This window comes from Phocoena sinus, chromosome 4, assembly GCF_008692025.1.
Source record: "Phocoena sinus isolate mPhoSin1 chromosome 4, mPhoSin1.pri, whole genome shotgun sequence".
NCBI classification, from domain to species: Eukaryota; Metazoa; Chordata; class Mammalia; order Artiodactyla; family Phocoenidae; genus Phocoena; species Phocoena sinus.
The window spans coordinates 38267210-38555567 of record NC_045766.1 but is presented as its reverse complement, the minus strand read 5'-3'; the positions used below and the strand labels follow the sequence as shown (position 1 = coordinate 38555567).

Sequence of the window (288358 nt, the reverse complement as noted above, 5' to 3'; positions counted from 1 at the left end):
ACAAATGGATAAAGAAGTTTTGGTACATATATACAATGGAATATTACTCAGCCATAAAAAGGAAGGAAATTGAGTCATTTGTTGAGACGTGGATGGATCTAGAGACTGTCATACAGAGTGAAGTAACTCAGAAAGAGGAAAACTAATATCGTATATTTACGTATGTATGTGAAACCTAGAAAAATGGTACAGATGAGCTGGTTTGCAGGGCAGAAGTTGAGACACAGATGTAGAGAACAGACGTATGGGGCTTCCCTGGTGGTGCAGTGGTTGAGAGTCCGCCTGCCGATGCAGGGGACACAGGTTCGTGCCCCGGTCTGGGAGGATCCCACATGCCGCGGGGCGGCTGGGCCCGTGAGCCATGGCCGCTGAGCCTGTGCGTCCGGAGCCTGTGCCCCGCAACGGGAGAGGCCACAACAGTGAGAGGCCCGCGTACCGCTAAAAAAAAAAAAAGAAAAAGAGAACAGACGTATGGACACCAAGGGGGGAAAACCATGGTGGGGTAGGGATGGTGGTGTGCTGAATTGGGTGATTGGGATTGACATGTATACACTGATGTGTATAAAACTGATGACTAATAAGAACCTGCAGTATAAAAAAACAAACAAAAAAGAACAACTAACACTAAACTTTCTTTGGGCTATTTGTATGGAAATATCTTAATATAAATGTTTCAGACATTACATGAAATTTCTAAAAATCTTATATGTTATAATGTTTTAAGTCATAATTCTAGGTATTACTTTAAAATGTATATCTCAGAAATAACTAAATTCCCTTGTCAATTGCATTATTATGAACTTTCATCAAATCTTTAACCGTGGTCATTTTTAAGTCTTTTGTCATTTACAGACAGTTCTGGGTGTACTCTGATGCTTTTGCAAAAATGTTCCTATAAAAGGGTTTCATCTTCAAGGAATTCATGGAAAAGACTCTGACAAGTACAGGTTTCTGGTAACTGACTATACTGCTGAACTGAATGAATAAGCACTTTCAGAACTCTAATGGAAACCTGATGAATTCATAAAAGTGCTAACAAAAGATCAAGATGAAAAAAAATTAATTACATGGGACTGAATGGACTGATAAGGATGATTATAATTTTTATGACTTTCTGTTTGAATAAAAAAAAATCCCACAAGGACTCAGAGGCAAAAAATATACAAATCAATTTTCACTGCAAAGTAAAGGAGCTGTTACAGTGGAGGATTCCTGGACTGAATGTCAATATTATGACATAGTATGACTGTGTTTCGTGTTTGGTAATTGCAATCACTGTTGCTTTTGTTGTGGTCATCCATTTACAATGCTTGGTGTCAGTCTATTTATCTCTTGTGAAAGTAAAATACAGTGTGTGTGTGTGGAAAAATAAAAGTCAACTTTTTTCTAAACTCTAGCAAAATCCTCAAATGTAGCCACAAAGAAGATTGGATAAGTGAGCTCAGAGTTAGGGAGCAAGGCCATCTTCGCCCTACCCAGAAAGCAACTCTACTAATTAGCCTGCCAATTGGTAAAGTTATGATATGAGGGCACCTGGCCTGCCACAGATGTGATGACATTTTTACCAAATGCCAAGTGAGGTGGAATCAGCCACCTACTAATGTAACAAGCACCTGAAGGAATTGTCAGCTGGCTTCTTGTGAGAATCATTTTTGTTCACACTGTGGTTTGAGTTTCCTTGTTTTTTAAACGTTTTAGAGTAGATTTATTTATTTTTAGTTGTGATTTGGAGCCAGAAATCCACACAAACTCAAGTTATTTTAAGGAAATGCGAGACCAAGGAAAGTGCCAATCAAAGGACATGGCACAGGTTCTCCTGACTGAAGCTGGACACGTTTTGGTTTCTTATCTGCACATCTCTTTGCAAGGTTGGGTAAAACATGGAGCAAACATCATTTTCATTTGAGAAAAGAAAACATCCTGAACATTTTATGACTTCAAATTTCAACCTGGAGCTGCCACAACTAAAGTGCTGCTCCTGCATGTAGAAGGAGAGGCCCAGCAAGTCACAGGCTCACATCCAGACTGGGCTCTGCTCAGCCCTGCTGCACAGGCCGTACAGCTCTGTGGGTAAGGAAGCCACTGCCCAGGCCTAGAGGGCTGGAGGGGGCAATGTGTTCTTATCTAAATAGACTCTCAACTTCAGAGCTCTTTTCTTCTTTTTAATTGAGGTAAAGTAGTATATAATGTTATATAAGTTTCCAGTGTGGAAAAAAGCCACTCTGTGCTATAAAATTTCATTGAGGATTAAAGCAAAATAACTGTACCCTGGAATTTATCCACAATCCTTAAGTGCTTTCTGTTGGATTCTAAAACTCTATTTGAATTTTACATATAACTGCATCCATTGCTTTCAGCAAACCCAACACATAAACATCCTGATTAGGGGGTGAGAATTTGCTTTACAAAAACCTTCACTAAGGATTTCTTTAAACAGCAACCCTCTCTGGAAGCATTTAAAAATAAATTATAAAAATATACATTTTGGTACACAGCTAACATATTAGGAACGTACACACGCACCAGTTATTTACACATAACATTGTTCCTTAAGATTTTGCTAAAACATAGGTATAAAACAACCACAAAACCCTGCAAGTATAAAGAAGTCACACTCTATTATCTGCAAAATAAATAGCTGTTTAAGATGATAACAGAAGGTGTAATATTTGTGCAAAATATACAAAAGTATAAATGCTATTGTTTGGAGAGAAATATGAATTAACTGCTACTAATTTCATTTTAATGAATTTAAGTATCAGAATTACATACCATATTGCAATTTTTATTTTCTAATAATAAGTATTGTGAAATAACTAAGAGCAAAAACACATGTAACATTTTTCCTGGGTGGTTCCACTCTAAATCCCATTTCATCCATCCCCTCTCCCTTATGTTTCCCAATGCCCTAGAAATACCCCATACCAGTTACAAACGCCATGCCAGCCACAAACACAGCTCCATACCAACTAGCTCTACCCTGCTGCCCTTTGTTATGGTTCCAGAATGGATGGCTATGGAATAGGCACGATAAGGTACCTTTCAAGCTTTTATAGACCAATGAGAAGATGGGTCTCCAGATAATGGACCATTTTAATACCTTAATGCCTCAGATTCAGACATTCCCATTACAGAGATGTCATGATTAGAAAATCCAAACAAAGGAAAATCATTTACATGATTTATAACTATTCCCTAATATTTTAAAATATCAATAACCCTCCCTAATGTTTTATTACGTGTGGCAAGACTTGCTCCATGCTGATATCAGATGAAAATTGGGATAAAATACAGAGAGTGGAAGGGGTGAGAAGACTTATCAGGGAGAGAGTGGAGTCCAGAAATCTTGATTAGCAATCACCTCCACCATGTAATGAGTTTCTGGACCAGCAGGGGTGAAATTGCATGCCAAAAATCACAATAAATTATTCTCCACTTGAACACAGACTAGCCCTATCATCACCTAGTTCCCGGTTTAGAAAATTGAACTTATCAACTGCATTGCTGAACAAAAGCTGGCCCTCATTTCCTAATGCAGTTGACTGTGCTGTATGATTGATTGTGGATGAAGGTTCAGTAATATGGAACAATGATCAAAGACTGTATATCAGCCACTGGGCATGCAGTGCTGTTATTACAGTGTCAACCAATAAACAGAGTCTTTTAAGAAACTCTACCGGTAACACACTAATTCAAGAGCTGCGCTGCTCTGTAGAATAACTGCTCCACAGAGAAATTCACATAAAGGTACCACAATTGCTATATCCCTTTCTTCAAGTAATATCACCTGGTAGTGGAGTAAGCTATCTGTACCTTCTGGGTGCTCAAAAAAAACTGGTTAACTTTTTCATCAAAATGGTTTAGAACAGCTTTGAAAGCAAATCTTAAAGAAGCCACTTCAATGTGCCAATCTACATTTGCCAATATTCCTCTCTTAATCTCTATCTTTAAGTAGCATCACCATAAGAGGATACAAGTATGTTTAACAGTCTCCAACAAATACCAGTTTCAAAGAAAATCAGACCAATGGAAAAATGGAATGGCAAAGGAATGTAGAATTCTCTAAGGTTCTCTGCTTCAGATTCTTGATAAATATGAGCAAGCATGTGAATCTGTATTTATATATGGTTTAATTAAAAAATTCTTCCTTAGATATTTCCTAACTCAACAATGTCATGCTTATCTGTGTAGAAATAGCTGTTGAATTTCAACCATTCATTCGTTCACTCATTCAAGATTAAGTTAATAAGCACTGACTGAGTTAAAACATGTGTTAAGTTCTGCGTTCAGCAGAGGAGATACAAAATGAAAATATTTATCCCTGCCCGTAAGCCCAGTATAGGGGGAGAGATGTTTAAACACAAATTATTCAGAATAAAAAGAAAGGAGTAGGACAACTACATAGGCACTGAGTATTTTGAATCTACTATGAAGGCTACCTAAACAGAAAGCAAGACTTTCCCCATGGGGTGACACCTGAGCCATCCCAGGAGAGATCAAACATCACTTCATGCAATGATAGACGGGGATGGTCTGAGAGGACAGCCTGAATAAAGAAACAGAGGCTAAAAGAATAGAGGCCAGAGGACTACAGCGTTGGGGTATGTGAACATAGTTCCAGGGAAGGAGTAGCAAGAGACGGATGGAGAGGTAGGCATGTGAGATCAGAGGGTCCTTTGATACCACCCAAAGACTGGCCTTATCCCACAAGCAACAAGGAGCCATCAAAGGGGAGTGACCAGTAATAGACATAATGTGGGGGGTTAATCCATGTATAATTTACAGTCTGCCCTCTATACCCTCAGTTTCTCCACATCTTCAGATTCAACCAACCACAGACCTATTTACTATTGAAAAAATAACTGCACATAAGTGAACACGTAGGATTCAAGCTCATGTTGTTCAAGGGTCAACTGTATATTTTTAAGAGATACTTCTGGGAACTTTATGAAAAATGAGTCAGACCAAAATCGAAGTGCTCATAATAATAGTCCAGGCAAGAGTGACTGAAGACCTGAGCTGTGGCAGAGGAGAGGGAATAGATAATATCTTTTATAATAGATAAAAGACAGGGGGAGCTTGGGGCTTCCCTGGTGGCGCAGTGGTTGAGAGTTCGCCTGCCGGTGCAGGGGACGCGGGTTCATGCCCCGGTCCGGGAAGATCCCACATGCCGCGGAGCGGCTGGGCCCGTGAGCCATGGCCACTGAGCCTGCGCGTCCGAAGCCTATGAGAGAGGCCACAACAGTGAGAGGCCCGTGTACCGCAAAAAAAAAAAAAAAAAAAAAAGGCAGGGGAGCTAAAATTTCCAGGAGCTAGTGCTTCACTGGATATAAGGGTGAGGAAAAGAGGAGCGGCAATATGGCCTCTGGTTTGGGGCCCTTCTCGGCAACTGAATGAAAGATGATGTATTGAGTCAGACGGAGAATGAAAGAGGAGGAGCTAATGTAACTGTAGATGATGAATCCAGTCATCACCTGTGTTTGGGGACCTGTGGGGCCCCCGTAGGGGGCTGTATTTTTTAATCTAGGAGTCAAGGTGGAGATGTGCTGGAATATAAAGATAGAGGAATTGTTTCCAATTATACAACAGTTAGTACCCCAAAAGTGCATGGTATCAACCACAGAGTATGTGAAGCACTAAAAACAATGGCTGAAGCCAGAACCTTGGGGACCACTTGGTATTTAAGAAGTGGCAAGAGGAAAAAGAAACCAACTTTAGGACTTCCCTGGTAGCGCAGTGGTTAAGAATCTGCCTGCCAATGCAAGGGACATGGGTTCGAGCCCTCGCCCGGGAAGATCCCACATGCGGCAGAGCAGCTAAGCCTGTGCGCCACAACTACTGAGCCTGAGCTCTAGAGCCTGCAAGCCACAACTACTGAGCTCATGTGCCACAACTACTGAAGCCCGCGTGCCTAGAGCCCGTGCTCTGCAACAAGAGAAGCCACTGCAATGAGAAGCCTGTGCACCGCAACGAAGAGTAGCCCCCGCTCACAACTAGAGAAAGCCCGTGCGCAGCAACGAAGACCCAATGCAGCCAAAAATAAAATAAATTTATAAAAAAAGAAACCAACTTTAAAAGAAAAAGACTCTCAAAGAAAGAGGGTCTTTGAGACCCCCAGAGAAAGAGGGGAACAAGTCATAACTGAAAGGAAGGAAATGATGAGTAGTGCCCAATGCACAAAACCAGAAGAAATGTTCCATAATAATAGAGACTGGAAAACACGCATTGGATCTGGCAACTAGAGGATGTCACCGTTGACCCAAACAAGAGTCACATTAATGGTATGATAGAGGTGAGCCTGTACAACAGTAGGCTGAGGAGTGAGCTAGAGAAGGTAGCAAGAGCAGACTATTCCTTCAAGAAATCTGGATAAGAAGGGGGATAAGAGAGCGTGCACCAGTTTAGAATGGGGCTGGAAAGCCTGGGAGAGGCTGGTTTACATCTTTGTTTTGTAATGATGAGGAGCTTGTATGTGTTTAATAAGTTGGAGGGCAGGCATTACGAAGGTGAGAAAGGTTGAAGGTTGAAGGGTAAAGGTTCAAGGGGATGAGAGGCTGTGCGTGAGATCAAGGAGGGGTCTACCAAGAGAAAAGAAGAGGGAACTAAGTCTGGTGCCAGCTTCAGCTTTCTAGATGCCATGCTTTCTGCCAAACTTTCTTTCAAATAATTTTTTTAAAAATCACCTATGGGGGCTTCCCTGGTGGTGCAGTGGTTAAGAATCTAGTTGCCAATGCAGGGGACATGGGTTCGTGCCCCGGTCTGGGAAGATCCCACATGCCGCGAAGCGGCTGGGCCCGTGAGTCACATGGCCACTGAGCCTGCGCGTCCGGAGCCTGTGCTCCGCAACGGGAGAGGCCGCGACAGTGAGAGACCCGCGCACCGCGAGGAAGAGTGGCCCCCGCTCGCCGCAACTGGAGAAAGCCCTCGCACAGAAACGAAGACCCAACACAGCCAAAAATAAATATAAATAAATAAATAAATTTTAAAAATCACCTATGCCTTCCTAAGAAAGTTGCTGCCACAAGAGAAATAATGTCAGCCTTAGGGCTGACTTCGGAGTCCCTATTCACTAAAGACTAGGTGAAGATTAAAGATCCGCAAAACAAGTAATATGTATTGATAAACAATACATTTACACATAGAAACACTAGCATATTCATTAAGTATATATTATACCAACTTCTAAACAATGTCCTACAGTAAACAGCTGTTTACATTAACAGGAGAACGACTTGAAAAATATAAGGGGTCGCTGATCTCAAAGAGCATCTCTGTGACCTCCCCAGGAAGTCAAGCTATACTCAAAGTCTCAAGAAGCTTGAATGTCAAATAATATGCACCATCCAGCCTCAAAAGCACCTTTGGTTTAGTTCCAGCTTTGTCAAGGCCTCACCACATAGACATATGCGTGCTCTGTACCTACTCATTCCTTTCTTCCAACAGGGAGCAGGAAGGCTAATCCAATTCACACCGGGGGTAGGAGACCCTTGTAGGAATATCCAGGAATTAGGGCAACAAAAATCAAGAGCTGCCCAGGTGGGAGCAGGAAGAAAGAGGAGGGAGAAACAGCTCAGGCAAAGGAAAGTGTCAGAATTCATCACTTGGATCCTCCAGAGCACCTTCCCACCTGCTCTCACTGCTATCAAACTCTTCACACTATTCTAAAACCATCTTACAAAGTACTGCATTGTGAGGCCACTGGCTAGCCAGCCAGTGGGAAAAATAAGAACACAGGGTCATTACCTCACACCTTCTAATAAGGTTAATTCTAAATGGATCAAAGGTGTAAATCTAAAATATCAAATCATAAAACCGTAAGAAGAAAACCCAGGAGAATTTTTTTTTTCATCTCAGAGTGGGTATGGCCTTTCTAAGTACAATACAAAATCTAGAAGGAATAAAAAGGAAAGAGCAATAAATTTGACCAATATCTTAAATTTCTGAGTTGTTGCAAAAACAAAGTTTAAAAAAATGACAAATTGGAGAAAAATATTTGCAACCCATATTCCAGACAAAGAATTGATTTCTTTAGTAAAGAGGTCTTACAATTTAAAAGCTCAACAAACCAACAGAAAAAGCAGAGAATAGGAACAGATACCTCACTAAAAGAAGAAATGTGAATTGATCTTAAACATATGAAAAGATATTCAACCTCATTGTTGTAAGAGAAATGTAAATTAAAATTATAATGAAATGCCACTTAACCTATTAGGCAAAGATCAAAATATTTGAAAACAGTGTTGAAGACAGTGTGGGAAGAAGGGAATTTCATACATTGCTGGCTAGACTGTAAACTGACCCAACATATAGGTAGGACAATTTGGCGATACCTATCAAAATTTAAAGTGTACAGACCCTTTGACTTGGTAGCTCCACTTCTAGTTATTTATATGTAGGATGTTTATACAGGTATCCTTATTGAAACTTTCTTTCAGAGAAGCAAAAGGTTTTCACCTTAAATGAAATGTCCTAACCCTAAACCCACCAGTAACAGGTAACTAGTAAATAAATTTTAGTTTATCCTTACAATGAGATACTATGAAACCATTTTTTTCAAATGGGATAGCATTACGTGTAAAGATAAGGAATGGTCTCCAAGATATATTAAACAAATAAACAAAAGAGTAAGGTACCAAACAATATATAATGGTATACTATCATTTATGTACAAATTAACACATACACACATGCACCTATGTTTGCAAAATGCATAAAGTATCTCGGGAAGAACAGACCAAAAAAGTGATTGCCACTGAGCAAGCAGAACTAGGTAACTATAAGAGAGGGGAAGGCAGGAAATTAGCTTTTTATTGTATGCCATTTTATATCTAGAATTGTGTGGCATGCACCTGCATTACCTATTCAAAAGTAAATCTTAAAATATATCTCAATTATAGACTTAGCCATATGGTATTATCTGTTACTGGGAGATACACTGCCAACACAAAGATTTTTTTCTTCTATGAATTTTTAATATCCTGTATCTATTTTCATTATTCATCTCACTAGATGACAAGCATAAAGGTCTGGAAGTTTAGAACAATAGTCTGCACTGCTTCTGATGAATGGGACTTAGCTAATTCAAATACAATCCACACTGAAGCTAATTAAAATAATTTTTGAGTCCCCTTAAATCCCTTTTGGAATGCAATAAATTTAAGTAAACCCTTTTTTTAGCAAACTATACTTTTAAAGCTTTTGTATTCAAATTAGACAAAAATACCTAAGAAGACTGAATTCTTGTAATCCCAGGATCTATGCAGTGTCTAGCATGAAGTATGGGCTTAACAAAAACGTATTGAATAAATGAAAATATTAATTAATTAAACTATAAAATGTTATTTCAGTTGGAACAGTCATAAAAAGAGTGTAAGACCTAGGTGTACCCCTCCCGACTTCAATGAATTTTCTCTAATTTGTTGTTATTGTTGTTGTTTTACAAAACTCTAAATATCAAGCCTAATGTAATTCTTACCCTGCCCCCTTCATTCATATTCAACCACCCTGCCCTCTTCCTAGGTTGCGCAACTTTACTCCAGAATTTAAAACAGTAGTTGTTAACATTGGCCCCAAGACACTATTTGACAAATAACACCCTCAATGTAAATACACGTTTAGCTTTATAGCCACCATTCGGGAAAGCCTTCACCTTTTGCCTTCTCTGTGAAGGCAACTGGGATTTGGGTGTGTCATCAGAGTAAATGACATTACGTATTTCACAACTTGGATGCTACATACTTTATTCCTCTAGACTTTCTTAATAGAAATTAACCTTAAGGGTGGCAATGCCCTTCCTACCTAATCCCCAAATTTTCACCCAGCATCAGAAAGGAACCTACCACCGTGTGACTCTATGTTGGACGTGGTATACATTTCATGCATCCCTTTTTCTTTAATGAGAAACCCTATATACGATGCGAGTCTTCCAAAATTAGTGTTGTAATAACATCCTGTGGGTTATGATGTCACAGACTCAGATTTTCTCAGATATTGTTGAGACAGATCACAAAACTCAACTGCTTCCACTGTATTGCATCAGCCACAGCCTAGTTTCCTCCCAATTCAAATGATTAGGAGACTAATTTAGGGACTTCCCTGGTGGCGCAGTGGTTAAGACTCTGAGCTCCCAATACAGGGGGCCTGGGTTCGATCCCTAGTCAGGGAACTAGATCTCACATGCATGCCGCAACTAAGAGTTTGCATGCCACTACTAAGGAGCCCACCTGCTGCAACTAAGACCAGGCACAACCAAATAAATAAATTAAATTAAAAAAAGAGAGAGAGACTATTTTAGCTTTGTTTGGATAATCAACAGACTTTTAGTGCATTGTGCAGGAGACCCTGTGGCAGAGCTGCACACCCTCACTCCAAGGCAAAAGCAGACTTTCCAATGGAAATGGATATTGCTGCCTTGAATCTTCCTAGGAATACTGGTAAAAGGGCTGGGTTGCAGCACCTGCAATTAACAAAAACCAGTTTGGTTTTAACTATCAGAAACCCATTTCAAACCATCTTAGGGGGAAAAGGGAGGAGGAGAGGATTTACTATAATACATAGGTGCCTCACAACATCCTCGGGAAGGATGAAGACCAGAAACACAAGAGCAATCAGGAACAAAAGCAGCAACCTCTCCTTCAGATTCATACTCTCTCCCTCCCCCTCCCTCTCTCCTCCCCCTCCCTGCCCCTCTCTCTCAGAGGCTCTTGGCCTGACGCTCTCTGCACATGTATAAATTTGGTCACTGGGTGCTCATCCCTATGGGAATCAGGGCGGCGGGGGAGGGTCATAATGAGCTTGAAAGAAACCTAAATAGGTACGTACTGCCCTTCAGTGCTGCCCAACACTAGTAAGAGGCTTGATTCTAGAAGGATAAGTTAGGCTATGTTGTAACGAGAACCTCCAAATCTCAAAAGTCCTCAAACAACAAAGGTTTCGTTCCAATTCACACTTCATGTCCACTGCAGGTGGCAGGGGGCTCTTTTCCATGTCATCCTAACTCTGGGGATCAGGCTGACAGTACCTTTAGCCTTGGAAACATCTCTGGTCACATGGAGGAGGACAGAGACATGGCAGTCTCACACAGCTCTTGCTTACTTAGCCCAGAAGAAAACATGTTACTTTCATTCATATTTCACAGGCCAAAGCAAGTCACCAGGCAGTGCCTTATTTCACAGGGACAGGGAGGAATGATCCTGGGATGTGTCCAGCAAGAGGAGAGCTGGTTGCCTTTGTGTAGCAGTGATGATGACCACAAGGGCTCAGAACAAAGATGCAGGGGTGAGAAGACAACTTCTTTATTCAGCAACACCACTGAACATCATGCCAGGAGGAAAGCTAGAATCCAGCTACGGTCATTTATGTTCACTTTGAGTCTTAGCTATGTTTTTCATCTTGCTTATTCCTAAGTTCTTGAGGATAAAATAAATAATTTAATTACACTTTTATTTATATTAGTTATCTTCAGAATTAAAGAAAAAGAGAAAAAGACTTTTAAGTTATAGTAAAAAGATCCTTTATATACCTACTTAATTTCTAGAATTATTAAGGACATATATACAAATATATAGATCTGTGGGACGGCAGTCCATTAAATCAATTACTACAGTGGTGTAAATAATAATCTCAAGTCAATTTACCTTCTTAAAAGATCAAGAATATTACATTAAATAAGGGTTCTCCATTTAAAAATTTTGATCAGTGTATAAAATCTCATGACTTTTTGTTATATTTATGTCTGGAAAGATTGCCAGTACAACTTCATTTGCTTGAACCGCCACAGATATATATAATAAAACAGCATTAAATCAAAACTGAATTGATTGTGTACCATATATCTGATGAACCTGCATAAGGCTAAATTAAAGAAATACATAAACAGTAAATATATACTAACTCCCTTCCTTACTGTGTTTAGGTGATGAATTTTGTTGTTTACAATCCATAGAGTGTCAACAAAAATTTATGATTAAAATGCTGCATGGACTACTATGCCCAACAACATCCAGTAGTAAAAAAAAAATAACCTTTTCTGGACCAACTACAATTCAGAAAGTATAGGAATAAAAACTAGTGAACAACATGCATTATATGAATTTCAAAGGCAGTTAGTAAAAGAAGGTGTTGGTGTCATATTGGGAAGGTGTGACTAAGTGCACATATGAACACTGTTAAAAAAAGCACATCTCGGGCTTCCCTGGTGGCGCAGTGGTTGAGAGTCCGCCTGCTGATACAGGGGACACGGGTTTGTGCCCCGGTCCGGGAAGATCCCACATGCCGCGAAGCGGCTGGGCCCGTGAGCCATGGCCGCTGAGCCTGCACGTCCGGAGCCTGTGCTCCGCAACGGGAGAGGCCACAACAGTGAGAGGCCCGCGTACCACAAAAAAAAGGAAAAAAACACATCTCATGCACCATTAAACTGCATTAGCCAATTGGATGAATAAAGTATATATTTCAGGACTTGTGTTTTAATTATTTCTTCTAGTATGCATGAGCACTTCAGGCAGAATAAAGGCAGTACTTAAATTTAAATAGGAAAAGGTGATTTGTTTATAAACAGTGCTGGCACAATTGGTCATACATCTGGGGAAAAACAGGTGGACTTCTACCTCAGACCACTCTAAAAAAAAATTCCAAATGAGTTAAGTGTTTACATATAAAAATAATGGATTAATTGAAAACCTAAAAAATATGTAGGAAAATAATTTTATAAACTGGGAGCTTTCTAAGCTGGGCAGGAAATCTAAAAACCATAGAAGAAAATATCTGATGACAGAAATTAAACAATTTGGTTTAGTAAAAGATACCATTAAAAAAATTATATGCAGTGAAAAGGACTGCACTACAGATGGCCAATGAAAAGTTACTATTCATAAAATACATAAGGCTCCTTACATGTTGACAGGAAGAAAAAGCAATGTATCGAAAAATGGGCAAAGGTTATGTATGACTAGGCAAATGGCAAAAGAACAAAATAAATGGCCACAGATAGATGCTCCTCCTCACCGCTAGTCAAGAAATACAAATTAAGTAAAAGTGAGATGCCCTTGTTCAGTGATCAGATTGGCACAAACTTACAAAAGCAGTAACACCCAGCAAGCAGGGCAAGACTTAGAGGAATACACTCTCACTCCGTGAGAACAGAAATAGTCACAGCTCAACCCAATACGCCTAGGATTTGACCCAGTAATCCTACTTCTGGCTATTTGTGCTTTAAAATAGTAAATAAAAGCTGCGGTATATGAATAAGAATAAGCTAACTGCAGCTTTGCTTGAAGAAGCAAAACAACCGCATTTCCTTCTATAGGAAGTAGATCTAAGACACATCAAATCTGTTTCTAAAATTAAGCATGATATGAATAAATTATGAATATTTAAAAGATATGCTCATATACGTGTATGTACATATCTATATAAAATTTGGCAGAATCTCGCCTAAGCAAGAACAAGACTTTGATCTGTATTTTTAAAAATTGAGAGACTACACAAATATTTAACAGTGAGCTAAAAGCAATCTTTTAATCAGCTTTTAAAACTAAATTAATGATATTAACTTGCTTCGAAATTCAAATTTCTTGACACAGTGGAAACTTTCTCCCCTTTTAAATTTTTCTGTTTGATTGTTGGTTGGTTTTAAAACCTAAATCAGACTTTCAGTGGGGTGGTCTTTCACAAACAGGCCAGATTTCTAATACAAATTATAAGACATGTTTGTTTGATATAATCCTACATGGTAAGTAAATTACTCCCTGCTGTAAATTAAGCATTTGATAATTTAACAGTTTCAGCCCTTTAGGGAAGCAATTAGAGTAGTGGAGAGGGATTTGACACATTTACGAAGAATGTAACTGTCTTTCAACTGGTTCAATTTGTGTAAAGAAGCAGCCTCCTCAGCTGGCAGAATAAGATTCAACATGTTCATGTCCAGAGATCAAAATACTGTGTTACTGCTATAGCCTTTTATTTCATATACTACAAAAGTAATTAATGTTCATAACAGAAAATTTGGAAAATAGGGAAAAACAAAACAATAAAAATCACCCATAATGCTTCTATCCATAGATAACACTGCAAACCTTCTGGTACATTTCCCTCTGGTGTCTATTCTAAGCATGCAGGCAACAATGACAAGGGTCTGGGGAGAAGGAAGTCATGGTCCATCCCAAACCACAAGGAAAAAACAATAAAACAGTCCAACAGGAGGTACATTTATTTAATAATGAAATTATTTTTTAATATTTACTATCTACTCTTATATAAACTTACATTATTACTCAATATTGTAGCTGATCTCTCCTTATTTCAATTGCAGTCTGTGCAGCATCAGTTTGCCAGTGAGCAAATTATCCTCTCATCTTTCTAAAGCATCCAGCAAGATAGTCCAGACAATAAAAGCCAGCACTAGGCACGACTCTCTGTTATTCACTGACCACAGCCATCACACTCCCATGAACCCTGCCCTCACCCCAGGCCCCATCAAGAGCCCACCATCCACTCCAGGCCCGTGATAACAGCATCATTATCCCTCAGTGCCTCAAACCTCAATTCACAGCCACCTCTGTCGAGACACTAATTAATGTTATTTTCATCAACTCTTCTCTACCAGACAATTGATTTACTATCATAGAGTGACTGGGCCGCTATGTAATTCCAAAAGACAGAGGTCTTCTAATAAGTACATGCTTTTAATTATTTTACAAATGCTACTTTTTAACTAGTACATTTTTTATTGTTATTTCTATCACTATTAATCCAAAGCTCAATTAACCTGTCCCAGATATGGTTTTCTTTTGTTTTATTTTATTTGAATAAAAGGGGGGGGAATGGGATCAATCTGTTTTAACATGCAATATTTGTAACCTGCTTTATTCCTTTTTAGGGGGAGGGGGGCAAAATTGGAATCATCCTGGTTTTGTATTTACTGTTTTGTAATCTATTATATTGGTTAATCAAAAACAGAATTAACTGGAAAAGACAAGAAAGCCAGACTTTCTGAAAAAGATCTCTTTCATCCATCAAGGTTGACCATTAGCAAAAACTTCGAAGGAACCTGAATGTACCTTCAGCAAAACTCATTTTATATACTTTTTCTTAATTTTAGAGCCCTAAAATAACAAGATGACATGTGCTTCCATAATACAGAACAAATACAATTATGAGTAACTACTTCCTACTAAAGTTTATAGTTTTAAAAGAGGATTAGCAAGGAAGCAATGCTTAACCCAAAACGGTAAATACCATAAAGTGGAGTTTCAAGCACCCTAGAAATGGGAGAGATTTCTGGGTAGGGCTTTCCTAATGCCCCCCCAACCCACAATCTAATATCTGCAAGGGACCATTCACAATGTCAATACATAAATAAACTCTGTCAACCAGGACCCTAACTAATCTGGGTGAAATTCTAAGAAGTGAACATTAACCTCTCTGGCCACAATATAATGACAATCAATATTCAGACATTCTAGAAAGCATGCCTTCCTTCTAAAAGATGCACAGGCACCCAAATTATGCAAAATCCATCAGGTTGACATCAGAAAGCTACAAGTGACTATCACTTGTCACTTACATTATTACTACAAGTGACTATCACTTGTCACTTACATTATTACTACAAGTGACTATCACTTGTCACTACAAAGCAAAAGGAATGCTAAAGAATATCGACTAAATTTTCATTGTTTAGCACAATTTAGTGGATCTCAAGTTTCAAGTGGTGATGCACTGGTTATAGCTTGTACGAGAAAGGTAAGTTTCATTTTTGAATCTGAATGATTCAAAAATTAAACTATGGTTCAAAAGAGTGTTTTATATTTAAAATTCTCCATGATGCATCTAATGTTCAGAATTATAATAAAAATCTTTAGAGAGAAGCTAGTTGGGGAAAAAAATATTCAAGCTTATAAAATGTTCCATTTGCTTTTTTCCACCTATTGCACTTAAAGCTTAAAATCCAAGCTAGTTAAAGTATTTGTATACCCAAACGGCTATTGTAGAGATTCTGGAGGCACTAAGCTACGACTTCCTCAAGTGGAAAGTGTCATTTGATGGCACTTACAAAATGCTACAAGCAGAAAAGTGGAAGGTTTGAACAAGCAATTCGCTCAGTCAATATCCTAGACAGACCTCTCTCCTCCTTAAGGTAAGATTGTCAAACCAATAGGAAGTCACTAGTCATGCCTTTAACCTGTTCAATCTTTTGGTAGTAGTGGTTCTGATGTCCTTTAGCTACTTAGACATTTTTAATAGAAAATTTTAAGATATTTAGAACTGTTGAGATTTTTCCATTGATCTGCAAAACACAATATTTACAAGGAGTTAATTATACATGTGCTCCACCGCGAATGTCATCTGGCATAATAGGTGAGAATAATGGTAACATCTGTAGCCATCATGTAAATTTAGAGTATAAATAAAAACAGCACTTGTAAAACTCTCCCAACATGTTCTGGTTACACCGCAGTACAACATTATCCTCGTTCTCATTCCAACAGTTATCTGATCTCAATTCTGAGAAGCTGACAGAGAAAGACGAGACTTAACAAAAGATAAATATATACACAAGTAAAAAGAAGTTAGTATGTGTTCATTCTGAATGCTAGCGCTATATTTATCAAGGTAGTCTCTGTTGATTATCAGACACTCTAATACCAGGTCTGCCTATAAAATAATGACAGGCCTCTTTCCAGTTGAAGTATCACTTAGGTTTGTTGTTGTTGCTTTTTAATCATCAAATGTCTTATACACAGTACCTCTCAGGAGATAAAACTATAATAATGACATGGGGAGAACATGGTTAAAAGACTAAAGAGTGATCAGATAAGATAAATACACTTCAAATACACTTAACTTCCACCAAACATCAGTATATTATAGTTTCTGTTAAATTAGAGTGGAAGGGAAAAGAGAATCCACACAGCTTGGGGTTCTGTTGTACCTTTGCAAGGCCATTTCAAACAAAAAATGGAGAGAATCTCTCTGAGGAAGAAAAATCATTTTCTTTTGCTATTAGAAAAACATAGTCCCCTAAACATTGTATGAGGATATTTCCCATCATATCCTTGCCAGTCCAAATCACTCTAACATTCCAGTGTTTGAGAAAAGTCAGCTATGTCCCCATGGATTTAAAAAGAAGGGCCTACCTGTAAAGTTCCCTTTATTTGCTTGAGTTCATCCTCAGTACCATTTTCTTGTATCTGTGCAGCACATCCCTACTGCTGTTAAACAGGACAGCATTATCCTTGGGGGCAGGTCCTGATTAAAAAGGAGCTAAAATTTGGGTGAAAGAATATTTTAATAATTCTTCTCCAGGGCTAGACATGAGATACCCCCGATGGAAAGATAAGCAAGCTTCTCCATGAAGATTATTCCTGTTGCAGGAAATATGCATTCAATTTAATTTTTTAATTGCATGATAAAAGCTGAAAGGATAACTGTCTGTGGTGACTAGGATGCATTCAGAATTCCTATTTGCCACTTAGACTTATGCACACAAAAATTATTTGGAAGCAATATATCAAACTCTGAATTCATTCAAATCTTTTGTTGCAGTTTTCAAAGGAGATGCCACAATTCAGTTATTTCAGCACCTTTGCTTATTAAGAGCCATTCTGATTAGAGGAAAAGAACACATGCTTTCAACTAAAAACGATGCACTTACAACTAGCCTCTATGGGGGATACGAAAGAAAAGTGAGAGGGCCTTCCCTCTTCCCTTAATGATCCCATAGGAAACATGGGGCATAACGTGTAACCAGGTATCGCTGACTCCCAGACCTAGTGGGTCCAACCTAATGGTTTAATCAGTCAGCATGGTTCATCCTCCCCATCACCAGTGATTGTTTTAAAGTCAAGCACTGGAGTCCCTCTGGAACTTTGGCTATGGGGACTTTACCTGGGGTTGCCACGCTGGAGGGCTCATTCATGTATGCCTTCAGAAAATCTTTGCTGGCTATCTACCCTGTCAGAGACCCTTCTAGATGGCAGGTGTAAGCCATACAGAGGAAAACCAAAGGAAGAGAAGGAAGGAGATGGTTGGAGCATCTGGAGTGAACCATGCCTAAAGTTAGATTGAATGCTGGACTTTTTAGTTATATGAGTCAATAAAATCTCTCTTTAGTTTAAGGCAGTTTGAGTTGGGGTTTCTGTCTCTTGCAACCAAGAGTCCTAATAAGCACCCGACCCTTCCCCCCAGGGTCTAAGAGTGGTAACTGGAGTGAAGCCTCACCTCCTTCTACTGGTGCCTTGCCTGCTCTCAGTTATGAGGCTAGCCCTAAGCCAGCTGGAGCAGACTTTTTTGCCCATTCCTAGTATTTCTATACCCACTTTCAAGTGACCCTCCAACTCTACTTAGACTAGACCCAAACATTTGGAGGTAATCTACTCTCTAACTCCAACTGAGACTGGTCTTTTTCCTTTGAAGAGAAAAGAAAACCTACACAGTATCCACATCTCCACATAAACACATGAAAACACACCACAAGAATCAGAGACAGAGATACAGCACCAGGGCACCTACCCTTACCTCTCATCCAGTGCAGGAATGCCATCTTATTGACCCTGGCCAAGAATTACCCAGACTCTGGTTAAACACTTCCAGAGGCAGGATGCTCAACTACATCAAGCACCATGTGTTCCATTGATTGACAGCTTCTATATCTGAGAAGTGTCATTACTAAACCAAAATAAAAGTTTCTCTCCCTGACATTTCCATTGCTTTATGCTATTTCTGCAAAGTAGAGCAACAAAGAGTAAGCTTCCTTCCTTGTCTACTTGTCAGCACTTCAACTATTTGAAGATAATTAGCATGTCTCCCTTTAGTGTGCGTTTTTCTACAGTTCCTGCAGCTGTTTCTTAAAATACGTGACTTCCAGATCCTTTGGCACCTGGATTCCTCTCGTCTAGGTACACTCTAGTTTGTCAACATCCCTTTTAAAATGTTATCCCTCCCCACCACTCCACCGCTGAATGGCCCTTGTAGTGGCCTGAAAAGCCCAGAAAAACGTCGGCAGGTCACTGCCAAAGGGCTGAACATTGCATTTATGAAAACAAGTCCTAAGCTTTCACTGGCTCTTTTGCTATTAGCAAATACATCACATGTTGACAATTTTAGCACAGTTCCTAACACACCCAGAAAGTTTGTGGCAATGAAGCTCCTGATGATCAAAAACCTTCCTATTTGTTTCACAAGAACCTACTGTATTGAGGATCTTTCCTTTCCTACTTAGGTAAGGGGTAGTTTGGTCTTTGCTCTTTTTGTAACCCAAGCTCACAAGCAGAACCTGGCAGGTTTGTTCCTCACTGTATGACCAGTACCTGGAATGGTGTCTAGCACTTGGCAGGAATTCAAAAAGGGCTGGTGAACTAAACAAACCTAAATTCAGGAACCTCCATCCATTGCTGTTTACTTAATTTTTGAATCAGCCTTGAGATTCAGTTAGTTGAGGTCATTTGCAGTCTAAACTCAGCATTAGTTATACTTCTTAATTCATGTTCCCTCTAAATTTAATAAGTCTGCCTTGTTCAGCTTTACCTAAGACATTGACGAAAACAATGGGCAGGCTGGAGCCCTGTATTTTAGTACTCAGCAAGAGACACCAGTCAACATGACACTGAGCCATTATCCATACTGTAGGGCTGAAGCAGCTAATCCTGGTTAGATTTCATCATCTCACTCTTGGAAGGCTTTTTAAAATGCTTTGTTAAAATCAAAACATAGTACTTAATAGGTTGAATCTTATGAAACTGCCATTTTTCTAGGTCAAAAATCTTCCAGGGACTTCCCTGATGGTGCAGTGATTAAGACTCCGCACTCCCCATGCAGGGCGCCCGGGTTCAATCCCTGGTCAGGGAACTAGATCCCATATGCATGTCGCAACTAAAAGTTCTCATGCCACAACTAAGGAGCCCACCTGCTGCAACTAAGGAGCCTGCCTGCCACAACTAAGACCCAGCACAACCAAATAAATAAATAAATATTTTTAAAAGAAAAAATCTTCCAGTATCAACAATGTAATGTGGTTCAACCTAACTGAAACCACCCCCAATAGCTAGCCAGTGTTTTATTTGGTTACCACAACTTTCTTTAGAGAACCTATACTGGTTCTATTCTGTGTCCAGAATTTACCATCTTCCACCTCAGAAATCAAGATATTTGCCCAAGTCTTCTCCAACTAACAGCTTACCTGTGCAGGTTCCTTCTTCACTTAGGATGCCATTTGCTTGAACTTAGAGACCAACACCTATTCAATGTAGCTGAAAGGTGGTCTCACACCAACATCTACATGTATCTTGTGCTCTCTCGTACTAAACTGTGTTTTACCATTTATTGCCTGAAGGCTCTTCTCCTTATGGAGACCCTTTTACACACATAAGAGTTCCTCAGAATAAATTCCTATTCTTCCTGGAGCTGGGTAAATGGTCTTTTACAGTGCCCCAATAATTGTGAATACTAGGGCATTTTTTTACAAGTAAATAGTAATGGGACAACTTATACTATTGTGAAATGCCCCTCCCATCAAAAAAGTGTCAAATAACCATACTATTACTAAGCCAAAAAGAAGAAATTCCTTAAGATAGGATTGTATGTGACCTTTAAACAATAAATATGAATTTTAAATAGTCAGTGAAAAACACTGAGATAGGTTCAAAGCTGTTGAATATATGAATCTGAAATGAATGCACCAACATATGGAATAATTTGAAAGTTACACTACACATATTACGGGTAGATATTATATAGACATTTACGTGGAAAAGATTAGGAGAATTAATTATAGAAAACTGTCTCTGTGTGGTTATCATTTTCAAAACTAATAGAAGCTGATAACTAAAGCTATATGTCATAATATTCTAAGGTGATACTGGTTCTTAAAAATATAAATGTGCTTCTAAAGTGTGACATCCTGTGCATGGTATGTCATAGAATTCATTTTCCAAGTTTTGTTTTTGGTTCATTTCTTAGTTTGCAATTACTAATAGGGGTCAGTGACACAGAGTAGAGGGGAAAAATGACAGTAATGCAATACCTATTTACTATTTTTAAATACATGGAAACAGTTTTAAAAAGCAAGACAGAGCTAAGCTTTAATCAGATGAAATATCTAATAAGCATTAATATCTACTATTAAATTAAAGGATGGGGGAAACATGGTTCTGAAATTATCTGAAAGTCAAAATGAGATTATTCTTGAAAGAGACAGTGGGCAAATGAACCCTGGCAACAAAGATTTCAAATGAGCCATTTTAAATAAGTTATTCTCTCTAATGGGCAGCCCAATTTGAACCGCAAAAGCTTCTAGCACATAATTTCAAAGGTTGCTTTTCCTCCCAAGAAAGTAATGCAGTGCCCTCTGTACTTGCTGAAGCAGGCTTCTAGATGGTGCTTGTGTGGACTGCTAAACTGTCAATTATCTACCAGGTTTTCTAGTTTGTGCTTTCTCCAAAACTCTTTGCTTCTTGTCCATGTTGAGCCATGCCCCCGCTCATTAGCAGTAACAGTGTACATTCAGAAAAGGAAGAACGATCCTCAAGCTATCTAGGTATAATTTGCAGGACTAAGAAAATAAGCAATGGGATGGACAATTGAATCTACACTTTTCAACTGGGCTTAGGGATCAAGTGTGGTTTTGAGTTTTTCCCTAACTTGGCAAAGTTTTGGAGCATCTTGCTCACCTTAAATTGGTTAGCTTTTATGTTTTAAATGTCTAAGCTTACTACTGCTTTGTCTTTTCAGATAGTCAGGAAGCACATGCTTGGTTTATTGCCCTAAGTTACTTTTGAAAGGTAACTCATTGAAAAGGATCTGCAGCTAGAGCAAAGGTGACAAGATGACCTTTGCTGACTACAAAGATCTTTGTCACAGTAATCAGCTGCTTTCTGGACTACAGGAGAATGATACTCTTGGCTTTCATTTATTGTTTCTAATATCAGCTCTGGGTCATTATAAATATTATTCCACAAGTCTGCAAAGAGCCAGGGTTTGAGTGATGATGCCCTTGAAATGGCCCAGAACTTAATTTCAGCTAGAAAGTCAGTCAAATGCTTTCTCCTAGACCATATCTTTTGGAGGAAATGTTTGCATGTTACTCAATAAATTAACCAATAAAACTGACTTTCAGCTAAAGATATGTTAATCCATGTATATTTCCTAGCTATTTAAATTTGTGATGGAAGGCTCAAAAGAAACCACAAAGTTCACACTGTAACTATTCCTCTAAGTCTTCCCCAAAGGACCTGTAGCCATTTACTAGAGTGTCTGCACAGTGGAAAAAAGGAAACACCTAAATTTTTCAGAGATTACTAAACAATGGCTTTGAACTGACATGCATTTCTAGAAACTAAAATTATCACTGTGAGCTAACTGGGGCTCACAATGGTCACATGATAAATGGAGTTTGATATCAACTCTAAATTACAGTGGGCCCAGCTGGGCTAGGGACCTACCTTGCAGTTATTCCCCAGTTTCTGAATGTATAATTGGAACAGACACATTTGGCAAGTGGAAGAATCTCTATGGGGGGAAAGCTACTAGAACGTCTCCTCCCTACCAAGATAGTAAACCTAGGGAAATTTCAGAGATCACTGCCACCATCAAAATCTTGAAAGAAGCAAGGATGGTTAATACCTATCACATGCCTATTTAACTCACCAATTTGGCCTCTGCACAAAACAGATGGGTTTTGGAAATTGACTGTGGATTATCACAATCTTAATCAAATGATGACTAGAGTTGCAGCTGCTGATCCAGATGTAACATCCTAACTAGAGCAAATAAACACAGCCTCCGGCACATGGCACATAACTAATGCCTTTCTCTCCATAGTAATTTGCAAGGGCCACTAGAAGTAGCTTGATTTTACCTCACAGTGAAAACACTATGCCTTTGCAGTCTTGCTTCAGGAGTATATCAATTTTCTTATTCTCTGCCACAATATAATTTGCAGAGATCTTGATTGTCTTGACATTCCACTAACTTCACACTGTTCTACTACATTGACAAGATTATGCTGATGAGAACTAATGAGCAGGAAGGAGCAAGTACTTAATGTCTTCATAAGACATATGAAGATTTGTCTTCATATGATTTCAGCCCCACTCTAGCCCATCCCAACCTCAGTGAAGTTAGGGGTTTAATGGTCTGGAGCAAGTCAAGATATTTCCTCCAAGGTTAAAGATAAGTTCCTGAATATATATATATATACACACACACACACACACACACACACACACACACACACGGGACTATTACACACCCATAAAAAAGAATGAAATTTGCAGCAAATTTCAGCAAATGTGTATTTGCAGCAAAAGAAATTTGCAGCAAATGTGTATGGACCTAGAGAATATTATGCTTGGTGAAATAAGTCTGACAGAGAATGACAAATACTGTATCATATCACTTATGTGTAGAATCTAAAAAATAATACAAATGAATGTATATAGCAAAAAAGAACAGACTCACAGATATAGAAAACAAATTAGTGGTTACCAAAGGGGAGAAGGAAGTGGGGAGTGACAAATTAGGGGTATGGGATTAAGAGATACAAACTACTATGTATAAAATAGATAAACAATAAGGATATACCGTATAACTCAGGGAATTATAGCCATTATCTTATAATAACTTTTAATGGAGTCTAAACTGTAAAAATACTGAATCACTATGCTATACATCTGAAACTAATATAATATTGTAAATCAACTATACTTCAATTTTAAAAAGTTCCTGCACTTTGTACCACCTACCACCAAATGAAAGGCACAATGCTTGGGAGGACTTCTGGCGTTTTGGAAGCAACATATACCACACTTTAGTATGCTAGTTTAACTGTTTCACAGAGCCACCCATGAGTCTCCCAACTTCAAGTGGGGACCAGAGCAAGAGAAGGCTTTGCAGTAAGTTCAGGCTGAAGTGCAACCCTCTCTTCTACTTGATCTTTATTATCCAGCATATTCAATGACACTTGAAATCTGTGTGGCAAATAGGGGTGTTGTTTAGACCCTCTGGCAAGTACAAACTGGAGACTCACAATGCAGACTGCTAGGATTATGGAAATGAATTATGTTCTCTTCTGTAAATAATGATTTTCCTTCTGAGAAACAGCGTCTGGTTTGCCACTGGACCTTGACAGAGACTGAACTCCTAACCATGGAATATCAGGTGATCATGAGGCCTGAGCTTGCCATCACGACTTGAGTGTTGTGTAGCCCCAGGCTAGGTGTGCACAGTAGCAGTCTATCATAAAATAGAAATGAAAGACTAAGATCAAGCAGGTTTGGAAAGTATGAGAAAGATGTGCTGAGAAAGGCAGTCTCAGGCACACAGTCTTCCGACCCCCACAGAGCCACACAACACGGGCCTTGGGTCTAGAACACATTCCTACCAAGACAGAAAGAGCCCACACAGCCTGTGCTGGGATTATTGCCTTGTGTGGGAATATCTTTTCCTATTTCAGGCTCAATGTGTTGCCCCTCTGTTCTGCTTAAGTGTGTGGGTCAATGGCCCTCAGGCATGGCCCCAGCTTTCAGTATTTCAGGCTCTTTGGAAGCTGGGAGCAGGAAAGAGGTCCTTCTACTGCAGCATGAGAGGTGGGTGAAGGCCAACTGCCCCGCGTCAGCTGCCAGGGGCCCCCACTAGCCATGAGGGACCAGAGCACACTACTGGAGCTGATCGTGCTCTGTCTCTTCTCCATGTAAGAAAAGTACTGTTCCATCTAGTGCTTGACTGTGTTGTGTTTTCCTTGGTGACTCCAATACCAGGATTCAGTGGGCAGAAGCATTGGACTTCTAGTCCTGGTGGCTGGCATTGTGATGATCTTTGCTATTGTCTATGTGGTTGGAGTCCTCCCCTGGCACTGGTAAATGGTGCAGTGTTCCCTACAAGTTGCATGAACATCACTCAAGCTTCTTCAACACACATCCGTCTGTGTTGCCTCCTCTCTCTCAATCCATGCCTACAGCTTCCTTATGACCAGTGACCGAGGAAGATATTTTTCACATGAATCCCCATATTTATCCACTGCAGAGAAAGCTCTTAGTAATCAGATGGACAAAATGATGCACTCTGTGGATGTCAGTCAGTGTCCTTCCTCAGTCACCCCTGTGCTTTCTCGCTGGGCCCATGAACAAAATGGTTCTGGAGGCTATGCTCAATGACATGGACTATCCCTAGAAATAACCTGGCTACATATGACTAATCTGTCAATGGTTGAGACCAGCACTGATCCCCAGATATGGCACCATTTCCTGGGAGTACAGACCACCACCAGGTGGCAGGTTGATTGCGTTGGACTCCATCCAACATGGATGGGGCACAGATTTATTCTCCCTGCAATAGATATATTTTCTGGATATTGATTTGCCTTCCCTGCTGAAACAGTAGTTAAGCATCACCATCCACAGACCCACAGAATGCTTTATCCATCATCATGATATTCTCCATATCATTGCTTCTGATCAATGAAATCATTTCACAGAGAAGTAAGTGTAGCAATGGGCTCAGACCCATGAAATAAACTAGCTAGTTTAAAGGTGGAATAACTTACTGAAGTTTCAGTTATGACACCAGTTAGGACCCTGCATCCTGAAAGAGATCTCTGTCTTACAGGACGCAGTATATGCTTTGCATCACAAGCAATCATATGGTACTGTCTTCCCGATAGCCAGAATTAACAAATTCAGAGTCAAGAAGTAGACATTGGCAGTGGTTCCACTTAGTATTACTATACCTAATACATCACTCCCACAACTGTTGCTTCCTGTCATGGCAAACTCGAGTTCTGCTAGTTTGGAGGTCTTAGTTCCCAAGGGGGCAATACTCCAGTCAGGAGGCACAACAACGGTTCCACTGAATTGGAAGATGAGATTGGCCTTTTTAGGCCTATTCCACTGAACCAACAATCAGAAAAAATAAAAATAAAAAGATTACTCTTCTGACAAGACGAGGGGAAATTGCCAAGGAGAAGTGAGGCTGCTGCTACAAATGAGTGCAAGGAGAACTATTCTGGAACACAGGAGGTTCTCTGGGGTGTCTCTCAGTACTTCCAAGCACAATAGTAAAGGTTAATGGAAAACTACAGGAACCAAAACAAATGCTGGACAACTGGGGACTCAGACCCTTCAGGAAGGTCAGGGTTATTCCAACAGATAGAGAATCCCAACCAGATGAAGTTCTAACAGGAAAGCAGAGGAAATATAAGGATAGCAGGAAAATTTTGCCATTGGAATCAATTACAGCCTCATTACCAATTAGAGAAACAACAAGGTCTGCAGTAGCTTTTCATATTTTCTCTTTGCTTGCTGTACGTGTGTGTTTATTTGTAGATGCTAACAATTTTCTTCTACCTCCTCCTCATCTTTATTTTATATACAAATTTTTGGAGGTTAACTTTATGATTTAGTTTGTAACAAAACATTCTGTGGGTTTTGACAGAATTTTACAAGTAATTAATATAGCCAGTGAGGGATACAATGACTGTCAGAAATGTGTGTCTCCTCATTTTGGGAAGAAGATGAGAACATCCTCACTTGTAAAAAAAAAAAAGATAGCTGTATCTTGTTAGAGTTGTTTCATTGTTACACACAAGTTCAAATGTGTGTAGAAGACAGTATATGGAAGCTGACTTAGCCAAAGGGCTGGACTGTAGTTATTACCAATGTATTGACACTGAGCTCCAGATGCACCCTTGAATGCCTCCTCCTTGAATGTACTGAGACTGTAAATATTTCCCCTTTGGCAGCTGGCAGGATAGGCTTTGTCACTTGATGGTGCTAGAAGTACACTGGAGGAGGAGAGGTTCCTCCTCTGGTTCTGATGTGCTCCTCTTGTGAGAGTCCTCCCCACACATGGCTTCACAGCACCCGTTTCTGCAACACGAGCAGCATCTCCAGCACCAGCTCCTGTAATGCAGAGCACCCAGCAATCCTCAGTGGCCAGCAGCTTCCCCCAGCTCCCCTGCAAGAAGCTTCATGGTACAGTACCACCAGCAAGGCATCTTCCCATGAATGGCTTCCACCAGCCTCCTCTTGAGTGATGCTGAGGCAAGTTCCAAGGTATGGCACCTTCCTATGGATACTTTCCTTGTATTCCTGAAGGCAGATTTCAAGCAAGTTCTGCTAGTATAGCACCTCAGTGACTTCTCCAGCAAATACTAAGCCATGGCCATGCCCTCACCAGTGAGGTCTATATCTCAGACCTGGGGTGACAGGGGGCCTTCCTTGAGTATTGTGTCTCAGTCAGTCCTAGATGTAGTGATTGTTCCTTAGATCTATTCCAATATTCTTCAGTTCTATTTGCTTCTTACTAACCAATTCCCCATTACTCCAAACTCCTGTTACAGGTAATAATTCGTTATATTAAACTTATCCTGCTCAAATTACTGCGTGGTTTCTTTTTTTTTTCTTTAACATCTTTATTGGAGTATAATTGCTTTACAACATTGTGCTAGTTTCTGCTGTAAAACAAAGTAAATCATCTATATGCATACGTATATCCCCAAATCCCATCCCTCTTGTGTCTCCTTCCCACCCTCCCTATCCCACCCCTCTAGGTGGTCACAAAGCACCGAGCTGATCTCCCTGTGCTATGCAGCTGCTTCCCACTAGCTACCTATTCTACATTTGGTAGTGCATATATGTCAATGTTATTCTCTCACTTTGGCCCAGCTTACCCTTCCCCCTCCTGGTGTCCTCAAGTCCATTCTCTACATTTGTGTCTAAATTCTTGTCCTGCCCCTAGGTTCATCAGAACCAGATTTTTTAGATTCCATATACATGAGTTAGCATACAGTATTTATTTTTCTCTTTCTGACTTACTTCACTCCGTATGACAGACTCTAGGGCCATCCAACTCACTATAAATAGCTCAATTTTATTTCTTTTTATGGCTAATATTCCATTGTATATATGTGCTACATCTTCTTTATCCATTCATCTGTCGATGGACACTTAGGTTGCTTCCATGTCCTGGCTATTGTAAATAGTGTTGCAATGAACATTGCGGTATAAGACTATTTTTGAATTATGGTTTTCTCTGGGTATATGCCCAGTAGTGGGATTGCTGGGTCATATGGTAGTTCTATTTTTACTTTTGTAAGGAACCTCTACACTGCCTTCCATAGTGGCTGTATCAATTTACATTCCCACCAACAGTGCAGGAGGATTCCTTTTCTCCACACCTTCTCCAGCATTTACTGTTTGTAGACTTTTTGATGATTGCCATTCTGACTGGTGTGAGGTGATACGTCATTGTAGTTTTGATTTGCATTTCTCTAATGATTAGTGATGTTGAGCATTCTTTCATGTGTTTGTTGGCAATCTGTATATCTTCTTTGGAGAAATGTCTATTTAGGTCTTCTACCCATTTTTGGACTGGGTTGTTTGTTTTCTTGATATTGAGCTGCATGAGCTGCTTGTACATTTTGGAGATTAATCCTTTGTCAGTTGCTTCATTTGCAAATATTTTCTCCCATTCTGAGGGCTGTCTTTTCGTATTGGTTATGGTTTCCTTTGCTGTGCAAAAGCTTTTAATTTCGTTAGGTCCCATTTGTTTATTTTTGTTTTTATTTCCATTTCTCTAGGAGGTGGGTCAAAAAGGATCTTGCTGTGATGTATGTCATAGAGTGTTCTGCCTATGTTTTCCTCTAAGAGTTTTATAGTGTCTGGCCTTACATTAAGGTCTTTAATCTATTTTGAGTTTATTTTTATGTATGGTGTTAGGGAGTGTTCTAATTTCATTCTTTTACATATAGCTGCCCAGTTTTCCCAGCACCACTTACTGAAGAGGCTGTCTTTTCTCCATTGTATATTCTCACCTCCTATCAAAAATAAGGTGACCATATGTGTGTGGTTTTATCTCTGGGCTTTCTATCCTGTTCCATTGATCTATATTTCTCTTTTTGTGCCACTACCACACTGTCTTGATTAATGTAGCTGTGTAGTATAGTCTAAAGTCAGGGAGCCTGATTCCTCCAGCTCTGTTTTTCCTTCTCAAGATTGCTTTGGCTATTTGGGGTCTTCTGTGTTTCCACAGAAACTGTAAAACTTTTTGTTCTAGTTCTATGAAAAATACCATTGGCAGTTTGATAGGGGTTGCAAAGAATCTGTAGATTGCTTTGGGTAGTATAGTCATTTTCAGAATGTTGATTCTTCTAATCCAAGAACATGGTATATCTCTCCCTCTGTTTGCATCATCTTTAATTTCTTTCATCAATGTCTTATAGTTTTCTGCATACAGGTCTTTTGTCTCCTTAGGTAGGTTTATTCCTAGGTATTTTATTCTTTTTGTTGCAATAGTAAATGGGAGTGTTTCCTTAATTTCTCTTTCAGATTTTTCAACATTAGTGTATAGGAAGGCAAGAGATTCTGTGCATTAATTTTGTATCCTGCTACTCTACCAAATTCATTGATTAGCTCTAGTAGTTTTCTGGTAGCATTTTTAGAATTCTCTATGTATAAGTATCATGTAATCTGCAAACAGTGACAGTTCTACTTCTTATTTTCCGATTTGGATTCCTTTTATTTCTTTTTCTTCTCTGATTGATGTGGCTAAAACTTCCAAAACAATGTTGAATAATAGTGATGAGAGTGGGCAACCTTGTCTTGTTCCTGATCTTAGACGAAATGTTTTCAGTTATTCACCATTGAGTACAATGGTGGCTGTGTGTTTGTCACATACGGCCTTTATTATGTTGAGGTAGGTTCCCTCTATGCTTATTTCTGGAGAGTTTTTATCATAAATGGGTGTTGAATTTTGTCAAAAGCCTTTTCTGCATCTACTGACATGATCATATGGTTTTTATCCTTCAGTTTGTTAATACGGTGTACAAAATTGATTGATTTGCGTATATTGAAGAATCCTTGCATTCCGGGGATAAACCCCACTTGGTCATGGTGTATGATCCTTTTAAGTACTATTGGATTCTGTTTGCTACTATCTTGTTGAGGATTTTTGCATCTATGTTCATCAGTGATATTGGCCTGTAGTTTTCTTTTTTTGTAACGTCTTTGTCTGGTTTTGGTAGCAGGGTGATGGTGGCCTTGTAGAATGAGTTTGGGAGTGTTTCTTCCTCTTCTATATTTTGGAAGAGTTTGAGAAGGACAGCTGTTAGCTTTTATCTAAATGTGTGATAGAATTTGCTTGTGAAGCCAAAACCAAAATTCACTTTTGTTTGTTGGAAGATTTTAAATCATAGTTTCAATTTCAGTGCTTGTGATCAGTCTGTTTATATTTTCTATTTCTTCCTGATTCAGTCTAAGAAGGTTGTGCTTTTCTAAGACTTTGTCCATTTCTTCCAGGTTGTGCATTTTATTGGCATAGAGTTGCTTGTAGTTATCTCTCATGATATTCTGCATTTCTGCAGTGTCAGTTGTTACTTCTCCCTTTTCATTTCTAATTCTGTTGATTTCAGTCTTCTTTTTTTCTTGATGAGTCTGGCTAATGGTTTATCAATTTTGTTTATCTTCCCAAAGAATCAGCTTTTAGTTTTATTGATCTTTGCTATTGTTTCCTTCATTTCTTTTTCATTTATTTCTGATCTGATCCTTATGATTTCTTTCCTTCTGCTAACTTGGAGTTTTTTTGTTCTTCTTTCTCTAATCGCTTTAGGCGTAAGTTTAGGTTATTTGAGATGTTTGTTGTTTCTTGAGGTAGGATTGTATTGCTATAAACTTCCCTCTTAGAACTGCTTTTGCTGCATCCCATAGGTTTTGGGTCATCATGTTTTCACTGTCTTTTGTTTCTAGGTATTTTTTTATTTCCTCTTTGATTTCTTCAGTGATCTCATGGTTATTTAGTAGTGTATTGTTTAGCCTCAAGTTGTTTGTATTTTTTACAGTTTTTATCCTGTAATTGATATCTAGTCTCACAGCATTGTGGTCAGAAAAGATACTTGATATAATTTCAATTTTCACAAATTTACTGACGCTTGATTTGTGACCCAAGATATGATCTATCCTGGAGAATACTCCATGAGCTCTTGAAGGGAAAGTGTATTCTGTTCTTTTTGAATGGAAAGTCCTATAAATATCAATTAAGTCCATTTTGTTTAATGTGTCATTTAAAGCTTGTGTTTCCTTATTTATTTTCATTTTGGATGATCTGTCCATTGGTGACAGTGGGGTGTTAAAGTCCCCAACTATTATTGTGTTACTGTTGATTTCCCCTTTTATGGCTGTTAGCATTTGCCTTATGTATTGAGGTGCTCCTATGTTGGGTGCATAAATATTTACAATTGTTATATCTTCTTCTTGGATTGATCCCTTGATCATTATGTAGTGTCCTTCTTTGTCTCTTCTAATAGTCTTTATTTTAAAGTCTATTTTTTCTGATATGAGAATTGCTACTCCAGCTTCCGTTTGGTTTCCATTTGCATGGAATATCTTTTTCCATCCCCTTACTTTCAGTCTGTATGTGTCTCTAAGTCTGAAGTGGGTCTCTTGTAGACAGCATATATATGGTTTTTTTTTGTATCCATTCAGCCAGTCTGTGTCTTTTGGTTAGAGCATTTAATCCATTTACATTTAAGGTCATTATCGATATGTATGTTCCTATTCCCATTTTCTTAATTGTTTTGGGTTTGTTTTTGTAGGTCTTTTCCTTTTCTTGTGTTTCCTGCCTAGAGAACTTCCTTTAGCATTTGTTGTAAAGCTGGTCTGGTGGTGCTGAATATTCTAAACATATTCTTGTCTGTAAATGTTTTAATTTCTCCATCGAATCTGCATGAGATCCTTACTGGGTAGAGTAATCTTGGTTCTAGGTTTTTCCCTTTCATCACTTTCAATATGTCCTGCCAGTCCCTTCTGGCTTGCAGAGTTTCTGCTGAAAGATCAGCTGTTAACCTTATAGAGATTCCCTTGTATGTTATTTGTTGCTTTTCCCTTGATGCTTTTACTAGTTTTTCTTTGTATTTAAATTTTGATAGTTTGATTAATATGTGTCTCAGCATGTTTCTCTTTGAGTTTATCCTGTATGGTACTCTCTGTGCTCCCTGGACTTGAGTATTTCCTTTGCCAGGTTAGGGAAGTTTTCCACTCTAATCTCTTCCAATATTTTCTCAGACCCTTTCTTTTTCTCTTCTTCTGGGACCCCTATAATTCGAATGTTGGTGCATTTAATGTTGTCCCAGAGGTCTCTGAGACTGTCCTCAATTCTTTTCATTCTTTTTTCTTTATTCTGTTCCCTGGCAGTTATTTCCACCATTTTATCTTCCAGCTTACTTATCTGTTTTTCTGCCTCAATTATTCTGCTATTGATTCCTTCTAGAGTATTTTTAATTTCAGTAATCGTGCTGTTCATCACATCACTGTTTGTTTGCTCTTTGTTTTTTCTAGACCCTTGTTAAATGTTTCTTGTAGTTTCTCCATTCTGTTTCCGAGATTTTGGATCATCCTTACTATCATTAGTCTGAATTCTTTTTCAGGTAGGTTATTTATTTTGTCTTCATTTATTGTGTCTTCTAGGTTTTTACCTTGCTCCTTCATCTGAAAGATGTATTTTTGTCATTTCACTCTTTTTTTTTTTTTTTTTTACTGTGTAGTGATGTATTCCTGTCTTACTGGTTGTTTGGCCTGAGCCATCCAGCACTGGAGTTTGCAGGCAGTTGGATAGAGCCAGGTATTGGTGCTGAGATGAGGACCTCCGGGAGGCCTCACTCTGATTAATATTCCCTGGGGTCTGTGGTTCTCTGTTACTCCAGTGGTTTGGAATTGAAGCTCCCACCACAGGAGCTCGGGCCCAACCTCCGGCCTGGGAACCAAGATCCCACTAGCTTCGTGGTGTGGTTAAAAAAAGAGAAAAGGAGCAGTACAATATCAAATAAAAAACAAAATAAAATTAGAAAGATAAAAAATATATTAGGAAAAATAAAACTATAATTGAAACAATTGCAACAAGGTAAAATAAAACCACAAGAGAAGAAAAAGGGGGGGGGAGCAAGCCAAAAAGAGAGAACAATAACAAAATGTAAAGAAGAAAAGAAAATTAGAAACATAAAAGATTTATTAGGAAAAATATAAAGAATCAACAACAGGCCTTTTAAATGCAAAGTTTTCTCCAGCTGGTAGCAAGAGGGACCATCAGAGAGATTCAGAGCATAAGAAGGATTCAATGCACGGATGCTGACGTTGAAGAAGGGCACTGGGGGAGGGCATGCACACGACCAGAGAGTGGCCTCTAGGAGGTAAGTGGCCCCGGACTTAACACCCAGAAAAGAAAGCAGGAACCTCAGTGCTACAGCCACGCGAAACTGGATTCTGTCAGCAACCTGAATACATGGGAAAACAATTCTTTTCCAGAACCTCCAGGTAAGGAAACTGAGGCTCAGAGAGGATGAATATCTTGCTCAAGGTTATGACAGTAGGAAAGAACAGAGCCATGATTTGGATTCAGACACACCAGAAATACATCTACACATGGAACAACTCCTACAGAACACCTTGAAAGCATACCACCCAAAAGGCAAGAAAGTCCCCACATACCTGGGTAGGGCAAAAGAAAAAAGAATAAACAGAGACAAAAGGATAGGGATGGGACTTGCACCAGTGGGAGGGAGCCGTGGAGGAAACGTTTCCACACACTAGGAAGCCCCTTCGTGGGCGGAGACTGCGGGTGGCGGAGGGGGGAAGCTTCGGAGCTGCAGAGGAGAGCACAGCAACAGGGGTGCAGAGGGCAAAGCAGAGAGATTCCCGCACAGAGGATCGGTGCCGACCCGCACTCACCGGCCCGAGGGGCTTGTCTGCTCACCTGCCTGGGCGGGCAGGGCTGGGAGCTGAGGCTTGGTCTTTGGTCAGAGTGCACGGAGAGGGCTGGGGTTGGCGGCGTGAACACAGCCTGCAGGGGGTTAGTGCACCATGGCTAGCCGGGAGGGAGTCCAGCGAAAAGTCTGGACCTGCCGAAGAGGCAAGAGACTTTTTCTTCCCTCTTTGTTTCCTGGTGCGCGAGGAGAGGGGATTAGGAGTGCTGCTTGGAGGAGCTCCAGAGACGGGCGCGAGCCGCGGCTGAAAGCGCGGACCCCAGAGACGGGCATGAGACGCTAAGGCTGCTGCTGCCGCCACCAAGAGGCCTGTGGGCGAGCACAAGTCACTATCCACACCCCCGCTTCCGGAGAGCCTGTGCAGCCCGCCACTGCCATGGTCCCGGGATCCAGGGACAACTCCCCCGGGAGAACGCATGGCGCGCCTCAGGCTGGCCTCTGCTGCCCCAGGCTCGTCTCACACTCCCTCCCCCTCCCTCCCCCCGGCCTCAGTGAGCCAGAGGTCCTGAAGCAGCTGCTCCTTTAACCCCGACCTGTCTGATCAAAGAACAGACGCCCTCCGGCGACCTACACGCAGAGGCGGGGCCAAATCCAAAGCTCAGCCATGGGAGCTGTGAGAACAAAGAAGAGAAAGGGAAATCTCTCCCAGCAGCCTCAGAAGCAGTGGATTAAAGATCCACAATCAACTTGATGTACCCTGCATCTATGGAATACATGAATAGACAACAAATTATCCCAAATTGGGGAGGTGGACTTTGAGAGCAAGTTTTATGATTTTTTTCCCCTTTTCCTCTTTTTGTGAGTGTGTATGTGTATGCTTCTGTGTGAGATTTTGTCTGTACAGCTTTGCTTCCACCATTTGTCTTAGGGTTCTATCCGTTCGTTTTTTGTTTTTTTTAATAATTATTTTTTATTTTAATAACTTTATTTTATCTTACTTTATTTTATTATATCTTCTTTCTTTCTTTCTATCCTTCCTTCCCTCCTCCCTCCCTCCTTTCTTCCTTTTTCTTTCTTCCTTTCTTTCTTTCTTTTCTTCCTTCCTTCCTTTGTTCCTTCCCTTCCTTCCTTCCTGCTTTCCTTCCTTCCTTCGTTTCTTTCTTTCTACTTTTTCTACCTTTTATTCTGAGCCGTGTGAATGAAAGGCTCTTGGAACTGCAGCCAGGAGTCAGTGCTGTGCCTCTGAGGTGGGAGAGCAAACTTCAGGACACTGGTCCACAAGAGACCTCCCAGCTCCATGTAATATCAAATGGCGAAAATCTCCCAGAGATCTCCATCTCAACACCAGCACCCAGCTTCACTCAACGACCAGCAAGCTACAGTGCTGGACACCCTATGCCAAACAACTAGCAAGAGAGGAACACAACTCCACGCATTAGCAGAGGGGCTGCCTAAAATCATAAGTCCACAGACACCCCAAAACACACCACCAGACCTGGACCTGCCCACCAGAAAGACAACATCCAGCCTCATCCACCAGAACACAGGCACTAGTCCCCTCCACCAGGAAGCCTACACAACAGGAGCTACGAACCTACAGCCTGCAAAAAGGAGACCCCAAACACAGTAAGATAAGCAAAATGAGAAGACAGAAAAACACACAGCAGATGAAGGAGCAAGATAAAAACCCACCAGACCTAAAAAATGAAGAGGAAATAGGCAGTCTCCCTGAAAAAGAATTCAGAATAATGATAGTAGAGATGATCCAAAATCTGGGATATAGAATAGATAAAATGCAAGAAACATTTAACAAGGACCTAGAAGAACTAAAGATGAAACAAGCAACAATGAACAACACAATAAATGAAATTAAAAATACTCTAGAAGGGACCAATAGCAGAATAACTGAGGCAGAAGAACGGATAAGTGACCTGGAAGATAAAATAGTGGAAATAACTACTGCAGAGCAGAATAAAGAAAAAAGAATGAAAAGAATTGACGACAGTCTCAGAGACCTCTGGGACAACATTAAATGCACCAACATTTGAATTATAGGGGTTCCAGAAGAAGAAGAGAGAAAGAAAGGGACTGAGAAGATATTTGAGGAGATTATAGCTGAAAACTTCCCTAATATGGGAAAGGAAATAGTTAATCAAGTCCAGGAAGCACAGAGAGTCCCATACAGGATAAATCCAAGGAGAAATACGCCAAGACACCTAATCAAACTGTCAAAAATTAAATACAAATAAAACATATTAAAAGGAGCAAGGGAAAAACAACAACACACAAGGGAATCCCCATAAGGTTAATAGCTGATCTTTCAGCAGAAACTCTGCAAGCCAGAAGGGACTGGCAGGACATATTGAAAGTGATGAAGGAGAAAAACCTGCAACCAAGATTACTCTACCCAGTAAGGATCTCATGCAGATTCGATGGAGAAATTAAAACATTTACAGACAAGAAAAAGTTTAGAATATTCAGCACCACCAGACCAGCTTTACAACAAATGCTAAAGGAAGTTCTCTAGGCAGGAAACACAAGAGAAGGAAAAGACCTACAATACTAAACCCAAAACCATTAAGAAAATGGGAATAGGAACATACATATCGATAATTACCTTAAATATAAATGGAATAAATGCTCCCACCAAAAGACACAGATTGGCTGAATGGATACATAAACAAGACCCATATATATGCTGTCTACGAGAGACCCACTTCAGACCTAGAGACACATACAGACTGAAAGTAAGGGGATGGAAAAAGATATTCATTGCAAATGGAAACCAAACGGAAGCTGGAGTAGCAACTCTCATATCAGAAAAAATAGAGTTTAAAATAAAGACTATTAGAAGAGACAAAGAAGGACACTACATAATGATCAAGGGATTGATCTAAGAAGAACATATAACAATTGTAAATATTTATGCAACCAACATATGAGCACATCAATACATAAGACAAATACTAACAGCCATAAAAGGGGAAATCGACAGTAACACAATAATAGTTGGGGACTTTAACACCCCACTGTCACCAATGGACATATCATCCAAAATGAAAATAAATAAGGAAACACAAGCTTTAAATGATACATTAAACAAGATGGACTTCATTGATACTTATAGGAAAAACAACAGAATACACATTTTTCTCAAGTGCTCATGGAGTATTCTCCAGGATAGATCATATCTTGGGTCACAAATCAAGCCTTGGTAAATTTAAGAAAATTGAAATTGTATCAAGTATCTTTTCCAGCCACAACGCTATGAGACTAGATGTCAATTACAGGAAAAGATCTGTAAAAAATACAAACACATGGAGGCTAAACAATACACTATTTAATATCAAACTGATCACTGAAGAAATCAAAGAGGAAATCAAAAACATACCTAGAAACAAATGACAATGGAGACACGACGACCCAAAACCCATGGGATGCAGCAAAAGCAGTTCTAAGAGGGAAGTTTATAGCAATAAAATCCTACCTTAAGAAACATGATACATCTCGAATAAACAACCTAACCTTGCATCTAAAGCAATTAGAGAAAGAAGAACAAAAAACCCAATGTTAGCAGAAAGAAAGAAATCATAAAAATCAGATCAGAAATAAATGAAAAAGAAATGAAGGCAAGGATAGCAAAGATCAATAAAACTAAAAGCTGGCTTACAAACAAAATTGATAAATCATTAGCCAGACTCATCAAGAAAAAAAGGGAGAAGACTCAAATCAATAGAATTAGAAATGAAAAAGGTGAAGTAACAACTGACACTACAGAAATACAAAATATCATGAGAGATTACTACAAGCAACTCTATGCCAATAAAATGGACAAACTGGAAGAAATGGACAAATTCTTAGAAATGCATAACCTGCCAAGACTGAATCAGGAAGAAATAGAAAATATTAACAGACCAATCACAAGCACTGAAATTGAAACTGTGATTTAAAATCTTCCAACAAACAAAAGTCCAGGACCAGATATATTCACAGGTAAATTCTATCAAACTTTTAGAGAAGACATAACACCTATCCTTCTCAAACTCTTCCAAAATATAGCAGAGGCAGGAACACTCCCAAACTCATTCTACGAGGCCACCATCACCTTGATACCAAAACCAGGCAAGGATGTCACAAAGAAAGAAAACTACAGGCCAATATCACTGATGAACATAGATGCAAAAATCCTCAACAAAATACTAGCAAACAGAATCTGACAGCACATTAAAAGGATCATACACCATGATCAAGTGGGGTTTATTCCAGGAATGCAAGGATTCTTCATTATATGCAAATCAATCAATGTGATAAACCATATTAACAAACTGAAGGAGAAAAACCATATGATCATCTCAATAGATGCAGAGAAAGCTTTTGACAAAATTCAACACCCATTTATGATAAAAAACCCTGCAGAAAGTAGGCATAGAGGGAACTTTCCTCAACATAATAAATGCCATATATGACAAACCCACAGCCAACATCGTCCTCAATGGTGAAAAACTGAAACCATTTCCACTACGATCAGGAACAAGACAAGGCTGCCCACTCTCACCACTCTTATTCAACATAGTTTTGGAAGTTGTAGCCACAGCAATCAGAGAAGAAAAGAAAATAAAAGGAATCCAAATCAGAAAAGAAGAAGTAAAGCTGTCACTGTTTGCAGATGACATGATACTATACATAGAGAATCCTAAAGATGCTACCAGAAAACTACTAGAGCTAATCAATGAATTCGGTAAAGTAGCAGGATACAAAATTAATGCACAGAAATCTCTGGAATTCCTATACACTAATGATGAAAATCTGAAAGTGAAATCAAGGAAACACTCCCATTTACCATTGCAACAAAAGAATAAAATATCTAGGAATAAACCTACCTAAGGAGACAAAAGACCTGTATGCAGAAAATTATAAGACACTGATGAAAGAAATTAAAGATGATACAGATAGATAGAGAGATATACCATGTTCTTGGATTGGAAGAACCAACATTGTGAAAATGACTCTACTACCCAAAGCAATCTACAGATTCAATGCAATCTTTATCAAACTACCACTGGCCTTTTTCACAGAACTCGAACAAAAATTTTCACAATTTGTATGGAAACACAAAAGACCCTGAATAGCCAAAGCAATCTGTTTTTTTTCCTTTTCTGTGTGGTACATGGGCCTCTCACTGTTGTGGCCTCTCCCGTTGCGGAGCACAGGCTCTGGACGCGCAGGCTCAGCGGCCATGGATCATGGGTCCAGCCGCTCCATGGCATGTGGGATCCTCCCTGACCGGGGCACGAACCCTTGTCCCCTGCATCAGCAGGCGGACTCTCAACCACTTTGCCACCAGGGAAGCCCAGCCAAAGCAATCTTAAGAACGAAAAACGGAGCTGGAGGAATCAGGCTCTCTGACTTCAGACTATACTACAAAGCTACAGTAATCAAGACAGTACGGTACTGGCACAGAAACAGAAAGACAGATCAATGGAACAGGATAGAACGCCCAGAGAGAAACCTACTCACATATGGTCACCTTATCTTTGATAAAGGGGGCAGGAATGTACAGTGGAGAAAGGACAGCCTCTTCGATAAGTGGTGCTGGGAAAACTGGACAGGTACATGTAAAAGTATAAGATTAGATCACCCCTTAACACCATACACAAATATAAGCTCAAAATGGATTAAAGGGGCTTCCCTGGTGGCGCAGTGGTTGGGGGTCCGCCTGCCGATGCGGGGGGCACGGGTTCGTGCCCCGGTCCGGGGGGATCCCGCGTGCCGCGGAGCGGCTGGGCCCGTGGGCCATGGCCGCTGAGCCTGCGCGTCCGGAGCCTGTGCTCCGCGACGGGAGGGGCCGCGACGGTGAGAGGCCCGCGTACCGCAAAAAAAAAAAAAAAAAAAAAAAATGGATTAAAGACCTAAATGTAAGGCCAGAAACTATCAAACTCTTAGAGGAAAACATAGTCAGGACACTCTATGACATAAATCACAGCAAGATCCTTTTTGACCCACCTCCTAGAGAAAGGGAAATAAAAATAAACAAATGGGACCTAATGAAACTCAAAGCTTTTTCACAGCAACAGACACCATAAACAAGACCAATAGACAACCCTCAGAATGGGAGAAAATATTTGCAAATGAAACAACTGACAAAGGATTAATCTCCAAAATTTATAAGCAGCTCATGCAACTCAATAACAAAAAAAACAAACAATCCAATCCAAAAATGGGCAGATGACCTAGACATTTCTCCAAAGAAGGTATACAGACTGCCAACAAACACATGAAAGAATGCTCAACATCAGTAATCATTAGAGAAATGCAAATCAAAACTACAATGAGGTATCACCTCATGCCAGTCAGTATGGCCATCATCAAAAAATCCAGAAACAATAAATGCTGGAGAGGGTGTGGAGAAAAGGGAACACTCTTGCACTGCTGGTGGGAATGTGAATTGGTACAGCCACTATAGAGAACAGTATGGAGGTTCCTTAAAAAACTAAAAATAGAACTACCATATGACCCAGCAATCCCACTACTGGGCCTATACCCTGAGAAAACCATAATTCAAATAGAGCCATGTACCAAAATGTTCATTGCAGCTCTATTCACAATAGCCTGGAGATGGAAACAACCTAAGTGTCCATCATTGGATGAATGGATAAAGAAGATGTGGCACATATATACAGTGGAATATTACTCAGCCATAAAAAGAAACGAAATTGAGCTATTTGTAATGAGATGGATGGACCTAGAGTCTGTCATACAGAGTGAAGTAAGTCAGAAAGAGAAAGACAAATACCGTATGCTAACACATATATATGGAATTTAAGAAAAAAAAATGTCATGAAGAACCTAGGGGTAAGACAGGAATAAAGACACAGACCTACTAGAGAGTGGACTTGAGGATATGGGGAGGGGGAATGTTAAGCTGTGACAAAGTGAGAGAGTGGCATGGACATATATACACTACCAAACGTAAAATAGATAGCTAGTGGGAAGCAGCCACATAGCACAGGGAGATCATCTCTCCGTGCTTTGTGACCACCTAGAGGGGTGGGATAGGGAACATACTTATATGTGTAACTGATTCACTTTGTTATAAAGCAGAAACTAACACACCATTGTAAACCAATTATACTCCAATAAAGATGTAAAAAAAAAGAATCAACAACAATGAATCAACAAGGTAAAACAGAACCCCAATCTAAAAGAGGAAAAGAGGAAAAAAAAAAGCCTTGGCTATGGGGGCAGAGATTACGCGGGGGTTGAACTTAGGCAGGGGCGGGGTTTGGGGGGGTGGGGGGGTGAAGTTCAAGCATGGGGCAGGGCCAATGCTTAGGACCTGCGCAGAAGAGGAGAGGCTGCACGTCAAAAGGAGGGCTTCTGTAGTGTGGGATTCCGAAGTTTGGAGGTAGGGCCCTGGGTGAGGGTGTGTGGGTGGGGTTTAGGCCCTGCACAGTTGGAGGGGGTCTCAGAGCGGGTCTCCGAGTGTAGAGGTAGGGCACTGGGTGGGGGTGTAGGGGCGGGGCTTGGGTTCTGCACAGCAGGAGGGAGGCTCCAAGGGCAGAAGTTTAGGCCTGGAGGCCCAACAGGCTCCCCTGTGCCTAAGTGGACAGGGAAAGTGCTGGCCCCATTCCCTTCCATTCCTCCATGCGCCCCCCTCCATCTCGCCCAGGGTCACCTCCATCGCCGCTGGACCCCTAACCCGGGGTGGGTCCTGATGTGTGTAGGAACTCCTCCCCTCCCCCAGCCACCCCTCAGGGGTGCTGGTCCTGGAGGTCCGGCCATTACTTCTGCTCTCCCTTCTCTCACTCCCACTCCCTCAGGACCTGTGTGGCTGGAGGGGGCCTCAGTGGGCAGAGGATCAGGCCCAGGATTTCAGCAGGTTCCTGGGGGCCCAAGTGGGCAGGGGAAACCCGGCCATGCTCCCTTTTGATCCTCTGCCCTCCCAGTGGTCCCCCAATTTCCTCTTTGAGGCATGGGATCCCTTCCCCTCCCACAGCTGCCGCTCAGGGGTGCCAGTCCTGTCCTGCCTTCACTTCTCCTCCTCCTTCACTCCCCCCAGGTCCCACGTCCTACCCAGTTGCTGGGGGTTCCTCCCGTCCCCTTAAGTGTCTGTGGTCCCCCATTGGTGCCTGGTAGGTGCCCTAGTTGTGCGAATACACGAATTCCGCGTCCTCCTAGGATGCCATCTTGACTCCGCCCTACTGTGTGGTTTCTGATTCCTGGTTGGACCCTCACTGATCTAGCCATATATTTTGGAGGAAATGTTTGTCATACTTTTTAGCATATTAAAGAGTAAAACCTATTTTCAGATAAAAATGTGCTAATCCTTATATATTATTATTTCCAAAAAACTTATTCTGTTCAGATGAATTCAGTACTTATCACATTTAATTCATACTTTATCTTTTTTTAAAGATTTATTTATGATTTATTTATTTTGCCTGCGTCGGGGCTTAGCTGGGGCATGCGGGATCTTTGCTGAGGTATGGGGGATCTTTTCGGCGCACAGGCTTCTCTCTAGTTGTGGCATGAGTGTTTTCTCTCTCTAGTTGTGGCGCGCAGGCTCCAGGGCACGTGGGCTCTGTGGGTGTGGTGCACATGTTCCAGAGTGCATGGGCTCTGTACTTTGGGGCATGCAGACTCTCTAGTTGAGGTGCACGAGCTCAGTAGTTCTGGTGCGCGGGCTTAGTTGCCCCACAGCATGTGGGATCTTAGTTCCCTGACCAGGGATCGAACCCACGTTCCCTGCACTGTAAGGCATTTTCTTTACCACTGGACCACCAGGGAAGTCCGTAAAGTATCTTCTTAAAAATACTCTACCTTTACATGATTAAGAAAGCTACAGTTTGAGAGATAAAGGGCTGATGCTCATACTCCTTTTCTCATCCATAGTTAATTCTCTTTCTCAAGGGTAAAAATACCACACTTCTTCTTCAACCTCTAACTACCAAGCCTTTTTTTTTTCTTTTAAAAGGTTTTGTCCCTTGTCTGTACAGTAAATTTATGAAGCTTAACTAGGAAAAGAATAAAAAGTGTTTCATTACTTAGGCTAGAGTAGATAGGAATCACCAAGAAAGAATATTTGCAATATTGTGCATTTTACTTATTCTTTATGAATTTTTAGTAGGTTTGTAAGATTTCCTCAATTAATCCTCAAGTTATCAGTTAACACGTTTGTGACTTCTAACCTCCAAAATATTGAGTGTTTATTATGAAAAAATGAGATCGTTCAGAAGTCATAGTTACCATTTTCTTTCTTGTGAATGTATTATCAGTTTTATAATTTTATAATACAATTCATTAAAGTGTGCCTTGTCATAACAATGGCCAAACAGCCCAAAGGACAGGATTCTGATTGCTTCTCATACAATTTTGGGTCTCATGATTTCCACAGACTCAGTTGCCCACTGAAAGAAACCAACCACTGGGCAGTAAATTGGTGTTTGTACCAGTAAGTTGTTTTCTAATTATTTCTTTGTTTTTTTCCAAATAACTAAATAATACATTATTTTGATCCCTATCTATTGTGAATTTTCATATTAGAATAAATTGTAAATGGTGTGAAGCAGGTATCAAAATATATCTCAGTAAGAATTTTTGTTGCCTTCATCATCCAACTGACTTCACATCTTCATTAGCTCTGAATACTTGAAAACGGAACAAGCATTCCTTGAGCCTCAGGCAACAGACAGGCACTTAATCCTCATTGAAAACCTACTACTGCCCTTATTTTATAGATGAGAGCACAGATAAGGGAAAGGATGAAAGGAAAGAACCTACAACCAAGATTACTTTACCTGGCAAGGATCTCATTCAGATTCGATGTAGAAATCAAAAGCTTTACAGACAAGAAAAAGCTAAGAGAATTCAGCACCACCAAACCAGCTCTACAACAAATGCTAAAGGAGCTTCTCTAAGTGGGAAACACAAGAGAAGAAAAAGACCTACAAAAACAAACCCAAAACAATTAAGAAAAAGGTCATAGGAACATACATATTGATAATTACCTTAAACATGAATGGATTTAAATGCTCCAACCAAAAGACAGAGGGTTGCAGAATGGACACAAAAACAAGACCCATATATATGCTGTCTACAAGAGACCCACTTCAGACCTAGGCACACATACAGATTGAAAGTGAGGGGATGAAAAAAGATACTCCATGCAAATGTAAATCAAAAGAAAGCTGGAATAGCTATACTCATATCAGATAAAATAGACTTTAAAATAAAGAATATTACAAAAGACAAGGAAGGACATTACATAATGATCAAGAGATCAATCCAAGAAGAAGATATAACAATTATAAATATATATGCACCCAACATAGGAGCACCTCAATACACAAGGCAATTGCTAACAGCTTTAAAAGAGGAACTCGACAGTAACACAATAATAGTGGGGGACTTTGACACCTCACTTACACCAATGGACAGATCATCCAAAATGAAAATAAAGAAAGAGAAGCTTTAAATGACACAACAGACCAGATAGATTTAATTGATATTTATAGGACATTCCATCCAAAAACAGCAGATTACACTTTCTTCTCAAGTGCACATGGAACATTCTCCAGGATAGATCACATCTTGGGTCACACATCAAGCCTCAGTACATTTAAGAAAAATGAAATCATATCAAGCATCTTTTCTGATCACACTGCTATGAGATTAGAGATGAATTACAGGGAAAGAAACATAAAAAACACAAACACATGGAGGCTAAACAATACATTACTAAATAACCAAGAGATCACTGAAGAAATCAAAGAGCCAATCAAAATATACCTAAAGAAAAATGACAATGAAAACACGACGATCCAAAACCTATGGGATGCAGCAAAAGCAGTTCTAAGAGGGAAGTTTATAGCTATACAAGCCTACCTCAAGAAACAACAAACATCTCAAATAAACAACCTAACCTTTCACCTAAAGGAACTACAGAAAGAAGAACAAACAATACCCAAGTTAGCAGAAGGAAAGAAATCATAAAAATCAGAGCAGAAATAAAGGAAATAGAAACAAAGAAAACAATAGCAAAGATCAATAAACATAAAAGCTGGTTCTTTGAGAAGATAAACAAAATTGATAAACCATTAGCCAGACTCATTAAAAAAAAGAGGGAAAGGACTCAAATCAATAAAATTAGAAATGAAAAAGGAGAACTTACAACAGACACCACAGAAATACAAAGCATCCTAAGAGACTACTACAAACAACTCTATGCCAATAAAATGGAAAACCTGAAAGATATGGACAAATTCTTAGAAAGATATAACCTTCCAAGACTGAACCAGGAAGAAACAGAAACTATGAACAGACCAATCACAAGTAATGAAATTGAAACCATGAGTAAAAATCTTCCAACAAACAAAAGTCCAGGACCAGATGGCTTCACAGGTGAATTCTATCAAACATTTAGAGAAGAGCTAACATCCATCCTTCTGAAACTCTTCCAAAAAACTGCAGAGGAAGGAACACTCCCAAACTCATTCTATGAGGCCACCATCACCCTGATACCAAAACCAGACAAAGATACTACAAAAAAAGAAAATTACAGACCAATATTACTTATGAATATAGATGCAAAAATCCTCAACAAAATACTAGCAAACAGAATCCAACAACACATTAAAAGGATCATACAGCATGATCAAGTGGGATTTATCCCAGGGATGCAAGGATTCTTCAATATATGCAAATCAATCAATGTGATACACCATATTAACAAATTAAAGAATAAAAACCATATGATCATGTCAATAGACGCAGAAAAAGCTTTTGACAAAATTCAACACCCATTTATGATAAAAACTCTCCAGAAAGTGGGCATAGAGGGAAACGACCTCAACATAATAAAGGCCATCTATGACAAACCCACAGCAAACATCATTCTCAATGGTGAAAAACTGAAAGCATTTCCTCTAAGATCAGGAACGAGACAAGGATGGCCACTCTCACCACTATTATTCAACGTAGTTTTGGAAGTCTTAGCCACGGCAATCAGAGAAGGAAAAGAAATAGAAGGAATACAAATTGGAACAGAAGAAGTAAAACTGTCACTGTTTGCATATGACATGATACTTTACATAGAGAATCCTAAAAATGCCACCAGAAAACTACTAGAGCTAATCAATGAATTTTGTAAAGTAGCAGGATACAAAATTAATGCACAGAAATCTCTTGCATTCCTATACAATAACGATGAAAAATCTGAAAGACAAATTATGGAAACACTCCCATTTACCATTGCAACAAAAAGAATAAAGTACCTAGGAATAAACCTACCTAGGGAGGCAAAACACCTGTATGCAGAAAACTATAAGACACTGATCAAAGAAATTAAAGATGATACCAACAGATGGAGAGATATACCATGTTCTTGGATTGGAAGAATCAATATTGTGAAAATGTCTATGCTACCCAAAGCAATCTACAGATTCAATGCAATCCCTATCAAATTACCAATGGCATTTTTTATGGGACTAGAACAAATCATCGTAAAATTTCTATGGAGACACAAAAGACCCCGAATAGCCAAAGCAGTCTTGAGGGGAAAAAACGGAGCTGGAGGAATCAGGCTTCCTGACTTTGGACTATACTACAAAGCTACAGTAATCAAGACAATATGGCACTGGCACAAAAACAGAAACATAGATCAATGGAACAAGACAGAAAGCTCAGAGATAAACCCACACACCTAGGGTCAACTAATCTATGACAAAGGAGGCAAGGATATACAATGGAGAAAAGACAGCCTCTTCAATACATGGTACTGGGAAAACTAGACAGCTACGTGTAAAAGAATGAAATTAGAACACTCCCTAACACCATACAGAAAAATAAACTCATAATGGATTCTAGACCTAAATGTAAGACCGTACACTACAAAACTCTTAGAGGAAACCATAGGAAGAACACTCTTTGATATAAATCACAGCAAGATCTTTTTGATCCACCTCCTAGAGTAATGGAAATAAAAACAAAAATAAACAAATGGGACCTAATGAAACTTCAAAGCTTTTGCACAGCAAAGGAAACCATAAACAAGACTAAAAGACAACCCTCAGAATGGGAGAAAATATTTGCAAATGAATTAATGGACAAAGGATTAATCTCCAAAATATATAAACAGCTCATGAAGCTCAATATTAAAGAAACAAACAACCCAATCCAAAAATGGGCAGAAGACCTAAATAGACATTTTTCCAAAAAAGACATACAGGTGGCCAAGAAGCACATGAAAAACTGCTCAACATCACTAATTATTAGAGAAATGCAAATCAAAACTACAATGAGGTATCACCTCACACCAGTTAGTATGGGCATCATCAGAAAATCTACAAACAACAAATGCTGGAGAGGGTGTGGAGAAAAGGGAACCCTCTTGAACTGTTGGTGGGAATGTACATTGATACAGCTACTATAGAGAACATCATGGAAGTTCCTTAAAAACCTAAAAATAGAATTACCATATGATCCAGCAATCCCACTACTGGGCATATACTCAGAGAAAACCATAATTCAAAAAGACACTTGCACCCCAATGTTCACTGCAGCACTATTTACAATAGCCAGGTCATGGAACCAACCTAAATGCCCATCAACAGACAAATGGAAAAAGAAGATGTGGTACATATATACAATGGAATATTACTCAGCCATAAAAAGGAAGGAAATTGAGTCACTTGTTGAGACGTGGATGGATCTAGAGACTGTCATACAGAGTGAAGTAACTCTGAAAGAGAAAAACAAATATCGTATATTAACGCATGTATGTGGAACCTAGAAAAATGATACAGATGAGCCAGTTTGCAGGGCAGAAGTTGAGACACAGATGTAGAGAACAGACGTATGGACGCCAAGGGGGGAAAACCATGGTGGGGTAGGGATGGTGGTGTGCTGAATTGGGTGATTGGGATTGACATGTATACACTGATGTGTATAAAACTGATGACTAATAAGAACCTGCAGTATAAAAAAACAAACAAACCAAAAGCACAACTAGTACTAAATTTTCTCTGGTTTATTTGTATGGAAATATGTTAATATAAATGTTTCAGACATTACATGAAATTTCTAAAAATCTTATATGTTCTGGTATAACATTATAAGTCATAATTCTAGTTATTACTTTAAAATGTATATCTCAGAAATAACTAAATTTCCTTTTCATTTGCATTATTATGAACTTTCATCAAATCTTTAACCGTGGTCATTTTTAAGTCTTTTGTCATTTACAGACAGTTCTGGGTGTACTCTGATGCTTTTGCAAAAATGTTCCTATAAAAGGGTTTCATCTTCAAGGAATTCATGGAAAAGACTCTGACAAGTACAGGATTCTGGTAACTGACTATACTGCTGAACTGAATGAATAAGCATTTTCAGAACTCTAATGGAAAAACTGATGAATTCATAAAAGTGCTAACAAAAGATCAAGATGAAAAAGAAAAATTAATTTCATGGGACTGAGTGAACTGATTAGGATGATTATAATTTTTCTGACTTTGAATTTTAAAAAAAATCCCACAAGGACTCAGAGGCAAAAATATACAAATCAATTTTCACTACAAAGTAAAGAAGCTGTTACAGTGGAGGATTCCTGGACTGAATGTCAATATTATGACATGAGTGTGTTTCGTGTTTGGTAATTGCAATCATTGTTGCTTTTTGTTGTGGTCATTCATTTACAATGCTTGGTGTCAGTCTATTTATCTCTTGTAAAAATAAAATACAGTGTGTGTGTGTGTGTGTGAAAAGAACAATCATGATATACAATTTGACAGTAAGTACAAAGGTTTAAATCTGGGAATAAATGTCTTGGAAACATTCCAATGTAATTTTATTTCAAGAAGGTGCAAAACTTACATTGTTGTACACAAACCATGTATAAATTCATTTATAGCCTTCCTGATCAGTTTATATTATATATGGATCAGAAAATTTGATCATAACCAATGACCCAGAATTCCTAAAGTTCTGAGAAAGAACTATCAAAGGAAGCTCTAAGTCTCTCTTTCTTCAGTCAGTTCCATGAGTTGAATTTTTGTTATAAAAGACAAACCAAGAAACTCTTTGTCCTCCATGCCTGAATGCAGCCCTTCTCCAGGTTCCCCCTCATAATGGCATTCAGCTCAGGGCAATAGATTATAATAATTGAAACTACACACTTATTTTAATTACTCTCCACATTTTCCATTTGCCATCTTGTCAGAACAACGTATGAATCACAGAGAACAATTAGTGCACTGAAAGAAAAGATTTGCAAGGCTGAGTGAAAGCCTACTTCAGTTTGTTGCTCAGGCCAATGCAGTGATGACTCTGACAGTCCCATTTCCTTAAGACCAAAGCCACCAGTGACACTGACTTACTCTTCATGAAGAGAGAGAGGAGCTCTACTGATTCGATACCAAGACCTTCTTCTCACTCTCCCTAGGTTCTGGAAGATCCACACAAAGCAAAGCCACGTGCAAAGAAAACTCCTTCAGGACTAACCTGGCTTGACTCACCTTCACATTCTCACTTTGCCCAGTGCAGCCCTTGTGTCAATACCAAACTGGTTCTCAAAAATTCTGGGCAGATTAACCTACATGGCAAGCTCCTGTGATGAGGGAGAGATGCTGTTTCCAGAAGTCTGCAGTTTCTTTCTTATTCTCAACAATAAAAGATAAATGTGTTCATTTCTAGCTGGATTATGCTATTGCCAGATCAACTGGTGGCTTAATTCTAAGAAAAGGCTTTGTTCCTTAGGTTCTCTCAACTGACATAACTTCTATTTTTGCAGAGCCACAGGCCCATTGGGGTTTTCTCATGGCTTTCTCTTATTTCTTTCAGGAACTATGGGCAGTAGGGTTTTTACTTTATTAATATTTGGGATTCTAAATAAGACCTGGACATGGGTAAACACCAACCCCAAAGTGCCATTTGAAGGACAACAGAACCCTACCTACTGAAACCTTCTCTTTTATAATCCTTCCAGATTCTAGAGAATCACCCCCCTGTTTATTGCTTAGGGCTCAATCCCTGAGGGCACCTGATAAAAAGGCAAGAGTATAATCCAGGAAAAATGACACACTGGGGTGAAACTTCTTTATAGTTTTATTCTTATAACCTTTTAAATTCCTTCTGAATGTGTTTTGGAAATCTACATGCTGGATAAGCGTGGATTTGTTACTAGGAAGAGATATGACCCCTGTAACAGAAAGCTGTGTTCTAAACCAAGTTTATGAGTTTGAGCTTCAGTGAAGTGGTTAATGAGTACGTTTAACCAACGCACTTAAATTAGCTGCAGATTTCAAGTAGCACCTGGCAAGATGGAAGGGAAAAGGAGATGTTCTCCTAGTCACTAAAAGGAACTTAGAATATCCTACTGATTGGGAAAGACAGAGACCAGGGAGCCACCGCTTTTATGTCACCTTTCTTCTGGCTTCCATTGAAAGCAGAAAGAAAACTCTAAAGGAAACTAAGAACTATGAGACAATGACTTCAGTAGCAAGCTATATAAAAATGCAGTTAATGCAATCAGTCACTAAAATAGCCATAGGTGCTACAACATGGAAGTTCAAGAAATTTTGGAGCCACACTGGTATAAAAAACCATGGCCAAGAAGAACATAAAAAAAAAAAGAAGTGGCTATAGGGACTTCCCTGGTGGTCCAGTGGTTAAGACTCCATGCTCCCAATGCAGGGGGTGTGGGTTCGATGCCTGGTTGGGGAACTAAGATCCCACATGCCTTGTGACACAGCCAGAAAAAAAAAAAAAAGTGGCTGCAACCTTGAGGCTAGGTCTTTAAACCAGAGTCATATTAAAAAGAGATTTATAAGCATCAAGCAAAAGTGAAGAAAAGAAATTACTAACAGTTCTACATTGGGTGTGTGTGTTTGATTCCTTAAGCTCTATGTTATTGTCCAGTCTGCTGCTTATTAACAGAGCCAAGTCACAGAAGGGTTGAAAAGCCCCTGGATGCCCACTCTCCACCCTTACCTGGTTCAGTGCCATCATGTGACTATCCGACCCAGACTGAGCCCTTTGTGAGGCTGATCATCCAATCTGTGGGTCCTCTGTTTTCAGAAAAACCCATCCCCCTACATCAACAGGTCCAAACGCTTCTGAAGCAAATAGAAGCCCCAAATCATTTCCATGAGACAAAATTTGAAAACAGCTATTGTATGCCCCCTGGGCCTCATGTTTTCCAGTCTAAATATCCAAAGTTCCTCCAATCATTTCACATAGAAAATGGTTTCTGGTCTTTTCATCCTTTTAGTTATTCACTCCTGAATGAGTTCCACTCTGTCTAATTCTTTCAGAGTGTTGGCACCAGAATGCTTGTTCCAGCTGTCCTGTCTTCAACACACTGCAGGAAAAAACAATCACTTTCCTCTTTCCGAGTAGTATTCTCCTAAAGTCATGGGCCAAAGTTGAGGGCATGCACACTTGCACTGTTTCCTGCCTCTTGCTGCAGGAAGGCCGTCTCTCCCTCATCCTGTGCCATGCATTTGGTTTTCCAAAGCCCAGAATTGACCTTCCACTCATCCCTGTTAAATTCAGACCTTCCTTCTAACCTCCCAAGATCTTCTCTATTCATATTCTGTCGTCCAGCACATCTGCTGGGCCTCCAGACTTTTACTGCTTGCAAATGGGAAAATGACATCTAGGCCTTCATATCCCTCACCCGGTAAGGGAACAGGCCTGAGATGTGGGCTTTCCATCTGCCTATTGCTAAAGCTGGGCTGGATGCTTTGCCTGGTTCCCTACCTCATGGGAAAAGAGATGTGCTATATTCTAAACTTCTTAATGTAGCACCACCACACCCCTCCCCACACTTTTAGGTCATTATTTCAGATACCACTCTGGTCCCCTCTCTGGATATCCACCTACTAAATGAAGAACTGCTGGCCACCTACTTCACCACAGCAATACTTCCTGCCCTTACATCTTACAGACTTTTGCTAATCTCCACACTCAAGGTGAGTAGAACATGGAGCATGTAGAGTCAAGCCTTTATTAAATACTGAAAAGGCAACATTAACAAAATGGGGGGGGGGGGCGGCAAGGAGGAGAAAAAAAAAAGAAAAGAAAAGAAAAGAAAAGAAAAGAAGGGACTTCCCTGGTGGCGCAGTGGTTAAGAATCTGCCTGCCAATGCAGGGGACGCGGGTTCGAGCCCTGGTCTGGGAAGATCCCACATGCCACGGAGCAACTAAGCCCATGTGCTACAGCTACTGAGCCTGTGTTCTAGAACTTGTGCTCTGCAACAAGAGAAGCCACTGCAATGAGAAGCCCGTGCGTGCACCGCAACGAAGAGTAACCCCCGCTTGCCACAACTAGGGAAAGCCTGCACCCAGCAATGAAAATCCAACGCAGCCAAAGATAAAGAAAAGAAATTTATTTAAAAAAAGAAAAAAAAAAAAAGGAAAGGAGGGAAGGGAGGGAAAGGAAGGAAGAAAGGAAGGGAGGAAGGAAGGAAAAGAATAATCAGATAAGGAGGCTGGAACATGAAGAAAGAGAAAAGAGTTACAGCATTATGGGCTTCGTATTCTAGAAATTTCCACCATAGCATTAAGGTCCAATTCAACTGTTCCCATCTTATGAAGCCTTCCCAAATGTACCTTCACCAGTACAACTAATTGATTTCTCCTCCAAATTTCCATAGCTTTTTTAGCATGATTCCTAACAGTAATTTTTGCTTTATGTCAGGGGTATAGCAAATATGTCAAGCTTTGCAGGCCATATAGTTTCTGCTGCAGTGCTTCAACTCTACCATTTTAGCATGAAAGCAGCCATTAAATCAATGGGCATGGCTGTGTTCCAATAAAATTTATTTACAAAAACAGGTGGCAGGCTGGATTTGGTTCATGGACCATAATTTGCCAACCCATGTTTGATATCATGATTATCTGTGTATGTGTCATCTCCCACTCAGCCTGTGAGTTCTTCAGCATATCACATCCATGTCTGAATTCTCTGTGATTCACTCACAGTAAGTGCTGTGGACTGAATGTGTCGTCCCCCGCCCCCAAGTTCATATGTTGCAGCCTATTAGGAGCTGGGGACTCTCAGAGGTGATTAGGTCATGAGGGTGGAGCTCTCATGATGGGATTAGTGTGATTACAAAAGAAACCCCAGAGAGCCCTCTCTCCTCTTCCACCATGTGAGGACATGGCTAGAAGACAGCCATCTGTGAACTAGGAAGAAAGCTCTCACCAGACACTGAATCTAACAGTGCCTTGATCTTGGATTTCCCAGACTTCAAAACTGTGAGAAATAAATTTCTGTTGTTTATAAGCCACCCAGTCTATAAGATTTTTGGTATAGTAGCTGCCAAAAATAGACTAAAGAGACTAAAGAAAAGACTAAAACAATACAGGATCAATAAATGCAGAATATATAAACTGACAGAAGCTATCAGAAGGAGCACCACCTCATGCCTTGCTAAAGTCCAGGTATACTACGACCACCAGGCTTCTCTCATGTAGTCTAGGACCCTGTCAGAAAGAGAATAAGAGTCATCTAACATGAATGCCTGCTAGATCCTAGTGATACCTGCCTGAACTTCTGAACTAACTTGCTTGATTAACATCGAGATTGCTAGCACATACCATGTGGGCTCCACCTTCTGGTGCCCCCAGTCTGAATACTGCAAAGTGTATACATCTGCCCCCTTCTAGTCTTTTGGGACGTCTTTTTTTCATAATTGTTCAGCAATTATGAGCAGCAGTTCAGGTAACTCATAGGGAAGATCTTCCGTGGTCCTGAGTATAACACAGTCACTTTTTAAAAGCCAGAAGTCCTATTGTTATACCACCTCCCATCTCCACCCCCTCAAACCTTTACCACTGTCTACTCTACCTTTTGATGTGCAAAGAACATTCTTCACAGCACAAAATAGAGAAAAAACAAAACATGGATAGATAAGATCAAAATTTTTGCTAAACAATCAACATTATGCTAACCATCTTTTATTTGCTCTGAACATGTCTTTAAAAACATCTTTTGTTGTCCTTGTCATTTTTCCAAGTTTCAACTCATTGGAGATTTTAGCTTCCGTGACACCATTCTGACAGATACATACTACCCTCTTACCATTACCCATGTATATACCATTTCCTTTCATCTCTTTTATTACATAGATACGTTTGAAGAATCTTAACTCTGCTTCTTCAGGTACCTCCATTTGCTCATTTAGATCATTAGCAATTGGACAATCACAGTGGTAGCTCTGCATTATAGGAGGGGCCTAGGGATAGTAGTAATCTGACCGAAATAAGAGCTGGGTCTTACTTTGAGGTCACAATAATAATAAGCAAATATCTTTTTACCTATATTGTGTTATAGATCAATAAAAACAGTAATATTAATAAATATGCTTTCACACTTTAAATGAGATTAATAAAATACCTATTATCCATATCAATAAATAATATTTTATTATTATTCCCATTACTAGAGCTTTGTAGGGGCTAATGGAGATTAGTGAGGGGGGTCTCTTCCAAGGCTCCCTTTGGTACCACCGCTTCAGAGTTAGAATTGCATTTTTCTGAGCTTCCCATTTCTTGGGCCATCCTACCTCTCTGGGTATAATTCCATTAAAATGCCCAGGCCTTTCATTTCTCTGAACTTTTCGACATCTCTGGCACAGTCTGGTTGTGCCTGCCCTCCCTGGAAACATGAACTCTTTGCCACGGGAGACCTCCTCCTCTGGACCTTCTCTATCCCTCCCATGGCACTAACCAGTGCCTCCTTAGCAGTCTGATTTAGAACCAGAATGGTAGTTTCCTTCTGACTTCCTTTCTTTTTCAATAGGGAAAAAAAATCAGGTTAAAAATGTTGGAGATTCTTTCCTTTGGGCCAAAAGTGGCTTCAGCAGACACCCAGAAAATGAAAGGTCCCCTTACTACCAGATCTTGGGCTATGTCAATGGCCACGTTTTTCATAACCTTAAAGGAATAACCACTTCTAAAAGTGCCATTTTTACCCACACACACACACACAAAATCACCAGAAGTAGATGAGCATATTTAAGAAAACAATCTTTTGCACACTATAGGATAACATATTTCCCAAGTGAATTTGTCAGCCACCATTCTAGGTACCAGGGCAGCCAGTTCTGAGCTTCTTCAAGAGTGCACTTCCATGCTCCATGAGGGTCCAATACAATTCCTCTAGTTCTCTTGTTCTACTTCTTTCATTTATTCTCAGCCATTTACATTCTCCAAAAGAACACCTACCTCCAAGTATATCCATATCTATGTAGGTATAAAACTTCTTTATATTATTCAAACTCCCCTCTTTGTTGTAATGTGATTCACTTTCCCATCACTGTGTCCTAAAATTGAGTCCTATTCCAGTAAGTTTGGGGGATACCTCTGAGAAAAACAGATTCCTTTTCATTTGAGTAATGTGACCTTGATACTTTTCCAACAGTCTGCCATTAAGGAATATTAAATCCTATTGTAGAAATCCAAGGCCAACGGTTTACCCAAAGATCTTCTCTCTCTTCCAATGTCAAAATAGATGCCAAGTAGAAAAAACACCAGGCTTGTGGTAGCAGACTCCATATGGGCACACATGTGCATATGTACACATGTGCGTGCACACACACAATGCATCACGCCTCTGAGCATCACACTGTTGTACACTTCATTCCCAAAGTGAATTTGGCCTGGTCCTATGTAACCGATAGAATGTGGTAGAAGTAATGCTGTGTGCCTTCCGAGGCTAGGTCATAAGAAGGCTCACAGCTTCCTTCTTGCTTTTGAGGAACATTTCTTCTGAGAAAAACCACCCACTATGTAAGAAGTCCAACTATACTGAGATCCTCATCTGTGAGGAACCCCAAGATAACCATGCAGAGACTATGTGGAAAGACGAATGCCTGGCCAGCCTCAAGCTGTTGTAGATGTCCTAGATGTTTGAGGGAAAAAGCCATCTTTAAAATACGCCTTCCAGCCCAGCTGAACCTTCAGATGGCTACAGCCCTAACCACAATCTGCCTGCAAGCAAGAACCAAGGTGACTCCATAATTGGAAGAGATAATAATCATTTGTTATTTTAAACCACTAAGTTTTGGAGTGGCTCGTTATGCAGCAATGGATAACCAGAACAACATTCCATGTACTTACTTCAAATGCCCAAGTTTCCATAAACCTCAAAGGCATTTCCAAGTTCTCTTCTGTAAGTGTCATTTGTCCCCGCAAAAAAATTACCAGGAGTGGGTATTTTTCAGAAAACAATCCTGTTTTCCAGGATTGTGTACCTGTTTCCCAATTGAACCTGTTCAGCTTGCTCTGTTCCTGCCTCCCCATTAACAGGAAATCAGCAACACCACAACTTTTCATTCCGGGCCAGTGAGAGGTGGCTGGCAAAGCTTAGGACTCTTCCTGGTTGGCATATACTCTTCCTCCAAACATCCAGCTCCCCTCTGTAGGTGACCAACACCCATCAGGAGTCTCCTGCCTCATCTGTCTCCTCTGTCCCGTCTTCTGCTTTCCAAACCCCTGGTGCTGATTTTGATCCCTCCCACCTTAGCATAACTACTGTCTCCCTGCTTTTCCTTCTCTCTCACAACCTCACGTACAGCCCCACTTTCCAAGCCTCTTCACTTTCAAGTATAGACATCAGCTTAGGGTTTACCCTCACCTCACTAGGGTTCATCCCAGGCAGGAAGACAAACACTCCTTCCGATCTCCTCAGTCCTCTCAATGGAGTCTGATCTCTTTTCTGGGCTTCATTCTTTATGGGATCCCCTTCTTTAATGGTGGCAGGTGCCCATCCCCTGCACCATCCCTGATGGGTTCTGAGAGCTGCTACCCTGCTTTGTCTCACACAATCCTATGATGCTTCCTCCCATCTCTGACCTGGACTCCCCTTCCCCACACTTATCAGTATGTATCCTTGCTCCAGGCCACCTGCCCAAGTCCCAGCCTGTTTTCTTGATTCAATCTTAGTGCCTCAGTCCAGACAGGGTCCCAGAAGGAAGAATTTCTCCCTCAAGACTATAGCCCTTGCTCAACTCCTGCCACTTCGACATCTAACCCAAGTCCCCCTCTCTCCAGCTCTCTGCTTTCTGCATACACTCATTCTCACTCAGCTGGAAATTTCCTCTGCCTTGGCTCAGACACCAACTGAAACCCCTTTGAGAGTTATGCAGAAATATGTTGGAGCAAAGTACAAGAGAGTGACAGAGCCTCAGTCCAGGTCAGTCCAGATCTTCACCCACATCTGAACAGGCTTATCTGATTCAAGGAATGTTAACAAGGAAAGCACTAAGAAGAGAAATATTTTACATATGCATAGCACTTATCACTATAACATACACATTACATATTTAACTTATCTTGCTTATTGTATATCTCCCTTCATTAGAATGCAAATTTCATGAAAACACAGATTTTTGCTTTATTCACTACTGTTTCCCAAGTGTTGAGAAGAGTGCCTAACACATAGTAGGTACTCAATAAATATTTGGTGAATGAGTGTATATTCACAGTCTCAATCAGAAATCCTGTTTCCTGTGGGCTCACAGATGCCCAGTTTTTATATTAAGGTTTTTTTGTTTCATTCAAGAGAAACCATTTCTGGTTTAGTTAAACAAAGGGGGATTTATCGGGATGCTATCATGGAGCTCTCAGATTTGTCAAAGATAGGAGAAACAGACTTGGAAAACAACTGTCACTCTGATGGCCAGAAAAGGGGAGTGACCAGAACATTCTGATCATACTGGAAATAAAGGACTCCAAACTTTTCCAGTGTTTTTGCCTCTACTGAAGAGTCCAATTCCAGAGAGGAGCTATGTCAGATCAGGGATTAGCCCCTTGGACACTGAAGGATAGCATCAGACTACAGACAATAGGGCAGGGGTCCATTCCCCAAGGAATTTGTTAGGAAAGAGAAATTAATTCTGAGCAACCAAATACAAAACTCTCCAATCAAAGGATCATGCAATTAAACTTGGGTTTAGCAACTCCGACACCCTCACTAATTCTTAAACTGCTTTCCTGCTAAGAAGAGAATTTTCATGTATTTTCTTCCACTACTGCATGCTTAGATAAGCAAAACCAAACTGTATTAGAAACTTACTAAAAACACTGTAAAACTGTTTTAAATGCAGTTTCAATAAACTTTAGGAGTCAATACTATAAAGACTTGAAATATACTGATTCATTAAAAAAACGCTCCCACTTAGAACCTTCTGTAGTGGCCAATCACAACTTCGGGCTGCTTTGATTTTCGACACTGGCCACTGTGGCCCAGCCATTTAATCTTATAATCAACATCAATCACGAATTTTTATTACAACATTTTGCAGATTGAGCAAAAAATATTTCTCCTGAGGACAAATTAGGCACCCCAAAGTGACTCTTGCAAATAAATACTGTTGGCCATTACTTGCTGTGCTACAGTTCACTCACAGCAATTCATTCTATAAGTGCCACAGAAGTGAAAAGCAACTGTATAATTTTTAAAAATAAAAGAAATATCCAAAGAGATTCATATAATATAATGGCTATCTGGTGACTGAGTAAAGATTTTTAGTGGTTCAATGACAACATGTACTTTCATTTATGCCTCCAATGGTTGTCATCCAGAAGATATTAAGTGTGTCCAAATATCCTTCAAGACAGATCATAACTCACCATTAAGATGATGCAAGGCCCCATTAGGCTGACAGGCAGACTTCCCCATTGGTTCAAGGTGCTCATCCCTCAGCTTGCACTCAATACTGAAAAAGTAATGGCCAAACAGAAGACACTATGCAGAATGGCTAATTGCCAGACAGACCACCAATAAATCAGCTTGACCCCATTAATAAGTAATGGTGCTCAATTTACTGTTAATTCAGATACTCCCTGCAAACCCAGGGAGCTCTTTAAAAGTAACTGCAGTAATAATTCCCCTTTATGTAAGTCAAATAAAATTAGCATTTAATCCTGAGGTTGTATCCTATAGAAATAATCATTATGATAAATTATTTAAATATTTCTCCACACAGGTTCCAGGATTCCCCCGTCCTGGGTTCAATATTCCTGCTTGGCTATCAATATACCATTCAGCTTGCTGTCTCTGAGTTCCCATGCTGCTGTTGGTAAACAGGAAAGCCCAAAATATTCCATAAATAATACTTAAGTCCAGATTGAATCACTATTGACTATAATAACAAAATGGTTTGTTTCCTCAGACAATCTCTACATACTTGATTCTCCAGGTTTCACCACGAATGACACAAGAAGGATACAAAAAATTGTTTTTAAACAAGAAGGATATATATAAGTATTCAATAGGGAATCCAAGGGTTCACTGCTAATTTCTGTGAAGTAGAAGGTAGTTTTCTCCTTTAATCTTGTAGTTTTTCCTCCAAGAAAGTACTCATATATTTTGCTCTTTTTTCCTCCTACCATGTGGAAGAAATGATGAGACAGGATCAGTCCCTGGAGACTGACATGTCCAAAGCCAATCTGAACACCTGCTACCACACTGGTCAAAAATAGAGTAAAAAGAATGTTTGCATTTCTATAGCATCTTTTTCTTCCCACGCATTACCAGGACTTTATCTCAAGCAAAGGACTTCAGTATCAACACTTGAAAACATCCCACTTCCCTCCCAGGATTGTTGTGAGAAACAAATGAGATGACACAAGCAATGGTCCTCTGTAGATCAGTAAAATGTCATACACATGCTGGACATGTGTAGGATATTATTAATACAATTTAGAGATAACAATAATATGCATTTAAACTCTCCATAAAAATAGCCCTCCATGGTCCATTAATCCAAGCCCTGTCTGTAGCCTGGTATTTATATGTGCAGCACATTCTCTGAGAGCTATTCTGAAGTGAATGCATACATTTTAAAAATATAATGACTTCCAACTTCCAAATTACTAATTTTTTTTTTTTTTTGGCCGTATGCGGGCCTCTCACTGCTGTGGCCTCTCCCGTTGCGGAGCACAGGCTCCGGACGCGCAGGCTCAGTGGCCATGGCCCACGGGCCCAGCCATTCCGTGGCATGTGGGATCCTCCCAGACTGGGGCACGAACCCATGTTCCCTGCATCAGCAGGCGGACTCTCAACCACTGCGCCACCAGGGAAGCCCATGAATTATTTTTAGAAGACCACAATGGCTATTATAATGGGTAACATATTTAAATAACAATATAAGCTTTTCAAAAACTGTATTAAGAAATGTTTGCAATGATTGTTTTGTTGGTCTTCAAAGGGTCGAGCTAATATATACCACAATTTGAGCTATAAGAGTCTTCTTTTCTCCAAGTAGCCCAGAGGGCACCTACCAGGCTCTTATTTTCTTGGATCTGAATCTTGTAATATGGCCCCACCTTCTACTACCAATATGAACCACATGGATAACTCAATAAAGTCAGTGCCGGGGAAGACAGTGAGATCCAAGCATGGTGAATTTCTAGCACATTAACTACAAGAATTATTGTTGGTTTCAGTGTTGCTTTCAGTGTTCAGATATTTTAAAATAATTACATAAAAATTTTCTCATTTTTTCTTCAGTAGTTGAAATCTTTTTTAAAAAAGATCAGGACCTTTTGTTCAAATCAATAACTAGCTTATGATGTGCACAAATTTGCTTGAGTTCAAAAGGCTCAAAGTCTAAGTATACAAAATAAATGAATCAGCGCTATAACTCTAAAGTGCATTTAAACTCAATACTCAAGACATGAAGAATATTTTCCTACCATCTCTCAAATCAAGTTAACATCCTGGATTAGAGAAATTAAATATTCAAATAACAATTCCTAATGTGAGCTCTTGGAGATAGACATGATCAACCAGGGATGAACTCAGATTCTCCACAAGGCCAGGTGAAGAATGCAGCTCACCAGCCTTTGGGGCAGGCTCATCATAAGGACATGTGTCATCACATGTGCCCAGCACATCTCATATCCACCAAAGCACTGGCTTTGCCCATCACCACACAAAATCCTAGGAAGACCCAACAGATTGTGACAACTGCACAGATAGGGCCAAGTCCCCCAACTTGTTTCATGTCTGTTGTATTATATATTATACATTTCCAACACTGAGCCAGGGAAGCTTGCTAGTGACACAAATACAAAAAGCTGCAATTTACTTGGTTTTTTCCTCAGAATCAGGGTTTCCCAAAGGGTGGCAAATGTGCCATAATTTTAACCAATACCTGGACAAACTTTAAAATGAAATTAGTAGTCATAATTATTTTCATAGACATTTAAAAATACAACCAGCACATCAAACTCATATTTTTATTATTAAGATGTGAGTATTAGATTCTTTAAAATTTTTAATTCAAATTTAAGTTGATATTTTTAACGTGTAAATTTAAATTTAACTTTTTTTAAGAATAGTACAATCCTAACCTATATAAGAAAAGAATCTAAAAATGAATGATTTTATATATATAGGTATAACTGATTCACTTTGCTGTACATCTGAAACTAACACAACATTGTAAATCAACTATACTCCAATAAAATTAAAATTTTTAAAAACTTTAAAGAATGTAATAGTATGTAGATATAGTAAAAAGGGTGCTGGTGGGCTTGCAAATTTCTGAATATTTAGAAATGCCAGGACTTTTTCTGTTACTAAAAATGTATTTATTTTTAATATCTAATAGTTTAGGATGCAGAAAGCTTAAATTGAGAAATTTACAGGTGTAAGTAGTATTGGGGATTTTTCCTCCTCTAGTTCCCTTAATGGCCTACTCAGTGACAGAGTGAATGTCAGTAGAAACTCTGATGTTTCTGTGTGCTAAACTGCGACTACAGACATTTATATATATATAGAAACATTCAAGCTTAAAATTGTGGCCCTGCACTGTGCAGATTAAAAAAACAAAACAAAACACAACATAGGCTTCTAAGGCCCTACTGGGCTGAGTGACTGAGATCTGCGGCAGGTGCTCTGAGCCTTCTCTGGAGCTTATCTGCAAAACAGGGGCAACAATAATCCCTACTTTTAGCAGGTCATGGTTGAGTGGAAAGGAATGATTTACAAAGAGGCATTTATATATATATATTACATGTATATATATACATATATAATTGTGTTACTATTAAAACCTTTATTATGGAGAAGCCCCACAGTTCTCCAAAAGGATTTAAAAAAAAAAAAAAACATACTTCTCTGTCCCTCATTTTAGACTGCAGTCAAGTTCACCTCCAGGGAGTTCAGAGTAAAGGACTCCAGGGCCAGACCCATGTGCCACTGCACTCAGAACCAGCACCTGCACCCAGCAGGCTGGGATCTGCCAATAGGTTCCCAATAGTTACAGGGCATCAGCTCTCAACTTCCCAGCTTTTTGACCTGTGATGAAGTCTACAGAGCAATAAAGCCCAGAGCTCTGGAAGAGAACCAAGGGCTACAGTACAGGATCTGCACTGGTGGCACAGGAAGGCAGGCTCATTGAGGGAGCTCCTGGACAGCTGGGTAGCACAGGGGCCACTAAAATGTGTGGGAGCTGGGAGGAAGGCTGTGTCAAGGGTCTCAAAGTCAAATGCCTTCTAGAGCCAAACAGATAATTAACAAGCCTGGACAAATGTGGGCCATGGTGAACTGGGGAGCTGATGCCTCAGCTCAGAGAGGCAGCCATTGCCCAGCGCCAGCTGACTATCATCAAACAAAATCGACCCTTCAGGAGAAGGTGGGAGTCATTTTTATGTGAACTCTCCTACTTACTAACTCGGAACTAATCCCCCCCAAAAAATGTTAAATCCTCTGCAAGCCAATAAAATGTCTGTGGGCCACATGCCATCCTATAGCTGCCATTTTGCAAGCTTTGTTGTATCTACCCAGGAGGAGGATGGAGAAAAAGCAAATCATGCTAAGAAGGCCATTTTTTTAGCCATTTTCCCATGTCATATACACACCGCGCGCGCGCATGCACACAAGATAGCTGGCTTGTAAACCAGAACTAACAACTCCCTTGTGGGAATGATGAGAAGACCGGCCAGAACACGAGTTTTCAACCCTCTGAAAAGCACTCGACAGCACTCGCTGTCCAATGCCCGGTACCGTTACTCCAGCCTCCAGGTCCCTGGATTTTGAGGCAGGATGACAAACCTCTGACAGCTGCATACATGAGCCTCAGTCACCTGGCTTCCTAACAGAGAACTGACAGCTCTTCTGCCATTTCCCGGCCTTCCCCTCAGCCTTTGGGCGCAGGTCTCATTTAAAGATGAGCACGGGCAGCGCAAAGGCAATCATCTCCAGAGGTTACTGCTGTGCAGGCAAAGCTAACCCGGGCAGCTTCGAGTCCTTGCTCTCCAAATTGCACTGCAATGCAATTTGGGGGGGCTCCTCAATCCAACAAAAAACGGTCCTGAGAATACCACATTCACGGCACACCTGACCCCAACACCACATCTGCTCGGAGGGGACCCAACATTTCTGAACAGAAACTTAAATCACCTGCCTTTTCATCCTGGAGTATAGTCTTCCAGAGAAACGGGCACACAGGAAGCGCTAAAGCCTGTAACTTCTCCCAAGGCAGCTGATGTCACCGGATTTCGGGGCGCTACTTTGGCCGGGTCTCGCGCGCCGCTGCCGGATCTCCAGGCCCTGCCTCCATCGCTCCCACAATGCTTTGCGCGACGCAGGGTCCGCAAAGGCGGCTGAGCCGCAGGGTTGCAACGACGCGCGGAGCGGCCGTTCTCTCGGCAAGGAGAAATATTATAGTAGTTCCCCTCATTTTCTGTATTTCAGTAAATAAAAAAGGGAAGAAGCATTCTTCGTACTCTGTCCTGATGAAACAGTAGAGATGTTGGAAATCATGAAATTCCTCCCGTGCAAAGCAATGAGATGTAAGCGATGAACTCAAAGCATTTTCCCCAGTATTTGGAGGCCAGATTTGCCCCCATCTGTAAATCCTACTTAATCCGGGTTTTTTGAAAAAACCCAGAAGAAAACATCAGATACCCTTAGTTTATATTTCAGCTATTAGGTGGTTCCTTACCCATTGTATGCTGTGGATTTCTTTAAGGGTATTTTCTAGTTTAACAATTCCAGAAACACTTTAAGTTATCCTTTTCAATTGGTACTTTTTACTAAACCAAAGTTATGCAGTTTTTCATACTGGAGGCCTGGATTAACTGTATTTTTTTAAAATGCCATTAACTCAAATAAAACAAAGACTGAGAAAACAATAGCACTGAGAGAAATTATTAGAGCTCAAGCTCCCAATCTTCTTTTATTTTTAAAGAATGTTTTTTAATAAAAAGATAGCAAATATTCACCTGGGGAACTTGCTCTTGGGAATCACAGGTGGATGGGCTTAGAAGAAGGGCCATATTGTAATCAGCCTGTTATCAGAGAAAGCTTTTGAATAAGGAAGAATTTTCCCTACTGGGTAAATTAGCCAAGAGTAAAAGGGCTCAATGAAATTGGCAGTACAAATGGAATATGGCCCCATGTATGCCGGCCTTAGGACATGCCACTGTGAAATGTGGTACAAAAACCCAGCCAATATAGGTTATGGCAGCAACAACAGGAGGAAGCTGGACGGACCTCTTCACTTAGTTCTCTAAACCGACAAGGGCCAAGAAACAGGAGGGCTGTGTAAATGATCCTCGAAATCAGTCCTTCTTTTTCAGTGATCTGAACACCTCAAATCCGACAGCACCACTTTCTTTTTCCAAAGACCACCACCTGGAGTGAAATCTGCCTCATCCCATCAGCGTCAAGGCCCTCATTATTCCTGACAAAGGAATTTTGTGTGTGTGCGTCTGAACTCCCAAAGACCAAGCAAGAAGTCTCTGTACAAGCCCAACCCACGGTCAGCTGCACAGACACCTGCGTGACTGTGCCCCCAGCCACAGAACAGGCTGGAGGGGGGAAAGTGCCAGGAGGACGCCTAAGCACAGCTGAGTGCGGGTGTGTCTGAGACGCAACCCCACAAATCTGTTGTGTTGGCATAGCAATTCCCATCTGAGCAGAAACACCTGGAAATCAAAGAGCAGCACAGCATCGTTGGTCCTACAATGCCAGTCCTGTAGTCATCCAAAAAGGAGGTGGGGTAATCTTGCAAGCACAGTTTGCCTGCCCTCGCCCCACACTCTGATCTGTTTGCCACCATGTCCCTGACCTCCAAATGGCAGAGGTTAGAATTCAAGTTGGCAAAGCTAAAGCAGAGCTGGAACTGTGTTGCTGAAGCTGTGTTGCTATGGAACACGAAGAAGTGGCCACAGAAACGGCGGCCTGGGATGGGGAGCCCACAATGGCAAAGAAGCAGCCAGAAGGCAAAGAAGGAATGTGGGAGAGCAACATTCCTCCTGTCGCTCCATTCCTCTTGAGCAGTAACTACACAAATAACTAGCCAGCCGCTTTCCCCAAACAGTACAATTCCCTGAGTACTGCTCAGGTGCCTGGTATTAGGGCACTATGGGGACAGTTGTTTCTGATAAAAGTGGGGGAGGCTTGAGATTGGTTTCAGAACAGAAGCCAGATTTGAGCTGGCCGGTAATGACAATGAGGATAACAGCTAAATGTACTGCGTGTTTACACAGGTTTAATTAACTGTGTTAAGTGGCTTATGTGGATTATATAATTTAATATAATTATTAAATTAGATGGGAAAGAAGGTATGTAGAGAAAGCATTGCAGAAGGAAAGCATGAGCAAAGGTAAGGAAGAGAGAAAGTGTTATCATGTTCAGGAAATGGTGAGATAGAAGAAATAATGAGCAGGTGAGAGAAGAATCATACAAAAAAAAAAAAAAAGGAATCATGCCAGGATAGCATATTTCTTCCAAGAAGCCTTCCCTCATGGCAAGTCCCCATTCTGATCACTGCTCTGTATATTGTCCCCTCCACAATTAAAATGCACGCTTTGTAGGAAGTGCCTGTCAGGATTACATTTAGCTGAAAGTATCAGACACCCAAATAACACAGATGGCAGTTTGTTGATCTTTCGTGGAGAAGCCCAGGTGTAGCTGCCCCACGGCCGTATGGCAAATGCAGGGCCCCCAGCCTCTCCTGGACTCCATTCCACCATTCCTGGGTGAGGGCCTCATCTGTGTGATCCAGCATCGTCACAGGCACTCCAGCAATTACATCCACATACCAATGAACAAGAAGAAAACATGAAAAAGAAGGGCCAAAGGAGACATAACTGACATATAAGGGAGCTTCCGGAAGCTCGCCACAGATCAGTTCCTCTTATACAGGATCATCCAGACGCTGGCACTGCCCACAACTTACCTGCAAGGGAGGCTGAGAGATGCATTTTTACTCTGGGCAGCCATGTGCCCAGCTAAAACCCGGAATTCCGTTACTGAGGAAGAAGGGGAGAATAGATGTTGGGGGACACCTACTAGCCTCTGTCCATAAAATTTATTTAATCTCCTGTTTCTAGAACATTTTCTTTGGACTCAACCAGATCACAACTTCCTTAAGAGTAAGGACTACCTTCTCCTCTTGAATGTGTTACATGGCATCTAGCACATACCAAGCATCCAATAAACGATGTAGGAAAAGAATTGATGAATGACAAATGAAACAAGCAAATTCGTAAAATCTGGTAGTGTTTGTGGAGACTGTCTATTTTCATGGCTGAGCTACACACAAATAGTGTGACCATAAGATAATGAAACCGATTTCTTTTTCCAGTATGTATCATGGAAAGATAAGGACTTTTTAAAAGCCATGATCATAATACCATTAGAAACAGAAATTTTTTTATCAAACAAACCAGACCCTATGTAACAAAGAAGAGTCTTCACCTTCAATGCAATCTTCACAGCCCACTGCACTTTCTCTTTCACAGTAACCAATGGTGTTGAACCTTCTATCTTGTTAGGATGTGTTTGGAATTTGGAAAAGTGATCCAGAACCAAGTCTGATGAATAATAAGCTAGATGATCCAGCTATATCACACCATTTCAGTGTTTTTTAATTATGAGGATAAAGTAACTAGTCTAGATTCCTCATACAGTTTTTTTTTTTTTTTTTTTTTTTTTTGCAGTACTTGGGCCTCTCACTGTTGTGGCCTCTCCCGCTGCAGAGCACAGGCCCCGGACGCGCAGGCTCAGCGGCCATGGCTCACGGGCCCAGCCGCTCCGCAGCATGTGGGATCTTCCCAGACTGGGGCACGAACCCGTGTCCCCTGCATCGGCAGGCAGACTCTCAACCACTGCACCACCAGGGAAGCCCCCTCACACACTTTTAAAATCCCTGTGGAAACTAATTTCAGGAGTGCAATTCATAAAATCTTTTCAAGAATGCTGAATTAACTAAATGTCATAATTAGTAGTTACTTACCATGCTACATTATTTTTGTAGAATAATACAGACATATATAAGCATATTAGCATAATATATGTATACCCATGCATATGTATTATGTATACATACATACATACATACATCCTGTTATTTAATGAACAGGATTACACATTGTGGATAATGCAAATTACCATTTTATATTTCTATGTATGTATACACAAACACTAAATATAAAGATAGATACACCCACACACACATATATGAACACACACTTGTGTATGTAGGTATGTATGTATCCTCCCTATTATTTGATGAACAGGATTATCTAAAATGGATAAGCAGGGACTTCCCTGGTGGCGCAGTGGTTAAGAATCCGCCTGCCAATGCAGGGGATATGGGTTCTATCCCTGGTCCGGGAAGATCCCACATGCCACGGAGTAACTAAGCCTATGTGCCACAACTACTGAGCCTGTGCTCTAGAGCCTGTGAGCCACAACTACTAAGCCCATGTGCCACAACTACTGAAGCCTGCGCGCCTAGAGCCTGTGTGCTGCAACTACTGAAGTCCACATGCCTAGAGCCTGTTCTCCACAACAAGAGAAGCCACCGCAAGAAGAAGCCTGCGCACCACAACGAAGGGTAGCCCCCGCTCACTGCAACTAGAGAAAGCCCACGCACAGCAACGAACACCCAATGCAGCCAAAAATAAATAAAAAAAATAAAATGGATAAGCAAAATGTTTACCAATCTAGGCCTTCCATAATATAAAGCATTTACTGGGCTCAATATTACCACTGATAGTTGCTGAAAAGCAAACCAAAACAAACAAAAAAAAATACTCTGATAGGCAAGTAAAAATCCAGTAACAATTTAATCAGTTTAAATCAAGTAATAATGTCTTTTCAGAGAAAGAGAAGGCATTTTACAGACATCAATTTTCCTAGGGGAAAACACAGGCCACATCTCTTCTGCCAGCAATTCTTGGCTGTTTATGCAATGCTGAGCCATTATCTGATATGTGGAGAACTTTATGTTAACCACAAGGGAAAAATGGAATCAATAATGTTGCTTAGAATGGACACAGCACTTCTCATCTTCCTAGCACTTTACTAACATTGATGAATTAAGCCTCCCACGGTCCTAGTGAGACAAAAAGACAGAGTCATACTCTTTCACTCTGGGAAGGAGACAGAGATAGGAGGTCAAGTCAGGTGCCCTCAGCTCTGTGGGGGTGAGGGTCAGGGCCAGCACCAAGGTGAGAACCTGGCGTGTGGCGTCATGAGGACCACACCCAGCACACTCAAGCCTTGGACCCCGCCGCCTCGCGCCATCTTCAGAGAACGGTGGTCTTCAAGCTCAGGCGCCCCACTGTCTGAGGCAGCGTGGAGAATGCGTTTTCAAGTCAGATATCTATCAATCGACACACATTGATTTTCTTTAATTATCTCCACAGAGCAGACTTGATTCTGAAGAGCTTATGTGATTTGAAAAATGTATCGCCTATTTGTCAGACATGTATAATTTATGAAGGCCCTTTCACTCCAGGTCTGTAGTCCAAAGCTGACAATTTGTGAGTTATTAACATGTCATTAGACATACCCTATTAAGATCTGCAGACTTTCAGCCCCTTACACAAAGTCAAGAAAGACACTATGTAAATTTTCACTTGCATTATTAAGCTCAGAGGATTCTGACTGTAACACCCACCCCATGAATCCTTTCCAAGGAACTGCCTAATACAATGAAACTATCAAAAAAATTACCCTTGCTTCAATAATTAAAGTCTTTGGTTTAAAACAAGCCTGCTTTACATGGAATGTGTTTCAGTGACTTTCTTCCCATGCATAGTGCTTGCCAATACTGCTAGTAAACTCAACAGAAAATCTTAGGAAACTTTATTACCAACACATGCTACTGAATTGGAGGACAGATCATCTATTTTAGAGGTAACTGACTTAAAAATAACTACTAATACTTAATTCATGAGGCAATATTCCTTTTATATTAGCTGTCACTAATACTAAATAATATTAAATTTAGATATATACCAAAAAATGGTAGGAATTTCTATTAATCTGGTAAGATAATTAACCTTACACCTATTGTTGTCTTATGTATAGCACAAATGAAGCAAGAATAAATAGACATATCTCCATTCATAAAGAGGGGTAAGAGGGTGTTAGAGTGTGACCTGATTCATTTAATCTCTACAATTCTCATTTCAGGTTAGTTAGTGAGAGTTAATAAATATGTTTAGATCATCTGCCCAGCACTGGGGATCCAACAAAAAATGAGACCAACACAGACCCCAGTGAGGGGCTCAGGGAAGACGTCCTTGGAGAAGCACCTGGAGGTTAGGGCTGAAGGGGGATGAGGGACAACAGTAAGGCAGGCAGAGGCCACTGCCCTGTGAAGACCTGGTGGGAGAGAAGGGGGAATGTGGTAGGAGACCGAAGTCCAAGAGGCAGGGGAGGTACCTGGGGCCAGATGCTGCAGGACTTCATTCTGAGGACAGCAGGGGGCCACGGGAGGGTTTTGACCAATGGCAGGAGCAGGGGAAGGACCTCAGGGACTCCTGAAAAAATAATCATTATGAACGAAAAGGCCCTGAGAGTCCAGCTCTTTTTCAAAATGTATCTTGAATCTGAGTTTGAGGTAGTTTTTAAATTAAAAAGAAAGAAGAGGTCACCTTCTCAAAACCACATGAAGGTAACCTAGTCTTCTAGAGGTTGTTTTCCACATGCAATGCTACAACACCTCTCTGGGGTTGATACGAGGAAAAGGGGGAAAAAGGGAAAGGGGAATGACCATTTTATTAAGTATTTCCCATATACCAAAAAGCATTAAAAAAAAAATAACAGATACCCTCATGCCCACTAGCAAGATTTAGCCAAGGTTAACGTCTTATAATATTTGGGGGGGTTTTTGTTTGTTTTTTGTTTTTATGGGTGTTTTTTTTTGAGAAATAAAACATTACAGACATAAACTAATTTCCCCAAAGGTGACCATTCTGAAATTCTTGTGTATCCTTCTTCTACATTTTACTTTAATTATAAATGTGTATACCTATATATAATATGGAGTCCTGTACGTTTTTAAACTTTAAGTGGTTTCATACTATATGTATAATTGTGCCACTTGCTTTTTTTCACCCAACATGTTTTTGAGATATTTTCATATTGATACATTTGGTTCTAGTTCATTCATTTTAACTGCTGCATGAATACTGTATGATTATAGCACAATATATTTATCAATTCTCCTATTGGTGGATATTTAGGCATTCTTTTCTTTTCCTGATCTCAAACAATAACTGCAGTGAACATCCTTGCATTTATCTATCTCTTGATGCACATGTGTGAGAGCTCCTCTGAGAGACAATGTTTATGTAAAATGTTTTAACACATTACAGGACGGCAGTCCACTAAATTGAACTAATATTCTAATTGCTAGCAGTGATGACAATGACAGTGATATATTTCGGTTACAGGGAATAGTTCGAAGCCACCATTTTCAGGACACGTATTCAAAAATAAACGAAATCACTTTTGTAGAGATAAAGAATGGGCATTTAGAGGTCAACTAGAACTTGGTCAAGTTTTTAATCCAGTGGTTGAAGCTCTGCAGGGTCTGATGTAAGCTGAAACTCTGGTTGAAAGAGCTGAGCATTTCTAATTTAAGATATATGCCAAGTATACCTAAATAGCAAGGAAAAAAGGAAATAGATGTACTGAGAGAAAAAAATCTTGACATGTTCAGGTTAGCTTCTCACTGAATAAGTTTCCCAAACCCCTGAGGCTCATCCAACACGAAGAATTATACTGAATTAGCTATATAGATCAATGAGATTTTCAAAGTCTGATTTTTCTTTCCTGATTTTTTTCTTTCCCAAAGCTAACAATTTAGGGCCAGGCTAGAGTCAGGATTTCCATTCACATCCTACTGCTGCTTTTTTCATCATCACTCATCAACAAAACTCAAACAGCCACCTTGTCAGAAATTGCCCTTTGGCTAAGTGAATTGAGAATGAAAAATCCTTCTAAACTGAACAGCAGTCCCATGTGGGCGAGTGGCAAGGATTCAGTGGGAAGAAATTAAGTAGAGGATTCATCCGCGCTAAGGCTGGCTAAGGGTGAAAGCCTTACATCTCCCCACCTGCCTACAAAGTGCAGAGCAATGCTTTCTAACAGCCCAAAGAGGCCCCACAAATCACGCCCTCAATACCACCACTACTGTTACCCAGACACACCACACAGCATGTACCTGGAATCAGAGGAACATAGATTTTTTTTATTACGATGAACTTGGAGACGTGCCCTCAATACTACCACTACTGTCACCCAGACATACCACACAGCATGTACCTGGAATCAGAGGAACATAGATGTTTTTATTACAATGAACTTGGAGATCCTCTAATTTAAACCCCTTGTTTTGCAGAAATGGGAGCCCAGTGATACTAAATGTCTTGCCCAGGCTCACTCAGTAAACTATCGGCATACAAAGACTCCAAATTCTCCATATCATGCTCTTTTTCCTGCATTATGTGGCTTGCACGTACTGCTGATATATCATGACAATTTAAAATATTCATTCTTTATTAAATTTTCATTCATTAGAAGTTGCCAAAACTTTTCAGCAGCAGTACTTTTAGATCATTAGAAACTTCCTGTGGAATATTATATTAACATTCTCAATCATTTGCTCTGCCTCCCTATGAGAAAATTAAACTGTCCCAATGACATGCAAGCAGAAGTGAAGCATGCCTTTCTAAGCAGAAGCTTTAAAAGGCATTGCATATTTCCTCTCTCTTTTTTCCCTCTGCTATAAGGCAAACATGTCCCAGACAGGGACCATTCCCTCAGCCTGGATCCTAAGATGAAGAAGAGAATGGAAAAGAGCTGACCCTCACTCACACCAGCACATTGGGAATGAGAAACAAACCTTTGCTGTTTTAAGCCATTAAGAGTTTAGGGTTCTTTGTTAATGCAGCATAACCTAATAAAAGCTGACTGGTACAGTTACCAACAAACAGCAAAAACCACAAAAATTCTCGGTCAGTCATCACAAAACAACTCATATAAAATTGTGAGTACAACTACTGAGCCTGCATGCTGCAACTACTGAAGCCTGCAACAAGAGAAGCCACCACAATGAGAAGCCACCACAACAAAGAGTAGCCCCCGCTCTCAGCAACTAGAGAAAGCCCATGCACAGTAACGAAAACCCAGTGCAGCCAATAAATAAATAAATAAAATTATTTTTTTAAAAAAATGTGAGTAGAGAGACCAACCTAATACATTATTTTTGAAGATGAAGACAAGTCATAATTCATTCTTCTTTCTTTTATCTATTCACTTTCACATTGTACAGAACTTCTTTTCCAAGAGCAGAGTGAAAAGTTGGCTATAGAATCATTAATATTGGATTAGCCAAAAGGTTCATTCTGTTTTTTCTGTAAGATGGCTCTAGTAGCACTTGGTTATCTTTAACTTCATTTAAAATAATTTTGTTAGAATGTATGTGACAGCTGTCATATCAGCATGCATTTAAAAAAAGATCAAAATTGGTGAATTTTTGTGTAGCCAATTTAATATTGAGGATGGAAGAAAAAAAGCAAACTTTTCAGCATATTATGCTTTATTATTTCAAGAAAGGTAAAAATGCAACTGAAACTCAAAAAAGGATTTGTGCAGTGTATGGAGAAGGTGCTGTGACTGATCAAACGTGTCAAAAGTGGTTTGTGAAGTTTCGTGCTGGAGATTTCTCACTGGATGGGTAGACCAGTTGAAGTTGACAGCAATGAAATCGAGACATTGTTGAGAACGGTCGTTATACCACGCAGGAGACAGCCGGCATACTCAAAATATCCAAATCAAGTGTTGAAAATCATTTGCACCAGCTTGGTTATGTTAACCGCTTTGATGTTTGGGTTCCACATAAGTTAAGCGAAAAATACCTTTTTGACTATATTTCCGCATTCGATTCTCTACTTAAACATAATGAAAAATTCCATTTTTAAAACAAATTGAGATGGGTGATGAAAAGTGGATACTATACAATAATGTGGAATGAAAGAGACCATGGGGCAAGTGAAATGAACCACCACCAACCACAACAAAGGCCGGTCTTCATCCAAAGAAGGTAATGTTGTGTATACGGTGGGATTGGAAGGGAGTCCTCTATTATGAGTTCCTTCCAGAAAACCAAACGATTAATTCCAACAAGTACTGCTCCCAATTAGACCAACTGAAAGCAACTAATTCTCGATGAAAAGCATCCAGAATTAGTCAACAGAAAACGCATAATCATCCATCAGGATAACGCAAGACCACATGCTTCTTTGATGACCAGGCAAAAACTGTTACAGCTTGGCTGGGAAGTTCTGATTCATCCACCATATTCACCAGACATTGCACCTTCAGATTTCCATTTATTTTGATCTTTACAAAATTCTCTTAACGGAAAAAATTTCAATTCCCTGGAAGACTGTAAAAGGCACCTGGAACAGTTCTTTGGTCAAAAAGATAAAAAGTTTTGAGAAGATGGAATTATGAAGTTGCCTGAAAAATGGCAGAAGGTAGTGGAAAAACGGGAGAATACGTTGTTCAATAAAGTTCTTGGTGAAAGTGAAAAATGTGTCTTTTATTTTTACTTAAAAACTGAGGTTATTTGGCCTGAAGCAACCCAGCACTGGAGCCTACAGGCCCTTTGGTGGGGTTAATGGCAGACTCTGGGAGGGTTCACACCAAGAAGCACTGCCTAGAACTTCTGCTGCCAGTGTCTTTGTCCTCACAGTGAGCCACAGCCATCCCCACCTCGGCAGGAGACCCTCCAACACTAGCAGGACAAGGCAAGACAGTGAAAATTTTTGTAAAATCTACCTCAAATCTCAGTGCATCAAACCCCACTGCGTCCTCAGCAAAAACTCCAGAGAGAGACAGCAACTTAAGCTCAGTATGTGCATGAGATTGCTCCCTGGGATCCTTAACATCTTACAAGAAATAGACCTGGAATCTGTACACCATGTCACCAGGTGATGAATTGAAGATCAGCCTGTGTGGACCACCAAAACAAACAACAAAGGAACACAGAAGGAGCTTCAAGATGGAGGAAGAGTAAGCCGTGAAGGAGGACAGGTTTCCATACACTAGAAGCCCCTTTGCGGGCGGAGACTGCGGGTGGCAGAGGGGAAGCTTCAGAGCCGCGGAGGAGAGCACAGCAGCAGGGGTGCGGAGGGCAAAGCGGAGAGGTTCCCGCCCAGAGGATCGGTGCCGACCAGCACTCACCAGCCCGAGAGGCTTGTCTGCTCACCCGCCGGGGCGGGCGGGGCTGGGAGCTGAGGCTCGGGCTTCGGTCGGAGCGCAGGGAGAGGACTGGGGTTGGCAACGTGAACACAGCCTGAAGGGGCCTAGTGCATCATAGCTAGCCAGGAAGGAGTCCGGGAAAAGTCTGGAGCTGCCGAAGAGACAAGAGACTTTTTCTTCCCTCTTTGTTTCCTGGTGCGCGAGGAGAGGGGATTTAGAGTGCTGCTTAAAGGAGCTCCAGAGACGGGCGCGAGCCGCGGCTAACAGAGCGGACCCCAGAGACGGGCATGAGACGCTAAGGTTGCTGCTGCCGCCACCAAGAAGCCTGTGTGCAAGCCCAGGTCACTATCCACAACCCACTTTCGGGGAGCCTGTGCAGCCCGCCACTGCCACTGTCCCGGGATCCAGGGACAACTCCCCCGGGAGAACACACGGCGCGCCTCAGGCTCGTGCAACGTCACGCTGGCCTCTGCCGCCGCAGGCCCGCCCCGCACTCCGTGCCCCTCCCTCCCTCGGCCTGAGTGAGCCAGAGCCCCCGAATCAGCTGCTCCTTTAACCCCATCCTTTCTGAGCGAAGAAGAGACGCCCTCAGGTGACCTACACGCAAAGGCGGATCCAAATCCAAAGTTGAACCCCAGGAGCTGTGCGAACAAAGAAGAGAAAGGGAAACTTCTCCCTGCAGCCTCAGGAGCAGCGGATTAAAGCTCCACAATCAACTTGATGTACCTGCATCTGTGGAATACCTAAATAGACAATGAATCATCCCAAATTGAGGAGGTGGACTTTGGGAGCAAGGATATATATTTTTTCTCCCCTTTTTTTCTTTTTGTGAGTGTGTATGTGTATGCTTCTGTGTGTGATTTTGTCTGTATAACTTTGCTTTTACCATTTGTCCTAGGGCTCTCTCTGTCCTTTTTTTTGTTTTTTACTTAAAAAATTTTTTTCTTAATAGTTATCTTTTATTTTATATTTTAAAAACTTTATTTTATTTTACTTTTATTTTATTTTATTTTATTTTATCTTCTTCTGTCTTTCCTTCTTTTTTTTCTCCCTTTTATTCTGAGCCGTGTGGAGGACAGGATCTTGGTGCTCCAGCCAGGCGTCAGGGGTGTGCCACTGAGGTAGGAGAGCCAAGTTCAGGACACTGGTCCACAAGAGACCTCCCAGCTCCATGTAATGTCAAACGGTGAAAATGTCCCAGGGATCTCCATCTCAATGCCAAAACCCAGCTCCACTCAATGACCAGCAAGCTAGAGTGCAGGACACCCTATGCCAAACAACTAGCAAGACAGGAACACAACACCATCCATTAGCACAGAGGCTGCCTAAAATCATAATAAGGCCACAGACATCCCAAAACACTCCACCAGACGTGGACCTGCCCACCAGAAAGACAACATCCAGCCTCACCCACCAGAACACAGGGACTAGTCCCCTCAACCAGGAAGCCTACACAACACACTGAACCAACCTTAGCCACTGGGGACAGACACCAAAAACAACAGAAACTACTAACCTGCAGACTGCAAAAAGGAGACCCCAAACACAGTAAGATAAGCAAAATGAGAAGACAGAAAAACACACAGCAGATGAAGGAGCAAGGCAAAAACCCACCAGACCTAACGAATGAAGAGGAAATAGGCACTCTACCTGAAAAAGAATTCAGAATAATGATAGTAAAGATGATCCAAAATCTTGGAAATAGAATGGAGAAAATACAAGAAACATTTAACAAGGACCTAGAAGAACTAAAGAGCAAACAAAAAGTGATGAACAACACAATAAATGAAATTAAAAATTCTCTATAAGGGATCAATAGCAGAATAACTGAGGCAGAAGAACGGATAAGTGACCTGGAAGATAAAATAGTGGAAATAACTACTGCAGAGCAGAATAAAGAAAAAAGAATGAAAAGAATTGACGACAGTCTCAGAGACCTCTGGGACAACATTAAATGCACCAACATTCGAATTATAGGGGTCCCAGAAGAAGAAGAGAAAAAGAAAGGGACTGAGAAAATATTTGAAGAGGATATAGTTGAAAACTTCCCTAATACGGGAAAGGAAATAGTTTAAAAAGGCCAGGAAGCACAGAGAGTCCCATACAGAATAAATCCAAGGAGAAACACGCCAGGACACATATTATTCAAACTATCAAAAATTAAATACAAAGAACAAATATTAAAAGCAGCAAGGGAAAAACAATGAGTAACACATAAGGGAATCCCCGTAAGGTTAACAGCTGATCTTTCAGCAGAAACTCTGCAAGCCAGAAGGGAGTGGCAGGACATATTTAAGGTGATGAAGGAGAAAAGCCTACAACCAAGATTACTCTACCCAGCAAGGATCTCATTCACATTCGATGGAGAAATTAAAATCTTTACAGACAAGCAAAAGCTAACAGAATTCAGCACCACAAAACCAGCTGTACAACAAATGCTAAAGGAACTTCTCTAGGCTGGAAACACAACAGAAGGAAAAGACCTACAATACTAAACCCAAAACAATTAAGAAAATGGTCATAGGAACATACATATCATAATTACCTTAAATGTAAATGGATTAAATGCTCCAACCAAAAGACACAGAGTGGCTGAATGGATACAAAAACAAGACTCGTATATACGCTGTCTACAAGAGACCCACTTCAGAGCTAGGGACACATATAGACTGAAAGTGAGGGGATGGAAAAAGATATTCCATGCAAATGGAAATCAAAAGAAACCTGGAGTAGCAATTCTCATATCAGACAAAACAGACTTTAAAACAAAGACTATTACAAGAGACAAAAAAGGACACTACATAATGATCAAGGGATCCATCCAAAAAGAAGATATAACAATTGTAAATATTTATGTGCCCAACATAGGACCACATCAATATATAAGGCAAATGTGAAGAGCCATAAAAGGGGAAATCAACAGTAACACAATCATAGTAGGTGACTTTAACACCCTACTTTCACTAATGGACAGAATATCCAAAGTGAAAATAAATAAGGAAACATAAGCTTTAAATGATACATTAAACAAGATGGACTTCACTGATATTTATAGGACATTCCATTCAAAAACAACAGAATACACATTCTTCTCAAGTGCTCATGGAGTATTCTCCAGGATAGATCATATCTTGGGTCACAAATCAAGCCTTGGTAAATTTAAGAAAATTGAAATCGTATCAAATATCTTTTCCGACCAAAATGCTATGAGACTAGATATCAATTACAGGAAAAAATCTGTAAGAAATACAAACACATGGAGGCTAAACAACACACTACTTAATAGCCAAGAGATCACTGAAGAAATCAAAGAGGAAATCAAAAAATACCTAGAAACAAATGACAATGAAAACACAATGACCCAAACCCATGGGATGCAGCAAAAGCAGTTCTAAGAGGGAAGTTTATAGCTATACAAGCCTACCTTAAGAAACAAGAAACATCTCAAATAAACAACCTAACCTTACACATGAAGCAATTAGAGAAAGAAGAAGAAAAAAAACCCCAAAGTTAGCAGAAGGAAAGAAATCATAAAGATCAGATCAGAGATAAATGAAAAAGAAATGAAGGAAACAATAGCAAAGATCAATAAAACTAAAAGCTGGTTCTTTGAGAACATAAACAAAATTGATAAACCATTAGACAGACTTATCAAGAAAAAAAAGGAGAAGAGGGCTTCCCTGGTGGCACAGTGGTTGTGAGTGTGCCTGCCGATGCAGGGGACACGGGTTCGTGCCCCAGTCCAGGAAGATCCCACATGCCACGGAGCAGCTAGGCCCGAGAGCCATGGCCTCTGAGCCTGCGCGTCCGGAGCCTGTGCTCTGCAATGGAAGAGGCCACAACAGTGAGAGGCCCGTGTACTGCAAAAAAAATAAATAAACAAAATTTTAAAAAAGGGAGAAGACTCAAATCAATAGAATTAGGAATGAAAATGGAGAAGTAACAACTGACACTGCAGAAATACAAGGGATCATGAGAGATTACTACAAGCAACTATATGCCAATAAAATGGACAACCTGGAAGAAATGGGCAAATTCTTAGAAATGCACAACCTTCTGAGACTGAACCAGGAAGAAAGAGAAAATATGAACAGACCAATCCAAGCACTGAAATTGAAACTGTGATTAAAAATCTTCCAACAAACAAGAGCCCAGGACCAGATGACTTCACAGGCAAATTCTATCAAACTTTTAGAGAAGAGATAACACCTATCCTTCTCAAACTCTTCCAAATATAGCAGAGGGAGGAACACTCCCAAACTCATTCTACGAGGCCACCATCACCCTGATACCAAAACCAGACAAAGATGTCACAAAGAAAGAAAACTACAGGCCAATATCACTGATGAACATAGATGTAAAAATCCTCAACGAACTGCTAGCAAACAGAATCCAACAGCACACTAAAAGGATCATACACTATGATCAACTGGGGTTTATCCCAGGAATGCAAGGATTCTGCAATATATGCAAATCAATCAACGTGATACACCATATTAACAAATTGAAGGAGAAAAACCATATGATCATCTCAATAGATGCAGAGAAAGCTTTTGACAAAATTCAACACCCATTTATGATAAAAACCCTGCAGAAAGTAGGCATAGAGGGAACTTTCCTCAACATAATAAAGGCCAAAAATGGCAAATCCACAGGCAACATCACCCTCAATGGTGAAAAACTGAAACCATTTCCACTATGATCAGGAACAAGACAAGGTTGCCCACTCTCACCACTCTTATTCAATATAGTTTTGGAAGTTTTAGCCACAGCAATCAGAGAAGAAAAAGAAATGAAAGGAATCCAAATCAGAAAAGAAGAAGGAAAGCTGTCACTGTTTGCAGATGACATGATACTATACATAGAGAATCCTAAAGATGCTACCAGAAAACTACTAGAGCTAATCAATGAATTTGGTAAAGTAGCAGGATACAAAATTAATGCACAGAAATCTCTGGCATTCCTATACACTAATGATGAAAAATCTGAAAGTGAAATCAAGAAAACACTCCCATTTACCATTGCAACAAAAAGAATAAAGTATATAGGAATAATCCTACCTAAGGAGACAAAAGACCTGTATGCAGAAAATTATAAGACACTGATGAAAGAAATTAAAGATGATACAGATAGATGGAGAGATATACCATGTTCTTGTATTAGAAGAATCAACATTGTGAAAATGACTCTATGACCCAAAGCAATCTACAGACTCATTGCAATCCCTATCAAACTGCCACTGGCATTTTTCACAGAACTAGAACAAAAAATTTCACAATTTGTATGGAAAGAGAAAAGACCCCGAATGGCCAAAGCAATCTTGAGAAAGAAAAATGGAGCTGGAGGAATCAGGCTCCCTGACTTCAGACTATACTACAAAGCTACAGTAATCAAGACACTATGGTACTGACACAAAAACAGAAATATAGATCAATGGAACAGGATAGAAAGCCCAGAGATAAACCCATGCACGTATGGTCACCTTATCTTTGATAAAGGAGGCAAGAATATACAGTGGAGAAAAGACAGCCTCTCCAATAAGTGGTGCTGAGAAAACTGGACAGCTACATGTAAAAGAATGAAATTAGAACACTTCATAACACCATACACAAAAATAAACTCAAAATGGATTAAAGACCTAAATGTAAGGCCAGACACCATCAAACTCTTAGAGGAAAACATAGGCAGAACACTCTATGACATAAATCACAGCAAGATCCTTTTTGACCCACCTCCTAGAGAAATGGAAATAAAAATAAACAAATGGGACCTAATGAAACTTCAGAGCTTTTGCACAGCAAAGGAAACCATAAACAAGATGAAAAGACAACCCTCAGAATGTGAGAAAATATTTGCAAATGAAGCAACTGACAAAGGATTAATCTCCAAAACATACAAGCAACTCATGCAGCTCAATATCAAAAAAACAAACAACCCAATCCAAAAATGGGGAGAAGACCTAAATAGACATTTCTCCCAAGAAGATATACAGATTGCCAACAAACACATGAAAGAATGCTCAACATCATTAATCATTAGAGAAATGCAAATCAAAACTACAATGAGGTATCACCTCACACCAGTTAGAATGGGCATCATCAGAAAATCTACAAACAACAAGTACTGGAGAGGGTGTGGAGAAAAGGGAACCCTCTTGCACTGTTGGTGGGAATGTAAATTGATACAGCCACTATGGAGAACAGTATGCAGTTTCCTTAAAAAACTGAAAATAGAACTACCATACTACCCAGCAATCCCACTACTGGGCATATACCCTGAGAAAACTGTAATTCAAAAAGAGTCATGTATGAAAATGTTCATTTCAGCTGTATTTACAATAGCCAGGACATGGAAGCAACCTAAGTGTCCATCAACAGATGAATGGATAAAGAAGAGGTGGTACATATATACAATGGAATATTACTCAGCCATAAAAAGGAACGAAACTGAGTTATTTGTAATGAGGTGGATGGACCTAGAGACTGTCCTACAGAGTAAAGTAAGTCAGAAAGAGAAAAACAAATACCATATGCTAACACATATACATGGAATAAAAAAAAAAGAAAAAGAAATGGTCAGAAGAACTTAGGGGCAAGATGGGAATAAAGATGCATACCTACTGGAGAATGGACTTGAGGATATGGGGAGGGGGAAGGGTAAGCTGGGACAAAGTGAGAGAGTGGCATGGGCATATATACACTGCCAAACGTAAGGTAGATAGCTAGTGGGAAGCAGCTGCATAGCACAGGGAGATCAGCTCGGTGCTTTGTGACCACCTAGAAGGGTGGGATAGGGAGGGTGGGAGGGAGGGAGATGCAAGAGGGAAGAGATATGGGGACATATGTATATGTATAGCTGATTCCCTTTTATAAAGCAGAAACTAACACACCATTGTAAAGCAATTATACTCTAAAAAAGATGTTTAAAACACACACACACACACAAAGAAACAAAAAAAAAAAGTTAAAAAAAGAGGAACACAAAAAAATTTGTTACAATTGCATATAAAATAAGTCAGTTTAAAAAAAAAAAAACCGAAGGCACTTTTTGGCCAACCCAATAGGTTCTTCTCACTTATCCTCAAGAACACACATCTCATATTAAGGGAATCAAGACCTGAGAGCATGAAATTGTAATGTTCTACCTCACCACCTATGGCTTCTAGAGAAGGGACTGAAGAGCAGGGGCCATAAAGAAATTCAACACACCAGAAGTCAAGACTTTGGGGGCTGAAGGCTCAAGCTATCTTCCTGTGTCCATCCATGACGGTGGTTACCCAACAACCATTGTCTCGGAGGCCAGCCTGTAATTGTCTGTATGAATCCAGCAATAAAGTCCACCCTGCTGGGATAAGAAAGGCAGCATGACGCTCAACGGAGCCACACACTTGTCTCCCTCCCTCTGGGACATTAAACAGGGCACTCCAGCATTCAGCTAAGACCTGTTGAGTGCCAACTAATTGCAAAGTGCTGTTGGGCCCAAGGATATAAAAAAGAACAAGACAGACAAGGTCTCTGACCTGAATTAAATTATATTTAACAGAAAAAAAAGCAAAATAATAAACAGATTTCATTAAAATATGGAAAATAAATAAGATCCATAGGAAGGAATTACAGCACAAATAGTTTTAGATAGTAAAAAGCCCTCTCAGAACATATTTCGATCTGAAGGATAAGATGAATACGATCATACAGAGAAAAAGCTGGGGAAAGTGTGCTCCAAGCAATTGGGAGCAGGAATAACAAAGACTCTGGGGCGTGAATGAGCATGACGTGTTCAGGGGACAGATAGGCCTTCAGGGAAACGGACTTGTGATTTGGGTCCTGGAACCAAATTCGGCATGAGAATAATCCAGACTGAATAAGAGTCAAGGAATGGACTATGAGGAAACAGGTTTTCTAGAATGCTTAAAAGCTACAGGCAGACATATTTCTCAGGCTTAACTGAATATTGTCTCTCCTCCACTGATAATGTGGTTTTGCTGATGCTGGATTTGGTTCAAATCTGGAAAATCTAAGGGCACCATATACAGAAGGTTAGGCTAAGTCTTGATGTGAAGATAAAAGACTTGTGGTACAGCAAAAATCTGGCCGTTTACTTAGAAACAGCAGGCCCCTATCCTGTTCTGTGTGGACATGCCATGGGGGAACTAGTAAAGAGGAAAAAGCCCAAGCAGAATAGATTGCATCTGCTCCTGTCCTCTGTGGCCACCCTTTTTCTGAAAAGTTTCTGCGCCTTGACTCCACCAATCAGGGTGTGTGTGTGTGTATGAGAGAGAGATTGCCTGTTGCTAACCCATAACCCACCTGACACATTGCAGGTAGGTGGTGGTTGGTGTGGCTACAGCCCCGTAACTAGGGGATAGAGAAGATGAGACGAGGTTGGAGTGTGAAGCAGGGATAAGACCACAGAGGACCTTATAGTCCATGGGAAGACATTTGGGGTTTATTCTGAAGGACAATAGGAAGGCAACAGAATGCCTTTAGATGGGCACAGAGTCTGACTTATGCCTCATACAGATCACCCTGGCTGCTGTGCATGGAGCAGGTAGGAGGCATGGAGACCAGTGAGGGGTACAGCTGAAGTGGGCAAAAGATTACAGTGCAAACACTAGGGTGGTGGAAGTGAATTAGCAGTAGTGGACGGTGTGACGGATATTCGATAAGACTTGGTGATGGACTGATATGGGAGAAGGGTAAAGAGAAGAATGGAGAATGATTTCTGGGATCTTTGCTTGAACGACTGGATCTGTAACAGTGCCATTTACTGAAATGATAAAGAATGCTGAGCAGAGAGACAGATTTGGTTGGAGAAAAATGAGGATATTAGGAGTTCACTCTTGGCAACATTCGGTTGGTGAAATCTGCAAACTATGCAGGTAGTTCCAAGTGGGCAATTGGATATACAAGTCTGGAGCTCAGGGCACAGAACAGAGCTGCGGGTATGGATTAGGGAGTTATCAAGACACAGATGGTGTGAAGAAAACAAGCTTTACATACTGTTTAGAAATTATTCTTCTAGAATCACAAATATATTTTTCTCATATAAACCCTATAACAAGGAAGTCAAGACAAAGGGGCTTAACAGTTCCTGCTAGAAACTGGGTTTATGAATTTATGTAGAAATAGAGTTATGGGACAGTTAGTGAAGTCATAAACAATCTCCTACCCAGACATATTCTAATATATACAATTTCTTATACCAGACAGATAGTGAATAAATACAATTCTCCACAACAAATATGTAAAACAAGCTTTGCAGTTACTATAGCCTCGAGGTTAAAGATTGTAGTCCATAGATGATTACAATAAAACTCTATAATAAGGAAGGGAAATATCCCAGGAGAGTTCTTTACCTTCTCAGCAAACACGCCAGAAATTCAATTTCACAAGAAGAAGAGCAAGTATTTATAGATCTAACCTTAACAAGACTTTTAACCCACCTGGCTAATACACTCTATGTTTTGTGCCTTTATGGTAATTACTTGTAAATATTCTCCAACCTTATCCCTTATCTTTGGAGCAAAGGATAAGGAGTAGCTCAATGCTTTGCTTTCTCAGATACACTTGTGTCAACAGTCTTCCTTCCTCTTAAGATTTCCCATTTAAATACCGTTTCTCATTAAATTCCATGGCCTACAGTCTCAACTACCATGTGAGCCAAGGTTGACTCAAAGTGCCTTGGGCTATGTCCATCTTCTCCTTTCACAATGGACTTGATGAAATCGCTTTGAGAACAAGTATAGTCATGGAAGGTTAGAAGCTCTGGAGCTGGGCCCTGGGGATATCCAACATGAGAGATCAAGTTGAAGTGGGTGACACAATGAGTGAGACTGAAAAGAGAGAAGTATTAGGCATATTAGGAAAGTGTGGTATCAGAGAAATTGCTCTGGGCATTTGTTATTTTTGCTGTCCAGTATTCAGTCCCTTTCTTGTGGTAACAGGACCCCAAATATGCTTTAGGGGAACCACCCTTTCCTCACTCTAATACATGCGATTTGGGTGAAGCCAATTCTCCCTTAGGTCCTAGGGGTGGAACATTTAACCAAGGCCTGGGCCAATCAGTGCATCCCATGCCCTGGCCATAGTGGTTGGTTCAGGGATGGACACTGAGCTTAGGACAAGACAATAGGACCAATCATTGCTAATCCCAGGACTTTCTGGTTGAGGCATAATTTTCCCTGCTGGATTTGCATATAATTAAATGAAAGAGTGGAGTTCATGGCAGCCGTCTTGTCACTATGAGGGGAGCGTATGTATGAGAATGGAGCCAATTTGGAGAAAATAGAGCCAAGAAATATATATAAAGAAAGCAGTCTTAGTAACCCTATCTGAGCTCCTACATCAGACCGTGCCTAGAGCCAGCCTTCCCAGGACAGTGATTACATGAGCGAATCAATCATCATTTAGTTTTGTCCAGCAACGAATCTTAACCAATGGAGAAAGCAAGAGAAGAGATGCTTCAAGGAGTGCTCAACTGCAGTATGCTGATTAGAAGTTTAAATTGAGTCAGAAAAGTATGCAGAGAACTTGGCAGCATGGGGACCATAGGGAACCTTGAAAAGACCAGTTCAGTGCACTGGTAGGTTTGCAACCAGATTCAGGTGGTTCTGTGGAATATCCTCCAAGCATGTGTGTTATCAGTCGTGGCTCCTAATTGATCAAATGGAGCAGAAAGAGCCCTGCACAGAGAACCGGGAGATCTGGACCTCAGATACAGTGCAGCCACTAACCAGCTGTGTCTCCCTGGGCAAACTGCTCACTTAATCTCTTGGGGTTTAACGGCTGCCTCATCTATCAAGTGATTACCCCTGCCTTGCACCCAGGGGCCCTCTAGCTCTAAAGTTCTCAGCGTTTTGTTATTTTCAGCAAACTTGTTCTGTTCTGAAATTTAGTGGAAGTGGAAGTCGTCCAAGTTGGCCCCAGTCCCATTAGCATTCTCTACTATGCTGCTAAATTAAATTCTCCTTGGCTTGGTTTTCATTTCATAGAATCATTTCACTGAAGTCCACAGCACTAATGTGACTGGCTTGAGCAGAGCACTGGAGTGTGCTCCCTGCCTCTGGCATTCCAGACGGAGTCTCTTCTCTGTGACCATCCAAGGCTGACACTGTCCGCACGTGTCCTCTCTGTTTTGGGGTCTCCATGACACTTCCGCTCTCATTGTTGCTCTCATACAGAAGACACGAGTTATGGCTCCACAATACCTGACCAGGAGAGTTTCACAGGCCTTCTGACCTTCTAAAAGGCAAAGATATTTGCTGACTGGCTTCCATGCTTGACAGAGTCTTTTCTGGAATGTTGAACATGCCCTGCTCTTTACTTCACACCATGGGCCAATCCCATCGCAAACTGGACATTGGCCAGGAAGCAAAACATGCACCAAAGGTCAGTGACTATTAAAATGAATCCCTCTTACTTAGCTCAGTCAGGAACAGGACAGGAGAGGTTAATTTTTCCACAGAGTAACATACCGTATATATCAGCACTAACAATGAGGTTTTATTTCCCTGAGTCAGCTTTAAAAATAATGTTGACTTTTATGGTCGATACATTATAGATCACCATATTTATGTCAGAACATATTGGCATAAAAATAAATCAATGAAGATATTAATACATGAGGCTTGTGTTTAAATGAAACCCCTTGCAACTCCACACCTTCCCCTCGTATTTCACCATAGTGCTTTCTGAAACTTCACCTCTGACGTGTTTTACTGAACATGACATCAAGGCCTGTTTTCACTCTCTACAACTCCTGTTTTTAATATGTCTTGCATATAATGAGGTTCAAAAACTATCCAGTTGGTTTTTTTACCATAAACATACATAACTGCACTCCTTCATTAATAGGACTGTCAATTCAAATGTATGGTTTATGCGTGAACAAAATATCTCACAGTCAAAGCTCTGATTGGTATACTATTAATAAATGAAACTCTGCGTCGGAGACCATCTTCAAATATTATGTTTGCTATCTACAATTGCTTTAAGGGTCATGAGAAGTTTCTAATATAAATATGTGTTTTAGAAAGCAAGTTCATAGTATAGACATCATTAAAGAAAAAGCGGGTTTAGTGAAAAAGAAAATCCATTCTCTTAGGTGTACCTTCTCTTTCTAATGCTCTGCTGCGCTCACAGAACACACCGAGTGCCAGCTGCTCACAGCCCTCCTCTGAGGGGAACTGTCTTTCTCAAAACCTCCACAGAAAGAGCAACCCTTAGTGCTCATCCGTCAAGTGTGGCCCTGCTCCTAACTCTGTGATCCCATCACAGCAGACCCTGGCCATAATGAAGGGGCCACCCAGGCAGCCCATGTGTGTGCAGACCCACAGCATGCCAGAGGCCTGGCTGCGGCAGTCCTATCCAAACAGGAATGATGGTGAATACCTGGGTCAATCAGAGCCTCTTGGGAAATTTTCTATGGCTCTGTGGGCAGAGTTAGCCATCTGTAGCAGTGCTGGAAGTCGAAGGAAGCCCAGAGGGAAAGCCGAGTCAGGAGAAGCAAGGAGGAAGCACAAACTGAATGGAGAAGCAATGAAATCGAGAAAAAAAAGAAAAGGGTGAGTGCATTGGTTAGAGCAGCAGAAAAAGGGTTCACTAGGGGTAGTCCTCAGCCCCTCCCCCATATGCAATTCACACCAAGTCACACTCATTTCCCTCCTAAATGTCCACTGAATACACCCATTTCTCTCTGTTCCCACCCTCACCACTCAGGTCAAAGCTACCATGATGTCCCTTCTAGACTACAGCAAATGCTCCCTCACCTGTTTCCAATGCTCTGTGCTCTCCACACAGCATTTAATCTAGTCATCTTTCTCTGTGTTTCTTAGATGCGCACACACACACACACACACACACACGCACACATTAAACCCTTTAGTAGGAAAAATCAAATAGATCTAAATGGGAAAGGCTTTCATATGCTAATCCAGAAGAATATCCTTATGACCTCAGGGTAGAGAAAGTCTTAAACCAGATACGAAAAGCACAAACAAAAGGAATACTGATCATTTCAACTATGTTAAAATTAAAAACTTCATTCCTTAAAAAAAAAAACTATATATATATATATATATATGCAGTTAAGTCAGGGAAAGCCAGAGTAGGAAAACAAATAGTTGTAACATGAGTAACAGAAAATATTTTTATGGAAAATATGTAAAGATCTCCTAAAACTCAATAACAAAAAGACAGACAACTCAATAGAAAAAATGAGCAAGAAGAAACTAGAAGAATCACTTCATACAAAAGGATCCCAGTCCAGATACAGCAGGAGCCCCTCATCTCCCACGTAGAAGCAGCACAGAAGTGTGTGGGGAGGAAGGGGGAACACCTCACAGGGCAAAAAAAACCTGGGGTTTGGTGAGAAAACCTGATGCCTGAGGGTAAGAGTGGATGAAGGCAGAGTCCGTCCTTCGCTGGTCACTCCCCTTGCCCCTCACCCTGCTCCCTGGGATTGCACTCCCAAACACGATGGTAGCACACCCTACTCCCTCTCACCCACTGTGCTGAATGTCTGAAGCCATCGTGGATTCCTCCCCCAGACCCTAGCAACACCCTAGCAACACCCTAGCAACAGGAAAGACTCTGACAGTGGACCGCACATCCATCAGCGTGTTACTGCTGTAAAGGGCATTTTAGGGAAGCTGTGGGTGGAACCTGATGCCTAAGGGGAAGAGTGGATGAAAACAGGGTCCTAAGATACAAGCCCTTTACTCTGCAGATGCCTTGGGCAACTTTACCATTAGTCCTCAAGCCCCAGACTCTACCACTGATCTCCTCTCTTGCCCCAAACCAAACCAGCTTTCTACATTTCTGCACAGGGCACACAGGCAAAGACTCAGTCGTGACGCGTTTAAATATCTTTGATGCCAAATGAAAGGAAAAGGAAAAAGTTTCATACAGATCTCCTTTCAGGGTCGTGAGCCTAGAGGCAATGGTGGACTTCCAGAGCCACGGGATGTTGCAGCCAAGATCATTTTTACTGCACCATTAATGTTAAAAATTCTGATTTCAAAGTCAGTGGAGGGGTGGTATTACACATTTGTATAGATGAAGTAAAACGATAATTTTTTCAGTAGTGATTATTTTGCCAGACAGAGTAACATCAGTTTCAGGGCAGCCACCTTCTCTGTTGTGACAATACAATGTCAGAGTGATGTTTCCCTATCCCTCCCTGTGTTTACACTAATTTGAAGCTGCCAATTATGTCAGATCCTTGTCAACAGAAAACAAAAATGTACAAGCTGCTAAATTAATTATTGAAATTAAGTACTCACTGTCTCTTGACAGTCTTTTAATTATTTAAAGGATCCAATTTGCTTTCCCTTGTGAAAAATAAAAGCCCTTGGGCTCTTAGGTTTGGGGACAATTCAGACATGGAAGAGGGATGTAGGCACACAGCAGGCGTAAGCCCACACTGGAAAAATATAATACAAAATCATTAAAAGGCTAACAAGTGCCTTTTATCTTAAGACTCAAGGTACAGTTTAAAACGGGGTTGCTGGACTTCCCTGGTGGCACAGTGGTTAAGAATCCACCTGCCAGTACAGGGGACACGGGTTTGAGCCCTCATCCGGGAAAATCCCACATGCCGCAGAGCAACTAAGCCCGTGAGCCACAAATACTGAGCCTGCGAGCCACAACTATTGAGCCCACGCACCGCAACTACCAAAGCCCGCGCATCTAGAGCCCGTGCTCCGCAACAAGAGAAGCCACCGCAATGAGAAGCCTGCCCACCGCAACGAAGAGTAGCCCCTGCTCACCGCAACTAGAGAAAGCCCACATGCAGCAATGAAGACCCAACGCCGCCATAAATCAATTAATTAAAAAAAAAACGACTGGGTTGCTATGTAGAACTCGTTCTTGACAGTTTTTTAAAACTCTGTTTTGTCCTCTTTCTCTTTACCATTATCTCTAGACCATGCTTTTTGAGCTAGGGTTCAGTTATCTATAACAAAGGCACTACATCTAGTGACTTCTGGGATGACCTGCTCTTTTATTTCCCTGTTTTCTTTCTTTCTTATGTGATTGGGGGGGTGAGAAGGGGGAAGGTAGCTAAAAAAAAAAAAAAAAAAAAAAATTCCCTGGAAATCTGGAAATTTGCTGAGTCTCTGCTTTGTGAAAGAAGCCCAGGCTTTCCCCAAATCATTGCAGATAAGACTTCCACTGAACCTCAGTTTGCTCAGCTGTTTAATGGGGGAAATAATGCCAGCCATGCCTATCTCACAAGATCTTTTTAAAAATCAATCCCAGAAAGGCTGCTTTCAGCTGATTGCAACACCATTTCATTGTGTGAACCTAACATAGTAACTTTGGACAGGAGGTGGTTTGGTTGGTGTGATTTTCTGTATGTCCTCAATGAATTATATCTTATCCACAGCTGCTATGGCTGGACCTGAGCCCAATCCCAATTTCTGCTTCCTTGTGGAGGAAAAAATTGTAACCTGTCTGTCAGTCTTTATCGCCACCCAGTGGTCTATTGGCCAAATAACACCAAACTATCTAGTGGATTTGAAACACTTAGGAAAAGTAATTCAAAGTAAACCACCGACTTCTATAATCCACCACCTAATTAAATGTACCTTGGGGCCCCATTTTTTAAAGCTTATTGAAAAATAGAATAATTACGTTGTGAATATGAGTATGAATAATAAATTTCTAATTCATCTCTGGAAATTAAGAAATGCATATATTACAGTGGCTTTTTGAGAAACCTCCATACTGCTTTCCACACCACTGTGGAAAGGGCATATAGGGGTGGGGAAGTGGGAGGTACAAGCTTTTGGGTGTAAGAGAAGCTCAGGAATGTATTATACAACACGGAGAATATAGCCAATATTTTGTAATAACTGTTAATGGAGTGTAACCTTTAAAATTTGTATTAAAGGGCTTCCCTGGTGGCACAGTGGTTGAGAGTACGCCTGCCGAAGCAGGGGACACGGGTTCGTGCCCCGGTCCGGGAAGTTCCCACATGCTGCGGAACGGCTGGGCCCGTGAGCCATGGCCACAGAGCCTGCGCGTCCGGAGCCTGTGCTCCGCAACGGGAGAGGCCACAACAGTGAGAAGCCCGCGTACCGCAAAAAAAAACAAATAAATAAAAATAAAGTTAAAATTTGTATTAAAAATTAAAGGTAAAAGTATTAAAGAAATGCATATATTTATAAACAGTTTTAAGGAATAACTTGTAAAAACAAATTTACTGTCTGAAGGCATTTATGAGACTCCATTAAATAGCTCCATTTCTCTAAGAAAGGTCTCTAGATACAAGTAAAATATGAAAATCAATTTATAGATTTAAACACATTTATAATACAATAGTGGCATTTTAAAAATGAAAATAAGCAATGCCCACTCTTTTGACCCAAAATCTTTTTTAAAGGGGATCCTATTTTCTCAACCACTCCTCCACAACTGAAAGGCAGTTAACATTTTGTTGCTACTCAAATTTATTCATAACTTTTCCCTTTTCTGAACTCTTGAAATACGTATCTTACAAATACTTGTTAAAGGAGAGAGAACACCTCTTTCTTCTTCATCTTAGCTGAGTCATTCCTCTGGGTAGTAATAACTATTTCAAACCATGAAAATGATAAAGACTTCCCTGTCCCCTTGGGAAGATGTACACCATGGTACTCAGAGGTCATTGCTGCTTTGGAGATGACTAGCTGGGACCCCTGTTTAGCAGGCAGCCAGGCTCTTGGAGACCCACAGTGGGAAGAACTCTAGGCTGAAGATTGGAAGTCATGGTACCCATTTAACCCACATTCAGGATTCTCACTTCATTATTTTCTCAAGGCCCAAATCCCCACTGAGTCCAACAGTGAAACAAATTCCAACTCTAAACCATGTCAGTCTTTTTGAAAGCTTGTGAATAAATGGTGACAAAGAGGGGAAACTACAGGGGCTTCCCTGGTGGCGCAGTGGTTGAGAATCTGCCTGCTAATGCAGGGGACACAGGTTCGGGCCCTGGTCTGGGAGGGATCCCACATGCCGCGGAGCAACTAGGCCCGTGAGCCACAACTACGGGCCCGTGAGCCTGCGCGTCTGGAGCCTGTGCTCCGCAACAAGAGAGGCCGCGATAGTGAGAGGCCCGCGCACCGCAATGAAAAGTGGCCCCCGCTTGCCACAACTAGAGAAAGCCCTCGCACAGAAACGAAGACCCAACACAGCAAAAATAAATAAATTTTAACTCCTACCCCCAACATCTTGTTAAAAAAAAAAAAAGAGGGGAAACTACATGTTACAACATACACTCACTTTCTAGAAGTGAGGAAATCTCTCTCCTGAGAATTCCATTCATCACAGCAACTGTCCCCCAACTTCTCTTCTATTGTAAAACTCCAGCCTGCTTCTCTTCCACTGAGTCGTTTCCTTTGTTCTGTGAATAGCTAATAGCCCCTCAATGCTGCATCCCAATGAATGGAAGAAGCTAGGAGTTCTAGGGAGACAGGAGAAAAGTCAGGGGATTGCAGAGGGTAGAAAAGAGGCTTCAAGGAGGAGGCGGTCAACATCATCACAGCTTTTGGCAAGTGAATTAACCCCTTTATGGCCTGAGTTTTTCTCCCTCTTCCTTTCTCCATAATAGCCTCAATAATGCACTGTTCCAAACATTGTGTAGTTCTCTTACACAATGTCTCGACTAAGGATGGTCAATCTCTCACCAAAAGCTGTCCCTCCAGACTGGGTAGGCCTGGAAATGCATGGAAGATATCTTAGTCTTCTCAAACTGCTGGAACAAAATGCCACAGGCTGGGTGGTTTAAAACAACAGAAATGTATTTCTCACAGCTATGGAAACTGGGAAGTCCAAAATCTCAAGAACTGCAGGGTTTGGTTCCTGATGAGAGCTCTCGTCCTGGCTTACAGTCCACCTTCTTGCTACGTCTTCACGAGAGAGAGAAAGCTCTCTGCTGTCCTTTATTAAGACACTAATCCTACTGGATTAGGGCCCCACTCTTTTTTTTTTTAACATCATTATTGGAGTATAATTGCTTTACAATGGTGTGTTAGTTTCTGCTATATAACAAAGTGAATCAGCTATATACATATATCCCCATATCCCCTCCCTCTTGCGTCTCCCTCCCACCCTCTCTATACCACCCCTCTAGGTGGTCACAAAGCACCGAGCTGATCTCCCTGTGCTATGCGGCTGCTTCCCACTAGCTATATCTATTTTACATTTGGTAGTGTATATATGTCCATGCCACTCTTCTCACTTCGTCCCAGCTTACCCTTCCCCCTCCCATGTCCTCAAGTCCATTCTCTACGTCTGAGTCTTTATTCCTGTCCTACTCCTAGGTTCTTCAGAACCATTTTTTTTTATTCCATATATATGTGTTAGCATATGGTATTTGTTTTCCTCTTTCTGACTTACTTCGCTCTGTATGACAGACTAGATCCATCCACCTCACTACAAATAACTCAATTTCATTTCTTTTTCTGGCTGAGTAATATTCCATTGTATATATGTACCACATCTTCTTTATCCATGCATCTGTCGATGGACATTTAGGTTGCTTCCATGTCCTCCTGGCTATTGTAAATAGAGCTGCAATAAACATTGTGGTGTGTGACTCTTTTTGAATTATGGTTTTCTCCAGGTATATGTAGGCCCCCATTCTTATGACCTTATTTGACTTTAATTACTCCCTTACTCCAAATGTAGTCACACTACAGGTTAGGGGTTCAATACATGAATTCGTAGGTGACACAATTCAGACCACAGCAGGTCATAGCCAGGAAGAAAAGTGACCTTGTCAGTTATGAGGTAGTAAAGTCACACTCGTCCTCCCATCCTTCCACATAAACCAAAGAGCTCGGGCTTCCAGGGCACCATGGTCTCTGGCAGAAGAGGGATGAGGGGAGGGAAGAGAACCAAAGCATGTTGGGTCACTCCCTTGTGAGGGTGCCTTTCTTCCAGCTAATGCTCACAGCAACCTCACCAGACACACTGTCCCATCTTACAACTGGGGAGACTGTCGCTGAGAGAGATAAGGTGACTTGCTTCTTCAGACTGTACTCATGGTCCCCAGCAGAGCTGGGATTTGAGTGCTTTCCACCACAGGTGTGAGGGGGCAGAAGCCCACAGCCCCCATCAGGGGCAAACCCACCAGACTGGAGGGCCTAGCAAGCCCCACCAGGGTGTCTTCTCTGACCCGCAATTTCGTCACAGTAAAATGGAGCCAATGCTGCATCCACACGGTTGTTCTGAGGACTAAACAAAATCACGGTGTGACGTGGCAGGCCCGAGTCTGCATTGAACCAGGCTGGTTCCCCTCCGCAACCTCCGTCTGAGAGCCCACACCGAGCTGGGAAGGCAGCTTCGCTGGAAATAACTAAGCATTTGCCAGCCCGCCACGTGGAAGGTGATGGGACAAAATGAATGAAAATGAGATTCTTTTTACCCACCCAGCCAAAAAGCTTTGCCCTCCCAGTCAGGCAGATCTTCAAGTCAGGTGACGAGGTGGCGAGCCCCTTGGCAGGCTGCAGCACAGATGGCCACTGTCCCCACCACCTCAGAGCATTGGCCCCAGCCTTCAAGCTTCAGGCTTCAGCTCGGGCACTGGCCTCACCACCTGTCCGGTCTCAGGGACACCCTCAACACCTCTTCTGGCTCACGCCCCACATGCAATCTGTCCTGTTGCTCCTGTCTCAGCAGCGCCTCTGGGGTCAAGTCCTCTCTCCTCGTCAACCCTGTATGGCCTCACTTGGGGTCCCGAGCATCTCTCACCTGCATGCACTGCTCCAGCCCCCTTACAGTTTGACTGTTCCAGCCTTGGTTCCGTGCTGCTGCCAGGTGTCTTCCTGCCACACAGCCTCATCCCGTCACTGTCCTGCTTAAGCACATCCATCATCCTCCTTATGCATCCTCAGTTTTCACCCTCCACACGGGTAATCCTGCCATCCCAGGACCCTTCGGCTCTGTCTCCTTGCATGTGCTGTGCCCCCAATCCTGCCCCAAATGCCCCTCACCCTTCTTTCCCAAGCAGCTCCCATGGCACTAGTCTAAGAAGCCTTCACTCGACTCCCTCAGCACCCTGCTGGTTTTCCCAGCACTTGGTTGACCATCCCCCATACTGCAGGGCAATCATCTGCTTGTCTTCTCCACCGGACTGTGAGAGCCTGGAGAGCGAGGACTGTGCTTTATTTATCTTTCCTCCCTAGTGCCTGACCAATCGATGCTCCGTAAGTGTTTGTTGACTGATAGAACGCGTGAGGTCTCTGTTCCTTCTGTTGTGAGTAAACATCTATATGGTACAGTTTACAGCCAACACTCAATTTACCCCAAAATTACCCAACTTAAACTTTTCTCTCTTGCCCCATATTAACTCATCTTTCTGAAGGTTAACCCCTAGAAATCAACTTCATTCCACCCCTGTAGGCTCCATGCCGACTGGCCCACTGATTTCCCAACGCACCAGAAACTGCAGGCTCCACGCACAGCTGCCTCAGCTCTGTGGGTCCGCCTGTTGGATCTGTTTTGTCAGCAGGGACAGGGTAGGAAAGAAGATGCACCTGGCTTCATGGCTCAGCTCTGTTTTCTTGGATGTCCGGGATGCTGAGATGGTTAATAAGCACATCAGCCTCAGGATTCAGATACGCAGTTAATAAATCCTGAAAGAGATACAAATCAAAATCCTCCCGCAGAGCCTGCAGGCAAAACCTGTGCTTTCCCTAATCCTCCCTAGCCCCCAAGGGTCACTTTCTACTCCACCGTGGCACATGGGGTTAGGGCCAGACTGTAGGCAATACTAACCCCCTAGGAACGTACCAGCATCTCGGGCTGCAGAAGGTCCTCTTGGAGGTTTCCTAACTCTATGCAGAGTAGCCTAGCCAGAGAACAAGGCACAGCGTTGGAGACGGTGTGTCCTGTTCAAATGACAGCAGCATCTTCCTGCCACCATTTATACCTGAGCTTCCTACCAACCCAGCCTGGAGCCAAGAGCATGCAAGTCAGGGTAAGGGCACCCCTGTGGACCTGGTAAGTCTAGAAGCCCTGCTTTTGAAGACTGCTTTGCCCTTGGGGTTAACTTTTTTTTTACTGGAGCTGGTCTCTCTCAAACAAGGACTCTGCCCAGACTTTGGGAATTGGATGCCACATCAAGGCAGACACTAACGCCCGGCTGAGGTCCTGATGCTCTGCCACCCACTTTGTTTCTCCCCAGGGGAAGGAGAAGCAGGAATAGCTGTGCTCCCAGAAGGGGGCCTCCCAGGAGATGGAGAAGCTGGACACCAACATCTCAAAGGCAGAAAGATTCTGCTATTTCTCGGAGGACTACAAGCAAATCTACCTCCCCTGGCCTACAGTATCATCTTCGTGCTAGGCCTCCCCCGAATGGCACTGTTCTGTGACTCTCCTGGCACCAAACCAAGCGCTGGAGCTGTGCCACCATCGATCTGGTGAACCTGATGGTAGCCGACCTACTTTATGTGCTGACACTGCCCTTCTTCATCATCACCTGCTCCCTGGGTGGCAGATGGCCCTTCGGGGAGCTGCTCTGCAAGCTGGTGCGCTTCCTGTTCTACACCAACCTCTACAGCAGCTTCCTGCTGCTGACCTGCATCTCGGTGCACCGCTTCCTGGGTGTGTGCCACCTGCTGCGTTTGCTGCCCTACCGGACCCGCCGGCATGTCCTGCTGGGCACCGCCGCCACATGAGCCCTGGTGGCTCTCTAGCTGCTGCCCACGCTGGTCTTCTCCCAAACGGACTACATCAACGGCCAGATGGTCTGCCACGACATGACCAGCCCAGAGCATTTTGATCAGTTTTCCACCTATGGCGTGGTCCTGATGTTGTCCTGTTTGTCTTTCCCTCCTTGGTCATTTTGGTGTGCTATTCGCTGATGGTCAGGAGCCTGACCAAGCCAAGGGAGAGCCTCACGAGGGTGGGCAGCGCGGCCCGGGCCAAGTCCCTCCAGACCACCCTGCTGGTGTGCGGCCTCTTCACCCTCTGTTTTGTGCCCTTCCACATCACACGCTCCCTCTACGTCACGCTCCGCTTCGTACCTTCACAGAACTGCCAGCTCTTGAAGGTGGCCAGCCTGGCCTACAAGATACAGAGGCCTCTGGTGAGGCTGAGCAGCTGCCTCAACCCAGTCCTGTACTTGCTGTCAGGTGGGAACAACAGAGTCAGGCTCTGCCGGGAACTGAGGCATAACAAGGTGGGTGAGCACCCAGCTGGAGCCAAGGGGGAGAGACCCAGGGGTGGGCACATCTGGGTACTGTCAAGATGAAGTTCGGGGGAAAAGCTCCAAGATGTTGACAATGACTTGTTTGAACACAGTCATGTGCTATGGGAGAGGGGCTCAGGATCTCCTAGTGGTGTCCTGCTAGAAAGGATTTTATATTGATGAGAGATTTTTAAATAAGAATGTTTGAAAGAGTCACCAACACAAAGGAAAACTTTCTTAATTTAATGAGAGCTGACATTTATCTCTTGTCGTTCAGATCTCAGCTCAAACATCACCTCGTCCAAATCCACTCCTGCCACCCTAGCCAATGTTGGCCTCTCTCCCCCTAGCCCAGTCACCCTCTATTTCCCTATTTATTGTCTTTGTAACATTTATTAGTACCTAGACTTGTTCATTTGCGTGTGTTTTTATGGTCTCTTCCCCCTAAAATGTAGCCTCCAATAGGACAGGGACCTCTTCTGTCTGAGTGCTGTACCCCTAACACCAGCCTCCAGAGCAGGGCCCAGCACATGGTGAGTGCGCAACAGGTAGGGGCTGAATGAGTGGGTGGATGGATGCATGGATGGAGCCCTTGATATGTAAGAGCACTTTATGAGAAGTAACTCATTTAATCCTCACAACAGCCCTTGGAGACAGAAGCTACTGTTAGCCCCATTTACAGATCAGGAAACTGAAGCACAAAGCTTTAAGTAGCTTGTCCAAGGTCACCCAGCTGGAGAATGCTCAGATCATAGTGCTGGATGGAAGCTTTGAACCCAGGCACTGGCTCTGAAGCACACACCCCTAAGACTGAAGCAGATGGCCCAATCCAAACACTGATCAAGATCTGGCTGACACTATGGAGAACAGTATGGAGGTTCCTTAAAAAACTAAAAATAGAACTACCATACAACCCAGCAATCCCACTACTGGGCATATACCCTGAGAAAACCATAATTCAAAAAGAGTCATATACCGCAATGTTCACTGCAACTTTATTTACAATAGCCAGGACATGGAAACAACCTAAGTGTCCATCAACAGAAGGATGGATAAAGAAGATGTGGCACATATATACAATGGAATATTACTCAACCATAAAAAGAAATGATATTGAGTTATTTGTAGTGAGGTGGATGGAACTAGAGTCTGTCATACAGAGTGAAGTAAATCAGAAAGAGGAAAACAAATACCATATGCTAACACATATATACAGAATCTAAACAAAACAAAAAAAATGGTTCTGAAGAACCTAGGGGCAGGACAGGAATAAAGACGCAGATGTAGAGAATGGACTTGAGGACACAGGGAGGGGCAAGGGTAAGCTGGGACGAAGTGAGAGAGTGGCATGGACATATATACACTACCAAATGTAAAACAGATATAGCTAGTGGGAAGCAGCCACATAGCGCAGGGAGATCAGCTCGGTGCTTTGTGACCACCTAGAGGGGTGGGACAGGGAGGGTGGGAGGGAGACACAAGAGGGAGGGGATATGGGGATATATGTATACGTATAGCTGATTCACTCTGTTGTACAGCAGAAACACAGCATTGTAAAGCAATTATACTCCAATAAAGATGTTAAAAAATAAAATTTAGGGCTTCCCTGGTGGCGCAGCGGTTGAGACTCTGCCTGCCGATGCAGGGGACACGGGTTCGCGCCCCGGTCCGGGAAGATCCCACATGCCGCGGAGCGTGAGCCATGGCCGCTGAGCCTGCGTGTCCAGAGCCTGTGCTCCGCAACAGGAGAGGCCACAACAGTGAGAGGCCCATGTACCACAAAAAATAAAATAAAATAAAATAAAATTTTAAAAAAAGAGCTGGCTGAGTTTTCCTTGACAGCACCAGCTCGCTTGTTTACATAACTGCCGTTACCAGCAGACCACTGGGTATGCATTAAGTGCTCTTTTCCTACACTTCTTAACCAGTGTTCTGGTTAAGGTCAGAAAAAGCTCTGCAGGGTAAAGTGGCTGTGTGAATAATGATCCACCTTAATCTTATTTGAACATAATGTCTCAGTTCATGACAGAAAAGTTTTACCACTGTCTTAAGTCATAATGTAATGTTCATCCTCTTAAAAAAAAAATCCAAGGTAATCCAAAAAAAACCCCTTAGAAAAACACCTCTCATATTTAAACAATAATGATCTCCAAGGAGTTCTCAGATCTAAACATACGTTATTTAATAATTCATTATAATCTCCCTGTGAAGTGGTAGATAAGCCTTTTTCGTAAAATCCAAAGTGAAACCCCTCATTACCACCCCACTCTATTTACAGGAACTGTCTGAGTAAACCACGTACATATCTAAATTATAAAATTTTATTCTAAAAGTGCAGTTTATTGCTTTCAAGGGCACACAATAATTAGAAGTAGACTAAATGTTGCCTAGCAGAATTCCTTAGGATAATTAGTTTAATGAATAGGCAAGGATGTTTTCTAATTAGCAGGTCAGCTGTTTCTACATAAGTAAGTGCTTCTATAGTAGCTGAGAGAACTTAAAACTGTTTGCTCTTTTGAATATTCTCTCAGTTGTCTTGCTTATATTATTAATTTTTGTCCCTTTATTCTCATCAATACACAGGGAAGATTCAGCTGACCTCCAGTCCTAAGTATCACCCCTTACAAGTTAGCAAGGTTTAACATTCCTGGAGAACTGGTACATAGGCTCCCCAGTAAAAGCTGAAAGCCATTCCACGTGCCACTTAGCCATTACCTCTTATGCCCACCAGCCTGCCGACCCTAGAAGTGGAAAGAAAATTAATCTAGACTCTTCAGGATGCATCACCTTTATCTAAAAAGCAAGCGCTTTCAACCCCTGGCCAAAGTTTTCCAGCCTTCAGTCCTTGTTAACCTATGTGCTTGCAATTATTTCTCTGATCCATATAATGCTCATTTTGCTTCTGCAGAATCTTCTGACCTACTTAACAGCAAAGTATAAGCATCCACTTTTAACTTATTTCTCGATAGTTGGTATCAAAAAAGTTTAACTTAGTTGTCATCGTATCCTGGTTTTCAGGGATAGCTATCTCAAGAGACAAGAATCAAAGCAGACTATTCCCTTTGAAGAAAGGGCCTTATTGAAAGGGGAGCTGGGAACCCACTGCCCAACAAAAGTCAAGGGGATACTCCTGACTCCCTTGTGGTTATCAAAAACCTACCTACACAATGGGACAAGGAGACTTTAAGAAAAAAGTTCTTCCTGAATCTCCCCACTCAATGCCCACCACCCTGGTGAAAGCCAGCATCCTCAAATGTGTTGTCACCCTGGGCCCCGAGCATCTCGCATAAGCTGCCTGGCTGCTCGGACAGGTTAAAACAAAATGGAAGGTCAGCAAATATCATGTTCGAAATACCATGACTGGGGCAGTACTGGATGCAAATATAATGGCTATAGCCACCTACAAGTGTCAAGCACAGTGCCAGCCCGTGAGGAGGTTACAGACTGTTGGAGAAAAAAAACCAAAACATACAAACAACAGTATGAGTGCTAATTAACAACTTCAGCAGCTACAGAAAAAAAATCATGTCAGTTGTTGATTAATCAAAAACAAACCACACACCGTCAGTATGAGGGAAGTTTCGGCAGGGGGCAGAGGCTGTGGGGACCATGAACGGCGTCATGAGTATGCTGAAGGCCGGGTGAAACTGCAATTATTAGAATTTCCCAAGCACTGGAGAGAACGGAAAATTTGTGTGGGGACCAATGGTTGGTTCCTGAGGGGTAGGAGGTGGAGACCATGCTGGGAGGTAGATTGAAGTGTGATCACGAAGCGCCGCCCCAAAGCCGGCCAAAGAACCGCTCCTCAAGGCGCGGGAACCCACCAAGGGCATCTGGGCAGGAGGGTGATAGGATCAAAGCTGTGACTTAGAAACTTAATCTGGCAGCCACTGTGTTTAGAGAAGAGAAACAAAATGTCACAGCAGGATTCTGTGAGATCTCCTAATTGGCCTTCCTTCCCTTCAAAGGCAGCCTACACACCACCTACAGATTTTCTTTTAAAGGACATTTTTCATAGATCACACTCTCCCTACTTCTGTCCATTCCCTCTCCCTATATCCTTACTTCTAATAGAATAAAGCCCAGATTTCTCATGCTGGTCTACCAGATCCATCACAGTCCAGTTCCAGCTAAACTTTTCAACTCACAGGTCTCCCACCATACCATGTGGATTTCCACCTCTCACATGTTTACCATGGGGCCACCATTTACCACTCAACACCCTCCCCCAAACCTTCTCCACATGCCTAGGGACTCATCTTTCCCAGATCTTGGGCTCTACTTCCTCTGATCTCACAGTGCACTGCTGACTCACCCACTGGGCCTACCACCTTGGAGTTGACAATGGGCTCCTTTACCATTCAGGTCTATTTTGTCTCCCCTTCTACTCCATTTATCAATCTATAGACTATGGCATCCTAGCAACATTCTGAACATGGTGGACACTCAGTAAGCAATGGTGATGCTGACAATGAAGAGGAGGAAGAGGAAGGTGATTACCATTTACAGGGGACCACTGCAGTGATCCAAGTGTACAGATAATGGGCATGAGTAGAACTATAAAGATTTTAAAACATATAGGAAAGAATGAAGATGACCTAAATGGGAAGAAAATCCAAAAAAGAGGGGATATATGTATACATATAGCTGATTCACTTTGCTGTACAGTAGAAACTAACACAACTGTGTAAAGCAACTATACTCCAATAAAAATTAAAAATAAAATAAAATGTGGTCATAGAAACAAACAAAGAATGAAGAGAAATGAAATAAATTATTGAGACATGGGTGGTAAGGGAGACAGAACAAAAACGACTCTGAGACTCCAAGCCTGAGGAATCAAAAAGAATGATCAACTAGCACCTAGCACACGATGGGCACTCAACAGTTACTGGGGAAAGAAAAAGGAAGGAAGGAGGGAGGTGACGAGCCTGTGTATCATGAGGGAGAGTTCAGGCAAGTTAAACGTGAGCTGCTAGTGAGGCCTCAAGTTGGAAATGTAGGATGGAGGTTCAGAGACAGCTCAGGCTCAAGTCCTGGGTTTAGAGTTATCTGTCCAGGCAACTATTCAAAGCTGCAGATGGAAATTACATCTCTGAGGAAGAAAGGAAGAGAAAGAACAGAACAGAGGACCTAGGAGATACAGGAACCATAAAAAAAAGTCCTTCCAGGGAACACAGGGACAGGAGGTGGTGCTGGATAACAGAGCATTGGAAAATCAAACGAGGGCACAGTTTTAAGAAAGAGAGTAGTCAAGGGTATCACATGAAACAGACTAGTCGAAGAAGAATGAACAGCTTTCTCTCAGCAAACAGCTCAAATGCCACCTCTTCCAAGAAGCCTACCCTGATCACCCATCAGAAGGCTCTTTCCTTCTCTGACCCTTCATCCACATCTATTAAGGCACATCTCCCTTCTACCAAGTATGAGCAGCATTATTTAAGTCCCCTTATTTCCCCTCCTGCAGGATCTAACAGAGGCTTGAATATATGGGTACTCGCTAAATTTCTGTGGAGTACTCCTGTACTCCTGCGTATGCTTTTCTGGAATTACTGCCTGAACCCAGTTTATGAATGTGTGCCTATAAAACTAAATCACAAATCATTTGGGATTTATTTGTTCTCACACTCACCAACTGCAATTCAAAGCAATTCCAGAACACACAACACCTGTAAGCATTCTCACTTTTTAGCCCATATTTCAAGGACAGTAAAGACGGGAAATTTTTCACAAAGTCGTTTGCAATTAAACATAACCTAAGCTTATAAAGTTATGTATTCCCATTGTCTTTTACTTTCTTGTAAACAAACCAAACCTCTTGCAATTTCTCAACTTCTTGTTTTGTTGAGGTTTTTTGTTTGTTTGTTTTTAATGTACCAAACAACTTCAAAGGTAACCGCCTCAAAAACAATTCCATGATAAGAAGCAGAACTTATGTTCCTGGAGCAAGCTGTAGCTGGGCATTTTTATAGCGGTTAAATCACGAACAAAAAGCAAAAAGTGCCACTTAAAAAAAAAAGTGCCACTTAGAAAATTAAAGAATCAGAATCTGAGAATGCTCCATTCTGCAAGTAGAAAAACACATTAGCCACAAGACCTTTAGAAAGCCTTAACCCAACAATCAAAGACACAGCCACTGAACACTCCTTATGTTCTCTCTTCTTTTATAGCCTAGTTTCTTGTGAGAATAGGCTACATTTTTTATTGCAGTTTCTACCTTGAATTCAGATGCCAAATCATTATGAGCCGGCTGCTGCCCAGCCCACCATCCCACTCCATTGAAATTGCTCTCGACAACACACCAATGGCTTTCCAGTTACAAATTGAACTGTCAGACCCTATCCTGCTTGAGCTTCCATGGCATTTGTCACTGTCACCCACTCCCTTCTTAAACTCTTGCTTCCAGAGAATGCACTCTCTCCTGCTTCTCTTCACACCTCTTTCTACTCCAGCCCCGTTAAGTGTGGTTGGGTGGGCCCAGAGCTCTGTCCTTGGCACTCTACTCTATCAGCACACGCCTCCTGGGCGATCTCACTGACTCCCTGATGGACCCACTAATGACTCCCAAACCTCTCTCCAGGGAAATCCTCTTGCATTTCAAACCCATGCTTCTGTCCATACAGCAGTCCCTTGGGCACTGAAAGTTCCACAAAGCCAAAACTGAAATCACCTTCCTCCCAAACCTGATTTCTTTTTTTTGAACATCTCTATTGGAGGATAATTGCTTTACAATGCTGTGTTACTTTCTGCTGTGTAACAAAGTGAAGCAGCTATACATATACATATATCCCCATATCCCCTCCCTCTTGCATCTCCCTCCCACCCTCCCTAACCCACCCCTCTAGGTGGTCACAAAGCACCGAGCTGATCTCCCTGTGCCGTGCAGCTGCTTCCCACTAGCTATCTATTTTACATTTGATAGTGTATATATGTCCATGCTACTCTCACTTCGTCCCAGCTTACCCTTCCCTCTCCCTGTGTCCTCAAGTCCATTCTCTACATCTGCATCTTTATTCCTCTCCTGCCCCTAGGTTTTTCAGACCTGTTTTGTTTTTTTTTCAGATTCCATATATATGTTAGCATACGGTATTTGTTTTCCTCTTTCTGACTTACTTCACTCTGTATGACAGACTCTAGTTCCATCCACCTCACTACAAATAACTCAATATCATTTCTTTTTATGGCTGAGTAATATTCCATTGTATATATGTGCCACATCCTCTTTAACCATTCATCTGTCGATGGACACTTAGGTTGCTTCCATGTCCTGGCTATTGTAAATAGTGATGCAATGAACATTGTGGTACATGACTCTTTTTGAATTATGGTTTTCTCAGGGTATATGCCCAGTAGTGGGATTGCTGGGTCATGTGGTAGTTCTATTTTTAGTTTTTTAAGGAACCTCCATACTGTTCTCCACAATGGCTGCATCAATTTACATTCCCACCAACAGTGCAAGGGGGTTTCCTTTTCTCCACACCCTCTCCAGCATTTATTGTTTGTAGATTTTTTTGATGATGGCCATTCTGACCGTGTGAGGTGATACCTCATTGTAGTTTTGATTTGCATTTCTCTAATGATTAATGATGTTGAGCATTCTTTCATCTGTTTGTTGGCAATCTGTATATCTTCTTAGGAGAAATGTCTATTTAGGTCTTCTGCCCATTTTTGGTGGGTTGTTTTTTAGATATTGAGCTGCATGCCTGTATATATTGGAGATTAATCCTTTGTCAGTTGCTTCATTTGCAAATATTTTCTCCCATTCTGAGGGTTGTCTTTTCATCTTGTTTATGGTTTCCTTTGCTGTGCAAAAGCTTTTAAGTTTCATTAGGTCCCATTTGTTTATTTTTGTTTTTATTTCCCTTTCTCTAGGAGATGGGTCAAAAAGGATCTTGCTGTGATTTATGTGACAGAGTGTTCTGCCAATGTTTTCCTCTAAGAGTTTTATAGTGTCTGGTCTTACATTTAGGTCTTTAATCCATCTGGAGTTTATTTTTGTGTATGGCGTTAGGAAGTGCTCTAGTTTCATTCTTTTACATGTAGCTGTCCAGTTTTCCCAGCACCACTTATTGAAGAGGCTGTCTTTTCTCCATTGATGGCCCGTCTCCAGGCCCACCTCCCCACCACCTCCAAGTCCCAGGCCAGGCTTCCTGCTGCTCATATAGGCCCTGTTCCCCTTGCAGTTGATTCTCTCATCCCAGCTCTCCCAGCCCTGTTGCTGCCAGCTCAAACCCACCCTCTCTCCTCTCCCTCTCATCCTCTTCCCATGTCACTCCATCAACCGTTTGACCACCTCTTGTCCACTGTAGCCTGCAAAATCTGGGCTCCATTGGGGTGGGGAAGGGGGGAGAGGGATTCGCCTCTTGTCCTGATACTTTTATTTACTCAGGGAAGATAGGGTCTGCTTTGAATGGTTAAAAACTACCTGAATGTGATAAGACACAGACCCTGGAAATAATCAGATTTTCCTTGGGAAACTGAACCAGCCTCAATATTTGGGGAGGAGCAAGGGGGAGGGGGTTGGAATGAGCCTGGCAAGAAGCTTGAAACTCTCACCAGCCCACAATTTTGGCTGTTTCTGAACAGCCCACTGTATCCTAGAAATGTCCACGCATGCTTCATTTGCTTGCCAAGGCCCAAAGGAATCTGAACATGATCCTAAGAGGGCCCATCCTGTTCAAGCCATCAACTGAATGCAAGGAATGGATAGCTATTTCTCTAGACCATGTTTTAGGTCATCCCTCAATGAATACATATCTAACATATGGCAATTAACCACACTTATATGTTTCATAAATTAAGAACATGAGTGGCAGAAGGAACTCTAGTGATATTCCATTTTGCTAATCAGGAAATGGAAGCACAGAAAGCTACTACCCTACTAAATCTTAGGTGACAGCACCGAAAGCAATCCCCTTCAAAAAACCAAAAACGACAAACTCCTAAAAAGTAGATGCAAATCCCAAATGGAATACCTCGTAAGTCCACTGATTTTCATTACACAACTGATTTGCAGTCAAACTTATGCGGAAAAAAAATCAGTCCAGGGAGCAGAGTAAGTTGGGCAGGGTAGCTGCCAAGAAGTGGGACTGATAAAGATTCACCAAGAAGAGGACACATTCACTTGAGTGCATGACCATATATAAGAACACCTCAAGGGTATAAGTACTAACGATTTTGTAGTAAGTTTGGCTGGCTGTCCTGCCTGTATGATGTCAAGAACTTTTCAGTATTTCTTACAAAACACCAAAGTTTTCCCCATTGCCCTCAAGGCAGCAAATCTCTGCTCAGAGCTCCAAGAACCTGCAAATGGCAGAAGCCAAGGGGGCTGAGGCTGAGGCCAAGTCATTCCAGAAATCATGGACAGCTTGCAGACAACTTGAAGCTGCTCTCTGCTACCACTGGAACCAAAATATAAGTGCCTTTATCCCTCATTTTCTATTGTTTTTTCACCTGTGGTTCCCTTCACGTTCAATTTCCTTCCTGTCAATGCAAATTCTGTTTCTCACTCAGGGTCTGTTTAACTCTCACCTACATTCCGAAACTTCTTTGGAAAACACTACCTGTTACCTCCGTCCCTTCTGAACACTACCACTTTCTTCAAACAGTAGCACTTAAATTTCTGTTGAATTTGGTTCTTTGTGAGTTTTTTTAAACTCTTATTATACAGTAAGTATTTACTGTTGAAAAATTAGAAAATACAAATAAGCAAAACAAAAGTCAGCACCCAGAGACATTTAGGTACATATCCTTCAGACATGTTTGTGTTTGTTTTTACAAAAACAACAGCACTCTGAATCTTCCACATAATAATGCCACCATTCCACGTCAATATGCTCTCTAATGAAACCACGTAAAGACTGCTCAATCTTCCACTTTAAGCAAATCATACAACATACCTAACAAATGGTCGTTTCCTATTTTAGGCTGTTATGAACAACCTTGCAACGAAGATACTGCCTTAAAATATATTTATGTGTATTATTTGTCTGATGCTTTCCTTAAATTATTAGAAATGGAAGTACTAAGTCAAAAGACATGCGGCCCACCACCGTCCTGCTTTTTAGGTCTTTTTATTCATAGTGCCAATTTATCCTCCAAAAAGGTTATTCCAAATTACTCTCCATTTTATTTATCCATCATTCAAAAAATACTTATTTTGTGCCTAATTTGCGCTAGGCTCTATCAACACAATCATTATCAACATGACAGACACAGTTCCTGCCCTCATGGAGCTTACAACTTAAAGGAGAGACCCCACATACCTCATCACAAATTCTTCATTATAAGCAGAGTTACGTAAGCTTAGAAGGAAAAGTTCAGGGTTTTTCCAAAGATCACAGGAATTTTAGAAGAACCTGATAGAGCCTGAAGGGGCCGGAAGAGCTTCCACAGGAAGAATGGTTCTGAGTTGGACCTAAAGTTTTCTGTTGTAAATCCTGTGAAACCAGGTTGTAGAGAACCCTGGATAAAATATTCTAAGCAAAGGGAGCAACATGGACAAAGCCCCTGAGAAGGGAAGGAACATGACCAGCTTGAAAAAATGTAAGCAGCTCACTGTAGTGAGGCACAGAGAGATAGTGAAAAGAGTAAGGCAGGGCCAGACCACACAAGCCCTCCACAGCGGCAAACTCTTCCCAGCTGGTAAGGCCAACTTTCAATAGCCATGGGCCAGAACAGTCACACGGCAGTCAAAGCCTAGAGAACTAACAACTGAATAATGACACAATAAACTCTAAACCAGAAAAATGGATGTAAATCAACTTACCCTGAATAAGGAATGCACTTTCAAGCTGCTCTAGAACTTTTAAACTTACAATGTTAGGCCACGTACTTTCAAACACTATAATCAGCTAAATACATAAAATAGTTGCTGTCTAAAATATCTGCATGTCCACAGAAAGCAAAACACATAAATCCCTTGACTTTAATACGTAATATGACAAGACTAAGTCAACTAAAAAGTGTTTAAGTTTGTCAGAAAAGTTTCATATCCGTATTTTATTTAATGCAAAAAACATAAATGTTACTCAAGGTCCTAGTCTGGAGAAAAAAACTACTCCCATAATCTTTCAATGACTGTAATTAGTCAAATTCTCTTTATTCCAACTTAGATTTTCTTATAGAGATAATTTTCCACATAAATAAGAGTTAAAATCAGTGTTTTAATATTTTTTTAAATAAAAAGTTAAAAGACATCAAGTATTCCTTTTGCAGTGTTTTTATTTATCCTTGTAGATATGCAATTATCATAAGTTACAGGATATTTATTAATTGGACTATAAGAGAAACCGTACAGAAAGTTTGTACCACAAAATTATGTCCCTAAGGGATCAGGGTCCTCAGTAACAGAGAAATAAAGAAGCTCAAAAGGGTCACTGCTCAGCAACCTCTGGTAACTAAAGAGAGCAGAACACAATCTGCTATTTGTGGAAATGAGACTTCATAAAAATACCCTTCAAGTATTCCCTATTACAAAAGGGAATGCCTATTAAAATGCCATTGTTTATTCTATATAAAATATCCTTTCTAATCCCCCAAAACTTTTTTCTTTTGCTTTAAGATTAAAGGCCATATCCCTAAGATACACTTTGTGAAAATTATCTCAATACAAGATCCAAAGATTTCCATTATTTACTGTCCTTACTCAAAATCACCTGCACGTACCAGATGCAATTTTCTAAACTTCATCATTGATGAGCCTATTCCAAAGCAGAATTCTTCAGCAATACAAAAGACACAGGCTAAAATAGTCCTCACAGCTATACTTTAAAATAGATACATTCAAAATATAAATATAATAATTCTCCAGACCATTATTTTTCCTAACGACTAAACTCTAAATTAAAAGAAAAAAAAAATTGGAGGTTTTCAAACCAATGATGTGTGCAGCCCATTTGCATGACACGGTCATTTAAACTTCTCACCTGCAAAACACAATGCAATACATTATCAAAAAAGGGAGGAAAAAAACCATGAAACCCCATTATTACAAAATGAAAACCATAACCACTATAAAACATGCAGTGCCAAATATTAAGTTACACATTTTGCTGGATAATCTTTTCACTTCTCTTGATCATAAAAGTAATAGAGGATCGACTTAGAAAATTTGGAAAATATAGAAATGCCAAGAAAAAAAGAAACTCTTCTAACCCTACCATTCAAATGGAATTGTTAATATTGGGGATTTTTCTTTCAGCATTTTTTCTATTATATATAAGTAATGGATTTAAGAAATACACATGCCTACATACTTTTTCTTGAATAAAATTGGGATATTATATTTGCATTTTTACCTTTTGTTTACTTAACACATGGCATGTTGAGTATCTCTGACTTCAAAAATCCTTCTTAAACATGATTTTAACAACATTTGTTTATAGTAGAATTACTATGTGAAAAGGGAATTTGAGATGGCCAAGAATCAAGCCCCAGAAAACACAGCCTTGTTCTACCAGATTTTAACCTACTCAAAATTCATAAAACTTATAGTCAGGTGGTATATATTTACAAATAAAATTTTTTAATTATAAAAAATACAATGTCTAAAAAACTAGAAATAACAAAAGAAATAGAATCACTACTATGCTTTAGCATGCACTCATGGAAAAAATTAATTTAACTTAAACCCCACACTAGATACTTTAATCTGTTCCAAGTGAGTCAGAGAACACATAATGGCATGTTAGCACCAGGAGAAAATAAAAGATTATCTCAACTAGTTAAGAAAAAGAAAATACGAGAAAGAATGGAAGGGTGAGCCCAGCACAGGAAGTCAGGACAAAGACCTTTCCTCCAATAAATTACAAATACTGCAGGTCTCTCTCTCTCTCCTCTCGGAAGGCAAGTTAAAGCCCAATTTGTTCTTTATCCCCTTCATTTTAACCTTTGATATCCTCCCTTTAAAATTTTTCTAACACAAAGAAAAATTATGTTACAATAGTTCCAGAGATAATTGTCGGCTCTCAAAACTTAAGAAAAAGACTAATTTCTTAAATGTCTAAACCCAATATCTTGAAATAAAATGCTACTGTTTTAAGATTTTCATAATAAAAACAAATTTTCTTTCTTTCAATACTTACTCTGCATGAGAAAGTTTTATTTCTTCCCTTTGTCTTGCAGAATAATTTAGGTTCCCACCTAAAATACAAATAAGCATTGAATCTTTTCAACACAACTATCGTAAGTAAAATTCAAATATGCACATGTGTACACACACGCATACAAATGCCTTTAAGTAACAGAAGAGGCTATGGAAGGTGAGAAAGAACTAGTTTATCTCCTGGAAACTTCCCAAGGGGGAAAAAGTGTTTCTTAAGAATCATTATATGATACAAATAATCACTCCTTAATGTTAGCAGTTTTTTAAAAATTTTGGACTTATGTATTGCTCAAGGTTTTGTTCTTTGGGACACTGTATCAATATTCAATAATAGTGAAAATTAAGAGGCATTAAAGTAAATGACCTAAAATTATTTAAACAGCATATGTATTCATTCTTCTAAATACACGACAACCCTTAGGGCCAAGCCAGTTTAGAAAAATTAATAAAGGTAATATCAAAATCTTATAAATAACAAAAAAAGCAAAAATAAATGTAGTAGATATTAGCAAACGAAAAAAATCTATAATTTCTCATTCTATATTAAACACTTTCAACCTTAAAATGCAAACTGCAGCTATAAATATGTTTACTTCTCATTTTTAAAAAATATAAGACAATAACATAGGAAGGGCTTTAGGTTATTTTTTTAGAAGTCATACTAATATGACCTTCTGCTAATATAAAAAGAACATCTAAAATTTTATATTACAAAACTTAAATTGAACTGGCCAGAAAGAACATGACAATGATTTTAATATATGGGAAGGTCCAAAATACAAAATTATATGCTATAAAGTAAAATGTGTTTCATCACTATGAACAGAATGTTATTACATGAAATAAAGCCTCTCCTGGATGGAGACAATCCAGGAGCCCCACAAGATGATCAACTGTGGGCTTCCCTGGTGGCACAGAGGTTAAGAATCTGCCTGCCAATGCAGGGGACACGGGTTTGAGCCTTGGTCCAGGAAGATCCCACATGCCACGGAGCAACTATGCCCATGTGCCACAACTACTGAGCCTGCACTCTAGAGCCCGCGAGCCACAGCTACTGAGTCTGTGTGCTGCAACTACTGAAGCCCACACACCTAGAGTCCATGCTCCACAACAAGAGAAGCCACCACAATGAGAAACCCGCACACCACAACAAAGAGTAGTCCCCGCTCGCCGCAACTAGAGAAAGCCTGCATGCAGCAGCAAAGACCCAACGCAGCCAAAAATAAAATAAAATAAATTTAATTTAATTTAAAAAAAATGATGATCCACTGTGGTTTAAGAAGAAAATACCTGAACTTCTACTTACCTTGGGCACGATTCACCAAGTAGAGTAAGACCACAGATAAAAGTGAGACTGGAAATGAAAAAAACATAAGGTCCTTAAAAACATGTACTTTTTCCCAATGATTCCTATGTAATCATAATTACAAAGTAAAGCTTAGAAAATCAAATCTTTATTAACTAGCATTTAAAAATGAAAACACTCTTCACATTATTTTCCAAAAAGCACTAAGTTACACACCATTTTCTCCATGAGAAAGATATTTTTAAAACCTGAGCCCAGGGATGGCAGGGACAGAAAAAGAGAAACTGAGACCCCTCTGCCCCCAGGAGAAGGGGCCAAGCCACCCACAGATCATTTCTCTTTCCTCTCCCTTTGTAATGCTGGTAGTTCCCAGCACTTTCCCAAAACCCTGCCAGCTGCTAGACTGTTTATGTTTTTACAGAGAGCCAAATAGAAGTAATCCTTTGGGGGTTTTAGGTCTGAAAACACCATGTTCATTTTACAAATTAACCAAATATTAAAACGTGGTCATTAAACTCCCAGAAACCCAGACCAGTAAAGGCCTCAGAAAGTCAGGTACTTGGCTTTTCACTTTAACAAGTGTGGCACACTTAACTTACTTTAATACCTCAACAAAAACCTTTTTAAATGGAGTGGTGTTTGGTTTGAGAACCAAATTTATAAGGAACCGTTGACTGAGATTAAACCACACGTTGCAGCATCAAAAATAGACAAAAACACTTTCACAACCTAGTACTATGAATTCGTATATGGCCCACTATTTAAGAATATATTTTTAAAATTTGATGTGCTAATTTCTAAAATTATGAGATAATAAAATACATTCAGGCTATTATTCATAAGCAATCATCTGCAAATACCACACCTCAAGTATAGACAGTCTTTATTCCTGTAAATGAAAATGAAGTCAGATAAAATCATTACTCGGGCTTGCCATTTTAAACACAATTTACCGAAGCATGAAAGACATCTGATATGTTATGTGAACATTCTTTTTCAGATGAACACAATTGATGTGTAAGGAGAACACAGTGAAAAAATACTGATTTATTTTTGTAGTTTTCGGCAGTTTCCTAATGCTTCCTATTTTTAACCAATGAATCATTACAGGTAAAAATTAAATAACAGGACTAAGAATAAAAACAATTCGAAATAGACTAATGAATAAACAATGAGCGCTCACACCTAAGTCACACTAATGTCCACACATTCACACCAGGGACATACTCAGGACCCTTCAAATGGTTCCACTCTAAAGAGGAAGGTGTTTTTTAACAACCATAAATATTTATGAAACAGACAAGATGAGTATGGGATCTGGGTGGCCTGTTCTGTATGGCTTTTTTCACTAAGGATGTTTTTAATGTTCACTGATATTGTAACATGTATCCATACTACATTCTTTTTTCTATTATAATTAAAAATACATAACATGACATTTACCATTAAAAAAAACATAAATATTTAAAACAGACTATAGAGCAGATTCCATTCCTGCCTTTAAGAACAGGAATCTCCTGAAAAATTCCTGTGAATCTTCAGAAAACTAAAGTCACCAGCTGAGAAACTGATGCACAGGCTAAGAATCAGGCAAATCTGAATGATACATCTTAGGGATTTGGTTTAAAAAAGGGGAAAAAAGAACAATAACAACAAAAACCTAAAAGTATAAATGAGAACATCCTGCTGCATATTAAAAGAAACTAAATGTTGCCAGGTGGCGCACTTACAAGAAACACAGGCAATGAAGAAAACTTCTAAAAACAGATATCCCCAAGTATCCAATATCATGCCAGCAATGATGGAAATGACTGCCAACCCAAGATTCTGAATGGACTGCATGCTACAATTTAAGAAATTAAAAAAAAAACCAAACATTTCAATTCTAAAGTCTTCACACACAGAGTACCAATTCACTATAAATATTAGTATCTATAAACCACATACTATCAGTGTTAAGAGGGTTTTCAACCAGGAATGACCTCATTAGATTTGTTTCTTTAATCCCATGACTGTTTCCACTACTTAACTGTAGGCTCAAAGGCAAGGGAGTTTGCCTTAGCAAGTACCGTCTGAACTCAACACCTTCCTGCTGAATGAATCCAAGGGCTAAGTGAATACCAACCAGAGATGTGGTTTCCCTGTTCGGCCTTTTGTGCTAGAGATTGGAACTCAACTTCTCACTGAGAGGCCCTCAGATAAACGGGCGCTGGGATGGTCACGTCAGCAATGACCTCTCATGGGGTAGCTCATCTCCAGCTCTCTTGCTGGAGGCTCGGAGCATTTTTTTTTGCCACAATAATAATACAAATAGATTAACTGATTTTCTGGTTATTTCCAGGTTCGGAGCTGTCCCAAAAGCCTGAAGCTGACTAGATTCAGGAGATCTGGAGTTTTATAAGATAATTAAATTGACACAGCAGAGAGAGACATTATGTGATCCACAGTGCAAACACTTACAAGCCATATGCAGTTCCCAGCTGATGTTCGGGAACTACAAACGCCACCATTGGCCACAATGCACAGGCAAGCAATGAGTAGGAGAGTCCCAGGAGACACTATTGAAATCAATACGGAAAAGGGTAAAGAAGTCTTATATTTACCAAAAGGTGATTTTCTTTTGATGCAGATTAGCAAGAGTGACATAATAACTAATATATGAATATCCATGCAAATTGTGTTGCAAAATAATTAGGCTAAAAACTCATATTCAACACAAAATGGTCTTGGGCCTCTCTAACAGTATCCCTCTAGGGACAAGATACACATAACACTGTCTTAACCATTTTATATTATATGAATACATAACTGGCTGGGCCCAGGGTGCAGTCAAAGACCAAACAAGAAAATAAAGCTAATTTGCAAAATGTCTTTACCAATGTTTCAGGCAAGCTAATTTCCCAGTATTCATTAACAATTACAAATTAAGCAATCAAGGTAACATCATGCCAACAGTCCATTATCTTACTTCTGGGTCATCACCACCCAACTGGAGAGCCAAGCAGAGGACCACCAACAACGACTGCTTGATAAACATCACCTAATGCTAACTTTTTCTTCAGTTAAAGAAGAAACCTTATGATTTAAGTTAAAATAAGATCATTTATCAGATTGGGAACAATTAAAATAATGCCAACGTCTAACAATGGCAAGGATACTAAAAAACAAACACATTCATGTATTATTGGTAAAGCTATAAATGGGTAGGAAGTTATTAGAGGAGAGGTTTCACAGTGTCTATCAAAATGTTAACTGTGCAAAGCCTCTGCTCTAGCATTTCTACTTCTAGGAGTCTGTCCTAGAGAATTCTAACGAAGTGCACAAATATATATGTTCAAGATAGTCTTTTATTAACAGGTAAGAAATGCCAGCACTTTGGCCTATGGTCTTAAAAATGACATTCTGAAGAACAATTACAAAAACTTGATGAATTCATTATTACTTTTTGACCTACTAAAAGTCAAAGACAAAAGAACGCAAAATCATGGATACTGGGTTGACAGATGTTTTTGCCACCTATGATGGAATGACTTCTTTTAATGAAGTACTGAAAAATAAATGGAACTAATAAGCATTGGGCTTTTATAAGACTATTTTATTTCAAATTCTATAGCAGCATTGAGGGTACTATTATATAGGCCAAATGAAATCAAAAACATCTTATGCATTAATGATTAATATTTATATACTTTAAAAATAGCTATTCTGTAGAAACTGAAATTGTCATTGTTTTTCCCACTGTCACAAGCACTACTATCAGAAGAGCTGAGCGTTGGCTTCTGATACGTGCTGTACAGAGTCCTCCCTGAAGCCCTGAGCCCCCCAGCCGTTCGCAGCGACTTTACCATAGCAATCCAAGGGTTCCACAGAGTGAAGGCCAGCATCATGTGGGAAGCAAGAGTGGTCACCACTGCACACAGAACCCAGATGATGTTCCTTCCTGTTTTATCCACCAGAAGCCCAAATATTGGGGACATGGGAGCTGATATTACATATACAATACTGCCCAGAAAATATAAAAGATATTTAATAATATATCACAGGAAAAAAAAATTAAAAATCCACAAAGTCCTAAATCCTACAATGATTAGGTAAAGCAAACCCTAGCTCATTTAATTTAACATCCTTCTAAAATGGTCAGCAGTGAATAGAAATATAAGGATATAAACAGTGGTCCAAGACTTCTTTGGTTTTCCCTTAATGCAAAGATGGCCATTCAGGATCAAGACCCAAGACAGACTTTGTTTCACACTGTAGATGTTAGTTCACATACGTCTTTTCTGTCTCTTATAACATCGGGTTATAATTAAAGACCCACACTAAGCACACAGTAAGCACTTACAGAATTAATGGAATACCTGTTAATAGCACTCGCTGCCTGGGAGGAAAATCCAAATTTCTCTGTAAAGAAAACTCTAAAATAAAAAGAGAGAGGACAAAAAGCAGACACTTTAGAAAGAACTATTCTGTTTTTTAAAAATAAAGGCAAAATAAAACTGAATAAAAATAAGTTTAGTCAACTTTCCCTTCTTTATACTGTTTTCCCACCTTATTTGGTATCCATCTTCAAGCAACTGGCTAAAGGTTTAGTATTTACGTAAGTACTTCACCAACTAAATAAAACATATCGATACCTATTTTTTCCTCTTTTACGTGTACAGCCAACAATACACACAAATTTTCAGAAACCCAAATGTATTACTACAAGGAATTAAGATGGCTTCTTTTCCTTAAAAGCAATACTGGACGGGTTCTTTGCTAAATGATGCATAAGGTTCTTGTCTCAAACTGTAAAATGACAGCCTGAATTTAAAGGTTAGAATTACAGAGATGCATCTCAACAAACACACTCACACTCACACACTGCTCTGTTTAAGTAGCTGCCCGTGAAAACGGAGAGAAGGCAGAAGATAAAGCAAAGAAGAATCTGATTGAAGCCCTGAATTTGAGTCTGCAGAAACGCAGTCCTAACAAATGGAGATATGCCCTGTCACTACGAGCTAATGCACTGTCTCCATTCGCAATAAGAGGCTTCCTAACAAAGAAATAAAGAGGAAATAAAAAAAGAATACAAATCCAAAATCAAGCATTAAAGTAAATCGATATCATGTATCAAAAACTGTTTCAGGTATTTCTTCAAAAACCTAATACAAGTATTAAAGCAACACTAAACCTTAAGCTAAGAAAATCAGTTGTGTCCCAGGATGTAAAACAATTCCTGTGAAAATATCAACCGTAACAGAGAAGCAAAATTTATACCTTAAAAAAATTACATTTATGTGACTGAATTCTCATTATAATTTAGCCAACAAAAACGGAATGCTAGAGAAGACTCACTTCCCAAGTCCAATGAAAGGGAACACAGCAACATAATAGCCGACACAGATGATAAATACGAGCCACAGGGGGAAGGAGAAGTCCTTCACATCAGTTAACTTGATAACTTCACCTTACAGAAGAAACGGAAGATGCAGTCAGTGTAATTTTGCATTTCTAAGTCAAGATTATTTTTCTTTTATCATGTGATTAACCTTTGCAATTCAGTTAAAAAATACTTGTCTCAGTAAATCACTAGAACATAGTTTCTCGGATAAACTAAAAAGACAACAGAAAATGCAAAACCTAAGATTAGCATCTACCTTCTTTCTTTCTTCCAGAAACACTCATCACTTTGCAAATATACAAAGTACAATCAAGAATGTAAATTCTGCCAAAACCGCTTAAGGGGGAAAAAAAAAGTATCCAAAAATTTAGACAAATGGAAATAGATTAGGAAATAAAAGATTTAAATAAACTATATGCCCATATAAAATTTTTAAAAATTTTAAAGTGGAAAAAAAAGATTTAATAAACGAGTATTAAGCCTCACTGGGTTTACAACACTACATTAGGAATTTACCTCATTGTAAATTATCTCAAAAAGGCCATAATTCCTAAGAGCCTAACTTTTTCTTGCATTTAGACTAACCTGTTTTTCCTTGTTCTTTATGAAGGATTCGTTCTGCTCTCTGATCCAAGTAAGCAAGGGCCAAGGCACAGACTAGTGAAAGAATACATGTTATACCCCCTATAATAAAAAAAGAAGAGATTTTTAAAAGAGAACCAAAATGAAGGTTCCTAAAAGGTAGCACATTACATTAACAGCAAAATACTTAGCAACTTAAAGGGATGGCATCTAGACACACATATGAAAAGCCTACAATTACTAAATCAGGACAGAAGGAAAGGAAGTGCATTGGGAAGCACTCAATGAACAGCAGTCGCTATTACTATTGTATATTATTTCCCGGTATAAGGTTGGAGATTAGAGGGGAAAGACTAGAACAAACTAGTCTAGTCTTTTATAATCAGAATATAGACTGAAGAAAGCTGATGACCAGCTAGCAAATTAGTCCTAATTTCTTAATTCAGTCTAAGCACCAATTATTGATGGATGCCAGGGGGAACAAACCGCAAAAGCAAAGTCTGATTCTGTGATCACCTCATATTCCCTCTGATTCCTCCCCAAGTCTGACTCTTGCTCCTACCCTGTGGCAACCCCAAGGGCCCCAATCCTCCCACAGCACAGCCCGCTCACTCTCCTTCAGGTAACCAGCATTACTCACTAATGCTGACCTCGTATCATTAAAGTGAATCAGGATAAACAGTGAATAAAGTGTACACTTCTCAAAATTTTTAATAAAAAGAAGCTTAGTAAAGTAAATGACATCTTTAATTGGCTGACATAATATGAAAAACTGCAAAGAGTCGGTAGACGTGGGTTCTACGTCTGGCAGTAACAAGCTGATTGATCTTGGGCAAGGAATTTAACCTCTCTGGGCTTCAATTTTCCCAAGTGTAAAATCAGAGGCTTTGATCTGATGGCACAGATCTTTTCTGGCTCTGAAATTCTCTAAAATTCTCAAATTCTCCACTGTGGAGAGAACTGGAAGGAATACTGAAGAGAATCTGAAAGTAAGAAAGAGGTTATAAGTGGCAAAGGATTTAATAGGGAGGGGGAGAAAGAAGGGGTCTCTAGACACAAGTTGCCCATCTAGGATTACCTCTCACTGTCCTCCCTTTACCAGCCTGTACCAAGGAATACAGGGAATAAAAGACGGCACAGAACCTTCAACCCAGCACCCACAGGTCTCCCTAGGGCTCTGCAAGCAGCTCTCCATATCCTGTGGGGCTCAGTTAGACAAATTCACTGCTCAGAGAAGAAGCACAGGTGGTAAACCCAGAGAGCATCAAGCGCTTCTCAGTGACCCACCCAGCAACCAGCAGAACCCAGCTTTAGCCAACAGAACTTAGGGTCAGAAGGAGCCTATACAGTTTTAGTCCAACACCCACAGTTTTACAGAGAAGAAAACAGTTTTACAGAGAAGAGACACAGAGGTTAACTTCCTGTCCAAAATGAGCCAGGACCAGAACCTAGACTCCCAGCTCCCAACCTGGTGGATTTCCCATCACATCCTATCACCTCTGACTTCTATAAAATCTAAGCTCCATAAGCGCATGAAATGAATTTGATCAAAAGGAAACAATTCTCCCTTCTGCTACAGACTATTAATGAACACCTTAGAGGTACAAACTCCCTGACTGTTTTCAGAGTTCTCACATACACTCTCATTTGCTCATCACAACAAAACCGAAGCACAGGGACTTCCCTGGTGGTCCAGTGGTTAAGAATCCACTTTCCAATGCAAGGGACTCAGGTTCAATCCCTGGCAGGGCAACTAAGCCCGTGCGCGCAACTACCGAGCCCGTGCGTCACAACTAAAGAGCCCACACGCTCTGGAGCCCACATGCCACAACTACAGAGCCCATGCGCTCTGGAACCCACGTGCCATGACTAGAGAGCCCATGTGCCACAATTACTGAGCTTGCACGCTCTGGAGCCCACCACAACTAGAGAGAAGCCCACGTACCACAACTAAGACCCGATGCAGCCAAGAATAAAATAAATAAATATTTTAAAAAATCTATCCTTATTTACAAAAAAAAAAAAAACCTGAACACATGTGGTGGTACAAGATCGTTATTTTAAGAGAGTGGAAATAAAAATACAAATGGGGTGAATGATTGCCAATATGTTCACTGTGTCTAATTAGGTCCAAGAACTAGTGAACTGTACAGGCAAAACTATAACCAAGTGGTCTAAGCCCAATTCCTGTGTTCTTTCCTCCCTGTCACACCATTTCCTATGACAAGCTTTCAGGACAGATAAAAGGTGGGACTTCAGGATTCACTAACCAATAATAAGTGTGACCCCAAGCGTTGTGTGACCAGCAGAACCCAACGAAGCTTCAACCTTAGAATACAGCCATCCCATGAGGTTCATGTTTACTGTACTTCCCTGAAAGAAAAGGAAAAAAAAAAAATCAACATAATTTTCATTTCTATCTGTCTTGCTCAGAAAAAAAGGATGTCAGTTAGCTTAGAGAAATAAGTATAATAGGGTTCAGATTAAACAACAGATAATTTTTTTAAAAAAACACTACAAGGAAAGAGCTAACAACCTAGGATAAAGCCACAGATAAGATTACCACACAAAAATGCCAATTTATAGAAAATGCTAGCATTCAAAACAGCACAGTACATCTAGATCTTCCTAGTAGCCTAAACAAAAATGAAACACAAGTTATAAAGTTCACAGGGTACCCAAGACAAAAATAAACTTTGGCTCATAAAAAGCACAGCTTTTCCTGATCCTGACATCTGAAAAAAAAATTCATCCTCTGATCATCCTTTAGAAGACAGTAATAGTACTACTCTCATTCATTTATTCTTTCATTTAGCAGTTATTGAACCCTGATTACATGCCTGTCACTGTTCTAGTTACCGGGAATAAAATAACAGAAAAATTTCCAGCTCTCATAGAGAGCAACCCCATTTTAGTGGGGTAGAAAAGGTAAAATATACAGTATATGAAACAGCAATGAGTGCTTCTAAAAAATAAGGAAAAAAGATAAAGCATAGGGGCTTCCCTGGTGGCACAGTGGTTGAGAGTCTGCCTGCCGATGCAGGGGACACGGGTTCGTGCCCCGGTCCGGGAAGATCCCACATGCCGCGGAGCAGCTGGGTGCGTGAGCCATGGCCACTGAGCCTGCGCGTCCGCAGCCTGTGCTCCGCGGCGGGAGAGGCCACAACAGTGAGAGGCCCCCATACCGCAAAAAATAAATAAATAAAAATAAAGCATAGAAGGAGAATAAAAAGGGGTAGAGACCTTGCTGAGAATGTGACTCTGGGTTAAGAACCTGAAGGAAGCTGGGAGGCTACCTGGAAGAACAGCACAGCACTCCAGGCAGAAGGAATACCCAGGGCACAGGCCCCGAGAGGGAGGTTGCCCGGCGTGCTCAAGGCAAGGAGCGTAGAGACTAGAACAGTGTCAATGAAGAAGGGAGAGGATGAGACGAGGTCCCCAGAGAGGAACTGATGGGAAAGCGAGCTATTGGTAATAAGAACTTCTGGCTTTTACTCTGCGTGAGATGGGAAGCCATTGGGGTTCTGAGCAGAGAAGTGGCACAATCCCTTACATTTTAAGAGACTCACTCTGGCTGCTATATCCAAAGCAGACTGTAAGTGAGGACGGTGCAGAAGCAAGGACATCGGCTCGGGGCGGCTGCAATAATGCAGAACAGAAACGATAGGTCTTGGACTGGGGAGACTGGCAGTGGGCACAGTGGGAAGTGGTCGGAATACAGACATATTCCGGTGGTAGAGCTAACAGGATTTGCCAATGGAAAATAAGTGGAGAGTGTGGGGTTAGGGATGGGGGTAAGGAGTGGTTCAGGGTGACATCAAAGTTTTTGCCTGAGCACCTGGAAGAATAGAGTTGCTCATAACTGAAGATGAGAAAACTTCAGCATGAGCTGGTTTGGAGGACAGTAGGTGAAACATTAAGAGCTGGGCTTTGGCTGTGTTGAGTTTGATATGCCTACTAGACATCCAAGTGGAAATGTCAAGAAGGAAGCTGCAAATACGGGTGTGGAATTCAGCGGAAAGGCCTGGACGATATAACTTCAGGAGCAAAGACACGCTATTTAAAACTTCAAAACTAGGTAAGATTACCAAGGAAGTGAGCGTCAAAAGAAATGAGAGGGTGTCCAACGACCAAACCCACATTTACAGGTTGAGAAGACTGAGGTGGAACCAGCAAAAGAGGCGGAAGGAGCAGACAGAAGGGCAAGAGGAAAACTATGAGACTGTGGAGTCCTAGAACCCAAGAGAAGAAATCAAGGAAAGGGGAGTGTCAACTGTGCTGACGCTACTGCTAAGGAGACTGAGAAATAAACATGTCGTCGACCACGTTCCCACAGCAAATACAGCAGCAAATCGCACGTGGCGACTTCTCACAAAACGTTAGCCAGTGGCATTATTCAGACGCTCATCTGAATAAGGTATAAACGGAGACCTGCTGGAAACATTCCTCAACATCAGCAAAAATACAAGCCCCTCAAAGACATATCGTCTCAATAACCCTTTAATTCTAAAATGCCTAACATGACCTGGCTTAGCAAGTACTCAATAAATATTTGTTGAAATAAGGAGTTTTTAAAAGTAACAAATGACAGAGGAAAATCAAAAGTGTGCTGGACTTCCAACCTCAGCTAAGACAGGAATAATAAGAAAAGTGCAAAGTCCACTGCCTGAATGATAACAGTCCAAGGGTCTAAAATCAGACAAACTCACAGTTCGGCCGACAAAAAAATCACGGCGAGGTAAAGCCGAAACCTCTATGATCATTCTGAGTATGTGCAGGGCCAAGAGAAGCACAAAAAAGCCTGAACCTCCATCTACCCCAGCAACTCTGTAATGGAGTCCTTTGGTCTCCTGCGTGCATCTCACAAGGACCCTCAATACACCAACCAGATCAGAGCCGAGCCACCCTGGCTGACGGAGAGGTGGCTGCCTGAGATCTGGCTCCTGCCACCTCCTCCTCAGGCCCCCCCACCATTCCCATAACCTCCACCCCGCATCCTAGAAGCCCCTGAGATTCCGTTCTAGAAACTTAGGGCTCCTGGGGATGCAGGTGAATGGATTATAACTAGTTTGTGACCACACAGAAAAGAACGTGAAGACCATTAGTAACCACAATGGCGTCACTGAGAATGAGTCTTGCTCAACTGCTCCTATTTCCTTCTTTTAGAAGTTATTAGACGATGAGATCCACCAGCTGCCACAGACATGTCTTGACTTGCACAAGATACATAAGGAAGTACCAGGAATGTCCTTGTGGATAAAATTTAGAAAATGTGGAAAACCACACTAGTTATCAAAGATTTACAAATTAAAATAATGTTTAGGTGTTTCCTATCAAATTGATAAAATGCCTTTTTTTTTTTTTTTTTTTTTTTTTTTTTTTTTTTTTTGCGGTACGCGGGCCTCTCACTGTTGTGGCCTCTCCCGTTGCAGAGCACAGTCTCCAGACACGCAGGCCCAGCCACTCCACGACATGTGGGATCTTCCCGGACCGGGGCACGAACCCGTGTCCCCTGCATCGGCAGGCGGACTCTCAACCACTGCGCCACCAAGGAAGCCCAAAATGACTTTTTTAAAGTACTATCAAAGTTACAATAAAAAGGATCCTCTCATATCTCACAGATGGAGATGTAAACATCTCTGAGAGGAAAAAGTGGAAATATGTCTCAACAGTCTTAAAAAACCCTAACAAACCCTCTGACTCAGTGATAATTCCATTCCTAGCAAGCTAGCCTCAGGAAATAATCAGAGATGCAGACAAGTTTTGGAGTGTTGCACAACAGCTCTATTTATAATACTGGAAAATTAGAAAGAGCCTACATGTACAACAATATAGAAATGTTATATATGTATGACATATGTATGTGTTATATATTTCATAAGATGAAATATTACATTAAAAATATTTCATTTGTACTGGGTTTTTTTGTATTGGATTTCTTCCCTCGAGACTATGTTCCAAGCATTTTCATGCCATTTACAGTCTTTAAAATCTTGATTTTTAATGGCAAGGATCTTTTTAAAAACCTCTATTCACAGGAGCTCATGAAGGAAAAAACCTAACAGGGTTTGGGATGGCCAAAACACCTTCCAGGTTGCATTTATCATAGCATAATGTTGTTCCCCTGGGTACCCTCTACCAGATCCCCTATCATGAAACACCACGATCACTTCCAGGTTCCAAATGCTGCTGAGGAGTACTGACCACCTGTGATGAAGTCCAGAGAGGCAGGAGCGCCACGGTCAGGGAGCTGAAACCCATGCCACATGGCTTAGACAAGCACAGGAAATGAGCATGTCTGACCAAGACCTTCAGAGTTGTCTTCATAAGCAAAGTGCTGCTGCACAGCAGAGAAAATAAACACTCACTAGAGGGCAAAAGTTGGAACAATCACTAAAAGCTACTTGTACAGGCAGATCTCATCTCTATGGGAGACTGAGCTTCACAGAGTTAATTGTAGTAGATGAGCTGTCCCATCACACAGCGAGCTTCTAATCACTAGAAATGTGCGAGCAGAACCTGGATGACCATATGTAAAGACTTTCATTGCAGGAACGCCGAAAATGGGTAAAGAAATTAGACAACAAAATCTATACGATCCATCCCAATGCTCAGGTTCTCTGAACTAACAAATGCTCAATTCGCCATTTTAGACTGTTTCCTAAGTGAAATAAGGTTAGAAATGCCTTAATTAAAGTCAGGTAAATGGGGGCTTCCCCGGTGGCACAGTGGTTGAGAATCTGCCTGCCAATGCTGGAGACTCGGGTTCAAGCCCTGGTCCGGGAAGATCCCACATGCTGCGGAGCGACTGGGCCCGTGAGCCATGGACGCTGAGCCTGAGCATCTGGAGCCTGTGCTCCCCAACAAGGGAGGCCGCGATAGTGAGAGGCCCACGCGCTACAATGAAGAGTGGCGCCTGCTTGCCACAACTAGAGAAAGCCCTCGCACAGAAATGAAGACCCAACACAGCCAAAAATAAATAAATAAATATTTTTTTTGAAAAAAAAAAGGTCAGGTAAATGGTATACTATGGTCTAGAAAAATATATAAAAGATCAATACCTAACTTATACACAAACACATTTCATCCTGTAATCTTTAAGAGATAACTACAACATTCAATCTTTTGCTTCCCATTTGGCTTCATTATCTGTGTCATACTTACAATTCTAGCCATGCTAAGCTGGAGTCCAAACACCAAGTTTAATTCTTTGCCTTTAAACCAACTCACAGCATATGTATTCTGGGCAACTGCTAAGGACTCCCCACCAATCCTAGAATAAGAAGAGAAAAGTCACAGTTTTTAAAGAAATACCCCAGTTAACAAAGCAGCAGGTGTAAAATTTTGACACCCCTCCCGTCAAGAGGTAGGGTCTATGTCCCGTCCCTTGAATCTAAGTGGGCCTGTGACTGCTTCAACCAGTAGAATGTGGTGGAGGCAGGGTTGTGTGATCCCAAGGCTGGGTTATAAAAGGTGAGATCTGCCTTTCCATTCAAACATTCACACTTAGAACCCTGAGCCACCTTGTAAGAAGTCCAACTACCCTGAGTTCGCCACACTATGCGAAAGCCAAGAGAGGCCCTGTTTAGGTGCTCCAGCCAGCAGTGCCAGCCTTCAGGTCATCCCAGCTCAGGCTCCAGACATCAGGTGCACAGACACACTGTGCACGCTGTACCCCGTCCAAATTCCTGACCCACAAAGCCCACAATGTGAGGGTTGTTTTATACTAAGTGTGGGTAATTTAATACACTGCAATGACAACCACAACCAGCAATAAAAGGAGTTTGAGCTACCACATCACCATCTATGCTATATAAAATGCTCACGTGGGGAGAGCGGTCCGTACTTGTGAAAACACAAAAATTCACACTTTTCAGGCCAGTACCTTCCATATTCGACATTCTCCTACTTCCCAGATTTTAACTTTCCTTCTGTAAGTTCTACACATTGACCTTTACGTAGGAGCTTCCTCTCCCCTGCATCCTAACACCGAGTCCTCCTCATCACTGTCCGCGTCCAAAAATATCTCCCCTCTTCTACTAATCCAGATCCTATACTGATGTCAAGGCCCACTTCATCCACGAGGCCATTTCTGACCACACTTCCATCTCTGAATCCCTTTCATATGCTTATATACATTTTTTTTCCTTCTCTCTCACGTAGAGCACTTTTGGGGGGGTGTCACCTATGTCTACATGTCGTTGGTACCTGTAAAAAGCATGAGTAAGTTATGTCATCTGCATCGCTCTGGGCAGGAAGCCCAAGGCTGAACTCAGAATGGGCTTACTGAATAGACACTGAAATTCATTAAGAGCAGTTAGTCTTCTGGTAATTTACTCCTCCAAGCCTCTTCGACACGGTTCAAAAGGACCTACACATACCCGCTAAGAAGCAGCAAAATGTCCATTAATCACCAACCTAGAAAATGATGGTCTATGCTTTTCTAAATGAGGTTTAAATCACAGTCTTCAATACTACAGAAAAGCAAAACACTTAAGAAAAATATCATTTCTGGAGAACTATTTAATATTCAAACCCTACACAGAGTTAACTATGACCCCTCAAAATTGTTGCTTACTTTAAGGGAAAATTAAGACAACCATTGAGCTAGATTTCAAGGATTTGAAGTAATTCTCCAGAAGATATAATAATATATTTTTTGTAAATCTTTAATAAATTGACAGATGAACACTAAAACAGTAATATGTCGGGATAAGTGAAATGATGCATAACTTACCCAAACACAAACCTTCCAAATTCCATCAGCCAAAAAGCACGAAATATTCCACCCAGAGCAAAAACAACCTGTAATGTAGAATATAACGTAAGAAGAAAGAAAAAGTAAGTTCAAGGAATCTAAGAGAAATAAGTGACTTATGATGAAACACAACCTCTACAATGATTTTAATATTCCTTCTTAGTAAATCTGTGAAATTTAGGTATCAAGGTTCATCTGTCTCAAGGCTTAAAATGCATTACTATGCATTACTTTACACGGGCATTTGTGAGCCCTGCTTAATTAAGTCAGGCATTCACTAAACACATCTTTGCTGGTGGAATGAGACAAGAATTCAAGAGTCACTGTCACAATGAATCAATGATCGTTTTGTCTTTTCTTACCTGTCCAACGCAAACAAAGCAACTAAAAATAATGGTGCCCCATCTGTTAGAGAAAGAGAGAGAATGAAGGAAGAGTATATCACCAAGTCCTTCTTGGGTTTCGCTGACCCCTCTGCATTCCCTCCAGAGAAAGGGGTTGGCCTCTGAAGTCAGCAGCCTTCCTAGGCTGCATGGTGACCTACAGAAGTCTTGATTCCAGAGGCTTTAGTGATGGCATATGCTTGTTTAAGCCATTATCATATCTTAAACACAACATATTAAATAATCTTCAAGAAGTTCCCAGGGTTCCCATTTAAAAATGGACATTCTTTATAAAATTTTTATTGAGTTTAGGATTGACTCCAGGGAATCCTAGATTAAGTAATTTTAAGTGGTTGTAATTCTTGATAACTAAAAACTATCTTTAAAAGGAAAAATAGCAACCATGCTAATACACTTATAAATCTGCCTTCTCTAGTATCCCACACTCTGAATAGCTCATTAATGTTTCCCCAGAGTAATAAAATACCAGTACCAGGAGAGTTCTTAAAGATCATATTAGAAAACCATTCTTCTGAAACTCAAATCCCTCCAAAGATCCTTGTGAAATGGTCATACCAGAGTCTCCTGAATGTTCTCTAGCGCTGGAAAACTGACTGTGGTCCCAAGGCACCTCACAGCCCCACCTGTCACCCTGATCAAGCAAAGTTTCCATCATACTAAGTGGAATCTGGCTCCCTGAATTTCAAACTTATTCTACCCCTTTAGACCAAGCAAATTAAATTTAAGTCCTCCTTTATACACTCTTCAAAATGTTTAAAAGTTAGTCCCCAAATTTAAACACTTATAGTTTCTTCAACTCTTTTCCACCAAACATGGTTGGAAAACCCCTCATCAGTTTGCCCTCTGCCTTCCGAAAATATTCCCAGACTACATCCCTCCTAAAGTCTCCACTAACAGCACACACACAACCAATCATTAGGATGAAAACTGACAGAGCTTATAATGTATGCCTTCCTCAGCTAAGAGGAGTGGTCACAAAAAGTTTGATGCCTAAAGAAAGGCAAAAGAGAAAATCTCATTAGGGCTGGGAGAGGTAAACACTAACTACGTGTCAAATACTGTCCTTCCATCTCTCTCAATCCTCATAACCACCTTGCGAGGCAGGAATTACTATCCGTATTTTACCAATGAGGAAACTGAAGATCAGGAAGCTAGGAACAGCTCAAAAGAGCTAGGAAGTTGAGCAAGTGACAGCAAAAGGATTCAGACCCTGGTCTGCTGATTCCAAGTGAGGGCATAATTTACCTTTAGATAACTGAGCTACCATATTCCCTGAGCAGCATTTACCTTAACTGAAATACCAACCAAGTTTCGAAAACCAATTCCAGGGGCTTCCCTGGTGGTGCAGTGGTTAAGAATCCACCTGCGAATGCAGGGAACATGGGTTTGATCCATGGTCGGGGAAGATCCCACATGCCATGGAGCAACTAAGCCCATGCGCCACAACTACTGAAGCCCACGTGCCTAGAGCCCATGCTCAGCAACAAGAGAAGCCACCACAATGAGAAGCCCACACACCACAACGAAGAGTAGCCCCTGCTCGCCACAACTAGAAAGCCCACGCAGCAACAAAGACCCAACGCAGCCAAAAATAAATAAATTTATTTTTTTAAAAAATTCTGTAGATATAAAAATCACACACACACAAAAACTAATGCAGATTATCACAGTCAATACATAAGTTTATTCAGTTCTTTCCAGAAATACTTAATCTAGTTCTGTGTTTTCTTAATAATCGTATTTACCCATAAGTGAGATTTTTCCCAAGCTTACCGGATTCCAAATACGCGGTCTACCAAAAAGCCACCAAAGAAACACAAAACTACATTGGGCCAAGAATACCAGGCATACAGCAGCATGAATTTCGTGGTATTCACCTGCATATCCTATACGGAAAGAAAACAAAACTATTTTTTTCCAGTTAAGTTTAGCAACTAACAAATCAAAACATTCTTTCTGGAAGGGCAGGCGTTTCTTAATCATTTGCAGTTGCTAAGTGCTTTGAGACTCTCATGACATCTATGGCCGCTACCCCAGAAAAATGGTCACACCGAGGAACTTCCTGAGTGTGCAGTCATTTCAGAGGCTTCATGGAGTTCAGGATCAATCAGCTCTTCCACTACTGGGACCACTTCTGTCTGCATCTGCCTGTATCTTCTACATTTTATTCACCATGTACAACCTGCTGTGGGGTTCTATACCCACATGAAAAAGGGCCATCTTAGCTTATCCCTTCCCTCCCCTCCACTAATTCCTATCTTCCTTCCCTTTCATTCTAGAATGTGAAGGGCCAATCTATGTATTTCTTCCTATCCAAAGGTGAAAAAACTTACAAAGGAAAAAAAATATCTAAATACACAAGAAACTGTAAATATCAAATATATTTTTATAAAGCCAGACTAAAAATACTGACACGGACAATCCTCTGGAATCAGTAGCCGCATTTTAAAAATGAAATAACAACAAAAACATATTTAAGAAAGCAAAATGCTATCGTACCAAATCATTTGTCATTCCAATGATTACACAATGAGAGAAGTGCAAACAAAAAACTGCCAAAATACTGTTTGGCAATACTGTGGAAATAGCAATTACTCATCTAAGATGTGAAACGATATCAAGTCACAAGTACTATGAATGAATTTTTTGTGGCCATTCATTCCAGCTCAAGAATACTCCTTGCCCACACAAATTTGGTGACAATGGATATTAAAATGGATTCATTAGACAATGTTTCAGAGCGGGCAACCTGAGAGCTGATGATGCCTCAACAGTATACCTGTTCCAGAGCCAACAAAAGAAACAAGGGTGAAAAGTCAACTTACCCGTTTAACCTGAGTCTGAAGGGCAGCAGGGTTATCATAGCAAAAATAGCTGCCTAGAAAAAGGAAAAGCAATTTTCTTTTAAGTAGTAATACTTTCCATATAAAAGTTTCAAGCTGCAATTACTACTCAAATGCTGATTTTAAACGTCTATACTAGGGGTTCGAAGACTGACACTGGAACCTTTTGTAGACCACTTCCTTGTCCACCAATATTCTCTAAATTGCAGCCAGATAATCCACAGAAAACATGCCAAGTTATTTACAAATTATGAGCCTGCATACACAGCAAATACTGGGAACCTGGATTAAGAAGTTAATCAACAACTAATTGTTCTTCCACCTTACTTTCATCATGTTTTGTATGTCTATTGTTTTATTAGCACCTTCACGAAACAGTTGTATTTTCCTTAAAGCTACCAAAACACACATACACTAAAAATTTCAAAAACATCCTCAGCAGTTTCCTAGTAATGTTACCTAAAGCCACCACTTATCTTGAGAGCAGAGGAATGGAGTTTAACTATTCTGACTAAACCTGTTTTTAAAACAAGAACTCTTAATTCTACAAACAGCATACCCAAGATCAAATAATTTAGCAAATACAGTGCCAGGAATGAACAAAAATAAAACAAGAATTCTAAAGGGTTAAATTAAAACATAATAATAACGTCTTTGGGAGGGTAAGAAAGAGAAGTGGAGAGAGGTTGGACATTCATGCACTGAGAGTTATTTTTACAGTAATAAAATCGACAGATTTTTTTATAGGCACAGGATAATGCTGCCTCCATTTCTCCACGAACTCTGTCTAGAAGTATACATTAGAAGCCACCAGTTCAAAAGAAAGAAAACTGTCATTAGAAAGGTATGACTCTGGCTTCTGAAACCCATCCAAGTAACCATAATTTACTAAAAATAAATTGCTTAAGTACGTGGTATTTTAAGTGTTTCTGTTGTTCTTGTTTTTTGTTCCTCAACTCAGCAATTAATGATTCCTGTTTTAATCACTGTCAGGGATACCAATCTCAGGCTTTAAAGCTAATGAATGGGCACCATCTTTCCACAGTGAGAAGAGGCGGAACAAAAAGAGATGCAAAGAAACTAAAGCCCAAAGCATCCTGCGTGCCTACTTATATATTCCAGCAGTAACATAAAGTAATCCACCATCATGTTCCTAAATCTGTTGATTCCACCAATTCCAGCCAGCCCATGAAAAACACATTACTACTTTCATACCAAACTGATATTGACATTAGAATGTTGCTGGATAAATTAGTTGCTGGAATATAATAGACAGATATTTTAAAGATTATCTCCAGAAACTGCTTTCAGAGTCACCAAATTTCATGACTGAAATCAAACACCACAAGTCCAATCCAGGTATAACTGCTTCACATTGGCAGAGCGGGAGTACAAGTACACATCTACTCACTGAAGCTATCAAGACACACTCATACGTTTTACCAAAGAGGGTGAGAAACATATAAATAACTGCCAACGAATTATTCAATCGAAAATTTTAAAGTATGTGTGGGGTTTCTTTGGGGGGAGGGGGCCAGTTAAATCTTTCTGAATTCCTTCTGAACAAAGTGTCATGAGAGGGTTACCAAGGGGGGAAGCGGGGAGTGGGACGAACTGGGAGATTGGGATTGACACATATACACTACTATGAATAAAAGAGATAACTAATGAGAACCTACATTATAGCACAGGGAACTCTACTCAATGATCTGTCGTGACCTAAATGGGAAGGAAATCTTAAAAAGAGTGGATATATGCATACATATAACTGATTCACTTCTCTGTATGGCAGAAACGAATACAACATTATAAAGCAACTACACTCCAATAATTTTTTTTTTTTTAAAAGGATTAAAAATAGTGTCATGAGAGGAACCCTGACGATCTAGGAATTTCTTCGTATCCGTGGCCCCACGGCCCAAGCTACTAGCCTTTGGGACTTCTTGGAAGCAAAGGAGTGGGACGAAACTCGCCCAGCTCAGTCCCCTGACCCCCACCTTCGGGACGCTGAATAGCTAGCAATGTCCACAGGCTTGGATGGGGTCGCGAAAGTTAAAGAAGGGAAGCCCAGGAGCTGAAGCAAGAAGCTTCCCTGAGGCCGCGTGGCACCTAGGAGCTCAGTGCAGCTCCGAAAGAAAGCCGGGAATTCCTTCTTATCAACCCCACCCCACCAGGCCAGCCGGCTCACCGAAACCAAGGAAGCACATCAGCAACAGCACCAAAAGCCGGTGCGCCAGGCGACTGGGGTCGCAGAGGGCCGGCAGCGCCCCGGGGGCAGGGGGTGTAACGGGGGCGCCTCTGCCGGCCTCGTCGGGGCCGTCGGGCAGCAGCGCCCTCACTTCCTCCTCCTCCTCCATCGGGCTAACGGGAGACCGAGAGACGACAGCGACTGCAACTCCGGGAGGAAGCCGCTGCCAGAGCCCAGCGAAAACAGTGCTCACGTGACCGCAGTTACTCACGTGACGCCGCGGCCGGTCAAGCAGGGTTACGCTCACGTGAGTGGGCGTGAGCACGTGGTGGGCAGGGCCGGCAGGGAAAAAGGGGAGGTGGCGACGTTCGTTTTCTTCAGCGGCTGTCTAGGTGCGGAACCCCGGCCTTCCACCGTCGACCGCGCTGTCCTCTCGTTTCTCGCCCTGCTCTCGTTGTCGTTCCCGCGCCGCTCCTTCGGAGAAAGTGCGGGCCTCCCCTCTGGCCCGACGCCAGGCGTGATCCCACCGCGAAGGAAGCGAAAACGCCCGCCGCCCTTTTCGCAGCGTTACTCTCCGCAGCCTGTTTGGCTTTTCTTAATAACACACAGTTGATTGAGCACCTTATGATGTATCAAGTTACGTGCCAGGTACTGGGAATACAAAATGGAGTGTGACAAGCTCTTGGACCTCAAAGAGTTCACGGTTTAGTTGGAGAGATCGACAGAAACTGATACTTTAAAGACCAGTTTGGTGAATGGATGAATGCGGCTGAAATGAGCACTGAATTCCATAGGAATGCCTGGGAAAGGCGTTTGGGAAAGGAAGAGTAAGTGTACAGTTTAACTAGCTTTGGGGGTAACTTGGCGGCGGAGGGGGTGAGGAATGGAAACAGATTAAGTATTTCGCAGGTGAAATGGATGACGTTGTGAGTAATAGCTTATGAGGTCTGAGAGAAAGGCAGGATTTGAGAACATCTCCCAGATTTCTAGCGTGGGCTCCCCAATGTAGATCAGAATATAGGAAGAGAAGAGAGTGGGGGAGGATGCCAGAGAAGATAGATCAGTTTGGAATGTGTTGCCTTTGAGATGTCTGCACAAGAGGACTCCACTTTCCACCTCCCATGGTCCTTCAGCTCCAAAGGAGGAGCCCCCGGTCTAATAAAGCTGACTTTTGTTAGATGACTAACAACTCCATCTTCCCGATCATAGTGGTCACTTCTCTGTCCTCATCTTACTCCACTTCTCAGCATCAGTTGATGCAGTTGACAGCCCCCTTCTCATGGCCTCCTTGACACTACACTTGCCTTGTTTTCCTCCTAGTTTACTGGGCTCTCATTTGCTGTCTCATTTGTCAGCTCCTCCTCTTCTACCTGAACTCTAAGTGTTCAAGGGCTCCAAAATCCAGTCCTGGGCTCTCTTCCACTCATCCAGCCCCATAGCTTTAAATATCATCACTGTTCTGTACTATCCAATAGGTAGCCATCACCACATGTGACAAGTTATTTTCTAGGAATTCTCTTCATATCCTTTGCTTATGTTTTCAGATGAGTCGTTTGCTTTCTCTTACTGATGAAATTGGCTTTGTCAGAGACGTGAGGTAATTTCTTTTGACTATGTTTATGGTATATTTTTCCGTATAGTTTTTTAGTGTAAATGTTTTTTTTCAGAACTCCAGGGATTTGCTTCCCACACAAGATTTTCAGCAGCCTTAATTGGGTTTCCTACTTCCACTGTTGCATTTCTGTGATATGTTGCCCACACAGCAAATCAGAATGATCTTTTCAGTTAGTTTGGGGTTTGGTTTGTCAAAGGATAATGAGACAACCGTCCACATGTGAATTAAAAAAGACAAAACTGGAGTTACTGCGTACTCTTGTAAGCGAGAGCTGTGTGGGTATGCACAGTGTCACCAAGCAGAGCAGGCCGTGGATCCTGTATAGGACTTACAGGAAGTACGGAGTTCAGAGACAGGTACATTTAGGAGGCAAAGGGTTGGGCGTCATCTGTCTAACTGCACTGGCTAATACCTCCAGTTCAGCGTTAGATAGCAGTGGAAATAGTGCACATTCTTACCTTGGACCTGGGTAAATACTAAACAAACAAAAAAGGGGGAGACGGGAAAGCTCTTCCTTACAGTGGAGACCCAACTAACAAATGTAGAAGGAACGATGGAGGTAAAACATCACAACTTAGCAACCATCATAGTACTGATTCAGGCAAGAATCATCAATGTTTGCTGAAATTAGTGGGTGAAATTTTGAGGAGGGGTAAGATACATATATAGTCTCAAAGTATCTCTTCACAAGACACTTATTAATTATAAAAAGAAAAAATAATGGAAAAACCTGGCACACACCACCTGAACCAGGTGATCAAAGGTAATATGACCAGTACTGAGATAAACTGACATCACGTGCCTCCTGATATTATGCACTGAAATGGACACAGCCCTCTGTAGTAGACCTACCAAAAGCTCATGCCTAAATCTAACCATGAGGAAACATCAGACAAACCCAAATCGAGGGGACATTCTACAAAATAAGTGCCCTGTACTCCTTAAAAAGTCAATGTCATAAAAGACTAAGGAACTGTTCCTGATTAAAGCAGGACTAACGGGGCATGACCACTGACTACAACATGTGATCCAGAATTTCTTTAGTTGTAAGAAGCATTATTGGGTCAGTTGACAAAATCCAAATAGGCCTATGATTAGATAATTTATACTCTATCAATGTCATTTCCTTATTTTGACTATCACACTGTGGTTATGAAAGAGAGAATACTTCCTTTTAGAAAACACACACTGAGATATTTAGTACCAACTTACCTGAAGCTTACTTTCAAACAGTTCCAAAAAATGTGTGTGTGTATGCATACATGTATGTATATGTGTATATGTATGCAGAGGGAGGGAAAGAAATCAAATGTGGTAAAATGTTAACATTTAAGGGATCTGGGTACAGGATATATGGGAATTCTTTGTACTAGTCTTACAACTTTTATGTAGGTCTGAAATTATGTCCACCAGACTTTAACCTCATGAGAGCCTTGTGCATCTTTCTATTTCAAACACCTTGCACAGGACCCAGCTTGAAAAAAATGCTGAAGTGGATGGATGAAGGCCCTTAAATCTGGGGAGAGTTGCACCAGCTCATGGTATAATAAGGAAAGCATACTGCCATAGAAAAGCCCATTCCTGCCTGTAAAATAAGCATGCTTATTCTACCTGCATCGACCTTTTATGAGTCAAGCAAGTCACACTTAAAATTACTGAGTGATGGAAAAATAGGAGTGAGGGTATAGGTGTAGATTTTATCATCTGGCCAGGACACAAGGCCATTAGATTGACCAGCTGGTTTCATTGGTGTGGGGATGGCTGTAGCCTCTGGAGCAAAGTTAGCCCCACAGGCAGAGAAGAGGGTAGGGTTCTCTCAAAAATCTGAGTTCTAGATTCAGCCTTCACCTGCCTTTGCTTCCTACCACTCATCCTGAGGGCTGTATGGGTCAAAACATTCCCCTAAACCCATCCTATTCGGAAGCCAAGCTGGAAACCATATAGTCCTCATCAGTGTCTTCTTTCCCTCCTGGGTCTGCCCCAAACCCACCTCTCCCCACCAGCAGTGTGAGTTTCTAACGCAGGACAAGCAGTAATAAATGAGCTTGATCTCAAAGAACAGAGAAGACTGAGGGAGGAGGAAGAGGAGATTGAACGTATTTCAGGCAAAAGCGACATCATATGCAAAGGCTTAGAAAGATATTCAAAAGCACATCAACTGGCATATCAGCTTCATCCAATTCTATGTGGAATATGTGCCAAGGAAAGCTTTGGATATAATATAAATAATTTTTAGGTTGATGTAAGTCCTGGAACTAGAATTTAAGTCTGGTTTTTCCATTTATCAACTCATAACAAATATTTTATAGGTCTCTGGTCAAGTTTATACGATCAGAATGAAAATATTGTAGATCCTTACTTGAATGAGGTACCAATTTTTAGAAGAAAAGTATGTGGTTTAGTAGTATAAGATTGCCTTTATATTTTAGAGTTTAATTGGCAAAACTCGTGGACCAGATCATGAAAAGGCATCCACTGGGAGGTCTGGGGAGCCTTAGCTAATTCACCTACTAATCATTCTTTAACCGCCTTTGTTTTCTTTTCTTTTTGGGCATTACCATCCGTGACCTGAGAGCCTGTGTCTTTCACACATTTTGCCTGTTAACTTGCCTTTGACTGTCCCTGGTATGGAGAAAGCTCTTTCTTCACCTCTCAGCTCTGGGACTCAGGTAATGTTCCTGTTCATTCATTAACATTTCTCTCAGCAATACGTTTGCAAGGAAGTCCACTCTGAATATCTACTTCCTTTGTCCAGAATAGAAAATTCAGTCTTTATAAGGAACAATAGCATAACATAAAATTGAAATGATGTCCTCATAAAGCATAATTTTAAAAGGTGCTTGAAATAGAAGTGCTTTTTTCAATAAGAAAAGATATTCACTATATGATTTGGGCTCATTTCAGATTTTAATTTTCCTATCAGTAAGAATCATATTTGTGACCTGCATAACTCACTGGGATGCCAAAGTGATAGTGGGATTTTTAAGCATGTCCATGTCCTCATACGGAAAAATATGAACAATAAATACTAATCTTAATGTCTTTTGGGTACAAAGTCTTGAATCTAAAATAATTAAAGCCAAAGAGTAGTCTTTATGGATCACAGCCTCTGCAGCCAAACTTTTTTTTTAAAGGTCTGAAAGAATGTTTACATGCTCAGTAAATAATGCTTTTTATTATATAGCAAAATACATAAGAATCATTTAGATCTATTTTATACACTTCCCATGGAATAATTCTGTTTTCCTCATTTGTTTATGGCAAACTCGAGTCCTGAAGGAGCAGAATTTGTTGCAATACAAATTAGTGAGTGAACGAAGATTAAAAGTAAAGTACTGTATAACTTACTTCAAACCACTGGTTAAAAGAAGGAAAAGGATTGCAAAAGATATTACATTATTTATTTATATATATATGACTATTCCACTGAATGAAAAAATTCATTAAAAATGCAAAAATCTATGGAAGTATTGGAAATATGTGAAGCAATATGACCAAACAATAATGAAGAGATATGTAATACAGAATTACAAAATGAAGAAGAAAAGATAAGAAAAGACTAACACCAAAACCAGCACCTTGTAAAAGCAGCCTTAGAAAGTAAATATGAGTGTGCTGGTACAGCAGCATATGAGGTTTCCCACTGGGAAGAATAAAAATTGGGAAGGGGAAAACTCTTACACCTCAGAGCTCAGAGCCTCTGACCCTCAGATGCCAGCATGACTGTTAGAGCTGTAAGTACATGCGTGTGAAGTCTAAGAGTAAATACATACGTGTGTTTCCATTTATACAGATGGGCACATTATTATGTTTTGAAAACTAATTAAAAACTAAGGGGGCTTCCCTGGTGGCGCAGTGGTTGAGAGTCCGCCTGTCGATGCAGGGGACGCGGGTTCGTGCCCCGGTCCGGGAAGATCCCACATGCCGCGGAGCGGCTGGGCCCGTGAGCCATGGCCGCTGAGCCTGCGCGTCCGGAGCCTGTGCTCCGCAGCGGGAGAGGCCACAACAGTGAGAGGCCCGTGTACCGCAAAAAAAAAAAAAACCAAAAAACTAAGGGACCTGCTCCCAAAAATACTAAGTTGGTGAATATGTGAGGATGAAGAGGAGAAAAGTCTGGCTTATGGAGCACAAAGATAGGTACAATGCCTAGGATAAAATGCCATCCAAAATTGCCCCAGATTTCTAACACCAATGATTAAATTTATGTCCTACAGACTTCAATTTTTAATAGTTATATCTCTCTTACTACGAGCGTTATCTATGTATGCATTCTTCTTCCAAACTATTTCTGTTTTTCTCTTTCTGTATGTGTCCAGCTATGCATTCATTCATATGCCTATACACTTATCTGCCTATTTGTCTACTATAGTTGTGGAAGTCTGTTTTACAGTCTAATTGCAAAAATAAACTCACCATATTTTTCCTCCTTCATAACAGGAGAAGGGAGTCAGGAAAGAATAGGTAATATTACACTTTCTAATTGGAAAAATCTAAAGGAACTCTCCCTCTTGGTAAAATAAAAAAATATATACACGTATAAATATGTATGTGTATATATGAATATAAGCAATAAAAAATATGTGCACATGCTTATGAATTACATATTGAAGAAGAGAAAGACAAAGGATGAGCAAATATTTTAAGAAAGAATTAAGCTGTTAGAGGAACAGCCATAGGAAGTATGTATGGACACTCCTTATGCAGGTTATGGTTTTACTGTCTGAGCTCCAGTTCATCCTTTTCACCGATTCTGTGACAATTTAAATATGCTTCCTTCTCCAACTGGCACCAGTTGAGCTTTGTCAGTAGATGGCGCAGGAGAGACATCTCAGACGGAAAGGGTTTCGCCCCCAGCTCTCCTATGCTCCTTCTTGGGCTTCTGAGTGCACGGGCTCACCAGCACCTAGTTCCTGCAGCACAGGTGTTTTTTGTTTTTTGTTTTTAAGGAAAAATATTAAGAAAACCACAGCTTAATAGAAGAAAGAAATAGAGTACTATAAAATTAGTACTGTTACAAAACTATACAATAAAGATACCTCTGAAATTCTAAGAGAAAAAAGGATGAGAAAAAATTACACTAAATTAGATTAAATTAAATATAATTTAATTTAAATGACCAGCCTGCTGGAAGAACAATGATAGAAAGGGAAATATGAGCATACCTCTACAGAAGCATGGAAGATTTTACAACCTGGGAAGCAGTAATGTCTTCCCTACTCTAAGCTTGAAATTTGAGTCAACACACACCCATGTCAAACAGATCAGTGTAAAATCTTGAAGTAAACAATCGTACTAGACTCTGGTCTGCCTGCTGTCATCTGTTCAAGTGTGATTTGTCTGTAAATACTGCAAATGGCAGAGTCAATGTGTGATTCAATTCATATACCTAAACCCAGACATTTTTATTATCTGCTTCAGATATCTATCTGAAGCAGATATATCTACGTATGTAGGTATGTATGTATCTATCTACCTATGTATGTATGTATGTATGTATCTATCTATCTATAGAATGACTATCCCTGATAGATTGCATTAGTGAGTGTATCAAGAGGGCTGGCCCATGAAAGACAAAGACAGGTATCATACCTGGCTTGAAATGCTTTTCTCATCCATCTTTACAACGCCTGATTCACCGCAAATTTCTAGCACTAAAAATTTAAATTATCTCCTGGATTATGTAAAAAAAAAAAGTATTGTTACCAATGTCAGTCATTAAAAGTGGTTTCTCTCTGCCTAATGATCTATCCTGAAAAGCCCGCCATGTCAGTTCATATAGATCTTACTCTTTCTTTTCTTTCTCTTACCTGCATAGTACTGTATTGTATGTAGGTACCATAGTTTATTCAACCACTTTCCTATACTGAGGCATTTATTAAGTTTTCAGTATTTTGCAATTATAAATCAAGTTGCAATAAATAATTTTGTGCATATGTATTTTTATATTGTTGGAATTTTCTCAGGCTAAAGTGTGATTGCTGGGTCAAAGAATAAATGCATATGTGGTTTTGTTGGATATTGAAAAATTTCCCTTTAGAGGGGTTGTAACATTTTGTGTTGTGGAAATACCTGTTTTCCCACAGCCAGACCAAGAGAGTATATTGTCAAGCCTTTGAATTTCTGCCAATATGGATTGGCATATGCCGCATAGATTTGTAAAAATAATGTGAAGAAGTGTGTGCAACAGTGGATATAAATTGTTAAAGGTAGAAATCATTTGCTTTTGGATAGATGTGTTCAGCTATGTAGAGCATCTGTCTTCGAATGTTCTCTTTCTTTGTCACTCTTCAGAGGTAAGCTCTCTCCCCCATAGTCACGAAAGCTGTTTGGCCAGTGGATGTCACTTTTGTGCTACTTTAAGGGATAGATTCTAGTACAACCCTCTCAGTTCATATATTTTAGGACAATGACTGTCTTTAAAAATCCACCCCATGTGTTCATTAGATAAACTAGGCAAGAGTTTATTTTCTTTTTTTTTGGAAAAGCCCAAGACTATTATGCTTAACAAGAAGGAGTGGGAGCTTTTTGAAGGGCTAAATTCAGCATGTTCTGATTTAAGCCGTGTAGTAGGTTTGAGCTGATACCTAAAATCAGCTAAATTACGAACAAACTTCATAAGCAGTGAGAACTAAACCACGATCCTGTAGCTCTTCGATGTATGTAAATATTAAGAGCTTGGCATTTTTGTCCTTGATGAAATGTCCTGTACAGGTTCAGCGAACTAGATGGAGAGGGTTTCCCTGCACTTCTACAAACCCCTCTCCAGCCGAGGGCAATGGCTTTTTTACTTAGGACAGTATACAAACACGAAATGCAAATTTTTTAGCTTAGCTCTTGCAGTCCCTCTCCTAACACTACCTTCGTAAAATTGATCTTTAAATGAATTTCTGAAGCATTTATACATTTTTTTTAAATTGGCAAGGTCGATCTTAAGGACTGGGGAATCCTTGAATTACTTTGTGCATTAAAGGGAAAGAGAAATCTTAGCCAATCTAGGGCAGTTAAATATTCATTATTGTTGCTCTTTAGGATTCATTATCGTTTACTTCAAAAAGCAGGTAATTTTCAAATCCGAGAGAAAGAAAAGGTTAAATTCAGGGATTAGAGCTGTGTTATTTGTCATCCATCCAGCATATTTGTTATAAAAATTAATTAAATATAGTTGTTATATTTAAATAGATATTTTATCAGGAGACTCCCAGCAGAAAAATGATACCATATTCAAATTAGGATACATCAAAAAAGGTTCGAAGAATCTTAAAGACCACAAAACATTAGTTGGGATAGCCCAACTCCCCATTCTGGTATAAGCTCAATATTCAGTAAACATAACCATGATTAGTAAAACTGACAACAGTGATACACACTGAGTTCTGTTATAAACAGGTAAATCCCTCCGGATGACTGCCCTCAGGCAGGTGTGGCTGAGAGGTCATCTCCATTCTGAATCTTTCCCTCCACACTGGGGAAGTCCTGCCACACATTGTCACCTGCTGGCTCAGTCCTGTTTGGGCCTTTGTTCCAGTTGCCAGGCCGCCTGAGGTTCTTGCTTGTGCTCTTGTTCCAAGATCACCTGAAGTGCAATCTTCACAAGGGAGTTCTCAGGAGCGCCCTCTTCCTTCGGCTGTGCTTGCTAAGCATTCGTTGTTCATCACGTGTGACCACAGGACTGGCTGTCTCACTGAGCCCATGAGGCCCTGTGGCTTCTGTGTGTTTCTCATGTGAGCACTGAATTTTTTGGCCGTGGCCTCTCTCTTCTCTCCACAGGTGGTTTTGGAGGGGGAGGAGTTTCCAAATCTGTTCTGTAAATATTGGACTTTTTTTTAAAAAAAAGAAGATTAAACTGTATGGATAGTAGAGGGTGACAGTGAACTTAGGACAGTTACCACTTTATTACCTTCCATTCCTTGAGTGAGAATTTCACTAAGTCTGCCTAGCAACCTTGATTTTAGGAGTTGAACATGTAAATCCCTCACAGCTGTTTGAGAGGAATAGTATTTTACCTAGCACTTCTGACAATTTTGAAAAAGCTGAAATTGGAAATTGGCTGAGAGTCCTTGAAGAATCCATTGCCATGCTAGTCTGCTGATGCATTGCAAGGAGCAAGTTGAAGCAATCTGGGCATTCTATTTCTTGTAATAAATACACACCTGCCAACTAATTATAAATACCTAATAGTAATAGTTAACTCTATTGAGTGCTTACTGTGTACCAAGCACTGTTTTAGGCACTTGACTTGTATTATCTGACATAATCCTCATGGCAACTCTCTGAGGTAGGTACTCCTAATATCCCCATGTGATGGATGATGAATTTCTAGCTATGTAAGTAGGAAAAGGCAGAATGAGGAAACTGTAAGTAAGCCAGAGAGTTCTGGGGAGTGTGGGAACTCTACCAAGAGCAGACAAGGTGGATCAGCCTCAGTGGACCCACACAACACCCAGACAGGGAGACTGTCCCTCATTGTGTAGCCTGATGGAGGAGGCTCCGTCTGCCTAGGTGCCCCTTCTGTGGGAGAGGAAGCCTCCCATTGACCTACTCATTAGACTGAGCTAGTAAAGAGGTGAAACAAGAAACAGTAAACCAAAGCAGGGATTCCTGTGCCCAGGACTTGAGGGTAGAGAGGGAAGAAGAAGGACCACATCTCTATCTCGAATAGATAAGGCAACCTCTCCCTTGTGCTCATGGTGCCCCGGACGAGGCTGCAGCTTACAGCATCCTCTCCTGGGAGGAAGGGCCTCTCTGGTGGGAATGAAGCACAAGAAATCCATCTTCCCTGTGTTGCTAAGGCAGGTGATGAGCACCTTGGGAAAGACTGGGCAATGGTCCTACTTCATGTTTGATTTCATGTCTTTTAGGGGCTGTAGCAGAAGTGCCCCACCATATCCTCCACAGGCACATAGCATGCTTCCAGCTGCAGCTCTTGGCTTCAGGGCTGGCTGTGGCCACCAGAGCCCACTGGGCACATGCACAGGGTAGGCTGGAAGTTCCAGATAATTAATACCAACTCAGGAGTTGGTGGATAAATATTACATCCCCCCTTGCCACATAAGTGCATGTTCTACAGTCGTTCCAAATTCCCCAGAAGAATTTTGTCCCATTCGCCCACTCTGGTAAGTTATTTGACAATATATACCTTTAAGGCCATCATCCCTTCCCTTCTTAGTGTCTCCTGGGATCACCTCCTGTGTTGAGGTCTCCAAGATCACCCCTAGGTTCAATGATTATGTAGAAGGACTCACACAACTCAGAATATATTCGTACTCGTGGTTTTGATAGATTACAGCTAGAAGACACACAGCAAACTCAGCAAAGGGAAAAGGTGCATGGGGTGAAGTCCAGAAGACCAGGAACAAGCTTCCAAGACTTCTCTCTCAGTAAATCACACAGGATGTGCTTCATTCCCCCAGCAACAAGTTGTGACATGCTGTGTGTGAAATGCTGTCTGCCAGGGAAGCTCTTGAGAAGCTCACTGTCCAATGTCCTTCATGATAGGTGGTCACATAGACACCCTCTGCCTGGCCTGTGCCCAAATCCCAGGCTCCCAAAAGGAAAGCGTGTGTTTAGCACCAACCACATTATTGGCACAGTGAACCATTCTTGTAAGGGTTTTGGGATCCTTCCCCAAATCCAAGTTCTCAGATGACCACCAAGGGCCTCAGGATAGCAGTGTCAGGCCTGCATGTTAATGCTTTTCTCTACCTCTCAGGTCCCTGTCTCAGGGTTCATTTAATCCAGGCTAATTCTGGAGCATGCCCTGCCTCTGAGGGTACTGTCCAGTAACTGTGTCATAACTCAACATATTTGCTTTTAAAACTCCTTCATGGGCTTCCCTAGTGGCGTAGTGGTTGAGAGTCCGCCTGCCGATGCAGGGAACGTGGGTTCGTGCCCCGGTCTGGGAAGATCCCACATGCCACGGAGCAGCTAGGCCCGTGAGCCATGGCCGCCTGAGCCTGCGCTCCGCAGCGGGAGAGGCCACAACAGTGAGAGGCCCGCGTACCGCAAAAAAAAATAATAACTCCTTCATGTTTCACTCGTTTTCACAATGCTTTGGATTTGTATAAAGTGATACTATACAAACTAAAAAGAACTGAACATGTGGTGTAGTGGCCAGACCCCTGCTCTGGGAGTCACAGGGGTCTTAACTTCTCATCCATGTGTACCTCACATAAGGACTGGCTCACATCAGTGAACTGCAGTTTGTTACCATCAATAATCCCTTGTTAATTCCTGTTTTAGTCCATTCAGGATACTATTGAATGAAACAGAATGCCATAGGCTGAGTAGCTTATGAATGACAGAAATTTATTTCTCACAGTTCTGGAGGCTGGCAAGTCCAGGATCAGGGTGCTGGCAGCGACAGTATCTGGTAAGAGTCTCTTTCCTGGTTCTTTTCACTGCATGCTTACATGGCAGAAGGAGCAAGGAAGCTCTCTGGCTTCTTTGTTATAAGGGCACTGATCCCACCTCCCAAAGGCACCACCTTCTAATACCATCACGTTGGGGATTAGGGTTTAACATTGAATTTTAGGGGGAAAACAAACCTTCAGTCTGTAGTAATTCACTACCTCCATAAACCCCACATTTCTTTGATTTTTGTCTAAAAATTTTAATCACTTTTATTAAGGCATAAGTTACATTCAGTAAAATGTATGCCTTGTCACTGTACAAGTCAATGACTCATGACAAATGTATTCCATTATGTAACCACCACCCACATCAAAACATCACCCCCCAAAAGTCCTTCACGGCCCATTACAGTTGATCCTTTCCTCTACTCCTGTCCCTATACATCCACTGATCTGGTTCCCTTCATTACAGTTTGCCTTTTCTAGATTTTTAAGCAGAATCATAGAGTATGTAGTCGTCGTTGTCTGTCTTCTTTCACTTAACATAAGCCATTTGCGATTCATCCCTATTGTTGTGTGCACCAGTAGTTTATTCCTTTTATTCCTTTGAAGGGATGTAGAATGGTTTGTCTATCCAACCACCTTTGATGAAATCTTGAGTTCCTTCCAGTTTGAGCTATTACGAATAAAATTAAGGACAATCATGCATAAGTCTTTGTAAAAACATAGGTTTTTATTTCTCTTGAGTGAATAGCTGTGAGTAACATTGGTCAGTTGAATGGTAAGCGTATACTTAAGTTTTTAAGAAACTGCCAAACTGCTATGCAAACTGGGTGTGCCTTTTAGCATATCCCCAACGGAGATGTGTGAGAGATCCAGTAACACCACGTGCTCATGCACACTAGGTATTGTAAGGTTTTTTCTTTGATTTTAGCCATTCTAAAGGATATGTAGTAATAGCTCTTGGTAGTTTTACTTTATATTTCCCTGATGACTAATGATGTTGATTGAACAACTTTTCATGTGTTTATTTAGCATTTATATATCTTCTTTGGTTAACTGTCTATTCAAATCTCTCCCCCATTTTTAAAAAATTGAGTTGTTTGTGTTCCCAATATTTAGTTGTAAAAGTTTTTTTATATATTTGGGATGTAAGTTCTCTAATCAGATTATATTTTGTAAATAATGTTTCCCAGTCTGTGGCTTCCGTTTTTATTTTCTTAATGAGGTCTTTTAAAATAACTTTATTGAGATACCACCAACATACCGTACGATTCAACCATTTAAAGTGTTCAATTCAATCGATTTTGGCATCCCTACAGAGTTGTGCAGCCATCACCACAATCTAATTTTATAACATTTCCACACTCCAGAAGGAAACCCTTTACCCATTAGCGTTCACTCTCCATTTCCCCTTACTGTCCCCTACCCACCCAGGCCTCAGGAACCACTAATCTGTTTTCTGTCTCTATAGATCTGCCTATTTGGAACATTTCATACAAATGGAGTCATATGTGTGGTATATTATGATTAGCTCCTTTCATCTTATAAAATGTTTTCAAGTTTCATCTGTGTTGTAGCATATATCAGTACTTCATTCCTTGTAATTGCCAAGTATTAGTCCATTGTGTGAATATACAACATTTTCTTTATCTTTTCATCACTTGATGGACATTTGAATTGTTTCCACTTTTTGGCTATGTTGAATGAAGCTGCTATGAACATTCTTATACAAGTTTTTGTGGATATATGTTTCAATTCTCACTAGTAATGTATAAGGGTTTCAGCTTCTCCACATCCTTGTCAATACTTGTTATTGTCTTGTCTTTTTTATTATAGCCATCCTAGTGGGTGTGAAGTCATATTTCTTTGCTTTTCATTTCCTGATGGCTAATGATATTGGGAATGGTCTCATGTGATTAGACTTCATAGATCTTCTCTAGAGAAATACCTATTCAGATCCTTTGCCCATTTTTAATTGGATTGTCTTTTTATTATTGGACAGAATGAATAGTTCTATCCATTCTTTTCTGGTTATATAGACTACCCAAAATTTAGTGGTTTAAGCAATAACCAATTGATACTACGTGGAGGAAAATACTTTATAGCTGGGGAAGCCTTGTGAAAGCATAAGGGATTATTACTACTGATGCTCCAGGTTAACTTAAGTTCTCACCAATTCCAGCCAACTAACTGGGAAAGGAGTAAAATAATGTCTAATAATGTACTAATGCCACAGTTCTGAGCAATTGTAATCCCGGCCAATGTCTAACCAGCAATGTCTCATGTATACTCTAAGGTGAAGTCACCTATCAGAGAAGGAACTGGGCATAAATCCCCCTCCCCTCTCTCCAGATGAGGCAAGCTATGGCAGCCCAGTCCCCCTGAGAAAGAATAATATGGAAGAGAAGATGCCAAGGCAAGATGACACATGGGAAACAGGGACAAGGAGAAAGGTAGCTCATTCCTTCCTTCCTCCAAAAGATCCTGGATCTTGTCAAACATTCCTGCTTGGCTCAAGGATGATCCAGGTTCTAGCCTGGCCCTACCACTAACTTCTCTTGGACAAGTCCACTTCATCTCCCTGGGCTTCAATTTTCTTACTTTTTCCCGCCCCCCCCCCCAGCTTAATAGTGATATGATTGACAAATTAAAATTGTATTTATTTAAGGTATACAATGTGATGTTTTGATATATGTATCCACTGTGAAATTATTACTATAATCAAGCTAATTATAATATCCATCAACTCACATAGTTATCATATTTTGTGTGTGTTGTTAAAACACTTGAGATCTACCTTTTTAGCAAATTTCTGTTAGTACTTTGTTATTAACTGTAGTCACTATGCTGTACATTAGGTCTTCAGAAATTATTCATCTTGAAACTGAAAGTTTATCCCCTTTGGTCAATATCTCCCATTTTCTTCCACTCCCACCCCTGCCTGTGGTACCCAACCACCTTTCTACCCTCTGCTACTATAAGTTCCACTTTTTAAAAAATTCCACATATAAGTGAGATCATGTGACATTTGTCTTTCTGTGTCTGGCTAGTTCACTTAACATAACATCCTCCAGCCTTATCCATGTTGTTGCAAATGGCAGGATTTCCTTCTTTTTATGGCTGAATAATATTCCATTTTATATACCACACATTTTGTTGTCCATTCATCTGTCAACACTTGTGTTGCTTCCATATCTTCCTAATGTGAATAATGCTGCAATATAAAATGAGGAAATTTAGCTGAGTCTATGTGATTTTTTTCCAGTTTTAAAATTTTATGACCCAAAGGCAGTACAGTCAGCCCTCCATATCTGTGGGTTCCACATCCACAGGTATGAAGGGCCAACTGCAGGTCTTGAGCATCCATGGATTTTGGTATTCATGGCCGGTCCTGGAACCAATCCCCTATGGATACTGAGGGACGACTGTAGTTGCTAACCGCCTGTTTGAGTGCACAATCCTCACATATGCATATTTATTTAGTTTCAAAATGTATGCATGTATCACAGTACTAGTACCTTGTAGTAATGAACACACACACACACACACACACACACATTTTAAAAGATGAGATTTTAAAATGAAATAATATTTTAGATATTTTGTTAACTGGGATGCTCTATATATCATTATCACTATCTCAAGCCACAATATAGAGTTTGTCAATAAGGATAGTGAATGTGAATCCATTTTTTATAGTATTTTTAATCTTAAAGTTTTGTGTGTTCATTTTTATTGTTAAGTTTGTTGTAGCTCTGTTTTTTTTCTCCTGCTAGGAGAAAGAGGCATGTCTGCTAGTCACTTTCTTCTTCATTTGTCCCTGCCTTGTTATTTAGCTGAGAGTCAACAAATAACCCTTATCTGTTACCCATGTGTGTTCCAAGACACAGTCAGAGATGGAGATCAAATTGATAGGTGTTACACTAAATGGCCTTATGTACAGAGAAGAGTTAACATAGCAGGTCTGCGCTGCTTAACTTGAAAACGCTTGCAAGGTTGGCCGTTGGCTGGCATCTGGGAACTTAGATTTCAGGAGGGTTCCCATCCATTAACTGATAAATGAGGCTCACTGTGCCAAACCGTTTGTACAAATAGTGTAGTTTATGGTAAACATGCGCTTTCCTTCTGGGAGCCTGGAATTGGGATATGTGCTAGATAGGGTGCTGTGTGATCAGTCTCCAAGGAAACCTCTAGGCACTGCATCTCTAATGGACTTTCCTGGTTGGCAACATTCCATATGTATTGTCACAGCTTGCTGCTGGAGGAATTCAGTGTCCTCTGTGACTCCTCTGGGAGAGGACTCTTAGAAGCTTATGCCAGACTTCACCTCATCCACCTTTTCCTTTTGCTGAAAAATCAGCTTTGTGTCTTTTCTGTATAATAAATCACGACTACAACTTATCTTGCGTCCTTTGAGTCCTCCTAGAAAATCATTAAACCTGGGACCTCATGACATGGCCTGCTAACACTCCCTGAAATGAACTTGTACACCTCCCTTTGTTGAAGTATTTGAAAAGAAAGAGCCTTTGTCAAACTTTCAATTTATTTATGAAAACGAAAATAAGCCCACATGCAATATCTTGAGAACAATAGCAAGGAACACACAAGCTAGTCAAAGGAAAGCAATACAAATCTGTGCCTTTGGCCCATGCAAATTTTCTTTTTCCCTTACTTTTGGCCTTACTGTATACGCATAGGCTGAACTCAATAAATGCTTACATACTAAAAATATGCATTCTGCAAATGAAAATGGAATCTTCTCCAAATTTTTCATCATTTCTTTCAAATGTTTAAAACATCTCTTAAATTAGCATTAGGGATATTGGGTGTTTTTTTAATTATGCTGCCAACCACCTTTTAGATTTACTAAATGCATTTTTGTCCAAACTTGTTTTAACACTGTCTAAAAATAAACATTTTTCTCTCATTAAAATGGACTCAATTATAAATAATGTTTCCCTGTTACGAAATTACTTTGAATTTAGACTCTCTTTACTTTGGTTTGTACTGAAGTAGTTCTTAAATTAATTATGCCAGCATAGTTGTATCCTTGCTGGCAAAATAAGCATGAGACAATCCACATAAAACTAAACAGACCTCAAGGGAATTATATTTGAATGGAAAAAAAAAGCCAATCTCAAAAGTTTACAAAATGATTTCATTTATACAGCATTCTTGAAATTAAAAAGAATATAGAAATGAAGAAAAGATTAGTGGCTGCCGGAGTTGGGGACTGGGCGAAGGAGGCGGGTATAAAAAATAAACAGAATATGATTATTAATCAGAAATGTAGAAAGGTGAAATCCTATATATCATTTATTTGAAAAATACCATTACACATTATCTTTTTCATTTCCAACCATGTATAGTTTTCACCTTGGTGATGACCTTGCTGAGTGGGAAACATAATATCTTTAATACATGAGTTAAATCTAAGATGATGATCAAAAGGACTGCAGGTAACCGTTTATGTCAATAATAGATACAGTAGATTACTTTAAAAACCCATACTTTGGGCTTTTTATTACAGATGCAATTGCTGACTGACCATAAATCAATGTGCTTAAAGTGCCATATGATATCAAATGTTTAGCTTAACAGCATAAAATTGAGCAGAAACTGTAAAACATGTTTTATAGATGCTCTAAAACCCTGGGGCTGGAGGTCCCGCTTTTTTGCATTACTTTGATCCATCAGGTCCACTGAAAATTCTCGATAGCCAGTACACTTGGGAACTGAAAATTGGCTTTCAGAGTTTTACTCACTTCGGTTATTATGACCTCCAAGGAGAGCATTTTATGTTTCCTAACATGAGGAGAGAAGCAGAGGCTAGTGTAGGACCCACTGAGAGTTAAATCACCGTATCCTTTGTAATGCTCTTTGTTACTAGTCCTTCCTGTTGTATCAGGTCTCCCCTACCCCCAACCCCTTGTGGGCCTTTAGTATCTGAAAAGAGGCTAATTGATATGGCAAGAAGGTAGTCTTGTTTGTCTTAAAATGTTTGCTTCTGTGAGCATTCATTTAGCAAATTGAGTCATTAAGCACTGTTCTGTGGTTTAGCAATAGAAAAGACTGGGTAGAGGCAGTAAGAAAGAGTATGGAGGATGTGGATGGATGTGAGGGACCTTTAAAATATAGAGGCGGTCAGACTTGGTGATAAAAAGAGGTGAGAAAGAGGGGGAAGTCAAAGATGATGCCCAGGTTCTAGGCTTGGCAACCTGGTGGATGGTGGTGCTATTGCTGAGATAGAGTACAGAGAAGCGAGCCAGGGCAGAGAGGGAGGATACACTGAATTTGAGATACTCAAGGGTAATCCAGTATAAATTTACAATAGCAATTGGTTATTGGATCAAAACCAGAAGGCAAATTAAAAGGAGTTAACTGTTGTAAACACCACTGATGGTGTTTTCCTTTGTTGCAAATGTAGTCCCTTCCATGTAAAAGCATGTATCTCATGGATTCCTTCAAAGAATCACCTAGTTCAGCCTTCCATTTTTATTTATCCATCCAACCATTAATTTCTAAGCTTAAACCATCTATTGCCCACCTCTTAGCATTCAGAAAGTTTGCTACTTTTCCTCTTCAACCTATGAAACCTGGAACTGAAAGTAATGCCTTAGTATGTAGCCAGAGATCAGCACTGAAGACATGAAAACACTAAGTAAAGAAATCTATGACATGTTAATGAAGGGGTAATATGGAATGATAAAAAAATGTTTCAGTCATTCAAGAGAAGGAAGGGAAAAATTTTAAATGGAACATAAAGCAGTCGGGTTAATTAGAAAACAAATAGTAAGATAGTCACTATAAACCCAACTATATCAAGAACTAATATAAATTAATCCAAGTAAAAAGCTAAAACTGTAATACAGTATAAAAAAATAGACACATTTGAAATATAGGAACACAGAAAGATTGAAATTGAGAGGATGAGTTATCATGCAAATGTTTATCACAAGGAGCTGGGGTAGCTCTCCTAACATCAGACAGTAAATTGTGAGGCAAGAAGCATCACCCAGCAGGAAGCGGGACACTTTATAATGACCAGAGGGTCAATCCACCAGAAAAATTACACAATCTCAAATGCTTACACACACAATAACTTAGCTTTAACTTAAAAGTACAAAAAGTAAAAAATTGACAGGTCTGAAATCCCCTGAGGGAAGTCACAGATCAAGTTCAAAACTGATCTGAAGAGTGACTCACTTCTAACTCTGAACTCATTATTGCAAACCACCTGACTTTCTTGAGCACCATTGGCCTTGAAGTTGCCTCAGGGACAGTCAGGAAGGGGCAGCAGCTGGACAGTGAGCTGCATCCATCCCACTAGATCTCTTGCTTAGTGAGACCTCAAGGAAACATCTCCAGGCACTTCAAGTAAAACACTATGTGTTTATTACATCATTAAGTGAGACAGTTGCATTCCATCTGCATTTTTCTAAATGAATTCTAATGTCAGCAGATCACCAGGGCCCTGTCCTGCCTTGGGATCCTCTAGCTTCTAGTCTTGTTGTCAAAGGACCAGGTACCTGGTCCCTCAGGAGCCCTCCTCAGACACTTAGAACAGTGAAGCGCTCCAGGAATATGGTCCAAAGGATGGTAAATAAGTAGAGGATTTTAAAATGCTGGTTTCCTCCCCAGCAAGGAGCACATCGTTCTGTTCCCTGTGTCATGACTAATTTCTGCCCCAAGAGCTATTGTTACATGAGGATCATTTAACTCTCTCCATCGAGTCTGCAGAGTCACCTGGTACCTGCCACCGTAACACACACTGCCTACTCAGGGCACAGTCTCAGGTCAGAGGTCGCAATCTCTGCGTTAGAATCCCTGTCTCTAGGAACAGGATATTACTCTACTACATTTAACCATCAAAGAACGTGCACCATTCTTTTGAGGTGTCCCCTCTCCCTGACATAGGGCTTTGGCCCTAGAGTTCACCCACTTCCTCTTCCTCCAGGAGAAAAGACCCCCTTACTCTTCTTTAGTGCTGGGAGAACTCCCTGGGATTCCAGCCACTGCCTTCTCCCCAGAACTCCCTGTATGTCTGCCATCTCTGCAGGATCCCACATAATCCACCTCCAGCAGTTCAGGAAGTAAACCCAGCCTCTCTTGCTGAGGGTACGGCTGGAGGGGTGAATTCAACAATGAGTAGGTTATTATTAACAAACATGGTGAGATGTTACCTTGAGATACTAGTCTGTGGATTTTTCTTTCCCTGCTTCCTTATACAGTGACCAAGTGACCTCATGGAAGAGTAAAGTTGATGGAGGGTGATTGAAAAGAGCCAGAAATAGTTAATGTTGAGATTTGTGACTCCAAAGCAGCTTTAGAAAAGCAAAAAGTGAGGCTTAGGGCATGAAGCATGTAGAGAAACAGAACAAGGAGAGAGACTAGAGGAATTGCCAGACAACTGCACCCCAGTGCCTCCCAGGGAGGCCAGAGTAGGTCTGCTGGGCTGGGCAAGGGGAGGAGCAGGTAAGAGCACATGGAGAGCAACAGGTCAGCATCAGGAACCTGGAGAGCACCTGAGAGGGCTCCCCATCAGCACCCTTCCTCCTGGGAGGCTTTTGGTGGCAGCACACCCCTGGAGGTGTTTGCTAAGCCCTTTCCACACTCCTCTGATTGGACACCCTCCCCACTTCCACGTTTCGGGACTCTCACAAGCCCCATGTATCTGTTAGGAATGCTTTCAGTTGCAAACAACAAAAAAAGTATATGATTTGCAGTGCCTTAGGCACCAGAGGTTTCTTTTTCTAATGTAACAAGAAGGCAACTGCATTTCAGGACCCAGTTCCTGAGGACCAGATTCAATTAGTTCTGGAATAACCTTCGAGGATCTGTAGTTTTAGAAGCTTCCCAAGTGATCCAACCAGATGTGGAGCCACTGTTCCTGAGCTCACTGAACCTATTGTGCTCTCCCCACTTCTGAGTTTCCAGAGTCCTTTAGCTTCCAAAGGAGCCAACAGCACTACCAGTAAACACCTGATTCATTTATTCATTCAAATAGTCAACCAGCAGTAACTGCTCACCTTTTACATGGCAGACAGCTGAGCGAGGGTCGTGAACTAGACCTATAGATGCGATGATTTAACAACTTTCTCAAACTAGATGGAATTGTCATAGAATCTATTTTAAGTACTTTTTTTTCCATTGAAAGATGGGGTAACCTTCCAAGTAAACATGGTGGATTAAACACCCTCTTTTGCCTCCGTTCTGTCTCAAAACCTCATTACGATATAAAGATTTTGTTAAAGGCAACAAAATCCTCAAGGATAAAGCTAAAAGAAAAGGCAATAAGAATGGAGAGAGAGATGTGAACAAAATGTTGGAAACTGGAAAGCAGATAGCAAGTAAGAAGTGACTTAGAGACCAGGCATGAGTTGCAGATAGGGGGCAGGAAGCTAACAGATTGGCCCCATAGATCCCCTGAAAGGCACAGGATTGGAGACACCAGGAACCTCTCAGGAGGTGGGGTGTGGGTTAAGAGGCTGTACTAAATGCAGGGGGACCCCTGGATCACTTCTCCACCCCACCAGTGAGGCATCTACTTCATCCAACAGAAAACATACTGGAGAAGGAGCTTAAAGGCAAGTTGGCATGCTGAATGAATGGTGAGAACCACCAGCTACAGGTTGGAAAGTTCTTCTTTAGGGTAACTGAGCTCAAAGAAAAGACTTATAGACCGTGATTATTGGGAATCCTAATCAAACACAGGAATTCAGAGGAAATTAAGGCAGCCCAAAGAACAGCATAAACTTTCAGGAAAATCATAATATCTTCAGAGAGGTAATGGAAGATAATTGCACCAATGAAAAAATACTACTTATAGAATAAAAATGAGTTCTCAGTTTTAAAAAAATATAAAAACAGAAAAAAAAAATCAATAGAATCCGAGCAGGCTTTATTGGGAAGCTACTGGAGGATGTGTTCCACCCCAACAAGGGAGTAAACCAGGGAAAGAGAAGACATAGGATTCAAGAAACAGGGATTCAACACAGGAGAGTTGGATGACACATCAGAGCAGGAGGCCAGTGGGCTCCAGAGGGGCTGTGTTAAAAGTAAAACATCAACAGGTTACCTGACACCTTTGACTATTACGAGGAGATTAACAATTCTGGCAAAGAGTTGAAAGAACATCCGGAATAGTTATAAATCACAAGACAATTTTGAACTCCAGGGAGAAAAATAAATGTTGCATTACAAAGGAAACATTATCAGTTCGCCTTAGCTGGGAAAAATATTTACAATAATCACCACAGTGTTAACCTTGACTATTGATTTAATAAAAAAATTATGAGACAGTTGCATTGGAAGAATGGGCAGAACAAGAGTGCCAAATCCTCATCTTTCACAGCAGGAAGTCAAGGGTTTATATCTAAATCTGAAAAATCAATACAGAAGCATATGATTTAGACACATGGAGGAAGGATCCAGAAGAAGCAGCGGAGCCAGTTGAAATTGAGACTCATTTCTCCTATGAAGAGGAACATGTGGGAAATGGTAATCTGTCAGACCACAGGGAATTTTCTGGTCAACTAGTCCCAGACTTTTGTAATGCTTTCCCCCTAGTTCACAGGGTTCAGCCAAAGTCCTCCCTTGAGGATTGCCAAGTGTAAGCTCTAAGGAAACATACAAACACACACAATGAACTTCAGTTGAACTTCGTTTCATCCTTCTTTTTCTAAGCCAAAAGCGTCATAACAACTAGGGAAGGCGCCAGAGCCACACCGATAGGTAGGGGTGTCTGTGCAGAGGCTCTATTCCCTGAGCCTCTTGTCAACATGGAGACCCATAAGTGTCTTCACCCAACGTACAGGCACAGGTTTGAATGAATGAATGAAAGCGAAAGAAAACCCCACTATTTTTCATACATCGTGAATGCTTAACAAATTTTAGGACCAACACTGTTTGCCTCTAGTGCTTCTTTCCGACTCGCTCAGAGATTTACTGGCCTGTTGTGTGTTTTGATATATATGAAGTGTGCATCTCTGATGTGCAAGGGACACTCCTGCCTTCAAATATATTACTGTCTGTTTGGGGGGGCAAAATGTGAACAAAGGAAAATTTAAGCTTATGGCCGTGGGCAGTTGAGCAGTGGGTGCAAAGGAAGAAGTTACTATGGGACTTGAACCCGTAAGCTGAGTGAGGGCGTGGCGCAGGGAGGACTGACTTTCCCGAAACTGGCTGCAGAGTCCCTCTATTCTTTCCCAAGTATTTTGTTCACACTGAGGATGGAAAGAAGGGAAGACAAAAGTCAACAAAGTGCAAATTTGGTTGGCTTCCCGCAAGCATTCTCATGATTACCTTAAGGCTTTCACTTTAAGTCAGGGAAATGTTTCTCTGGTGATGAAATCTCACCAGTCTTTCCTTCCTGCCAGGAGGGCAGTGGGAGGAGAGTGCTAGGCAGCTGCCAGCTCTGCTCACTCCTTGACTCCAGGTATCAATTGATTTCCTCCATTTGTGTATCTCTTCCCACTGGAACAAGCATTAAACCATTATCCAGGAGTAGCTAAGAGAACTTTCACTGGACTAGGCCCCTACTTTTGGTGTTTTCTAATTCTGCAATTCTGTGTCTCCACTTCTGTGTCCTCAGGAATTTACTGGGTACAATGCCAGACACACCCGTTCACATCAGAACAGCCCCTTCCACATTCTAGGAGGAATGTCCCAGTGGGAGAATTCTTGGCCTCACATTCCACTTGTTCAGACTTCCAAGTATAGTGTCTTTATTTCTTTAGCTCCAGTGACTTTGCTTCTATTTACTCTTGTAAAACTATCTGGAGGAGCAATACTCTCAGGTTTGTAAATATTCCTTTTTAGCAAAAGGCATGCCCTTGACATTTAAACATCCCTGACTTTGGGAAATAAGATAACTACAACAGGCGTACAATCTTAGAAGGCTCTTGAACTCTATAGGTTGGTCACTTCTGGGGATCTGGTTTCTTGTATGTGTGTGTTGGAGTGCTCGGTTCTAACCATGTGTGTCCAGAACAGAGCCTTGCTTAGAGAAGTCCCTCCATAAAGATTTTTAGGTGAATGAAAAATAAAAACCTTGCATCTGATAGCCGTAAGCTTTTTCTACCACACAAGAGAGTGTCAGAGAGTTCTATTTTGTGTTCTTTTCAAATCCACTTGTCCATCCTGTGAGCTTACATAGACTCTACCAATTTTGTTTGAGGCTGGCCTGGGAGCCCATGTATGCTGATTAATCTAGTGGTTCTATGGCTCAAATGTAGAGGAAAAGGCCTCTCTCCTGGCTCTTTTCAAACAACCTCCTTTGTGAGTCCAGCTCCTGGAGGCTGGGGCTCAATCTGCCATTTTCCATGAATCACACAGGCTCTCTAGAGTGGTTTATGGTGTAGGAAAATCTGTGTGGACAGAAAGCAGGTCTCCCCTTAGAAGTCATAGGAAGAAGGTCCCCATAAGCTGTGTCCTGACCGTGCTCCATTCAATGGTTCTCTTGTGGGTACTGAGCACCTACTGTGTGTCAGTGGTAAACAAGACAGACATGTTTCTGCTTTCAGGGAACTCGAAGTCTCGTGGAGGAGCTGGAAGTTGTAGAGTCTTATAAGGCTACATAAAGGGACACATGGCCCAGATACCCAGAGAGTGATCTCTAAGAGCTGAAACCAGGCCAGAGCAGGTGGGCAAGGAGAGTTCCCAGCAGGGGAACAGCCCATAGGTGAGAGATGCTGTGATATATTTGGGCTAAACCTGGAACAGAGAATGCACAGAGTGCAAGAAGCTGCAGATGAGGGAGGGTGAGGGAAGCAGGGGGAAGATCACAGAGGCATCATATTAGGAGGTTTGGGCTTTATCCTGAGAGAAATGGGAAGTCACTGGAGTATCTTAAGTGCAGGGCGAGGGGGGCATAATCACATTTGCATTTTAGAAATATCAGATGGTGATTTGAACAAGCAGAGTGACATGGAGATGAAGAGAAGCAGCAGAATTTTAAGAGTCTTTTAGGAGAGAGAATTTATATGTAGGAGGGAAAAGGATATGGGGGATGATGGAGGAGGAGAAGTCAAGAAGAAGCTGCAGGCTTCTAAAATAAGCAAGTGGGTGAATGAGGTGCCATTCCCTGAGCTAGAGCCCACAGAGGAAAAGCAGGTTTGGAGAAGGTGGGAAGACAACTGATTCAGTTTTAACCTGTTGAATTTGACTTACCTGTAGGAAATCCAAGAATAGATAAATGTCCATTAGATGGACACTGTGTATTTGGGTCTAGAGCTCAGCAGAGAAGCTGGGCTGAAAACAGGGACTTAGATAGCATCAGCACAAAGATGGTAAGGAAAGCTGTGGAAGTGGATGAGAGTGTGTCAGAGAAGAAGAGAAAACAAGGACAAAACCTTGAGGAGCCCCAACATTTAAAGGCAAGACAAACGAAGAGGAGTCTGTGGCGGAGACTGAGGGGAAGCAGCCAGAGAGATGGGAGAAAAACCAGGAGTATGGAGACAGGGAAGGAAGAGAGGAGAGAGTTGTAGGGGGAGGTGGATATCTTTGTCCAGTGATGCTGAAGGATTAAGCAAAACAAGAGTGGAAAAGTGTATGTTGGATTTAGCAGCAAAGCAGATGTTTTGAGTTGAATTGTGTCCCCCATTCCAAATTCATATGTGGAAGTCTTAACCCCCAGTACTTCAGAATGTGACTATATTTGGAAATAGAATCTTTAAAGAAATAATTAAGGGACTTCCCTGGCGGTCCAGTGGTTAAGACTGCACTTCCACTGCAGGGGCCGCGGGTTCGATCCCTAGTCTGGGAACTAAAATCCCACATGCCGCACAGCCAAAGGAAAAAATAAAAGTAATTAAGTTAAAATGAGGACATATGGGTGGACCCTAATCCAACATGACTGGTGTCCTTATAAAAAGAAGATATTAGGACACAGACCACACAGAGAGAAGACCATGTGAAGACACAGGGAGCAGGCAGCCATCTACAAGCCAAGGAGAGAGGCCTCAGAAGAAACCATCCATCTGACACCTTGATCTCAGACTTCCAACCTCCAGAACTGTGAGAAAATGAATTTCTGTTGTGTGAGCTCCCAGTCTGTGGCACTTTGTGGTGGCAGCCCTCGAAGACTAACTCAGCAGTAGTGGTGACTTTGACAAGAGAGGTGGCTTTGAAAGCAGCATGAGGGGAAGCCAGGTGGCAGGGAGTGAGGAGTGAGCAGGAATGAGGACATGTCAACGATCGTAGAAAATGTTTTCCAAAACCCTGTCTGTGAAGGGAAGGAGAAGACACAGATGGTACCCGGAGGAAGCTGTGGGGTCAGTGGAGGGGAGTTGACTAGTTAGTTGCTGGATTAGTTAGTTGGTTTAAAAGTGAAACAGCTAGTTATTAATAGCTCTGCCACTGAAAATTCATTTCAAGAAGGTCACTTTGTTTTTTACATGTTTTATAAATTTTATTTCTAAAAAGTATATGTTGTGCTAGTGTAAATGGTATTTCTTTAAACATCTTTATTGGAGTATAATTGCTTTACAGTGTTGTGTTAGTTTCTGCTGTATAACAAAGTGAATCAGCTATATGCATATGTATATGCCCATATCCCCTCCCTCTTGCATCTCCCTCCCACCCTCCTTAATCCCACCCCTCTAGGTCACTTTTAACATTCCAAGGCCAGAATTTAACCAAGACCAAGCTAACACCCATTCAGGTCAGGGTTCTAGAGTGGCACTCTCCAATAGAGCAGCCACTGGCTACAGGTACTTACTGCAATTTAAATTAATTACAATTGAATAAAATTTAAAATTCAGTTCCTCAGTCACACTTGCCACCTTTCAGGTGCTCAATGGCCGCATATGGCATATTAGGCAGCACAGAGAATATAGAACATTTCCATCGTCACAATGGTCAGTGCTGGTCAATGCTGCCCCAGAATTTATACTATCGTCAGGTGAAGAGCTGGCGCAAACTCCACCATGTCACATGGTACAGCTTAAATGAATAGGGGAGGGTCAGCAAGAGAATGCATGTCAATCCCAAGCCACTTGTCATTCAAGAAAGATATGCTCCTATTTACAACAGCCAGGACATGGAAGCAACCTAAGTGTCCATCGACAGATGATAAAGAAGATGTGGCACATATATTCAATGGAATATTACTCAGCCATAAAAAGAAACGAAATTGAGTTATTTGTAGTGAGGTGGATGGAACTAGAGACTGTCATACAGAGTGAAGTAAGTCAGAAAGAGAAAAACAAATACCATATATTAGCACCTATATATGGAATCTAAAAAAAAATATGGTTCTGAAGAACCTAGGGGCAGGACAGGAATAAAGACGCAGACGTAGAGAATGGACTTGAGGACACGTGGAGGGGGAAGGGTAAGCTGAGATGAAGTGAGAGAGTAGCATTGACATATACACACTACCAAATGTAAAATAGATAGCTAGTGGGAAGCAGCCGCATAGCACAGGGAGATCAGCTCGGTGCTTTGTGACCACCTGGAGGGGTGGGATAGGGAGGGTGGGAGGGAGACACAAGAGGGAGGGGATATGGGGATATATGTATACGTATAGCTGATTCACTTTCTTATACAGCAGGAACTAGCACAACAATGTAAAGCAATTATGCTCCAATAAAGATGTTAAAAAAAAAAGGAAAGAAAGATATGCTGGCTCAGACCAGGCACAGCTGGACACAGCCTGGCTTGTGCTCCAAGAGAGAGAGTCTTCTTGGCTCTCCCTTTTGCTATGGACTTTGAGATTTGAGACCAGGCAGTAGAACCTGACCGATGGTATGACTTTTATGGTCAGGAGGCCTGATAGTGGAGATGAACTTCCTGCCAGCTGAGCCGGGGCCCCTCTCCTAGGTGCCAGGAGTGAAGCTGAGCCATGGGAGTCCCAGGGAAGGACCTCTGTGTCAGCAGCTTGGATTGTCCTTCCTAGAATTTCCAGGCACTGTCTCTGGTGCTAGAAAGGATGAAATGGGTTACTTTTCTTTAACCATTCTACTGGTACTGTTTTTTGCTGTTGTTATTAAAATGGATGTATTTGTTGCTTTTCATTTTTTAAGACACAGCCATGTTTGACTGTGTCTTTTTTTCTTTTCTTTTTTTTTTTTTTTTTTGTGTTAAAATACACATAACATAGGGCTTCCCTGGTGGCGCAGTGGTTGAGAGTCCACCTGCCGATGCAGGGTACATGGGTTCGTCCCCTGGTCTGAGAAGATCCCACATGCTGCGGAGCGGCTGGGCCCGTGAGCCAAAGCCGCTGAGCCTGCGCGTCCGGAGCCTACGCTCCGCAGCGGGAGAGGCCACAACAGTGGGAGGCCCGTGTACTGCAAAAAAGAAAAAAAAAATACACGTAACATAAAAATTTACCATCTTAACCATTTTTAAGTATACAGTTCAGTGGTATTAAATATATTCATCTTGTTGTGTAGCCATCACCACCATCTATCCCCGTAACTCTTTTCATCTTGTAAAACTGCAACTATACCAGTCAACAATAACTTCTCATTCTCTCCTCCCCCAGCCCCTGGCAACCATCATTATACTTTCCATCTTTATGATTATGACTACTCCATATAAGTGGAAGCATACAGTATTTGTCTTTTGGTGACTGTCTTATTTCACATAGTGTGATATCTTCAAGGTTCATCTATGTTGTAGCATATTGCAGAATTTCTGTACTTTTTAAGACTGAATAATATCCCACTGTATGTATAGACCACATTTTGCTTATCCATTCACCCACTGTTGGACACTTGGGTTGCTTCCACTGTTTAGCTCTTGTAAATAATGTTGCTATGAACACAGGTATACAAATATCTCTTCAAGACCCTGCTTTCAATTCTTTTGGGTATGTACCCAGAAGTGGAATTGCTGGGTCATATAGTAATTTTATTTTTAATTTTTTGAGGAACCTCCATACTGTTTTCCATAGTGGCTGCACCATTTTACATTCCCACCAACAGTGCACAAGTGTTCCAATTTCTCCACATCCTCACCAACACTTGTTGTTTCCTATCTTTTTGATAGTAGCCATCCTAATGGGCGTGAGGTGTTTCTCCTGGCACTTTTTTGGAATACTCTAGTTTAAATATGTCCATCCAAAACTGACCACAAAGCTGACCAGTCCAGGGTTACCTGAGCTTAAGCTGTCAGTAGGGTTTGCTGCAGCCCATCACTCTAAAGGGACCTATTACACTAGTGGCCAGCAAAACCACACACACACACACGTTTTAAAGAAATTGTCATTTAAAAGAGGAATGGGACCATGGTTAAAACATTCAAACAGTATAGAAGTATATAAAGTGAAAAGTAAATCTCTTTCCACTGCTTCTCAATCCCCAGAATTCTACCATCAGGAGAGAAACACAGTTGACCTGTGTATCCTCATGGAAATTTTCTATTCACTTCCTCACACACCCTATTTTATACCACCTGCAAACTGATCAGGAAGACACAATAAATCTCATAAATTTTGTGTTTTAAAAATATATATGTGGGGCTTCCCTGGTGGCGCAGTGGTTGAGAGTCCGCCTGCCGATGCAGGGGACACGGGTTCGTGCCCCGGTCTGGGAAGATCCCACATGCCGCGGAGCGGCTGGGCCCGTGAGCCATGGCCGCTGAGCCTGCGCGTCCGGAGCCTGTCCTCCGCAACGGGAGAGGCCACAACAGTGAGAGGCCCGCGTAACGCATTAAAAAAAAAAAAAAAAAAAAAAAATATATATATATGTGTATGTGTGAATACACACAGTTCACTCCTATGTTGTGATCTCCCCCCCATGTCGTGGGCTCTCAGCTAACAAGAGCTAGTGCGGTCACCTGTGGGGTGTGTCTGTATGAACCTATGTATATATTTTACACAAATGAAAGCTTACCTCATATACTTTCTGTATAAGTAAGATACAGTAAGATACACTTACTTTTTTTTTTTTAACCTTTTAAAGATATCACAGTGTAATGGGTTAATTTTATGTGCCAACTTGACTGGGCCATGGGGTGCCCAGATATTTGGTTAGACATTATTTCTGGGTGTGCCTGTGAAGGTGTTTCTGGATGAGATTAGCATTCGAATCTGTCACTGAGTCAAGCAGATTGCCCTCCCCAGTGTGGGTGGGCCTCATCCAGTCCATTGGAGACCTGTGTAGAACAAAGTGTGAGGTAAGAGAGAATTTGCTCTCTCTGCCTGTCTTCAGCTAGAACATCCATCTTCTTGAATACTTGGACTGGAACCACACTACCAGCTCTCCTGGGTCTCCAGCTTGTAGATGGCAGATCTTTTTTTTTTCTTTTAACATCTCTATTGGAGTATAATTGCTTTACAATGTTGTGTTAGTTTCTGATGGTAGCTCTTTTTTTTTTATGGATAAACTTTTTTTTATTTATTTATTTATTTATTTGCGGTACGCGGGCCTCTCACTGTTGCGACCCCTCCCGTTGCGGGACACAGGCTCCGGACGCGCAGGCTCAGCGGCCATGGCTCTCGGGCCCAGCCGCTCCGCGGCATGTGGGATCCTCCCGGACCGGGACACGAACCCGCGTCCCCTGAATCGGCAGGCGGACTCTCAACCGCTGCGCCACCAGGGAAGCCCATGATGGTAGCTCTTTTAACGAATCTTCGTAAAATTCATGATCTACTCTCACTGTCCTGACCTTAAGCTGCTTAACATTTTTGTCTAATTAGTTTTCTGTCCAAGAATGGCTCTGACCTTTGCTAGGGTGATCATCTTAGAGAAGACACCCCTGAGGTCCCACGAAAGGCCCCTTGGGGAGGGGGGAGCAGCCCGTCAGTGACTGGAGGAGTGGATGGCTGCCTACACACCTCAAGGGCAGGTCGGGAGGAAGGACCCTAGGTGTTGCCCCCATTTCAAAATTCGACATTCCATTGCTTGGCCCTTGCAACATGTCAGAATTGGATGTCTTGTTTTTCAAGAGAACCAATCCATGATTTTATTTAGTTACTTTTCAATAAGTTTAAATCCTTGAGGGGGTACAGCATTGCACAGATTCTACGTGCAATGGCCCTAGCAGGAAGACCGTTCTTGGCAATTCGGCAGGAACTGCCGCTGTTTCCGTGGGCACGAGTTACCTTTCTCCAGATTCCTCTGGTTTTGTTTGGTTTGCCGCCAGAAGTCACTCTGTTGCGCTTTATGCACACGCCTCTTGCCCAAATAGAGTTCGGTTTCATCTGGGGACATAAACACTTTCAGTTTTAAGAAGAGCTGTGTGCTCCTTCTGGTTGCAGAGACCTCACTTAGAGCCAGCAGAAGTGGCCCTAGGCCCCAGCCTCCCCAGCGGTTACTGCTGTAGAAGTCCCGTTGCTGGCAGGCTTCCACAGACGCCAGGATGGTGAACAGAGTGGATTTGATCTCTTTTGATAGGGTAAGAATCCCTCTGTTCTAATTAGAGAAGAACAAAGTACTTTTTAAATGTAATTTGTAGCAAAATAAACTATTTTGATTGCTGAATCCAAGATGCAGTGATACATGTAGTCCTAAATCTTACTCAGATTCCCTAAAACCAGCTTTAATTTCCAGAAGGTTGATACCGTATTATTTTGTTGGTACCATTTATTATTTTGTGGCAAAAAATTAACACTACAAAAATGTAATAGCTCCACTAAATAGTTCTGCCAGAGAAAACTGACTTCACTTTTTTAAGATTTGAAAGACAGCATATCAGTTTACATGGACATTGCCTCAAAATTCATAATTAATCCTCAAATGATGTAAGTGAAAGTTTTGCAGGTCAGTAAGGAGGAAAATAGAAATGAATTTCATTAAGAATTACGATCGCTCAAAGTATGGCCTGAAGCCATGCCCTCTCAAGCTCTGTAGGATCGTGTCCTCAGGCAAAGTGGGGGTGAGGTAGGAGAGAACACAAGCAGGACACCACCAAAAAGCACCCTGGGGTCTAGCAGGATGCGGCAGTTATGATTTAGGAAGCCTCAGGCCCGTTGGGTCAGCAACAAAAATATTTAGCCCTCCTGGGGTGCTTTTGAAACCTTAGAAGCTCCTCAAAGCCCCACCGTAGGCCCAGGGCACCGAGTTGCTGAGAAAGGTCACCGCTACAAATATTGTGTAACCTGAGGTCTTGGTGGACAATCTGGGGGGAAGGAGACGCCAACACTGAGTGGGTGTTACAGTAACACCCTCCTCACTGAGCTGCCAGCATCCTGTGCTTGTTCCTGTATGTTCACAGCAGGGCAGCCAGAGTGACCCTTTCCAGACACTTCTGATCGTGTCAGGCCTCTGCTTAAACATTCAGGCCTCATGTCACTCTTAGAACAAGGACCACATCCTCATAGGGTCTTCAGGCCCGCTTCTCCACCTTCATCGTCTACTTCCTGCTCCCATGCACCAGCCTTCTGTAAGTTCCTCAAGCATTCCATGAGGGCATTTTGCTGCCCTGGAGCTCTGTACAGGCCGTTCCCTCTGCCGGGAACTCTCTCCCCTCGCCTTTCCTCTGCCTTGTCTCACACTTGTGCTTCAGATCTCAGCCTAAAAGTCAGTTCCTCCATAAACTTCCTGCCCCAGGCTAGTTTGCCTCTCCCAGCACCAAGTGTCTTTCCCTCAAGAATTTATCACAATAGGACTTCCCTGGTGGTGCAATGGTTAAGAATCTGCCTGCCAATGCAGGGGACACTGGTTCGAGCCCTGCTCCAGGAAAATCCCGCATGCCATGGAGCAACTAAGCCCGTGTACCACAGCTACTGAGCCTGTGCTCTAGAGACCGCGAGCCACAACTACTGAGCCCGTGAGCCACAACTACTGAAGCCCGCGCGCCTAGAGCCTGTGCTCCGCGACAAGAGAAGCCACTGCAGTGAGAGGCCCGCGCACCATAACGAAGAGTAGCCCCAGCTCACTGCAACTGAGAAAGCCCGCATGCAGCAACGAAGACCCGATGCAGCCAAAAATAAATAAATTTATTTATTTAAAAAAAAGAACGTATCACAATATGCAATTATGCAGGCATGTGCGTGATTATTTTATGTCTTCCTCCTCCACTTAGGCAGTGATCTCCACAAGGGCAAGGCCCATGTCTGTTTCGCTCACCATGTTATTTCCTAATGCCTGGCACAGGTACCTCATAGGCTCTCAATAAATGCTTCATGCATGAATAAATGGTAGAGTGCTGTCCCATCCTTTATAAATGTAAGATTGGGGTTCACTCCCCAGCACTCCAGCACAGGGTATAATCAGCATGCAAATTTCTATCACAAATACAGTGAAGGTTGCCTCGTATCTTATCCTCTAGGATTTAATTGTATTTTGATTACCTCAATTTGTGTATCTCCGTCCTTTAAAGGCAAAGAAAATCACAGACTCATAATGGTGAAGGAGACATAGTTATTTTGACTGGATAGTTTAAATATTAGGCAAATGTTAAGCAGTCTAGTCTAGTTAACTGAGCTTCCTAAATTTTTCTACTGTTAGAGATTATCTCCCTGCCCTGGAAGTCTAGTCAAATGCCACTTAAATCTTTATGCACCCTAATAGACAAGGACAATTTCTCTTTGCTTTTCATGTACCCTCCCTCTGACTGATGGTCTGGGAAGTGAAGATCAACCAGATGTTGTTGCAGCATCTTCCTCATTCTTCGTGAGCTCTCTGAGTAGTTGATGGATGCTATGCCCTCTGTTCTCTGAAATAAACTGCCCCCCATTTCTAGCTTAATTCCTTTATTTAAGGTGGTTTTTCTTCTTAACTTCTGTGTAGGTGCCATGGAAAAGGCAACTTTGGAAAGAATTGTAAGGATAAGCCAGCTCTGCCAAATATTAAATACATTATAAGGCTATGATAACTGATGAGACTAGCGCCAGGATTTCTGCTTCAGTAGCCGTGTCCTTTGGGCACCAGAGTAACTAAAGCACTGGAAATCCCGGACAGTGCTGGCCAGGGCTGTGGTCCCTCATGGCTCCTCATGGGGTTCCCCACTTGACCCACTTGAGGCTACCTCTAGGCCAAGGCACCCACTTAAGGATCACAGATCAGCCTGAGAGTGCCTAGCTTCTCCTGGCTTTCCTGACCTCGCTTGTTTTCTGGTCGCTACCCCTTTTATCATCTGAGTGAAAGCCCTGCTCTCTTCTCTTCCCTTACAATATCTGTGGTTAGCTTACTGGGAAGACCCTCAATTGCCCTTTCAGTGATAAGCCCCAGTTGTCATAAACTGACAATCAGTCCTCAAGGGCGAGTGGTGCCCATTCTTCATCACACCTGATAAGTCTCATCTTTACTCCAAGGAGAGAAGAGAGGTGTTACCTCTCAGCCCTAGAGAAATTTGACATCACACCCAGAATGGACCAAGCTCTTTACCATCCACAAAGAAAAAGACAATGAAAGTTGAATATTCATTTAAAGAGAAAGTTTATATTCTGCTTTTCAGACTATAATCCATTTAATACTCACAAATATCTCCAACATACACACACAAAAAAGGTGATTACATTTTTTTATATTTAAAAAACTCCACTTGGAAAGAACACTCATTGTAATTTGTATTTTGTTTAATGTTCAATTTAGTAAACCTTCAATTTTAATAAACAAAACTTTGAAAGTCAAATTTTCTTATACATTCAAGCAATGATCATATACTTATATTACCACAAATTACCTAAGCTACAATTAAAATTTTAGCATGACTCATTTTTGAACACTTCACACACGAACACAATGACTACAGAACCCTTCAAACTAAATTATCAACCCAATTCATTTCCTAATTTTTTCTATACTTCCTAAGCCTTCTCTAAGTTATACAAAATCTAGTACTACTTACTACAATACCTTTCTAGTATTATGGAAATCTTGGTCCAAGGTTGGTTGAACCCACTGTTTTTGGATAGCCAGCTGTAATCGTGGCCCAAGGGAAGAAATAAGCGGGTGTGTGTTACTGTTCTCCTACTTGTTACAATCAACCCAAAATTAAACACGTTCATCACATTCATTCTTCTACTATGACCTCCTCTTCATTCATCTTATATTTTCTTTTTTTTTTTTTTTGGCGGTACTCAGGCCTCTCACTGTTGTGGCCTCTCCCGTTGTGGAGCACAGGCTCCAGACGCTCTGGCTCAGTGGCCACGGCTCATAGGCGCAGCCGCTCCGCAGCATGTGGGATCTTCCCGGACCAGGGCACGAGCCCACGTCCCCTGCATCGGCAGGCGGACTCTCAACCACTGCGCCACCAGGGAAGTCCTAACTTTTCTTTGAAATGTTATTAACTTTGTACCAATTCCAACTATAACTACCGTTTTCTTTGTGATGGTCAAAGACAGGTGGGAACCTCCCCAGGTCAATTCCTATGTCCTTTCAGCACAACTCTGGAAGTCCTGGAAATCATTCTTGCTTTGCTCCACATATATCCTGAGGTTTTCTCTGCCCTGGACATGGACCCAGCTACCCTCTGGGAGTCCTGTTTCCTTGTAGAGACCAATTCTGGGTAGAGGGGTGCACAAGAGAGTGAGTGTGGGGAAAAGTGCCTCCACTGCTTTTCTCCATCATTAGCAGTGCTAGCAGGAAGTGTCTTTAAGGACTTGCATTACAATAAGGTGCTCTGATTTAACAGATATTGTTGTAACCCACTTTTCTCTTTTATTTTTCTGTCTTGTAATTGTTACCATTTATTATTTTTTTAATTGGAGTACAGTTGTTTTACAATATTTTGTTAGTTTTTACTGTACAGCAAAGTGAATCAGTCATATGTATACATATATCCCCTCTTCTTTGGATTTCCTTCGCATTTAGGTCACCACAGAGCACGGAATAGAGTTCCCTGTGCTATACAACAGGTTCTCATTAGTTATCTGTTTTATACATATTAGTGTATATATGTCAATCCCAATCTCCCAGTTCATCCCACCTTCCCTTTCCCCACTTGGTGTCCACACTTTTGTTCTCTATGTCTGTGTCTCTATCTCTGCCTTGCAAACCTGTTCATCTGTACCATTTTTCTAGATTCCACATATATGTGTTAATATATGATATTTGTTTTTCCCTTTCTGACTTACTTCACTCTATATGACAGTCTGTAGGTCCATCCATGTTTCTACAAATGACCCAGTTTTGTTCCTTTTTATGGCTGTGTAATATTCCATTGTATATATATGTACCACATCTTCTTTATCCATTCGTCTGTCAATGGGCATTTAGATTGCTTCCATGACCCGGCTATTGTAAATAGTGCTGCAGTGAACATTGAGGTGCATGTGTCTTTTTGAATTATGGTTTGTAGCCTACTTATAGTGTGAGATTTCATTCACCACCACGTTATTTTCTTTTCTATTCTTTTTTTCCTCAAGGCAGCTGTGACTGAGAGAGCTTATGTAATGGGTCCCAGGTGACATCATCAGTTAGCAGCAGACGGTATTTCAAACCTGGTCGAATCCCAAAGCTCATATTCTCTCTGTTACACAGCACTTTGTGAAACAGAAGCTATGGTCCTAGTCCTTTGTTCATTTATTCCATCAATCAGTCCTTCCACATAGCTTAGGACTTGTCTTCTTTCTCCATCCTCTGTCAAGGGTTATAACGTGATCTAAGTATGTCTTGCCATTCTGGACACACTACCAATGAGGAAGAGAAAAAACGGTTCCTGTGATTGCGTCAAAATGAGAAAGAGTTCTTTTTAAAATTATTTTTATACCTTTAAGAACTATTCTCTCAAGGCAATAAAATTACCTTATGTTTCAAGGTCAAGGTCGGGATAAAGAGTAGAGTATAAGTGAACAACAAAAGAAATAACCTGGACAGTGCAAGCCAGCAGAAGGACAGTTAATGAGGATTCAAATCTCGCTGAGCCCTAAATTTCACAAAAACGACTTGCTTCCTCCTTATACAATTGGCCTGATGATCAAAAATCAGCCCATTTAAAGCTCTTATCCCAGCACCTGGCATAGAGCAAGTGCTCAGAAAGTATTATCGACCATTAGTAGAATTACTTCTTTCTGAACCAACCAGCTTATGGAACACCTACAATATGTACAGTATTATGATTCAATCTGGGGGTTAGTATAAACAAAACAATCCTGCCTGTCACATAATTAAAATAATGATTTCAAGAATTAATGTTGCTGATAAAAATGTTTATAAAAAGTCACAAGGTGCTGTTTTGAGTCAGAGGAAGAAGATGGGCTGGCAGCAAGGTGGGGGTGAGCCAGCTCAGAGCAATGGGAGACACTTGGCGTGCTTCACTGGCACCCTTCCACCCGTCCTCTTTCACAGCCTGAGAAAAATAAATGAGTCAAAAATAACTGAGCTCAGGGCTTCCCTGGTGGCACAGTGGTTGAGAGTCCACCTGCCGATGCAGGGGACACGGGTTCGTGCCCTGGTCCGGGAAGATCCCACATGCTGCGGAGTGGCGAGGCCCGTGAGCCATGGCTGCTGGGCCTGTGCGTCCGGAGCCTGTGCTCTGCAACGGGAGAGGCCACAACAGTGAGAGGCCTGTGTACCACAAAAAAAAAAACAAAAAAAAACTGAGCTCAGAACTGTGGTGGATTAACATAGACTAAAGGTACATCTTTATTAAGTCAGGTGGTTTAAGCATTTAAGATGTCTTGCCTTCATAAAGAAGTCAAAGGGCAATCTTGCTTTTAGACCTAAAAAAGACTTTATCTCACCCCAATCCTACTTCCTCCAAATACGTCACACTTTAGTTATTAATACTTAGGTTTCTTTGAAATTGAGTTATTTGTAGTGAGGTGAATGGACCTAGAGTCTGTCATACAGAGTGAAGTAAGTCAGAAAGAGAAAAACAAATACCGTATGCTAACACATATATATGGAATCTAAAAAAAAAAAAAAAGGCCCCTGTCTAGGGGCAAGACAGGAATAAAGATGAAGACCTACTAGAGAATGGACTTGAGGTTACGGGGAGGGGGAAGGGTAAGCTGGGACAAAGTGAGAGAGTGGCATGGACATATATACACTACCAAACGTAAAATAGATAGCTAGTGGGAAGCAGCCGCATAGCACAGGGAGATCAGTTCGGTGCTTTGTGACCACCTGGAGGGGTGGGATAGGGAGGGTAGGATGGAGGGAGATGCAAGAGGGAAGAGATATGGGGACATATGTATATGTATAACTGATTCACTTTGTTATAAAGCAGAAACTAACACACCACTGTAAAGCAATTATACTCCAATAAAGATGTTAAAAAAAATTTTTTTAATATAAAAAATAAACTGTGAATACCACAGTCTAAAAAGAAAACTTAGGTTTCTTCATTCAGAGTGATTATAGTCCCAAATGGGGGTCTACTAAAGTCTTCAGTGGCCTTCCATCTGTAGGGCTGCTGGATCAAAAATACTGTAATCAGCTCAGTAGGATGTAGTAATAAGTAGGTGAGAAATTTGGAAAGTCCCTGTCCCACATATTATAAAATTTATTTTGTGTAAAAGCAGAAGGAAACTCCCCAAACCACTGGTACACAGCAAATCTTAGTCAAAGCTGATCTCATTTTCTGTAGACAGTGGCACAAATAGATAATAAATAATTCCCTTTAGTTCCTAATTTCTCAAATACAGAATAAGTTGGCTAAGATAGCTGAGCAACCTAATTAGTAGCTTCAGCCAACTCAGTAGAAGTTTTAAAAAGATAATTTTAAAATATTATATATGACTGAAGTCTTTCTATCAAGCTCAAAAGTAGTGTTGGAAATAGGTGCTAGAATAAACACTACAATGAAAACCTAAGCTTATACTGTTATATATTTTTTCCCCTTGTAATTGGCACTTCTGTATCATTTGATCAAGTGTTCATTGAGAGAGTCACCTCTCAAATTTCTAATAAATGTAGCACAAGTTTTGTAACTCTCTGTGAACCCTTCCACGAAAAGGGGACTAGAAAAACTATACACATAAATATAAGTGATTCCCCCAGGACTATGGGTGTCCAGTGAGTTTGTCATCTGTCTGCTGCTATGGATAAAGAAGAGTAAGTCTTTCACATGAAATCAAATCCCCAGGCTTACTCACTCACAGAAATAGGAGTCACGTGTACATTATTCCCAGAGCACAGGAATCCTAATCCAAAAAATTAAACTGAGTGCAAGGCAGCAATAGAGACACGGATGTAGAGAACAAACGTATGGACACCAAGGGGGGAAACGGGGGGAGGGGGGATGATGAATTGGGAGATTGGGATTGACATATATACACTAATATGTATAAAATAGATAACAAATAAGAACCTGCTGTATAAAAAAATAAAATAAAGATGTTCAAAATAAAACCAAAAACACACACACAAAAAAAATTAAACTGAGAGCTAGTCTGGGACTCCAAAAGCCCTTCGATCTAAGAAAAGGCAGACTACCCTGTAAGGATACCAGAAAGAATTAGTATTTCAAAACTTTGGAATAATCTGACCATGTGCCCAATGTTAGGAACATAATTTTTTTCCTGTCACACTTAAAACATTTATAAAAGTTGAATATTTACAAAAATTGACCCCTGAACAACAACAAAAGGAATCTCAGTAAGTACGAAAACTCAGTACCACCAAGAAAATACAATCAAAAACAAATTTTTTAAGTGAATCAATGTATTTGAACAATAAGAAATAGTTTTCTACTGTGTTCCTCATGTGTTAAAGAATAAACCATTATAAAGATTACAAAATATTTAGAAATGGGTGCCATTCCACATGTGGAATGCAACAATGCTTAGAGAAAAACTTAGATATAATAGAAAAGAAGAAGAATTAAAAGCTAATGATCTAAAGCATTCAGTTGAAGAGATAAAAATAATAGAAAGTAGAAAGTAGAAAAAATAGTAGAAAGTAGAGAGAAGGAACTAATAAATGTAAGAACAGAAGTGAATGGGAAGCTAACTAACTAGGTTTAATAAAAATCAAAAACTGACTCTTTACAGACCTGTAAAATGGATAAAACTCTCCAAAATTAGTCAGTAATAAACAAGAAAAGGCACAAATGAATAATACTAAATATGAAAATTAAATATTGATATGGGAAAAATTTTTTTAATTTCATGAAAGCTGTGAACAATAGAACAATTAATAATTAGATTCAGTAGACAATTTTCTAGAAAAACATTAAAAAATCAAACAAGAATTTTAAATGCCTGAAAAGATCTATAAACTTTAAAAAATAAGTCAAAGCAATAATAAAAAATATTCAACAGCTAAAAAGTGGCAATGATCTTTCAAAATGGTTCAGCAACTTGGGAAGACAGTTTGGCAGTCTCTTGCAAAACTAAACATACTCTTACCTATGATCCAGCAATCACACTCCTTAGTATTTACCCAAAGGACTTGAAAGCTTATGTCCACACAAAAACCTGCACATAGATGTTTATAGCAGCTTTATTCATAATTACGAAAACCTGGAAGCAACCAAGATGTCCATCAGTAGGTGAACAGATAAACTGTGGTACATGCAGACAATGGAATATTACCGAGTGCTAAAAAGAAATGAGCTATCAAGTCATGAAAAGACATGGAAGAAACTTAAATGCATATTATGAAGTGAAAGAAGCCAATTTGAAAAACTGCATACTGTATGATTCCAACTATATGACATTGTAAAAGAGGCAAAACTATGCAGACAGTAAAAAGATCAGTGGTTGCCAGGGGTTGGAGGTAGGGAGGGATGAATCAGCAGATTGCAGAGGATTTTTAGAGCAGTAAAAGTGCTCTGTATGATACTATAATGGTGGATACATGTCCTTAGGCATTTGTTAAAACCCGTAGAATGTACAACGCCAAGAGTGAAACCTAATGTGAACTATGGACTTTTGGTGATAACGATGGATGTGTCAACGTAGATTCATCAGTTGTTAACAAATGTACCACTCTGTGAAGGATGTTGATAACGAGGGAGTCTGGGAGCTGGGGAGAGATGGCGTTTATGAGAACACTCTGTACTTTCTGTTCAACTTTGCTGTGAACCTAAAACCGCTCTTAAAGAAAAATTCTATTTAAAAAGAAAAAACAGCGAGGAGTTAGCGACAGGGAGGGCAGGGGGTCTGGGCTTAGTTTTGGGGGAGGAGGTGGCCAGTTTAGGGTCTCAGGAGACAGGCGGGGGAGATGGCAGAGTTAGATGGGACTGGGGGTGGGTGGGGGGTGCCAGGAGAAGGAAGGTTGAAGGGGAGACTAGATGTTGGGGGAACTGTGCTGGGAAGAGCTGCGTCGGAAGTGTCTACAGTAACCCGGGGGGAGGACAACACCCCAGGCCTGGCTGTCACAGCTGCTTGCTGGAGAAGGGGAGCCTGAACTCTAGGAGGGCGCCGCTCCTGTGTAGGCTGAGCGGCCCCCAGTGCCCTGGTTTGTATAGAAGGAGGAAGGCAGAGAGACAGGAGGAGGAGGCTGATGGTCTCGCGGCCCTTGCTGGAGGCACACTTGGACAGTCGACGCCCTGAAAATTTGCAGGAAGGAAGGCAGTGGGGTACAGGGACGCAGATGGGCAGGGAGGGCAGAACTTGAACTTGTCAATACCAGCAGCCCCCTTTTTTTCCAGACAGATGGTTGTGAACCCGCCTGGGGATGAGGCCTGGTGTTGTGGAAACTGAACTTAGCTTCGCGGGGCTGACAGTTCTGGCCCAGGGCGGTATGTAATTCTGGCTCGGCCTGGGACAGGGTCCAGCCAGGCCCAGCTGGGTGGAACCCAGGTCTGGGTGTGAGGGTGGTCTAGGGAGTGATGGAGGTCAGGTGCCACCCTGAGCGGTTACTGGTATGGCGCCTCGTGTATCTGACAGGCGTGAGCTGTAGGCAGACAAAATTGACGCCCACTTTATTTTCCAGGTGGCAGTGCACCCCTTTGGACTTTTCCTCTAGGTTCCATGCTTACCTCTTCTGTGACCTCACTCTGCCCCTCCTCCTCCCTCTAACTCTCTCGAGGTTACCCCTTCACTTAAAACTTTGCTTCTGGTAATCTGGTAAGCCGGGAAAGTTGCTTTAGTCCCTGCTGGAGTCGGTATTGTCGGTAATCCCGAAGGAGGAGAGGCGTCCCCAGCGGAGACTCTGGGTGGGCGGGTTGGTCTTGCTTGCCGGTGGAGAGGGTGGGGATTGAAGGGGCACCCTTGGGTGGGCCCACAGCGATGGTACCAGCTGAAATCTACAAAAATGCTTCATAGACCATGGTTTGTTACTGTAGTGTTCATCTTGGCAAGCTGATGGCACCAGGAGAAATGGAGCCCCTGGCCAGTGTGAGTCATAGCAGTGCAGGAGGGGAGACCCTGGAGGAGGAGAGAGCCCGCCTAAATTGATGTCTACAGATTGAATTTCCAGAGACTTAGGCAGAGGAGTTCTCCAATGTCCTGTTTCCAGGCCTTGCTCAGGAAGCCCTGTATTCATTCAGGAGACCATCCTTTAAGGTTTTCAGATGAGCTTATGAGGGGGCAATCTTTAAAAGTCCAAAGCAGATGCATCCGGGGCCTTCAGCAGATGTGTTGCTTTGAGTGTGTAATCCGGGAGCAGCGATCTCTGGGCACGTGAATGCCAGCAGGGCATTCTGGGGTGGAGGTTTTCAGATGCTGCATCTTCTAAATTCGGCCTTCTGTTGTACTAGTTCTGTGCTGCGAACCTTGCTTCCAGAGGACTCTTAAGCTGTAGAACATTTTAACGCGATGCCACAACACAGAGTGCTGCCTTGTAGATGGAGCTTTGGTCGGAGGAATTCTTAGTGTGATGATATACTGTGTGTTGGGAAAGTGTTCAAGATTGAAATGCCTTAGGCAAATACTTAAATGAGCCAACTGGCAAATTGAGGGGGGTCATTGTACTGTGCTGGAGGTACAAGTTGGTCATGCCCCAATTGTGATAGAAATGGCAGGTCTAGTTTGGGCATTCCTACTAAGAAGGGAGTGGTCAGGGTACCGGTAGTGATCTTTCATTCATCTTGCTCTATGTGTTTCTTAACTTCAATTTTACTTGATCAGATTTCAGAGCAATCTTAGTGTTCACATGGGAGGACCCTGAGGTGAGGGGTGGTGGGGAGCGAAAAGCCTGCCACAGGTGCTGGGAGCGGTGGGAGGGGTGGGCGTGAAGAAAGGGAGAAGTGGGGAGGGTTGTGGTTAGGTGTGTGTTGTAGAGGGTGGGAGTGGTAGGGAATGTAGGTTGAAGGGAATTCTCTGGAGAAAAGATCAGTAGGCAGAGCTCTGGGGAATTATATAGAGCTCACGGGCAAAGAAAATACTAGTTAATAGTAAATTGTTAATGCTAGTTAAATTATCGCTTGGAAGCACAAAAAAAAGTTGCTTGGAAACTTTCTAAAATGCTTAGAACTCTGCTAAGTGCGGGGGAGAAAGCAAAATTGCTTTGCTGCAAGATGGGGAAGACTGAAAAGGTAACCAGACCTGGTTATTGGTGGCTTGAAAGATTGGTGTCAGAAACTTGCATCAGCATGTTAACATCCTTCACTGCTTTCAAGCTTCTTACATGGTTTGTCTGGAGATGTGTGGTATTTGGGAGAGGTCTTCAAAAAGACTTTAAATGCCCATATTGTGGGCTTTTAAAGTAAGCTTGAGATTTTGGAGTGCACTTAAGATGGTGAGATGTACTCTTATGGGTTTGCAACATTTTTTTCCACTGAGGTTTTGCAGTTGAAAACTTGAGCAAAGTGAAAATGCAGTGATTTCTAAAGGAATTTTGTGTTACTTCCTGCCTTATAAGCACATCTCTTCTTTGTGATGAGTATTAGAAACAGCAAGAGTTTTTACTTTTCGTCGTCATTGTAACAAGGAGAACCTAATGACTTTTTGTGATCACTGTAAAATTACTGTCATATTTGGTAGCAAACAATCCATGTAGGCTTGCTATGGTTATGGTTAGTAATCCACTGTATCTTTAGTTTGAATGTTTGTGTTTTTTAAGTGATAACTGTATTAGAGGGGAAACTATCAGCCAAAATCAGTTTGGGAAATAAGCAAAACTGGGGATGGGGAGGTGCTTTATTACTAGATTATGGTGTGTTTGTGAAAATTCAGGGAAAGATCTGAATCCTTTGTGATAAAGTAATACCAGTGGCTTTTTTTATCATGTCCCTCTTCCCATTGAATTTCACTTTGAAAATTTTAAATCCCCAATATTTATACACTTGGGATCTTTCTAGGTTCTCTTTTTAATGTTTAAAAATATGTTGACATGATAGTTCAGTTCTTAACCCGTGATTTGGGCGTGATACAGTAACTGTCATTGGTATTTAAAGAATACTAGTCATGCATGTATGGGGAAATGGTAAGCTGTTGTGAAATTGAAACTGTAAAAGTAGGAGAAAAAAGTACTTTTATGTTGGGAAGTATGGGAAAAATCAGTCTTGTTACACCACGTATGTGACTGCTAATCATTTTTCTTCCCCTTTACAGCACGAATAAAAGTTAGAGTTCTAAACTCAAAAAAAAAAAAAAGAAAGAAAAAAAAGCAACAATCCTTGATAGTTTTCCAAATATTTGAAGAAAGATAACAAAAATCTTATATAAGATTTTAGCAAACTAAATCCAGCAATGTATTAAAACCTAAGAAATAAAGTGAGGTTCATTGCCAGAATGAATCAGTGGTTTAGTTTCAGAAAATCTATCAATGTAGGGGCCAGTTAGCATGTTAAAAAAGGAAAAATACATAATTATTTCCATAGATCTGGAAAACTCATTTAACAACTTAAAACCCATTTATAATTAGAAAATAAACTCTTAGCAAAGTAGGAATAGAAGGGAAAGCTCATGACCTCATAAAAGATGTCCTCCAAGAAATTACAGCAAACATCATACCAAATGACGAAACATTGGAAGTGTTTCCTCACAATCAAGAAAAATTCAAGGATTTTCAATATCAGCTTTTCTATTTAACCCAAGGTTTCAGCACCCACAGTAAGACCAGAGGTGAATATAAAATGTTTAATGGTTGGAAAGGAAGAAAAAAATCTTACCATTAATTGCAGACAATATAATTGTTTATGTATGTATTTGTTTTCTGTTGCAGGGTAATAAATTATCACAAGTATAGCAGCTTCAAACAGTACACACTTATTACCTGATAGTTCAGTAGAATTTTGTTCTCTGCTCAAGGTCTCAGAAGGCAGAAATCAAAATGGCTCCCTGTTTCTATTCTCAGTTGGAGCTCAGGGTCCTCGTCCAAGCTCATGCAGTTGTTGGCAGAATTAAATTCCTGTGGTTTTAGGACTGAGGTGTCCATCTCCTTGATCATCTGGGAGCTGCTCTCAGCTCCCAGAAGCCGCCTGCAGTGCCTTGTCACATGCCCCGCACTGTGACAGTGTACTTCCTCAAAGCCTCCAGGAGAGTCTTTCCTTTCCATGTGCTAAGACTGAGTCTTGTATAATATAACAGTAATGGGAGCGACTATCCCATCATCTTTACCGTATAAAATAACCTATTCAAGGGAGTGACGATTCCACCATATTCACAGATCTTGCCACACTCAGTGGAGGAGATTACATGGGGGTGTATATCAGAAGGTGAAAATCTTGAGGACTTTCTTAGACTTTTGCCTACCACAACACAGAAAATCTAAGAGATCCTTTAAAACTATTATACCTAATAGGATATTTTAACAGGTTGCTAAATATAAAAGATCAACAGATAAAAAAACAAAAGTATTTAGACAAGAGTCAACTAATAAAAAATGTAATAAAAGAGAAGTTTCCAATCTTAATACAAAACAAAACAAAACCACCAGGTATTAAACTAGGAAAAAAATTCTAACAAAAATAGTACATGATCCAGGGGAAATTATCAAATTATAACGAAGGACATGAAAATGAAGTACACCTAAACAAGTAGACATATGTACCACAGTCACAAATGGCAAAACTTAATATTTTTGTTTGTTCATTCTGTTGGGTTATTTTTGGCCAGGCCACGCGGCCTGTGGGACCTTAGTTCCCCAACCAGGGATGGAACACAGGCCCACAGCAGTGAAAGCGCCAAGTCTTAACCACTGGACCACCAGGGAACTCCCCAAAACTTCATATTTTAAATAAGTCAGTTCTCTCCAAATTAATCAATAAATGCCTTGCAATTCCATACAAAACCCCAACAAATTTTTTTCATGGAACTTGTCAAGTTCATTCTCAGATTAATAGCAAGTAACACAAGGAAAAGTACAGCTAAGAAAAAAATTGAAGAAGGAGGAGGAAGAGAAGGAGATAGGGACTCACACTTCTGGATAATATAACTTACTAAGAAGGAGACACTAAAATAACGAGTGCCAGGTGTCTGTAAAATAACAAGCGCAGATAGACAAATCAACCAAGGAACACATTTACATGCAGGTCCCCACACGTGTGAAAACCCCATTCATGGCAAGGGTGGCATTACAGTTTAGACCAGTGAATGATACTGGGACAACTGGCTGTTTATTGGGGGGAAAAGTCACTTTTTCACCCACACATACTAAATTATGGATACTAGGGACCCAATGCGGAAAACAACATCTTAACACAGGTAGGAGAAAATAAGAGCCTATTCTTATGACATCTGAGTAGGAAAGGAATTTCTTCAATGAGATAAAAGCACAAACCATGAAAGAAAATCTAACTCTTGATTACATTAAAGTGTAAAACATATGTAGAACAAAAGTCAGCATACATGAAGTGAAAAAAGCAATCCATAGACTGAAAGAAGTTTTCAATACCCATACTCGACTATGTCAACGGGGCTCTACCACTTGCTTCCACTGGGTTTATCAACGGAGAGCCCGGCGGAGTGGAGGCAGGCAAGTGCTCTGAGGTCAGAGCATCTATCCTCCCTGTATCCGTGGATGTCCCCATGACTGACTGTGACTCTCAACCAAAGACCGCAGCTCCTGAAAGAGCCCTCTCCACACAGCATCACTGTCCCCAGCTTTCTCCTCTGCTCCACTGCCTTAGGGGTCCAAGGGCCCCACTGTTAATAGCCCTTATGGTTTCCTTAAACCCTGCCCACACCTTATGTATACTCACTTCTGATCGCCCAATTTAAGTTGGCCATCTGTTCTCCCCTGGGACACGGACTAGTAAACCTGGTACAAATGCTGCTGTTAATGTGGTATAGCCCTGTTAAGCAAGTTACTTAACCTGTCTGACTCCAATTACTTCATCTATAAATGGTGCAGCCGTGGGAATCAGTTAATATGACTTACATAAGCTCCACAGCACAGCATCCAGCACATGAGCAGACAGTAACAGTTGCTATTGCTGTCATAATGGTGGTGGTTATTACTGATGTTACTGCTAGTATTTCTTCATTGCTACCCAGTGATGTAAGTAGGACCTAACCATAGCTGGGCAAAAACACCAAAGCTGAACCTGAGACAGGATTCCTAAAACATAATTTGCTATCCGACTTAAAGAACTTCCCAGAGTTTTCCTAACGTCACCATCATAATAAGTGTTTCACGATTTACTATTTCCACACTTTTTTACGAGGTAGTATTACAGAGAGTTATCTTCTGTCCACTTATGATGAATGGGCCAGTCCAGTTCCTCTCTGGCAACAAAAGAAGTCTTCACTATTTGCAAAGCCAGGCCCCACCAATCACTCACATTCACCAGACACCTGCAGGTGTGTCAGCCACAGCAGTCAGCGATGCACTTGCAAATACAGGGCTCCTTAAATAGCCAACACAAACCAGTGATGGAGGCCAGCCGGCACCCACTCCTGCACCTCTGCTGGCTGCAGGCTTCATGGGTCAATTCTGCCAACCAATGACCATGACATTGGTCCTTACATACCTAATGACACTCATGTCCAGACAGATTCAATTTTATATACATATTTGTTGAATACTACAAGTTACAACACAGAATAAACGCTTTAATTGTTATGACATGTTGAGCTATTTGAAAAAAATTATGCAATGGGAATTGTGGGGAAACAATGTAGTAAACACTTGGTTACCTTGCCCCGTGGAGAGGGAGGGACATTCTAAACTGGAGGGACAGTTGAATGTAGGAGGGACATTCAAATCATGTACATCTCTTAATTTTATTTTTAGAGCTTATTTACTCCACCCTAATTATATTTGCATGGTGTCTAAGATCTGTTGCCATGTTAGAGCCTTAGACTGTGTGAAGGGTAAAGGAGGGGACCTTTCTGGGGTGATGGACATGCTCTGTACCTTGATTGGGGTGCTCATTATATGGATCCATACATTTGTCAAAACTCTTGGAACTGCACATTTAAGACCTGGGCGTTTCTCTGTAGGCCATAGCTCAGTTGTAATCGAGGTTATAGGAACAGGTAGAGGAATAGAAAAGTTAAAACACAAGTTCTAAGAGGATACATTTGAAAGTATAATATATCCCATGGTACCAATTTCTTTATGTGACAGAATAAAATCTTGGAATACTAAGCAAATCGATCTGAACTCCCCAGGGGTTTACTAAATAATTTCTGGTGAGAGGAGGAGACTCAGAGACCTGTGAGTGACCAAAGGGAGTCAACTGACCATTAGGGCTTTGCAGGGAGTAAACCGCCAACGTAATTATAGGGTCAGTGCCTCAACTATCTGTGCTCATTCAGGTGGAGTTGACCTGGTGACACCCTCGCCTTTTTGGGAAAGGCTTCAGCCCCTAAAGTGTCTTTATTTTTCAGGAGCATATGCTCAAAGTCATTGTGGTTTACCCCCAAGGGCCAAAACACAGTGAGATGGATTCCTAGGTGGTTGAACAAGAAAACTACAGATTATTGACTGACAGCTTGTTGTTACTCTAAAAGGATGTCTCGGGGGTGTGCCCCAGGGCTCTTTGTCAAACAATCAACAATTTGGATGAGAGCATAGAAGTGTTTACCAAATATTCAGAAGTCACACGCAGGGGTGAGACCACCAGTAAGAGATGCTACATGCTCACAATTCACATCACCTGGACAAGAATGATGCCTGGGCCCAAGCCAAAATGTTAAACTAGAATAAATTAAAAAACAAACTGCCTGGGGCTTCCCTGGTGGCGCAGTGGTTGAGAGTCCGCCTGCCGATGCAGGGGACACGGGTTCGTGCCCCGGTCCAGGAGGATCCCACGTGCCGCAGAACGGCTGGGCCCGTGGGCCATGGCCACTGAGCCTGTATGTCCGGAGCCTGTGCTCCGCAACGGGAGAGGCCAGAACGGTGAGAGGCCCGCGTACCGCAAAAAACACACACACAAAAAAGCAAAACAACAACAAAAATAAAACAAACTGCAATTAGTTCGAAAAAGCCAATTGCCAAATCCAGGGTGAGAGCGGGGAAACCAGACTTGAGGGAAATAAGCCCTATGGTTTTAATTGACCACGTGTACAGTTATGAGCCAATGGTTGTACAGTTGGTAACAGATTGACTGCATTGACAGGTCTGCTGGACTCAACACTATTGTCTCTGGTTCCAGGTGCTGCATTTTACGAGTGACATTGACAAGCTGGAGTGTGCCAGAGAGGAGAGACAGGGTGGGAGGAGATACCTCATTCTACTACCAACATTTTAGGAAACACATTGCTTAACCTGAAAAAGGGTAGACAGTTACGGGTTAGGCCCTTAACCATCCTGATTTACCCAGGACTGAGAAGGTTTCCAGACACAGAGCTTTCAGGGTTTTGTTTTGTTTAAAAGATATTTTTGATGTGGACCATTTTTAAAGTCTTTATTGAATTTGTTATGGTATTGCTTCTGTTTTATGTTTTGGTTTTTGACCACAAGGCGTGTAGGATCTTGGCTCCCCGACTAGGGTTCGAACCCACACCACCTGCATTGGAAGCTGAAGTCTTAACCACTGGTCCACCGGGGAAGTCCCAGAGCTTTCAGTTTTAAAGCTGGGATAATCCTAGGCAAACCAGGACAAGCTGTCACCCTAGGTCGAGGTGACAATGGGGTAAGAGGTGCCAGGACATACGACTGCTGATTTCCAAATATTTGGAGGGGCTTATTCTCAATGGCCCTCATGTGGACCAGATCAGTGGTAGAACTTACCCAGAGGCAGAGCTGAACTCCAGGTAAGAAAGGCCCTGAGATTCCCAGGGAACTTTCTCAGGAGAAGGAACAGCACAGGACAGGTCTGCATGAGGAGGTAGTCATGACTCCTGGGGTATGAAAACCCTTTAAATACACACGCACCAGAAAATTCATCATGGTCACAACCTCTGCATTCAGTGATGCTTTTATTATATTAATATATATTATATTATATATCATTTTACATATTGATATATATTATTCTATTACATTAATCACAGCAGTGTCTTGATACATTTGGAAACTGGGAGACATGATTTACCCTTTCTATACAGAATGCTCGGCTCCCAGCTCCCATGCAAGTCCTCCAACCCCCTCGCCACTTCCGAGTTTGCCATCCACAGGGGAAAGGGCAAGGCTGGATGTTGCCTGAGATTCCTTTCAACTCCAGGCTTGGCATCGTGCTTGAGCTACAGTAAGTGCTCAGGAAATGGTGGTTACCACTTCTCGTCATCATCAGTGGCAGGGAGCATGCCCATGTCCTTTCCCAGTCACTTCTTTTCCTTCCCAGACACCATGCTGCCTGAGGCAGAGCCCTCGCGGGTAACTGAGTAACCAAAAACCTGACAGAGGCCTCGCTGAGTAAGGGGTTTGTTTTCTCACAGAAGAGGAAGTCTGGAGATCAGCAGCTGCAGGGAAGTCATTCAAGAGGCAGGCTCCTTCTTTCTTCCTGCTCCAACTTCCTCAGTGTGCACCTCTTGTAGCAAAGTGGCTGCTGCAACTCCAAGCCTTGTACCTGAACTCCAGGAAGGAAAAAAAGGGAACGGGAAGGGCATAAGAGCACCCCAGCTGAGCCAGACCCCTTTTAAAAGCCATTCCTGGCAGCCCCATGCAGAAACTCCTTGGATGTCATCGGTCAGTACTGGGTCACACAGCTACTGCTGGCTGCAAGGGCATTGCCACGGCATTTAGGGGACACATTGCCACCCTGAACGACACTGAGATCTGCTTAGTAAGGAAGAAAAGGAGAACGGATATTGGGTAGGCAGAGAACAGTGTCTGCCTTAGCCACCTCTGGGCATATACACTTGTCACCTCCCTGGCTGTCCCTGCTCCTTGGCTGTCCACCAGTCCTAATGGCAGGGCCGGAGTCTGCAGCCCCAATAGGAGGACGAGGATGTCAAGAAGAGAGTGAGTACAGGCTGCCATGCTGTGTCTCGGCAGGGCGCTCCGTGACACCCAAAGCAGAACTGGTCTAAGTTAACCCTGGGCCCAGGGAATTTTTGTTTGTGACAACAGCACGGTTGGAAATGGTAAAAGGATTGGGGTAAGTCTTTTTTTTTCTCAAGACTGGTGGAATTGGCATAACTGTTAAAAAGAATGTTCTACCAGGACCCTCTGTTCTAAAAACAAAACCAGAATGACTGAAAAGTGAACCAAGAGGAGGCAGGCCTTGTGCAGAGTGAGGAAGGTTAGTTACATGGTTTGTGCAGTGATGAAGAAACACAGAAGAGCTAGTCCTGGTTAGATGATTCTCCCTGGCTTGTTGTCTGCCAGTGCCTGGAAGGTGCCAGTGTGCGTACCTACATTAACCTGGTAGCTCCCAGCACCCCCACACACAGGCACCCAGATGAGAAGGCACGTGAAGCTGGTTTTGCATCACCCCAGCCACAGGTTCCTAATCCAGCCCTGCTTGAAGCCTGGTCCCTGGACCCGAAGCAGCATCGCCAGCAGCACCTGGGAACTTGGTAGAAATGCAAAACCTCAGGCCCATCCCAGACCTACTGGGATTCTGATATATAGGCAAGTTTGAGAATCCCTAGCCTAGGTCAGTGTCTAATAGCAGGGAAGTATTCAATAAGAGTTAACTGGTCTGTGGTTTTCTACCATATAGCTATCACAAGAGAATTACTAAGCCAGTAAAAAGTTAAATCAGTACTATCTAATAAGTTCAGAAAGAGTTTAGGGTGTTCGATGAATTAGGGAAACTTTCTCTATAGGCCTGCCATTGAATTTACATTTCTTAAAAAAAAAGTTTTTTTTCATTCGAATCACAGCATCTGTCTTAAAGGTCATAGCAAGAAATGATTTGCAGAAGTTTATTTCATTAGAGTTTTGGCACCAAGTATAGGGATAAGATGTATCCAAAAGTTCTGCGTACTCCTAGCATTGTCATAGCCCCAATTAACGAGGCAGGCCCCAATTTTAACATGGTATCTGTTATGGGATAAATTGTACTCCACCCACCCCTCACCCCAAATTCAGTCCTAACCCCCAGACTTTAAAGAGGTGACAAGGTACAATGAAGTCATTAAGGTGGGCCCTAGTCCAATATGACTGGCGTCCTTATAAGAGGAGGAGATTAGGACACAGACAGGCACAGAGGGAAGGCCATGTGAGGACACAGGGAGAAAACGGCCATCCACAAACCAAGAAGAGAGGCTTCAGAAGAAACCAGTACTGCCAAGCCTTGATCTCAGACTTCTAGCCTTCAGAATTGCGAGAAAAATGTTTGCTATTTAATGTACCCAGTCTGTGGCATTTTGTTAGGGCAGGCCTAGCAGACGAATAACGTTATACAAAAGACTCATGATGAAGTTGGGCCTCTCCTGGCACTTATGTGGTGGTAGGCATTTGTGCTGTTCCAGATACTTTCAGCTCCCTACCTCCTGGGGAACGTCATGATACTGTACCTTCCCACCCTCTGAAGAAGTTAGGCATGGCCATGTGATGTGCTTTGGCCCATAAAAGGTGAGCAGAAGTGACATCACTTCCGGCAGGAACTTCACGAGCCTGAGGACAGTTGTCTCTGCTCTCTTTCCCCTCAGCCACAGCAAGGAACAGGCTCCTGAGGAAGCTGTTCCATCAGCTTGGCCCCGGTTGGCCCCCGGCCAACCCGGTAATGGACTCATAGTGAGAACGGCAAGTAAACTTTTGCTATTTTAAGCCCTGAGATTTTGGCATATTCATTATTGCAGGGAACCCAGACTCTCCTGAGCGCTACATCAGTTTACTCACCATTTCAAATCTGAGTCATCTCATTTACCCAATTTCAAACATTCAGTTGTTTTGTTGAATTCAGATGATAGGCCTATCCATTAAACCATTGATGGGGAGGGGGATGGATTTTTTTAAATCTAAAATACGTGATACTTGCATGCTACTAAGAGGGCACAGGGCTTCTTATAGAAGGTGGGAAGATGTCACTGAGGTTAGTCCCAAGAAAAGACAATTTAGCAAGTCTCCCTGCACTGGGTAGGCACAGCTAAAGGAGGGTACAACCACCGTGTTCCAAACTGACAGTTCCCTCTGATTATCATCGCATTCATCCCACACCTGGCGTTTTACACAGAAGAGACTGAAGCCAGTTTGGGTGGTTGAGCTGAGACTAGACCTCATTCCTCCTGCCTCCCAAACAAGAGCCCTTTGCGCTACACTGTACTTGTTTGTCCTTTAAGAATCAAAAGACAGGGCCTCCCTGGTGGCGCAGTGGTTGAGAATCTGCCTGCCAATGCAGGGGACACAGGTTCGAGCCCTGGTCTGGGGAGATCCCACATGCTGCGGAGCAACTAGGCCCGTGAGCCACAACTACTGAGCCTGCGCATCTGGAGCCTGTGCTCCGTGACAAGAGAGGCCACGACAGTGAGAGACCAGCACACCGTGATGAAGAGTGGCCCCCGCTTGCCACAACTAGAGAAAGCCCTCACACAGAAACAAAGACCCAACACAGCCAAAAAATTTTTAAAAAGTAATTAATTAAAAGAAGGCTCAACATTAAAAAAAAAAAAGAATAAAAAGGCAAGAATCTCACTCTAGCCAGCACCAGCAGTAGTATAGCTCCTTATCCTAAAACCTGGTCATAATTCTATTACCAATGAAAACTATTTTGCATGAACATTTGTTTCCAAAAATGAATATTCCTATGATCCAACTTGTATGTTTTTTTCAGCCTAGGTGTGCAGAACTTCTGAGGAACCTCTAAGAACAAATCCCATTTCTGGGCTACCAGGTCTTCCACCTTTTGGCTTTACCCCAGGTAGCCCCTGGCGCCACTCCAGCCAGCCTCACTGCAGCCCCATGTTTGCTTGCTCAGAAACCCCTTCTGCCTGAAACAGCCTGCCCCTTGATGTTCTCCCAACTTGCTGTCTCTTCTAAACCCACCACAAATCCAGCCTGCCTTGAATAGTTTCCTGCCTTGAAGATCCACCCACTGCATCATTACATTCTAAGAAACACAACCAACCTCTGTATGTATATAAATTGTCTAGGCAATTGTGTTATCTATGTATTACTCAGATGATTTACTTATCAGCACTTTATTCTCACTATTAGATGCATGCCCTGTAATGTACCAGTGGAAAGAATGGTAAGGAGGGAAAGAAAAGCAGAATGGAATGTGGGTTTTCTAACATACTGTTGTGTTATCTAGGCTGCCATACGTGGGCAGATGCCTCCGTCTGTGGTGTGTGAAGTTGGTTTTGGTTTCACTGATAACACACTCTATGCAAGTTTGATTGGTGAACAGTAGTGTCATTAACAGTTTCATAAGTCAGTTGCTCCAGGAAGTTTATGGTATACAAATATTAACAACTACTGGAGATTTTTCTTAGAAGACTGTAAAATTCTACGATTATTGCCAGGAAAGAAACACTTTAAATTCCTTTATTTCACTCTGTAATGCATATTCTCAAATAGGAAGGAGTAAACTTTATAATTTCAAGTTTAAATATTTTTTGCTTGGGAAATTAAAACGGTCCCAATTTATAATTTATTTCACATCACAGTTTACGGATCACTGAATAGAATGTTAATTCATTCTCAGAATGGCAAACATCCTGTCTTAAGGGAGTGATGGAAAAACAAAAGGCCATGCCAAGTTCACCATAATATGTATAACTGGTCTACAGTGATGTTGTGTTCTTAACTAGCGTGACATGCCAAAAATGAGGGCTTACTTTGGAAAATTGCAAAATCCTATACATGCAATACTGACTGTGTTCATTTCATTACATTTTATAAAACTATCTGTTGGCAATTGTGTGTCAAAATGGGTTGTCAAATCTTTGCAAGAGAAGGAGTTTGTTTTTTTCCTCAAAGCTACACAATCTAAATTACTTTGTTTCAAATGTGAAACATGGTGGATTTTTAAAGAATTGTTTCATGCCCACAGGTAAGTGGAGCAGAGAATTGCATAACAGTTCTATTCATCTGCTCAAGCTTGGCAATAACTCCGCATCAAGAGTGGTCCAGCAGAGAGGCTGTCCACACTGTGTGCTTTTGCTAACACCAGTGTTGAGATCTACGTGTCATCTGGGTACAGGCTTCTGCTTTAGAAGCCACCAGTTTCTGGTTATCCTAAGCTACTCACACAGTGTCCTAAGGCTGTCAAGTTCCTCCTGCACCAGAGTTGGCCCACGGGGACATAAGTCCACTCAGGCTCATTGAGATGTGGAGAGAGTGCCTCCCACAATACAACTAAGACTTTATTACATTCTCCCACGGCCCCCATGTTAACCAGAATTAAGTGCCGCTTTCGCTAGTGGTGCCAGAGGCAGCCTGCCACTCTCTTCCAAAAGTTAAATCTTTCAATTTAGTACTAAAGATTGAGTGCTTCCTTCAGTATTCTTATCTTGAAATAAGATAATCCCAACTTCCCTAACCACAAAGTCATATTTTCCAGCCTTAATTAGCTTTGTTGCTGTAACCTAAACCCCTCCAGTCCATCCTGAGTCTCCCTGGTTGTGGCACATACAAAATGGTGCTTGGAGAAAGAATGGGCCAGACCTAAGTGTGAACCCCTTCCCTGACCCCTCTAGGGATGCAACCTTCGGCAAGTCACTTACCTCTCTCTGGCCCCCAGTTTACCCCTCTAAATTGTGGGGATTAAATGAGATAATTCCGTTACAGAAAGTATCCAGCATCGTGTCTGAAACACAGCTCCCCAAAATACTACTTTCTTTCCCCAAATCATTATTGTAGTGAAAGTCAGTTGTCTATAACTACGTGTCTAATGTGATCATCACCAGCCACAAGTGACTATGTATATTTAAATCAATTAAGATTAAATGTGATTTAAGATTCAGTTCTTTGCACTAACCAGATTTCAAGCATTAAGTAGTCACTTGTAGCTAGTGGCTACCATATTGGACTGTGTGGAGGTAGAACATTTTCATCAGAAAGTTCTATTGGATTGTGCTGGTTACCGTATTCACTTGGATTTCAAGGCTTCCAAACACATCCATGTCAGTCTTTACCTAAACTGTGTCATGTGAAATCTGTAAGGTCGGATCTTAACAAACGGCACCGCGAAACAGAGGAAAGCTTCAAGTGAGCTTTATTAGGGAGCGCTCCCGGGCGAGGTTCACTGGTCCCAGAGAAAGGGCGCTCCCGGGCGAGGGTTGGGCAAGATTTTATAGGGGAAGAAGGGAAAGAGGTGTGGTGAATCTGGGAGGGCGCAGGGTATTCCTTATTTGGTGGTCTTTTCGGGTATCCTGGGGGACCGTTGGTCCCGCCCCTCGAAAGGCCGCGAGGCTGGGCCGGGTTCAAAGTCCCCAGGTCAGTTCCTGGAACTGGGTGGTCCGGAATGTCTCCAGGGCAGTTTCTGGAACTGGGTGGTCCGGAGAATTTCGGTCTGATGCAACCTGTGAATCTGATTGTGTTCCCCTGCCTCGGGCCACTTGGCCTTACAAAATCTTTCCTCGGTTAACAAGAATAAATGCAACCATTTTGCTTCCTATCACATCTCTTTTTTTTTTTTTTTAATTTTTTTTTGATGTGGACAATGTTTAAAGTCTTTGTTGAATTTGTTACAATACCAATTCTATTTTTTGTTTGTATTTTTATTTTTTTTGGCTGCGTTGGGTCTTTGTTGCTGTGCGTGGGCTTTCTCTAGTTGCGGCGAGCTGGGGCTACTCTTCGTTGAGCTGCGCGGGCTTCTCATTGGGTTGGCTTCTCTTTGTTGCGGAGCACGGGCTCTAGGTGCACGGGCGCAGTAGTTGTGGCATGCAGGCTTAGTTGCTCCGCGGCATGTGGGATCTTCCCGGACCAGGTCTCGAACCCATGTCCCCTCCATCGGCAGGCGGATCCTTAACCACTGCGCCACCAGGGAAGTCCCCTGCTTCTGTTTTGGTTTTTTGGCTGTGAGGCATGTGGGATCTTAACTCCCTGACCAGGAATCAAACCCACACCCCCTGCGTTGGAAGTGAGGTCTTAACCACTGGACTGCTAGGGAAGTCCCTCACATCTCTTTTAGAAAGAACCTTGTCTCCAGTTGTGTGAGTCTCACTAGATTTAGCTAGAAATGCTCTCTCCTTGACCCTCACAGATTCAGAAAACAATTGTCAGCTGTCCCACCGCAACCTAGACCTACATCTAGTGCCCTTGGCACTGAAGCCTCTGCCTTGCCCTTGAGGATCTGGTGGGGTGTGGGCATGACACTGAAAGCTCCACTGGTCTTCTTCCCAAAGCAAACGGCCATCTTTGGGGACTTGCTGCAGCCAGTGTGAGCCTCAGGGAGCTTATGGACCCTGCGTTGAGGACACAGGGAATTCCCCCACGAGTTCCAAGCACCCTCAAAGGAGAGATAAAGAAGCCAAATGTCTAGGACAGCGGATGGAGTGAGCAGGGCTTCTGTTCTTTCCATCACCAGTAAAGTGTCTCCCTCCAGGGGTTTCAGGAGAGACGTTGTGGGCCATGGATACAGCATGGAAAATGTGCAGGTTTGCAGGGTGAACCAAAACAGAAGACAAGAGGTCACTTCGAGCATGCTAGATGCAAACCCAAAGAACCAGGTGAGCTGCACAACGCTTTTCTCCACAAGCATTTCTAGTTCCGCGGCTTGGAGATAAGGATCATCTCGGTCACACCTGAGCTACGGTTAAGCAGCTTTCAATAGTCAAGGATTGATTATCCATATTCTCCCAATTCCACCGACCTTCACCTAGGTCGGTGAAGAATAAAAAAGCAATAGAGAGTCACATTTTCTGACTTGCCAATAGCTCCAATAAAAGATGAGATTAAGAAGGCTAAAAGTAATAGCTAAGATTTTATATAATGACCCAGCAGTTTTTAGTCCCTGCTATCTCTTCTCATCATTTGTGAAAAGAAATCCACAGCTGATTGCATTCCTTTCAGGATAACATCCAGGGACTTCCCTGGCAGTCCAGTGGTTAAGACTCTGTGCTCCCAATTCAGGGGGCTCGGGTTCCATCCCTGGTCAGGGAACTAGGTCCGCATGCAGCAACCAAGAGCCCACATGCTGCAACTGAAAATCCCACATACTGCAACTAAGACCCGGCACAGCCAAATAAATGAAATTAAAAAAAAAGATTACACCTAAATTTTTAAAGTTAATAACAATAATCTCAGCCATAGCCATTACTGTGAAGTGCTTTGCTTATGTGTAGATATTAGGGCACGTGAGCCTCACCAACGACTCTGTGAGGGAGGATGTACCCCCAAGGCACGGGGTGGGGGTGAAGCAACTGGCCTCAGCTCACACTGGTGCAGCTGCGCTTCAAACCAGGCAGCCTGGCTCCAAGTCTGAGCTCTGAGCCGCTGTGTCATCTGCAAAGGAAAACAGAAAGGAACCGAAGAGTTACAGTTTGAGTTAGCCCCTCCTGCCCCCAGCTCCCTTCCACTGTTAGCAGCTTCTGACTGTCCTTCTTAGAGATGTTCTGTGCCGACATCAGTATCCAGAAAGGAGAAGTTGTGGCATTACATCACGTGTAATGGCACATAAACTCACCCGCGTACAAATAGGGGACGTCTTCATTTTTTTCTAGTTACTGACATAGACTTTGCTCTCTAAGCCTCCATGGCGGGAGAAAAAGTTGTCAATAAGGGTACTCGGGCCTTTGCGAGAGATCCCATCCACCCCGGTGGTGCTGCCCTGGACCCTCCTCTGAGCCATGGCCCGGGTTCCAGTCTCTATCTTAGGGATTCCTTCTCCTCTAGCAGGGTCTTTTCTCCGTCGCACTCCTCCTGAGTCTGCTCTTCTTAGAGTAGAGCCTGAGCGAGTGCATCTGACAGCTCTCCAGCCTGGGCAGGTCACTTCGCATCTGGGCTCACGGCCTGGCTTGGCCCCTGTGGCTGGAGGAGGTCCACAGCCAGGCTGGGAGTCGTTGGGGGAAGGGTGTCCCTTCACCACCTGGTTCAGCCTGACGCTGGTGGAAGCTGCCAATATGGTCTCCTCAGGTTAGAGGCAGCGGAGGTGTTCCCTGTCCCTGGCACGAGCAGACCCCCAAGGGCAGTCTTATAGCTCTTTGGTTCCTGCAGTAGTACCTACCTCAGCAATCCGTTAGGAATTTTTCAACTGGGGCAGCAAAAGCATGCTTCAGTTGGCTTAAACAATGAAGTTGGCATATTGGCTACTATAATGGAAAGGTCTGGATAGGGCAGGCTTCAGGTAGGCCGGGAGCCAGCAGGTCAGTAATATCCCCAAGGACCTGGCTTCCTTCTGTGCCTCACCTCGGCCTTCATCCTGAGGCCCGCACCCCCGAGGATGGCAAGATGGCACCAGCAACTGCTGGGGCCACGGCTTCCTCTCAAAGTCCCCGCAAGGGAGGGAGGAACATGCTGTCTCAGAAGAGCGAGGGAGCTTCTCTCCAAGACCCCACCAACAGCTCCTCGTGACTCACTCGCTGTACGGTCAGGCCATTCAAGATGGCTATTCTCGTGCTCTCTGTACATCCCCTGCTTGACCAGTCCCTGCTTCACTCACATCACCAACCAGTCCTCTCAATTATAAGGCTTAATCGGGAACTGCCTACATGCTTGCCTCCTGTCCCAGGCACTGGTTTCCCTGGTAACTGATGAGCCAACTTGATGTTAATTCCCCCCATAAACTGTAGCCTCCTTCTCCCCAGAGCAGTGAAGATTGCAGCGGTGTCTTGCCTACTGTACACAGTGGGGTGTCACTCCAGGACCTTTTGCTTCAGACTTGTAAGTTTCCCCTATCTGATAAACTGTTGATGTCTCTGTCGCTGTATCTGGGCTCTTCCGTCTCACGGCTGGGCAACTCCAAGGCTTGCTGGCCTGTTGGGTGCAGCCCAACACTTGCCCAAATAGTTCCCGAGCCTATGCCTGAGCCCCCTACAACGACCAGGGGTGTAAGGGTGGAGGGGGAGCCCAGTCAGGGCCCCTGGAGTGAGGTGCATTCAGCAGCATTGGAGAGGGGCAGGCAGTGATGAAAATCAGAGCTGCATCACCCAGAGGAAGAGGGAACACTGCTGGGAGGCATCAGCTTTTTTTTTTTTTTTTTTTTGCTCTTTTGCTTTTCTTTGCTAGAAAAGGTGTTTTCCTCCCATTTTATTTGATAATGCATTTTCACAGAAACATGATAGTGTTTCCAAATATGTCCACAAGAGACTGATGGTAAAAAACCTTAAACTGAAATTTTCATCAAAAATTCATTTACAAGACCCCCCTCCCAGTTGTCCAAAGGGGTCCCAGGGTGGAGAATCTGGACAGTGCTCTGGGCTGGATCTGTGCAGAGATAAACTTTTCAGCTCTTCCAACTTCTGTAACCTCAGATGAGCCGAATGCCCACTCGACTCCACCTGTTCTCAGGTGTATTCTCAGGGCTTGGATAAATAACATGGGGCTGCAGGTCAGGGAACTGGCCCCTGAGTCCTCATCCACACTCTCTAAAAGCCAGCAGAGCTGGGAATAGCCATGACAGCCGTGTCACCATGCCTTTCTTTCTCTGCACATCATGACCGGGTCCCGTCAGGCCACTGGTGAGGGTACTTCAGCAAGCCTGTGTTTAGCCACCTCCGGGGAAGATGCATCCCAGCCCCTCCTTCCTGGAGGAGGGAAGCCAACAGTCAATGCCTCTCGAAACCCTCCCATTCAGCTCTCTGGCCTGTTATTACTCAAAGGCATAGGAAGGGGGCAGGTGCAGATACTCAGGGCTGTTAAATGCCTCTACTTTGCACACTGAATAGCTGCCAGTGCCTGCAATCTGTTCAATCAGAGCTCAGGTCTCTTGGGCTCAAGACTTTGACCCTATTAAAATGACTGGGCCTGAGGCAAAAGAAGGGTGTTGGAAGGGTGAGGTGCAGAGGCAGGAAGACAAGCCTGAACTGTATGTATAAGGTGCGGTCAGGCTTGCTCTGACTATGCTGAGTGATAGAATTGTAACGTCCCTGTAGAAATGGTGATGAAGAAACTGATACAAAGTGCATTCATACACAGCATTTCATTTATGTAGTTATTTAGAATGGGTAATGCACGTTAAGAAAAAAAATACTGCGAAAGGGTATATAGTAAAGTTTCTCACACCCCTGTCTCCCATCTTATTATCGCTAATTTCTTATGAACCTTTTCAGACATCTTTGCACGTTTCCACATTTATGTACTCATATGTGTATGTCTGTTTCTTTTTAAACAGTAGCGCACAATTTGCCCTACTCTACACCTTGCTGTCTGTTAACATTATACCTTAGAGATAGTTCAATATCTACACGCCTGGATCTCACTCCTTAATAGTTGTACAGTATCCCACTAGATGGAAGTACCGTAATTATTCAGCCGTGGGACTTAGATTTTTTTCCAGCCTCTTACTCTTCATTCTTTCCTAAAGTTTGTACTGATGCCCAAGATGTGCCAGGCACTGTTCTAGGGATGGAGAGCAGAAAATAAGATATTTGAGGAATTTACAATCCACATACAGAGGAACATTCTCATACATCTGTGTACATGTGTGAATGTATCATTTCTATAAACTATAGAGGTAGAATTGCTGAGTGAAAAGGTACATGCATTGCTAATTTTGATAGATATTGCAAATAGCCCAAGAAAATGTTGTATCAATTTCCTCTCACTCTCTGTTCTGAATATTTTCATGTGATTAAAAGTCACTATAATTTTTTATATTTCTTAAACTAAATTCTCCATATAAAAATGCTCACAATCACTTGAGCAATGGCTAAGGAACTAGGAAACATGACATATGGGACACTCTTGGTCGGGGGGGCCAGACCCTGCTAACTAAGACTTTCCTCCCTGCCTCCTGCAATGCCAAGAAGGAAACACGGGGGTGGGAGGTGGTACATGTGACCCAAGAGGACAGGCCCTTTGGAGAACATGGTGTGCAGTTAACAGAATCGCCCATGCACACGCTATCTGACAAGGAGGAATACACACACACACACACACACACACACACACACACACACACACAGTGTAGGAACTGAGAAAAAAAATATTAGTGATACCTATGACCTAGGCCTGAATTCCTTAGTATTTAAAGAACTTCTACAAATCAATTAGAACTCCAACAACCCCACAGATAAATGGACAAAGGACAAACACAGTTCTCAATGAAGGAAGTTTTCTGTGTTCCAGAAAATCTGTTAATAAAATGAATGCTGTTAATTAAAAACTTTTAAAATGTGTGTTTCTGATCAACATCAATCTGCCCCAAGTGTAGTCATTACCACTATTAAAAACAGCTGGCCTCAGAAGAGTCCTCTGCACTCAGCCAGCCACACTTGTTCCCCTGGCCCTTTCTGTGTCTGTCTTTCTTCCTGTGTAAGACTTTCTGTGACTCACCATCTCATAAGCACTGATGCTGCCATCAGCCATTCCCACCCTCCCCTCCGGCCTCGGTGACAGATTCCCACTTGCCTGCTTCTATCCACTCTCCCTGCAGGGACCCCGTTGGGGCTCTGCCCAGATCCCCAGGATCCCTTTCCCTGATTCTGCCCCTACCACCAAGTATGCTTTTGCTTCCAATCTGAGGTACCCACGACACTTCTCAGGAGGGCTGTCCTGTACGACTGCCCCTTTGTACCCAGATAGAGAGCCTGAGTGCCTGGATTATGTTAACCAGGGTGGCCCTTAGCCAATAACCCACAGGCATAGATATGGAAGCCCAGATCCCCTGCCGGGGGAGGAATTCATATTCCGGAGCTCCTCTACTGACCAGGTGAAGTTACCCTTCTTGTAACTTTGTCTGAGATCCTTGCTTGCTACCCTTTTTCTAGGTCCTTACTGGTTTCTCCTGGGAGTGTTTCCTTCATAAACCACTCTCACATAATCCTTGGGTGTCCCAGCAGCAGGCTCTAAAGGCAATGTAAAACAAAGTCTTCTTCCTTAGTAACAAAATCCTGATTTCTTTTTTTTTATTCTGGCATGCAACTTCTCCAAAAAAAAGGCTACATTTCCCAGCCTCCTTTTCAACTAAGGCTATGACTAAGTTCTTAACAATGAGATATACGCAGAAGTGCCCTATAGGACTTCTCAGAAGCCTGTAAAAGGGCACTCTTGCTGATAGCTAGAGCTTGTCCTATACTCTGAGGATGGGGGCACACCCTCAGATGTGGGAGCAAAGATCTGGAAAAACCCTGGGCCCCTAACAATGTCATGGACCTGCCAAAACTAACCACAGATTGCCTACAACTTCTTTTTTTTTTTTTTTTTGCTGTGCGCGGGCATCTCACTGTTGTGGCCTCTCCCGTTGTGGAGCACAGGCTCCGGACGCACAAGCCCAGCGGCCATGGCTCACGGGCCCAGCCGCTCCGCGGCATGTGGGATCCTCCCGGACCGGGGCACGAACCTGTGTCCCCTGCATCGGCAGGCGGACTCTCAACCACTGCGCCACCAGGGAAGCCCTACAACTTCTTTTATGTGAGATGTTTCTCTCCTGTTTAAGCCAATGTCATTTGTTTTCTTTGTCCTATGTGGCCAAGCCTAAATCCTAACTTATAGACCAGACCACTGTGATAGAGGCTGAAAAAAGGCAGATGCGAGCTTCCCTGGTGGCGCAGTGGTTGAGGGTCCGCCTGCCGATGCAGGGGACACGGGTTCGTGCCCCGGTCCGGGAAGATCCCACATGCCGCGGAGTGGCTGGGCCCGTGAGCCACGGCCGCTGAGCCTGCGCGTCCGGAGCCTGTGCTCCGCAACGGGAGAGGCCACAACAGTGAGAGGCCCGCGTACCGCAAAAAAAAAAAAAAAGGCAGATGCTTGCTTTTCCAGCCTCCCTTTCAGCTAGGGTTTGCTAGTGTGACCCAGTTCTGGCCAACGAGATGTATAGGAAGGTCGGGTGGGGAGAAGAGTGGGGGGAAGAGGTTCCAGAAAAAAAAATTTCCTTCTCTGATGAAAAAACAAAACAAAAACCAAAACAGGTGTATGATGTAGAGCTCTCTTGCTACCCCGGCAACCTACTCTGTGCTACCTGCCTTTGGTTGCAGCATGTGACGATGTGGTGTCTGGAGCTGGTACAGCCATTCTAAAATTATGGAACTACTCTTCAGTCTATGGACAAAAAGCCAAACAGCTGAGGAGAGCTGTGTAGAAGGATGGAGAGAGCCTGAACCCTTCAAGCCATCCCCGAGACCTCCCACTCCATACCACTGCAGAGTCCACAACGTTAATCAGTTTTCCTGTCGTTTGCAGCTGAAAGCAGCCCAACACCCACTGGGGCTGAAGCACTGAAATAGAGTAAGGAATACTTAGTCTTTATAAGACCTAGAGGTGATAATTCTCAAGAAACCTACTACTATTACCCCTTGGAGGGGAAGATGACTGAGTTCTGGGAAGATAATTATCTGCGTTAGACTGCCTCTGAAGGCAAGAAACAGAACCTCCAGCTTCAAGGAACATAATAAATAAGCTCCAGGATCAGCTGATCTGGGTGCTCAACAATGTCATCAGGAACCCAGTCTCCTCCCCTCTCTCTGCTCAGCCATTCTTCAGATGGGCTTCATCCCCAGGCTGTTAGCAAGATAGGGGCATACGGAGTCCGCCTGCCGGTGCAGGGGACGCGGGTTCGTGCCCCGGTCCGGGAAGATCCCACATGCCGTCGAGCAGCTGGGCCCGTGAGCCATGGCCGCTGAGCCTGTGCGTCAAGAGCCTGTGCTCCGCAACGGGAGAGGCCACAAGAGTGAGAGGCCCGTGTACCGCAAAAAAAAAAAAAAAAAGATAGGGGCATACTTCCACGCGGCACACCCAGACACAACAAGGGTCTACCAAGTCCTGCATGCTCTGCCCCCTCTCCATTATCCCTCAGACTTCGCATCCTGATACTTTCCTCCTTGCCCTCTCCCTCCAGCTGCATTTGCTTGCTCTTCTTCAAACATGCCGGTGGACTCCTGCCTCAGGACCTCTGTACTCGCTGTTCCCTCCACCTACAGTGCTCTTCCCATACATGTCCATCTGGCTCCCTCATCTCCTTCAGGTCCTAAGTATCACCTTCCCAGCGAGGCCTGCCTTGACCACACTATTTAAAATTACAACCAACTCCCCATCCGCTTTCAGGCTTAATTTTTCTCCAGCATGTAACTGCATCCATCATTCCTTTGCCTCTCTGATTGTCTGGGCTGCCCTTGCCCAAAAGGTGTGCTCCAGGAGTACGGAGATGCTTATCTGATTACCCTCTCTTCACCTCCCCCAGGGCCTAGCAGAGTATGTGTTCCATAAATTTCTGTAGAAGAAAAGACAGACAAGAGATGGACGACATCCAGAGGGAGAAGTGGGGGAGGGAGGATGTTTTCAGAGATGGTGACCCCATCGCATCACCCCCTCCCCAGGCTTCCCCCGGCATATCTCATCCAGAATCGCACATGTGGGGCCTCAACCAGTCACTGGCAAGGAGAAGGGACTTCCTTTAGCTCCACAGTGGGGCTGGGGTCAGCGGGTGTTGGGGAGAGGTGGACCCCTGAACAAAATAAAGAGAGGTAGGAAAAAGGATGAGGGGAGTGCATCTACTTCCTGGTTCTCCTGGGCTTTCTCTCTGTGGCCTAAAAACAATGGCCATCTCATCCCTTCACTGCCAAGCGCCTAAAAAGAGTCGTCAACCCTCACTGCTTCCACTGCCCTACAGCCCAATCCATGCCTCACTTCCCTGGAATCTGGCTTCCACGCCCATCTGTGCCGCACCAGGGTTATCAATGTTTCTAAGTCCACTGGGGCCTCTGGGGCCTTATCTGGCTCTGCCCTGCTGGCCACGGCAGCCTCCTCTCCAGCCCCAGTTCTCTGGCGACCTGTCCCACTTCCAAGGTCATTGTACTATAAGGACCCCCAACAATGCCGGCTGCGTCCCGCCCCCTTCTCCACCTGTTTCCAATTATCATCTTCTGGGAAATGAGCTCCAAGCCTTGGAGAACTGAAGCAGGTTTGCTCTGAAACCCTAAGGGCTTCGAAATCACAGCAGCCTACGGGGAGAGAAACGAGGTCCCCAAGCTGGGTTGGGGGCGCGGGGTGGCGCCAACCCGGCCGCTCTCCCTTGGGGGAGGAGCGTCCACTGCTCCCCTCGTCCCCCTGCCCGCGCGGCCCCAGCCAGATACCCGGGCCCCGCGCCGCGGAGGCGCCGCCGCGTCCGCCGCGTAAGGAGACGGGGCAGCGGGAGCCCAAAGCGTAGTGGGGCGGGGCGGAGGGGCCCAGGGGCTGCGGGAAGCGCCGAGAGGGTGCGGCCGAGCGGGACCCGGACTCCTTCCAGCCGGCCGCCCCGGGGGCGGAGGGGAGGGGCCCGCGCGGCCTTATTGACTCGAGCGCCGGCGCAGCCCGCTCGAAGCCTCGACCCGTCGAGCGTCGCGCCAGCTCGCGCCCATGCAGCTCCGCCGGCAACCGCTTCCCGCGCCCCAGCCGGGGGACCCGTACCCCGCCGCCCCGCTGCTCGCGCTGCTCCTGCTGCTCGCCCTCCAGGGGGCGGCGGCGGCGCCCGCGGGGTCCGGGGAGCCCGAGGACTCCGGGTGGCGTCAGGACGCGGAGCTCCCGCACGGGCTCCTATCGCAGGCGGCGCGCGCGGCGCTCCACTTCTTCAACTTCCGCGCGAGCTCGCCCAGCGCCCTTCGAGTGCTGGCTGAGGTGCAGGAGGGCCGCGCGTGGGTGAGTACCAGAGCGACACAGTGGGCGCGCGCGGGGACCGGCCGCGAGCCGCGTGGGTGGTGACGCCTGGGGACACGCGCCTGTGCGCCCGGCGGCGGATCCGCGAGGGAGACTGTGATGCGCCAGGCCCCTGCTGGGATCCCGGCTCGCGCCTCGGCGCCGGGAATTGTTTAGGCGTGGAAAGGCCAGTCAGTGCGCGGAGTCAGTAGAAAGCTGGCTCGTTCTTTCTGGCATTTACGAGGCCGTAAAGATTTTTTACAGGGCAGCTCCCATACCTGGGAAAGAGGTGCATGGGGAAACTGAGGAACAGGCCCAAAAGGCAAGGCTTGATGTTTTCTGCGACTACCCAGAGTTGGTTGCTATGGGGTGGTCACGGAACATTAGTTCAGGGCGGAATTTCCAAAATCTAAGCCAGTTTCCAGGCCGAACCGCTGAAGTTCCCTGGTTAATTGCAGGCCATCTTGCAAGGGCTTCAGGATAATATTGCAATTTACGCGTTGGCCTGGGCAAGAACCTTCGTAATCCTGGCGTCTGCTTTAATCTAATGGGAGTGAGTGAACCAGGGCTGTTTTCTTTGTGAACGGAGTGAATAAGAACGTGGCAGTTCGTTCGGTTGCTGATTTCAAGGCACTGGCTGTAGGTACCATTTTGTGCCTGTGGAGCTACGTTGCTTTCATCAAGTAGAGGATTACGAAAGTTACAGAACTACAGTTAGCCTGTCCCAAAAGTGACGATGCTTTTTCCAGTAATCCTCCAATATTCCACGAAGCCTGTAGACTCAGCCTTAAGGAATCTAGAGTTTAGTAAATAGTGTAAATAGAATTTTAAAGAGTGGCTGTAGGATTTTTCTTTAAGACTGTTCTAGACGTGGTGTTAAGGGTGTGAGAAAGCCATTTGGAAGTTCGGCCTTGGTTCTTTAAAGACTTAACCCTGCACCCAGCTTGTCTAGATTTATTGAATGGTGAAATAAAATTTTTCCTAAAAAAAGGCAACCTGTGCTTGTCACCTGTTCTAACAGATCTTGCTGTGTCAGGGAGGAAAAAGTTCAGTTTACCAGCCCAACAGAGAAGTGAGGGAACAGAGCTTGAGAACTTTCTATCAAAGTAAGGGAGTTGCCACCTCCCAGAGCCCAAAGAGGGGCCCCCCTGAATATTTCCTCCCTGGTTATCAGTGGCAAGGATTCCCTACAGAAAACCAAGCTCAGATTTCTAAAGTGCACCAGGAATTTTTCACGTCCTAGGAATTTTTTTTCTTCCTTCTAAGACCATAAAAATAATTAAATAATAAAATAATTTGCATTTTCATGCATTTAGTTAACCTCTTATTGAAAAAATAAAATACTTGGCACTTTTCATAAAATAAACTAAATCCAAGTGAGTTAAGAAAAACTTCCTGTCTTATCCACAGAGAGCTCAGTTACTGTTTTCGTCTGTAATAATATAATCCTGAATTTCAAAGGGATCTCCTTTTTTGGCCTAAAAAAGCTGGGAGGGATAATCAATAAATTAGAGGCAGGTATGCATGAGAGAGATGAGGAGTTAAGAAGTAGAAGAATCCAGGACATTGACCCGAAGAAAAGGTACCTTCCTCGATCATCTGGTTTACCTTTACATTTCCTCCCAAAGTGATTATAAATGTTTTAACATCAAGGAGCCAAGGAAGAGAACTTAGTGATTTTCAGGGCCAAGACTCTAGAGACTAAAGTGGTTTCAGTTTCTCCCTGGAATTCAGTGAAATTGCTTGATTGATTGAAACTGCTTGAACGAGGAGAACAGGCACCACCTGCAAGGAGCCTTCAATGCAAGGAATTTCTGCTTCAATTACAAGAGCAGTCGTAGCATTGACAAGAGGTGGAAAATGATAGACCCTCAAAACTCTTTATCCAATCAGTGCATTATTAGAGTGAGCACTGAGTTGCTGGACAATATCTGTCGTTACACTAGGACTGACCCGGGGTTAGCAGGTGGCTGGGTGGGCGAGAGAAGTGTAGCTGATAGCATCCTTCTCCATCCTCAGGGTCAGTGCATCCCTTTGTATTACAGATGAGAGGCTGGGACCAAGTCAGGGTTTTTCAAACTAATGGCACACTATTGGGTTATGAAATTTATATAGTGGTTGCAGTTTTTTGTTTGTTTCGTTTTAAATGAAATAGTTTGGAATACAAACTGTTTAGAGTGCATTGCAGAAGACAGGGTAAGTAGTGCCTCAAAATGTTACATATATGTATGAACTGGGTCATTATGAAGCATGCGGTTCTTGCTATGTGTTTCAGCTGAAAAAATTTTGAAAGCCAGTGAACCAAATGATTCTTAAGACCTCTTAACAGCTCTGAAATTCCTTGATTCTAAGTGATTTTTCGGTTCTGCAACAAACCCTCATTTTAGGAACACTGTTGCCCTCTAGTGGTAAAATGCAGTAATAGCTGTGAAGGAAGTATTGAGAAGAAATCAGAGCTAGCTAGCGAGCTTGCGAGCATTCTGTTTTGTTTAGTTTACTAATTGTAAGGAGAGATCACAGACCATGACTTGTGTTCCCTCATTGCCCTTGTCTGATGACATCTCTTTCCTGACCATACACTACCTTTCCACGACCAGGAGGCTCCTATTTTTCTGATGCCTTAGGACCCAGAGCATGGAGGGGTGGTGTTGAGAGCTCCTATGCTACCCAGGGTATCCTAGATCAGCCCTGCTCCCGACGATGTGGGGCTGTCTCTTACACTGAGACAACTATCCTCTGGCCAATCGTAAGTCCTACGACAACTGCCCCTGCCCCAAGCAGCCGGTGAGAGGCCAGCCCTTCCCTGGCATTTAGAGAGACTGGCGAGATCTTTGTGTGCACAAACTTAAGGAGAAAGGCAACAACCCATTTGAAATCAGCCCTTGCTTAGGGATTGCTCACAAGGACCGGGCCAGGACCAGTAGTTGGAAACATATCAATAATTGAAACAATTGACCAAAGGTGGGGCAGGAGGGAGTTACACCCAAACCTTAACTGCTTCAATTTAAATTAAACTCAGTAAATATAAAACCATCATCTGTCTTTTTGTGTAGGGCGAAGGCCATTAATTGGCACTGCTTGCAGTCTTTCTAGCGAGCAGACACACCCATAATGGGCATCTGTGATTTCCATTTTTGTTTCCTTACAGTGGAGGGAGCACTTACAAAGAATACAGTTCAGGATCCTCTCCTTTCACTTGTTTTTTGACTCTTCTTGCCTAACTATGACTCACCCATACGCAATTTACCAGCAAGAGTTTTAGAGACTTGATTTCATCAATTCTTTCTACTGCATTTAACTTGGATTTTGTGGACATGACATCTTTTTTTGGTGCCCCCTCTTCACCAGAACATTTAATTATGCAGCTAGGTAATGAGTACACCTGGCATAGGTAAGTTTGGGAGCAAAACAGCTGACCTCTGGTGAGAATCGCGCCGCCCCAGCGCAGGTGGGCTGGGCTGCTGCCCCGCCCCCCCCCACCCGCCCCCGCGCGCCAGGTGTGTCTGAAGGCGGAACAGAGCCGGTCTGATGAGCCACAAGGCAGCTGGGAGAGCGCCTAGTCTACTAAGAAAAAGCTTCTTCTTTTATCCCTTTTCAATCTATGAAGCACGTTAATGCAGCACAATTCATCTAATTACTGCTCTCCTTGAAGGCTTCTCTCCATTAATGTCAATAATTTAGAGGTGATGGTTCACAAGAATAGGAAAGCAATACATCAAGCCGACCATAGAAATGAAAACTGGAGACTGAAGAAGGCCACAATGAATATGGAGGGGAAAGATAAGTGATAAAACCCTTAAGTGAAAGAATCTCTGCTTTCACGCTAGCAAGGCTCCTACGTGCTTTTACAGCCCTCATGAAAGAACAGTAGGGGGTGGCTGTCGGCAGGATGCAGGTGGCTCTCCTCAGCGCCCTCTGCCGTGAGGAAGAAACATAACAATCCTGAAAGCACAGAACCGAGGCCCACGCCCGCCCTCCTTTCCGGGCACTGCCACTGATGAATTGGCACAGGTGCCCCCAATGGCTCCGCTCACCTCCCACCGCGGCGCCCACCTGATCTTCAGGCTCTGATTGCAGAGTCTGGGTCCAGCATGGGGGTGGGAAAGGCCACTGGCCCTGAGGGTATACTTAGGCCTTGGCCTTCCTGGCGCATGTCCCTCAGTCGCTCAAGCCAGCTGCACGTGGATGAGCTAACGCTTTTAACCAGCCTGTAAGAAGTTGTTTTTGAACAGCAAACTTTTTTTTTTTTTTTTTTTTTTTTTTTTTTACCAGCCCACAGCATTTCCACTTGTCTTGCCACACGGGGAGTCATAGCCAAGGGTGCGTGTGATCATGAAACATTAGTAGTGATCCCAAATAAATTAGGCCACTGTTGGTGGGTTGTAAATTTAGCCATCAGGAGTGTGGCTTGGCTGCACGCTCTTCCTTGAACGGCCTCAGTGGTTCTGCTGCAGATGGAATGTCAATAGCCCTAGAATGACTAATCTTAATGAGACAAGGAATATTAAATCCACACACATATACACACACACATGCACACACACAGTCTCCCAGATCCAGCCTGACCCTTGATCTCAATTCATCAGCATGAATCACCCTAAAGATTTATTCGCAGCTGTGGTATTTATTTGCCTTTGTGACGGCCCCTCAGTTGAAGAGGTTTGCACAGAGCTGGTCCCACAGTAGCCATAGCAGCTCCCCACTCTGGGTTACTGCTTAGGATGGCCCAAGACGCCTCTAGCCAGTAAAGTCGAGTTATGAAAGAGTCTTGTACCGTAGCTGTGTACGAGATGTATATGAATCCACAACGGCCCCAAGAGGAGGTGCCAACACAGAACACTATGTAAAGGATCACGGGTAATTTTGTATCTGTATTAGTTTCACTGCTGTAACAAATGACCACAGACTTTGTAGAAAAAAAAACAAAACAGGACAACTCCCATAAATTTATTCTCTTACAATTCTGGAGGTCAGGAGTCTGAAATAGGTCTCACTGGGCTAAGATTAAGGTGTTGAAAGGGCTGCATTCTTTCAGAAGATTCTAGGGGAGAATCCATTTCCTTGCCTTTTCCAGCTTCTAAAGGCCGCCCGCACTCCTCCATCTTCACAGCCAGCAGGTAGCCTGAGCCCCACCTTGAGCTAGAGGGGAAGCGGAGGGGAACACTGCCTCTGGCCACTTCTACCCTGGCTCCTTTGGAAGAAGGGTCAAGAACTCGTACTCAGAGTTGGCCACACAGATTAACACACAGTATTCTGTCTCTTTTTCTCCACTGCTCCTTAGCCTGATGAAGTGTCCAGTGCAAAGATCTCCTTGGACCCCACAGGATGGGGCCTGATCTGGAGGTCATTGACTTTTGTTCCGTAAACTGCAATCGCCTTATCTGGCATTGCCCGAGAGAAGGAAAATGCAATGAGATAATTCCAGGATCTAATGTAATACGCTGATGTTCTCTCTGTCCAGAACATAAGAGCAGCATAGCAATTTTTGTCCACAGATGAGTTGTTTACTTGCCTCCAACTAAGCCTGACTCATAAAACTAACCTTATAAAATGAAGAAGTTTGCTTTTCCCGGAATGGCATGACATTTATGTTTTCTTACCAAATGTGGAGGCTGGAGGGGACATTTAGAAACCCAGTCCGTTAGGCCATTGAGGCCCACTGTGTGCCCGAGGGGAGATTAGCATCACCATTCGAGCTTTTGACAACTGGTCTGTCCCCACTGCCCACCCCCTCAATGTGGAAACATGAAGTTTAAGGCTGTCACCACCGGCTCTAAGGTCACATGAAGGAACCATAACTAGGAACCAGTGGCCGAGAGAAAAAACAAGAGACAGGCTTCCCCCAAAGCACAGGGTTTTCTGTTTCCTTTTTTTTTTTTTCTCGCTGCGGGGCATATGGGATCTTAGTTCCCCAACCAGGGGGCAAACCCACATCCCTTGCAGTGGAAGCGCAGAGTCCTAACCACTGGACTGCCAGGGACTTCCCAAGGGTTTTCTTTCTGTAGATGAGCTTTGGGCAGAATCTTATCTTTGGAGACTCCCTGAGTCGCGGCGTTTTCGTGACCCCTGCAGCATCCGACAGCAAGGTTTCTCTGGGTACTGTCCCTGCTCTTATATTTGCCCTAGGTTTTTGTTGTGTTTTTTGAGTGCGTTTAAAGGGGGTGTTAGATTTTTTTAAATGGGCTCTTAGAATAATAAATACCTATTCTCCATCCCTTATCAAGTTCCTCAGTTTTATGTCCAGTACTCACACCCAGTATTTCAATGACTTAACTTTAAACAAGCAAGCAAATGTTGTATAGTATCTAATATAAAGATAGTTGGACACATGCTGGAGGAGACATCTCTGATCTACTGACATGAAAACAGAAGCTTTGTGTTTTACAGAAGATAGCTTTGTACTGAAAATGAGACATGGCTTAGTAGAGTTGCTATTGGAACATGTAACTTTTAACTTCCTGGATATAAATGGCATTACATGGCCAAGTCGTTATCAGTGTAGCAGGAAGGAAGGGGTGAATTTTCTTCAAAAATGATTTAAATCCAGACTGCCTTCTCCACGTGTTCCTGCTTGAAAAACAGCACATGCTGTGTTGCCACGGAGTTTTACCAGCTGCACCCCCTGAAGCAGAGGGTCGATCTGTCCCGTGAACTTCCTAAATCATCATGACCTGATTTGCCAAAGACTCCAGGTGGACCAAACTTTGAGATAACATTCCTCCGTTTCATTTAGTTTCACGATACCCTCAAACCTTTGGAGAGGATTAATTGTCATGTCCTTAATCTCCTGCTCATCTGTCTTCTAGTGACAGTCACTGGAGCTACTTGTTACTTCCTGTCCCTCCCTCTGGACTTCAGTGGTTCCACTCAGTGTCTAGAGAGAAGTTCTCAAAGTGTGGTCCCTGGACCAGCAGTAGCAGCATCAGCGTCCCCTAGAACTTGTGAAAATGCAGGGTCTCAGGCCCCACTCCAGGTTTACTGAATCAAAACTTGGGGTGGAGCCATCACACTGTGTCTTATTTAGTAAGCCCTCCAGGAGATTCTGTTCCAGCTCAAGCTTGAGACCCATGGCTCTGGAATAAAGTCCCTTAAGGGACCTTCTCTAATCTGGCCCCATCCACCATGGTAACCTCCACTCCAAGTATCCCCGCTATTAACTTGCTCATCTCCCCAGCCTGGCTGCTCACCTGTCTTCCTGAGTGTCCTCGCCCTCTCTCTCCCCAGTTGTCTCCAGCCTAGTCGTCCTGGAGATTGCCCCCTCCTGCGCTGCACTGGCTCAAGCTCCCACTTAAACCCTGCCTGAAAGAGTGCATCCAGGGACTCCTTCCAGAGTCTCAGATCATCGTCACTTCCATACTGTTGTGGATTGTTGTGTCCTCAGAAAAGATACATTGAAGTCCTAACCCCCTGTACCTGTGATTATGACCTTACTTGGAAATAGAGCCTTTGCAAATGTAATCAAGTTAAGATAAGGCTATCCTGGGTTAGCATGGGCCCTAAGTCCAGTGACTGATGTCCTTATAAGAAGGTCATGTGAAGATACAGAGAGAAGAATGCCATTTAAAGACAGGCAGAGACTGGAGTGATCCAGCTCCAAGCCAAGGAAGGCAAGGATTGACAGCTGCCACCAGAAGCTCGGAAGAGGAAAGGAGGGATTCTATCCAGAACCTCAGAGGGAGGCCAGCCATGACAACACCTTAATTTTGGACTTTTGGCCTTCAGAACTGTGAAAGAATCGATTTCTGTTGTGTTAAGGTACCCAGTTTATGGTACTTTGTTATGGCCACCCTAGGAAATGGATACACACTCCACTCCCTGCCTGGCTCTCTCCCTTCCAGAAGGTCTGCGTGGTCTTGTCTACAGGAACTGTGGTTTTAAGCACAGTCCAACTCTCTCAATTCCTCTCTCTCTCCCCCTCCGTCTCTCACACTTCACGCCCGCACACACACTCACACTTCCCACACACACACCAGGCAGCTTTCTTTCCGCCCTCTCTTAAAGGGATTGACTGGGTCTGTTTGTATGACCTCTGTGCTGTATAAGGGGAGAGCAGGGCTCTGGAGCCAGGCTTCGCTACTTACTGGCTCTGTGACTTTGGACAATTCCTTAACTTTGGGCAAGTGCCTCAGTTTCTTCATCTTTAAAATGGGGATAAGATCAGTATTTACCTCAAAGGACTCTTGTGCTGTGTTAAGTAGTTCCTGGGCACTGTGTTAAACCACATGAAGCATGTAGTGAGAGCTCAATATATATATATATATATATATAACGTATATATTATAGTTTTTATCATGATTCTACCCAGTGGCTAGCAGAATGCTTTATACACAAGTGCTGAATAAATGCTTGACATTGATTAGATAGGGATTTGAGGAACATTTTTTTTGACCCCCCCCTCCAAAAAAATCTAGTGAGATGAGTTTGTCCTATGAAGGCATTCTATGGTACACTTTCTTAAACAAGACTTTAAAAGTGGCCTGTTTCCCTCCGGACTGATTGCAAGGGAAGCCCCCAAACAGTGCTGGTCACCCTCCTAAAGAGCCTGTCCTGAGGCAGGGCGGCTGCCTGGGGCTACCCTTCCTCATGGCCTTCGGGGACAAAAACCAAGGAACCTACAAAATCAAGCAAACACCCAAAAAAACAGGTTAGAACATAAACCACATCATTGGTGATCCGTGACTGTAAAGCATTTAGTTCTAGGCCACAGTACATAAGTCCTCTTTTACACGTAATTAAAAAGAAATTAAAAAGTAGCAAAGAGCTACTAATTCATTCCTTCAGGTTATACAGCCATATAGTAATTTGCTTTGTTTGCCAACTTTTTCTTTACATAAAAAGCTGCATTCCGGAAAAGATTAGAGCAAGATGCTGTGCCCCTGGCTGTGCTTGGACAGGGATGTGAACTTCCTAATCCGTTTGGCATGTGGGCAGTTTGGGCAGCGTGGGGATGGGAGAAGCAGAGCCCCATGATCCGCTCTGTGGGAACACTCCTCACGTCAGGAAAGCCAGACCTGCCTGTCACCTTCCCTGCGACAGCCTAGGCTCTTCAAAAAACGTCTGTGTAGCTTTTCAAAAGATGTCTTTAAGTGAATGGATTAGCTTTGCACCATCTGGCCGTCACCACACGTGTTGTCAGCACAAAGGGAGGAACACCTGACCTTGAGAGTTTGGCTTTGGCTCCTTCCCAGGTACGGAGCTTCTAGATTCAAAACCACTCTAGCGGGCAGTTTACCTCACTCTGCAAATCTGATCACACCAACAACATGAGGGACAAAAACACAAGTTTAGGATACGGGGTGGGGACATCCATACCGAGTTACTTCAGACTTAACGTTTTTTAAATGACTTTCTATCTTGTTAAAAGCCCATTCATGCACTTGTTGGTTCCAGGTACAAAGCTGAGGGAATAACACCCTCATTACCGTTGCTTCCTGGAGACCCCTCTCTGATGGCTGTTTATTCTCTTTTATCCCCTTTCCCATTGTCGACTGAAAAAAAAAATGCACAACCTATAAGTTGAGAATTATGGTTTATTCGATGAGCTTACTGAGAACTATAGCCCAGGATACAGCCTCTCAGAAAGCTCTGAGGAACTACTCCAAAGAGGTAAGGGAGGTGCCAGGATAAGTAGGAGTTTTTGCTGGAAAAAAAAACAAAAACAGGGGCTTCCCTGGTGGCACAGTGGTTGAGAATCTGCCTGCTAATGCAGGGGACACGGGTTCGAGCCCTGGTCTGGGAAGATCCCACATGCCACAGAGCAACTAGGCCTGTGAGCCACAACTACTGAGCCTGCGCGTCTGGAGCGTGTGCTCCGCAACAAGAGAGGCCGCGATAGAGGCCCGCGCACCGCGATGAAGAGTGGCCCCCGCTTGCTGCAACTAGAGAAAGCCCTCGCACAGAAACGAAGACCCAACGCAGCCAAAAATAAATAAATAAATAATTTTAAAAAAACCCCACAAAAACAAAACAACATGTAGTTCAACGTCAAAAGATTACTGCTAATCACAAAAACATCTCAAGTTAGTGATTTTAGTGCTTTTCTATGTATGGGAAGATGCAAGAGTCTGGGCTTATGTAAATCATTCCTTTGATAAGTATCTTAAATATTTAGGGCCAGTATCCTGTGTTTCTCCATCCTGAATTCCCCTCTTTCGGGGGTTTTAAGCCTGCAACATCCTTTGTTTACTGAAATGGCAGGCGACATTCTTTGTCCACAGTGCCTCTTCTTTCTTTGTCCACAGTGCCTCTCCTTGGTCATAAATTTGACCAACATTTGGGAGGCATTTCATGACCAATTTTGTCCCGTGGCTCTAGGAAAGCTCATTCCTAGATCAGGTGAGGATTCTGTGGATAGGCCACTCGATGTGCTAAGTTTTTTGGATTAGGCCCTGTCGATAATCTAAAATTCTCTGGATTGCCTGTTCTACTAGTCTGTTATGATCCAGGAAATGTTTTCTCTTGTTGCTTCTTCCCATATCTACAGTTGCACTCTTACCATTATTCTACGTAGAGTTATTATGTGATTGATTGCCTCAAGACATTTAGCCATCAGTTTTGTTGGAGGCCTGGTTACACGTTGGGTAATGCAAGAGACAATAATCTCATAAAATAGGATGTAAATAATACACCTGTAATGTTAATAAAGTATGGCAGAGAAAGGCACAAGCCATAAATAACTTGAAAACAACGAGAACAAATTAAAACAATGATTAGTATAACTAGTTGTAATCTGGTCTCAGTAAGCCACTAAACCCACAGGGGAGCCAGCTGGATAAGCCAAATTCTGGAAGGATCATGTAGAGAGAAAAAGGTAAATGTTTCATCTTTGTTTACAAAGGTCCACTTTATCAGTTTGTTGTAGATCAAAATTAGTGTAAAGAGAAAGATTTTCTGGAAAAAATTAAAAGCCGGTATATTTCAGAAAAAAGTCATAAAATTATAAACCATATTTATCAATTCATTCAGTCCCATGTAATTAATTCCAGTTGATCTGGATGAAGTCATCAGGTTTTCCATTAGGGTTTTGTAACTTATTACTGAGTCCAGTGGTATGATCTAAAAGTTATCAGAAACAAATTTGTCAAAAGTCATTTTTACGAATCCTCTTGAGAATCTTCATTTTATAAAAGCATCAGAGTAAAATAGTGATTGTCTATAAATGACAGAAGACTTAAAATGGCATGGTAAAAGATCTGTTCACAGTGTAACTGACAAGAAACTTGGTTATTTCCGTGTCATGACATTTTAAGATAACAACTAGAATTATAACTGATAACATTATATCAGGACATATCAGATTTTTAGGAATTCCATATAAGTTTTGGAATATCTATATTAATGACATTTACCCATAAAATAAGAAGGTTTTATCACACTTATTTGACAATGTTTCCCGTGTAATTTAACATGGCAAATAAACCTAATTAGTTTAATATCTCTCCTTGGGATGTTTCAGGGGTCCTTTGAAGCATCCCAAAGTTAGTTGGAAAGTCAAAAGAATCTTAATTAGAATTTGATATTTGGGAAGTTTGTTATAAAAAGTCAAGTTTTTAAAACACTTGATCAAATAGGATCATAGGTCACTGTGAAGCAATAGTTATTCACTCAACCAAAGTGACAGTAAAAGATTTTTAAGGCAAATAACAGATCATTTAGAAGGCAAAGAAACTCACAATCTGTTACCAAAAGTATTTAGTTCAACATTCCAAGAAAACTCTGTTCTCTTAACACGGAAAACCAAACTCCAGTCCTGCACCAGCCCACCCTGAACAACAAAATTCACTTACCCAATTAAATTCAATCCAAACCCAGCCTGACCATGCATGGAACAACTTTTTCAGAGCTGTCTTTCTACAAACCTTTCACACTTTCTATATCCATTTTAGTTTGTCACTTACTTTTCCGCCCTGAGACAACCAGCTCTAGGACAAAATCTCTCTCTTCCCTTAACAAAATGTACTTCCACTCCTCATACCTTCTTTGCCAAAAACACTCATCCTACTTTCCTTGCATACTAGATCATGTGAACCTGGAATTCATTCTGGCCAGTTTCCTTTATATTTGGAGATATTTAATTTGTAAGTGCTTACTAGTTAATTAAATAGAGCTCTTTTATAAGTTTAATTTTGATAATATTTTCCAGAGGTAGAAACACCTATATGTGTAATGTACACACTGACATAAACAAAAATAGAGATATCATAGCTTCACTTTAACACTTAGTTTTGAATCAGGTATTACAGTATAAACTTACTAGTTTATAAATAAGTTGGAATAAGTCAAATTTATTTTCTCAGATGACCAAGACTTTACTATTGATATTTGTGGAAAAGACTTCTAAGATTTGTATTTGTTCTTGATAATCCCCTAAGGAAGCTGTGAATTAGATTTTGAGCGAGGGAGCCTTTCCAATGGTTTGAGTTTTAAAAGGCCATTTTTTTCCTTTTTTTTTTTTTAATTGTATCAGGTTTTACCTGATTAAGCGGATTAGGCGCAGTCTCAGGTCATTGTAGCTTATCTACATTTCTGATTTGTAGAGATGTGAAACACAGACTGTTGCTTTTAATTCCCCAGAGAACAGATCTGCTGCCTAAATTATACTAGAAGATTGATTTGTCCAAAAACATTTTCTTTAAGTTGCTTTTTTTATATCAGTGAGAAGATTTCCAACTAAACAAATTCAAGAGTTCTATGTCCTAGAATTTTAAGCTTTTATTTATCATGCTTTCAAAAGTTTGCATAAGGGATTCAACAAAGGCCCTCTTTCTAGAGTGCACAGGTTAAACCTAGAGATAGAATCTCCGTTATTGTTTGTATTGGCCCCTGAATATTAGCACTCAGTTTTTATTTCATATTGTGTGGTCTCAGGTAACCCTGTTGGTTTCTTTTAGAATGTTTAACTAATATTGTCTGAGGGGCAGATTTATATGCCCTGTCTTATACCAGGAAGGGGGAGACATAGTGTCTGTCTTACAGTATAATTAGGGAAAAGAGGTGTAACCACCTTATAAAGCCCATTTAAACATTCCAATTTATGTAAGCTTTCATCTCAATTCTATCAACTTTTATACCTTTAGCTTTAGTTTCCTTTAGGACCCCATCAATAAGTCTTGGTCTTACAAGGAGTCTTAGATGCTTTTCCTTTTTTTAATCTCCCAACCATTTAATCTATTTTTGTATAAAAGGCTCTGGGGTCCCCAGTGAAGGGCTGAGCTGAGGGATTCAAGGCCCTTTTGTCAATCTATTAACTTGATTAATTGGCCTAACTGTCGCCCCAAGCAATTGCTGGTCAGGTATCTCAATGTAATTCCGCCCCGGGCCCCCAGCCTTTATATATATAACTGGGGTAAATAAAGCAGACTTGTTTGGGGCCTTTTATGTTGGGGACCAATAGGGGTCCCTTTAACCTACCCAACCTTAGGTAGTGTTGTATCAAAACCTTTTGTTTTAATCCCATTAACATCTGTTTTATTTATCCCATTTCTTAATAACCATCTAAAGATTTTTATCCTTTTGGAAGGAGTCCCTTTAAAATTTCCACCTTGCTGGGAAGAAGTCTCTAGACTTTCCCCTCAGTTTTTTCTCCCTCCCTCCCCATTAATCAACCTAATTTACATTAGTTAACCTAATGTTTTTATTAGGATTTGTTAGACCCACTGAGGGGAAGCAAAGGCCACAAATAAGACGTCCCAAACTGTTTTTTTGTTTGTTTTAAACTAAGGGAGTGGGACTTCCCTAGTGGCACAGTGGTTAAGAATCTGCCTGCCAATGCAGGGGATATGGGTTCGATCCCTGGTCCAGGAAGATCCCACGTGCCGCGGAGCAGCTAAGCCTGTGTGCCACAACTACTGAGCCCGCTCTCTAGAGCCTGCGAGCCACAGCTACAGAGCCTGGAAGCCACAACTACTGAGCCCACGTGCCACAACTACTGAAGCCTGAATGCTCTAGGGCCTGTGTGCCGCAACTACTGAGCCTACATGCTGCAACTACTGAAGCCTGCGTGCCTAGAGCCCGTGCTCTGCAACAACAGAAGGCACTGCAATGAGAAGCCTGCACACCTCAACGAAGAGGAGCCCCCGCTCACCACTAGAGAAAGCCCACGTGCAGCAATGAAGACCCAATGCAGCCAAAAATTAAAAAGAAATTAAAAGAAATTAAACTAAAGGGATTCTTATGATTAGCCATTTTATATATACATATACCTATACATCTCCACCTTCTGATTTGTTTTTTTTATAGGTGCCAATAAACTATATAATAAGAGCTCTCTAAAAATTTACCAATTTTGAATTTCTCCAATTTAAATGATCCATCATCTGGCCATTAACAAGATATATCTTAATAGTGACTCAAACTAGGAAGATGCAAGAGGCATCCCCACAAGACAGTGCAAAGCCTACACAAGATACAGAAAGTTTACTCATGGGAATCCCCTGGCAGTCCAGTGGTTGGGACTTGGCTCTTTCACTGCAGCGGCCCAGGTTCAGTTCCTGGTCAGGGAACTAAGATGAGGCAAGCTGTGCAGTGCAGCCAAAGAAACAAGAAAACTTTACTCCCCAAAATAGTCAAAGAAGGTAAAGACCTTTGTTGCACAGATTAAGATGACAAAGCCCCTGAGAGTTGGTACAGCCAGACAAAATGACTTCTCAGAATCCCAGCCTATTCCACCGACTGCCAAATGTGCACCATATGTGTACTTTCTGGTCATATGGTAGTTCTATTTTTAGTTTTCTAAGGAACCTCCATACTGTTCTCCATAGTGGCTGTATCAATTTACATTCCCACCAACAGTGCAAGAGGGTTCCCTGTTCTCCACACCCTCTCCAGCATTTGTTCTCCACACCCTCTCCAGCATTTGTTGTTTGTAGATTTTTTGATGATGCCATGCTGGCCGGTGTAAGGTGATACTTCATTGTAGTTTTGGTTTGCATTTCTCTAATAATTAGTGATGTTGAGCTCTTTTCATGTGTTTGTTGGCCATCTTATTTGGAGAGATGTCTATTTAGGTCTTCTGCTCATTTTTTGATTGGGTTGTTTGTTTTTTTTGATATTGAGCTGCATGAGCTGTTTGTATATTTTGGAGATTAATCCCTTGTCAGTGGCTTCATTTGCAAATATTTTCTCCCATTCTGAGGGTTTTCTTTTCGTTTTGTTTATGGTTTCCTTTGGTGTGCAAAAGCTTTTAGGTTTAATTAGGTCCCATTTATTTATTTTTGTTTTTATTTTCATTACTCTAGAAGGTGGGTCCAAAAAGATCTTGCTGTAATTTATGTCAAAGATTGTTCTGCCTATGTTTTCCTCTAAGAGTTTTAGAGTGTCTGGCCTTACATTTAGGTCTTCAATCCATTTTGAGTTTATTTTTCTGTATGGTGTTAGGGAGTGTTCTAATTTCATTTTTTTACATGTAGCTGTCCAGTTTTCCCAGCACCACTTATTGAAGAGGCTGTCTTTTCTCCATTGTATATTTTTGCCTCCGTTGTCATAGATTAGGTGACCATAGGTGTGTGGGTATATCTCTGGGTTTTCTATCCTGTTCCATTGATCTATATTTCTCTTTTTGTGCCAGTACCATACTGTCTTGATTACTGGAGCTTTGTAGTATACTCTGAGGTCAGGGAGCCTGATTCCTCCAGTTCCATTTTTCTTTCTCAAGATTGCTTTGGCTATTTGGGGTCCTTTGTGTTTCCATACAAATTGTAAAATTTTTTGTTCTAATTCTATGAAAAATGGCCTTGGTAATTTGATAGAGATTGCATTGAATCTGTAGATTGCTTTGGGTAGCATAGTCATTTTCACAATATTGATTCTTCCAATCCAGGAACACGGTATATCTTTCCATCTGTTTGTGTCATCTGTGATTTCTTTCATCAGTATCTTAGTTTTCTGCATACAGGTGTTTTGCCTCCTTAGGTAGGTTTATTCCTAGGTATTTTATTCTTTTTGTTACAATGGTAAATGGGATTGTTTCCTTTATTTCTTGATGATCACAAGAGATTTCTGTGTATTAGTTTTGTATCCTGCAACTTTACCAAATTCATTGATTAGCTCTAGTAGTTTTATGGTGGCATCTTTAGGATTTTCTATGTATAGTATCATGTCATCTGCAAACAGTGACAGTTTTTTTTTTTCTTTTTTTTCGGTACACGGGCCTCTCGCTGCTGTGGCCTCTCCCGTTGCGGAGCACAGGCTCCGGACGCGCAGTCTCAGCGGCCATGGCTCACGGGCCCAGCTGCTCCACGGCATGTGGGATCTTCCCAGATCGGGGTCACGAACCCATGTCCCCTGCGTCGGTAGGCAGACTCTCAACCACTGCGCCACCAGGGAAGCCCAACAGTGACAGTTTTAATTCTTCTTTTCCAATTTGTATTTCTTTTATTTCTTTTTCTTCTCTGATTGCCATGGCTAGGACTTCCAAAACTATGTTAAATAAAAGTGGTGAGAGTGGACGTCCTTGTCTTGTTCCTGATCTTAGAGGAAATGCTTTCAGTTTTTCACCATTGAGAATGATGTTTGCTGTGGGTTTGTCGTATATGACAAAATTTATGTTGAGGTAGGTTCCCTCTGTGCCCACTTTCTGGAGAGTTTTTATCATAAATGGGTGTTGAATTTTGTCAAAAGCTTTTTTCTGCATTTATTGAGATGATCATATGGTTTTTATTCTTCAATTTGTTAATATGGTGTATCCCATTGATTTGTGTATACTGAAGAATCCTTGCATCCCTGGGATAAATCCCACTTGATCATGCTGTATGATCCTTTTAATGTGTTGTTGGATTCTGTTTGCTAGTATTTTGTTGAGGATTTTTGCATCTATGTTCATCAGTGATATTGGTCTGTAATTTTCTTTTTTTGTGATATCTTTGGTTTTGGTATCAGGGTGATGGTGGCCTCGTAGAAGGAGCTTGGGAGTGTTCCTCCCTCTACAGTTTTTTGAAGAGTTTGAGAAGGATAGGTGTTAGCTCTTCTCTAAATGTTTGATAGAATTCGCCTGTGAAGCCACCATCTGGTCCTGGACTTTTGTTTGTTGGAAGATTTTTTTTTTTTTTTTTTTTTTCAGTATGCGGGCCTCTCACTGCTGTGGCCTCTCCCATTGCAGAGCACAGGCTCCAGACGTGCAGGCTCAGCGGCCATGGCCCACGGGCCCAGCTGCTTCGCGGCATGTGGGATCTTCCCAGACCGGGGCGTGAACCCGTGTCCCCTGCATCGGCAGGCGGACTCTCAACCACTGCACCACCAGGGAAGCCCTGTTGGAAGATTTTTAATCACACTTTCAATTTCATTACTTGTGATTGGTCTGTTCATATTTTCTATTTCTTCCTGGTTCAGTCTTGGAAGGTTGTACTGTTCTAAGAATTTGTCCATTTCTTCCAGGTTGTCCATCTTTTGGCATATAGTTGCTTGTAGTCTCTTATGATCCTTTGTGTTTCTGCGGTGTCAGTTATAACTTCTCCTTTCTCATTTCTAATTTTATTGATTTGAGTCCTCTCCCTTTTTTTCTTGATGAGTCTGGCTAAAGGTTTATCAATATTGATTATCTTCTCAAAGAACCAGCTTTTAGTTTCATTGATCTTTACTGTTGTTTTCTTCGTTTCTATTTCACTTGTGCTGTGATCTTTATGATGTCTTTCCTTCTACTAATTTTGGGTTTTGTTTGTTCTTCTTTCTCTAGTTGCTTTAGGTGTAAGGTTAGGTTGTTTATTTGAGATTTTTCTTGTTTCTTCAGGTGAGATTTTATTGCTATAAACTTCCCTCTTAGAACTGCTTTTGCTGCAGCCCATAGGTTTTGGGTCATAGGTTTTTGTTGTCATTTGTTTCTAGGTATTTTTTTAATTTTTTTTTTTGCGGTATGCGGGCCTCTCACTGTTGTGGCCCCTCCCGTTGCGGAGCACAGGCTCAGCGGCCATGGCTCGCGGGCCCAGTCGTTCTGTGGCATGTGGGATCTTCCCAGACCGGGGCATGAACCCGTGTCCCCTGCATCCACAGGCGGACTCTCAACCACTGCGCCACCAGGGAAGCCCCTTTCTAGGTATTTTTTGATTTCCTCTTTGATTTCTTCAGGGATCCATTGGTTATTTAGTATCATACTGTTTAGTCTCCATGTGTTTGTGTTTTTTACAGTTTTTTTTTCCTGTAATTGACTTCTTATCTCATAGCGTTGTGTTCAGAAAAGATGCTTGTTATGATTTCAATTTTCTTAAATTTACCAAGGCTTGATTTGTGCCCCAACATGTGATCTATCCTGGAGAATGTTCCTTGTGCACTTGAGAAGAAAGTGTATTCTGTTGTTTTTTTTTTTTTTTTTTTTTTTTTTTTTTTTTTTTTGCGGAATGCGGGCCTCTCACTGTTTGTTGTGGCCTCTCCCGTTGCGGAGCGCAGGCTCAGCGGCCTTGCCTCACGGGCCCAGCCGTTCCGCGGCATGTGGAATCTTCCCGGCCCGGGGCATGAACCCGTGTCCCCTGCATCTGAACCCGTGTCCCCTGCATCGGCAGGCGGATTCGCAACCACTGCGCCACCAGGGAAGCCCTATTCTGTTGTTTTTGATGGATGTGGTATAAATATCAATTAAGTCAATTAAGTCTGGTCTAATGTGTCATTTAAGGCTTGTGTTTCCTTACTGATTTTCTGTCTGGATGATTTGTCCATTGGTGTAAGTGGAGTGTTAAAGTCTCCCACTGTTTTTGTGTTACTATCAGTTTCTCCTTTTATGGCTGTTAGCATTTGCCTTATGTATTGAGGTTCTCTTATGTTGGGTGCATAAATGTTTACAATTGCTATATCTTCTTGGATTGATCCCTTGATCATTATGTCCTCCCTTATCTCTTGTAATAGTCTTTATTTTAAAGTCTGTTTTATCTGATGAGTATTGTTACTCTTTTATTTATTTTTAACATTTTTATTGGAGTATAATTGCTTTACAATGGTGTGTTAGTTTCTGCTTTATAACAAAGTGAATCAGTTATACATATACATATGTTCCCATATCTCTTCCCTCTTGCGTCTCCCTCCCTCCCATCCTCCCTATCCCACCCCTCCAGGCGGTCACAAAGCACCGAGCTGATCCCACCCCTCTAGGTGGTCACAAAGCACTGAGCTGAGCTGATCTCCCTGTGCTGTGCGGCTGCTTCCCACTAGCTATCTACCTTACGTTTGGTAGTGTATATATGTCCATGCCTCTCTCTCACTTTGTCACAGCTCACCCTTCCCCCTCCCCATATCCTCAAGTCCATTCTCTAGTAGATCTGTGTCTTTATTCCCATCTTACCCCTAGGTTCTTCATGACATTTTTTTTTTTTCTCTTAGATTCCATATATATGTGTTAGCCTACGGTATTTGTCTTTCTCTTTCTGACTTACTTCAGCCTGTATGACAGACTCTGGGTCCATCCACCTCACTACAAATAACTCAATTTCGTTTCTTTTTATGGCTGAGTAATATTCCATTGTATATATGTGCCACATCTTCTTTATCCATCCAGCTTTCTTTTGATTTCCATTTGCATGGAATATTTTTTTTCCATCCCCTCACTTTCAGTCTGTATTCAAGTTAATGAGTTTCGTGCTTTTCTATGAACAGGAAGATGCAGGAGTCTGGGCTCACTGAAATCATTCCTTTGATATGCATCTTAACTATCTAGGGCCAGTATCCTGTTTTTCTCCATCCTGAATTCCCCTCAGGGTTGTGCGGTAGGGGCTTTATGGCTGCAGTATCCTGTGTTTACTGACATGGCAGGTGACATTCTTTGTCCACACCTTCATTCCATTGCCCTCCCATGGCAGCCACTTTGAAAAGGGCTGTTGTATATTCTTCTGTCTGTAAGTGCTCTTATAAAAGATATTGTTGGTGTGTGTGCAAATTTTTACTTAAAACATTTTTGTAAGTGCTATTTTGCCATGCGTTTTGTTGCTTCTGTTTGCACTCCCAGCCTTGAGGATCTCTGTTTGTTGCTGTATGTATGGCTAGTTGGCTACCTCTCCCTGCTGCACAGCAACCCCATTTTACCTGCCCACCCCCAAGGGACGCACACCAGATTGCCTCCCACTTCCCACCACACAGATGATGCCTCAAGGAACATTCTCCCACGAGTCCCCTGTAACAGCATCACAGTTTCTCTGGGATACATACCCAGCAGTAGGTTGTTGGATCATAAGGTGTGTGCAGTCTTGATTTGACCAAGTCAGCCAGACTGCCTTCCAGCTAGACTGCACCAAGCTACCTCCCCCCAGCCAGGTGGCAGGAAGGAGGACCCCTTCCAGGGCAGTCGGCTCTTGTTCAGCACTTGGAAACGAACTGTCGAGGAGACACCCGTGCTGACGAAGCAAGAGACTTTATTGGGAAGGGATGCCTGGGCAGAGAGCAGCAGGGTAAGGGAGCCCAGGAGAACTGCTCTGCCACGTGGCTCGCAGTCTCAGGTTTTACGGTGATGGGGTTAGTTTCTGGGTTGTCTCTGGCCAATCGTTCTGACTCAGGGTCCTTCCTGGTGGCACGTGCATTGCTCAGACAAGATGGATTCCAGCGAGAAGGATTCTGGGAGGTTGGTAGGACATGTGGACTGGCATCTCCTCGCTCCTTTTGACCTTTCCCGAATTCTTCCTGTTGGTGGTGACTTGTTAGTTCTGCGTTCCTTACCAGGACCTCCTGTGGCAAGATAACTCATGCAAATGGTTTCTGTGGTGCCTGGCCAGAGTGGGCGGTTTCAGTCATTGGTTCCCCTATCAGCCATGAACCCCCCAAACCCGGCCAATGGGTTGGTCCTATGCATTTTCTCATTTATTGCCAATCTAACAGTTGTACAGTGGTCCCTCACTGCTTCTTTAGCTGGCACCTCCCGATTATTCACTTGTGCGCAGGCCTTCAGAGCTCTGTTAGCCCAGGTAAAACATGTGATATGCTTAGAACCACACCCAGCACAGGCCCTAGAGGGTGTCTGTTGTTGTTGTTGTTGTATAAATACAAGTGTCCTTTAAATGATGGTGGACATAATAATGTTGTCCTAATACAAAACATGTATTCTAGTGATTATTTCTGATCTTGAGTGATGTGACTGGTCAGTTGACCTGCTAGTTAGGACTTACATCCACATCTGTCCACCATAAAACTTCCCTCCATTTCTGCTGTCCCCAACCTGGTTCATCCACCCCGGTTCATCCACCCCCTCAATGAGCCTCCTGTAGTCTCTGCATTCACTCTGGACCCCTCCTCACTCCAGCACCACCAGTTCTCCATATGTGGGCTAGAGGGATCTTTAAAAATCTCTCATTCCTGTTCGTGGCTTCCCATTTCTCTTAGGAAGAAACTCTAACTGCAGCCTGCAGGGGACGGCCCCTGAGCACCCGGCCAGGGCCAGCCTCTTCCGGATCCTGGCTCCCATCTTTCTGCCCTCTGCCCCCCAGCTGCTCCCCAGCACCTTCAGCCCCATCTTCCCTCCATGTGGAATGTTTGCCAGTCCCCCACCTTCACCCTGACACCCCAAAGTCAATTCCTTCTTAAAGATCAGAGTTCAGCTCAAATGTCACGTCGCTGATCCCCAGACTAGATCACTTCTCCAGTTATCCTTTCATAGCTCTTAAGTCATCCATGACCATATAATCAGCTCTACAGCCATCTATTTGAAGTTCTCTTCCTGCCACCTGACTGCCCTGAGGGCGGCTGTGACAGTCTCTGTTCCCCGTCTGTCACCTAGCCCTGGGCTCACACGTTCAAAGCTCCTGGGGTAGGTGTTGAACTACAAAGACCTCTTTATCACAGGATAGTTTAATTAAAGGCAGCCGCAGGGAACTCACAGCCCTAAAATGTCCCGAGGAGCGTGAGACACTTTGTCCCAGACAAGGAGGCCCTGGCTGCTTTGCCCAGGGCCTGAGGCTGCTACCTTATCTCAGGAGAACCAGCAAAGCTGCCTCAGGGGAACTTGTGGCTCAGAGGAAGGGAGCCGGGAGAGGCCTTTGTGGGAGAAAAAAGGGCTGTGTCTTGATAAAGGATAAAGTACAACCAAAAATATGAAAGTCTTATTTTGGACAGAATGTAGATGCCTTTAAGAGTGCCTAATTAAAACAAAAGAAGGAGATCAAATCGGGAAGGAAAAAATTACTCTTCAAAAGGACAGCTAAGGGAAATTCCCTGGTGGTCCAGTGGTTAGGACTCTGTGCTTCCACCGCAGGGGGCGTGGGTTCGATCCCTGGTCAGGGGAACTGAGATCCCACAAGCCGCTGTACAGTGGGGCCAAAAAAACCAGACAGCTCCATTCAGCTCACAGCCTTGGTTTGGTTAATCCACTTGTTCCTTTCCCTGCAAAGAATAGGTACTGGTACATCACTTTGCCTCCGTGTGTTTTCAAAAAAATGTTGAGTCAAATAATATCTTAAGTACTTTATCTAAAATATGCACAGTTATATCAAGAATGAGGCAGATTTTTGTGTATCCTTGTGGGTAGCAAATAAGTGTGCCCAGTTTATTACCGATGGGAAGATTGGTGGTCCTCAAGATTCTTCTCAGTGTACACACCTTCCCTGGGGGGATTGCAGCCAATTCTGTGGCTTCAACCACCACCTCTACTGAATGTATTTTTATGACATGCAGCTGCCTCCTGGCCGTATTCCATGTCCCTGAGCACAAAGAATGTAGCACCAACGCTGCTGCCCCTCCTCTGCCCATGAATGGCCTCACCACCCACCCCACTCACCCCCGAGTAGCAGCCTGAGGGGCATCCTGACTCCTGTGTAGGAGGCTGCGCTTAGACCCCTAAGTGGACGGGAAGGGCAGACTCTAGGTCGTGCATGCAGCAGGCCAGAGGGCCCTAGGACTGGCGCAGCAAGCAATTTAAGCTTCAGACCTGCCGGCTGGCGGAAGTGTTGCCTCCTTTGAGTCTCAGCTGTTGGTGCCCGAGTGGCTCGGGTGAGTGTTCCATGTGTCTCTCTAACTCGGGTGGGGCGACGAGGACACTGAACTTTAGGAGACTTGGAGACGGATGTATGGAGCGCCTTGTGCAGCCACTTGCGTGCAGGCCCTATTTACACCCTTTAATGATTCACTGCGAGCTCTAGGCAGGAGAAAACCAATGTAAAAAACAAGCTAGATGGAGTCTGTATCTCAGCCTTCCCTAGCCGCATCCTTGGGCCAGACCCTGCTTTCCAGCACAGTTCTTTCCCTCCCTGATGTGAATACGTTTTGTTTTCTTTGTTTTTGCATTTTACTTTTTTTAATTTAATTTTTATTTCATATTGGGGTATAGTTGATTTACAGTGTTGTGTTAGTTGCAGGTGTACAGCAAAGTGTTAGCTATACATATATCCATTCTTTTTCAGATTCTTTTCCTGTATAGGTTATTACAGAATATGGAGTAGAGTTCCCTGTGCTATACAGTAGGTTCTTGTTGATATCTATTTTATATATAGTATTGTGCATATGTTAATCCCAAACTCCTAACTTATCCCTCCTCCCCACCTTTCCCCTTTGGTAACCATAAGTTTGTTTCTGAAGTCTGTGAGTCTATTTCTGTTTTGTAAATAAGTTCATTTGTACCATCTTTTTAGAGTCCACATATAAGTGATATATAATACTTGTCTTTCTCTGTCTGACTTCACTTAGTATGATCATCTCTAGGTCCGTCCATGTTGCTGTAGATGGCATTATTTCATTCTTTTTTATGGCTGAGTAATATTCCATTGTTTTTAGGTACCACATCTTTTTTATCCATTCCTCTGTTGATGGACTTTTAGGTTGCTTCCACGTCTTGGCTATTGTACGTAGTGCTGCAATGAACATTGGGGTGCGTGCATCTTTTTGAATTATGGTTTTCTCAGGGTATATGCCCAGGAGTGGGATTGCTGGGTCATACGGTAGTTCTATTTTTAGTTTTTTAAGGAACCTCCATACTGTTCTCCATAGTGGTTGTACCAATTTACATTCCCGCCAACAGTGCAAGAGGGTTCCCTTTCCTCCACACCCTCTCCAGCATTTATTGTTTGTAGATTTTTTGATGATGGCCATTCTGACCAGTGTAAGGTGATACCTTGTTGTAGTTTTATGTTTTGGCTGCCGCTGTGCGGCTTGTGGGATCTTAGTTCCCCGGCCAGGGATTGAACCCAGGCCCTCTTCAGTGAAAGTGCTGAGTGCTAACCACCGGACCGCCAGAGAATTCCCATGTATCCTGCAACTTTACTGAATTCATTGATGAGCTGTAGTCATTTTCTGGTGGCATCTGTAGGATTCTCTATGTATAGTGTCATGTCATCTGCACACAGTGACAGTTTTACTTCTTTTCCAATTTGGATTCCATTTCTTTTTCTTCTTTGATTGCGTGGCTAGGACTTCTAAAACTATGTTGAATAACAGTGGTGAGAGTGGACATCCTTGTCTTGTTCCTGATCTTAGAGGAAATGCTTTCACCTTTTCACCATTGAGAATGATGTTAGCCGTGGGCTTGAATAGGTTTTAATAATGCCAAAAAGAGTGAGCGTATGTTGGACTTTTACCCCGACCCAGGCACAGTCGAAGCTCTATTTGTGCCGTGTCTTACTCTCCGCAACAGCCTAAGTACTACATTATGTTAACTGGGGCTCCCACAGACTTTGGGATCAAGTTCCAAGTTGATCCCAAACTTTTTTACAAAAAAAGAGGCTTTTGTGACCTTGCGCCAACCTCCCCAGACAGCCTTTTTTCTAGCTTCACTGCCTTCCCTGGAACGCCAGGCCCTGCACCCCATTCCCACATCTTCGCCTGGGCCCCTTGCTCTAGATAAGCCCCCCCCCAAACTGAGTGCCCGGCACACGTGCAGCTCTGGCCACATAGATGAGCTGCACTGTGTAGCTGTTGATATATCTGTTTCCACACAGGAAGTAGGTTTCTGGTCAAGCTGGACTGGATGTTCTGTTTCCTTGTATATCTCTGGTGCCTGGCATAATAGGTGGCAAAAAGTGAATGAGAAGACAGACTTGTTTGTATGAATTCTATAATTTGTATGAATTTGTCATTGAAATCAGTGTTTCAGCTTATACCAGGGCTTGTTTGAAGACTGAGCCCTAAGCAAACTGCTCTCGTACATGTGCTCTGGGTGCCCCCCGCGCCGTCTCCCAGCAATATCCATATATCCACATGTTTAAATATTCTTTACATAAATAATTGCCACAGAATCCTCGCCCTCCATTCTCTGGTTTCCCAGAATTTTTTAAAAATCTGTGATGGGAATAGATGATATCTGGTCTACTTCAAATAAGTCAACCCTGTTTGGTTGTTGTGTTCTTGATTCAAGGGGAATTGTTGTTTCCAGAATCTAACTTAATCAACACTATGTGAAATAACTTCAGCTCCAGGCTTGCGGGAGTTTCCTTTCTTCTGTAGAAAACACTCCTTTTACTGAATGGTCACTGTGGTGTTTAAAAAAAAAAAAAAAAATGTTGGCCAATAACATAAAGTTCTTCTAAACAGTCTAATATGCTTCAATGATATGGGTATATATACTCTAAAACTATGCATTGGGTGCACGTGTGGGTGCCCCCCGCCTACCCCAGGTCCGGGTGTGGCTGCTTCCATACTGTCCCTTTGTTTGGCCTCAGCTGAGGTCTCCTCCTCCCAGATGCCTTCCTTGACCACCTTAAGAAAAGTAGCCACTCTGCCCCACCACTCTCTCTTCACCATTTGAAAACCCATTATTTATTACTGGGTGCACCTTTGTCGCTGGATCCCGTGTTCAGCTGTGAGTGGCAGGAGGGGGGCCGCTGATGGGGCCCAGCGCCCTGCACAGGGCGTGGAGGGGCACTCCACGTCTGGGGAAGGAAGGAAGGAAGGAAGGACCCCGCGTCTCAGCCCTGTGTGCTCACGTCTGTTTCTCACCTAGCTGCTTCCACAAAGCCAACTTGTAGCTTCAGGACCACTGCTTCCCCCGCTCAGCCTCCCTCCTTGTGAGGAGCTGTCAAATCAGCCAGCAGGGTGTCATGATCAGCCCAAAATTTGGGATCTTTTCTCTTTGTAAAAAATCACCGATTTTATTCAGGTACGAATGCTAGAGCTGCAATTTGCATGTCATGTTATTCTCAGAGAGCGAGCGGTTCTTGGATATGAAGGTGTTAACAGAGCTTCCACGAGGCTAAAGTTCTACTTCTGTGTTTCAGATTAATCAAAAGAAGGAATATAAAGTTGACCTGGTGTTTACCACGGAGCTCTACAACCCAGAGGTAAGCTGCCATGGTTTGTGAAGTGTGCTATTAACAACTTGTATGAATTTTTTTTTTAAGTGAGAATCTTAATATGTAGTGACCTGGAGGTTTGCCTTTTTTTTTTTCTCTTTCCTGCTTTGTTTTCTATTTGTTCTCCAGAATTGAAGACAGCGCTAGGCAGGACCACTTCATGGTCTCGCACAGGGTTCCTTTTACCGCGTCCACACAGCCGCCGTCCCCTCCTTCCTCTGCCGCTGGGAGGGCGTTTCACACCCCCTTTGGACCCGGTGCCCCTCCCTAGCACCTCCGAATCCCCAGAATGATTCACTCTCAAATGCCAACCTTCTCTCCTGTCAGCTGGTGGCATTTCTCGTTAGCGGGCCGGCATAGCACGAGGCCACCTCCAGGAGCTTCCGTGCACAGAGGCATTCCGCAACTCAGAGCAGCCCACGTGCGCCGCAGGCATCTTCAGCCTCTCCTTCTGACCCAGCGGGCCACGGTCGCCAAGTTTCCTTTCCCCACCACCTCTCCCTTCGCAAGAAGAGAGGAAACAGCGGACTCATACAGAAATTAGAGCCAGATGGACTTCCCAGGGCTGGGCCAGGCTGGGAGGCAGGAACCGGGGTGGAGGGACCAGCCCAAACCCCTTTGTGTGGCGCGGAGTCAGAGCGGGGGATGAGCAGGCAGCATGGGCATTATGGTGTCTCAGGAAGGCGGAGCTTCGGAGAAGGCATAACGCCTCCGGCCGATGCTTCTGGAAGAAAGCTTACCAGCATTCACAAACAAGTTCTGACAAGAAAACACTACGCCAACTTTGCTAATTAACCTAAGAATTAACGTTTTCTTAAAGCATAAGGAAGGTGCTTTTGGTTTCTGTGTTGCAAACGGAAGTGTTAGATTAAAGCTAAAAGGAAAACAATTACTAGATTACTTTGACAAACTGTGCTTCTCTGAAGGGCTAGCTAATTGAAATGCTTCCTTTCGGGAGGTAGGGAGAGTTCTTTCATCTTCTGGCAACTGTTTTGATTCTGTGGAGCTGTCTGGGGGGAAGGGGAAAGAAAAACAAAAAGGGACGATACCTATTGCCTTTTCTCGTCCCTGGAAACGGTTTTGACATCAAGAGTCCAGGTACCAGCCCTGTCTTCTGCCTTTCATGAGCCTCTTCCCCATCGCTCCCTTCACCGTTTTCCTGTATTGCACCGATCATTAGGATTTTAATGTACCACTTAAATTTGCTCTCCTGTAAACCAGCACTACGGGAGAAGACGTTGCCTACTGGAACGCCTATTTCAGTTTTTTTGCATTAGTTCAAGGAGGGGGCTTATTTAGCAGATCCAATTTTAAGTATGGTTTCATTGTGGGCTTTTTCTTTTTGTTGTCTTAACTGGGACTCCACCCAGTTTAAATGACTGTAAACGTGAAAAGAACTCAGTTGCTCAACCAACCATGTTGTAACAGGAGTTACAGCCCATGGATGGGTTTTGAGTGCCGCCATGAACTCCCTCATTCTAGGCCCAGTGGATGGTATGAGTGAATGTGCATTTTTCTGGGAAGCGGTTCCCTGGCTTTTATTGTCGGGTTAAGGAATCAGTGACCTAAGAGAGTGGAGAAGCACCATCCCAGAAATGAGTTGTACCCTTGATGTCTACTTAAAGCATCCAGCTTACCCAGCTCCATGTGTCTCTGGATTGGAAAGTAAGTGAGGGAGATCCCAGAACACTCAGTGTGTCTACCTTTAAATATGAGTGCAAGCAGACTTCCCTCGGTCACTCAGGTAGTTGAATCAGTCCCATTTGGGTGATCTGTCCCTCCACTTCTTCTAGATTAGACCTCGGAGTAGAGAGATGGCGTTCTCACAGAGCTGGGGCCCTGGCATCACACAAGACACAGCTCAGGTCCTGGCTTACCACTTACTAGCTGTGAGACGTGGAGTAGGTTTCTCTTTAAACTTGTCTTAAACTGTAAAATTGGAACAAGAGGACTGATTTCATCAGGCAGCATGAAGACACTGTCATTTGTGTTGATGGGAATCAGCTTCCTTTTGGTTCACGTCGGCCGGCTTGAGGGCCAAGTAAGCATGATGTTGGTTGGTCCACGGTAGAGAGGCAAGTACCTCCATCCTAGCTAGAGGTTTGAGCCGAGTAGCACTCACAGATGTCAGTGGTATTTCTCTGGAAGAGGCCCAGCATTCTTTCATAAGGGCACCATCAGAAAGCAGGAGTTTTTTAAATGACAGCAAAGACAAGATTGTTGTGTTTGGCTGTGAGCACAGAAATCATTTTCTACAAAGCAAAGCATACTACATATGGATGCCAGTGCATACCTGCCATGTACAAGGAACTCCCCGATCTTGTGTGTGTTTTTCATTGGAGTGAGTGGGGAGTGATAAGGAACCATTCTAATTCCAAAATCTTTATTTCAGGAAGGTAAGGAACATCTGGGGAAATGTTCTGCTCGAGTGTTTTTCAGGAACGAGAAACCCAGACCGGCCATTAATATAACGTGTACTCGGCTCATTGAGAAGAAGACAAGACAAGAAGAAGATTATCAGCTCTACAAGTACATGAAGCAACTTAAAAACCTCTTGGATGTTGTCAGCATACCTGGTATGAACCAATATCTGGAATTTTTATATTCAGGAATGCATGTCATTACTATATCTTAAAAAGAATGATCATGGAAGCAACCTAAATGTCCATCGACAGATGAATAGATAAAGAAGATGTGGCACATATATACAATGGAATACTACTCGGCCATAAAAAGAAACGAAATTGAGTTATTTGTAGTGAGGTGGGTGGACCTAGAGTCTGTCATACAGAGTGAAGTAAGTCAGAAAGAGAAAAACAAATACTGTATGCTAACACATACATATGGAATCTAAAAAAACATGGTTATGAAGAACATAAGGGCAGGACAGGAATAAAGACGCAGACATAGAGAATGGACTTGAGGACACGGGGAGAGGGAAGGGTAAGCTGGGACAAAGTGAGAGAGTGGCATGGACATATATACACTACCAAATGTAATAATAGCTAGCTAGTGGGAAGCAGCCGCATAGCACAGGGAGATCAGCTCGGTGCTTTGTGACCACCTAGAGGGGTGGGATAGGGAGGGTGGGAGGGAGACTCAAGAGGGAGGGGATATGGGGATATATGTATGCATATGGCTGACTCACTTTGTTGGACAACAGAAACTAACACAGTATATTGTGAAGCAGTTATACTCCAATAACGATCTATGTTTAAAAAATGATCATCTAAAAATGTATCCCCCAAATGGCAATTTAATTCAACTACAGAATGTGGTACACCTGATTATCTGAACAAAATTCAGAAGTATCCTTTTCCTGTTTTCCCCCTTGAGTACAATATAGTGACTTCATTGAAAACTATCTGTGCCCCTTTAATCTGCCCACTTCTCATCCCAGACGCAGGGCAGGGCAAGAGCCGGACTCCAGGGAGAAGAGGTGGAGGTCTTTGCAACAGGACCCACACGTAGGGGTGCAGTTCTCAGGGTTGAGTCCAGAAGCTGAGGAGAAAAATTCTAGAGGTTCTGGTGGTGGCTTTGGAAACTTTAGGTGATGGGACCCCGTCCAGGGCCTCTGTCGTGTGCATCATGGCCTTCTGCACCAGGGCCGGGCGAGCTGTCTCGGGGCCTTGCTGGGAGGCTGCAGTGGAGTCAGGCTGATCTCATTTTAGGTCCAGGGCTAATGGGCGGTGGTGCCGTCTCTTATAAGAAATGAGCCCTGCCTCTGAAGTGACTCAGCTGAAGTGAAGCAGAGCCCATTTGCGCTGGCACTCAGCAGGGTCTGCGGACAGCAGCTGACACTCGGCACTTACTGGCAAATCCAATCTCCAAAACCACAGAAGTCATCTCTGGACTTGCACTGGGGTATTAAGCTTGACATCTGACCACCACAGCGCTCCCTGCCCCACTGTCTCTCTCTCACTTCACTCATTTGCCCGGAGACTGTGACAGACCCGCGTCAGCGTGGAGGACCTGTGGTCTCCATTTCTGGCCGCATCTGTGTCCCATCCATTACTGAGACTAAGTGTTCTGAAAAACCCGGAGGTGGGATACTGCACCTTGGCGTTGCTCAAATTCAGAAGCTTGGCTCGTTCGCATTATAGTTCTCTGACAACTTGGATTAAATCCTGTTCCAAAGAATTATGAAGAAAATTCAGAATCTTACATTGTAGTAGCATTTGTTTATATTTAACTGCCTGAAAGACATGGGCCAATGACTAATACTTAAAATCTACGGTTATTTAGGGATTGGTCCCCTCATTAGCATTAGTTGGGGAAATAGGGTTTTATATATTCTTCTTAAAACACAAATTTTAGAAATCGTATTGGACCCTTTCTTTGAAAGGGTCTCAGTCCTTTTGCCACAGGGTCTCTAGATTTTGGACAATTTTTAATAATGCAGGTTAACCGGATCATGTTCAGTTAAGTCCTATATGCCCACAAGGATTATTCTGTAACAGTCTAACTTAATGTGGCTGCTATGAAGCTTTGAAAAAGTTTTTTGCTTAATATAGGGCACGTTTTCATCAACAAAATCTACAAGTTCTCTTGTCACTTTAAATTCAGCAGAGATGTTTAATGGTGCTTATAGCCTGTTTATCTAAAATTATCTACTTAAAACTGAAAAGGTTTGGTTTTAGATAAGTTGAATCAAAACCTATGCTGGAGCAGCCAGTTCAGATCTCAGCAGATCCCATTCAGTATTTAAATCAATCCAGGGTATTTGACTGTTGAGCAGTTTTCTCTACAACTGCTAAGTGAGAAGATCTAATCCATTTTAGGCTATCCTTGCTCTGCACTGTTTTCCCCCTAAAAAAAGTAGTTGTCTGGTTTTTATGAAGAGTAGGAATTTCTCCTCTTCTAATGAATTCATAAACTTCCTATAGATGAGCCCAACTATATGACATACAAAAGAAAAGACTGGGGACCTGGGAATAACCAACGTCCTAAGTGACTCTGTAGCAGTGCTACTGGCATTTATAACTTTCAGTTGTCCTCATTATTCACAGTATTTTGTATAACTAATTCTTCTATGGTAATTCGTTTTGATCTCACAAGTTAAACTCCTAGTGGCACTGTAAGACAAAGGAAGTCTGTCACTCTCTCCCTTCCACACACACGACAGGAATTCAAGGCTCAGCTCAAATCTCATCTCTGTGAAGCTGTCCCCAACCTCTTCAGCCCAAAGAAACCTCCCCCTCCCTGTGTCCCCTCAGCTCTCTGATCCTCCCTTTTTCTTAAGGAAGGTGTCAGCTGCATTTCCACAGTCAAGTGGAGGGTAGGGCCTCTCTTTGCATCTCTCACAGCACCCAAGCAATCAGTGAATGCCTTTTGAATTGACTACCACTATAAACCAGCCAAGTCTAGTTCTACCAATACAGAGCAGAATTTATGCGAAAGATTATTTTACTAAGGATTCATTTCCTAATAAGCTGTTCGTATTCCTCACATATTATACTATTATTGGGCTTTAATATACACCATCTCTTTCAAACTGCATAAATGATGGTCCATGAATAGCTCATAAATTACTTGCTAAAATTTGAGTTCCTGAAAGTCACAAGAGGTAATTTATTAGTCATTGTATCCCTACCTATAGCAGTATCTGATATTAAGTAGATTTTTTTATAAATGTTTGCTGAATTTAAAAGATTGCAGTTCCAAAAACAATGCCACAGGAAAAACCCACTTGATTTCTTCATGTGGTCAAAAGTGACAGATGCTGCCAATACACAGATTAGCTTTAACGCCAGGGATCAGAGAAGGACAAAGACGTTTGCTAGATTGTCAAAGACCAGCACATTGACTGTAGACCCAAACCAGAAGGTAATGTGGAGAAGATAACCGATAGATGTTTCCATCTAATTAAAAGATTTTAGATTAAAGGTTTTAGATTAACTTTGAGTATCATTATAGCTCTTAGTTTGCATTTATATTGTACAGCAAATAGCCCTTAAACTGTTTTATAGTAGCTTTACTTAGCAGGGCAAGTTGAAGCATGTAAGATTCCATACAATACAGAAACAGATAGTCACACTTCACTACTGGAACTTGTAATATTTTGTCCTGAAAACGTCTTAATGTGAATGTACTTTTTTTTGTGCCCTCAGATAGTCATGGACATATTGATCCCTCTCTGAGACCCATCTGGGATTTAGCTTTTCTGGGCAGCTCTTACGTGATGTGGGAAAAGACAACACAGTTTTTACACTACTACATGGCACAGCTCAGCAGTGTGAAGCAGTGGGTAAGAAAAACTGACAATTAACTTGTACCACAAGAGATACAACCAATGCAGTGTTCTTAGACTAAATTAATGTGAACTTCTAGTTCTGTGGCAAGAGTTTTAATTGCATTTCATTAACTCAATAACTATCTGAATGCCAGGTATGGTTGTGGGGACTGAGGATATAGCACTAAACAAAAAACTCAGTGTAGCTCTCCTTATTGAGACTAATTCTAGCAAGAGAAGAAAGACAGTGAAGTGATAAACAAGTAAATACGTGGTAGGTGCTATGGAGAAAAATAAAGTAGGGAAAAGGGAATGCAGGGTATTGACAGAACTAAACTTTAGTCTAAAGCAAGGCCCCTCTAATTTAAGCAGAGGTGACACTGGAGCAGAGGCCTAAGGGAAGTGAGAGTGAGCCACGCCTCCAGAAGGGAAGGCATTTCAGACAGAGGGGACGGAGGCAGCAGTGTGGCTGATGGGTTGGAGAAACAGCAGTGAGGCCGGTATGGCTGCAAGAGATTGAGCAAGGGGAGCGTGCCGGGAGATGAGATCGGATGGAGGCGGTCAGTTCATGGAAGGCCATTAGAAGGACCCTGTCTTTTACTCACTACAGGGTTTTTAGCAGAGAAGTGACACGATCTGACTTACAACAGGATCATTCTGGCTGCTGTGTTGAGAACAGACTGTAGATAGACAAGGGTGGAAGCAAGGAGAGCAGTAATGTATTGCAGTGGCCTAGGCAAGGCCTGGTGGTAGCTCGGACCAGGGTGGCAGCAGTGGATGCGGTGAGAAGTGTTTGCATTTTGAAGGTAGACCAGCAGTATTTGTTGATGGGTTAGATATGGATATATCCAAGAATGAGAAAAGTCAAGGATGATTCTTATGATTTTGGCCTGAGTAACTGGATGGAAGGATAGAGTTTTCACTTACTGATTGGGGAAGACTACAGAGGAACAGATTTGGGTGGAAATTAGCTTGAGTTGGAGCATTCTAAATTCCATAACCAAGCAGAGAATTTGTATCGTCATCTGGACATAAGAGTCTGAAGTTCAGGGGAGATGTCTAGGCTGGAGTCATCACCACATAGATGGTTTTTAAAGCCTCAAGAGTGGATGAGATGAGAGAATGAGTGTAAACAGAGGAAGGTTATGTAGGGATTGAGCCCTGGAACACTTCCAACTTTAGAGGGTTTAGAGATATGAGAAAAAAAAGTGTTTCAAGGATGAGAATTGACTAACTATCAAATGCTGCTGGAAAGTCAAGAAAGATGAGGACCGAGAATTGCCATTAGGTTCAGGCAAGCTGGAAGTAGATGGAGAGCTTATCAAGAGCTGCCTCACTGGCACAGTGTGTGCAAAGTCCTGATTAGAATAGGTTCAGGAAAGAACGGGAGAGGAAGTGGACACTCCATGTCTTTCAAGGGATTTAGCTATAAAGCGGAGTAAAAGGGAGGGAGGGGGCTAGAGCTGGAGGATGCGTAAGCACAGGGTTGAAGGAGGGTTTTCCGTTGTATTTTTAGATTGGGCAATTTAACGGCATATTTACTGGATTTTTCTCATCAACATTATAGAGAGGGGCAAAGTAGGACTTGTAGGGAAGAGAAGGGAAGACTTGTTGGAGTTAACATCTTTGAGGAGATAAAGAGAGGATATGATCGATCCAGGAGATGACTGGGCAAGGGCACAGAGTTCACCTGGAGCAAGGCTTTCAATGTGGCACAGGTGCTGGTAGGAGGGTGGGTAACACGTGGCGGCCTGTGGAAGTTCTTTCCTGACTGCTTCTGTCTTCTCAGTGAAAAATGAGGCAAAGTCACCAGCTGAGCATGAGGATGGAACAGGAGGTGAGAGGGGGTGGGGGTGCGTGGATTCGAGCATCACGCAGCACCGCAGGCCTCTGAAGGTCTGGTCGCGAATTTAGAGAAGGGCCAGTCACTCAACTGGTGGGGTGCGGACAAGGAGGTGGCTGAGTGGGGGGTTTTGTCAGGCTCCTGTCATGTGGAGAGGGAGGGGCACTTCCAGAGTAAACAGTATCAACTACTCAGAGGCAGGCTGAGCCAACCGTAAGTACACATTTCTAAAAGTCGTTTTCTTCACGGGTGGCTGAAGCAGTACATTCGCCATGGATGGAGAGCAGTGAGTATCTTCCGAGTACAAGGAGTTGCCTGGCGTCCAGTCAGCATTATTCATGCCGGTAATAGCTCGGTGTACCTTTCAAAGGCCACTTGTGAAGCAGACAACTGTTTGAAATGTAGTTTCATTCCTTATCGAAATGAACGTTTCTTGAAATGTAGTTTCATTCCTTATCGAAATGAACGTTTCTTTCCCCTATGGAGTGGCTTTGGTAGAAATGGCCGTGTAATTGACTGCTGTTACACCAGGAGTTAGGGCACAGCACCAATTCTTTGGCTGCAGGTAAAAAGTTTCTCTCGTCTACCAAGACAATCACGTCCTCAACAGAAGGCTTTTCCTTTAACTGAGAAGTTAGCGGAAATTTTTTGTTTAGTGTAGAAAATGGCGTCAAGATAATAGAACTAATTTTAATGAATGTCAGAGGAAAACTCAATAAGAATAGAGCAACAGGGACACAAGAGAAAAAATTAGGATCTTTTAATGGCATTGTTTTCCATTCTTCTGCATTTATAAATGACACATCACCTAAGTAAACACCAGGACGTACTATGGTTTGAAAACAGCCCCATTTCTCACTCATTCTAGCCAGTCTGTCTTTGATGTCCATCATCTGTCCATCAATATCCCTACAAGTAGGAAAGTGGGGACAAATGTAGTTGTAGAGCTAAGAAAACAAAAATGCAGGGGGAACAGGACTTTTAGATTTTTTTACCCTGTGGTGTCTGTGTTTTAGATAAATAGTAATTGAAGATGCAGCTGACTTGGTTGGGTCACCTAAGGCAAATGACTTCTTCTCTTAGGGCTATGAAATGAGGGTCAACAAGCTTATCGAATGAAGCCCTCGAAACTAACATAAAGCTAAAATACTGAAGCAATTGGGAAATTTGGATTAAGGTTGATAATGCATTTCAGATTAGAGTTTTGTTTTTTTTTAAAAGCCTACAGCACCCAGTATTCCCAGGCGGCCTCCCATCCAAGTTACTAATCAGGACCAACGCTGCTTAGCTTCCAAGATTAGAGTTCTCTTAAATAAAAGCATGCACATACCCACATAGATTTTCAAATTCTGCTATTTGGTGGCTACTAAAGATTCTTGTGATCGTTCAGAAAAATAAGCAACATAACAAGCAAAACAAGCAACAATTTCTAAAAAAGTCACTACGATCAGAAAGTCTAGGGACTGTCCCTGGAGACTAGAAGCAGGACAGTAGGGCTGACAAAGCAAAGACAGAGAAGCAGGGAGTGACTGGAGATGCCCCGTGGCCCAAGGTAGCTCAGGACTCTCTATAGGGATTATAGTTTTTTCCAAAAGCTTACTCGGTGGGAATTACTATCTCTCCACTCAGGGATAATCCAATTGTGTAAGGCAGTGCAGCCTTATAAACTTCACAGCCCCAAATGAACACAGCCTGAGAGAAGAGTGGGCTAAGAAATAGCTGCAATACAAATATAAGACCCATCTTACCGGCAGTTATTGCCTTAGGACTGAAGAACAGATGTCATTCCCAAACCATGAGGACTAAGCCAAGGGCAGGGGAGATACTGATGGCTAGAAAAAAAAGAAAAACGGATAAGGATGTTCCTGACACCCTTTAGCCTTTCTTTAATGTGAACTGAGAAAAGTAAAACTGTTACTTTTCCAGGATTGTTCCAAATCTTATCAGTACCAGATACCGTCAGCATCCCAAACTATCTAACCGGCAGCACATCACTGGCAGCCAGCCCAAGTCTTCACCCTAACTAGAGGCCTCCATCAGCCGACAGTACATTACAGAAACCATCGTATCTACCTTATTCTGCTAAGAAATCTACTTTTGACTTGACACCATAAAACTCCTTGAAAAGAACATAGGCAAAACGTCCTCTGACATAAATTGTAGCAATGTTTTCTTAGGTCAGTCTCCCAAGGCAGTAGAAATAAAAGCAAAAATAAACAACTGGGACCTAACCAAACTTATAAGCTTTTGCAGAACAAAGGAAACCATAAACAAAACGAAAAGACAACCTACGGAATGGGAGAAAATATTTGCAAACAATGCGACCAACAAGGACTTAATTTCCAAAATGTACAAACAGCTCCTACAATTCAGTATCAAAAAAAATCCAATCAAAAAATGGGCAGAAGATCTAAAGACATTTCTCCAAGGAAGACATACAGATGGCCAACAGGAAAAGATGCTCAACATTGCTGATTATTAGAGAGATACAAATCAAAACTACCATGAGGTACCACCTCACACTGGTCAGAATGGGCATCATTAAAACATCTACAGGTAACAAATACTGGAGAGGGTGTGGAGCAAAAGGAACCCTCCTACAACTGCTGGTGGGATTGTAAGTTGATACAGCCACTATGGAGAACAGTATGGAGGTTCCTTAAAAAACTACAAATAGTTACCATATGATCCAGCAATCCCACTCCTGGGCATACATCCAGAGAAAACTATAGCTTGAAAAGATACATGCACCCCAACGTTCACAGCAGCACTATTCACAATAGCCAAGACCTGGACGCAACCTAAGTGTCCATCGACAGATGAATGGATAAAGAAGATGTGGTATAGGCACACAACAGAATACTACTCAGTCATAAAAAAGAATGAAATTCTGCCATTTGCAGCTTCATGGATGGACCTAGAGAGTCTCATACTAAGTGAAATAAGTCAGAAAGAGAAAGACAAATACCATACGCTATTACTTATATGTGGAATCTAAAATATGAAACAAATGAACTTACTTACGAAACAGAAGTAGACTCACAGATGTAGAAAACACACGGTTACTAAAGGGGAAAGGGGGTGGGTGGGGGAGGGATAAATTAGGATTTTGGGATTAACAGATACAAACTACTATATATAAAATAGATATGGACTTCCCTGGTGGTGAAGAATCTGCCTGCCAAGGTAGGGGACATGGGTTGGAGCCCTGGTCTGGGAAGATGCCACATGCCGTGGAGCAACTAAGCCCGTGCGCCACAACTACCGAGCCTGCGCTCTACAGCCTGCGTGCCACAACTACTGAAGCCCGCGTGCCTAAAACCCGTGCTTTGCGACAAGAGAAGCCACCACAATGAGAAGCCCGCACACTGCAACGGAGAGTAGCCCCCGCTCACCGCAAGTGGAGAAAGCCTGAGCTCAGCAACGAAGACCCAACGCAGTCAAAAATAAATTTATTTTAAAAATAAAATAACCAACAAGGACCTACTGTATATCACAGGGAACTAGATTCAATATCCTGTAATAAACCATAATGGAAAAAATATTAAAAAGAATATATATAACTGAATCACTTAGCTGTATACCAGAAACTAACAACACTGTAAATCAACTAAACTTCAATTAAAAAAATATCAACTTTTGATAGCGTATATTAATAACCTAAGCCAACTTATTCTCTACTAAAACCACACTGGTTCTGTTAGGGATCATTCCTTTTTTTTCTAGTGGGGAGGGGAGCAGTAGGGGTAGGGTAGGTCACGAGTAAGTATAAGGAAACCAAATTCTTCATTCTGTCTCTAGGAAGATTAAAGTGCTAGGTTATCAGAAAAACGTGACAGTAAATCATCAATTTGGACTATAAGGATTTGACATATGTGATGATTTGAACAAAACCAAGGAGAGTATTAAAAATGATGGCTTCCTGGCAGAGCCTTGCTTGGTGTGGGCAGTGCCCCCTGGGGACTTTGCCAGGCTGGGCTGTGCCATGTCTGGGCTGCAGCTCTTTAATAAGGCCTGGTTTGGTTTGGTCTAAGGGCACTTCCCCCTGAAGGAGGAAGAATCTATGAACAGAAACATGAGGTGTGTCTCAGGAGCCTTACTGAGGAAGGTCTTAATTAAATGAAGAGGGTGCCCAAGCATTATAATAATCCAAATTTTTGTTTGGATTATTAAAAAATGGGTAACACTTGGTATTGAGCAGAAGTTTGTCAGATGGACTTGGAACGCCATGATTTTTTTTGCCTAAAATCTGGAGATTGCCATGATCTCCTTAACGCTATTTTCAGAAACAGAAAGAGGCACTGTCCTGAAAAAGCACTTTATAAGACCAATTTTTTAACTGTAGAAATACATGGTAAACAGACCTTGAGAAAAAGTGCAGGCAGCACAAAAGTCTGAGACAAAAAATTACACAGCACAGCAGCCAGCTGTGTCAATATAGTCCAAGGTCAACATCGTCACCAAATAAGAGTCAGACAAGGCTAAATGGACCCCCAAACCCAGCAATGCCCAAGTGATAAGTGGAGCCTCCAGAAACTGTTCCTTTAGATAAAAGATGCTGAATTTTCTCTCATGAATTCTGACTTTGCAGCCTGTGTTTTGGATATTTGCTTTCACCGTTCATGGGTACACTGCAAGGCAGAAGGGAAACCTACCCAATGACGCAAAGCACCACAGAAAAGCAGTCACTTTCTGATTGATCCAGGCCCTCTCTTGTATCATATCCCTCCAGTACCCCCTCCACCTGATGGAAACTTCATGGTTTGTAAAAGTCTTCATCACTGTAAGCAAAGGGAAGATAAAACTTAATATCAAGTCCTTTTTGTTTTTGCATATCTTAGTCTCAATGAAAGCCTGGTAGATTAAAATCATAATCCAAATTAATTTTTTTACTCCTTCTCTTCCATTTTTACTAGTAAAGGGATAAGCACTTTTGTGCCCCAACCTTTTCCCCTCAAAACAGTTACTGTCAAAAAGAAAGCAGGAAATCAATTTAGTCACTCTTAAAATTTATAGAAATCAAGAGAATAAAAGAGCTGAGGGAGACTGCCTGCTTACCTATAAAATGTGCTGGTTTTAGAAGCAGTGTGGTACAGCATGAAGGATGTGGGTGGTGGAGTCAGTAGATCTGGGTTTGAATCCCCACTTGTCACCTACTAGTTGTAACCTCAAGTTGCCTTCCCTGTAAAAGAAGGCTCATAATACATATTCTTGCAAGACAGAATTCCGTAAGAACATGTATAAAGTGCCTAGCAGAGAACCTGGCCCATGGTGTCCTTCTAGAAATCCTGATTGCCCTGCCCCTTGTCTTACTGCCTGGCACATCAGGGCTATAAATTAGTTTGAGGTGCATATACAGTATCTAGATTCCTTAGGTTGTCAAAAGATTCTCCCTATTCTCATAGACCTTAATCTCCATCAAAACCCATAAATATTAGAGAGAAAAAGTGACAGAAGGACCTTACTAGATTATCATGACAGTGGCAAAACAGTAAGAATCAACAACTTCCACATCTTAATGCAGGATACCACCAAAGGAGATGAGGCTAGAATCAAAGAGGTAGCAGGTGATTCAAGGCACCCATCCACCCATTCAAGGCAGGTGATATAAGACGAGCCTTCCAAATTCTAAGCTAATATAAACCCACACTATCTATCGCACTAACTCTTTCTTTCTTCTTCTAGAAAACAAATGAAGATGCAATTGATTTTGATTATACTGTTCTACTCCATGAATTCTCAACACAGGTAAAACAAAACGATATATAGAACTGTTTAAACCACAAGTTTTTGCAGATCATAATATTTTAGAACTCTTATTTCCCAGGAAATGATTCCCTGTCATATTCACTTGGTCTGGTACCCCGGCAAACCACTGAAGGTGAAGTACCACTGTCAAGAGCTACAGACACCAGAAGAAGCCTCTGGAACTGAAGAGGCATCAGCCGTGGCACCGACAGAGCTTAGTAATTTCTGAAAAGCGAAAAAGATCTGTTTATACCAAATTCTGAACAAAATGACTATACTAAATAGCCTAAATCATTATTCTAGTAAAATAGCCAAGGTATAAGGCATTCTAATCATTCGGGAAAGCCTGTGATTACAAGTAAATACTCAAAAATTAAAAGATACTGGGATTTTTGTTTTTCGATTGGTTTGGTTTAGTTTTTAACTGTGGGAGCACATGCAAACTGAACTCTGCTCAGTGCTAAACAGTTACTCTGCAGGTTCCTCAGGGTTTCAGCCCTAAAATGTAAAACCAAGTCAGTCAGTGTATGCTGCAGCTGGACCAGTATTTTAAAAACATAACAATAAAACTGATGGTCACATCTATAAATCTGCATTTCTCAATATTTTGAACATATTGTAGCTAACTATTCTGTGTTGTTAAATTGCTTCTACCTAGTATGTAAAAAAGATAATATATTTCAATGAAAGCAAATTGTAGGGAAAATATTACCTGTTTAAAAGGAACTTTACTATGTTTTATGATTTTGAGCAAGTATTCCTTTTAAGTTTGATATCTACTTTTAAATGTTTGTTTCTAAATAAAATGTGTTACATGTGTTTGTAGAGATTTGTCTATATAGGCAAAATTTGTGCTAAGCTGGAATTAAAGGATATTTATATATTAATAAAAACTTTACAAATAAAAAGAGTGTCTCAGAGATAAAGCCGAGTGTCTGCAAACATGTATTAAATGGAACAGTGATATAACTGAAAGTACATAAAGTATTTACAATTTTCATTTGTACGGACAACTTGGACCCAGTGTTGGCCTAAGTAATTTATAAAAACAAACAATATGTACCATTATCAGCTTTGTGGAGTACCTCCCCAAGGCAGGAAGAATTGATCCAGGAAATGTGGCCAGCGTTTGCCTCTCAAAATTAGTATTTAATGGAATGCTTATATTCATGTCTCAAAACCCCTAGCCGGGTTCCTTGATCAGTAGCTGGTTAGGAAGCATCAGCCTTTTTAAAACATATCAAAATGTTACCTTTATGTCTGTAGTAGAAAACTGAAAATGTTTATACTAAATAGAAAAAATTTTAAGACATGGACTCTTACAAAATAAAAGTAAGATGAATTATACTGTTACTTTTTAGCAGAGGCAGATCATGTATTATTCTGTTTAAAACCCCAACCCCTCTGCATTCATCTTCCCAACATCCTCTGGATTTAAGGACTGTAAGTTTTCCAAAGCACTGGAAACACTCATTTAAAGAAAACATCAGATCTCCCACATATATGATAATGCAGAGAAAATACTTTCCCTAAGATATCAAACAATCTAGTGATAAACAATGCCAGAACCAAGTAATAAACTCTTCTAACTGAAGTTCCCTAAATATCTTGGGGAAAAAAGTGCCAAGAGCATTATAAGAGCATATTCAATGTCCTGTGATTTTTAATCTTTCAGTGTCACGTTAAGAGCTAGAAAGGGGTTTCAGCTTTCTTGTCTCAACTTTCTAAAAGTCCTCTCATCCTTGTAAAGGCATTTTAAATTAGTGAGATTAGGCTCACAAATGTGATCATAATTCAATCAGGTAAGGAAGCTAAGGTGGTAACCCTTTAACAGATTTCGGTATAATAGATTATGAAGGTGAATTCTACACATATGACATACAAAAAGATTACCTAATTTATAAATTTACAAAACCTTTAAGTTAAACCAACTAAAAAATTTTCAATTTTACCACCAGAACATCTTTTCTAGCACAAACTCTAGAACTGCTGACTTGATTTTACTAATACTGATTTTGCTAGCTAACAGAGGGGAAAAATTACTTCATCTGCCTTGACATAAAATGAAAACCTCTAAATTCCCTAAGCCCTCTTTTATTCATTAAGAGTCTAAAGAATTCTGAATCACTCTGACCCCATGACAGTCACAGAGAGCATCACATTTATTTTCCTGATCTCTTTAGAATTTTCAAAAATTTTAAGACATACAAAATAACACCAGGATTTTGCCTGCATTCCATTGGATTCTACTTACAGTTTTGTTTTTCCTACCTGAGTTATGAATAGTTAGAAGTTAAGCAAGTTCTTCTGAAAGTCAATTGAAAGTTTCTATATTGGCCCTTGAATGGCAGTGCTTCATGACATGTGAGTTTATCACACTGATTTTTCTCAGCTTAGAAAATTCTATGACCTGTTCTGTGACCTTTCCTAACTTTCAAAGTGCTACAATCACTAGCTTGCTGCCTGGCACTTATTTGAAAGGATAGATGAACCCCTGCTCACAATAAATTGCCTGTGAAAACATGAACTATTTCAGCGATGCATTACAGTTTTATCTGAAGACGCTTTAAGCAGCAATTAAAGCTCTAGTTCAAAAACTGACAGTTCCAGCAATGCAAGTAGATGTTTTCTACAAAGGGATATATTCCTACATGTCACAATTTACTACTTACCTGGTGGCTGCCTCACTTCACTGGCATCAATTTTAAGTCTCATCCAGATTTCAAAAGTATTAAAATCTGAAAAATCCTAAAATTTCAGTATTAAATTTTAGTGACTTCACAACGTAAATCTAAGAGTGAGCAAGGAGGCAAGGAATAACAGAAAATTGACTGTACATCTTTAAAGATAAACTTACCAAGCTAAGAACCAACAGCCCAATCACTAACGTCACACAAAAGAATACTAATAACGTGACACATCTGAACAAATCCTGCATTTCATGTTTTGGAGGTACACGTTATACTGCAATGGTCTTTAACCTTGCCTGTATACTAGAATAAGCTGGAAAACTTTTGATCTTGATGCAAAGAATCAGAGTATCTAGGGGTTGGCCTGGGTATTTCTCTCTAAAGCTCCCCAAGTGATTTTTAAAGTGCTGCCAGGGTTGCGAATCAGGGCGCTACTGCAGCAGGCCTAGTGCTGCTACCATTCTCCAACACGAATCATGCTGTCTTTAAATTAGCCAACAATCATCCTTTACAACAGTAGTATAAAAGAAACCCTCATTTATGAATGTTCTCATTAATTTTTTCCTTATACAGACTTTGGCTGGTATGGGGTCTTTACCAACTCTAACCAAACTAATGAGTTAACAAAAGATGTGGGTTCTGGTCCTGGATGGGTTCCTATGTGATCCTATTCTAGTTACTCCCACCAGCTGGGCCTGTGTCATTGCCTGTGAAACGCTGGTGTTGTGTTAGATATCTTGACTCTTTTCTGGCACCGTATCTTCATAACCAAAATGTTTTAACAAGTTAAAAGCACTTCCAAATTTATCCATCTTAGTTCTAATATTTCTGACTGTTAGCAACAGCAAGAGGAACTGTGCTAAATTCTATGAAGGTATTTCCTCATCAGGAACAATATTCAAAGTCAGTGTGAATAGCATGAGATGCTGATGAAATGCCAAAGCAACACAATTTTTCAGGCTTGATGCTACTGTAGCAACAGACATATTCATGGGAAAATGCACTTGGTTTGATAAGTATCATAACTGCATTATCAATTTGAAAAGTTAATGAGCTGTGTGGTCTTCGATAAGTTATTTACCTTACTCTGTGCTTTTGCCTCCTCTATTACAAAATGGTCATAATAGTACCTAGTTTCATAGGGTTGTGAAAACTAAAATGGATAATGCATTTAAAGCATTTAACAAATGCCTTGAAAACATTTGCTCAATACTTTTTAAAGGTCTTTTTTTCTAGGAACCTGAAGTTATAGAGCCAAATCTACAAATCAAGAAAAACAAAGGAATTTAAAACAGTTATTTCATGTCTACTATCCACTAAGGGAAAGGACTAGGATATGTCTTTCACATCAGATGGTTTTTGGATGAAGCAGTTCTGCACAATATGGTAGAACTCCCTGGCAATGTCCAACATTCTCTAGCTTAACATTTGTTCTTTCACAATCTCAATGAATACAATATATGATACATTCCAGCAGACTCTAATTCAACTAGCATTTAATAGGTAGAGGAAATAGACTAGCCACCAACCCTGTAGGTTATTAGTTCCAAGCTGCAGAAACAGTAAAATGAACATAGACAAGAATAGCATATGCAATGCAAGGGCCTTTTTTTTTTTTTTTTTACCTCACAGGTCTGCAAAAAAGTAACATTTATACTCCTAAAAACAAGCAGTTCAAAATCTGCAGAAGCCACAAACTGAAGCAATCAGCTCTATATAAAACAGCTAGAAATTTAGCTAGCGTTAGAAAATCTGAAAAGTGTTCTCCACTTGTTTTTAAGAAAACACTTTATCCCTGGGCCTCATTTATTTCATAATGAAGTTTGCACCTTTTCATCTCCCTCACCTATTTCACCCCTCCTGCCCCTCCCTCCCCTCTGACCACCATCTACTGGGTTGTTCTCTGCATCTGTGAGGCTGTTTCCATTTTGTTATGTTTGTTCACTTGTTTTGCTTTTTAGACTCCACATTTAAGTAAAATCATACACTATTTGTCTTTCTCTGACTTATTTCACTTAGCATGATACCCTCTACGGCTAGCTATCCAGGTTGTCACAAAGGAATCCACTCTTAAACAAAAAAGGTGATGCTCCAAGAAGTGTTATGATATATGCAATTCACTTTCAAGTATACAGCAAGACAACTTGAAGAATGGAAGTATGCAACATAGATGGACAACAAACAAAAAGCAAATATGACAAAACAAATTATTATCCGATAAACACTTAACAAAATTGTTCATTGTTGAGTCTAGATGGAAGGTATATGGCTGTTCTTTGTAATATTTTTTCAGCTTTTCTGTATGTTGAAAATTCTTATGAAAAAATGTGGACGTTTATACATGTTCTAAGCTTATTCAGTATAACAGAAATAAGTATCTTCCTCAAATAAATATTAACTATATTTCAGTAATAATCATATTTTATTTGAGGTATAAAACCAATCAACCATTGAGATATACACAGAATTAACTATGATATAACAGAAGCTCCTGAATATAATAGGAAGGGCTTCTAAAATTACTTCTTTTCAGGCTGAATTTATTCCATGAATCCATTAACATATCTAAACCTTGCAGATACAGTTAAAGTTAGGCAACGAAGTGAGCAAAGTTAGTTCTTGGCGTTTCCTTTTTTTACAGGAAGTTGACCTGTAGCTTCCAAATACTTATTGATAAGGTCTTCTTGTGTAGCTGGTAAACATGGCTGATATCTGCAGTACTCCATTGTATATTCTCCCTTCCCCTGGGGGTTTAACACAAAAGCAGAAACAAAAAGCAGATTTTTTTTTTTTTTAAACGACTATCAAGTAAAGTCATGAAAAGACAAGATTTCACAAAAATGATGATTTTGCAGGATGGTCTCCTGAAGAACACTGAAGTAAAATTTAAACACTTGCTTACCTCTGTGCATGACCTAAGTTCAGTAGAATAACCAAACATTTCATTTAGAGGGACCTGAAAACATACACAGTAGGTATTTCAGCATTGCTTATTGAAAAATATTTGAGAAAAATACAGAGAAGACTTAGTCATTTAATTCCTTCCTTTAGACTCAGGATTCAACTAACTACTCCTGGTTTAAAAGAATTAAAAGCCAAATAGAAACCTGTTTTTGTTTTACCACAGTAGAAACCCTATTTGAAAATAATTTCATTTGACAGACACAACTAGAAACCCAATCTTTCAGTTTTACGGAGCAGACGGACACCACTAACAGCCGTCCCTCTCATCCCCACTCCACGCAGCTGCAGCTCAAGCACTCAGAAGTGTTTCTTCTGTGAAAATGTGAATACAACTTTCCCTTGGACTCCTCAATGATAGGCCATATGCCAAGGGTAGTGTCTTCTAAGAGGCCTTAGGTAACGTGATAAACCCTTTCTCCCATGAGATTTAAGTAAGGGACAGGCAAGGGAATTAAATATTATCCCAATAAATTAGAACATAATAAAACGGCTATGCAAACAAAGCTATAATGAGAAAGGTAATTATGCATCTAAGAAAATGACATACTCACAAAAGGCCTACCTGAAATGAATCTTATTTTTAGATTTTGCACTTAAAGAGATACTCTAACAGCAAAGTACAGAAATTGCCACATACATATAAGCCACAAATTCAACACTCAGCCATGGAAATGTGCCAATCTGCTCTACAATTTCCAAAAACAAAAGCTAACTCTGATTTCCTCTTGTGGATAATAAAAGCAAGGTTGTCAGTGACTAACAGTACTTACATCTGCATATAGTGTAAAATAGTCCTCAATTCCATCTTGTCCCGTGATTATTCCATGGCGCCGGTTAATTCCTGCAATCACTGGTCCCTGAAATTCATTTGGAGCTACAACTTCCACAGACATAATAGGTTCAAGAATACATAATGTGGCATTTGCCAGGGCTAGGGTTTGAAAAAAAAATAAATTGGTTTATTAATCTTTAAACAAACTGGAACTCTTTCCTATCCACATATACAAAAGGGAAATAGAAAGTGCTCTCCCAAAGGTACACACATAAATGATAAGGTTAAAATATGTGATCTGGACTCATTTTTCTAGTAGCAGCAGCAGTCACTCTTCTAAATGGAACTTACAGTAAGACAACACTTAATTCTAATATTAGTATGCCCATTACATATTTTTATCCTAAAAATCATTAGGTTGCAGAAATAATATAAAAGGGTCTTAAAACAACATTCGATCAAGTCCCTTCCCATTTAAATTATGCAGTTGAGGGTTACTAATTCTTTCTGAAATCCTTCGGGAATAAAGACACTATCTGTTAAGCCTCTGACCAAGGTAAATCAATTCTTTCTTGCTGGTCCCTGGCAGACAGTTACTTATACTTGGAGACAATAATCAAGTCATGCCTGAGATATGTCTAGGCTAAACAATTTCAATACCCGATTGAGAATTAGAAAACCAAGTTTCTAGTTTCTGCTCTGCCTCTAATAAGTTATATGCCTTTTGGAAAAACACAATCTGTCCAGGTCATGTTTCTTCACCTACAAAATAAAGACATCGGCCTAGATGCTAAAGGCCATTTAAGCACTAAACCCCAATGTGTTTTTTATGTGTGTTTTTTTTAATTAAAAAAAACTTATTTTTTTAATCCCACTTAGTACATAACAAGAACACGTCTTACTGTGACAAATGCTGACTGAGGTTGAAAATGTAACAGTGTGGAGAGAATATAAAAAAACTTCAAACACTCATATTTAATTTGGACATTATGATAGTGTGGAATAATACTTCAGCCTCAGACTGGATGAATTATCTTTAAATAAAGACTTTAAGCATAACATGAAAAGGTGACAAAGAAAATGTTTTGTTTTAAAATAATCATAATTTTCCAAGCATCAATTTGTTTATAATAATCTAGTCGGCAATTATTCTTGTATATTCATTAAAGCACTTGTTCTAAAGACACTATTAGTTTAAGTGCAATAATTATAAGAACAGCCATTTAATATACTTGCATTTCTTTGAAATGTTTTCTAATTCAAATCATATCTTAGCTCAGACCTAACTGACTCATTACTCCTAATTCGTGAATTTTGTTCTGAAAAGAGGAATAACTGAACTCTGCAGACTCCTAAGTTTCATTAGCTAAGCCTGCAGAATTCTATGTAGACAGCTAAAGCAGTAGACTAAAAATTCTAGACTGCAGAAGAAGTTCTATTTCTTGTTAACTTCTTGGGTTACCACAACAGCAGAGCTTCCTTGGCTCTAAATAAATGTAATTAATGCAGAAGAAGGTACCCGGAAAGAGAGATGTGAACAGACATATTAAAATTTAGTTACACATTATCTAGTGTTTTCAATAGGTCAGTAATATAAAAGAGCTAGAGTGTGAGGCAGTCATATTCTAAAGAGAAAGAAGGGGCCAAGTATATAGTGTATAGTATATAATTGTTGAGGACGACCTGTCCAGTTCTGAGTTTCATATTCCCTCACCCTGCTCCTTTCAACTCCCTCTTTCTTCCTAAAACCACCTTCTGATTCACCTCGCCCTTATTCATGCTTTTCTCTGTCCCATTCCATATGACAAGATACCAGAGCTAAATTCATCCTGCCATTTTTTAATAGTCACATGGCAGCCAAGCCCTACAAGCAATTTTTCCGGAAGTAGAATAAAAAGCAAGTGAAAATACCCACACCATCACAGGACCTTTTAAGCCAAAGTGGCGCGTAGAGATGATAATGTTTCTATTTCAGTCCCCTAGGGATAAAGTTGATAACACCAGGCTGGGTGCTAACAAGGTTGTGTGAGGAGGTGGTCAAGGGCTAGGCTCTGGTCTGGGTTTAACTCTCAGCTCCACCACTAACTAACATGTAACCTTGGGCCATTTGATTGACTACTCTTGAGTCTCAATTTTCTCATCTATAAGGCCACTGTTGAAGATATGATAATTCATGTACTCAACATAATACACAGCGCAAAAGTGATCCGTAAGCGTTATTATGACCACTCTGAGACCAAAAGCTGGCAAATGGGTGGCACTGCAGTGCTAGGTCAAAGGTAATGTGAAGGGAAGAGGGATTAGCCTTCACTATGCCCAAATATGTGTGTGCAAGTGTTTTCAAGTACATTCTCATCTAATACTTTGGCATTACTATCTCCAAACAGCCTGGACTTGCCCAGTTCCACAGAGTTAAGTATGAAGTAGAGCCAGCATTCAAACTCGAAGCCCAGGAGATCAGAAAGGGCACACTGCTGAGTAAAATGAGCTCACGTGACTCTGGGTAGGCCTTTATTTCTCTTGTAGAGTAGCTACAAGTTCAATGTTTCTGCAGAGACCAAGCACAGCGGTCTAAAGATTGGCCATAGACAATGATGGCAACGGTTAATATCCACAGGGTGAAAACAGTCCCTGAAAGAACATTCAATTTCACGTTTCAGTTTTAGTTACATCACTGATTAATCTCAGGGGCAAAGTTTACATTGTGACTGAAAATAGTTCCAGTTTTCATTTTTTTTTTAATGAAAACTATGTGAGAATTTGAACGATTTTTCTTCCAATTTTGATAATAGAGAATAGCTCAAAAGTATAAGCTAATCTGATACTAAGCTCATTTATCAACATTTTCCACCCTAAAACTCTCACATGATAATCAGTGGAGGTATATGCATGCATGAAAAGCTGATTTTCTTAAGAGCCCAGCAAAAATTTCCTTTTACCCTTCTATCTTTCAGTCATGGAGAAATAAGAATCAGATGATGATACAGCAAAGTAATTCATTTTTCACACTTGCAACCTGTTTATTTGCACATATTTATCTGGCAAAAACCAATACTCCTCAACTCAATTATTATCTGGTGCTTTTCCTTTGCACCCCACCAGGCAATCATCACACATAACAGTATTTGTACACTTAAGTATTTACAAACTGAGTGTACATATTTACCTGTTTAGTTAATATGCATAAACATCCAGACTTTTTTCATGGCTATATATGTGTATGTTATGGGCATATAATCTATATTTATTTATATTTCATATAGGTACAATTAAAAAGGTTGAGGCTCTTTGTTAATTGATTTTACCAATTACCTTGCTTTATGTAACCTCTATCCAGGAAAGCTACCAATTTCCAGTCAAGAACCAGCATAGAACAGTTGGTGATTTCTAATTTGTTTTAACTATACTTTAAAAAAGTATCACAATGTATACGTTTATCAAATCATTACTTTAAATATTTTACAGTTTTGTCAACTGCTCAATAAAGCTGAAAAAAAGAATATGAAGTGATTACAACCAATTTGCCAGTTTAAGATTTATTAAAGTGGTGAACCCCTAGAAGGCAAGAGGCAGGTGTTATCAGTACAATCTGAATCATGCCTAATAAAGTTTTATTTTCTTTGTGACTTTATTTCCCTTTTTCCTATTAATACAACTGACAGACTGTGACAAGGTTTCTAGATCATAAATTTCGAATGCATTTTTAATAGCTAGCTGGCATAAAGAAAATGGAGGATTCTCTCACCCTTTCACAACTGAGAAACAAACCCACAAATTACTAATGGCTCCCATTAGTTTAATTAAAATAAGGAATTAGCAACCTGGTCAAGGAATAAGCAACCTTCTCCAGCCATTGCCCCACACCTGGTCACAGATGCAAACAGACCAAAACCAACAAAGTCCAAAATTCATACAATAACATCCTGATTTTCTGAATGTCTGGAAATGATGTGTTAGGATTAATTTTCTGCTATTTTGACCCTCTTTGACAAAAATATCTCTGAAATGTTTTGTGAATCATAATGTAATTCTCTGCAAAACCCCACTTATGGACATAGCTAATGAATTACCATATAACGGATATGGAAGAGATGACAAAGAGAATGAATTTTCTGGCTCCCAGTTACGACGTAAAAGCCCCCAATGTCAAACTGCTGTGCCGTCATTTGCTTTTCTCTCTTAAAAGCAATGAATCAGATATATCTGCAATTGCTTAGGGTTCTGTTTCATCAGGGTTTTAACAGACATATTACTCTATGTGGAAAAGGTTGACAATTTTAGCAGTTTAACAAGAAGTCTGCACTGAGAATAAGGTTTACTGAATTCTTTCAAATGCCTAAAAGCCTACAATGTCATGTATGAAAAAGTTGTTTACAAATTTATAGATTTTTTCTGACATCTGAAATCACTAAAAACAGGATGACTATAATGTTTCTTTAAAATAATTCTGAGCATTTCTGTCTTCTCTATTAAAAGTAGAACGTACAGATTATCTATGAATTTAAACTTACAAAAAATACCAGGTAATTTAGGAGAACAAAGTAGGATTTTAATTTTGTAAGAAAGAACACACAGTAATCTATCCTCACTTTGATTCTATGAATACTTGCCCAGAGCCTATCCATGTCCCCTGGTGTGCTGCTTACTGCTCTGGTGGGGTGGGCGGGGGGGGGGGGGGGGGGGGGAATGAGAAGAAGACCTAACCAACACAGTGCTGCCTTCTGCGGCTCTGATGGTCCACCAGGGAAATAGATGCACTGATGTGGCAACTGCTAGACACAGCATACCTTGTTTAAGAGCACCTTCTCCTGCGCGGATGAAAGAGATTTCATTGGAATCCACCATGTGATACGCTCCATCTTGCAGGACAAACCGGAGCCCAGAGAGCTTGTGACCAGACAGAGGGCCCTTCTCGCAGGCATCCAAAAACCCCTGTTAATGAATGAACACAACTTCTGGAGTGAGTGGGTTTCACTCACAGAAGCATTATGAAAAACCCCCAAACGTTTTAGTATTCAGAAGTGTAACATTTTTATGTATATTTCATTCTTTAAAAATAAATTTTTTTTTTAAGTTGAACAGCCTATTTAAGTATTATTATTGTGGAATCTAGATGAGCAATCCCTTGCAAAAGTCTATTACTTAAAGGTGAGAGCTGGTTTGAAAGTGATGCTGAGAGTGCTAGCAATCACTTTCTCAACCTTTTCTTCAAGAATTACTAAACTCTCATGATGCATTACAGAGACAGCATGATCTTAATTTTACAAGGAGGAAACAGAGGAAAGGCAAATCTAAGAAATTCTCTAAAATAAAACTTCAATCAAAACTAACATCTAATCAACAGCTGTGTCTTAAGCTCCTACTATATACCTATCACTGCTCTGCCTCATTGGCAGATCACTACCTAACAGCTTTAGTGTTATACAATGTCAGTAAGAACTAAAATTAAAAGCTAATTTCATTTTTCCAAAGCAATTCCTTTTTTAAAAAAGCAGCTTTATTGAGGTATAACTGATATACAATAAACCATACATATTTAAAAAGTACAATTTGATAAGTGTGCAATTTTTTTTTCCATTCAGTCACTTAAATACTCGTAGAGCTCCTACAATTCAAGATAGTTTTTCATGGCAAGACAATCACACAGCTGCACATGTAGTACAATATATTTCTGACATTCAAAACTGTAAACTCTAAATGCTGAAAAACACCTGAGCTTTCCTTCACTTACATTAATCCTGGAGAATAAAAGATAATTTAAAAGTGTGTGAATGACAAACTATTGTCTTGAAATAAAGTATAATGAATGAAACACACTAATCACAAAAAATGCTACCAAAATTAATGCTGAAGCCAAAATTATGATCTGTTAATAAAGATTTCTAAGTTAAAAGGTTAAAAAAACCTAAAAATCTCAATCTACAAGAATAGACAGTTGCTAAAGGTTTACAACAGTCTTAAAGCCAGTTGACCTAGAAAGTCAACAAATCACTAGTAACCCCATTATATGTGCAAATCACTTCACAATTCCCAAAGAAATATCAGAGTCTTATCTGATCCTTGAGTTTGTGAGGGGTTCGGAATTAAGTACTATATGCTCAGTTTACAAAAGAAAGTGGCTCTGAACACCATGATTTACCCAAGGGCATGTTAATCACTAGCAGAGATGAGGACAGCACCCAGGTGTTGGGAATCTTAATGAATATACATTCTACTACATCAGTACACCTGAAACTTTCATAAACCCCTAACACCTACTGCAAATTTCAAGTGCTGATTATAATCAATGAAGTAGTTTCAATTTATCAAGAGAAATACAATAACCATGATTAAGAAACAGAATGACTTCCCCTCATCATCATAGCATATATTTATAGCTCTTGAACTTAATGATTCTAATCAGATGGAAACTTAATGAGAAAAAGAAGCAGAACTGTAGTGAAAATGAACCACAGAAAACAATGTGATAGCAATGTGCTTTGATACCTAATAGACTGTTTTTGATTTTTTAAAAAATGCAATCAAGTTTTTTTTTGTTTGTTTTTACCTTTTCTACGGCAGGCACAAATTGCTTTGGAACATTTGACCCGAATGTTTCATCTGAAAACTCCAACTTAGTGTAGTTCTCTGGGTCCAGAGGCTCCAGTACACCTATCACTTTTCCAAACTGGCCTGCACCACCTGATTGTTTTTTATGTGTAAACTCAAACCTGAAAGTAATTTAGGAAGAAGAAGAAAAAAATCAACATAGCGTTATATAATCACCAAAATGAAATAACTCCTAATTTAAATGAAAAACCAACTCTCATCATTTTTCCTTCAAATACGATGGCCTTGCTATAAAATTATTATAGAATTTATTTAAAAAGTAATCCTGTCCTTTCTGTTCTTACTTGGAGGTGAGGGTGGGGCACACCACCAAAGTAATCCATGGTTTTAATTCTGCTAATTCTGAATTTCACAAGTAGAAAGTAAAAGTCAACATATTAAAATAAAAAGTCTGTGTAAGGTTCTTATTCTATTAATAGTAATCTACATTCCAAGAGCTTACCCATTTCTTTTGGAATGCCTCCCTTCCCTGGGACACAGTGTTCTCTCCTTAAATCTCTATGAGGACAATTACCTGAAAATAGGAGCTATGCAGTTAGTTCATTGAGATAGTTGCTATTTGATTTTACAACTTGTACACTATGGATTGAGAAAATATGAGAGAAGGGAGTTTCAGGCGGAATAACTAACACCTGAAAATGATTAATGGCAAAATGATCATGATTAACATAAGTCATTCAAATAGACACACAGGGCTTCCCTGGTGGCGCAGTGGTTGAGAGTTCGCCTGTCGATGCAGGGGACATGGGTTCGTGCCCCGGTTGCCGCGGAGCGGCTGGGCCCGTGAGCCATGGCCGCTGAGCCTGCGCGTCTGGAGCCTGTGCTCCGCAACGGGAGAGGCCACAACAGTGAGAGGCCCGCGTGTCGCAAAAAAAAAAAAAAACCAAAAAACAAACAAATAGACACACAGGTCAGTGTTTACTTGAAACTACTAATGACACCATAAATAGGATGAAATAATCACCTTACATGCATACTAAATATATGTAAACACAGGCTACAATATCATTGAAAAAACATTTCATGAGTATCTACTGTTTGCAAGGCATTTTTCCTTTAAACTGAAACCTTCCTCAAGACCATAAGATGTAAGAAGCTGGCTGCTTTCAAAGGTGTCTGCAGATAACTGCAGGTAAATGGGCATTAATGAGTGTGTGTTCCTGCGTACAGATCTGTGAATGGTTTGGAAGAAGTAAACAGCAAATTTCAGTAGATGTCAGCTTGGAATAAGCAGTTCCCATAGAGAGCCTAAGCGTGAATGTGCCTGATGAACTGCCTTTAAATAATCTTCCAGCAGCCAAGAGCTTCAGGATAGGCTGGGAAACAATGCTGAACGGTTGATTTTCCCGGGAGAGAAACAAACAGCTAACAGAACCGAGAGCAGGAAAAGGAGAAGAGACACAACTGCCAAATCACCACAGAATTACTGAAGGGATTCCAAAACTGTGGTCCACTGACGTATTTTCTAGTATGCTCAAGTTCTCTGAGACATTTAAAATTTTGTTTTCAATTTGACAATAATATGACATACAACATACTCTAGATCTGTGCTGTCTATATGGTAACCACTATTCATGGATATTTACATTGAAATTAAATAAAATTTAAAATTCAGTTCCTCAGCTGCACTAGTCACATTACAAGTGGTCAACAGGCAGGTGTGGAGAGTGGCTACTGTCCGGGACAGCAGAGCCAAACATTTCCATCACTGCACAAACTGCTACTGGACAGCAGTGCCCTGGAGGGCCAGATCACAGCCAAGCAACCCCTGCAGTTTCAGGGACCATGGCTGCATTTATAATCAAGTGGATGCCAAATAACAGGACACTTATGTGCCAGGCTTGTGCTAAGCACTTTTTATGAACTGTCTTACTTGTTCTTCACCACAGACCCCAGGAAGTAGGCACTATTTTTTTATTACTATTTTACAGGTGAGAAACCTGAGGGTCAGAAAAGCTAAGTAACTTGCCAAACGTGATACAGCTCTTAAGTGGTAGAGCCAGGATTTGTACCAAGACCAACACTCTTAATCAAACATGTTTCTAAAAGGCTAATAAGAATATAAACTGATTTAAGCTGCACACGATGCATTCACTTCAAAAGCTGTTAGAAGACACTGCACAAAGAGAGATTTTACTGTAGCTTAAATGGAGAAGTGGAAGAACTAAGATATCACTTGATAGGCACTGAATAGATATGCTGAAGGCAAAAGAATCCATGCTCCTGTGGTCAGACCACTGGAATTTTGTAAAAGACAATTTCACTTTGACAAAACATCATCATCTCTCACATTAAAATTACTGTTAATTAGAATTGTGTTGGTTTTATTGTATACCTCTGTTTTGTAGATTTATTTTGACTTCATAGTCTTATCAAAGTTGCAAGCCATAGGCGTTTTTACTTAAGTTTTATGTCCATACAATTATTTAAAATAATAATTTAATTTGCCCGATCCCAGAGACCCATAATAATTTTGCTACTTTCAAGGTAACTCATACATTATTCAAGTTTGCAGATAATGATCTCTTGACTTACCACTAATGAACTTTTAGTAAGTAAGATTTCAAGGACTCAAATATAGGAATAAGATTCTCTCAATGCAGTTTATTTACTTAACATCTAAATAGGCAGTTTAAAAATTTTAATATAATAATTATATTTTAAAAAGAACCTAAATTGGTATGTGTACTTTTAGTAAATAAATGCCTGATATGTCACAACCTCTGTTACTAGCCTTGATCTACAGAGATGGTAACTGTATCCGTAAAGCTTCAAAAGGGTGATTTCATCTAGGAAGCTCACATATTGTACTCCTCACAACTCTAACTGGTAATAAAACAGATGTTAACTAGCTACTTGTGAAAACTTTAAAATTTCATTATCAGCAAAAAAGCTCTTTCTGGGTAATTAGAATGTATTAGGCCACTCCTTCTTGGACACTATCAAAGGAGCACATAATTCATACAACTAACACACAAATACAATGACAACCTAAGAGGTTGGCTGATAGATGAATGACTCACACACACCCCCCCCTCCCGCCCCCGCCCCAAAACAGAAAAACAAGCTTCAACTTTTTATAAAAAGCCTTGAGGAGAAACTAACCCTTTCATCCTCTAGTTACTTGATGGTTGTTGGCTAATATAATGAGAAAGAATGGAAATGCCTTACTACTTACTATTCTTTAAAAATCTACTTACTCCAAATACTTTATTTATAAATAAATAAAAAAGGGTATTTGAGGAAAACAACACATTACAAATACATTTTTGTTAACTTTTTTTAAAAAAAGCAACACAATGTATGTCTACCCAAGGAAGCTTTAAAATTCGTTTTGGGAAAATAGCAAAGAGTCTTTATTTCTAAGCCAACAAGCTACAGTGTCAGTTTGGCTATACATTTGATGGAAAGAAATCTTAGCTGGTAGATCTATAGCAAATCCAAAGAACAGCATAGACTATAGTTTCTTTAAAGCTCACAGGAGGTAATTAAGAGATCTGGAGAGTAAAAATGCACTGCCTACTAAAAGTCTGTGCTTGCTTAAGGAGCTTTAAAAACTGCTTTTATTAGAAGTTACTTCAATGTAGTGCTTTGTATAAATTCAGTTTTTAAGTAAGTTTTAATCCTCAAAGTAAAATTTTCAAAGTGATTCAGGAAGTTGGAAGCATGGTGTGATATCAAAACCTCATCTTTCGAAGATCAGCAAAGGGAGAGGAGTGCAAGCACCTTTTAAAATTCTCCTGACCTAAATTACATAGTCCTCCAAATTAACGCTATCGTTTGCAGTCTCTCGTACCCTGATTTGGGCAGAACTGATACACCACCACAGAAAGCTGGGTATGAGCAAGCCTGTTCCTGGCCAGGAAAGGGAAAAGAAGGAATCACAATGACTCACTACCGGGCACTCCTTTGTACTTTGCCCCGTGCCGGACACCGCGGATAGTGTATAAGGAAGTTGCGCTCGTGCCGGACACTGTGGGTCGTGTATAAGGAAGTTGCGCTCCAGTCTGCAAGTAAAGTAACCAGCCTCCTTCCACGAAGAGGAAACTTGAAGCCCCAGAGACTCTCCACAAAGGCGAAGGCCCGAAAGCCCCTCCCCAAGCTTCTGTAAAGGTTAATAAAAGGAAGGATGTAGTCCCTGACAACCCAGCCCAACGACTCCCTCCTCACCCCGCCTTAAAGGAGGAGGGGGCTCTCTCTAAACAGGGACCAGAGAGTAACAGTAGGCGGTAGCAGGGCGGGGCTCCAAGAGCAGCCTCGGTAGGAGCCAGCTCCCAGGCAGCGGCTTGCAGAATCGGAAGGAGGGAGACAGGGACGGAAGGAGGGAAGAAGGAAGACAGGGAGGGAAAGAGCTGGCGGCCCCGCCCCAGGCCCCGCCCAGCCCGAAGAAGGAGGGCTGACTTTTCCGCCTGGGGGACTCGGTAGCAGGCAGGACGGGGGTGCCCTTCCCTTCCTGTGAAGCTCGAGCAGCCCCACGCAAGCCCAGCCGCCGCTCACCAAGAATGGCAATCCCTCCGACCCACTACCCGGCCTCCAGGGCGGCCTCGGTGGTAGAGAGCTGCATCAACTACCAGCAGGGCAGCCCCCACAAGGTGTTTCTGGTGCAGACAGTCAAACAAGCCAGCCTGCAGGTGAGTCGGGCAGAGGGTGGTGGCGGCACCTGCTACCGTTCCCCCCACCGTCGAGGGTCTCAGCTCCACCTGCTCCTGACTCCCCACACCCCTTGCCCGTTTTGGGCCTCAAGGCTGGCTGTCTCTCTAGAGGAGTTGGCTTTTCTGGGCTTGGGCTACACTCCAGTCTCTGGGGACAGCCCCGGGGCTGTTTGTTGTTTTTACGGGAAGGCAGAGACACTGATAGTTTTTATGGGCCCTGCTACAAGGAAATCGGTAAATGTTCTCAGTTGGGGCGGCTTCTCCCCTTTCCCCAAGTGAAACCTATAGGAACCATTTTCAAAAGGATCTTAAAACTGGCGCTATGTTTAGCATCTACTACTCCAATCTGGGCCAAGAGAAGCTCCCGTCTTGCAAAAGATTCTTCACTGCCTGAATTTTAAGATCAATCCTTTATTAGACTCTTAGACCAAAATGAAGGGGTAAACAAAAAGCAACAGAAACTGACAAAGCAGAGTAAAAGTACTGGGGCCTGAAGCTTCACTTCAACCATCCAAACACTACTGCCACTGACTGCTGTGAATGATGGGCCCCCTCTGGCTAAAGGGTTAAATTTAAACTGCTCAAGACCTCAGCAACCACTAAGCTTGTTTCCGTTTTACTAAAATCTAACAGATTTGAGACTGTCCCTTATTTATCTGACAGAAGTTTAACTGCTAACAGTCTTTAAGAGCTGACAGGGAGTAAATGTTATCTCAAAACCACACCAGATAACATAATTAGGTACAAATTCTCAATTACATCTTGATTCAAAAGTGAAATACCTAAACGTCTGTCTGTTGTAAAATTTGTTAACGCATCATTTTGCAGGTCCACTAACATACAAAAGCAGTACTTAACATTCTCTAACCACTTCGCAGTAAGCTGCCTCAAAACGGAATTCATCTTCATTGAACACTACTTGGAGGGTACATAAGGCTTTATGAAAAAGCTTTTCAATGGTGCATCCTATTTGTCACCTTTAGAATTAAAATTTTCAAAATTTCTTATGTGGAATTTAGGATCACAGATCCAGAGGTTAGAGTACTCTGATGATTGAAAGTGAATTATAACCGATTTTATTTATATATGCTTTTATCTCACCCTCTTGTTCTCATCCAAAATAACCCTGCTAGAGGACCTGCTAAATTAGATGTCACAAACATGGTGACATTCCTTGGTCAAGGTGTAAGGCCTTAATCATTTACCCCCAACAGTCAGCACCACGCCCAACCAGATGAGAATGGATTCTTCTAACAATGTAAAGAATTGAGTTATTGTTATAATAACACCACATTTTCTTAATTTTAGGATATTCCGGGAAGAGGACGAAAGTATTGCCTTAAATTTTCTGTGGAAGAAATTATCCAAAAAGTAAGTGAAATGTCATTTTATTATGAAATAAAATTTGATTCCTAATATTCCATATCACCTCTGCTGATCAAATCATAGGATTAATTTGGTTTTTAAAAGAGTTGTTGTAAAATCCCTGCCTCAAAAAAAAAAATGATCACCATACAAAGGTCAGTTTTTACTTTTTGTGTATTCTGAGATACACTTAGTATTTCTATAACACTATTTAGAAAAGAGACTCTATATACTTCAGTTCAAATAAATTTCCTTTAAAAATGTTACGTACTCATAGGCCAGTATGAATTTTTGCCTAATATGAACAAGTGTAATAACGAACTCTACAATCATCATCACTTTTTTAATGTCTGTTTCATTCTGTTTTTCATTTCTTTTATTTAAAGAAAGCAAGTGCTTTCTTAGATTTATGAGCAATAGAATGGCCAACTGATACCATTGTGTTCAGATAAGAATCTTTCAGTAATGGGGCAGGGAAATTTAAAAAACATATACACCTGTCAAATTATTAATGAGACAAACTTAAAAGGAAGGAACTGCCACTTGTACCATAACCATTCTGAAATTTAAAAAAGCTTGCCCTTTTGTTAAGCATAATTAAGAAGAGATAGAGGCTAACATAAGGAGATTCATTAAAAGGCATTTGAGCTGCTTGATAGTCATCTTTACAAAGCAGAACCAATGCTACAATCTTCTCATTTTATATTTGGATATAGATTGCAGAATCTGAGTTTGAGAAAATTTCTGTTATTTCAGGAGGAGAGAGTAAGAGTAACAGACTTAAAAAAAGTAACCAGAGTCTAGAGTTGGTATATAAAGACAGACTAAACTCTGCCTTACAAATAGACTTCCCATTAATACTGAAATACATAGTTTTAAAATGAATTTACAAGATTATGAGACCTTATATGTTATAAAATAAGTTACCTATTTTAGATACCTCTAAGAAAATTATTGGGCCACCACCAGTTAGATACCTCTGGAATAGGTACACTCAAGTCAAGTCTGAAACATCATCATTAGGGGGGCGATTCTTTAAATGTTATATCTCAAAGAACAATAATCAGTAATGGACGGCCATCTACATGTAAAGATCTTTCACAAAATGTTTCAAACAGCAAGTTACAGTGAATTGCACAGCTGAAGTACTGTACCCTCCAATGGGACAAGACACTGCACCAGAAGTCAACTTCACATTTGAAGGAGAAATTGGAAAGAACCCAGATGAGGAAGATAACACATTTTACCATAGACTCCAGTCTATGAAGGAACCACTAGAAGCACAAAATATTCCAGGTATATAACTATATGGCACGGAAAAATATTTTTTTCGACTTTAAGATCAATATCAATTACCTATGCTCAAAATTGTTAGATGTTAACATTATGCTGGCAATAGACTGACTTTTGCAAAAATATTTATTACTGATCTAATTCAACAACAAAAAAAGCCTTGAAACTTTATAGATCAATCTATGGCTTAATTAAATTAATTACTTTCTGTACACATTTGAAGAAAACTAAGACATGACTTAGAATTTAGATTTTTTTAAAGGTTAATACTGTATATATAAAATAATTCCATTTATCATATAAGTGTTTCCCTCACCAGACAGTTTTGGAAATGTACCTCCGGAAATGAAGCCAATTCAACATTTAGCCTGGGTTGCCTGTGGTTATATAATATGGCAAAATTCCACTGAAAATACATGGTATAAAATGGCAAAAATTCAAACTGTCAAGCAAGTGGTAAGTAATTTCTATAAAATACACTATTAATACATTTAACATTTACTGAAGGTGCTGTAATTCATGATTGGATGAATAGTGCCCCTTTAGTCATTTTGTATTTAAGATAGTGAAGTCAGTATTTGAAGGAGAAGTCAGTTATCAAGGCTAGAGAAGGTGAAGCTGCAGTTTCAAGAGAGTGAAGTCTTGAATTATAAATAATTTGGCAATGGTTTTTGTGTGCAGCTTAATACAGATTATTTCCTTTCGCAACCTAAGTTTTGTGTTCAAATTACTATAATCATGTGATACTGAAACCACCTCTGCTTTTCTCCTCTAGTGAAATGGTAGTGTCAGAGCTAGAGATATGGCTGGATTTTTTTCCCCCAGGATCAGCTGGAACAAAAATATTAGCATCTCAGTCTTTGTGAAGCTTGCTGTATATAACTATCTTTTATAACCCATTTAGTCATAATTGACAACCTCATATCTTACTTGTTGCTAGCCTTGTATTTTAAGTCTGATATGACTATTCCAAACTGCCTCTTTCTAGACCTTAAAGAGATTAAAATAAATTCTTTGAGTTTAGCTTTATTAAGAGGTTTAAAAGAAAAACAAAATATGTCACTAGTAGTATTTAATGGAATACAAGAAAAATACTCTGTAAGAGAAAAGCACTTTCCATTGGCTTGTTTCAGTTTGTTGATAACAAACTGCAAGGCAGTTGGAGCACGTTTACTCCACAAGCTTTTGCAGCCACTTATTAGATAACTTTGGACACTGGAGGACAGGATACCAATTACAGTACTCAGAGTGTAATGCCAGATACCTAGCATCACTATTTATAACACTTTAAGAGAGCCTTTTTCTAATGCATTTTTGTAGATAGCAACCTTGGTTACAACACTCCTATAGGGGCATTGAGGCTCAGATAATTGAGTAGCTGGGTCCACGTTACAGAGGATATACAATCACAATCATGATTTTCAAGCCATGTTTTTATAGCAAAATATGCAGTGTTACTGCTTTATGAAATAAATTTCCTGTAAACCTTCACTAAATTGAAGTTTTAAAGCATTAATGAAAATCCCAACAGAAGAGTTTAACCACTGCTTCAGCGTGTATATATTATATATCTTTACCTATTATGATCCAACACGTAAGAAACCTTCCTGATTTTTACCTTATCCTTGAAGGGCATTCTTTGTTGATATAGTCAAAGAAGGGATTGCTTCAAGATACTATTAAGGAGAGAAGAGTATAGTTTTATTTGATCCTGGGGCCATATTTATAATTACTGTCAACCAAAGGAGCCACAGGAGTTTGTGCTGCCTCTTGGAGTCTAGGGCTTGTTTCAATACATCAGTTATAAGCCTTAAAGAGCCTTGTGTGAGTACAGCAAATTTCTGACGACCATGGTTTGAAACTCTGTAGATGCAATATTTCTGTGCAGCTGATAGTATAAATACTTTATATGTCCAAAGCAATAAGCAGCATAGATCAAAGCTTTAGTTACAAAATCAAACATTACATTTTATTATTTTCAGTTTTTAAAAGAGAATTTCTATTATAAAATTGGTTTCCTTTAGTGTAAACTCTCATTTCAGTAGTTTATCCCTTAAACGATGCTTTTCTGAATAATGGAAACATTAAGGAATTTAAATGACAAATTATAGACTCTAATGTTCTTAAGTAGCTACCACAACTCAGAAACTAAAAACAGAAAGGGTAAATGATTTTTAGAGTAACAAATTTTTTAAAAATCATGATTTTAAAATGTAGTTTGAAAAAAATCTTATTTATAAGAGGATAGTTTTTCTGCCAGGCTAAATAAATTATGACATTCAATTTTTAATTTTACTTAAGTGGAAGTATTACTGTCATCTACTAATGAAAGCTGATTCTTAAAATTATCATTTTTGCCAATGATATCAAGTTTTAAATGCAGGTTTTTATATTTTATTATAGCAAAGAAATGACGACTTCATTGAGTTAGACTACACCATTCTACTTCATGACATTGCATCTCAGGTAGAGTATCATTTTCCTTTATTTGATGCTACTTTGAAAATTGAGACTCATTTTGTAGCCACAGTATGCCTTATTAATTTTGACTCTAAATCAGAATTCATATAAATTCAAATAGGCACCAGGCTGAAATATATTACACTTGCAGCAATTTAACTTGTTTTGTGCTTTCTTTATGAGGACTGTTTTGTTTCTAACAAAATATAAACCCAACTCTGTTTTCTTAAATGTTTTCTGAATTTTATCATAGCATCAGTTTCCTTTACTTGCAGGAGATTATTCCTTGGCAAATGCAAGTTCTCTGGCATCCACAATATGGTACTAAAGTAAAACATAACAGCCGTCTACCAAAGGAAGCACAATTGGAATAAATGAAGACTGTAACATTCGATGAAGTATAAACATGCTTATTAATGATGTGTATACCAGTCTTCATTGATATCTAGCTTAAAGGGTCAGACAAATCTCATAAGTGTCCCTTTGTATAAACGGCCTGAACTACAGAACTATATAGCTTCCATAATAAAGAACATCACAATGTAAAAGTGTCTTATCAACAGTAATAGTGCTATGTATATCCCCTAATAAAAAGCTTTAAATTCCAGCCTCATAGTTTATGTTTAATCGTTTTGCATACTTACGGGACAGGGGCCGTAATGGTTTCTCTGAAAGCAACTTTTGGCTTTCCTGTGATACAAGGACAGCCATATTCTCTTTCCATCCTCTAAAAAGAGCAGGAGAGATCTTTTTGGTATATTTAAATTAAAAAAATAATAAACTAAAGGAAGAAAAATCCTAAGAATCTCAACTACCTTAGAAGCATTCATTTAAATATGATAAGCAAATGATAAATCTTAAATCACTTAAGTACCTTATGAGGATAAATACATGATATTAAGCAATACAAACTGCTTTTACAGATTTTATATAAATGAATTCTAATTTAGACTGATTAATTTATACTTACCTCCAATTAATCTATCCACTAAAACTTTATCTTTGCTCCATTTTATTACATATTTACTGGAATAGTATATGAATCTGTTGTCATAATTTTCTACTATCTCAATTTCAAAGATACAATCAGAACCAGAATTTTTAATCGTAAGTCCTATATATTTTGTTTTCGTTCACATATACACAAGACCTTTCCTAGGTAAGCAGAGGCCCCATCTATCCACTTGTTTATCTCCATTATAATGATCTTCAAGTAGTGACTTGAGAAGAAAACAGGCAAGAAATGGCCTGAAGAGTGGGTACTGGTGGGCCGACTTTCTCAGCAGGTTTCTCCCTAAGGTTGTCTTCCTAAGGCTGAGACCAGGATACACTCGACCCAAGGGACCATAACCTAGGGATGGATCAATGGTCTTACTGCAAATCCCCTGAGCCTTGATTCTAGAAGTCTGCAGTGTTTTACGAATAAAAAGATTTAGAAACCAAAAGTAATTAATTAGTAACACACACTGGAAGAAGCAGTATACCACATCTAGATACAAAAACCAGAGTGAAGCTTGAAGAACCACTATTAGTTTACAACCATTAGATTGAGAATTATCGACTCTTAACAAAACATAGACATAAATAAAGTGAATTTAACTTCTTTGTTATTCATTACCTGAGCATAGATTTCCAGGTGTAATTCTCCCATTCCAGATACAATTGTCTCTTTGCTCTCAGTGTCAAAGTGGACTTTAAATGTGGGATCTTCTCTTGTAAACCTGCCAATGCCTTTTGAAAATTTTTCCAGATCATTCTTTAAAAAAAGAAAATCATTACACATTTTACTAAGCATGGTAAGCAATGAAATTGTTGAAAAAACTTTAATGAAATCAAATACACGAACAGTTAAAAAATAAAAATGATCTACCATCTGGTTTCTAGGCTATATCCTTTTAATATGAGAGCTTGGATACCACACAGCCAAGACAGCAGGGAATAGCTAACTGAGAGAATTTTCTTTTCACACCAAGATACAGGAGTCCAAGACTTAACTCTATGCCCTTTCCTATTATATTGACAAAAACTGTCCATTTGTGGAAAAGTGCCCATAAAGCGGAAAGCAGAATCTGTGTTACTGTGTTATATTTTAGAAATCCTATACATAATCAAAGGAATCAGCATGGTTACCAAGATACTACTGTAGATTCAAGAGGGCAGTTGAGACCAACACTAGGGAAATGCACATGAGACCTCTCCCTTTCAAAACTATCTGCTTGGATGTGGTCTGATGCACCTTTATTCTCCTTAGATGTAACTTCCTTATGTGGTAAGCAGAATAATGGTCTTCTAAGGACATGCCCTAATCCCCCCAAACCTGTGACTGTTACCTTACATGGCAAAGGGGACCCAGCAGATGTGAGTAAGGTTACAGACTTAGAGATGGGGAGATTATCATGAATAATCTGCACAGGCCCAATTTAATTGCATGGGCCTTTAAAAATGGAAGCTGAGGGACTTCCCTGGTGGCGCAGTGGTTAAGAATCCGCCTGCCAATGCAGGGGACACGGGTTCAATCCCTGGTCTGGGAAGATCCCACGTGCCACAGAGCAACTAAGCCTGTGCACCACAACTACCGAGCTTGCGCTCTAGAGCCCACGAGCCACAACTACTGAGTCCACACGCCGCAACTACTGAAGCCCATGTGCTCTAGCGCCCATGTGCTGCAACTACTGAGCCTGCATGATGCAACTACTGAAGCCTGCATGCCTAGAGCCCGTGCTCCGCCACAAGAGAAGCCACTGCAATGAGAAGCCTGTGCACCGCAATGAAGAGTAGCCCCCGCTCGCCGCACATGCACGGCAACGAAGACCCAATGCAGCCAAAAAAATTTTTTTTTAATAAAATAAAATAAAAATGGAAGCTGAATGAAGAAAGGTAGTGGAGAGATGGGAAGAGAAAAAGAAGAGACAGGAGATATTTGAAACATGAGAGGGGCTCATTTTGCTGTTGCTGGCATTGAAGACAGGAGGAAGGGGGCTATGAGCAGCCTCTAGAAGCTACAAACAGCCCTCAGGTGACAGCAAGGAAATGAGGACCCCAGTCCTACAACGAGGAGCTGAATTCTGCCAACAATCTGAGTAAGCAAGGAACTAAACTGTCCCCTAGAGCCTCCAAGAAAGAAACAACACAGCCTTGCCAATACTTGATTTTAGCCCATTAAGAACTGTGTCCGAATTGTGACCTACACAACTGTAAAATAATACATCTGTGCTGTTTTAAGCCACTAAGTTTTTGCTAATTTCTTACGGCAGCAATAGAAAACTAACACGCCCCAATCACCAATATTAACAGCTATCACATGTGGCTTAAGATGTGTTATGTGTTTTGTATACGTTATCTCAAATTCTAACCACAAGGCTGCACGACAGAATTATCCATGTTTTACAGGTGAGGAAACTAGGTACAGACAAGTTGCTCAAGTCCACAGAGCTAGCTGGGCTTGAATCCTGGGTTAGTCTATCTCCAAAGTCATTTCCCTTTTCCCTGCACTAGCCAGGGACTCTCAACTTACTAGAAGATCACCCCTGCCCCACTACTGAGATTCAGGATTTTATGCAGTGATTTCATTATTTGATGTATATTAATTTTCCAGGAAGCAGACAACCCCAAGACACCAAAAAACCTTTTGAATATTGATGCGTTTGATTTCCCTCCATGATTGTGAACTATCAAGAGTTAAATGTCTTACATGAACTCTGGAGTTAGGAATAAAGAAGAATAATATCTTTAACTTCTAGTCTCCTTCATCTTCTGAAGGGAAAAGCAACCAATCTGGCAAAGTACTTGGAGCAAACTGTGGTAAGATGTAAAGCTCGCCTTTCAACTTTCTGAGATAGAGTGACTGAACGCTTCCTGCCACCTCAACATTCTGTTTTCTATAATGAGAAGGGCCTGGAAAATCTCAGTTCCTCAAAATAGATGAAGTAGTTGCTGTTAATATATCCACAAGACAATAAATCAGAATACGTTCTGTAAATGATAGTACCCAGATGACAAGAAATCATAAAATGTTCACTCAATGCATGAATAAGTTAATGTCAATATATCACGTTAAAATGACTGTTATGAATGTAACTAACTTAAGAACTAAACAATTATGTTTCAAGATCAGGACTAATTCCAATGACAAGCAATGCATATGCAGAACCTATTCAAGCAATTTTGGCTAAAAAGCTAAATGACATCAAATCCAATCATAAAACTTTGTATTTGAAAGTGAGTCCAAACAGCCTTGTTTGAAGGCCTTCCATGTTATAGTCAGACATTTACTTCATAACTACCACAGATGTAGAGATGTATTATAATCCATGAGGCAATTAATCTACGCAATATTTTAATATACTTTACAGTGAGGTTTTTCTGCAACTTAGGACAAATGCCTCAGTTGCCTCTCTTCCATCTCTTATGATCTGAATCTAGGAAGTTACTCACACTTAACACTCCAGAGCCAAAGATATACCTTTACTATAGTAAAGAGTTATAAAGCACAGTCTCATGAATACTTTAATACCATCAACTTCTTCAAATATACTGTGAAGTACTTACTACTAATAGACTGGTAAATTTTAAAAGGTGATCTGAATACCAAAAGAGGAAATAGAGACCATAAGACTGCTGGTTATCACAAGACACCATGTGCATTGTGGAGACAGACAAAAAAGAGCTCAAGTTTTTACTGTGATATACTGAGCGTTATCAAACTCCTACCTTGTTAGAAGGCTTCACTGCTATTGAAATGACAGGATCAGGAACATGAATTGACTCCTAAAATATTTTTCAAAGAACAGAGAAGAATTCAAATACAGTACCGTATGTGTCAGGGATGGATTAATTTTATTGTTCTCCTTTACAACAGAACAAAAGACAAATACTAGTCAACATCTTAGGGTAGACAAATATATCTTGGTCTGTTTTTCCTTAAATAAATGAATATATTAACATATATAGGTGTCCACTTATATGATCTCCTCCCTCCCAAAATAACAAAAATAAAGCATCTATTTACTTACTTAACTGTTTAAGACCCTTAAGTTTGTTGACACTTTCAGTTTAACATAATCGTTACGTATAATGAATTCAAATGCTGAGATGTGGAATACTTATTAGCTAGTGGCTACATCTGCTATAGCTATCTTCTGATAAGTTATTTAATCAAAATATACTGCCATCACTGATAAGCAGAGAAAGGGACTAGACTCTTTATACATATGATATTCATTTAATCAGTCACAACTCTGACAGGCAGATATTATTATCCCCATTTTACAAATAGAAGCATTAAAGGCTTGGCAAGAAGAATAACTAACTTGGCCAAGGGCCAGCAGGTAGCACAGGGCAGAGGTAAGACTGACCAGGGTCTATTTGCCTCAACACCTGAGTACTTCCCACAACCTCCAGTCCCTTCGTATTGGTAATGACAAGTTTAGAAAAAGCCTTATCAATAATACTTGTCAAAAAGTCCCCTTATCTAGATCCCCCAAAAACCTTTACAGAGTTATGATTTTTGCAGTGTCCTAACTTCACATGTAAAACCATAGACATTAGAGAGTATTTTATACAAAAAAGCTAAATTATAAAATTAAGAATTCATCATATGGTACAGGAGCTATTATAGTGCTCACCTGTTAGGTTGGACCAGTTCTTATATAAACAACCCACTGTAAATTCCTTCACTGCAAACCACCTATCCCCTGTGTACTCATATTCGTCCTTTACTGAGTGAATTCAGGAGAGGGAGCACCCTCATGAACACATGGTCAGACTGTGCAAAAGCCTACTGTCCTGTGGGGGCAAAAAGGGGAGGAGTAAAGGGGACTGAAAGGCGGGGACTGAAAGGCGGGAATTGCCCGAGCATGCTCTTCCCTTCAGTCTCCCTCAGTGATGAAAAGGGACCTATGAGTTCCACAAGGCAGGCTGTGTACAGTAAGTGGGACTGTCTAGTTGCATCCTGCCTGCAGGGCAGGGTTCTGTTCTGTCATGCTGCCCCTGGAGTCTAGCCAAAATGTTACAGCCTGCTCTTACAGTTCTCTAGGGGATTGAGGGAAGGGTCCAATCTCCAGCTGCCGAGTTAATAAGGAAGGAGCACTTGGCTGGGACTAGCCTGATGACGGTGACAGCAATTAGAGGTGTGCCCACAATGGGGAGGCAGATCTCAGGGTAGGAGACAGCGCTACACATCCCAGGTTACCTGGTGGAGATTTTCCCTCCATGCTAAACCCTGGAGAATGGTGGAATGATTTTACTACGAAAAACCAGGTAAGTTAGCTAACAGAGCACTTGTTTAGTTGACATTAAAAGAGCCATAACCAACCTACACTTGATGCCCGTGGCACTCAATGAAAACTTCTGTGGTTGTTTTTCTGAAGTACTAAAACATGGACTTTTGAAACGCAAGTGATAAACAGCTTTGAAGTTAAATGACTTACCATAGAAAGGCCACTATTATCTTTGTTTGTGAATGTGTCTCCACTAGCACAGTCAATGCCAAACAATGCACAGATGTCTCCGGCAAACACTTCCTCAATATCCTAAATAAAGAATACAATATGATACTTGCAAGTAATACAAACCAGGACATACCTAAAAAGTAATTGCACAATAAACACATTGTACACAAACAAACGTGGCAGAATCTCACCATGAATTCCACAAAGAAGGAATCAGACAGAATCGATGCAACATCAACAATCAACCACGGCAAGATACACCTTCAACAGGGCCTTTATTTAAACCACACCTCAACTGACAAGATTTTACTTTAAATGGAAACTCCGAGCTATGGCATCTTTACTTGGAGGATCTGCAGTACTGACAGAACACAGAACTTCATGGTTCTAAAGTTATTTCTATAGAATTAAAAAGCATGTAGTATAGAATGGATAAACAACAAGGTCTTACTGTATAGCACAGGGAACTATATTCAATATCCTGTGATAAACCATAATGGAAAAGAATATGAAAAAGAATGTATATATATGTATAACTGAGTCACTTTGCTGTACAGCAGTAATTAACACAATATTGTAATTCAACTATACTTCAATTAAGAAATAAATTTTAAAAAGATAAATTCAAAAAAATAAAAAAAAAACAATTCTATCAGAAAGAAAAACAAACAAAAAACATGTAGTACTATATGTGCTGCCACAGTCCAACAATGAGATGTGTATGACAAAGGCATACAAGGAAAACCTGCAAAGGAAGTTTTGGAAAACAAAGGCAGGAGAATGGAGTCTACTGTACTTAAAATAATCTTAATTTCTCACAGATGCAGGCAGTTAAAAAAACACAGGAAATCTAAGAATAAAGCACTGGTGCCTCTAAACTTCCTAGTCTTTTTTTATATTGACAGTTCATTAATAACAGCTGTGGCTGTGAATGAGCAAGTGTGTGTGTCTTGCTTTACTGGTTACACAGCTGTACAGATCGATCTCCTAGCTTCTGGCCCATGAAAGAGCTGTAACAATCACTAATCCCTCTAGCCTGCCCCCTGCTGCCTATCTCAAAAAAGAGCAATGATGTCTAATTTTGAAAGACTGCCTATTCATTTTCCAGGAGATAAAAAAGTTATGGCCACTGAAAATTTCTGAATGTCGTAACATTTTGCTTAGACTAATAAATTTCTCTAGGAATATAGAGCTGAATTGAGAAAGGGTGCAAGAAGGAGACAACCTCACACACTTGGTATTCCTGCCAAACCTTAACCCTATGGACCACAGAAGGCTAGGACAGATTCAGAGCCAATTCAAGAATTCAAGCCATAAGCCAAAGTTTATCTCCCAGACTAGACCCTCAGAGGTTTTAAATGCTCAGATGAATTCTGGCATCAATATGGCCCTTCTGGGGGTTGGTTCTACTTCCATATTTCAGGAAGTAAATCTACTGAACAATGTGGGAAGTTATGTATGAATTTATTACTCTCATTTACCTTTGAGAACCACAGTTCCACTGTCCTAAAAACCTATTATACTCTTCGTAAGGATAGCTCTTGAGGAAAGTGTTGAATCTTGTGCTCCGAATCTTAGGGAACTAATGTCCCTTTTCCTTAACCTTGGCCACTGAGGAAATACAGCTAACTCACAAATGGTGGTTTAAAATGTGTTCCTGACATTTGCTAATTTAGCCTACACCAAAGTGCCACATGAGAATTGTAGCCCACCTAACTAAAAAGGAAGAAGCTAGGAAAACACATTCAACTAGAAGTGATTTTCTTGTGGGGCTCAGGATACCAAGAAGGTAGATATATTTCACTTGCATTAGAGAAATTCCTGACCTCACAACAATGCCCAGGTACTCGCCTCCATCATGTCGGCATGCATGTGAACCAGCCGTTGCACCCGTACTTTCTTTCTCGTCCTCGTATTATAGATGGTATCACCCTTCTTCAACTGTCCTTGATAATTTCGAACATAAGTTAACTGTCCAAATCGACCTGCCTAGAAGTCAAGATTGGATAAGGTCAGAAAGAATAAAAAAGAAACACAGGAATCAAAATTAAGAGGGAAACTTCACAACTACCTTCAAATATTTGCTATCAGTTTTAGTAGTACAACTTATATACATGCTTCAGTTTGTTGTCATAAACTACTTTAATACTAGTTTTGAATATAGATAAGTTAAATGGTTGTTCTTTGATATCAAAATCCAAGATACTACTTTTGCTTCCTCTAAGTTATTAGAAAAAGTTTTAAAATTTATATAATAAGGAAGTTATTCCATAAGTTCAGTTTAATACAAGAAGACATAAAAATAAGGTATAATTATTAGAAAGACAACAATGTTGGAGAAACTAACATTGTTAGTTAGACTACATGTTAGAGAAACTTTGAGAGTCACCTGAAAAGCTACACAAATAAGAGTTCTGTAAAGTGACTGAATATAAAATGAATAATCAAGGATCATTTCCTCCTGAATAGTAACACTAACTTATTAGGTAAGTATTTAAAAGTTGCCAATTCTTCCCATGTTAATTTACAGGTTTAACACAATAGCAATAAACATCAGAAGAGGAATTTTTAAACATTTTATTAGTGACTTTAATATTAGAAGAATGGATAAAAATAGAAAATAACTCTGAGTGATATAAGAATATATTAAATACTCCAAAACATAAATAGTATAAAACTAGCACAAATTAAACTGAACAGCCCATAGGGTATAGTATAAATAGCTAAAATGTTTAATTCATTTGTCAATAGAAGATAAATGACACATGACAATCAATTAAAAAATATAACATTGTTCAAAAACCAGTTTTGAACATTGTTCAAAAACTGGTAACTAGACAATTGTTCTTCTATTTGAAGGCAGAGGAAATACATTTAGATCCTACCTCACAGCATTCAGCAAACCAAATTCCAACTGGGTTAACAATGAACAAAACAAGAAACCCCACCACAAAAAAGTAGAAAGAAAAGTAAATATTTACAAAATATAATCAAAGAGGAAGATTTATAAGGTTAAAAATGACAAAATGACTAAAGACAAAGACTGATATATTTGTCTATGTAAATTTTAAACTGCGAATTGTTTTTTAAAAAACTTTATTAGAGAAAGGCTCATACAAATAAGTAAAACACTTTGACTCTAATTTTAAAAAAGGAAAGACAAAAGAAATAAAGAGGCAATTACAAAAGAGGAAATACAATTCCATAATGAATATATGGAAAAATGTTCTCTATTATTAGGGATTAAGGCAAGATGTAGTATTAAAATACTATTTTCATTTATGAAATCAGTAATGATTTTTAATGAACAATACTCAATGCTGATAAAGATTCATTGAAATAATCTAACATATACATTAATTCTGAGAGTATGAAAGCAATCTGGCAATATATATCATTAAATATTAAAATATTTCATACCTGTTACTCAATAATTACAATTCTGAGGATCCTAAGAAAAATATTCCTAAATATATATTTTTAAAAGCTTTATGCATAAAAATTGTTACTGCAATGTTATTTCTACTTTTTAATTTAAAATTACTTTTTCTGGTTTTAGAAGTAATAAAAAGCATATTGTAAAAATTTAAAAATAAAAACTACGAAAAAGCCCCCCCCAATATAATTCCATCCCAGAAATAACCACTCTTTAACACTTTCAACTTATCCAACTTTTTTCCCACTTAAAATATTATACACAGAAGTAATAACACAACAAAAAGCACACCCAGTCCCCAAATGCTGGTTTCTAATACCATTCACAATTAAAAGAAATCAGGGCTCTTAGAGAAATGGCTGATTCTAGGGCTGGGGCAGGGAATATACAACATAAGCCTGGAGAATCCTGTAGTGCCAGAAAGTAAGGAAGTATTCAAAAAAGCAAAATACGGTGGAATGTCTAAGGGGCACAGAAGCCAAGTGAAACAGCTCCAATGGCCAAAACTGGTCAATCTGGCAACAAAATAAGTAACATACCACTGGATTATAACTCAAAGTACAAAATAAATATCCATGAGTCCATACTGATAAAAATAAATGATTGAATAAATAAATATATGGGGAGAAAACACAATTCTCCTATACAGAAGAATCTCAAGTAACTTACATAGATACTGCTCCCTCAAGGAGGAAGAAAATAATTCCCAGCCCTTAAGTGTGGGCTGTGCCCAGGAACCTTCTTCTAAAGAGTCAATATGGAACGGGGTAGAGGGGAAAGTAACGTTACAGTGGAAAAACCTGTAACCAAATATTTCCTAAGTCATTTTATAATAGGAATAAAAGCCTAACAGAAAATTTCTATATATAGCAGTTAAATACATTAGAAAGCAACTTACCTCCAGTTTAAAAGCCAGGCCTACAAATGGATGGGAACTGTCTCTTCTGGGGTTCATTAAGATTTTGGTTTTCTCTTGTGAGTCACTTAAAATAAAAGAAATACACATTTATGAGATGCAATATTTGATATTTCTTTTGTATCAATTTGTTTCATCAGAATATTATCTGAGAAGAAACACATGTGCAGTAAACATTTCTGGGCTGATTCATAAGTGAAATTTCACTGAAACGGATCAATAAGAATAACTTTTCTGGCCTTAATTACTGCATTGTGACAGGACCAGAGCAGAATAAAAAACACAAAAATAGTCTGGCAGAAAAAGAAAAATTATCAATGAGAACTTCAAATTTTTTGTTTCTTAAAGCATTAAAAAAAATACAATTGGTTCCCAATGAGTAAATTTTCTAATGATGTAAACTTTGATAATGAAATAAATCATATTTCTAACTTACAAATAGAATATGATATGGGAAGGTATAATAAATATTTTTCTCTATGCCAAAATTGTTACCCAAATAGAAATGGAGATTGATTTTTGTAAATTATGGGGAAAACCCCACAATCGCAACTACAAGAACCATTCTTAAACACTTTCCCAGTGCACAAATGTTAAAGTCTTTGTGCATAAATTAAAAATCAATTTCCAAGACTTACTCCTGATTGAGAATAGCATAATTTTGGACTTCAGATGGATTTGGGAGGTATTCTAAAACAGCATCTAAAAGAGGCTGAACTCCTTTGTTCTTCAAGGCACTTCCCAAAAAGACAGGAGTAAATGACCTATTTAGAGTGGCTCTTCGAATTGCGAGCTACAAACGAAAAAAATTAATGATTAGTTTATCTTAAAGTTACATTTTGTGTTTCAGATCAATTACAAAGCGACAAATGAATGAAATGAATTGATACTCTTTGGAGTACTGGCTCTGGTGAAGACTGGAATCAGGTTCTCTATAACTTAAGATCAAAATACAAAAAAAGAAAAAAAAAGAAAAAAGGCTATTTAACTTTCAACACTGCAATTGCTTTCAACACTCCTGGAATGTCACTACCTTTCAATTTGGCAAGAAAAAGATATATATATACACACATAGAAAATAAACACACAGAACAGTGTAAACAGTATGTGAACAATTGTGTAAAATAGAGGGAACAGCAATACACACACACACACACACACACACACACACACACACACACACACACACACACACAAGTCTCTGGAAAGATACACCAGAAACTATTAACCGGCAACCTGTTTTAGGGACAGGGCAGAGAACTGGGCAGATGGGAGCCAGGTGGGAGACTTTTCCTGTGTACCTTTGTATAGTTGTTAAATGTTTAAATGATACGAAAGTTTAAACGATATGAAAGTATCACCTATTAAAAAAACATTTAGGGCTTCCCTGGTGGCGCCATGGTTGAGAGTCCACCTGCCAATGCAGGGGACATGGTTTCGTGCCCCGGTCCGGGAAGATCCCACATGCCGCGGAGCGGCAGGGCCCGTGAGCCATGGCCGCTGAGCCTGTGTGTCCGGAGCCTGTGCTCCGCAACGGGAGAGGCCGCGGCGGTGAGAGGCCCGCGTACCGCAAGAAAAAAAAAGAACAAAAAACATTTAACTGATTTGTTTTCTTTTTTTAAAGGACATACATATAGGAAGCCAAACAGTACAAACTGCTCATAAATTAAGGGCAGTGATAGTAACAAGGCTCTAAAATAACGACCTCCTGGTCGTGTCCCAACCCCTCGTGCAAGCACCGTCCATGTGTCCCAGCCTCAATCCTTACGGGCTACTGGCCTCAGAGGGAGCAGTGGACTTTAGCTCTAGCAGCTGGAAGAGGCCAACAGCAGTGCTGTGCTGTGGCCACAACCCACCACCGCAGAAATATGCAGCTGCATACAATTATTTCTCAGTCCTCAGGAAAAACAGACAACTAGTTATCCTAAAAAGCTTAAAGCAAAACATTTATAACCACAATTTCTAAACATCACAATGAAAAGTAGGATAACAGCTGAGCACAATAAAAGGAGTATAAAAAGGAGAAAATAGGCATGGTAAGAAAGCAATTACTATTTGGAGCTATCTTAAAACACTTGCCTTTGCTGTTGCTAGGGACCAGAAATGGCTTGGTCACTAATCACTTAGGCTACCCTAGGCCACAAGGTCATGTCTTTGACTTTCCAACCCTCCCTATATGCAGCAGTAGGAACATATGAATCTTACCACGCTTAACTTTATATCCATTGAATAGAGAAACACATGAGGGTGGTTGATAAATAGAAACAAGGAGAAATTAAAGCTAACCCTATACCAGCCTAACAAAAGCTTTATTTTCCGGAAAATTTCCCTTACTTTTATAAGAATCACATTCATACTTGAAAACCGTTGCCTTTCCACTGTCCCTAATAACAATATATCCAACAACATAGAAACTAAAGTACATCCATGTATCCTGGCAGAAAACAGTAAACATAGCAGGGCTGAAACTGTCCCCCTTATAAAGGCCTGCTTGCAAGGCTGGGCCCCCGGCTGAGGCCTGGGGATCTGGATTTCTGGGAGTTTCCCAGCATTCCCAGAACTGGTAAGACTGGTTCACTGTGCCTATACTGTTGTACAAACACTGTGATGTGTGCTAAACACCTACTTTCCTTCTGGGAGTCTGGAATTTGGTACATGCTAGGCAACGGGTGTCTATGTGACCAGCCCCCAGTAAAACCTTGGCACTGAGTTTCTAATGAGTTTCCCTGGTAGACGTCATTTCACAGGTGCACTCACAACTTTCCGCTGGAGGAAACAGGCAAGCACTGCAAGACTGCACTGGATGCCTGGGAGCTTACGCCTGGTTTCTTCTGGACTTCACCTCATGTGCCTTTGCCCTTTGCTGATTTTGCTTTGTATCCTTTCACTGTAATAAATCATAGCCATGAGTGTGATTATGTGCTGAGTCCTTACTCCTAGTGAATCACAGAATCTGACATATTCCCTTTCATAGATCGAAACCTAACTCTCTACTGTGGTTCCTGGGTTACGGTGCTTGACTTTAATTAAGGCCCAGACCTATACTTTCCTACGTGGTGCTCCTTACTCATCAGAGAGCTGAGGTGATAAGGCCTTTGTGAATGGTAAAGAACTCAAGCTATAAGATATATTAGTAATCATCTCAGCTTCAATAGGGTTCTTTCCTTGTGCATTTGATCTATAAACTCCCTGACTGCAATGTCTTACACACAATAATTACTTGTCTGATATCTGCTAAGGGCACCAAGTGGTTTGGCAAAATAACTATCAGTCTTTTTATGATTTTTATTTTTATGATAAAATATACATAACAAAATTGACTATCTTTACAATTTTTAAGTGTACAGTTCAGTGGCATCAAGTACATTCACATTGCTGTTACCACTATCCACCTCCAGAACTTTTCACCGTCCCAAACTGGAACTCTGTACCCACTAAACTTCCCATTCTTCACCGCCACCCCCAGCCCCTGGTAACCACTATTCTACTTTCTGTCTCTAGGAATTTGACTATTCTGGGTACCTCACAGAAGTGGAATCATACAGTATTTGTCCTTTTACGTCTGGCTTATTTCACTTAACGTCATGTCCTCAAGACTCACCCATACTGTAGCATGTATAAGAATCTGATTCCTTTTTAAAGCCAAAACATACCCTCCATTGTATGAATATACCAATTTTGTTTATTCATCCATTGATGGACATTGGGTGGTTTCCAACTTTTGGCTATTGTGAATCACGCTGCTATCAACATTGGTGTACAAATATCTGGGTCCCTGCTTTCAATTCTTTTGGGTACACAGAAGTGGAATCGCTGGATCATATGGCAGTTCTAGGTTTAATTTTTGAGAAATCACCATACTGCTTTCCACAGTACATGCATCATTTTACATTCCCCAGCAATGCACAAGGGTTCCAATTTCTCCATATCCTCACCAACACTTATTTTGTTTTTTAAATAATAGTCATCCTAATAAGTAAAGTGGTATCTCATTGCGGTTTTGATTTGCTTTCCCTAATGATTAGTGATGCTGAGCATCTTTTCATGTGCTTATTGGCCATTTGTTATCTTCTATGGAGAACAGTCTATTTACAAACTGAATACCAGTTTTAGGCAGGGATCTTCTCTTTATTTTTTAAGAGCTGAACAATCAAGTAAAAAAATCTATACAGCCTTCCAAATAGTACAACAGGGTACATTTCTAATTTATCTTCTTTCTTCTTAATAAGACTATGTCCAAGAGGTTGGCAGTGTAAGTATCTTTTTTCCTAGAACTATGACTCCTTTCCCATTTTACATAACTCACTACTTAAAAAAAGAGAATAATTTGCCATGTCAAGTATTTTTTTAAGAAACCAATTATGTTAACAACTTTGCTCCGATTTCATTAATAAAACCCCTGCATAAAAGCACCATGTCCCTTCCCTGCAAAAACAAAAAAACCAAAAGCCCTTTTTCTTATTAATATAAGATTAATTTTGAGAGCACTTGCCTTTAAATCGGAAATTGAGGGAATTTTTTCTTCCAGAAACATCTCACCAAGTTGCTCATCTGAATTAGCAACACATTCAATCAGCTCCTGCCGGTGGTCAGCTGCCGCCGCCCTGAATTCTGCTGGAATTTCCCCATATCGAACAACCTGACTAAAAGTAGAAATGTTTTATTTTGGTACTTTAAGAATATTCAGTTAAATTGTAAATCAACTATACTCCAATAAAGATTAATTTAAAAAAAGAATATTCAATTAAACATATAAGCACCAATGAAAAAGATAAACTAATGGCCAAAATATTTTTTTAGATAAGAGCTCTGATATATTTGCGTTAAAATCACAAATAAGAAAACTATGAATCTTTAAAATTCAGAATAGTGGGCAAAATACTTTAAACAAGCAAAGCAAGCTGCTCAAGGTTGTACTACTAGTAAACAGATGAGCCATGATTCAAAGCTAAACTGACTCCAAAACCCATGAGTACAGGTGACCTTTGAACAACACAGGTTTGAACTGCACAGGTCTACTTATACACGGATTTTTTTCAATAAACATGAAAAAATATATGTGTATAACATTGTATACAAAACTTGTATTGAAGTGGACAGCCTATCATTATATAGGAATAAGATAAGTGACATTTAATATGAAATTAATGCGTTAGTTTTCTTACTGTTTTATAACTTTGCTTTCAAAGAATTATATCACCATACAGTGTGCCTTTCTCACATAATTAAGGGAACTGTGTATCATCACAAGTAATTTTTTTTAAAGTCACAATGCTTCCAATACTGTATTATGAATATGATTATATGATATGCCGTAAAAATTCTACGACGACTCATTCATTAGCATACAGACAGGCTACTGCATTACATCCATTACACCAGGCTACCATAAAGCAGCAGTGCTGCTTCTTCCTTATCAATGTAGGAATTGTTATACCTGTATATAAATATGAATTTCTTTTCATATTTTATCTTTTCATTTTTGATATCTAGTGTTAGTAATACATATAACATCTACAGTGCTTTGACTCATATAAGCTTTTACTGATATAGGTATTACTTTCCATATTGATACATACAGTACAATACTATAAATGTATTTTCTCTTCCTTATGATTTTCTTTAACGTTTTCTTTTCTCTAGCTTACTTTATTGTAAGAATACAACATGTAACATACAAAATATGTGTCAATCAACTGTGTTATACGTAAGGCTTCCAGTCAACAGTAGGCTATTAGTAGTTAAGTTTTGGGGGAGTCAAAAGTTATACTTGGATTTTCAACTGCATGGGGGGATCAGCACCTCTAACCCCCACATTGTTCAATGGTCAACTGTACTTGAAAATTCTATTAACCAAATTAATCAGTATATCACAGTCGGGACTTCCCTGGTGGCGCCGTGGTTAAGAATCTGCCTGCCAATACAGGGGACACGGGTTCGAGCCCTGGTCTGGGAATATCCCACATGCCGCAGGGCAACTAAGCCCATGAGCCACAACTACTGAGCCTGTGCTCTAGAGTCCACAAGCCACAACTACCGAAGCCTGTACGCCTAGAGCCCATGCTCCACAAGAGAAGCCACCACAATGAGAAGCCTGCGCACCGCAAGGAAGAGTAGCCCCCACTCGCCACAACTAGAGAAAGCCCGCGTGCAGCAACAAAGACCCAATGTAGCCAAAAATAAATTTATTAAAAACTCCATGTATCAGTAGTTTTCATAATCTTTAAAAAAAAAAAAGAATATCACAGTCTCTGACAAGCAGGATTAGAGACTTGACTATTCCCTTTCATTAATAGCAATTTTTAACACAGAACACTCCATTCTGTAGTTTAAAAAAAAAAAGGTTACTAATTATGACAGACTCTTCAACCTTGACCTCAGTTCTCCATCCCTCTAGGGGCCAGACAGGTAAGAGTCACAAATAAAATACAAAACAGAGAAATGGATATACTTGATATTTAGAAACATCAGTCTTAACATTTTAAAAGGATTTCTTTAAAAATGGAATCTAACGTCGAAAAATAACAAGCTTTTCAGAAAACACATTCCTGGGGGAAAAAAAAAAGGGAAAAGAAGCCAATTGCAAATAATTGCAAGTAGTCAGAAAATAATTCTTATTGTCCTAAAGAATGCTCTTCAGAACTTAATTTCTTCCATTCTGGCAAGCTCCCTGCTTCTTAGTCTTTCACGTCAGAATCTTCCTTTCAAAATGTACATACCCAGTGGTCTAGGGCTGGGAAAGGGGGCAGGTATGTTAAGAAGTTCCACCTGGGCTTCCCTGGTGGCGCAGTGGATGCCAGGGGACACGGGTTCATGACCCGGTCTGGGAAGATCCCACATGCTGCGGAGCGGCTAGGCCCTTGAGCCATGGCCGCTGAGCTGGCGCGTCCAGAGCCTGTGCTCCACAACAGGAGAGGCCACAACAGTGAGAGGCCCGTGGTTCTGATGTACAACAATTTAAAAGCCTCTGCTTCAGTAGACAGAAACCTGTGCCCTGGTAATTCTGAGGAAGCAGATTTATTCATTTACTTAAAAATCTTTTCTGAGTCTCTATTTTGTACCAGACAGTTCTAGGGCTGGGTACACAGCAGCGAATAAACCTGATAAAAATCCTTGTCCCTTACATTCTAAGGAGTGAGAGATAAACTTTGTTGTCATTACTTAGTTGTCAAACAAAAAGTAAGAGTGAGAAATGCCTTGTCCACTGAATAGGCTTGATCTTTTTCCCTACCTACAAGACGGTCGATAAGGATAAATTCTATATAGTTAACTGATCACAATGCCTTTCACCCACCTGCCAGACCAGCAATCTCAGTTCCACAGCAGAAAAAGGAAACCCCTAATAAAGGACCTTCGGAGAGAACTGCCAGGCTACTGGGTCCACGCTTCAGAACAAAGGTTCATTTATGACTCCCCAAATTGTCTAGAATAGTGCCATTCAAACTGTGGTCTGCAGACCTGAAACATCAGCACCACTTGGGAGCTTTCCAGAAATGCAAACTCCAGGCCCACCCTACAGCTACTGAATTAGAATCCAGAGATTTATGTTTTAATAAGCTCTCTAGGTGACTTTTCTGAATGCCATGGTTTGATAACCACTGCGCAGTTACAATGCTTTGTATGCAAAGGTCTCTTCAAAAGTTGGTTGACAGACCAAAACCATTTCAAAAGTTACCAATTTGCTTTTTGTATTGCCTAAACCACATGTATACAAGTTTTAACTTCTTTTATATATTAATCTTTTTATTTTTGTAATCCCATGAAGTAGGTAGAGGAAATATTTATGATTCCTATTTTCTTCCCAGTTTTTATAATAATACCCAGAACATAGTAGCTGTTCCAGAAAAGTCTACAGAAAGAAAGAATACATGGATGAATGCATGAACAAGTAGAAGAAGAGATATTACATCACTAGCCCAAGCTGAAGGCCTCCTTTCACCAAACCGTGTATATCATAATGCGATATAAATATATCATCCAAAGAGTAACATACTCTCCCTTGGAATGAATACTAAGCAAAATGGGAAGTAACTAGGATTAAAAGCATTAAAACAAAATCATCTTAGAGGATATTCTTCCAGCCACATTTCAAAAAGAGAAGTTTATATTTAAAGCACTCATCCTTTTCCTTCTCTTTGATACTTTTTAAAATATAAGATTTTAATAGAATAGTATATTTTTAACACTTACCCAAAGTCTCCATCAAAATAGATGGCTCGTTCCTCAATAAGATCTATAATACCTTTAAAATCACCCTCCAAACCAATGGGTAATTGCACAAATGCTGCATTATGACTTAGTTTAGACCTGAAAAATAAAAATACATGTTTACCCCTTTTTTTCTCCCCAAATCCCTTTGAAATGACAAAATAAATATAAAAAGAAATCAATGGCAGATCTGTGGAAGTGATCAGCAGGTCAGAGCGGAGGATACAAAAGCATTTGGGAACAGACTGACAGCCAAACTCACTGTGCTCAGGAAGCCTCAACCCTATTCGGGCAACAAAAAGAACTGTAAGATACGTATTTTCCCATCAGATCCCCAGAATACCCTGGATCAGAAACAGAAGAGGGGAAAACAGGTCATTGAGTGGTTGGCCAAGAAATTAAAGGATAGTGGGATAATTGTACCCACATCTCATTCTTGGATCAGCTGACTCTAGTGAAGCTGAGTATAGCTATCTGAAAAGGAAGTTCCTTAGGGGGAAAACCCTTAGAGTGGGTATTAAAGTCAGACACTCATCATCGGCCTGTACCCTCAATCAGGCACAACCACCGAAGAGAAATCAGACTCACTGGCAGGGATTTACACTCAAGTAGAAATATGCTCTAGCTAACTGTGCTCTAGATTCTAGGTACCCATCTATAACTATGGATAGATAACTAAGAACCACCAAATATCTGAAGGAAATCAATAGCTTCCAAGACAGGTGGGAGCTCAAGAAATGGTACTAACCTCCAAGGACAAAGTTACTAGAAGAAAATAAAATGTAAAGATCTAAAAAGGAATTACCTCTATTAATAAAGATGTCACAATAAAAGGAAAGTTTATAGAAATTAACTACATAACTGCTGGGATTAAAAAGAACAAAAAACAGGCTAAATGACAGAAGGGATGCAGAAGAATACCAGATTAGTGAGTTGGAAGACTGACCTCAAAAATTCTCTCCTAACCCAGTGAAAAATTAGAAGGAGACAAAGTGTGAGAAAGTATGGTAGAAGAGTTAAGACACAGAGGCCAGATTTAGAAGTTTCAAGATCTGTTTAATGGGAGAATGAGGTAACGGGTAAAAGGGAGTGGTGCAAAGAAAGAACCAAAGTAGTCAAATAAATGCTGAAACAGAATCTGCCTGGAATTCAGGAAAAAACTTGGTGCAAAGAGACCATCTATTGCCAACCACAAGTAAAATATAATTAGAAAAAAAAAGTGAAAACGTTTCGTTATCCCAAGTAAGTATTACAAATGCCCAATAAAGAAAAAATTCACTCTCATGTTCTCAAAAACATCACTTCCATCAGAGAGCACACAGCAATACTGTCAGTTAAAGTTCCTCAACACGGTATCTTTTGTCATCAGACACATCACTCTTAGTCTCTCCACTACCATAAACCTTACTGCCTACATCCATCAGCTCTGCCATGTGCAACTTGGGTAGGAACTCTACCGCTACATTTACAGATCTACAAAAGGTGAAAAGTGAAACTCCGACTCTTTTCAAAGGCTGTGTGAAACACGCAGTATTGTGCAAAATGTAAAATCATATCAATACCACTGGGTTATGTCTGATTCAGACAGGAAGTACTGCTGTTGTCTTAACAAATATGTTAACAAATAAAAGCAAGAGAATATAGCGTACTAATTTAAGTCATTAAAATTCCTCAAATGAAGGTTGAAATTGAAGATAATCCTCTAGCTTTGTCTAAATAAATGCACAGTAATTTTAGAATCTAACCTAGATTATAACTTCTCTAATTAGAGCAAAACACTACAAATTGCCAGATGGTTTTCTGAATTCACCTTCAATCTCCCTAAAATTTAAGTCATATTTCTTCCATTTTACAGAGAAAGTAGTTGATGAAATCACATCACAAACCAAACTACGGACCTTAGTGTTCCATTTACTATAAGTCATACACATAGATGAATTTTAAAAAGGAAAAAAAATTTAAGGGGATAAAGCTTAATGACACTGAATTAACTGTCCTTCTGGATGTGAGGTTTGTTATCCGGATCATCACCCCCGCTCTGTTCTAAGGTTCAGTACCTCATTTGCTGCAGGGCCCTGGCTGGGTTGGAGCCCATTCGGTCGAGTTTGTTAATGAAAGTTAGAAATGGAACACTGTAGCGCTTCATCTGACGATTAACAGTCATGGTCTGGCACTGCACCCCTCCAACGGCGCACAGAACAAGGATAGCACCATCCAGCACCCTCAGGGCTCTTTCAACTTCTATTGTGAAGTCCACATGCCCTAAATGAGACAGAGAACTGTGTCGGGGTCTTAAAAAGCAGTATGAATTTTTACAACATGTACAAGTAAAAGTTCTTCTATCTCTGATCATTACGTATGTCTTCTAAATAAAATATGAACTCCTTAAACCACCAATACTGTTCACTTACCATAAGGTTCAGGGGCTCAACAAAATCACTTCAAAAGATACTAGGGCATGGGCATCTTTGGAATCAGCTGCAACATGTAAAAGGCAAGAACATTCCTATTCACAATTTCTTTGCACTATTTTTCAAAGAAACCACTTAAAGATAAAGTATTCTAGGTCCCAAGTCAGATTTCTCTAATAGGGAATTCACAGTCACACTTTTGAGTATTATTTTATACTCAAAAATGAGCAAGATCATGGTAAAGAACTAAATATGCCACTGCCAAAACAAGCTGCAATAAAACCAAGAACTTAGCTCACCAGGAGTATCTATAATGTTGATATTGACACCTTTCCACATGGTATAGGTGGCCGCTGACTGAATAGTGATTCCTCTTTGTCTTTCTAGTTCCATGGAATCCATGACAGCACCAACTCCATCTTTACCTTTTACCTAAACACAAGCACAGCAATTCAGATTTCTCTGTCCTGCATTCCAAGAAATCTTCACAGATGGAACCAGAACACAGATAGTTAACTGATGCAATTTTCAGAGAAACCTAATTGTCAAACCATATCATCTCATGGAGTAGAAAATTGATTACAGGTTTTGCCCTCTATTAACCCTAACCCTTTTTTCATTGCCATTTTTAGCAGCTGCTACCACTGAGCATTACCTGGTCTTAGAGCCATCCTTGCTCCCTCTGCACTGTTCCTGCCCACCAGCCCTATGTTAGTCTGTGAGCAGATATGCAGAGAGAGATTTTTCCCTGCTGTGTTTCTTGTGGACTTTGAGGTCTGGGTGGGAAGAATTCAGCTTTTAAAGTCTGTGATTTAATGAGATGATCTTCATCTGAAGTAACATTTTTAAGTGGAGAGTTGAATTACTCAATAATATGTAATGTCTTCAGGAGAGTTTCAAGATTTTCTAAAATAATTCTTTCCTGACATATGTATTTTTTAACTATTAAACGCATTTTAAACCCTTTTTCCACTTAACATTATAAACATCTCTCTATAACATTAAAAGTATGTAAACATTATTTTAATGGCTGCTTAAGGGTACATCATACTGACTTAACATTCTTAAAAAACAGCCTACTCAGTATACCCACAGTGATGGTCTCTAGAAAGATTCCTCAGAGCAACATTTCAAGCCAACCTGATCTATCCATTTTGTGACTCTGATTAAAGATCCACTGTTACCATTCTTTTAATCTTTCAGGTTTGTAAAGTTTCTTAAATCCTTATAAAACAATTAAAACCAAGGTCAAACTAATGGCATCAACCATGAACCACATACCTCATGCATTTTTGCAATTCTGCCAGTGTAGTAAAGCACTCGTTCTGTTAATGTAGTTTTCCCAGAATCAATGTGAGCTGAGATTCCAATATTTCGTATCTTTTCATTAGGTATCACCCCTGATGAATACCATCGGCAAATCTTCCAATTAGCCTGAAAAAATAAGAGAGCTCAATTCAATGCACTTTTCATGAGAAAACAGTGGATAATTAGAAAGGGTTTAGTGGACATCTTTCCTCTAAGAAATCTCAATGGACACAAAACATCGTATGTGATTGTCTGAAAAGGCAAAAGAAGGAATGTCTCAACCTGAAACTCCTGTAACCAAAGAAGAGGCTGCAAGAGAGAAGAGAAAAGACATACTCTTAAAAATAAATAAGTCAGAAAAGATATATTCAAATTAATTAATTAAATAAATAAAAGGGAACAGATACTTTTACCGGATGGCAGAAGTTTGAAAATATACACTGGGGCTGATAAAATCAGAAAAACTGCTCCCAACAACTACTTTAAAAGGAAATATAGTTTTTACTCTAAATTTTACTTTGATTTTTTCCCCCTTCCTCCTTACTGTAGTTCACAGCTAGCAAGGACGTTTGAGGACTTATATGCTCTATGCAGTGGTGCTAATAGCTTCAAGGCAGCCCACAAAAGGTCTCCAATTCTTTTCCATCCCCAAACAATTAGTAACATTAAAACAACAACAACAACTTTATTTTACTCTGGTGGTGATGGGGAATCCTGCATTTATGGAAACAAGACACCATATAAATCTCTCTATATAGGACTGCCCATCCAAAATGCACTGCAGCCACTTCTGGGAAAAGGGAAGAACTTGGAAAACCTGGGTAAAATGGAATCTGGGTGATCGGCACTTGGTTGATTAAATCCCACGGATATCAGCGAGCAAAGCAAAGGAGGTTTGCATGACAGGAAAGGCTCAACTCCTACCTAATCCTAGTCCACTCTGCGCTCCCCGCGCCCCGCACAAAAGGCAGACACAGAACCAAAGAAAGGTACTGGGAGGGTCGGGCTCCAAATCAAACAACCCAGGGTCAGCTGAAAGAGGGATCAGTCAGGCCAACGACACTCTGTAATGAAAAGAGCACGGCATAACGAGTCAGAAGCCCTGGATTCGAGCCCTAGACACACTAATTTTTCTCGAGTGAAGGTTGTCTCGACCTTCACTCCAGTCACCTCTCCTCTCTAAGTTATACCAAAAAGAAGAGGCTTAACCGTAAATCGGAGGCCGCCGAACCTCCCAGCGCACCGAGACGCTGCTCATTAATAACCAGCAGCTGTGCAGATACCGAGGGGCTTTTCAGCGCTGAGGTCGACAGCTCACATTCGGAGCTGTCAGTAAGGAGGTGCCAGGGAGGGTAGGAGTGTCACTTCCTCCCTGGCTCCGGACACACCGCAAGGTCCCGGGAGAGTCCGTGGTGCGGTGTCGCCCCGCCGGACTCCACTACCTGCTTCCATTGCCAGCACAGGGCGGCGGGGACCCGCGGGAGCGGCCGGCTCTCCACAGCCGCGGCGGCGGCGGCGGCGGCGGTTCCCAGCAGCCTCATGGCTAGCGCAGAACAGACGCGAAGTTCCCGCAGCTCCGACTCTGCCCGGCAACCAGCACCACCACCACAGGCGTTCAGAGGCACGCCGGCAGCCCGTGCCGGAAGAGAACTTCACGTGCGAAGGATGAGAGGGCGGGGAGAAAAATAGAGAGAGGGCGAAGCTTCCGGTTGTCAGAGCCGAGCAGCACCCTCCGCTGCCAGGATGCCCTCTGCCGACTAGGAAGAGGAAGTGCAGTCACTTTGCGGAGCTAATCAGGGTTTTGGCACGCTACCAGAAAGATGCAGCCTTTAAACGTGGTTGTTTTCCCCATACAGCAGAGTGCAGAGACGTTTATAATAGAATTTACGTTAAAAAAATGCAAAATTGTTATCTATGCTACTACAGAAATATGAAAAAATAACTGATCTATAGGATGACCTGTAAAGAACGTGGAAAAATAATGAACTATCTACAAGTGCTTTTTCTCCTTTCAAAATGTTCCACCTTTGTTCTATGTTAAACATTATATGTCCAGTCCATATAGAAGACAGCATCCTTGAGGATTCCACTTGGATCTCTTAGAGGCATCTCGAACTTAATATGTCCAAAAAGGAGCTAATGATCTTCCACCAAAACCTTCTTCTGCAGTCTTCATCCGATAAAAGGAAACTCCGTTCTTCGAGTTGCCCAGACCAAAAATGTCACTTTGAACCACTCTTTGACTCTGCTGGTCTAGTCTGTCAGCATATGCTATGGGAACTACGTTCAAAAATAGATCCAGAATCGGCAGCTTCTCTCCACCTCTCAAAGCGCTGCTATCTCGAGGGAATTACTGTAATAGCCTAACTGACCTTACTGCTTCTGCCCTACGACTGCTCAGTCTATTCCCAGCACAGTAACTAAAGGGATCCTTTTAAGCCTGGCCATGTCATTTTTCTACTGAAATCACTCAACTAGTGAATTCACTGTTGCTGTCATCTCTACTTTTGTGTAGGCTTGAAATTTTTCATAACTAATTTTTTTAATCTGAAATTTTTAATGACCTTAAAAATTTTAATAAATAAAAAAAAAATTAACCTTCAGAATAAGCACCTACATTACAAGGTCTTGCTTGAGGAGCCACACCAGTGTAACTCTACTTCACTTGCTCATTTTCCTCCAGACACATTGGCCTCCTTGCTGATCCTCACATGACCAGAGCCTGTGCTCTCCTCTGGATACCAGCATGGCTCTTTCCCTTACCTTCTTCTCTCTGTTCAAATATCCTCTATCAGTGAGGTGTTCCCTGACCAACTCTTCTAAAACAGCAAGCTCTTCCCTATGTTCCTGCACTACTTCATTTTCCTTCAGAGCTCTTCTTAGATACACCCAGACATTTTACATAGCTGTCTGTTATCTGACTCTCCCGATGAGAATGTAAGTTCCACAAGGACAGTGATTTGGTTTTGTTAATTGCTGTACCCCCTGCTGTGCTAGGTGCTCAATAAATATTTGTTAAATGAATAAGATCAAGTAAATGGAAATCAGAGTAAATTACAGGATACAAGGAAAGAAAAACCAGAGATTCAATGATGAATTTTGTACTTATTTTTGGTATATCATCCATGTATTAATTTTTAGTAAAGGATTTACTTTGATGAATCAATCCATTAATGTTGAATACTTTTAAGTAAACTTTTTTATTTATAGGCTTTCAAAAATTTAGTCTTTATAAGCCTGTGTATTTGTTTAAAATATGTAAATTAAATAATAATTATGTAAATAGTAATAACATTAAGGTTTTACTTTAATTTTAAGATATAATTACGTTAAATAAAAAAGTATATCTGGGGCTTCCCTGGTGGCGCAGTGGTTGAGAGTCCGCCTGCCAATGCAGCGGACACGGGTTCGTGCCCCGGTCCGGGAAGATCCCACATGCTGCAGAGCAGCTGGGCCCGTGAGCCATGGCCGCTGAGCCTGCGCGTCCGGAGCCTGTGCTCCGTAACGGGAGAGGCCACAACAGTGAGAGGCCCGCGTACCGAAAAAAAAAAAAAAAAAGTGTATCTGTTACTTTTGAAATTACCACTTTAACAAACTAAGTTTCCTGAAGTAAAAATTCATACTCATTGTCCTCTGTGTGTGTATATATATATTCATATTTTTCTGTAATTATTATACCAAGTATATTTTTATATGGGTACACATTATAGATTACTTCTGTTAGGTTTTAAAGTGGCAAAGTACACATACATTATATCATTCAAAGCAGTTATACATTCTATTAATTCATAGTCATTTTATAGCTTTGCCATAACTTTGCCAGTTATATGTTATAACTTTTATATCTTATCTTTATAAGAATAAAGATAAATTCAGTGAAGGTCCTGATTCACTGCAGTAAGGGTCTAGGTCAAACCTCAGTAGAATCTCCAAATTGCCCGAGCCCGACTAGCCTAAGACCATTGCCTTAGTCCATTCAGGCAGCTATAATAAAAATACCATAGATGGGGTGACTTGTAAACAACAGAAATTTATTTCTCATAGATCTGCAAGATGGGATCAAGATCAAGGTTCCAGGAGATTCAGTGTCTGGTGTGTCCCACATCCTGGTTCATAGGCAGCCAACTTCTCACCGTGTGGGCACAAGGCAGAAAGGGTGGAGGAGCTCTCTAGGGTCCCTTTTACAAAGGCATTAATCCCATTCATGAGGGCTCCACCCTCATAACCTAATCACCTCCCAAAGGCCCCACCTCCAAACACCATCACATTGCCACACGTAGGGCACCATCTGATATCAATGTGCTCCTGCCACTGCCCTGTAACAATAAAAGATAATGAAGTCCTAAAGATAAATAATGAAAACCTATCACTGAGACTGACAGTTACCAGGAAAATCACTAAAGTAGCAAGGAGCCTAAGTTTTCAACTTGGACTTATTGTCAAGGCCACATTCACAAAATAGTTAATATCCTTACATTCCCCAAAGACCCAGCGTTCCAGAAAGATCAGTGGTTGTCAATAAAGAAAAAATAACATGTGAACTACAAGCTATGGCGAGCCTTCTTTTTTATACTAGTTGACTTCAGAATGAAGATAAAAATAAATTCTGAAAAAAGTTAATTTCAGCATCGTGTGAACATAAAGAATTAACATTTTATCTCCAGATGTCACATATTTTGTAAGTGGCCCCTTAGGAAGCACTGTGGCGTAGGAGGAAATATATATCTAATTCAATTTTAATTTGATTTCTACGGTAAACAAATTGAGATGAAAAAAGCATCTATGAATTCTCTGTTATATGATGCATAGAAGTTGTACTGTTTTAAGTACAATTATTTATTAAAATGTGTTTTCATATTTGAATATAATGATTCACGTTAACTTCAGTGTAATAATTTAGGCAAAAGGAGAATAATTACAGTCTACCGGGATTTTGCTCTGTCTAGGGAATTTATGCAGAAGTGTTATTTCAAATGGATGCCTTATGATAACTTCCCAGTGTGTAATAGTATGTTATTAGTATACTAAATTATCCATAAGAGGAAAATTTTAACATCTTTAATACTTGCCCAATTGCTTTCCATTATAAAAATGAATTGACACATATGCATCTTATTTTAGTGACTAATTAAAGGCATGAAGCACTGACTAGTAAAATTAACAGGATATGATATAGAAAATTAGATGAGTATAAGCAAAATCACACAATTCTACTTCCAAACTTTAAAAGGGAAGATATTAGGGTTATATAGA

General features: G+C 41.2%; 4 protein-coding genes, 1 long non-coding RNA gene and 1 pseudogene across 14 annotated transcripts; 3 read left to right on the top strand and 3 right to left on the bottom strand.

Moving 5' to 3' along the window:
• The first annotated feature begins 86500 nt into the window (after nt 1-86500).
• On the top strand, nt 86501-96546 carry LOC116752598 (annotated as a pseudogene).
• Nucleotides 96547-107528: 10982 nt separating this feature from the next.
• On the bottom strand, nt 107529-131216 carry MFSD1 (major facilitator superfamily domain containing 1). Of its 6 annotated transcripts, none has more exons than XM_032631021.1 (16): nt 130953-131209; nt 128747-128799; nt 127695-127807; nt 125880-125922; nt 125497-125564; nt 123924-124032; nt 119030-119132; nt 116763-116861; nt 116132-116243; nt 115153-115209; nt 114640-114796; nt 113255-113352; nt 112525-112637; nt 110795-110842; nt 109469-109526; nt 107529-108310 (listed from the first exon to the last, which is right to left on the bottom strand). In XM_032631021.1, the coding sequence occupies exons 1-16, from the start codon at nt 131119-131121 to the stop codon at nt 108307-108309; spliced, it is 1404 nt and encodes a 467-aa protein (XP_032486912.1). In that variant the 5' UTR covers nt 131122-131209; the 3' UTR covers nt 107529-108306. The 6 variants fall into 6 exon arrangements, with proteins under 6 accessions (XP_032486912.1, XP_032486911.1, XP_032486913.1 ...); XM_032631020.1 differs by having other exon boundaries at nt 107589-108310; nt 114640-114734; XM_032631022.1 differs by lacking the exon at nt 112525-112637 and having other exon boundaries at nt 107589-108310.
• A 68-nt stretch (nt 131217-131284) lies between these two features.
• Nucleotides 131285-241509, top strand: RARRES1 (retinoic acid receptor responder 1). Of its 4 annotated transcripts, XR_004349738.1 has the most exons (10): nt 131285-131779; nt 132497-132549; nt 134035-135236; nt 142886-142936; nt 190612-190687; nt 223675-223737; nt 226142-226325; nt 229860-229996; nt 237510-237572; nt 237652-241509. XR_004349738.1 is itself a non-coding variant. In XM_032631028.1 (6 exons), exons 1-6 carry the CDS (start codon nt 190571-190573, stop codon nt 237799-237801), a joined length of 714 nt encoding a protein of 237 aa, XP_032486919.1. In that variant the 5' UTR covers nt 186274-190570; the 3' UTR covers nt 237802-241509. The 4 variants fall into 4 exon arrangements, 2 of the variants coding, with proteins under 2 accessions (XP_032486919.1, XP_032486918.1); XR_004349737.1 differs by having other exon boundaries at nt 132497-135236; XM_032631028.1 differs by lacking the exons at nt 131285-131779; nt 132497-132549; nt 134035-135236; nt 142886-142936 and having other exon boundaries at nt 186274-190687.
• LOC116753343 lies at nt 232570-237497 on the bottom strand. The gene is made up of 2 exons (XR_004349739.1): nt 236480-237497; nt 232570-233656 (listed from the first exon to the last, which is right to left on the bottom strand). It is a non-coding gene; the product is annotated as an uncharacterized LOC116753343 (long non-coding RNA).
• Nucleotides 241510-241858: 349 nt separating the features above from the next.
• GFM1 (G elongation factor mitochondrial 1) lies at nt 241859-284757 on the bottom strand. 2 transcript variants are annotated; one of them, XM_032631018.1, is made up of 18 exons: nt 284548-284757; nt 283079-283231; nt 282097-282229; nt 281444-281648; nt 279369-279485; nt 275671-275821; nt 271817-271971; nt 271161-271245; nt 268678-268815; nt 266806-266907; nt 265088-265144; nt 261996-262133; nt 261022-261104; nt 250546-250708; nt 248786-248930; nt 243997-244157; nt 243165-243218; nt 241859-243006 (listed from the first exon to the last, which is right to left on the bottom strand). In XM_032631018.1, exons 1-18 carry the CDS (start codon nt 284644-284646, stop codon nt 242875-242877), a joined length of 2271 nt encoding a protein of 756 aa, XP_032486909.1. In that variant the 5' UTR covers nt 284647-284757; the 3' UTR covers nt 241859-242874. The 2 variants fall into 2 exon arrangements, with proteins under 2 accessions (XP_032486909.1, XP_032486910.1); XM_032631019.1 differs by lacking the exon at nt 284548-284757 and adding an exon at nt 284030-284107 and having other exon boundaries at nt 242666-243006.
• Nucleotides 254578-260984, top strand: LXN (latexin). Its single transcript, XM_032631029.1, has 6 exons — nt 254578-255238; nt 256568-256630; nt 257743-257920; nt 258237-258373; nt 260321-260383; nt 260653-260984. Exons 1-6 carry the CDS (start codon nt 255110-255112, stop codon nt 260749-260751), a joined length of 669 nt encoding a protein of 222 aa, XP_032486920.1. The 5' UTR covers nt 254578-255109; the 3' UTR covers nt 260752-260984.
• Nucleotides 284758-288358: the final 3601 nt, after the last annotated feature.

Excerpts from the sequence above, each read along its gene's own strand:
- GFM1 (XM_032631018.1), bottom strand. The coding sequence starts at position 284,646 with ATGAGGCTGCTGGGAACCGCCGCCGCCGCCGCCGCCGCGGCTGTGGAG. Across the intron at positions 265,145-266,805 it reads ATAATAGTGGCCTTTCTATG|GAGTCAATTCATGTTCCTGA; the intron begins GTAAGTCATTTA and ends AAAATATTTTAG. Across the intron at positions 248,931-250,545 it reads TTGTGCCTGCCGTAGAAAAG|GGGTTTTTGGATGCCTGCGA; the intron begins GTAAAAACAAAC and ends ATTCATTAACAG.
- RARRES1 (XM_032631027.1), top strand. The coding sequence starts at position 197,297 with ATGCAGCTCCGCCGGCAACCGCTTCCCGCGCCCCAGCCGGGGGACCCG. Across the intron at positions 223,738-226,141 it reads CGGAGCTCTACAACCCAGAG|GAAGGTAAGGAACATCTGGG; the intron begins GTAAGCTGCCAT and ends TCTTTATTTCAG. Across the intron at positions 229,997-237,509 it reads TCAGCAGTGTGAAGCAGTGG|AAAACAAATGAAGATGCAAT; the intron begins GTAAGAAAAACT and ends TTCTTCTTCTAG.
- LXN (XM_032631029.1), top strand. The coding sequence starts at position 255,110 with ATGGCAATCCCTCCGACCCACTACCCGGCCTCCAGGGCGGCCTCGGTG. Across the intron at positions 255,239-256,567 it reads TCAAACAAGCCAGCCTGCAG|GATATTCCGGGAAGAGGACG; the intron begins GTGAGTCGGGCA and ends TCTTAATTTTAG. Across the intron at positions 256,631-257,742 it reads TGGAAGAAATTATCCAAAAA|CAAGTTACAGTGAATTGCAC; the intron begins GTAAGTGAAATG and ends TGTTTCAAACAG.
- MFSD1 (XM_032631020.1), bottom strand. The coding sequence starts at position 131,121 with ATGGAGGAGGAGGAGGAAGTGAGGGCGCTGCTGCCCGACGGCCCCGAC. Across the intron at positions 109,527-110,794 it reads CTTGGTGAATCGTGCCCAAG|GTGGGAACCTAAATTATTCT; the intron begins GTAAGTAGAAGT and ends TTTGTATTTTAG. Across the intron at positions 108,311-109,468 it reads ATAAAACTTTCTCATGCAGA|GTGAGAAGTTTAAATGACCG; the intron begins GTAAGTATTGAA and ends TGTGTTTTGCAG.